Below are 288,358 nucleotides of genomic sequence, written 5' to 3'. Positions count from 1 at the left end.
TTCCCCTCCCCACACTATACCCGAGTTCCAACCTTCCAACTCGGCACCACCCTCATGACCTGTCCCACCTGTCCATCTTCCTTCCCACCTATCTGCTCCACTCTCTTCTCCGACCTCTCACCTTTATCCCCACTTCTATCCACCTATTACACTCTTAGCTACTTTCTCCCTATCCCCCCCACCCTCCCATTTATCTCTCCTCCCGCCCCCCCCCCCCACAACCCCCAGGTTCCCAGCCTCATTTCTTATTAAGGGGTCCGGCCAAAAATGTTGATTCTACTGCTCCTCTGATGCTGCCTGACCTTCTGTGCTTTTTCAGCACTCCCCTCCAAAAAACCAGGATATCCCCAACCCAGACCCTCCAAAAAACCAGGACATCCCCAACCTGCACCCTCCCAAAATCTGACCCTCCCAAAAACCAAGACATCCCAAACCCAGACCCTCCCAAAACCTGGACATCCCCCCCCCCACCAACACGGAGCCTCCCAGAAACCTGAATCCACTCCAAATCCAGAACCACCCCCCACCACCCCAAAACCTTCCCAGAAACCTGGACCCCCCCCCCCCAAACCTGGAATTCTCCAGAATCCCAACCTCCCCAAAAACCCAAATCTTCCCAAGATACCGAACTTCTCCCCCACAAAACCCAGACTGCTCTCCTCTAAACCTGGTCCCCCTCAAAAACCTGGAACCAAACCCCAAAAACAAAGATTCCCCAGAATCTAGACACCCCCAAAAGCCATAAAATCCTAAAAGTCCAACACTCCCTACCAAACCTGGAACCCCTAAACACTGGGTCAGCACCCAGACATGACCCCCTCAAATACACCTGGATCTGCACCTGACCACCACACCTCCCCCTCCCCCCCCCACCCCACCCACTACCTCCACAATACACACAAGTGCACCTGAATCAGCACCTGGACATGAGCCCCTCAAACACACCTGGATCAGCACCCCCACACAGATGCACACACGCATATACACCCTCCTGGATCAGCACCCGGGACCTTCCCCAAAACACACGCTCCTGGATCAGCAGAAAGACCCTGCTCAGACTCACATATACACACCCGCACACAACCTCCTGGATTAGCACACGAACCGCCACTTGCACACACTCCTGGAGCAATACCTGGACACGCATCATCCCACTTCCCCCCCAATACATACAGACACCCACGTGCGCACACACTTGGATTAACAGCTGGACCTAGACCCCATCCGCACCCATGACCCCTACACTTAGCAAGACCATATCAGGACCAATACCTATATTCCTACATACATACCTGGCTCCCCTGCCACACCCCCTCCCTTTTACTACACTGGACTCCATAAATCTGCACTCACACCTGGATTCCCCCTTCACACTGGGGTCAACTGCAGGACCCCACCCACATACCTGTATATTCTTCTCCCAAACCTGGTCCTCCATACTCACCTGTGTCCCACACACACACTTAGATCAACACTTGGACACACACCTCAGTCATAGAGTTATAGAGATCTGTAGCACAGAAAAAAAAGGGCATTTAGCCCAAAACGTCTGTACTGATCAAAAACAATCGGCCTAACGATCCTAATCCCATTTTCTAGCGTTGTCCCATTGCCTTACATGCCTCAGAATGACAAGTGCGCATCTAAACACTTTTTCAATGTGATGAGGGTTTCTGCCTCTACCATCCTTACAGGCAGTGAGTTTCACATTCTTATCACCCTCTCAGCAAAACAAATCTTCTCATTTTGCCCCTTACCTTCAATCTAAGCCCACTGGTCATTGATCCCTTCATCAAGGGGTAAAGGTTTTTCCTGTCTAGCTTATCTACGCCCCTCAAACTTTTATTGACCTCAATCATGTTGCTTCTCAGTCTCCTCTGCTTTAAGGAAAATAACCCCAGTCTGTCCAATCTTTCTTCGTAACTGAAACTCTCCATCGTAGCCAAATTCCTGATAAATCTCCTCTACACCCTCTCCAGTGCTATCGCATCCCTTCTATAACATTGATTCCAGAACTACCTGTGGTTGAACCAACTTTTTCTACCATTCCATTATAACCTCCCTGCTCTTAAACTCTGCCTCGGCTATTAAAAGCAAGTGTCCTTTATGCCTTCTTAACCTGTTATCCACTTGTCTGATACTTTAAGGGAAGAGTGTATAGTACACACCAAGGTCCCTCTGATCCTCCAAACTTCCCACGGGCCTACTATTTATCATGTATTCCATTGCCATATTTATCCGACCAAGTGCATCACCTCACATTTATCTAGATTGAATTCTATTTGCCACTGATCAGCCTATCTGACCAGCCTGTCTATATCCTCTTGCAGTATAAGGCCATCCTCCTTACTACTTACCATCTCATTTATTTTTGTATTGTCTGTGAACTTATTGATTAATCCTCATACATTGAAGTCTGAATCATTTAAATATAAACCAAAACAGCAAGGGCCCAATACTGATCCCTGTGGGACCCTACTATATACAGATATCCAGTTGGAAAAACACTCATCAACCATCACCCTTTGTTTCCTGTCATACAGCCAACTGTCAATCCAATTTGTCACATTTCCTAAATCCCATGGTCTGTTACCTTTGCTATCAGTCTTCCATGCAGAAACTTATCAAAAGCCTTGCTGAAGTTCAAATAGACTACGTCAAGGACATTGCCCTTATCTACATACCTGGTCATTTCTTTGATAAATTCAGTCAAGTTGGTGAGACATGTCTTCACCTCAACAAAACCATGCTGACTGTTCTTGATTCATCTCTGCTTCTCCAAATTTAAATTCTACTTCTCAGAATTGCTTCCACTATTTTCCCAATACCTGGGGTTAGATTGACTGGTCTTTAGTTTCCTGATTTTTCCCTTGCACTTTTCTTGAATAAAAGTGCCACGTTAGCTGTCCTCCAGTCCTCTGGCACGTATCCTGTGGCCAGAGAGAATTTGAAACTTTTTTGCAAGCTCCCAGCTATTTACTCTTTTGCTTCATTCAACAATCTGGGATACATTTCATCAGCCAGGGATACATTCATTCTGGCTTGGAAATATCTACTTATTTGAGAAAATGAGGACTGCAGATGTTGGAGATCAGAGCTTAAAAAATGTGTTGCTGGAAAAGTGCAGCAGGTCAGGCAGCATCAAAGGAGCAGGAGAATCAACGTTTCGGGCATAAGCCCTTCAATCCTTGTAGAGGGCAGAGGAGATCTTCTTCAAGGAAGGAATATCTTCAAGGAATATCTACTTATAGGCCTAGCAGACCAGTCACAACCACAATTTTATACTAATTTCTTTCATTTTGTCACAAACCTTCTCTCTTATTTCTATCCCAATATCATCCCTCTCACTAGTGAACATCAACCCAAAGTATTAATTTAGAACCCTAGAACCCTAAACTTTGAACTGCACTTGCAGACACTGCATTTGCATAGAAAATAGCAGTAGAGAATTTAACACTTCAAGCCAGCTTCACCATTCAATATGATCATTGAAGATCACCTACACAGTTTCCTGTTCCTTCTTTCTCCCCAAAGCTTTTGGTTTCTTGAGCCCTATGAAATATATCTAACACTTTCTCGAAAACCTTCAACGATTTGGCCTCAACCAAATGATTTAATTTGATTCGATTTATGATTGTCAAATATGCCCAGGTACAGTGAAAAGTTTTGTTTTGCGTGCAATAGTCAGATCATAAAATACAAAGATCATAGGGTGACTGAACAGAGCGAGGAAGACAAATTATGGCTGCAAAGAAGGTGCATAAAGAGTGAGATCAACATTAGATTTGAAATTTGAGAGGTCCATCAGAAGTCTAATAACATTAGGGTAGAAACTGTTCATGAACCTATTAATATGTGTGTTTAGGCTTTTGTATCTTGGATGCTGCCTGAACTGCTGTGCTCTTCCAGCACCACTAATCTAGTATTTGGTTTTCAGCCTCTTCAGTCATTGTTTTTACCTTTTGTATCTTCTGCCTAGTGGAAGAGTTTGGAAAAGGTTATAGCCAGGATGGGAGGGTCTTTGATGATGTCAACTGCCTTTTCAAGGCAGTGAGAAGTGTAGATGGAGTCCATAGATTGAAAGTTGGCCGACTAAATGAACTGGGCTGTGTTCACAACTCTGTGTAGTTTCTTTCAGTCCTGGACAACATAATTGTGGGTGGCACGGTGGCACAGTGGTTAGCACTTTTGCCTCACAGCGCCAGAGACCCGTGTTCAATTCCCTCCTCAGGCGACTCTCTGTGTGGAGTTTGCACATTCTCCCTGTGTCTGCGTGGGTTTCCTCCGGGTGCTCCGGTTTCCTCCCACAATCCAAAAATGTGCAGGTTAGATGAATTGGTCATCTAAATTGTCTGTAGTGTTAGGTGAAGGGGTAAATTTAGGGGAATCGGTCTGGGTGGGTTGCTCTTTGGCGGGTCGGTATAGACTTGTTGGGCCGAAGGGCCTGTTTCCACGCTGTAAGTAATCTAATCTAATCTAATTGCCATACCAAGCTGTGATGCATCCAGATAGAATGCTTTCTATGGTCCATCTGTAAAATTTGGTGAAAGTCCTTATGGACATGCTGAATTTCCTTACTCTCCTGAGGAAGAAGAGGTATTGTTGTGCCTTCATGACAATTGCATCAACACAGTGGTCCAGGACAGATTGTTAGTGATTTAAGAACTTGATGGTTTTGACCACCTCCATCTCGGCTCCATTGATGTAGATAGGGGCGTGCCCTCTTTCTTGCTTCCTGAAGTCGATGATCTGGTTTTTAGTTTTGCTGACGTTGAGGGAGAGATTATTATCTTTATACCACACCACCAAGCACTCTATCTCTTTTCTGTATTCTGTTGCATCAATGTTTGACATCCAAGCCTAAAACAGTGGTGTCATCAGTGAACTTGTAGATGGAGTTCAGATGGAATTTGACCACACAGTCACGACTGTACAGGGAATACAATAAGGGACTTGAATACACATCCTTGCAGGTTGCCGGTGTTGAAGATTGCTGCTACCTATCTTCACTGATTGCAGTCTGTAGGTCAGGGAGTAGAGGATCCAGTTGCAGAGGGTGGAGCAAAGACCTAGATCTCAGAGTCTGGAGATTAGTTTGATTGGGATTACAGTGCTGAAGGTGGAGCGGCAGTCAATAAGTAGAAGCCTGGTGTAGATATCCTTATTATCCAGGTGTTCCAGGGATGAGTGTAGGGCTCCGGAGCTGGCTTCTGCCGCAGACCTATTGCACTGGTAGGCAAATTGCAAGGGATTAAGGCAGCTTGGGAGGCTAGAGTTGAAATGAGCCATAACTAACCTCTTGAAGCACTTCAAAATTATGGAGGTCAGAGCCACCAGACGGGGTAGTCATTGAGGCACGTTGCATGTGTTTATTTGGTACTGGGATGATGGTGGTCTTCTTGAAGCAGGTGATGACTTCCGATTGTAGCAAGGAGAGGTTAAAGATGTCAGCGAATACTCTCACCAGCTGGCCCACACAACCACCTTGTGGAGCAGAGAGTTCCACAGGCTCACCACTCCCCGGATGAAGAGATTTTTCGACATTTCATCCAAACCTCCTAACATTAGATTGTAACCCATGATTCTAAATTCCCTGGTTATTGGAAACATCCTTCCTGTGTTCATCTGCCTTAGAATTTGAGTGGTTTCAATGAGGTTCCCTCACCACCATTCTTCCAAACTCCAGTGAGTATAGCCTGAACCACATCAATTTTTCTTCATCTAGATGGATTCAAGAATAGGAAGGGTTTAGAGAGAAATGGACCAAATACTGATATGTGGGACTAAATTAATTTAGAATATCTAGTCGGCATGGACAAGTTGGACTGAATGGTCTGTTTCCATACTATACGATTCTATGATTCCATATGAGTCTTCCATAAGCAAGACGTTCTCTCCAATATTTGAACTCTATCACTCTGAGGGCCAACATCCCAATTTCCCTTTTCACCACCTGCTGCGCCAGTATGGTTACTTTCAGTGACAGGGGCACAAGAATTTACAGGTCTCGTTGCACTTCCCTCTGTCCTGATCTATCATTATTCAGATAATAATTCACCTTCCTGTTTTTTGCTACCAAAGTGGCTAACTGCACATTAATCCAAATTATACTCATCTACTGTGCATTTACCTATTCACTCAACTTGTCCTAACAATGCTGCAGCATCTCTCCTCACACTTCACCCTCCCAATCGGCTTTGTGCCATTGGTCCATATGGTTACCCTGGTTCTGTGTCTAGTAATTGATAATAGGGTGATAATACTGATGATAACGCCATTGAATGTCAAGAGGTGGTGGTTTGATAGTCTTTTACTGGAGATGGATTTATAGATTCATAGAACAGTACAATACAGTACAGATCCTTCAGCCCTCAATGTTGTGCCAATCTTTTATCCTCGCCTAAGGTCAAACTAACCAACATTTCCTACATTTTACTATCTTCCATGTGCCCATCCAAGAGTCACTTAAATATCCCTAATGTATCTGGCTCTACTACCACTTCTGGCAGTGCATTCCATGCACCTACCACTCTCTGTGTAAAGAATCTACCTCTGACATCTCCCCTAAACCTTCCTCCAATCACCTTGAAATTATGCCCCCTCATGATAGCCATTTCCACCCTATCTATGCCTCTCATCACCTTGCACACCTCTATCAAGTCACCTCTGTTCCTCCACAATGCCAAGAATCCTGCCTTTAATCCTGTAATCTGCATTCAAATTCAACCTTTCAAAATGAATCACTTCACACTTTTCCAGGTTGAAAATCATCTGCCACCAGCGGCCTCCATTTTTGCAGCAGCAGTGGGAGCAGTGACAGTGAGGACCAGGGGGTTGCTGGGTAGGTAAACTAATCCTATAAGAACTTACTTCATGAATAGGGAGAGAGCTCTGGACTGCTGAGTAGGTGAGGTAATATATTAGGATAGTTGCTTTAGCTGAAACACTACTTAGGTAGTGTCTCCCACCCCTCCTCCTCCTCAAACCAAAAAAAAGGTGCTGCGCACGAATTTGGTAAGGTTACTAGTTTTTTTCCAGTCGTCTCTTTGGGAATTCAGAACAGTGGGAATGGATATTAGGGCAGTTGCATGATCTTCCTGTAGAAAATGGGAGGTAAGGGTAACCAGTAGTGTTCCCACTGACTTCATCTGCGGGATGTGCACCCAAACCTAGCTCCTTGGAAACCGCGTTAGGGGACTGGAGCTGGAGAACTTTGGATCATTTGGGAGGCAGAGGGGGTGAGCAATTAGAAGGAGGTAGTCACACCTCAGGTATAGGAAAAAGGTTAGATAGGTTACAGTCAGGGGACGGAAAGGGAACAGGCAGACAGTGCAGGGATCCCCTGTGGGTGTTACCCTCAATAACAAGTATGCCATTTTGGATACCCTTGGGGTGGGTGGGAGGGGAATGACATACCAGGGATAAGCCATGGGGTACATGTCTCTGGCACAGACTCTGTCCCTATTGCTCAGAAGGGAAGGGGGAGAGGAGTACAGCATTAGTCTGTAGGGACTCCATAGTTAGGGGATAGAGAGCAGATTCTGTGGGAAGATTCTGTGAGATTCAGAAGGGAAAGGGGGAGAAGAGGAGAGCGCTAGTTATAGGGGACTCTCTAGTTAGAGGGACGGACAGGCGGTTCTGTGGACATGGGCGAGACTCTCGGATGGTTTGTTGCCTCCCGGGTGCTAGGGTCCGAGACGTCTCGGACCGTGTCTTCAGAATCCTTAAGGGGGAGGGTGTGCAGCCAGAAGTCGTGGTACACATTGGCACCAACGACATAGGTAGGAAGAGGGGTGGGGAGGTCATTCAAGAGCTCAAGGAGTTAGGCTGGAAGCTAAAAGCTAGGACAGACAGAGTCGTCATCTCTGGGTTGTTGCCGGTGCCACGTGACAGAGAGGCAAAGAATAGGGAGAGAGTGCAGTTGAACACGTGGCTGCAAGGATGGTGTAGGAGGGAGGGCTTCAGATATTTGGACAATTGGACTGCATTCTGGGGAAGGTGGGACCTGTATAAACAGGACGGGTTGCACCTGAACCAGAAGGGCACCAATATCCTGGGGGGTAGGTTTGCTAGCACTCTTCGGGGGGGTTTAAACTAATTTGGCAGGGGGATGGGATCCGGACTTGTAGTCCAGCAAGTAAGCTAGCTGTGTGTCAGGATGTCCAAGACTGTAGGGAGGCTGTGGAGAAGGTAGCACTGACAGGGACTACTTGCGGACACAGAGATGGGCTCAAGTGCGTATACTTCAATGCAAGGAGTATCAGAAATAAGGTGGGTGAACTTAAGGCGTGGATCGGTACCTGGGACTACGATGTTGTGGCCATCACGGAAACATGGATAGATGAGGGACAGGAATGGCTGTTGGAGGTTCCTGGTTACAGATGTTTCAGTAAGATTAGGGAGGGTGGTAAAAAAGGAGGGGGGATGGCATTGCTAATTAGAAATGGTATAACGGCTGCAGAAAGGAAGTTTGAGGGGGATCTGCCTCTGGAGGTAGTATGGGCTGAAGTCAGAAATAGGAAAGGTGCAGTCACCTTGTTGGGTGTTTATTATAGGCCCCCCAATAGCAGCAGAGATGTGGAGAAACAGATTGGGAAACAGATTTTGGAAAGGTGCAGAAGCCACAGGGTCGTAGTCATGGGCGACTTCAACTTCCCAAATATTGATTGGAAGCTCTTTAGATCAAGTAGATTGGATGGGGCGGTGTTTGTGCAGTGTGTCCAGGAAGCTTTTCTAACGCAGTATGTAGATTGTCCAACCAGAGGGGAGGCCATATTGGATTTGGTACTCGGTAACGAACCGGGACAAGTGGTGGGCTTGTTAGTGGGTGAACATTTTGGTGATGGCGACCACAATTCTGTGACTTTCACCTTGGTTATGGAGAGAGATAGGTGCGCACAACAAGGAAGTTTTTACAATTGGGGGAAGGGAAATTACGATGCTGTAAGACAGGATTTGAGAAGCATACGTTGGGAGCATAGGCTGTCAGGGAAGGATGTGGTGGAAATGTGGAACTTTTTCAAGGAGCAGATACGACGTGTCCTTGATATGTATGTACCGATCAGGCAGGAAAGAAATGGTCGTGTGAGGGAGCCTTGGTTGACGAGGGAGGTTGAATGTCTAGTAAAGATGAAGAAGGAGGCTTACATAAGGTTGAGGAAAAACAAGGTTCAGACAGAGCAGTGGAGGGATACAGGATAGCCAGAAGGGACCTGAAGAAAGGGATTAGGAGAGCTAAGAGAGGGCATGAAAAATCCCTGGCGGATAGGATCAAGGATAACCCCAAGGCATTCTATGCGTATGTGAGAAACCTGAGAATGACGAGAACGAGGGTAGGTCCGATCAAGGACAGTGGTGGGAGACTGTGTATTGAGTCGGAAGAGATAGGAGAGGTCTTGAACAAGTACTTCTCTTCAGTATTTACGAACGAGAGGGACCGTATTGTTGAAGAGGAGAGTGTGAAACGGACTGATAAGCTAGAAGAGATACCTGTTAGGAAGGAAGATGTGTTGGACATTTTGAACAACTTGAGGATAGACAAGTCCCCCGGGCCTGACGGGATATATCCTAGGATTATGTGGGAAGCAAGAGAGGAAATTGCAGTACCGTTGGCAATGATCTTCTCATCTTCACTGGCAACTGGGGTGGTACCAGGGGACTGGAGAGTAGCGAATGTTGTGCCCCTGTTCAAAAAAGGGAATAGGGATAACCCCGGGAATTACAGGCCAGTTAGTCTTACTTCTGTGGTAGGCAAAGTAATGGAAAGGGTACTGAGGGATAGGATTTACGAGTATCTGGAAAGACACTGCTTGATTAGGGACAGCCAGCACGGATTTGTGAAGGGTAGGTCTTGCCTTACAAGTCTTATTGAATTCTTCGAGGAGGTGACCAAGCATGTGGATGAGGGTAGAGCAGTGGATGTAGTGTACATGGATTTTAGTAAGGCATTTGATAAGGTTCCCCATGGTAGGCTTATGCGGAAAGTCAGGAGGCATGGGAAAGAGGGAAATTTGGCCAATTGGATAGAAAACTGGCTAACCGGTCGAAGTCAGAGAGTGGTGGTAGATGGTAAATATTCAGCATGGAGTCCAGTTACAAGTGGAGTTCCGCAGGGATCAGTTCTGGGTCCTCTGCTGTTTGTAATTTTTATTAATGACTTAGATGAGGGAGTCGAAGGGTGGGTCAGTAAATTTGCAGATGATACAAAGATAGGTGGAGTTGTGGACAGTGAGGAGGGCTGTTGTCGGCTGCAGAGGGACTTAGATATGATGCAGAGCTGGGCTGAGGAGTGGCAGATGGAGTTCAACCCTGCCAAGTGTGAGGTTGTCCATTTTGGAAGAACAAATAAGAATGCAGAATACAGGGTTAATGGTAGGGTTCTTGGTCAGGTGGAGGAACAGAGGGATCTTGGGGTCTATGTACATAGATCTTTGAAGGTTGCCACTCAGGTGGATAGAGTTTGTAAGAAGGCCTATGGAGTATTATCGTTCATTAGCAGAGGGATTGAATTCAAGAGTCGTGAGGTGATGTTGCAGCTGTACAGGACTTTGGTTAGGCCACATTTGGAGTACTGTGTGCAGTTCTGGTCGCCTCACTTTAGGAAAGATGTGGAAGCTTTGGAGAGGGTGCAGAGAAGATTTACCAGGATGTTGCCTGGAATGGAGAGTAGGTCGTACGAGGATAGGTTGAGAGTTCTCGGCCTTTTCTCGTTGGAACGGCGAAGGATGAGGGGTGACTTGATAGAGGTTTATAAGGTGATCAGAGGAATAGATAGAGTAGACAGTCAGAAACTTTTTCCCCGGGTACAACAGAGTGTTACAAGGGGACATAAATTTAAGGTGAAGGGTGGAAGGTATAGGGGAGATGTCAGGGGTGGGTTCTTTACCCAGAGAGTGGTGGGGGCATGGAATGCGCTACCCGTGGGAGTGGTAGAGTCAGATTCATTGGCGACCTTTAAGCGGCATTTGGATAGGTACATGGATGGGTGCTTAATCTAGGATAGAAGTTCGGCACAACATCGTGGGCCGAAGGGCCTGTTCTGTGCTGTATTGTTCTATGTTCTATGAAGAGATACTTGCAGTTAGTGTGTTGCCTCCCAGGCGCCAGGGTCTGTGATGTATCAGATCATATTTTGGGATCCTTAAGGGAGACGGGGAGAAGCCCAAATAATGGTCCACATAGGCACCAACGACATATCTAGGAAAAGGGATGGGATGTAAGGCAGAAATTCAAGGAGCTAGGTGAAAGCTTAGAGCTAGAACAAACAGAGTTGTCATCTCTGGTTTGTTATCCGTGCCACGTTCTAGCAAGGCGAGGAATAGGGAGAGGGAGGAATTGAACATGTGGCTACAGAGGTGGTGCAGGAGTGAGGGACTTGGGTACCTAGATACGTGGGGCTCATTCTGGGTTAGGTGGGACCTCGACAAATGGGATAGTCTACACTTGAACCAAAGGGGTACCAATATCCTGGTGGGGAAATTTGCCAGTGCTCTTCAGGAGGGTGGGAATTTAAATTGTAGCTCCAGTGTACAGGAGGTTGACAGTAGTGAGGTCATGAATAAGATTTCAATGTTGCAAGAGTGTACCAATAAGCAAGAAGGTGGTTTGAAGTGTGTCTACTTCAACACAGGAGTATCCGGAATAAGGTGGGTGAACGTGCAAGCCTGGGACTTCAATGTTGTGGCCATTTTGGAGACATGGGTAGAGCTGGGTCTGGAATGATTGTTGATTTTTGGGGTTTAGATGTTTCAGTAAGAACAGGGAAGGTGGTAAAAGAGGGGAGGTGTGACATTGTTAGTCAAGGACAGTGTTACTGTGGCGAAAAGGACGTTTGGTGGGGACTGAACTACTGAGGTTGTATGAGCTGAGATTAGAAACAAAAAAGGAGAGGTCACCCTGTTGAGAGTTTTCTGTAGATCTCCGAAAAGTTCTAGAAATGTCGAGGAAATGATAGCAAAGATGATTCTGAATTTGAGCGAAAGGAACAGGCTGGTTGTTATGGGGGCTTTAACTTTCCAAATATTGACTGGAGATGCTATAGTTCGAATACCTTAGATGGATCAGTTTTTGTCCAATGTGTACAGGAGGGTTCTGGACACATTATGTAGATAGGCCAACAAGGGGCAAAGCATCATTGGATTTGAGGTAAAAACAATAACTGCAGATGCTGGAAACCAAATACTGGATTAGTGGTGCTGGAAGAGCACAGCAGTTCAGGCAGCATCCAACGAGCAGCGAAATCAACGTTTCGGGCAAAAGCCCTTCATCATTCCTGATGAAGGGCTTTTGCCCGAAACGTCGATTTCACTGCTCATTGGATGCTGCCTGAACTGCTGTGCTCTTCCAGCACCACTAATCCATCATTGGATTTGATACTGGATAATGAACCCAGCCAGATGTTAGATTTGGAGGTAGGTGCACACTTTAGTGATAGTGACCACAATTCGGTTATGTTTACTTTAGCGATGGAAAGGGATAGGTATATACCACAGGGCAAGAGTTATAGCTGGGGGAAAGGCAATTACGATGTGATTGGGTAAGATTTAGGATGCATAGGATGGTGAAGGAAACTGCAGGGATGGGCATAATTAGAACATATACTGGATTAGTGGTGCTGGAAGAGCACAGCAGTTCAGGCAGCATCCAACGAGCAGCGAAATCAACGTTTCGGGCAAAAGCCCTTCATCAGGAATAAAGGCAGTGAGCCTGCAGCATGGAGAGATAAGCTAGAGGAGGGTGGGGGTGGGGAGAGAGTAGCATAGAGTACAATGGGTGAGTGGGGGAGGAGATGAAGGTGATAGGTCAAGGAGGAGAGGGTGGAGTGGATAGGTGGAAAAGAAGATAGGCAGGTCGGACAAGTCAAGGAGACAGTAAGTGAGCTGGAAGTTTGAAACTAGAATGAGGTGGGGGAAGGGGAAATGAGGAAGCTGTTGAAGTCCACATTGATGCCCTGGGGTTGAAGTGTTCCGAGGCGGAAGATGAGGCGTGCTTCCTCCAGGCGTCTAGTGGTGAGGGAGCGGCGGTGAAGGAGGCCCAGGACCTCCATGTCCTCGGCAGAGTGGGAGGGGGAGTTGAAATGTTGGGCCACGGGGCGGTTTGGTTGATTGGTGCGGGTGTCTCGGAGATGTTCCCTAAAGCGCTCTGCTAGGAGGCGCCCAGTCTCCCCAATGTAGAGGAGACCACATCGGGAGCAACGGATACAATAAATGATATTGGTGGATGTGCAGGTGAAACTTTGATGGATGTTCGCCAATGATTCTGATTCTGCCACTCCCACAGGCAGCGCGTTCCATGCCCCCACCACTCTCTGGGTAAAGAACCTACCCCTGACATCCCCCCTATACCTTCCACTCTTCACCCTAAATTTATGTCCCTTGTAACACTCTGTTGTATCCGGGGAGAAGTCTCTGACTGTCTACTCTATCTATTCCTCTGATCATCTTATAAACCTCTATCAAGTCACACCTCATCCTTCGCCGTTCCAATGAGAAAAGGCCTAGCACTCTCAACCTATCCTTGTACAACCTATTCTCCATTCCAGGCAACATCCTGGTAAGTCTCCTCTGCACCCTCTCCAAAGCTTCCACATCTTTCCTAAAGTGAGGCGACCAGAACTGCACACACGACTCCAAATGTGGCCGTACCAAGGTCCTATACAGTTGCAACATCACCTCACGACTCTTGAATTCAATCCCCCTGCTAATGAACGATAATACACCGTAGGCCTTCTTACAAGCTCTATCCACCTGAGTGGCAACTTTCAAAGAGCTATGAACATAGACCCCAAGATCCCTCTGCTCCTCCACCTTGCTAAGAACCCTACCGTTAACCCTGTATTTCGCATTCTTATTTGTCCTTCCAAAATGGACAACCTCACACTTGACAGGGTTGAACTCCATCTGCCACTCCTCAGCCCAGCTCTGCATCATATCTAAGTCCCTTTGCAGCCGACAACAGCCCTCCTCGCTATCCACAACTCCACCAATCTTCGTATCGTCTGCAAATCTACTGACCCACCCTTTGACTCCCTCTTCCAAGTCATTAATAAAAATTACAAACAGCAGAGGACCCAGAACTGATCCTTGCGGAACTCCATTTGTAACTGGGCTCCAGGCTGAATATTTACCATCTACCACCACTTCGACTGGTTAGCCCGTTCTCCATCCAACTGGCCAAATTTCCCACTATCCCATGCCTCCTGACTTTCTGCATAAGCCTACCATTGGGAACCTTATCAAATGCCTTACTAAAATCCATGTACACCACATCCACTACTCTACCCTCATCCACATGCTTGGTCACCTCCTCAAAGGCAAGAACTACCCTTCACAAATCCATGCTGGCTGTCCCGAATCAAGCAGTGTCTTTCGAGATACTCATAAATCCTATCCCTCAGTACCCTTTCCATTACTTTGCCTACCTCTGAAGTAAGACTAACTGGCCTGTAATTCCCGGGGTTATCCCTATTCCCTTTTTTGAACAGGGGCACAACATTCGCCACTCTCCAGTCCCCTGGTACTACCCCCATTGACAGTGAAGACGGCTCTGCAATTTCCTCTCTTGCTTCTCATATAATCCTAGGATCTATCCCGTCAGGCCCTGGGGACTTGTCTATCCTCAAGTTTTTCAAAATTCCCAACACATCTTCCTTCCTAACAAGTATCTCTTCTAGCTTACCAGTCCATTTCACACTCTCTTCTTCAACAATACGGTCCCTCTTATTTGTAAATACTGAAGAAAAGTACTCATTCAAGACCTCTCCTATCTCTTCCAACTGAATACACAGTCTCCCACTACTGTCCTTGATCGGACCTACCCGCGTTCTCGTCATTCTCATGTTTCTCACATATGCATAAAAGGCCTTGGGGTTATCCTTGATCCTACCTGCCAAAGATTTTTCATGCTGTCTCTTAGCTCTCCTAATCCCTTTCTTCAGCTCCCTCCTGGCTATCCTGTATCCCTCCAACGCTCTGTCTGAACCTTGTTTTTCCTCAACCTTATGTAAGCCTCCTTCTTCATCTTTACTAGACATTCAACCTCCCTCGTCAACCAAGGTTCCCTCACATGACCATGTCTTTCCTGCCTGACAGGTACATATATATCAAGGACACGTCGTATCTGTTCCTTGAAAAAGTTCCACATTTCAATGACATCCTTCCCTGACAGCCTATGCTCCCAACTTATGCTCCTCAGATCCTGTCTTGTAACATCGTATTTACCCTTCCCCCAATTGTAAAACCTACCCTGTTGCACGCACCTATCTCTCTCCATAACCAAGATGAAAGTCACAGAATTGTGCTCACCATCACCAAAATGCTCATCCACTAACAAGCCCATCAATTGTCCCAGTTCGTTACCAAGTACCAAATCCAATATGGCCTCCCCTCTGGTCAGACAATCTACATACTGAGTTAGAAAAGCTTCCTGGACACACTGCACAAACACCCAATCTACTTGATCTAAAGAGCTTCCAATCAATATTTGGGAAGTTCAAATTGCCCATGACTACTACCCTGTGGCTTCTGCACCTTTCCAAAATCTGTTTCCCAATCTGTTTCTCCACATCTCTGCTGCTATTGGGGGGCCTATAGTAAACACCCAACAAGGTGACTGCTCCTTTCCTATTTCTGACTTCAGCTCATACTACCTCCAAAGGCAGATCCCCCTCGAACTGCCTTTCTGCAGCCCTTATACCATTTCTAATTAACAACGCCACACCCCTTCCTTTTTTACCACCCTCCCTAATCTTACTGAAATATTGTAACCAGGAACCTCCAACAACCATTCCTGTCCCTCATCTATCCACATTTCCGTGATGGCCACAACATTGTAGTCCCAAGTACCGATCCACGCCTTATGTTCACCCACCTTATTTCTAATGCTCCCCTTGCGTTGAAGTATACACACTTGAGCCCATCTCTGTGTCCGCAAGTATTCCCTGTCAGTGCTCCCTTCTCCCCAGTCTTCCTACATTCTTGTACGTCCTGAAAAACAGCTAACCTACTTGCTGGACTACAAGCCCGGATCCCATCCCCCTGCCAAATTAGCTTAAACCCCCCCCCCACCCGGAGTGCTAGCAAACCTACCTCCCAGGATATTGGTGCCCTTCTGGTTCAGCTGCAACCCGTCCTGCTTGTACAGGTCCCACCTTCCCCAGAATGCAGTCCAATTGTCCAAATACCTGAATCCCTTCCTCCTACACCATCCTTGCAGCCACGTGTTCAACTGCACTCTCTCCCTATTCCTTGCCTCACTGTCACGTGTCACCGGCAACAACCCAGAAATGACGACTCTGTCCGTCCTAGCTTTTAGCTTCCAGCCTAACTCCCTGAGCTCCTGAATGACCTCCCCACCCCTCTTCCTACCTATGTCGTTGGTGTCAATGTGCACACCCTCCCCCTTAAGGATTCTGAAGACACAGTCCGAGACGTCTTGGACCCTGGGCACCCAGGAGGCAACGAACCAACCGAGAGTCTCGCCCATGTCCACAGTACTGCCTGTCTGTCCCTTTAACTATAGAGTCTCCTATAACTCGCGCTCTCCTCCCTTTCCCTTGTGAGCCTCAGAGCCAGACCTCGTGCCAGAGACCCGGTCACTGTAGCCTACCCCTGCTAGGCCGTCCCCTCCAACAGTATCCAAAGCGGTATACTTATTGTTGAGGGGAACGACCACAGGGGATCCCTGCACTGCCTGCTTCCTCCCCTTCCCACCTCTAACTGTTACTCAGCTACCTCTGTTCTCTGGCGTAACTATGTCCCTGTAGCTTCTATCTATCACCCTCTCAGCCTCTTGAATAATTCTCAGTTCATCCAGCTCCAGTTCCAGTTCCCTAACGCAGTCTGTGAGGAGCTGGAGCTGGCTGCACTTTCTGCAGATGAAGTCGGCAGGAGCATCGGTGGTCACCCCTACCTCAAACATCCTGCAGGAGGAACATTCCACTGCCTGCGCTGCCATAACTCTACACTTAGTCTCCAAAACAAGAACACTAAGTAGCTTACCCTTTTTTTAGGTTAGAGGAGGAGGGAGGGTGGGAGACACTACACGTGTAGTGTCGCGGGTTCCTTCTCCAGTCAAATAACAATCACTTACTTTCCCGACCGGCTTTGCGCTCCGACTTCACTTCCGCCCAGCTCCTGCCGCTCTCTGCTGCAAAAAAATTGAAATGTGGAGCTTGTTCAAGGAACAGCTACTGCGTCTCCTTAATAAGTAGGTCCCTGTCAGACAGGGAGGAAGTGGTCGAGTGCGGGAGCTGACCAAGTTGAATCTCTTGTCAAGTGGAAGAAGAAGTCAAGATGAGACATGAAGGCTCAGTTCGGGTGCTTGAGAGTTACAAATTAGCCAGGAAAGACCTAAAGATCAGGAATAAAAGAAGAACAAAAGTAAAATTAGGGTCACAGAGTGTGGTGTTGGAAAATCAGAGCTGTTCAGGCAGCATCTGAGGAGCAGGAGAATCGATGTTTTGGACATGAATTCAGGAATTCATCCACCACCACCCCCTTCCCCGCCACCCCCCACCCACCCCACGATTCTTATCTCCAGCATCTTCAGACCTCACTTTCTCCTAGATTCCTGATGAAGAGCTTAGACTCGAAATACCGATTCTCCTGCTCCCTGGATGCTGCCTGACCAGCTATGCCTTTCCAGCACCACACTCTCCGACTCTGATCTCCAGCATCTGCTGTCCTCACCTTCTCCTAGAGTAAGATTAGAGCCATTTCAGGACAGTAGTGGGCGGTTGTGCGTGGATTCTGAAGAGATAGGAGAGGCGCTAAATTTCTCGTTAGTATTGAAACACGAAAAAGACAATGTTGCCGAGGAGAATACTGAGGTACAGGCTATTGCACAAGACAGGATTGAGGTTCATAAGGAGGAGGTGTTAGATCAGTCCCCTGGGCCGGATGGGATTTATTCTAGGATTCTCTGGGAAGCTGGGGGGGGGGGGGGGGGCAGAGCCTTTGGCTTTGATCTTTATCGCGTCATTGTCTACAAGAATAGTTCCAGAAGACTGGAGGATAGCAAATGTTGTTCCCTTGTTCAATAAGGGGAGTAGAGACAACCCTAGTAATTATAGACCAGTGAGGCTTACTTCAGTTGTGGGTAAAGTGTTGGAAAAGGTTACAAGAGATAGGATTTGTAATCATCTAGAAAGGTTTAAGTTGATTAAAGATAGTCAACATGATTTTGTGTAGGGTAGGTTGTGCCTCACAAACCTTATTGAATTCTTTGAGAAGGTGACCAAACAGGTAGATGAGGGTAAAGCAGTTGATGTGGTGTATATGGATTTCAGTAAGGTGTTTGATAAGATTTGCCAGGGTAGGCTATTGCAGAAAATATGGAGGGATGGGATTGAGGGTAATTTAGTGGTTTGGATCAGAAAGTGGCTAGCTGAAAGAAGACATAGGGTGGTGGTTGATGGGAAATGTTCATCCTGGAGTTTACTTACTAGTGATGTACTGCAAGGATCTATTTTGGGGCAACTGCTGTTTGTCATTTTTGTAAATGACCTGGATGAGGACATAGAAGGATGGATTAGTAAATTTGTGGATGACACTAAAGTCGGTAGGGTTGTGGACAGTGCGGAAGGATGTTGCTGGTTACAAAAGGACAGAGTTAAGCTGCAGAGCCGGGCTGAGAGGTGGCAAATGGAGTTTAATGCGGAAAAGTGTGAGATGGAAGGAGTGACACGAATACAGAATACTGGGCTAATAATAAGATTCTTGGTAGTGTAGATGACAGAAAGATCTCAGTGTCCATATGCATAGATCCCTGAAAGTTGCTACTCAGGTTGATAGACTTGTTAAGAAGGCATACGCTGTGTTAGCTTTTATTGGGAGAGGGACTGAGTTTCATGTTGCAGCTGCACAAAACTCTGGCGCGGTAGCACTTGGTGTATTATGTACAGTTCTGGTTGCCGCATTGTAGGAAGGATGTGGAAGCTTTGTAAAAGGGTGCAGAGTAGATTTACCAGCATGTTGCCTGTTATGGAGGGAAGGTTGTATGAGTAAAGGCTGAGTGACATGTGGCTGTTTTCATTAGAGAGGAGAAGGTTAAGAAGTGACTTAATACAGACATATAAGATGATCAAAGGATTAGATAGGGTGGAGCCTTCTTCATTTTATGGTGATGGCTAGCATGAGGGGACATAGCATTAAACTGAGGGGTGATAGATATAGGACAGATGTCAGAGGTTGGTTCTTTACTCAGAGAGTAGCAGGGGCGTGAAATGCCCTGCCTGCAACAGGAGTAGATTTGCCAACTTTAAGGGCATTTAAATGGTCATTGGATAAACATATGGATGATAATGGCATGGCACTCATCCACAGACTCTACCAACAAACACATCGACCTGGACCCAATATACCGGCCACTACAGTGGACAGCTCGAACTGACAACCGGAAGCGGCAGAGATAGGCCACTATAAATGCTGGAGGAAACAGCACAGAAGCGCTTCACAGGAGGCTCCCAAGCACTGAGGATGTCACCTAAACAGGGGATGAAACGTTTGCAAGACAAATTCCCAGCTCGGCAAACAGAACCACAACAACGAGCACCCGAGCTACAAATCTTCTACCAAACTTTGAAATGATAATGGAATAGTGTAGGTTAGATGGGCTTCAGATTGGTTTTACAGGTTGACACAACATCGAAGAGCCTGTACAGCGCTGGAATGTTCCATGTTATATACTACTTTTCAGCCCAGTTCTGCATCCTGTCAGTGACCCTGTTGCAACCTATAACAGCCCTCCATACTATCCACAACTCCACCTACCTATGTGTCACTGGGAAATATACTAACCCATCCTTCCACTTCCTCATCCAAGTAATTTATAAAAATCACAAACAGCAGAAGTCCCAAAACAGATCCCCGTAGAACACCACTGATCAACGAGCTCCAGGCTGAATACTACGCGAGTGGACAGTGAGTACGCAAAGATCATCACCAAAGGCACAACAGTCTCTTCTCTCACTTCCCGTAGTAACCTTGAGTATATTCTGTCTGTCCCAGATTCTATCTATTCTCTTGTTTTTCAAAATTTCCGGCATATCCGCCTTCTTAACATCAACCTGGTTGAGGTATCAGTCTCTTTCACGCTGTTCTCACAAATGTCAAGGTCCCTCTCACTAGTGAACATTGAAGCAAAGCATTCATTAAGAACCTCCCTTACCTCTTCTGACGTCAGACACAATTTCCCTCCACTATCCCTGATCAGCCCTACCCTCACTCTGGCCATCCTCTTGTTCCTCACATAAGTGTAGAACGTCTTGGGGTTTTCCTTAATCTGACTCACTAAGGCTTTTTCAAGTCTTCTTTTAGCCCTCATACATCCATTCTTCAGTTCCTTCCTGGCTACCTTGTAACCTTCTAGAGGCCTGTCTGATCACAATCTTAAGTAAGCTTCCGTCTTCCACTTGACTAGATGTTCCACATCTCTTGTCATCCGAGGTTCCTTCACCCTACCATCCCTTCCTTGCCTCAGTGGGACAAACCTATCCAGCACTCACAGCAAGTACTCCCTAAAGAACCTCCACATTTCTGTTATACATTTCCCTGAGAATATCTGTTCCCAATTTATGCTCCACAGTTCCTGCTTAATAGCATTGTAATTCCCCCTCCCCCAATTAAACACTTTCCCATTCCGTCTGCTCCTATCCTTCTGCATGACTATAGTAAAGGTTAGGGAGTTGTTATCACTATCATCGAAATGCTCTCCCACCAAGCGATCTGACACCTGACCAGGTTTGTTGTCTAGCACCAAATCCAATATAGCCTTCCCTGTAGTCGGCCTATCTACATATTGAGTCAGAAATCCTGCCTGGACACACCTGACAAAAACAGCTCCATTCAAACTATTTGCACTGAGGTTCCGATCAATATTAGGGAAGTTAAAATCACCCATGACAACAACACTGTTACTTCTGAACCCAATCTGCTCCTCTGTGTTCTGTTACTATTGGTGGGTCTTTAGAAAATTCGCATTAAAGATACTGCTCCTTTCCTGTTTCTGACTTCCACCCACACTGACTCTGTAGGTAAACCCTCCCTGACAACCTCACTTTCTGCAGCTGTGATACTATCCCTGATTAGCAATGCCATTCCCCCACCACTTTTAATTCCCTGTCAGGTAAAAAAAACTTACTGTACCAACCCTCCACACAGATGGTCATTATCTTACACTTGTGTGGCATAAATGTTATTTGCCACATTTCAGCCTAAGCTGGATATTGTCCAAGTCCTGCGACACGTGAACACAGACTGCTTCAGCGTCTGAGAAGTCACAGGTGGCACTGAACATTGTGCAATCTTCATCTCTGACCTTCTGATCAAGGAAAGTCATTGATGAAGCAGCTGAAGACTGTTGGGCCTAGGATGCAACCATAACTTTCAGTGAGGGCTTACTGTAATGCAAAACTTCCTTACTCTTAATCATTGGAGTTGTGATCACTATCATCGAAATGCTCTCCCACCGAGTGATCTGACACCTGACCAGGTTCGTTGCCTAATACCAAATCCAATATAGCCTCCTCTCTAGTCAGCCTATCTACAGCTACCCCAAAATCCATGCTACTCTTTTTTGATACTTTTTATTTGAACCATACAAATCTGCTTTCCACCCCCACTGCATCAATAAAAGCATCCTTGGCCAGGTCACAAATAACTCCTATGTGATTGTGACTATGGTGAACTATTCCTCCTCATCCTTCTCAGCTCAACTCTAGCCTTAGATATAGTTGACCACACATTCCCCTATCATTGCTATCTGTTATTTCTTGGTTACATAGGACTATACTCACCGGGTTACATTGTCATCTATCAATACACAGTCAGAGAACTGCCTGCAATGGCTTCTCCTCTCAGTCATGCAATGTTATCTCTAATGCCTCCTAAATTTCTATCCTTGGCTCCCTCCTAATTCTAATCTATGTACTGCCATTTAACAACATCATCGAAAAACATATGCAAGATGGTGCAGGATATGGTGGACTCCTTGTGAGCTCCTGCAAGCAGATCTAAGCTTTCTATTTCCTACAATCGTTCTACACTCTTCAAACTTAACAGCATGCTTTTAAACATTACTAATAACTACCTGTGTTTTTGTTTTTGCTGCTGTTTACTTATTATTTACTTATCTATGCTACTTAACTCTGTGATCTGCCTGTATTGCTCGCAAGACAAAGCTTTTCACTGTGCCTCGGTACACGTGACAATAAATTCAATTCAATTCAAAACATTGTCAGGTCTTATAAGTATGCAGAAAATCCCCAACTCTACTTCACCAGACTTTTTTCAATCTTTTCACTGCCTGATTTGCCACATAATGTGTCCAATAGTGTAGGATAAGTAGCATTTTCTTCCAAGTCAACATTTGAGGTTTTGAAGCCATTAACTTCAGTCATCATTACAAATTTTGTCTTGACCACTGTCTGAGTCTGAATTAGATTCTTCACAATCACAGTCGTCTTTCAGATCCTGAGCTGAACCTCTGAATCTTCTCCATCACACTCACAACTTTGTTCTGTCTCTGGAACTCAGTCGCTGCATTGGCTCATTTGTCGCTGAAACCCTTGACCATACATTTGCTTCTTTCAGGCTGAACCATTCCAAAGGTCAGCTGCCTGATCTTCTGGCTTCCAATCTCTGCAAACTTGTTCTCAATTAAAGCTCTGCAAAAAATATTCAAAAAGTATGAGAAGGTATAATACTTAACATTTCACAGTCAATGTTACGTAAAGTGCAAACCACAGTACTTTCCAGTTTGTGGCATGCTGAACTACCTCACTTAATATATGATGATTGCGGGCTTTGCTGGCTGGACCTAGTTGCTCCTGAGAATGTAGTGGTAAGTTGCCTACTTGAACTGCTTGAATAGCATTGCAGGTTATATTCATAATGTTCATTTTCTAATAAAAATGCACTCTGAAGGGTTTTTACAGTTTCAGCCTTTCTGTAAAGTACGACGGGAGAGTCTTTGACAATGGCTTTTTCTCATTGAGTCTTAGCAACAGCTGCCCAAAGCTTTAATACACCCCTCAACAATAATTCCTTGAAAGTAAAGTTGCAGGTTGACAGGATAGTGGAGAAGATCAGTGCATTGAGTATCGGAATTAAGAGGTCATGTTGCAGCTGTACAGGACATTGGTTAGACCACTTTTGGAATACTGCATTCAGTTCTGCTCCCCCTACTATTGGAGGGATGCTGTGAAACTTGGAAGATTTCGGAAAGATTTACAAGGATGTTGCCAGGATTGGAGGGTTTGAGGCTGACTAGGCTGCAGTGTCGGAGGTGATCGTATAGAAGTTTATAAAATCATGTGGAGCATAAATAGGATGATTAGCCAAGGTCTTTTCCCCAGGGTAGGGAGTCCACAACTAGAGGGCACAGGTTTATAAGATGAGAGGGGAAGGATTTAAAAAGGGATCTAAGAGTCAACTTCTTCATGCAGAGGGTGGTGCGTATATGGAATGTACGCCAGAGGAAGTGATAGAGGCTAGCACAGTTACAACATATACAACATGAATAAGAATGGTTTAGAGGGCATTTGGCCAAATGCTGGCAAATATGACTAGATTAATTTAGGATATCTGGTTGGCATGGACAAGTTGGGTCATCTCCATGACTCTGACTTTAAAACTGTTGCATAGATATCCTGAAGCTGAGATGACTGTCCAACAACTACAACCATCTTCCTATGTGCTGGGTGTGACTTCATCCAGTGGAAGTTTATCACATAATACCCATTAGTTCCATTGAATCAAAGAGAATCATAGAATTCCTATAGTGCAGAAAGAGACCATTTGGACCATTGAATCTGTACCAACCCTCCAAAGAGCATCCCGTCCAGAACCACCCCTTATTCCCTTAACCTCACATTTACTACAGCTAATCCATCTAATCTGCAGATCTTTGAATTGTGGGAGGAAACCGGAGCACCCAGAGGAAACTGAAGCAGACACAGTGAGAATGTGCAAACTCCACACAGTTTTGCTACGGGTCCTTGGTGCCACACTTACTCAAAGGCAGCCTTGGTGTCAAAGGCAGTCACTCTCACCTCAGCTCTAGAATTCAGCTCCATGTTTCAGCCAAGGCTGTAATGAAGTCAGGAGCTTAGTGGTCCTGCCGGAACCCAAACTAATTTTCAGTGAGCTGATTATTGCTGATCAGCTATTATACCTAATAGCACTGCTGATCACAACGTCCATCATTTTACATCCGATTGGTCAATTATTAGCCACGTTGGATTTGTCCATTTTTGTGGGGCGTTTCCCACATTGTCAGGTATGTGCAACTACATAGGAACAGCTAGACTGTGACATGGTATGTTCTAGAGCACAGGCCTTCAGTACTGTTGCCAGAGTGTTATCAGGGCCCACAGTCTTTGCAATATCCAGTGCCTGTAAGTGTTTATTAATATCACATGAAGTGAATCAATTTAGAGCACCCTCCTCCTCCAGGTAATCTTTAATTCTCTGCCATCATTCATGAATGGATGTGGAAGGACTGCAGAGCTTAAATCTGATCCATTCTTTGTGAGATCTCTGCCTGTCACTTGCTGCTTATGCTGTTTGGCACGCAGGTGGTCCTGTTTGGTAGCTTCACTAGGTGGCCTTCATTTTCAAGTATGTCTGATGCTGCTCCTGACATGCTCTTCTTCACTCTCCATTGAACCAGGGTGATCCACTGGCTTGATGGTAATGATTGAATGGGGAATATGCTAGGCCATGAAGTTGCAGGTTGTGCTGAAGTACAGTTCTCCAGCTGTTGAAGGCCCATAGTGCTTCATGAATACGCAGTCTTGAGGTACTGGATTTGTTCAAAGTCTGCTCGTTTATAGCACGGGCACACTGCCACATAATGTGCTGCCTCACAGCTCCAGCCTCGGGTGATTGTCTGTGTGGAGTTTGCACATTCTCCCTGTATCTGCGTGGGTTTCCTCCTGGTGCCCCAGTTTCCTCCCATAGTCCAAAGCTGCATGGGTCAGGTGGATTTGCGATGCTGAACCTCCCGTAGTGTCCAGGCATGTGCAGGCTACATGTGTTAACTGTTGGAAATGCAGGGTTACAGGGATAAAGTTGGGTGGTCTGAGTGAAATGCTGTTCAGAAGGTCGGTATGGTCTTGTTTCTGTACTGTAGGATCCTATGATTTTAGGAACATTACTTCAGCACCTGTAAACAACAGCGCCTGTCGCAGGAACCTGTACTCAAAAAGCTGTAGCCAACTATTTGAAACCTGTTAGCTGTATCTTCCCCACATTCTATTCTCCACTTATATCTCTTGTACCCACCAAGCCAGTATTGACCAATTTTGGACCATTGCGCAGGTTGGTTCACTGTCAGTTTCTGTGCTGTATCAATCTGCCTGCAATCAATTGTTGGCTTGCGACGCGGAAAAAGAGGCCAGACTGAGTTCAAGGGGCAGACTAACTGCTAGCTTGCTGGTTGTGCCAATTGCATTTGCAGTAATTAGAGATGGAGACAGTTATCGGCCTGATCCTTTCTGTCAGTGTCTGAGTCAGTCCATTAAAGGATCTGATTGCAGGAGAGCAGCACTCTGTCATATCACCAGCATCACCCGCCCATTGCAGACCGCTGTGTTCTCGAGGAATTCTGGAAGATGTTCCTTACAACAGAGTACAGCAGATCAGCTTCAGTTCTTCCTCGGTCTGTGAGTTTGCACGCTGACTCTGCAGGTAAACCTTTGTGGAACATTTGATTGGGTCCACCTAAGACTCTGGTGTTGCCTGAGTAAGTGGTCTCACTTTGTCCCCTACTCTCTGCCTCTTTCTCTTCCTCCTTTTCTTTTCATTCTCTTTTTCTGTCTTTCTCTCTCTTCCTCCTTCTCTCTTGCTTTCTGAATCTTTTAGGTTCTGCCTGTCCCTGTTTCTTTGTCCCTGTCTCTCTCTCTGCCTTCTCCTTTCCCATTCTTTCTGTATGTCTCATCCCTTTTCTTGTTCTTTCTCTTGTATATCCCTATCTTATTTTGACTCACTTTGAATGTCTCCCTGCCTTACACTAACTCTTGCTTAGTGTCTCCAAGCATTACACTCTCTTTGACTCTCTTCCTGAATCACACAACAGGCTCTCTCTCTCGGGTAAAAACAATGACTGCAGATGCTGGAAACCAGATTCTGGATTAGTGGTGCTGGAAGAGCACAGCAGTTCAAGGCAGCATCCGAGGAGCAGTAAAATCGATGTTTTGGGTGATGAAGGGCTTTTGCCCGAAACGTCGATTTTACTGCACCTTGGATGCTGTCTGAACTGCTGTGCTCTTCCAGCACCACTAATCCAGGCTCTCTCTCTCTCTCTCTCTCTCTCTCTGATTCATTTTTTTATCCTCAATTTTCCTTTCGCAATATCTCTCTTTCCCTCTGTCTTTGTCATTCTATCCATCCTTTAACCCCTTGTTACCTCCCTCATGGTTTCTTTCCATCTTTCTATTTCTCACTTGTTTCTTTTTTTCTCTTTGCTTTTGTCAATCTATTTGTTTTTCTTTTTTTTCTCTCTCTGATAATATTGACAAAAGGCACAATTCTAACATTGGGCATGATCGGGAATGTTTTCAGTACAGGGAAATAAACAGTAGAATCACTTTGGGCAGAACAATGGAACAGCAAGACTCTGGTGGGAGTTGTCTACAGACCTGATGATGTGCTGGTATGATTTATAAATACAGAGATCGATGCGGGAAGCATGTAAGAGAAACAAAGTGATTCTAATGGGAAATTTTAATTTGCACACTGACTGGAAAACAGAACAGCATTAAACACAGCACACTTGCAGAGGGATATTTGGGTGTGTGTTTATGGTAATATGAGTTAGAATTCACAAGAGAACAGGTGAAATTGCATTTAGCGATTAGTAACAATCTGAAACAAAGGGAATTTCTTCTGAATATTGACCATATCTGATTAAATTCAATATTTGTTCAGCAAAGGAGGCAAGAATCACAAACACAAGGATAAAATAATAAATGACAAAAATGAATTGACCTTGTAAAAATTGACCTTATTGATCTTCAGGCAGCAAGAAGTATTTAGTATGACAAAAACTCGTAGAAACCCTGCTATCTAAAGGATGATCGTAGGGCTGGATTTTACAGCTGGCTGGCAGGCATGGTTTTAGAGGAGGGGAGGAGGATTTTGGAATGTTGGCCCATTCACCTTTTTGCTACCCAATCCCTCACCTGAACCTATGATATGGGTGGGAGAGATTGGTAAGGTGCCCAATAGGCTAAAATATCCTTCAGCTGATTGAGGCCCTTAACTCCTCTGCAAATTGGCAATTAAGGGCCTCAATCTGCTCTCACGGCCATTGAATACAGGGTAGTGCAGGCAGACCATTTTAAAAGATATTCTTTGAAAAGGTGGGAAGGAAGGGGATGAACACACCTATTAAAGAATGTTTTTTTGCATATCAGGAGCACAACTCCAAATAGGATGCCAGCATCCCTTACGTTCATCATCACCTGCTGTCAAAGGCTGCCACCCCTCTCTGATTCTCAGGTCTCCAATTTCTCCTGATCTGTAAAGTCCAGGGTCTGCCTGACAAGGTCACCATCACTCTTCTGTCCAGGTCAACACTGGCCAATACTACATTCAGGCAATGTTGGTATAGCTAGAGCTGTCACCAAACAGACTATCCAACTGTCTTCATGATGGTTCTTCTTGCCCACTGAGAAACAGACAGTCTGTCTAATTAACTCTTTCTTATCAATTTAAAAGTTTTCAGGACTGTGAATTATCTCTTTTCCACCACCATCATATTCTTTTGTAGTGAAGATAGATATAAAGTATGAATGTAACACTTCAATTATGCCTTTTGTCTCAAAGTATAAATCCCCTCTCTGGATCTTAATTGGCCTCAACTCCTCCTTTTACCATTTTGATCATTTATATCTCCATAGAAGGCTTTGGATTCTCTTTCTTGTTAGCTGCCAGCCACTTCTCATACATCTCCTTTTCAGCTCCTATTTTATTCAGCCTGGTTCTCAATTGTATTATCCATTTAAATCTGTTTTACAACAGAACAGCAGTTTCCTGCTTCATCTGTATCTCTACCTATGGGCGGCACGGTGGCACAGTGGTTAGCACTGCTGCCTCACAGCGCCAGAGATCCGGGTTCAATTCCCGCCTCAGGCGACTAACTGTGTGGAGTTTGCACGTTCTCCCCGTGTCTGCGTGGGTTTCCTCCGGGTGCTCCGGTTTCCTCCCACACTCCAAAGATGTGCAGGTCAGGTGAATTGGCCATGCTAAATTGCCCGTAGTGTTAGGTAAGGGGTAGATGTAGATGTAGGGGTATGGGTGGGTTACGCTTCGGCGGGGCGGTGTGGACTTGTTGGGCCGAAGGGCCTGTTTCCACACTGTAAGTAATCTAAAATCTAAAAATCTCTTTTATCGCCCAGGAAATGCTGGATTTGCTTTAATAATTAGAAGGCCTCTATTGCATAAGAACATAAGAAAAAGGAGCAAGAGTAGGCCATCTGGCCTGTAGAGCCTGCTCTGTCATTCAACAGAATCATGGCTGACCTTCTCATAGACTCAGCTCCACTTTGTTGCCCGCTCACCATAACTCTTTATTCCTTTCCTGTTCAAAAATCTATCTAACTTTGTCTTCAGGACATTTGTTATGGACTAGGCCAGAGCACTTCAAACATTCTTAAGCAGGCAGCCCCAGACCATAACTTTGAAACTTATTTCGGTAAGTGTACAGTGAAAATTACCTGAAGTAAGTTAGCTAGGTTGACTATTAGATTTTAAAACAGACAAAAATGTATCACAAAATTGCACAATGAAACACAAAGAACAGAATAAAGAACCCCTACCAAATTCAACCTATCCAGCTAGACTTAATTATGCTGTTCCGAATATACACAACAGTCCCAACAGTTAAAAACTGGTAGAAATGGAACACATGCTTACAGGTTGAAGTTGAAGGAGTGAGAAAATTTCCACCTAGCTCCTTGTTGAACTTCCCAGTTCAAGACTGAACCAAAAACTACTCAGCTCAGCTCAGCTAGAGAGCTGACCACTCCCCTTTCATTAAGCAAGTCACTTCTAAAAAAAGACTACTTTGGCCTGAAGTCTCATAGGTTTACATTTAAACAAAAAGCCTCTCAAAATCCTTTTCATCTCTGTACGAAGCCAGACTGATCGGAGCCCGGCCCGGTCTATTGCCCCTCTGAAAAAAATCAAAGACAGAGGATCCTTGAGCCAAGGAACAGCTTTTAGAAAACAAAGGGACTAGCTTTGTGACACATTCAATGAGGTAGCCTCAACTACTTCACTGGCAAGGTATTCCAGAGACTCACAATCCATTGGGAGAAGAAGTTCCTCCTCAATCCTAAATCTGCTTCCCTTTATTTCGAGGCGATGCCCCTTCGTTCCCGTTTCACCCGCCAGTGGAAACAACCTCCTTGCTTCTATCTTATCTTTTCCTTTCATAATTTTATATGGGTCCATAAGATTACTTCTCATTCTTCTAAATTCCAGTGAGTATACCTCCAAACTACTTAATCTCTCCTCATTAGCCAACCTTCTCAACTCCAGAATCAACCCAGTGATCCTCCTCTGCAACCCCTCCAATGCCACTATATCTTTTGTACATTCTCCCCGTGTCTGCGTGGGTTTCATTTGGGTGCACCAGTTTCCTCCCAAAATCCAAAGGCCAATAGCTTAGGCTAATTGGCAATGCTAAATTGCCCATAGTGTTCAAGGATGTGTAGGGGAGGTGCATTAGTCAAGGGTAAATGTAGAGTAATGGGGAATAGATTTGGGTGGGATACTCTTTGGAGGTTTGGTGTGATCTTCCTATCCACCTGCAGCATAACCTTCCTGTTTCTAAATTTCATCCCTCTAGTAATGAAAGACAATATTTCATTTGCCTTCTTGAATACCTGCTGCACCTGCAAACCAATTTTTTGTGATTCATACACAAGGATATCCAGGTACCTCTACACAGCAGTGTGCTGTAATTTTTCACCATTTAAGTAATAATTCATTTGGCTGTTATTCTGACCAAAATGGGTGACCTCGTATTCACATTTTAATCCATCAGCCAGAGTCAAGATTCGAGTGGTGCTGGAAAAGTACAGCAGTTCAGGCAGCATCCAAGATGTAGGGAAATTGACGTTTTGGGCAAAAGTCATTCATCAGGAATGAGGCAGGGAGTCATCAGGGTGGAGAGATAAATGGGGGGGGGGGGTTGGGCTCGGGAGAAGGTAGCTAAAAGTGCAATAGGTAGATGGAGGTGGGGATGAGGATGATAGGTCAGAGAGGAGGGTGGAGCGGATAGGTTGGCAGGTAGGACAGGTCATGAGGATGGTCCTGAGCTGGCAGGTTGGAACTGAGGTAAGGTGGGGGGGAGGGGAAATGAAGAAACTGGTGGATTCCACATTGATACCCTGGGGTTGAGGTGTTCCAAGGTGGAAGATGAGGTGTCAGGCAGTGAGGGAGTGGTGGTGGAGGAGGCCCAGGACCTGCATGTCCTCAGCAGAGTGGGAGGGGAGTTGAAATGTTGGGCCATCGGGCAGTGGGGTTGATTGGTGCAGGTGTCCCAGAGATGTTCTCTAAAGCGCTCTTTGAGAAGGCGTCCAGTCTCCCCAATGTAAAGGAGACTGCATCAGAAGCAAAGGATACAATAAATGACATTGGTGGATGTTCTTTGATGGATGTGGAAGGCTCCTTTGGGGCCTTAGATGGAGGTGAGGGGGGAGATGAGGGCTCAAGTTTTGCAATTCCTGTGGTAGCAGGGAAAGGTGCCAGGAGGGGACGGTGGGTTATTTGGGGGACGTGGACCTAACCAGGTAGTCACGGAGGGAATGGTCTTTGCGGAAAGCAGCTAAGGATGGGGAGGAAAATATATCCCTGGTGGTGGGGTCCGTTTGTAGGTGGCGGACATGTCAACGGATGATGCAGTTTATGCAAAGGGTGGTGGGGTGGAAGGTGAGGACCAGGGTGGGAGGGGGGAACGAGTTCTGTCCTTGTTGTGGTTGAAGGAGTAGGGTTTGAGGGCAGAGGTGCAGGATGTGGATGAGATGCGTTGGAGGGTATCTTCAACCACGTGGGAAGGGAAATTACAGTCTTTAAAGAAGGAGGCCATCTGGTGTGTTATGTGGTGAAACTGGTCTCCTGGGAGCAGATACGGTGGAGGTGGAGAAATTGAGAATACGGGATAAACCCCCTGGCATTTCCACCACCTACAAACGGACCCCACCACCAGGGATATATTTCCCTTCCCACCGCTTTCCACAAAGACCATTCCCTCCGTGACTACCTGGTCAAGTCCATGCCCCCCAACAACCCACCCTCCCATCCTGGCACCTTCCCCTGTCACCGCAGGGATTGCAAAACCTGCGTCCACACCTGCTCCCTCACCTCCATTCAAGGCCCCAAAGGAGCCTTCCACATCCATCAAAGTTTCACCTGCACATCCACCAGTGTGATTTATTGTGTCTGTTGTTCCCGATGTGGTCTCCTTTGCATTGGGGAGACTGGACACCTTCTGGCAGAGCGCTTCAGAGAACATCTCCGGGACACCCACACCAATCAACCCCAATAACCCACACCAATCAACTCCCCCTCCCATTCTGCTGAGGACATGCAGGTCCTGGGCCTCCTCCACTGCCACTCCCTCACTGCCCGATGCCTGGAGGAAGAGTGCCTCATCTTCCACCTTGGAACACTTCAACCCCAGGGTATCAATGTGGACTTCACCAGTTTCCTCATTTCCCCTCCCCCCACCTTACCTCAGTTTTTTTTTAGATTAGATTACTTACAGTGTGGAAACAGGCCCTTTGGCCCAACCAGTCACTCCGACCCGCTGAAGCGCAACCCACTCAGACCAATTCCCCTACAATTACCCCTTCATCACCTAACACTACGGGCAATTTAGCATGGCCAATTCACCTAACCTGCACATTTTTGGACTGTGGGAGGAAACTGGAGCACCCGGAGGAAACCCACACAGACACAGGGAGAATGTGCAAACTCCACACAGTCAGTCGTCTGAGGCGGGAATTGAACCCGGGTCTCTGGCGCTGTGAGGCAGCAGTGCTAACCACTGTGCCACCGTGCCGCCCACTTGCTAACCTGCCAGCTCAGGACTATCCTCCTGACCTGTCCTACCTGCCAATCCTCCTTCTCACCTATCCGCTCCACCTCCTCTCCGACCTATCACCTTCATCCCCACCTCCATCACCTATTGCACTCTTAGCTACCTTCTCCCCAGTCCCATCCCCCTTCCATTTATCTCTCCACCCCAGAGGCTCTCTGCCTCGTTCCTGATGAAGGGCTTTTGCCCAAAACATCAATTTTCCTGCTGTTCGGATGTTGCCTGATCTGCTGTGCTTTTCCAGCACCACTCTAATCTTGATTCTGATCACCAGCATCTGCAGTCCTCACTTTCGCCTACTCCATCTGCCAGACTCTTGTTCACTCACGTAACCTATCTATATCTGTTTGCAGACTTTCAATGTCCTCTGCACACTTTGCTCTACCACTCATCTTAGTGTCATCTGTCATCTTTGACACATGCCACTTGGTCACTAACTCCAAGCCACCTATATAAATTGTAAACAATTGCAGTCCCAACACTGATCCCTGAGGCACGCCAGTAGTCACTAATCACCAACCAGAAAAACACCTATTTATCCCTTCTGTTTGCTTTCTATCAGTTATCCAATCCTCTAGCCATGCTAATACATTACCCATAACTAATACAGCAGCCTTTTGTGCAGCATCATGTCGAATCCCTCTGGAAATCCAAATACACTAGATCCATCTGTTCCCCATTGTTCACTGCACTTGTAATGTCCTCAAAGAATTCCAATAAATTAGTGAAATCACCTGCCTTTCATGATCCCATGTCACATCTGCCTGATAGGACAATTTTTATCCAGATGTCTTGCTATTTCTTCTTTAGCAATAGATTCAAGCATTTTCCCCATTACAGAAGTTAAGCTAACGGGCCGATAGTTACCCACCCTTTGTCTACCTCCTTTTTTAAACAGTGGCATCATGTTTGTTGTTTTCCAATCTGCCGAAACCACACCAGATTCCATCGAATTTTGGTAAATTACTGTAAGTGCATTTGCTATTTCCCTGCCATCTTTTTTACCACCCTGGGATGCATTCCATCAGGAGACTTGTCTACCTTTAGTCCCATTAGCTTGCCCAACACTACCTCTTTAATAATAATGATTGCTTTTAGGTCCTCACTTACCATAGCCTCCAATTATAGGCACGTTAGAACATAGAACAGAGCTGAAAATGTATTGCTGGAAAAGCGCAGCAGGTCAGGCAGCATCCAAGAAGCAGGAGAATCGATGTTTCGGGCATGAGCCCTTCTTCAGGAAGAAGGGCTCATGCCCGAAACGTCAATTCTCCTGCTTCTTGGATGCTGCCTGACCTGCTGCGCTTTTCCAGCAACACATTTTCAGCTCTGATCTCCAGCATCTGCAGTCCTCACTTTCTCCTAGAACATACAACATACAACATTACAGCACTGTACAGGCCCTTCAGCCCTCAATGTTGTGATGGCCTGTGAAACCAATTTGAAGCCCATCTAACCTACACTATTCCATTATCATCCACATGTTTATCCAATGACCATCTAAATGCTCTTAAAGTTGGTGAGTCTATTAGGCATGGCATGGCATTCCACGTCCTTATACTCTCTGAGTAAAGAACCTACCTCTGACATCTGTCCTATATCTATCACCCCTCAGTTTAAAGCTCAGTCCCCTTGTGCTAGCCATCACCATCCAAGGAAGAAGGCTCTCACTGTCCACCCTATCTTATCCTCTGATTATCTTGTATGTCTCTATTAAGTCACCTCTTAACTTTCTTCTCTGTAATGAAAACAGCGTCAAATCCATCAGTCTAGCCTCATAAGACCTTCCCTCCATCCTGGTAAATTCCTCTGCACTCTTTCCAATGCTTCCACATCATTGCTTTCACGCAGTGACCAGAACAGTACACAATACTCAAGTGCAGCCGCGCCAGAGTTTTGTACAACTGTGGCATGACCTCATGGCTCTGAAATTCAATCCCTCTCCCAATAAAAGCTAACACACTGTATGCCTTCTTAACAACTCTATCAACCTGGGTGGCAACTTTCAGGGATCTATGCACATGGACACTAAGATCTCTCTGCACATCCACTCTACCAAGAATCTTATCATTAGCCCAGTTTTCTGTATTTCTGTTACTTCTTCCAAAGTTCATCACTTCACATTTTTTTGCATTAAACTCCATTTGCCACCTCTCAGCCCATCCCTGCAGCCTTTCGTTTTTTTATTCGTTCAGGGGATGAGTATGTCGCTGGCCAGGCCAGCATTTACTGCCCATCCTTATTTGCCCAGAGGGCAGTTAAGAGTCAACCACATTGCTGTGAGTCTGGAGTCATGTGTAGGCCAGACCAGGTAAGGTTGGCAGATTCAGATTAGGTTAGATTCCCTACAGTGTGGAAACAGGCCTTTTGGCCCAACAAGCCCACACTGACCCTCTGAAGAGTAACCCACTCAGACCCATTCCCCTACCCTATATTTACCCCTGACTAATGGACCTATCACTATGGGCAATTTAACATGGCCAATTCACTTGACCTGCACATCTTTGGACTGTGGGAGGAAATCGGAGCACCCAGAGGAAATCTACATAGACACGAGGGGAATGTGCAAACTCCACACAGACAATGGCCCAAGGCGGGAATTGAACCCGGGTCCCTGGCGCTGCAAGGCAGCAGTGCTAACCACTGAGCCATCACACCACTCGATCCATTCCCTAAAGGACATTAGTGAACCATCTATGTCCCTCTGCAACATCCTTCCACATTATCCACAACTCCACCGACTTTATTGTCATCCGCAAATTTACTAACTCATCCTTCTGTGCCCTCATCCAGATCTTTTATAAAAATGACAAACAGCAGTGGCCCCAAAACAGATCATTGCAGTACACCACTAGTAACTGAACTCCAAGATGAACATTTCCTATCAACCACTACCCATCTTCTTTCAGCTAGCCATTTTCTGATTCAAAATGCTAAATCACCCTCTATCCCATGCCTCTGTATTTTCTGCAATAGCCTACCTTTACAAACACTTTACTGAAAGTCATATACACCACATCAGCCGCTTTACCCTCATCCACCTGTTTGGTCACCTTCTCAAAGTACTCAGTAAGCTTTGTGAGGCACGACCTACCCTTCACAAAACCTTGTTGACTATCCCTAATCAAATTATTCCTTTCTAGATTATTATAAATCCTATCTCTTATAATCCTTTCCAACACTTTACCCACAACTAAAGTAAGCCTCACTAGTCTATAATTACTAGGGTTGTCTCTACTCCCCATCTTGAACAAGGGGACAACATCCATTATCTTCCACTCTTATGGCACTATTCCTGTAGACAATGATGACATAACTCTCAAAGCCAAAGATTCTGCAATCTCTTCCCCAGTTTCCCAGATAATCCTAGGATAAATCCCATCCAGCCCAGGAGATTTATCTATTTTCACATTTTCTAAAATTGCTAACACCTCCTCCTTATGAATGTTAATTCTGTCTAGTCTAATAGCCTGTATCTCAATATTCTCCCCAATAACATTGTAATTTGTGTCTTCTACAGGGAAGACCAACACAAAATACCTATTCAACCCCTCCATCTTTCCTCATTTCCCAATATTATATCCCGCTTCTCATCCTCTCAATGACCAGTGGTTAGCTTAGCCATTTTTTTCTATTTTATATATTTGTAGAAACTTTTGCAACTGTTTTTATATTCTGAGCTAGGTTACTCTCATACCTAGGTAAAAACAATGACTGCAGATGCTGGAAACCAGAGTCTAGATTAGAGTGGTGCTGGAAAAGCACAGCAGTTCAGGCAGCATCCGAGGAGCAGGAAAATCGACGTTTCGGGCAAAAGCCCTTCATCAGGAATACAGGCAGAGAGCCTGAAGGGTGGAGAGATAAGTGAGAGGAGGGTGGGAGTGGGGAGAAAGTAGCATAGAGTACAATAGGTGAGTGGGGGAGGGGATGAAGGTGATAGGTCAGGGAGGAGGGTGGAGTGGATAGGTGGAAAAGAAGATAGGCAAGTAGGACGCGTCATGGGGACAGTGCTGAGCTGGAAGTTTGGAACTAGGGTGAGGTGGGGGAAGGGGAAATGAGGAAACTGTTGAAGTCCACGTTGATGCCCTGGGGTTGAAGTGTTTCGAGGCGGAAGATGAGGCGTTCTTCCTCCAGGCGTCTGGTGGTGAGGGAGCGGCACTGAAGGAGGCTCAGGACCTCCATGTCCTCGGCAGAGTGGGAGGGGGAGTTGAAATGTTGGGCCACGGGGCAGTGTGGTTGATTGGTGTGGGTGTCCCGGAGATGTTCCCTAAAGCGTTCTGCTAGTAGGCGTCTAGTAAATGTAGAGGAGACCACATCAGGAGCAACGGAGCACAGTGTCACAGTGGTTAGCACTGCTGCCTCACAGCGCCAGAGACCCGCATTCAATTCCTGCCTCAGGCGACTGTCTGTGTGGAGTTTGTACATTCTCCCCGTGTCTGCGTGGGTTTCCTCCGGATGCTCTGGTTTCCTCCCACAGTCCAAAAATGTGCAGGTTAGGTGAATTGGCTATGCTAATTGTCCATAGTGTTAGGTGTAGGGGAATGGGTCTAGGTGGGTGCGCTTCAGCTGGTCAGTGTGGACTGGTTGGGCCGAAGGGCCTGTTTCCACACTCTAAGTAATCTAAATGATATTGGTAGATGTGCAGGTAAAACCTTGATGGATGTGGAAGGCTCCTTTAGGGCCTTGGGAGGAGGTGTGGGCACAGGTTTTGCAATTCCTGCGGTGGCAGGGGAAGGTGCCAGGATGGGAGGGTGGGTTGTAGGGGGGCGTGGAACTGACCAGATAGTCACAGAGGGAACAGTTTTGCAGAAGGCAGAAAGGGGTGGGGAGGGAAATATATCCCTGGTGGTGGGGTCCGTTTGGAGGTGGCGGAAATATCGGCAGATGATTTGGTTTATGCGAAGGTTGGTAGGGTGGAAGGTGAGCACCAGGGGCATTCTGTCCTTGTTACGGTTGGTGGGTGCAGTCTGAGGGCGGAGGTGCAGGATGTGGACGAGATGCGTTGGAGGGCATCTTTAACCATGTGGGAAGGGAAATTGCGGTCTCTAAAGAAGGAGGCCATCTGGTGTGTTCTGTGGTGGAACTGGTCCTCCTGGGAGCAGATATGGTGGAGGTGGAGGAATTGGGAATAGGGGATGGCATTTTTGCAGGAGGTAGGGTGGGAAGAGGTGTAATCCAGGTAGCTATGGGAGTCGGTGGGTTTGTAAAAAATGTCAGTGTCAAGTCGGTCATCATTAATCTCTCTTATCTTTCACTCCAGTTTGTCTCGTGGCTTTCTGTTTACATTTAAAGATTTCCCAATCTTCTAGTTTCCCACTAATCTTTGCAACTTTGTATGCATTAGCTTTCAGTTGATACCCACTCCTTTATTTCCTTAGTTATTCATGGTTGATTATCACTTGTCGTACAGTCCATCTTTTTCACTGGTACATACTTTTGCTGAGCACTGGAAAAATCGCTATGAAACCTCCACTATTCCTCAATTGTTCCACCATGTCAATTGCTCCCAGTCAATCTTAGCCAGCTTCTCCCTCATCCCATAGTTATGTCTTTTGTTTAAACACACAACATGGGTATTGGATTTTACTTTCTCACCCTCCATCTGTATTTCAAAAGGATTGCTCCTTTTGAAAGGATCCTGAACTTTGAAAACACTAATTATTCCTGTCTCATTTCACAGGACCAGATCTAAGATAGTTTGCTCCCTTGTAAGTTCTATTTGAGGAAAGTATTACAGATACATTCAATGAACTCCTCTTTAAACAGCCTTGACCAACTTGGTTTGACCAATTAATATGTGGATTAAATCCCCTCCTTGGTAATTGCTGTACTATTTTTACATGCATTAGCTGTGCTTTGTTTATTGTCTGTCTCACTGTGATGTTATTTTTTGGTGTCCTACAGCCATGCTTTTCAGTGACTTTTTCTCCTTGCTATTTCTTATTTCCACCCACATCAATTTAACCTTTATCTCCATAGAATTTATACCATCTTTAACTACTGCCCTGATGTCATCCTTACATATCAGAGCTACACTACCTCCATTTCCTTCCTATCTAATAGTTTGATACCCCCTGGATATTTAACTCCCAGTTGGGACTACCCTGCAAACATGTATCTGTAATGGTCATTAAATCATACCCATTCACAATGATTTGTGCTGTCAACACATTTACCTTGTTCCGAATGGTGCAAACATTCCAGTAAAGTGCCTTTATGCTAATTTTTATACCTGCTTTTTGAATCTTAACATCTCCAGCAGAAGAATCTTTGTTTTTAAACATTGTCTCTTTTTCTGTCACTGCTTCATTTCCACTCATCTTTGTGCTACATTGCTAAGCTGCTTCTTGCATTTTATTTGATTCTCTTTTGTCTTAAGCCCTCATCCACTCTAGCTAACTCAGAGTCTCCCCTTAGGTTCCCATCCCTTGACAAACTAGCCGATTGCTGTTTGCTATAGTGGTTATCATCCTATATATCTACATTAGCATTCATTCACAGAAAAGTGCCGAGTAAGGATTGGACATGATATGGATAAGTAACTGGTTGGGAGATAGGACATAGTGAGTAGAGATAAAGGGAATGTTCTGGTTAGTTGTGAATGGTTGTGAACAATTTGATAACTAGCTCCTCTATGATCATTCCATTTTCTGTGAGTGAACGCCCAGCATGATAGCCAATATGAACTTTTCACAACTTCCTTCCACACAAGGGTCTTGTGAATTGTCATCTTGGTTCATTTCATGTAACAGCAACAAATGCATAAGTGCACTGGGTGCAGCCAAAGAACTGAAACATCCCAATGCTGTGCTGGAGATTCATTTGCTAGAACTGGCCATGATTCTGGTCCAATATTACTGCAATATTGGCATCTATCCAACAATGCATAAAATCAACTATGTCTTGTCCAAGTCAGCTACTGCCCAATCAGCCTATTCACAATCCAGCAAACTGATGGATATTTCATCGATTGTTCTATTAAATACCAGTCACTCACTTGCTCATTAATGCTCAGATTAGGTTCTGCCAGGACTACTCAGCTCCTGACCTCATCACAGCCTTGGTTCAAACATGGATTAAAGAGTTGAATTCCAGAGGTGAGAGTGACTTGTTCTTGACATCAAAATGACAATTGATTGGGGATGGCATGAAGGAGCCTTCAGGACTTTGAAACCAGTGGGAATTATGAGATATTATCTCACAGTTTGAAGTCATACCTGGCACATCAAGGGAATATGGTTGTAGTTGCTGGAGGTCAGTCATCTCAGCTTCAGGACTGGAGAGTTTGAGCTATAGGGAGACATTGAATAGGCTGGAGCTTTTCTCCCTGAAGAGTCACAGGCTGAAGGGTGACCTTGCAGAGATTTGTAGTATCATGAGGGGATTGCATAGGCTGAATAGCCAAGGTCTTTTTCCTAGGATGTGGGAGTCTAAAACTAGAGGGCATAGCTTTAATGTAATAGGGAAAAGATTTAAAAAGGACCTGAGGGGTAACTTTTTTATGCAGAGGGTGGTGCATATATGGACCGAGCTGCCAGAGGAAGTGGTGGACGTGAGTACAATTAGAAAATTTAAAAGATATTTGGATGGGTCTATGAAGAGGAATGGATTAGATAGATATGAGCTAAATGGTGGCAAATGGGGCTAGTTGAGATTGGAATGTCTGGTTGGCACAGATGAGTTGGACCAAAGGATCTGTTTCTGTGCTGTATGACTCTATGATATCTCTGCAGGAGTTCCTTGGATTGATTGTCCTAGGCCCAACCATCTAGGCTGCTTCATTGATGACCATATGGTCAGAAGTGGGGATGTTCACTGAGAACTGAACAATGTTCAGCACCAATCATAACTCCTCAGATACTGAAGTAGGCCATGTCCACAAGCATCAAAACCTGGACAATATCCAGGTTTGGGCTGAAAGGTGACAAATAACATTTTGCCACACAAATGGCAGGCGATGACAATCTCCAAAAAAAAGAGAAACTAACCATCACCCCTTGACATTCAGTAATGTTATCATTGATAAGTACAGATGAGCAACATAATACAGCTCAAGAGTAGGTTAGATGTTGGAAATTCCGTGGTGAGTAACTTCCTAAAGACTGTCCACCAAATCCAAACACATTCAGTCAGATTGTCCATGGGGGCTGATGGTACCAAGTAGATATGAGGGTAGTTTGGCAGGTAGGGGAAGGTTAGGATAGCAAGTGTTTGAGAGAGTAGGACATTAGTTGTATGTGTTACCTGTGGGCATTGCAATGGAGTCACTGGCAGGTGGCGGTTGTGTAGGGAAGCTGGTTGTTTGGGAATAAATGGAATGTAAGTGGGTGAGGGCTTACAATTGATTGAGATCTGTTGAGTTTGGTTAGACGCTGTCAGGATCAGATAGAATCATAGAGTCATAGAGATGTACAGCATAGAAACAGACCCTTTGGTCCAACCTGCCCATGCTGACCAGATATCCCAACCCAATCTAGTCCCACCTGCCTGCACCCGGCTCATATCCCTCCAAAACCTTCCTATTCATATACCCATCCAAATGCCTTTTAAATTTTGCAATTATACCAGCCTCCACCACATCCTCTGGCAGCTCATTCCATACACGTACCACCCTCTGTGTGAAAACATTGCCCATCAGGTCTCTTTTATATCTTTCCCCTCTCACCCTAAACCTATGATCTCTTGTTCTGGACTCCTCCACCCGAGGGAAACGACTTTGTCTATTTATCCTATCTATGCCCCTCATGATTTTGTAAACCTCTATAAGGTCACCCCTCAGCCTCCAACGCTCCAGGGAAAACAGCCCCAGCCTGTTCAGCCTCTCCCTATAGCTCAAATCCTCCAAACCTGGCAACATTCTTGTAAATCTTTTTTGAACCCTTTCAAATTTCACAACATCTTTCCGATAGGAAGTAGACTAGAATTGCATGCAATATTCCAACAGTGGCCTAACCAATGTCCTTTACAGCCGCAACATGATACAGGGGTTAGTGAAGTGTGTCAGGTCCAGAAGAGGAATTGGGGAAGAGCTATCAGGTCTGGGCTGTGGGAATGGGGAATCAGTTGTGGAGCGTGGTGCCCATGGTGAGTTGGGGCAGCAGTCAGGATGCAGTCAACGGTGAGCAAGAATGTTACTTTTCATAATTAACCAGTTTCAATGCTCTAATCTTTCCTGCCTAACTGTTCACAGAAGTCAGTGTGTTGGAACCCTCTAAGGTCTCCAAATCTAACTCAGAGTTGGGTCATTTTCAGAGGATTCCAGACACTATTGGAAGTTTTAACTTCTTGATAATTCCAGCAGAGTCAGCTATGTTGGGACTTCTGCAAGGTCCCAACACACAGCTTCCGGAAATGATAGCATAATATCTATTGGAAGATCTGGCCCTTAATAAGATAGAGAATGGACAAAACTATGGCTCTCAGATTTCAATGTAGGAAAACTCACTTTGGATCTGGAATAGGATAGGTTGGAAAGCTAGAAGTAATGATGGTCCAAAGAGAATTGGAGATTTGCATACACAGGTTATTAATATGTCATGAACAAATACAGAAAATATGAATCAGTTTAGCTCAGTTGGCTGGATTGTTGGTTTGAAAAATGTGTTGCTGGAAAAGCACAGCAGGTCAGGCAGCATCCAAGGAGCAGGAGAATCGACATTTCGGGCATAAGCCCTTCTTCAGGAATGGATTGTTGGTTTGTAGAGCAGTGTGATGCCAACAGCATGGGTCCAATTCCCATCACAAGTTTGAGGTTACCGTGAAGGACTCTCCTTCTCAACCTCTTCCTTCACTTGAGGTCTGGTGAACCTCAGATTAAATCACTGCCAGTCAGTTCTCTCTAATAAGAGAGCAGCCCCTGTGGTCTGCCAAGACTATGGTGACACAACAATAACACCAGAAAATATTGAAAAAGGGAAATGTATGGTGGCCTTTATATGTAGAGGATTGGAAAACAAGGGGGTAGAAGTCATACCTCAACTGTACTAAGCTGGTGTTAGAGCATACGTGGAGCTGCTGGGAGCAGTGTGACACCAGGGTGTAAGAAGGATAGCTCAGCCTTGAAGGGAATGCAGCACTCACTCACGAGAATGATAGCTGGACACTAAGATTAAATTAGGAGAGATTACACCAGTGAGCATTCCTTAGATGCTACTGCAGAGTAATTCAATTAATATTCTCATTACACTAAGTGAAGCAAGTCAATAAAAACTCAGAAATATTTCTTCACAGAAAGACTAGTCAGAGTTTGGAACTGTTTTCTGAAAAAGGCAATTGATGTTGAGATAATTGTTCTTGTCAAAGCTGGGGTTGATAAATTTATGCTATTCAAACTTTTCAAGGATATAGGGCAAAGGCCATTTGGAGGGACAGAATAGTCATGATCTTACTGATTGGGACATCTCCACCTGCACTTTCTCCCCCAAGCCACTCACCATCCTGACCTGGAAATATAGCAGACTTGGAAATATATCGCATTCTTTCATTGCAACAGCATGTGGATTGCCACTATTTTAAGAAGACAGCTCATCACCTTTCAAGGGAAACTAGCAGTAAATACTGGCCAGCTGGAGACACCCATGTCTCAAGAGTGAATAAAAACAAATGTTCTCGTGCTAAATGGTGAGTGCAACTCCAAAAATACTGAAAACGTGAGAATTCACTCCAGGTCAACACATCCTATCTACCGCTTTCAACATTCAGACCCTCCACAATGTCTCTGACAGGCAGCAGCTTATGCTAACCTCAAGTTGCAACTGATGTGGAACCTGCTCAGTCACAGGATAATAAGTAAGTGTTCTTATGTCTACAAAGGTGTTTGCAGTGGGGTTTCCAGTCTGGTCTAATATGTATGGTGGAGAGAAAAAGTGCTGAAAAGAGTTTGACCTGCAAAGACCTTTGAAACCTACTAAAGAATGTAAGTTCAAGTTTGTGGAAGGTTTATGATCAGGAACTTACACACATGGTCTAGCTGATGATGTTGTGGATATGAGGTCAGCAAGTCAGCTCAGTGTCAAATAGAATAGCATGGTTGAGAATAATTTTGTTCAGCTTCAGACATGAACCAGAGGGAGGATTTGAATTGCTGTCAGGTGAAGACAATGGTTTCTATCTTCCCAGTGTTTACATTTGTCCTGGATATTGGACAAGTTGTGTGAGCAATAAGAGAGCACTGGAGAGAGCTGCAGGTGAGGAAATCCAGTCGTGAGCTTTTCACTATGTTACTGAGGGATGGCATACAGATGAGAACTAGGAGAGTTCAAGGATAAAAACTAGGGAACTCCAAAGTCTGTGTGCAGGAATATAGAAAAGAGAATACTATTCTAGAGATTCTTAATGTGGTGCCAATCTGGCTAGCTGACACCATGACACTTGCCTTATTTGATCAACACAGGAAACTGCTGGTCACAACATAGCCTGGCTGCAGTTATAACTGAGGTCAGAGTTTGAATTAATTTTACTAAAATTCCCAGCATGCTTGATTGTAGCTCTCAACCAGTCTTGTAAGCATTTCTGCTGCTGGTCACCTGACCACAAGACTAGTGCAGATCGTTATGCACCCAGCTGTTATTATTGAACATGTCAGAGTTCAGACAGGACTTGGCTTTTTAGATCATATTTTTAGTTTGCTGTGACAAAGGTCCTCGGGAGTGTTGCTGAACAAAGAGACCTTGGAGTGCAGGTTCATAGCTCCTTGAAAGTGGAGTCTCAGGTAGATAGGATAGTGAAGAAGGCGTTTGGTATGCTTTCCTTTATTGGTCAGAGTATTGAGTACAGGAGTTGGGAGGTCATGTTGCGGCTGTACAGGACATTGGTTAGGCCACTGTTGGAATATTGTGTGCAATTCTGGTCTCCTTCCTATCGGAAAGATGTTGTGAAACTTGAAAGGGTTCAGAAAAGATTTACAAGGATGTTCCCAGGGCTGGAGGATTTGAGCTACAGGAAGAGGCTGAACAGGCTGGGACTGTTTTCCCTGGAGCATTGGAGGCTGAAGGGTGACCTTATAGAGGTTTACAAAATATGAGGGGCATGGATTGGATAAATAGGCAAAGTCTTTTCCCTGGGGTGGGGGAGTCCAGAACTAAAGGGCATAGGTTTAGGGTGAGAGGGGAAAGACATAAAAGAGACTTAAGAGGCAACTCTTTCACACAGAGGGTGGTAGGGGTATGAAATGAGTTGCCAGAGGAAGTGGCGGAGGCTAGTACAATTGCAACATTTAAAAGGCATCTGGATGAGTATATGAATAGGAAGGGTTTGGAGGGATATGGGCTGGGTGCTGGCAGGTGGGACTAGATTGGGTTGGGATATCTGGTCGGCATGGACGGGTTGGATTGAAGGGTCTGTTCTGTGCTGTACATCTCTATGACTCTATGGCTGTATGAAATATAAGCATATAATGCTTCAGATTTTACTTTAACAATAGAACTAAACTTTATTACAAAAATATTAAAGATAGCGAAGAATAAACTAAATATCTGCTTCTAATACAAATTCAAAGTTTTAAAAACACACAGTAAAAGTATAATCCCATTAATCCCGAAACACTTGTTTATAAGTTCAATGATAAGCAGCTTTTGCACTGTACCCAACACTCACCACTCATACAATACCCACATCAGAGTCCCTGTCCCTACCACCTTGTTAGGTTTAAGACACTTGAGCTTCAATATTTGGGTTGGAGCTGCAGATAATTTATTCCTAGAATTTATGCCTGTTTAGATTTACTCAGCTTCAAATATCTTCTTATCCCAATACTTCTGATCTTGGAATAACACTAACTCTACAGTCTGAGGTAACCTAGTTCTCTATGTATCCTAGAGTCATTCAACAGGTCTAGAAACATCTGTGGAGAGAGGGGGCAAGTTTTTGTTTACAAAGAGTGTGGTAGATGTCTGGCACATGCTCCCATGGATGCTAGTGGAGGCAAATTCGATGGGGGGATTTGAGGGGCTTTTAGATAAGCACATTAATATGCAAGGAATGGAGGGATATGGACCTTGGCAGACCAGAAGTGATTAGTTTAATTTGGTGTCGTGTACAGCACAACACTGTGGACCAAAGGGCTGGTTCCTAAGCTGTACTGTTCTAAGTTCTGTGAAAGTAGAGTTAATGTTTCAAGTCCAGTGACTTTTTTCTGAAGAAGGGTCACTGTTCCAAGATTGGGGCTGTTAATCTGGTTCAGTCAGGGAGTCCAGACTGACATAAAAAAGTTGAATGTCAGGAATATTGACACTCTGATGCCTGACTGTGTATGAAGCAGTACTATAATCAAGGACTGTTCATGTGTAAATAAAGGGCGATTTGATGGCCTCTGTAAAGTTATTTCGGTCTCAAAATGTTAACTCTGCTTCCTCTCCACAGGTGTATAACTTTATGGCTCTACGACTCCCTGTTGCCAGACCTGCTGAGTTTCTCCAGCAATTTCTATTTTTGTTTCACATTTCCAGCATCTTTGTTTGATCCATATATATCCTTCCCTTCTGAGGAGTACTTTCTGAGGTGCACTTTCTGAGGAGCCATGCTATTCCAAGGACTTCACAGGACTGTCCCACTTAAAGTCAAAGGTAAAATGGAAAATTTCTCTCTCTCAACTATGAGTGTTGCTTTTATCTTAAAAAAACAAGTTCTGGAACACACTAACAACTTTGAGGCCCATTATTTACCCTCTTGGGTTGCAAAATGGTCTAAATAAAAGAAGTCCATTAATAGTGCCCAATAACCATTCACTCTAAAGCTAGACCTAAAAAACTGCTTTTAAAATGAATCACCATGGCTACAGAAATGCTTGCAGTTGTTAACTTCAGACACACAGAAATCTCAAATCCCACAGTTAACATCACTAGCTTACCAGTTACACCATAGGGAGGGCTGCTACAGTCAGCTTTATCTCACAGGGGGAGTTAGCCACATATCAGCTGATTCAATGGTCCACAACTGACTCAAAGGCTCTGCTTCCAATGGACATAGAGTAGGAAAGGCCAGTTCTACTGGTTTTCATCTGAGTGTCTTCAAAGAAATAGATGCAGAGATAGTGAATACATTATTTGTAATTTTGTAATGGATGCATGAACTCTATTCAAGAAGAGAAGAGAGAAATCAGGAATTGTTAGGATTGTTAGTCTAATATCTGTCATTGGGAAATGCTGGAAGTTACTACTCAGGGGTATTAACAGGACGTTCAGAAAATCATAATACAATTAAGTAGTGTCTACATGGTTTTGTGAAAGGGAATGAGTTTGACAAATTTATTAGAGTTCTGTAAGTATGTAACAAGAAAGGTGGATAGAGAGGGACCAACTGTAACATATTTGGTTTTCCAAAAGGCAGTTGATAAAGATTTGCAAGGTACAGGCAATAAATGTTGGCCAGCCTGTGATGCCCACATCCCATGAGTGAATCAAAATAAAGTGCTATATGGAATATTACTGCACAACATAAGATCTCAGTACTGTGGATTATACTTTAGCATCGATAGCGGACTCAGGAACAGTGTCAGGAAAGAAAGGTCATTTTCGGGTTGGCAAATTGTTACTAATGAAATGTCACAGGTATCAGTGTAACTAGTTGAAGTCCTGGCAATCTACCTGAATGACTTGGATAAATGAACTAAATATGGCAAAACAAAAGATAGGTGAGAAAGAAAGTAGGAAGAAGGATTCAATAGTTTGCAAAAGAAAATAGGCTAAATGAGTGGGCAAAAATTTGGCAGATGGAGATAATGTGAGAAAATGTGACTTGTCCACTTTGGAAAAATAGCAAAACCTCATTTTATTAATGGAGGGAGATTGCAGAATGCAGCAGTACTGAGGGATGTGGATGTTGTTGAGCATGAATCACGGAGCATTCGGGTACAAATGGAAGGTAAAGGCCGAGTCCCATTGTCATTGTGCTAGTAATCCAGAGATCCGGATATTATTCTGGAGACTTGGTTTAACTCTGACCATGGTAGATGGTGCAATCGGAATTCAATTAAAAAAAACTGGAATAAAAGTCTAATAAGTTGTTTGCTGTAAAAACCCATCTAGTTCACTAATATCCTGTAGGGAGGAAAATCTGCAGTCTTTACCTGGTCTAGCCTACATGTGACTCCAGACCAAGAGCAACATGGTTGACTCTTCACTGTCTCTGAAATGGTCTAGCAAGCCATTCAGTTGTAACAATCACTAGAAAGGGAAAAGGTAATTAAACTGAACAACCGCCCACTATCAACACTGACACCATAAATAATAACAGCAAAGACAACCCTGCAATGTCCTCCTTAGTAAAATCTGGGTGCCAGTGCCAAAACTGGGACTGCTGTCTCGCAGATGTGTCAAACAACAGCCTAATAGTCACACTCACAAAATCATATCTTGCAGACAATATCCCAGACAACACTATCATCTCTGGATAGGACCTGTCCCACTGGCAGGACAAGCCCAGCAGAGGTGGAGGCACACAATTGGAAGGGAGTGGCCCTGGAAGTCCTCAACATTGACGTTGAACCCATGAAGTCTCATGGCTTCAGTTTAGACAGGGGTAAGGAAACCTCCTGCTGGTTACCACATACTGTGCTCCTTCGGCTGATGAATCAATATTCCTCCATGTTGAACACTACTTGGAGGAAGCACTGAGGGTGGAAAGGATGCAAAATATACTCTGGCTGGGGGATTTCATTGCCCACCGCCAAGAGTGGCTTGGCAGCAGCATTACTGATTGAGCTGGTTGGATCCTGAAGGACATAGCTACTACACTAGGTCTGCAGCAGGTGTTAAGGGAACCAACAGGAACAGAAGTTGCTGGAGAAGGTCTAGCAGTGTCTGTGGAAAGAGAAAGAGAATTAATATTTCAAGTGTAGTGACCCTTCTTTGAACAGACCTATTTGACCTCATTGTTACCAATCAGCCAGCTGCAAATGTGTCTCTCTGTGACAGTATTGAATCATAGAATCAGTGTTGGACCAGGCCCTTCGGCCCAACAAGTCCATACCGACCCTCTGAAGAGTAACCCACCCAAACCCATTCCCCATTATGCTACATTTACCCTGACTCAGGCATCTAACCTACATATCCCTGAATACTATCGGCAATTTACCTAACTGCAGATTTATGGATTGTGGTAGGAAACCCTTGCAAACACAGGGAGAATGTGCAAACTCCACATAGACAGTCGCCTGAGGCTGGAATCGAACCTGGGTCCCTGGCACTCTGAGGCAGCAGTGCTAACCACTTAGCCACCATGCTGCCCCATGGCGAAAGTGACCATGGCACAGTCCTTGTGGAGAAGTCCCACTTTCAAATTTAGCATACCCTCGACTGAGTTGTGTCACAGTACTAACTGGGATCGATAGGAACTAGCACATGAAAAATTCAGGGTCCAATATGGAGAAGTTATGAAACATAACTAGTTGCATGTCAAATATTGTAAACAGCCAGATTTACAAAAGCTAAGCAATTCAATAACCAACAGATCAAATCTATGCTCTAAAGTCTTTCCAGATCCAGTTGCAAATAGTATGGACAATCGAACTACTCACGTGAAGAGGCTCTACAAATATCCCCATCCTCAATAATGTAAACACCTTGTACATCAGTGCAAAAGATGAGGCTGAAACATTCATAGCAATCTTCAGTGCCAAATGGATGATCTATCTCAACCTCCTCTAGAAAGGGCCCCAAACATTATAGGCGCCAGTCTTCAGCCAATTCGATTCACTGCATATGATATGAAGAAATGGTTGGAAGCATTGGATACTGCAAAGGCCATGGGCCCCTGACATCGTTCCAACTATACACTGAAGAAGTGTGCTCCAGAACCTGTCATTCCCCTAGTCAGGCTGTTCCAGTACGGTTATAATACCGCCATCTACGATGTGGAAAATTGCCCAGGTACACCCTGTACATGAAAAGCAAATTTCAACCTGGCCAATTACCACCCAGACTGTATACCCTCGATAATCAGTAAAGTGATGGTATCATCACCAGTGCTATCAAGCAGCACTAACCTGCTTAGTAACACTCAGTTTAGGTTCTACCATGGCCACTCAGCTCCTGACTTCATTGTAGCTTTGGTTCATAAACAGACAAAAGAGCTGAATTCCAGAGATGAGGTGAGGGGTGACTTAATAGGCTGGATTCGACCAAGTGTAGTATTAAGGAGCCCTTGTAAAACTGGTGTTTTATGAGAATCAGTAATTCTCCACAGACACAGAGGAACATGGTTGTGGTTGTTGAAGGTCAGTTCCAGGGCATCTCTGCAGGGGTTCCTCAGGATAGTGTCCTAGTCCCAACCATCTTCAGCTCCTCAGGTCAGAAGTGGGGGTATTTGCTGATGATGGAACGATGTTTAGCACCATTCATGACTCCTCATATAGTCCATGCAGTCTAAAAGCAAATGCAGCAAGAACTGGGCAACATCTGGACTGTAGTGAGTAAATTTAATGCCACACAAGCGCCAGGCAATGACCATCTCCAAAAAGAGAATCTAACTATCACCCCTTGAAATTCAATGGTATTACCATCATTGAATCCCCCATTATCAACATTTTAGGGGTTATCGTTGATCAGAAACTGAACTGATCTAACTACATAAAAACAATGGCTGCAACAGCAGATAAAAGCTAGGAATCTTCAGTCATAAATTCACCTCCTGACTGTGCACTGTCTAAAAGACACAAGAGGTGTGATGGAATACTCCCCACTTGCCTGGATGGTGCACTCTAGAATCTTGACACCATATCTACAAGCATTCACTCCCTCCACCACTGATGCTCAGTAGCAGCAGTGTGTATCATGTTGGGATGAACAATAAATGCTGTCCCTGCCAGTGATGTACACATCCATGAATGAAGTTAAAAATGTTAAAGCAAGTAATTAAGAAGCTAAATGAAATGCTGGCCTTTACCAAGGTAAGGAGGATACAAGGAGAAAGTAGGGACTGATGAAGGGCTTATACCCAAAACGTTGATAATAATCATAACACTCCAAATATGACTAATTAATTTTGACACAGGTTTCTCTTCTTTTCAGTTTTCTCCAGCAGTGAAAAATATTAGTTTGTTTTAATATCCTGATGAATCTGCATTGTTCTTTTATTCTGATTATCCTCCTAAATCCCATTTCTCCTCCGCCCAATCTACAAATAATACATGAGCTCTTTACTTTTTGACTAAAATGTAACACTCCACACTTAACTCTGTTGAAATCAATATGCCCAATATGCAAGTTTATTAATGGCTTCTTGTAAGCGATTGCCTCCCTACTCAGAATTAATTATACCTCTCAATTTAATCTAAACCGCACATTTTTGAATTTCAGTTAGATCGATTGTTCTTACCAATCAGTAGAATATGTTTCTTCTGAATTCTCTAATTGTTGGTGCTTTTACAGAATTAGGATTCACATGGATCTGCTTCCACAAGGCCTTGAGAAGAGACCACTTTCCCAGCTTCTATAGCATGAGCTCTTAAAGACAGGATTCTGAATTCACACCAGTTTCTGAGGAGGATTCTAGCCTCAGTTCATCACACTGGGGGGTGATCATGGTTTATGGACAGTTCTACCACAGGGACAGACTATATCTAAAGATGATCAATGTTAATGTTGGGGGCCTGAAACAAAAGGTCGATCAAAAAGCATTGTTAAAATTCCCAGAGACCAGGTTGGGAAAGTTACTGAGATGTTCCTCCAGGGAGGACACCCTTGAATTATGTGATGACTATGATGTGCACACAGATGAATATTACTTTGACAGAAATCCAAGTTTCTTTCACTATGTGTTGAATTTCTATTCCACGGGCAAGCTTCATGTGATGGAGGGGATTTGTATATTCTCATTCAACCAAGAAATTGAGTACTGGGGACTTGGCGGGATCTCTATCCATCATTGCTGCAGGTTCAAGTACCATGAACGCAAAGAGAATATAGTTGAGAAAGAGTTTGACACACAGAGTGATGATTTGAGCTTAACAAGTTCTGAAGATGCCAGCACCATCCCCCAACAAATCGAAAGTTTTAAACATATGTGGTGCGGCAAACAGAGAGAAAAATTGTGGCTCATTTTAGAGAATCCAGAATATTCCTTTGCAGCCAAGGTTTTTACTATATCCTCACTGGCCATTGTGTTGCTCTCCATTGTGACTATGTGTGTTCATAGTCTGCCTGAATTCCAGGAGCAACAGGAAGGCCTTGGCTTCCTGATTGTTGAATCTACCTGTATTGCGTGGTTTAGCTTTGAATACATAGCAAGGTTAATAGTCGCCCCATATATCTGCAAATTCCTTCAAAATCCACTGAATATCATTGACTTTTTATCATTTCTACCATTCTACCTCACCCTGGTTGTGGAACGTATAGATGATGAGAGCTCAGAGCTGGTGAACATTGGCCGAGTAGTACAGGTCCTTCGGTTGATGCGTATCTTTCGGGTCCTGAAGTTGGCTCGCCACTCCATTGGATTGAGATCACTTGGGGCTACTTTCAGACACAGCTATGAAGAGGTAGGACTCCTGATTGTGTTCTTGACTGTGGGTATTGCCATCTTCTCAGCTCTCATCTACTCATCAGAGAAAGATGAAAAAGAAACTGGTCTTCACAGCATCCCCATTGGCTGGTGGTGGGCAACGATTAGCATGACTACTGTTGGTTATGGGGATACTTACCCAGTCACAATTCAAGGGAAGCTCATTGGCAGCACTTGCATCATCTTCGGCTTGTTGATGGTGGCTTTGCCGGTTAGTGTCATATTTAACCGATTTTCAAAGTATTACCGACGGGAACAAGCCATTGATGTTGTGATTCGCAACCAAGAACTGAGAAAGTTGGCTGCAGGTCTACCATGTGTCAATATCCGGGATATTTATGTGAAGAAGATGCGTTATCATTCAAAGACCAATACAGTGGACCAGAACAGTGTCTGTTGTGAGAAACAGAGTTCTAAAGTGTCTTCAATCAATCACAATATAGATACTGAGCAATGCCCCCAGACATAATTAATGCTCCCTCCATCTGTAACCCATATCCAATAAACTTGCTGCAGATCTGATCTGTTCAACAGTGATAGTAATTCTGACTGTGAACATGGGAATTACTATAGTGCATGAGGTCTATTACTATCAATCTATAGATTTACAAAACAATGGAAATCTGCACGTTCTTCATCATCTGTAATTGTCGCACTTCCTCTTCTGTTTATTTCTCAATCTGCCACAGTTCCTGTTGTAACTGTCAACATTTCCTCTCCTGTGACAATCACACTTTCTGTGCTATTAGGTACATTTGGGCTTGTGTTATTTCCTGTTTGTGATAGCTATACTTCCCGTTCTATACCAGTCACACCTAGGTGTCTGATTGCACGGATGTAAACTGCAGCAGATGGATGGAGAGTTCTCCAGTCAGGTGTGAAGACAGCAAGTGAAGTGTAAACTGCCGAGTTGGTGGAAGATTCCCGAGATACAATCAATGTTAAAAGGCTTGTCGCATGAAACACCCAATGAGAGAAGGAAGGAGAGCCAATCAATACTTCATAAGCACTTTTTGGAAATGGTGTCATCTCTGAAATAACTCCACAGAGTCGGTCTCCCGTCACCAAGTCACTCTTTATTTACATATGGAAAGCTGAAAGGATCCAGCTTCCTCAGAGTAAACAGGATGTCTAACACTCATGCTTATATTTGTCAGCCAAGGCTCCCATTTGGACTACATTAACAGCCCCAGTCAGGGAACTGAAATTCTATGAGGTCCACCCAGCTGACCTGATCTGTGTTGTGTGTACATAAAAAGTAAAATCTGACATGTCAAAATAATGTGCTATGCTCACTATAAAGCTTTCAGTTGTGTGTTTGAGCAGCTCTGCCACTGTTACGAAAAGCCTCAGAACTTTCTAAAATCTTTTTGAAGAAGAATCATATTGGATTCAAAATGTTAACACTGTTTCTTTCCTTACAAACACTGTCAGACCTGCTCAATTTCATCAGTGCCTTCTTTTTTTTCTCTAAAGCCTGTGTTTGAGTCAATGCTGAGGCAGATTCTCTGATGGTCTGTTTTAAATTGGGAACACTTACAAACCAACCCTCTTAATTGTCTCATGCAACTTGATGCTGAAGGCCATGTCCAAATTACATTCATGATCCATCCATGGTGCAGCTGCCAGTTTCCCACTATTATACTCACAGTGTCTCCAAGGTCAGAGATTGAAGGCAGAATTTAATTGCAGGAAATAGAGGTTTTGCATCCTACACTGAACACCTTAAACAGGAATCATGCTTTCAGGAGAGATTGCCAAATTACATGGCAGATTGAAAATGGTTGGCCTTCCTTTGGCCTAAGAAGCCCAAAGGCTCTGCATACCCTTTCCCCTTCTCTGCCACCTGTCACGAAACTGGTGTGTAAAAATGGGGTAACGCTTTGGCATGACACTTTAAGAGGTAAAGTGTTTTTAAAGCTTAGGGTTGAACAGAGAAGGGGCCCATGAGCAGTTAGGGGATGGTACAGACAATTCTAAAATAGAAACATGTAACAATTAATTTTGTGAGTGGAGATCTTATGCTTGCTTTGACAACAAGTTTGAATTTGGCCAATTAATTTAAACCAAACACTCAGAAAATCAAAGCCAACTGTATTTAAAAATGGATGGAGTTTACAGCCTGAAACCAGTCATATGAAATTTTGCATCATTGGTGGTATTTCTGTAAGTATTTTTTGAAAATTAAGAGAGATCTGAAGAGTAAATATTGGGCCCTCACAGAAATCTTTAAACTCTGATTAAGCACCATCTAAAGGTACACAGCACTCTAAACTAATATTCCTGCCATGAATTTGACAGAGAGAGGCATTTTGGATACCAGAATTCAACAAAGAAGGGCATTTGTGACATGAGATCAGCAGAAGAAAGATTGGAGATAAAATGGAAAAGACTGTGTGAACTTGAAGAGATTATTTTGTAATTTATCATTTTTCTTCTTACTTGGTTTTACATAAATGAGAATTGTATTTATTTGAACAGCATTCATTGCAGTAGAATTTAGTTCAGTTAGGGAATAGTTAGTACTTGGATGAAATTGTCCAGTTTGTTAGCAATTCTGTTAATTTTTTCACTGTTGGAGTTAGATAAATAAACTGTTACTTGTTAATTCAAGAGTGGGTGAAAGGATTCCATTTCATTTAACCACTCCTTTGTAACAGATTGGGAGTAAAAGGTAGGTTAAACTATATTTCACTCTTCTTTTATCAGATTAAGAGGCGAAGCAATCTTTTCTGGGTGTTTTGGTTTTAATTATTAGCGGGATGTCCACATCTGCTTTGTAACACCCCCTGGTGAGACCTGCCAGTCATCCAGAAGCAGCAGCTGTACTTGCTCAGCTGAACCTCCAGGGAGCAGTAGCTGATGACAATGATGAATCCACCCAAGAGCCAGGATTATCAAGGGACTAAGGCAACAATCAAGTGGCGATGGGAAGTTTATCACACAATCTGGGTTGCAGGGAGGGAGTCAGCAGCTAGAATAGAGCTTCTCATAGGTTCTTCAATCAGGCACTGAGTATCTTTGAACAAGGAACCCTGCTTGAAGTCCAAGAACAACCCTAAAAGGACTTGCTCTTTAGGCCTCTGCATCTTGCTAAGTTAATATTCACAGTCTAGGATTGGGACACTTAAGTGAGTGTAAGTGAAATGGTGCTTAATGGGGACAGAGAGGAGAAGGACTCTGTTCTGAAAAAGACTCATATCAGATTTGAGGCATTAACTCTTCTCTCTTCCCAATGACGCTGCTGGACTTGTTGAGTTTCTGTAGCAATTTCTGTTTTCACTTGAGCACAGTCCTCAGCTGTGACCCTTCTACTCAATTAAATTCCAGCCTCAGAGGCCACAATTAGAAGCAATTATGAAACACACTGTAGTCAACTGCTAAATTTGCTCATGATAAATAATTTCATTCCCAACAATGCTTTTATTAAACATAGAATCATACAGGACACACAAGGACCTTGTCTGCGTTGACAAAAAGCTATTCTAAATCAACTCAAGTTGACTCTAGTACTCGGTTTATAGCCTAAAGTCGTGACATTTCAAATGTTTTTCCAGGTACTCTCAAAGGTTATGAAGTGTCCCTTCCAGGCAGTGCATTCTGTTTCCTATTACCCTCTGGGTGAAAACGCTTTCCTCAAATCCTTCTAGACCTCCTGTCTTTCACATTAAAATAATTGGCCCCTTGTTACTGACCCTTGAACTAGGGGAACAGCTGCTTTCTATCTACCCGGTCTGCATAATCTCAACCTAATAGACCTCAATTCAGTTCCATCTCAGTTTTCTCTGCTGCTTCATAGTTAAACTGCTTCATCCCTGATGAATCTTCTCTGCATCATCTCCACTGAGATCACATCCTTCCTATTGTGGCACTATAGGACCAGAACTGGGGCACAGTACTCCAGCTGTAGCCAAATAAAGTTCTGTACAGTTCCAACATGACTTCCCTGCTTTTTTAATCCATGCCTCAACTAATATTCATGTACTTATCTAAAAGTCCCTTAAACACTGCTATCATATCTGCCTCCTCCACCACTTGGCAGTGCTTTCCTGATGAAGGGCTTTTGCCCGAAACGTCGATTTCGAAGCTATTTGGATGCTGCCCGAACTGCTGTGCTTTTCCAGCACCACTAATCCAGAATCTGGTTTCCAGCATCTGCAGTCATTGTTTTTACCTAGTGCATTCCAGAATCCTAGTATTCCTGTGTTTGCAAAAACGTTTGCCCCTCACATCTCCTTTGAACTTGCCCCCCTCACCTTAAATACATACCCCCCACTTAGATATTTCAGCTCTGGGGAAAAGATTCTGACCATCAACTCAATCCTGACAGACTTCTATGAAGTCTCCCCTCAGCCTCCTCCAGAGAAAACAAACTGAGTTTTTCCGACCTCTCCTATATCCACTAATCCAGGCAGCTTCCTGGTAAACCTCTCCTACGCCCTCTCCAAAGCTTTGACATCTTCCCTGTAATACAGCAACCAGAATTGAATGCAATACTCTTAAGTCTAGCCTAATCAAAGTCCTATAAAGTTGCAACACAACATCCTGACCCTGGTGCTTAATTTCCTACCAATAAAGGCAAGTATGCCATATGCCTTCTTTACCACTCTATCTACTTGCATAGCCACTTTCACAGAGCTTTGGATTTAAACTTCAAGGTCTCTGTACATCAGTGCTGTTTAGGGTCCTGTCAATAACTTTTCCTTAATATTTGATCTCCCAAAGAGCAGCACCTCACACTTATTCGGATTAAACTCCATCTGATATTTCTCCGCCCATATCTGCAACTGATGTATATCTCGTTGTATCCTTTGATAACCTTCTACACTATCCATAAGTCCACCAGTCTTTGTATTGTCTGAAAACTTACTAATTCACCCATCTACATTTTCATCCAAGTCATTTACATAATATATCACAAACAACAGAGTTCCCAATACTTCCCTTTGCGGAACACTACGAGTAATGGATCTCCAGCCAGAAAAACACCCTTCCACCACTACCTTCTATGGGCAAATCAATTCTGAATCCACACAGCCAAGTCACCATGGATCTCATGCATCTTAATCTTCTGAATGAGCCTGAAGGACCTTGTTGAAAGCCTTACTAAAGTCCATGTGGCCAACATCCCACTGTTCTACATTCATCGATCATCTTTGTCAGCTCCTCAAAAACATCAGTCAGACTAGTAAGACATGACCTGCCCTGCACAAAGCTATGTTGACTGTCTCTAATTAGGCCATGCTTTTCCAAATGTGCGTAATTCCTATCCCTAAGAATTCTTTCCAATAGCTTCCCAAGCAGCAATGTAAGATTCAATGGTCTATAGTTTCCTAGATTATCCCTATTACCCTTCTTGAACAGAGGAACAACATTAGCTACTTGCCAGTTGTCCGGGACCTCTCCAGTGACCTGCGAGGATACAAAGATCTTTGTCAAGGCCCTAACAATCTCTATGCTTGCCTCTCTTAATAACCTGTGTACATACCATTGTGTCTCGGGGACTTATCCACCTTAACGCTCTTCAAGAGACCCAAAGTCACTTAAAATGCCGTAGTGTACTAGCATGTTCCATACAAGTCTCACTATTCTCCACATCTTTGTCCTAGATGAATACTGGTGCAAAGCTCTCATTTAGGATCTCACCCACATCCTCTGCCTCCGAGTATAAGTTCCCTCATTTATCCTTGAATGATCCTACCGTCTCCTTCGTTATCTTCTTGATTTTGATGTATCTATAGAATGCCTTGGGATTCTTTTTATCCTATTTGCCAAGGTCATTTCATGGCCCCTTCTCGCTCTCTTAATTTCCTGTTTGTTTCTTTCCTACTTTCTTTATATTCCTCATCGGCCCTGTCTGATTTTAGCTTCCTAGACCTCACATATGCTTCTTTTTTCCCTTTTGACTAAATTCACAATCTATCTTATTATCCAAGGGTCCTTTATCTTGCCATCGTTATTCTTCCTCTTTACTGGAACATGCCGGTCCTGAACTCTCATCAGCAGGTCTTTAAATAACTCCCACATGTCAAATGTGGACTTGCCCAATTAACTAACACTTTCTAGCTCCTGCTTAATATTGACATATTTTGACCTCCCTCAATATAGTACCTTCCCTCAACATCCTGAATTATCCTTTTTCATAGCTATCTTAAAACATAAGGAGTTGTGATCAATGTTTCCAAAATGCTCTCCCACTGAAAGGTCAGTCACTTGGCTGGGCTCATTAGCCAATACAAGGACAGAATGGCCCGTCCTCTAGTTGGACTATCCATATTTGTTTTAAAAAATCCTCTTGAATGCATTTAACAAATTCTGCCCCCTTTTAAGCCTCTTGCTCTAAGGGAGTCCAAATTAATAATGGGGGCATTAAAGTCACCCACTTTGACAACCCTCTTGTCATTGCATCTGCCTGCATATTTGTTCCTCAATGTCATGGTAATTGTTGGGGGACCTATTGTATAATTCTATCCGAGTGATTGCACCCATCTTATTTTTAAGCTCTAACCATATTGCCTCAGTGGATGAGCCCTCTAGTATCTGAGTGCAACTGTGACATTCTCCCTGATTATTAATGCAACTCCTCCAACTCTAATACTTTCCTTTCTATCTCATCTAAAACAACAAAACCTGGAAACGTTGAGCAGCCAATCCTGTCCCTCTATCAACAAGTCTCTGTAATGGCCACAATATTATTGTGCCATGTACTGATCAGGCTCTAAGCTCATCTGTCTTACTTATAATACTCCTACACTACCATCATGTTGATTTACCTGTCTCTGCCTGTCCTTCCTTTTCTGACATATTGGTCCTCACAGTTACTTTCCCTTCAATCCCTCCTCTGACTAATGCACTTGACACTATGAGCAACTTAGCATGGCCAATTCACCTAACCTGCACATTTTTGGACTGACAGATGAAACCCTCACAGACATGGCAAGAATGTACAAACTCCACACAGACAGTCGCCCAAGGCTGGGATCGAACCCAGGTCCCTGGTGTTGTGAGATTGTGGTGCTAACCACTGAGCCATTGTGCTGCCACATTTTAAGCTAATAAATATGCCCTCCTGTGGTTAAAATAACGCTCCTTAGCAGGAATGTGACATTTAACTATTTTTACATCTATATGAGCTGTGACATTCTGCAAACTGTCTCATTTACCTTTGTACTACACCTTCAATATCTGCAGCTAGACCTGTTAAAAATACCTCCATCAACTTACACTGTTTCAAAACATCATGCAAGCAAAGCCAAATCTTTTAAACCTGTGTTGCTTTAACTACATATTTACTGTTTTAATAAGATGCACACTGCAATACTTCTTAACCAAATGTTGATTGTGCATTGTTGCAATGCACATGTAGTTTAAACACTGGATTCAGTACCTGCTGTCATCTATTTGCTCTCCAGCTCCTAAACTGCTGCTTCCTGCACAATTTCTCTTCTTTTCTTCCTCTTTGAATTTGGATAGAGCACAAACAGTGGCTAAGGACTGTGGTGTAGTGTCCCTACCTCTCAGTCAGGAGACCCAGGTTCAAGCCAACCTGTTCCACATATGTGTAATAACATCTTTGAATAGGTTGATTAAAAAATATCCATAATCAGAATCATGCGACAGAGAATGCATAGATTGGAATAAAATGTTGGAGGATAATTGGTATTGATCTCTTGAGAACTGATATGGCAGTCAAGTCTGTATTTCCTCTATGCATATGAGAAAACTGGCTTTTCCTGTCTGCAGCTGGAACAAGGTCCCATGGAACAGGCAACCAAGGAGTAAGCAGGGATTCTACCCTCAGTGAAAGCACAGTCTAGAACTGTGGAACCAAATCAAAGCACCCTGGACACCAGGGCTTCCAGTCTGTTGCTGTTGCCGACCTGCAGCCAATGAGCTCCTAGTTCCCTCTATCTCTAAGGACAACAGCAGGTGGCAAGACTCAAGTCTCCACCCTCAGCTCAATTGCTCAGGAGCAGAGAGGGCAAGGTCAGGGTGCCCAGCATCAATGATTCACTGTCAAGAGCTGATGGCCACCCTATCCTTCAGCAGCACCTGCCACTGTCCTATCAGGGATATTTCAAGTTGCCATAAATATGGGAGTACAGAATGCAAAGTGAGTGAGGAGAGTTAGGGAGTTAATAAATCATCTGGTATTTTCACGTGGGGCACATGCTTATTGATGACTGATTTTATATGTTGTGCATGGTTGTTTTTTAAATTCTCTCAAGCCATTTGTTTGTCACTTTTAATCTCACTTTCCCTGGTCTGTTGGGTTTATTGTGGAGTTCAATTACTCAAAGTAGTCCTAACAATGGAATAAACCCAATGTCCTAAATTAAAGCACAGTGCATTCCAAAACACTGCAGAAACCTTACCCATACAATGCTTATAATTACATGTGAACCCGTTTACACCAACTTGGCCAAGGATCAGAGCAGAGCAGGTGATCAGCCTGCTCTATCACAACCTCAAGCTGCTGATCAGATGTTCTCCTTCCTGAGTGAGATCTGATTTCCTGCATTATCTCAGTTTCCCATTTTAAATGAAGGAACAACACTGACCATTTTCCAGTCCTCTGGAACTTCACCTGAGGCCCTAGCTATTTCTTCCTTTGCCTCCCACAGTATTCTGGGATAGATCCCATCTTGTCCTGGGAACATGTCTACTTTAATACATTTCAAGACACTCTGACACTTGCTCCCTCATTATATTGACCTGCCTGAGAGTATTCACATACCCTTCAAAAACCTCAACATCCCTGCCTTTGGTGAATACTGATTTAAAATAAACATTAAGGATCTTACTCATTTCCTCTCACTCCACACATAATCTCCCTCCTTATCCTTGATGGGGCTTTTTCCCTAGCTACCGTCTTGCACCTAATACATGTATAACATGCCTTGGAACTCTCCTTAACTCTGCTGGCTACGGACATTTCATGGACCCTTTCAGCTCCTTCCTACTTTCTTTATATTCTTCAAGGACATCATCTGTTTCTAGTTACCTAAACCTTAGGTATGCTTGCCCTTTTTTGACTAAGTTAAAAATCACACCACCAGGTTGTGTCAACAGTCCAACAGATTTATTCAGAAGGACTAGCTTTCGAAGTGTCGCTCCGTTGTGCTTTTGATTGAGCTGATAATTACCCCTGTCATCCTTGGTTCTCAAATCCTGCCATTCCTGTCCTTCATTTATACAGGAACATGCCTGTCATTCACTCTACATGTCAGATGTGGAATTACCTTCAAACAGCTCCCCCTAATCCACATCTCCAATTGTTGGTCTAATTTGGTTATAGCTGGCCTTCTCCAAATTAACACCTTCATCCGAAGTTCATTCTTGTCCTTATCCATAAGCATTGGAAACTTTCAAAATTATGGTCACTCTTCCCAAAATGCTGCCCCACAGAAGCTCTGATCACCTGACCAGGCTCATTTCCCAATACCAGGTCCATTCTGCCCCTTCTCTCGTTGGACTATCAATATACTTTCAAAACACCCTTCTGGACACACCTAAAAAAAATTACTCTCCATCCAAACCCCTGGCACCAAGTGAGTCCCAGTCAATATGGGGGAAGTTAAAATCACTTACCACAGCAACCCTGTTATTTTCACATCTGTCCAGAATCCAACCACATAACTCTTTCTCCATCTCCCACTGGCAGTTGGAAGGTCTGTAGTATAATTCCAGCATTGCAATTACACTCTTCCTATTTCTGACCTCTACCCATAACACCTCTCTGCAAGATCCCTCCAGGGTGTCCTCCCTCAACACAGTTGTGATATGCTCCCTAACTAGTAATGCCCCACCTCTTTTGCTTCCTCCTCTGTCTCAACTAAAACATCAATATCCCACAACATTAAGCTGCCAATCCTGTCCCTCTTTCAGGCATGTCTCTGTGATAGCAGCAACATCATAACTGCATGCATTAATCCAGACTCTCAGTTCATCTGTTTTACCTGTTATATTTCTTGCATTGAAGCAAATAGAATCCAAGCCTTCAGTTCTGCTGAGCTCAGCAACCTTTCCCTAACTGCTCTTGTTAATTATATTTGCCTTAGTCTTAAGCTTTTCCCCAGTCTCTGTATTTACTGACCTGCTGCTCTGGTTCCTGACACTGGTTCTGAGTGGCATTATCAAACTTCCCTGCCAGGATATTGGTGCCCCTCTAATTTAGGTGCAACCCATCTTTCTTGTATAAGATCACCTTACCTGGAATACCTACCAATGATCCACATATCTGAAGCCCTCCCTCTCAGACCAGCACTTCAGCCACATGTTCAATTGTATCTGCTGTTCCTAGCCCCAGCAGCATGTGGCATGGGGAGTAATCCTGCGATTACTAGCCTGGAGATCCTATTTTCTTTTTACTAATTCATTCATGGGGTGAAGGTGTCACTGGCTAGGCCAGCATTTATTGCTCATCCCTACTTGCCCAGATTGCAATCGAGTCAACCACAATGTTTGGCCTGTAGTCACATATAGGCCAGAAGGCAATTTCCTTCCCTAAAGAACATTAGTGAACCAGATGGGTTTTTCCAACAATTGACTTCGACTCTTAATTCCAGGTATTTATTGAATTCAAATTCCACTATCTGCCGTGATGAGATTCAAACCTGAGTGCCCAGAACATTACATGGGTCTCAGAATTAACAATCCAGAGATAAGAACACTAGAACATTCCTGCTAATTTACTACCTAACTCTCTGAATTGTTGCTGCAGGGTTTTGCCACTCCTCCTACACATGTCATTTGTGGACAATGGTTTCTGTCTGTTTACCTTTCCATTTTAGGATTCAAAGACATCCATGACCCTGGCACTTGGGAGGAAACAGGAGTCTCTCGCGCAGCCACAGAAGCACCTATCAGTGCCCCGATTATTGAATCTCCAATAACTATTGCTCTATGCTTTGTCTGTCCTCTCTGTACAGCAGGGCTAGCTGTGGTGCTCTGGTTGCTGATACTGCTGTCATGTGATAGGCTATCCCCTCATCAGGATCCCAAATGGAATATTTGAAGACGGGGAATCCTGCACTCACTATTTGCCCTGTCTAGTAGTCACTCATCTATCTTCCTGTACCTTGAGTGTGACCATGTTTCTGTAACTTCTTCCTATGATTCTCTCTGCCATTTGTACACTCCTTAGTGTCTCCAACAGTCACTCAAGCGATCCATTTGTTCAGTGAGGAGCTGAAGCTAGGAACACTTCATACAGATGTAAATTAGGGATGATTAGATTAGATTCCCTACAGTGTGGAAATAGGCCCTTCGGCCCAACAAGTCCACACTGACTCTCTGAAGAGTAACCCACCTAGACCCATTTCCCTCTGACTAATGTACCTAACACTATGGGCAACTTAGTATGGCCAATTCACCTGACCTGCACATCTTGTGTGCAGATTGTGTGAGGAAACCGGAGCACCCAGAGGAAACCCACGCAGACACAGGGAGAATGTGCAAACTCCACACAGACAGTTCACCCAAGGCTGGAATTGAACCTGGGACCCTGGTGCTGTGAGGCTGCAGTACTAACCACTGAGCCACCGTGCCGCTTTCAGCATTCATGATTGACAACATCTTGCAGGCAGAACACAAAACCTCACCAACTGACATAGACTAATCCTCTTTTGGTTATAGAGTTATAGAGATGTACAGCACAGATACAGAACCTTCGGTCCAACTCATCCATGCCAACCAGATATCTCAACCCAATCTAGTCCCACCTACCAGCCCATATCCCTTCAAACTCTTCCTATTCATATACCCATCCAGATGTCTTTTAAATATTGCAATTGTACCAGCCTCCACCACTTCCTCTGGCAGCTCATTCCATACACGCACCACCCTCTGTGTGAAAATGTTGCCCCTTAGGTCCCTTTTATATCTTTCCCCTCTCACCCGAAACCCAGTAGTTCTGGACTCCCCCACCTCAGGAAAAAGACTTTGTCTATTTACCCTATGCATGCCCCTCATGATTTTGTAAACCTCAGCCTCCGATGCTCCAGGGGAAACATCTCCAGCTTATTCAGTGTCCCTATAGCTCAGATCCTCCAACCCTGGCAACATCCCTGTAAATATTTTCTGAATCCTTTCAAGTTTCACAACATCCTTCCAATAGGAAGGAAACTAGAATTGCATGCAATATTCCAAAGCTGGCCTAACCAGTGTCCTGTAAAGTCATAACATGACCTCTCAACTCCTATACTCAATGCTCTTACCAATAAAGGAAAGCATACCAAATGCCTTCTTCACTATCCTATCTACCTGTTACTCCACTTTCAAGGAACTATGAACCTGCACTCCAAGGTCTCTTTGTCCAGCAACACTCCCTAGGACATTTCTATTAAATGTATAAGTCCTGCTCTGATTTGCTTTACCAAAATGCAACACCTCACATTTATCTAAATTAAACTCCATCTGCCACTCCTCAGCCCATTGGCCCATCTGTTAGATTACAAGTTACATTTTAATTAGCTGCTGAAAAATTTCAGTTAATACTTTCTAACAAATAGCATCCCATAACATACTCACTATCTGAACTCTCTAACCCAGCAGAAGATGAACTAACTGGTTTAATTTTAGGGTGCTGTTCCTTCATCACCTGGTAAAGGAGCAGTGCTACATAAGCTTGTGATTTTAAATAAATCTGTTGGACTATAACCTGGTTTCATGCGGCTTCTGACTTTGTGCACCTAAGTCCACCACTACATCATGAACTAACTGTACTAACACTTTAGAAAGACTAAGACACACTTACCCTGTGAGATTCCTTCACCTGTTACACCAAGGGAATGAATGGGCTAACACAAACTAGCACCTGACCAGCACTGACCAATCAGAAACTGTGCTCCTTCCCCCACCACCCCACTGCCAGGTAATTTCAGCAAGATGCTCCCCTGGAATATGGGCTGCTGGTTCCTCCTGAAAGGAACATGTGGGAAACCTGTATTAGATTGTCCCCATCCTTCGACGTTCTAGTCAAAACAAACCATGTTTGTTCAATATGTCCTCATAGCTAATAACCTCTAAAGCAATCAACAGCCTGGTAAATCATTTCTGTACCTTTCTACCATCTCCACATCCTTCTAGTAATGTGGTGACAAGAACTACAGTGCTGACCCCGGAATCCTAAAGCCCTATTGCTCAAATTGGAATCGGAACAATTATTTCGAGAAAATTTTGCCCTAAAATCCGAACACCACGTATCGTTCAGGTCGCACATTGTTTGTTCAGTTCATCCCGGGAAGCAGTTGTGAAAGCATCTCTCGTGTGTCCATCACTAGTTTACCTCGTGTTTTCACCTTGATTTGTGCTGGCTTTTTAAATTAATTAAGCAGTAAACCCTCTCCCTCCTTCCTCGTCTCCAGCTTCCACATGCACCATTAGTACTCCTCACTAAGGTAAATGAAGTTATTTTCATGTTAGTACATTTATTTCTTTTTTTTATGATTATTACTTGATGTTTAGGTCATTTACGCATCATGTTTTACCTTAACCATGTGTATTTGCAGTTAAAAGTGTCTTAAAAATTTTTTTTTTGGGGTCCAGAAAAAGATTAATTCACTTTCCATTATTTCTTATGGGGAAATAGTTTCGGAATCCGAACTTTTTGCAATTGGAACAGCCTCCCTGGAACGAATTAAAGTCGGATTCCGAGGCACCACTATATACACAATATTCCAAATGTGGCCTAACCGATGTTCCATATAGCTGCAACATGGCTTGCCAATTTTTATTCTTTATGTCCTGACTGATGAAGGTAAGCATGGGATATGTCTTCTTGACCACTTTAGCCACTTGTGTTGCCTCTTTCAGGGAACTGTGGACCTGTATGCCTACATCCCTCTGTATGTTGATGCTATTATGGCTTCTGAAATTTACAGCACATTTCCCTCCTACATTAGATCTTCCAAAATGCGTCACCTCCCATTTGTCCAGATGATACAAAGTTAGTGAGATGGCAAACAGTGAGGAGGGTAGCCTTAGACTGTAAGATATAGTCAGGCTGGTCAGATGGGCTGACAAGTGGTAAATTGAATTCAATTTGGATAAATGTGAGGTAGTGCACTTGGGCAGGACAAATAAGTTGACAGAGTGTGGTGCTGGAAAAGCACAGCAGGTCATCCAGCATCCGAGGAGCAGGAGAATCGATATTTTAGGCAGGAGCCCTTCATCAGGAATCATGTTCTCCAGGACAAATAAGGCAATACAAGATGAATGGTAGATCCCTGGGAAGCACCAAGGATAAGAGGCACCTTATTGAGCACACACAGGCCCCTTAAGATATCAGGATAGGTGGAAAAGGTAGCTATGAAGGCATATGGTAACTTGCCTTTATTAGTTAAGACATATAGCTTAAGAGCAGGGAGGTTGTGTTGGTTAGGTCATAGCTAGAGTATTGTGTGCAGTTCTGGAATCCATATCATTGGGGGGATGTGATAGCACTAGACAGAGTGCAAAGAAGATTTATCAAGATGTTCCCTTGGCTACAGAGTTTCATTTATGAAGAGAGATTTGACAGACTTGGGTTGTTTTCCTTAGAGTAGAGGAGATTGTGGAGGGATGTAACGGAGATATATAATATTATGAGGGGCATAGATAGGGTAGACAAGAAGGAACTTAAACACCCTCCCTCCCCCTCCATTGGCTTAGATTGAAGTATGGGGCAGAGGTTTAGAGGAGATGCGAGGAATTTGTTTTCACCCAGTGGGTGGTGGGAATCTGGAACTCACTGCCTGTAAGGGTGTTAGAGGCAGAAACTCTTGTAACATTGAAGAAGTATTTAGATATACACTTGTGATGCCAAGGTATGCAAATTCTATGGGCCAAGTGCTGGAAAATGGAGTTCGAATAGTTAGGTGGTTGTTTTTGACTGGAAGAGACTTGATTCTGTGACTAACACAGTCATTAAGTCACCATTAGGCGTCACATGTTTTTCCTTCTCATTTCATTTCAGCTAACCCAGCAAAATTTGGTTAATATCTGCACTGGCATAGCCATATGTATTTACACCTCAGAGGTGGTAACAAATCTTCTTGACAACTGAGTGGTTTGCTTGGCCATTTCAGAGAGCACTTAAACTTCAACTACATTGCTGTGGAAATGCACATGTTCCAAAGCAGAATTCCTTTCCTAATGGAAATCAGTGGATTAGATAGGCTGTTATGCAATCTGGTAAAAACAATGACTGCAAAGATGCTGGAAACCAGATTCTGGATTAGTGGTGCTGGAAGAGCACAGCAGTTCAGGCAGCATCCAAGGAGCTTCGAAATCGATGTTTCGGGCAAAAGCCCTTCAATCTGCTGGCTTCATGATTATCATTGCTGAGATTAGCTTTTATCTTTCACATTCATTTAATTAACTGAACTAAAATTCATGTGATGAAATTTGAACTCCTTTTTCTGTTTTATTCATCTCATGCGCTTGATCAGTAACATAGTAAATCCAGATTATAACAATGACCGAATTTTAAAACACAAATTCATTCAGCAAAACACAGTGGCCTTCCTAATCATTCAGTCATCACAAAGCTTCATGCTTTTATGTGTCATTGCATTTTATTTTGTTTCATTTCAAGTCGAAGGAATACAGGTAGTTGTGCTATACGGCAGTTTTCATCAACGCAAATTGGATGTAAAGCGATTAAGGAATAGGGACACTGTTACTAAAGCTCCAACTTTTAAAACGTGTGTTGGCAGGAGATTCAAGATGGCGGCAGTCTGAAAAGTCTGCTGTGTTGTACTCTGTGCCATACCCCAGGCAAGTTGGGCTCCTACTCCTCCCCCATGAGCCACCCCTGAGGAACATTTTCAGCATAAAGCAGGCAGAACACCTAGAACCTTTTAAATTTGGATTTCGAGGTTTTGGAGTCGAGATGAAGACTAATAAAGGAAAAGGAGCTAGGGAAGTGCAGAAGGCAGAGCACTCCCCTGCTGCGTCAGGTACTCCTGCAGCTGCTTCCTCAACTCCTGCGGTGGCGCCTTTGAGCTTGGTGGAACAGCTCACAGACCTAGAACTGATTACTGCCATGCTGACAAAGCATGAGCAGGAGATTCAGGCATTGAATCAACGTGTGGAAGCAGTCGAGCAAAGGACTGCAGCATTGGAGACTGAGACAGAGAACGCCAAGGGGCAGACCCAAACCTTGGAAGGCCAGGTTCAGGCCTCACTGGAACAGGACAATGCCCTCAAAAATCGAGGTTGGAGAAAAAAATTTACGCGTAGTGGGTCTTCCCACCAATAAAATATTTTTTTAATATAAACGTGGTTGGCTATAAGGCAATTGCACCGCGAGCACTTTAAGTGCTGGCACTTTATTGCGCGATTTTTACATAGCAAGGGATCGCACAAGAATGCAACAACTGCATAATAGCAGAACTACCTGTAATGAAAAACACAGAAAAGCAACTTAAAAAGAAACATATTGGACTTGGAGAGAGAAATAGAGGCTGCAGAGCTGTTAAATTTCTCCAACACTTTTTTTTATTTCAGATTTACATTGTCTTTTGTAAGCATATAAGCACATCCCCAATTAAAACCAATGTCGTAATCTCAAATGCTTTGTTATGCAAAGTCCCGGACAGCAACCAAAGTATGATAGAATTCTTCACAAAGATGAAATAGCCAAATCCCAAAACTAAGGTTATGAATCTAAATAACAGCAACTTTTGGAGTCTGAGGAATGAATTGTCAATGAAGGATGGAGGAGCTATACTAAAGGGGTTGAAGGTGGATTGGCAATGGTTCTTATTTAATGAATGTATGCATGAATTACAACAATATTCATTCTTGTCTGAAGAGAAAAGGTGAATCACTACATCTTACAAAAGAAATAAGGGCGGTATTAAGTCCAAAACGTGATGGGTACGTGATGGGCCCCAGCTTTTCATGATACATAAAGTATACATAGAAATATTTGGATGGGGGAACCAAATCAACATTGCCAAGTTTGCTGTTGACGTAACACGGACAGGAATCTAAATTGTGAGTGTTAGAAATGAAAAGAAGTGTTGTTTTTTCAGATATAAAAGAACATGAAGAAAAAGGGGTCCAGCAGAAAAATTATTAACTCTGCAGGTACTTCGGCAAGTGTATCTTTACCTTTAATTATGGTTAACTAAATACCAATTCTGGAGTATAATATAAGCAAGTTAACTCTTTTAAAATAAGCTTTCAGCAAAAAAACTGAGATAACTAAAATGCCTGAGCTGTCCAAAAATGATACAAAGTTGATTAAATGTACGGAGAATGGAATATACCAGCAGTATTGATACAAAACGATAAACTATATCTTGATGTACTATCGACAAAATAATGAAAAAGTCAGCACTAACAGGGAGGAAGGTTGCCAATATGGGGAAGGGGAAGTAACAAGGGTGGAGCGAAGATGGGCAGTTATATAGCCTAGTAAGAGAGATTGGGTAAGTAGGAGTCTGGAGAGGTGACCTCACTCAGCTCAAAGGTATAATTGTAAACTAACCCAAGTCTAATTTGCTCAACTGCTTTGTGCAGTTGCAGCCCTTAGTTGCAAGTCTGTAATAAATTGTCTTGTTTCCAGATTTGTTGTTCTCGTCTAAAATTTTATTGAGTTTGTTTCAAACAGTGAGGAAGATGCAATGGGGCTTCAAGGTGATTTAGACAAATCGAGTGTTATAAAGTGGAGGTTTTGCCCTATGATAACCAAAACTGAAACACCCAGAGAGGGGCCATGTGCTTTATAATATGTTAAAAGGAGTGTGCAGAGAGGGGCAATCTGTTTCTCAGCAACCTTTAGTGGTTAAATCAAATAAAAACAATAAACAAGTGACAATTTATTTATCTAACTCTAAAAGCAAACAAATTAACTAAATTATGAACAATCTAAATAAATGCCTTCTCCCAACGATTTCTGAATAAAACAAGATTCTAACGGTTTTTAGCTGTCACAATAACTACAAGTCCCACACGTATACAAAAACATAAATTATGTCTTCGGAACCTTCTATGTCTTCTCCGTCGTCTTCCTCTGACCGAAATGCCTTCTGCAACATTTTCCTTTGCCTGAAATGCCTTCTCCGATGTTGGTACTGATGTCATTTAGAGTATGCTTTCTCCAATACATAGAGGACTGTGAGAGCGGTTATCTCTTAGCAAATGGCAATTGGTTCTGGGGTCTCAGTCCAACTACTGCCTTGTTTATACTCGTCATGACATAGCAATATTTCTTACGTAGTCAAGACCATCAGGTTTAAATTTAATAGGTTTTTGGTAACGAAGTGCTTGGTTTAAATTGATTGGCTAAAGTCCAAAACTGTTATCTTGGAAAAATGCTGCTTGGACTTTCAATACATGTTTCAATTTGGGTACTTTCTATACTGGCAAACCCATAAGCTTCTTCTCACAGACATAATTTTAAATCTCTAAGCATAGGAAAAGCACATCATTTTTTAAAGGACCATGCCATACTTTCCTCACTTTACAATTTTACACACAGCAAATCTAATGTCCTGTCTCCCAATTTGGAATTACTCTACCCAAGTTCGCAACAATAGCTAAGCACATGGCAGATGCAATAGAATGTGAAACTACAGTGTTAAAAGCAGAAGGGAAGAGCAATATAAAATGATAATATTTTTGGAAATGTGAATGCACAAACAGGTCCAGGTAGCCTTGTACTGTATGCCAGTCAATGAAAGTAGACAGGTAGGTACAGTAACCAATTAGGAAGGCCAATTTATGTGCCACAGTGAGACTACTGTGTGCAGTATCTATCTAAAAGAGGATATATTTGCTATAGAGGGAGGAGTATAATGTATCTTTCACTAATGTGAGACCTTCACAAAATTAGTAAGACGTACATTTTTTTTAGAAGGCCATAGTACTATAACATCAACTTCAAAGAAACAAACGTCCAAAATGATTAGTCAGAGTCTGATAAATCCTTTACTTCATTCCAGATTAGAGTTATCTGATCAAACTCCTTTTGAAAATCTGCAATCAAAATGTTATAAAGGGTTAGTTCTAAATAATGGTAGCATGAATGTATATGTGAAGTGTAGCCAGTGTTCAGGTACCTGGTAAAGGATTATGCCCAGACCACTGGGAGAAACCAAGTTCCAAGGTGATGGTCATTCTTCCATGAATTTCCTTCTTCAATTTCTCCTTAACATGATAAAAAAAAAGCAATGTAATATCTGTTCATTACAACTTAACACCTGCTTAATTCCCGATATGGAACAGAGCATGTATTTCAGCATGTATAACTCAGTATCTAATATGGAACACAATGAGTATTGCAGAGTGTGTGTTTCAGTGTGTGTATATTATGTATTATGGAACACTGCTTTTATTTCAGTGTGTGCATCTTACTTAAATACACAGCATATATTGGTAAACCTTTAGCCAGAAAACAATATGAATCTGTAAGAAACCTTCATGTCATTGAATTGCTCCATCGCATTGTCTCTTGCATCTTTGAAAAACTCCTCATGCTTTTCTTCAACATGCTCCTTTAATATCTTCTTCATGAAAGGCAAAACACCAGCACCTTTCTTTCGTGTAGCTTCTGAAACGTAAAAATAATTATTTTCATTCTTAGGATATGCACTTCATTGAAAAGATCAGAATTTATTGCACATTCCAAATTTTCTTTGAAGGTGGTAGTCAGCTACTTTCTTAAACCTCCTTTCTTGAGGTTCATGGACACCTCCATTGCGGTCAGCGAGGGAGTTCCACGTTTTTGACAGTGTGATGGATTGTGTTACATTTCTAAATCAGAATGGTGTATGGCTTGGATGCAATCTTGCAGATTTCTCATGCATTTGCTGCCATTGTCCTTCAAGCTGACAGAGGTCATGGTTTAGATTATGCTAACTGACAATCCTTGCTGAGTTTCTGACATGTATCTTGTAGATGGTATACACTGCTGCCACTGTGCAACACCAGATGCCTGAAGATCAGCAGTGTACAGCTGAAGTGCAATTTAGGCACAACAAAATAATTTTCAAATAACTCAAAAAGGTTATACATTGGGTCAACCTGTTCAGAGATGTCCTGATGTGGAGATGCCGGTGTTGGACTGGTGTGTACAAAGTTAAAAGTCACACAACACCAGGCTATAGTCCAATAGGCTTAATTGGAAGTACTAGCTTTCGGAGTGCTGCTCCTTAATCAGGTGGTTGTGGAGTACACAATTGTAAGATACAGAATTTATAGCAAAAGTTTACAATGTGATGTAACTGGGATTATACATTGAAAAATACCTTGATTGTTTGTCATCATACACTTCCAAAGCAGGTGGAACTTGGTCCTTGGCCTCCTGGACCAGAGGCAAGGATACTACCACTGCAGCACAAGACCCCTCCTGCGTCTGCTTTTTATTCTCTATTATTATAGCTGGATGTGTTTTATACACAATTGAATGGATTTCCCACCATCAAATCACAGACATTTCTTTTTGTTTTTAAGCTATTAATGTCTATCAGTAATCACCATGTGGTCAATCAAACATTTACAAGCAAAACCTGTTTGGTCTTCCTTTCTAAACACCAACTACCATAAGTAAACACCCAGATAGCCAAGTAAATATCCACAAGCAAAGCTTATTATGGGCAATGCAAACTATCAAAGGTAAGTGGGAAGGGACTCAACAAGAATGGAATTGGAATAGGAGATAAAATACTGTATTCCCTGCAGCGTGCATTTTTCTGTAAAGGCATCAAGAGCTTTGATAGACACCACATGCTCCTTCTCCAAGGACACCCAGGCACCAATGTAAACGTGGACTGGGGGTCTGATGTAGAATGGGCTCAGGTGATGATTCACAGTGACTTGGCCACTTGGATTCAGAACTGGCTAGCCAATAGAAGGCAGAGAGATGGGGAGGAAGGTTTTTTTTTACTGGAGATCCAGGACAATGGTGTTCTGGAGGAATCCATACAGAGACCTCTGCTGTTTGTGATTATATATAAATGACTTGAACGAAAATATAGATGGGTGGGTTAGTAAGTTTGCAGACAACACAAAGATTGGTGGAGTTATGGATAGTTGACAAAGGATACAGCAGGATAAAGATCAGTTGCAGATATGGCCAGAGAAATAGCCGATAGAGTTACATCTGAGTAAGTGAGAGGAGCTACACTTTGGAAGATCAAACATTAAGAGAAAGTTAATGTCAGGACCTTGAACAGCATTGATATACAGAGGGATCTTGGGGTTCAAGTCCATAGCTTCTGAAAGTGGCCTTGCAAGTACATAGGGTGATAAAGAAGACAAAGAGCATACTTGCTTTTATTGGTTGGGGAATTGAGTACAGGAGCCAGGATGTCATGTTGCAGCCTTATAAAACTTTGGTTAGGCCATAGTCAGAGCACTGCGTTCAATTCTGGTAACTACATTACAGGAAGGATGTGGAATCTTTAGAGAAGGTTTATCAAGATGCTGCTTGGATTAGAGGGTGTGGGAGCTAGAAAACCTTGGGCTCTTTTCTTTGGAGTGGCGGAGGCAGAGACTTGATAGAAGTTTATAAAATTATGAAATGCATCGATAAGGTTGACGGTCAGAATCATTTTCCTAGTGTTGAAATGTCTGATAATAGGGGACATGTATTCAAAGTGAGAGGGGCAAAGTGCCTCTGTGCTCACTCGCATCTCCTCCTCCTCCTCACTTGGCTTGTCACTCAGTTTCCCCTGCCTTCTCCATCTTAACCTCCATCCAGTTTTGATTTCTTCAGCTTGTCCAATGTTGGAAAGCTGAAGCAGAGACAGTCAGGACAGTCAGTCCCAAAACACAGACCTGAATCCCAGTATCACCAATGTTTCCCCTCCCTTGCCCCCTCAAAATCCTGGTCCTGCTCTCAGCATTCACACTCAAATCTCAGCCTGGCCTCGTTCTTGACCAATGCACCCACTCCCATTCTCACCCCTATATAACTCTAGCCATAGTTTGTTCCCAACAAATGCAGGTGTTCTTGTTCCCGATAGTGAAAACTCCTAAGACATAAATATTGAATTATTTAAGATTACAACGTCACAGCATTGTTACAGTGCCACTTGTGTTTATACTAGCTCTCCGAACAAGTAATTCACTTTCTTTCTGGAACCCTGCACATTCTTCTTGTTCAGATAATTATCTAATTCCCTTTTGAATGTTTGAATTGAGCCTGCTGATCCTACACTTCTCAGCCAGTACAATTCCAGACCTTAACCACTTGAGTGAACCTGCATCTACCACTTTCTCAGACAATCCATTCCAGACCCTAACCATTCGAGTGAACCTGCCTACCCCACATTCTCAGACAGTACATTCCAGACCCTGTTCACTCAAGTGAACCTGCCTCCACCACACTCTTGGCAAATGCATTCACAACTGAGCAATGAATGGCTGTCTCAGGAATTACCTTAAATGTTGCAGCTTGAACAGAATAGACAATGATCCTGAACAGCACCAGGAAAACAGCCCAGTGCAGGCAACACATTGCAGGCCAAGCACTGCTGAAGGTCTGACCTCTGGATTTCCCATTCATGTTAGACCAATTAGATTGAGGGCAGAGTCAAGACAGAACAGCTGTTTAACAGTCCCCCAGGCAGCCAGAGGGAAATAAAAGAAAAGGGCATAATTCTATGAGCTTAAAGCCAGAATTCTGTCAAATGGTGAAAGTTTTGTTCTTTGTGTTCTCCTCAGAATTCCCATCCTCTGACCTCTTGTACCTGCAATATTGACATGACCATCTATACATGTTTTAGACACGGTTGTATCTTAATAAGGATTCAGTGATGGCAATAAACTGAATATCATCTGGACTAAGCTGGATGGTCACATTGGAGATAGTCAGTAGCTCCTGGACACATTATACCAACTACTCAGCTATTTTACACAGTCAGTGTTCACAAGGCCAGCCATTTAAAATAGACAGTACCTTCATATGCTGGTTTCATTGAACATTGAACAGACAGGCTAGGGGCATTATAAAAATGCTGTTTTCTTTCAGTTATCTGCTTTTTCAAGTCGTAAAATAATCCATTGATCTGTCAAAAAATAAAGGTTGTTAATTGTATATCCTGGTTGGTGTAACACATTGTTTGTAGTTTGTAAATGCACAAGTAGTTCATAGCTTCTGTTTCAATTTGTCAGCAATAATGTGTTTCATTCAAAATAAAGATGACTTTATTTTGCTGTTATTACATCACATACAAAAACAGTTATTTGTGGGCTCTAAGTGGGAAACTCCAAAAGCAGGGGTGTTTGAAGACCCTGCCAATATCTACCACAAAACATTCACATGAACATTTTCCTCTTCCATTTTCCACTGTATGAGGAAACCAACAGCACAAGACTACTGGGCTATCACAGACTTGATCAGTACTTATTAGGGATAGTGGGCGGCACGGTGGCACAGTGGTTAGCACTGCTGCCTCACAGCGCCAGAGACCCGGGTTCAATTCCCGCCTCAGGCAACTGACTGTGTAGAGTTTGCACATTCTCCCCGTGTCTGCGTGGGTTTCCTCCGGGTGCTCCGGTTTCCTCCCACAGTCCAAAGATGTGCAGGTCAGGTGAATTGGCCATGCTAAATTGCCCGTAGTCTTAGGTAAGGGGTAGATGTAGGGGTATAGGTGGGTTGCGCTTCGGCAGGGCGGTGTGGATTTGTTGGGCCGAAGGGCCTGTTTCCACACTGTAATGTAATCTAATCTAATCAGAATCACTGCTTCCCAAATCATTTCCTATCATGTCTCACAGCCAGGTTTTCTGAGCCCTAAGAAAAAGAACACAAGCAATTTCACATGTTACAACAGTTAAATCATCTTTCATTTAGTGAGCCAGAGTAAGTTGTCAGTGTGCATAAGTACACAATCCTTAAAACAACATTAACAAGCATAATATAAATGTATTATTGCAATATATTAGTAGCATCTGATTTCATTATTAAGGTACCACATATTAGGCAATGTAATAGCCCAGGATGTTGGGGTAGTATATTAGCACAGATGGAGCATTGGCTAACTAATCGAAGAGATAGAGTTGGGAAAAGGGGGATGGCAGTCTGGAGTTACAAGAGTGCTACAGGGATCAGTTCTGGGGCAATAATTATTTTCAATGGATATTCATGATTTCGATGAAAAAAGTGAATGCACTGTAGCAGATGTTTGCAGATGACAAAAATAGGTGGACAAAGTTAAAAATCTCACAACACTAGGTTATAGTCAAACAGTTAGTGCTTCCAAATAAACCTATTGAACTATAACTTGGTGTTGTGTGATTTTTAACTTCCTACACCCCAGTCCAACATCAACACTTGCAAGTCAAAATTGGGTGGAAATACAAATGAGGAAGACCGAGTGATAGAGAGTTCATTGAGTGGCACAAATTTGACAGTTGGAAAATAATCTGGCAAAATATGAGGTAATGCATTTTGGCAGGAAGAATAATTGCTGTGTATTATTTAAGTGAAGAAGGTCTGTGGAAAGTTACACAACAGAGGGACAACTTTATGCATGAATCACAAAATCCAGATTCAGTGGCTTATAGAGAAAGCTAATAGAATGTTGATCTTTATTTCAAAGAGAATAGAGTATAAAAGTAGGAAGATTTTATTAAAACTATACAAAGATACAAGCCAGACCACAACTGGAACACTGTTTTGGGCCTTTATCTAAAGGAAAATATATATTGGCATGGAGGGACGGTCTTATAAGGCGAGGTTAGAAACATAGAAAATAGGAGCTAAAAGAAGCCATTCGTCCCTTTGAGTTCCTTTGTGACTGGTCATCCCACCTTGTACACCATGTTTGCTTGCTCCACACACCCTTTAGTCCGAAGAACTCATCTAACTCCTTCTTGAAAACACTCAACATTTTTGCCTCAACTGTGTTCTGTGGCAGAGAATCCCATAAATCCCATAAAGTGGGCGGCACGGTGGCACAGTGGTTAGCACTGCTGCCTCACAGCGCCAGAGACCTGGGTTCAATTCCCGCCTCAGGCGACTGACTGTGTGGAGTTTGCACATTCTCCCCGTGTCTGCGTGGGTTTCCTCCGGGTGCTCCGGTTTCCTCCCACAGTCCAAAGATGTGCAGGTCAGGTGAATTGGCCATGCTAAATTGCCCGTAGTGTTAGGTAAGGGGTAGATGTAGGGGTATGGGTGGGTTGCGCTTCGGCGGGGCGGTGTGGACTTGTTGGGCCGAAGGGCCTGTTTCCACACTGTAAGTAATCTAATCTAATCTAAAGTAATCTAATCTAATCTACTCATTAGAATTAAGAAGAATGAGGTGACCTTATTGAAACATCCAAAATTGAGAAAGAAATAATTGGCAATCTAGCTATGCGAGACCCCTTGGGAAAAGTGTAAAAACTCGTTAAAGTGGAGATAACCTCAATTATCTGAATTTCAGATTATCCGAACAAGATTGCAAGGTTCCGTAAAAAATGCAATCAGTTATCCGAACAATCCGTTATCCGAACTCTCAGTTAACTGAAAAAGATACTCCTCGCCCGTCTTGTTTGGATAATCAAGGTTGTTCTGTAGTTGATTTTGAGATTCAGGTCTTAATCTAAATAAAGAAAACTCAGTTGCATGTAGTGTATGCTGTCTGTGATTAATTGGGGGAACATTACTTAAAAGGATGATAATGGATAGGCAATGGCAAACTTTAAAGGGAACCTGGAGGAACCATAACAATTTTCATTCACGATTTGCATGAAAATAAAATGGGAAAAGGGCCCAACTGTGCCAAACAAGGGAAGTCAGGGATAACATTAGATCCTAGAAAGGGGCATACAAATTGGCTGATAAAAGTAGCAGACCTGTGGCTGGGGAAGAATGGTCTGCAATCAGCACTGCAATGAAACAGTCCAGCAAGGGTGACCTGCAGTCAACATCGCAGTGAAGCAGACTGGAAAGAGAGTGTTACAGTCAGCATTGGTGTGGAGCAGACTGGGAAGAGTGGCCTGCAGTTAACATCCCAGTGAGGCATAGTTACAGAATGTGGGAGCTCAAGGATACTAGTGTGATCCTGAGCAAACATATTTACAGTGGAGTGGAGATGGAGGTTGACACTGTTTACTGCAGCAAGGAGCATGACTCCAGATGCTGAGTTGTCTGCCCAGTGTTGAGGTTCTGCTGTGGAGGAGAACTTGCAGTGGGAGAGAGAAGATTCAGTTGTCGTGGTTCATGGAGCCACCATCGACTGAGGTAGAACTACAAGAGGTTCTGCATAGCCAGTACAAGGAGTTAGGCATCAAATTAATTAGCAGAACTTCAAAGGTAATAATGTTTAGATTATTACATGATCCAAGTGTGAATTGGCATAAAGGCAGTTAAAGGATGTGTGTCTGAAAGATTTGCATGAGAGAAGTGGGTTCCAGTTTTGTGGGTGGTCTATACCTGAACATACTGGGACAGGTGTTCTTGTCAGCTGCATATCTAGAGAAGCAGAGCAGGTTTTAAACAAAATATTGGCTGCAAGGGCCCAAATTTGGGAAGCTGTGGTGAATCAGTGTGTCAAAAAGTAACAGGAAAGAATGAACAATAAACAGACAATAGCAGGTAGGGATAGAATGCAGAAGGACACCAGGAAGAATGCAGACCTAACAATAAAAAGTAAGAATACAGGTTATAAAAATAATAAAAAGATAAAAATTAAAGCACTGTATTTGAATATACATACATTCAAAACAACATAGATGAACTTGTGATATAAATTGAGATGAATAAATATGATGTAGTGTACATTACATGAGGCATGGCTGAAAGGTGACCTAGACTGGATCTCAATATTAAAGAGTTTGAGATATTTAGGATGAACAGAAAGTGAGGCAAGTGTGGATGACTGGCTCGGTTAATCGAAGATGATATCAGCATGATAGAGGGGTATGATCTTAATTCAGGGAACTAGAATATAGATGCATTCTGGATGGAGATGAGGAATGTAAAGAAAAGAGGTCACCTCTGGGAGTTGTGTAGACCCCCCAACAGTAATCACATGGTAGAACAGGGTATCAAGGAAGAAATGATGGAAGATTGTCAAAAGAGTACAGCAATTATCATGGGGGAATTTAACTTTTATATAGACGGGAAAAATCAAATTGGACAAAGTTGTCTGGGAGAGGAATTCATTGAATGTTTTTGGGACAATGTCTTAGCATGTTATGGCACCAATCAGCCTCTACTGGACTTGGTTTTGATCAATGAGAGAGGATTATTTACAGACCTGGTAATGAAAGTACCCTGGGAATAGTGACCATAATATGATTGAATTTTACATACAATTTAAGGGAGAGAAATCTGGGCCCAAGAATACTACTTTGAATTTAAGCAAGGGCAAAAAGGAGAAAAGCAGATCTAGCGAAAGTGATTTAGGTTAGGGTATTGATTAATAGAGATGCAGTAGCAAACATTTAAGGAGATATTAATGATCTAGTTCCTGGTTTGCAGGGGACAATTTCAAAGTGTGAAAATTACACAAAACTTGGACGAATTGTAAACAGTGAACAGGATAATGTAGCACCCCAAAAGAATATTAACATGTTGGTCAAGTGGACCAATAGGTGGCAGGTGAAGTTCAATGCAGAGAAGTGTGAGGTGATGCACATTAGTCAGAAGAGACTGAAAGACAATATAAACTTGGGAGTACAATTCTAAAGGTGGTGCAGGAGCAGAGGTTCCCAGGTGTATATCATAGAATCATAGAATCCCTACACTGTGGAAACAGGCCATTTGGCCCAAAAAGTCCACACCAACCCTCCAAAGAGTAACACACCCAGACCCGTTCCCTTACCCTATTACTCTACATTTACCCCTGACTAATGCTACTAACCTACACATCCCTGGACACGATAGACAATTTAGCATGGCCAATTCACCTAACCTGCACATCTTTGGACTGTGGGAGAAAACACACAAAGACACAGAGAATGTGCAAACATCTACACAGACAATTCCCCAAGGCTGGAATTGAACCTGGATCCTTGGCGCTGTGAGGCAAAAGTGCGAACCACTGAGCCCTAATGCACAAATTATTGAAGGTGGACGGACTGGTGGGGAAAACAGTCAATAAACTATAGCATATTCTCAACTTTATTAATAGGCAATAGCATCCAAGAGGACTGGTACATCAGAGAGTGTGCTCACAACCCGCTCCCCCCCCCCCCCCCCCCATGTGACTCCTGTGTCCCTGTAAGGAATTGCAGCCCATGATTCGGGAATCCCTGCATCAAACCTGCCACATTCACCCAAACATTAATGACAATATGGCAGTTGATTCCAAATCAGTATTTTAGAACTTACTGATCTCCAATTCTCAAGCGCAAGATCTTGCCATGTTTAATGAATATACACCCAGCTCCCTCTCCTCTTGTTGTTGCTTTGGAATTAATTCCTTTATATTACCTTGTCGTTCCTCCTTTTTCCTAAGTGAATATTTCACTTGGCACTTTTATGGATTAAATTCCATTTGCTCATTCCACTAGCCTGTCCTCTTGAACTTTGTCACAATCCTCGCAGTTCACTATATTTCCAAGTTTTTAACCTGTAAATGTTATATTTGTGCTTAATTCCCCCATGCTGTCAAAATATGACAATGAAAAAAAGGGTCTTTAACATTGATCTCAGTGAAAGACTGTGTTTTGGGTTGGTGAAGGTGTACAGTGACATTTCCCAATTACACGGTTTCCTATCATGCAGCTAACTCCAGTTGTCCCTGTCCCTTTTATTTGATGGGCTTCAACTTTGTTTCAATATCAAACCGTTTGTATCTGAAATCAAAATAGAAAGTGCTCGAGACACTCAACAGATATGGCAGTACCTATGGAGAGAGAAACACAATTAATGTTTCAAGTCTGATGACTCTTCTTTGAAAGTCTGTACATCTGCAGGTTGTATAATATGATTTTCACCACCACGTGAATATCAAGTTCCACTGACCTCAGTTTTCATGAAATCTTTTCGGCACTTCCAAACCCACGCATTTTCTGCAGTAGATTTGGTGGGAAGCGGCTCATCAATAATGTTTGTCAGTGATAATTTAATACTATTGAACCGTCCTTCCATTGAATGCCTTCGACCTTTGTTAAACCTGTTGTACAAAGTAGGATACATGAAAAAAATCACCAAGTCTATTCTCACAAGAATTAAACATTTGCAATTTCTCAATCATTGCAACTTCAGACTGAATGATCAGAAATACCTTGTACCAATCCCTTTTCAGAAGTGAGGAGTGGGGACAGAGACAGATAGAGGAGACGTAGTATCTATTTGTACCTAGCAGACTGTGAGCCAGTAAAGCAGAACAGAACTGATCAGACTTGGGCAAAGCCAGTTATTTGTGGGCTCCCCTGACTTCTTCGCTTCCCAAGTAAAAGCTAGCTGTAGGCTTTAGGTCTCTTGACCAGTAGAATGTCGCTGCCAAATCATAGAACATCAAACAGTACAGGCCCTTCAGCCCTCGGTGTTGTGCTAGCTTTTTATCCTATTCTAAGATCAGACTTGACTACATACCCTTCATTTTACGATCTTCCATGTGCCTGTCCAATTGGTGCTTAAATGTTCCCACTGTATCCTGACTCTACTACTCCTGCTGGCAGTGCATTCCACACACCCACCACTCTGTGTAAAGAACCGACCTCTGACATCTCCCCAAAACATTCCTCCAATCACCCTACATTTATGCCTCCTCATGACAGACATTTCCGCCCTGGGAAAAGTCTCTGCTACCCACTCTATCTATGCCTCTCATCACCTTGTACACCTCGATCATGTCATCTCGCATCCTTCTTCGCTCCAATGAGAAAAACCCTAGCTCCCTCAACCTTTCTTCATAAGACATGCCCTCCATTCCAGGCAGCATCCTGGGAAATCTGCTCTGCACCCTCTCTAAAGCTTCCACATCCTTCCTATAATGAACTGAACACAATATTTCAAGTGTGGTCTAACCAGAGTTTTATAGAGCCACAGCATAACCTTGTGGCTCTTAAACTCAATCCCCCTGCTAATGAAAGCCAACCCATCATACACCTTCTTAACAACCCTATCAACTTGGGTGGCAACTTTGAGGGATCTACAAACATGAACCCCAGTTCCTCCACACTGCCAAGAATCCTGCCTTTAACCCTGTAATCTACATTCAAATTCAACCTTCCAAGTGAATCACTTCACACTTTTCCAGGTTGAACTCCATCTGCCATTTTTCAGCCCAGCTCTGCATCCTGTCAATGTCCTGTTGCAACCTACAACAGCCCTCCACACTATCCACAACTCCACCAACCTCTGCGCTATCGACAAACTTACTAACCCACCCTTCCACTTCCTCATCTGAGTCATTTATAAAAATCACAAAAAGCATAGATCCCAGAACAGATCCCTGTGGAACACCACTGGTCACCGAGCTCTAGAATGAATACTTTGCATCTACTACCACCCTTTGTCTTCTACGGGCCAGCCAATTCTGTATACAGACAGCCAGATTTCCCTGTATCCCATGCCTCCCTATTTTCAGAATGAGTCTGCCATGGGGAACCTTATCAAATGCCTCACTAAAATCTATGTACACCACATCCACTGCTCTACCTTTATCAAAGTGTTTTGTCCCATCCTCAAAGACTTCAACAAGGTTTGTGAACATGATTTGTCCCTCACAAAGCCATGCTCTGATCATCTATGATCAAACTATGGTTTTCCAAGTATTCATAAATCCTGTCTCTCAGAATACTTTACTCACCACAGATGTGAGACTGACTGGTCTGTAATATCCAGGATTATCCCTATTCCCTTTCTTGAACATTTGCCACCCCCCAGACATCTGGTACTACTCCAGTGGACAGTGAGGATGCAAAGATAATTGCCAAAGGCACAGTAATCTCTTCCCTTGCTTCCTACAGTAACCTAGGGTATATCCCGTCTGGCCCAGGGGATTTATCTATTCCTATGTTTTTCAAAATTTTCAGCACATCCTCCTTCCTAAAATCAACCTGTTGTAGCATATCAGTCGTTTCACGTTGTCCTCAGAAAAGTCAATTTCCCTCTCAGTAGTGAATATTGAAGCAAAGTATTCATTAAGTACCTCTCCTACCTCCTCTGACTGCATGTACAAGTTCCTCCACTATCACTGATCAGCACTACACTCACTCTGGCCATCCTCTTGTTCCTCACGTAAGTGTAGAATGCCTTAGGGTTTTCCTTAATCCTACCCACTAAAGTTTTTTCATGCCCCCTTCTAGCTTTCCTAAGTCCATTCTTCAGTTCCTTCCTGGCTAACTTGTAACCCTCCAGAGACCTGCCTGATTAGATTACTTACAGTGTGGAAACAGGCCCTTCGGCCCAACAAGTCCACACCGCCCCGCCGAAGCGCAACCCACCCATAGCCCTAACCGAACACTACGGGCAATTTAGCATGGCCAATTCACCTGACCTGCACATCTTTGGAGTGTGGGAGGAAACCGGAGCACCCGGAGGAAACCCACACAGACACGGGGAGAATGTGCAAACTCCACACAGTCAGTTGCCTGAGGCAGGAATTGAACCCAGCTCTCTGGCGCTGTGAGGCAGCAGTGCTAACCACTGTGCCACCGTGCCACCCAGTGCTTCCTCAACCTTAAGTAAGCTTCTTTCTTCCTCTTGACTAGATGTTCCACATCTCTTGTCAATCAAGGTTCCTTCACCCTACCATCCCTTCCTTGCCTCAGTGGGACAAACCTACCTGGCACTCATAGCAAGTGCTCCCTAAACAACCTCCACATTTCTGTTGTGCATTTCCCTGAGAATATCTGCTCCCAATTTATGCTCCACAGTTCCTGGCCTAATAGCATTGTAATTCCCCCTTTCCCAATTAAATACTTTCTCATTTCGTCTGCTCCTATCCCTCTCCATGAATATAATCAAGGTCAGGGAATTGTGACCACTATCACTGAAATGCTCTCCCACTGAGAGACCTGACACCTGACCAGGTTTGTTACCAAGCATCAAATCCAATATAGCCTCCCCTCTAGTCGGACTATGTACATGTTGAGTTATGAACCATTCCTGGACACACTTGACAAAAACTGCTCCATCCAAACTATTTGAACTAAGGAAGTTCCAATCAATATTAGAGAATTTAAAGTCACCTGTGATAACAACTGTGTTACTTCTGCACTTTTCCAAAATCTGCCTCCCAATCTGCTCCTCAGTATCTCTGTTGCTATTGGGGGGGGGGGGGGGGGGGGGGGGGGGGGAGGTCTGTAGAAAATTCCTAATACAGTGACTCTCCTTTCAGGTTTCTGACTTCCACTCATACTGACTCTGTAGACCTCCCTTTCTGCAGCTGTGATATTATCCCTGATTAGCAATACCACTCCTCAACCTCTTTTATCTCCCTCCCAAAGAGCTCCAGTAAACCTCCCACTCAGAATATTGGTACCCCTTCAGTTTAGTGCAACCCGCCCTTCTTGTTCAGGTCCCACCTTCCCTAGAAGGTATCCCAATGATCCACGTCTGAAGCTCTCCCTCCTATACCAATCCTGCAGCCACATGTTCATCTGCACTTAGTCTGTACTCCTAGTCTCACTAGCATGTGGCAATGGTAGCAATCCTGAGATTACTACTCGACTTGTCCTGCCTTCTAGATTCCAACCTAACTCCCTATGTTTTTTTTCAGGTCCGCCTCCCTTTCCCTACCTATGTCATTGGTACCGATGTATACCACAAATTCTGGCTACTTTCCCTCCCCTTACGAATCCTGTAGGCTCTGAGACATCACTGACCCTGGCACCCAGGAGTATCCATACACCATTTCCAAATGGAAGCTTATGGAGCATGCTCCCTGTTTGTCTATGAACCTGGACTAACTGTGATAGTGTAGAATGGTAGAATGACACAGCAAAGGAGGAGGACCTTTGTTCCATCATGTCATCCACGTTCATGAAAAAGCTATCCAAAAAGCTATTCCTTCTTTCTCCCTTTAAGTATTTAAGTTATTATTGGACCTAGATGTTAGAAAGTGCATTTCAGAACACAGCACTCACCATAAACTTTAACTCATCGAAATTCTGTTGCCTGGATCTTAATTCACACCCCGTCTAATTTACCTATCACCACGTGCCCATTGACCTATATCAGCTTTCAGCCTGGAAATTCCCAAGTCTTAGAATTCTCAGCCTTGTCTTTAAGTGCCCATGAACTTGATGCACCCTATCTCTATGATCTCCTCCAGTCTGACAATCTTCTAGGATACTTGCACATCTTCATTGCTGATCTTCTGGCATCTCAATATTGCTTGTTCCACTGTAAACATCCATGCTTCCAGCTATCAATGCCTTAAAGCTGAAATTTTGTCCTTCTCTTCCTCCTCCTTTCTCTTGCTCAAACATTCATTAAAATGTGTCTCCTTGATCAAATCTTTGCTCATTTGTTCTAATATTTTATGTTGGTCAGTTTCCAAGTTTATTTAGAACACAGAACAATACAGCACAGAACAGGCCCTTCGGCCCACGATGTTGTGCCGAACATTTGCCCAAGCTTAAGCACCCATCCATGTACCTGTCCAATTGCCGCTTAAAGGTCACCAATGATTCTGACTCTGCCACTCCCACAGGCAGCGCATTCCATGCCCCCACCACTCTCTGGGTAAGGAACCCACCCCTGACATCCCCCCATACCTTCCACCCTTCACCTTAAATTTATGTCCCCTTGTAACACTCTGTTGTACCTGGGGAAAAAGTCTCTGACTGTCTTCTCTATCTATTTCCCGATCATCTTATAAACCTCTATCAAGTCACCCCTCATCCTTAGCCTTTCCAATGAGAAAAGGCCTAGCACTCTCAACCTATCCTCATACGACCTATTCTCCATTCCAGGCAACATCCTGGCAAATCTCCTCTGCACTCTCTCCAAAAGCTTCCACATCTTTCCTAAAGTGAGGCGACCAGAACTGCACACAGTACTCCAAATGTGGCCGTACAAAGGCCCTAAACAGCTGCAACATCACCTCATGACTCTTGAATTCAATCCCACTGCTAATGAACGCTAATACACCATAGGCCTTTTTACAAGCTCTATCCACCTGAGTGGCAACTTTCAAAGAGCTATGAACATAGACCCAAAGATCCCTCTGCTCCTTCACCTTGCTAAGAACCCTACCGTTAACCCTGTATTCCGCATTCTTATTTGTCCTTCCAAAATGGACAACCTCACACTTGACAGGGTTGAACTCCATCTGCCACTCCTCAGCCCAGCTCTGCATCATATCCAAGTCCCTTTACAGCCGACAACAGCCCTCCTCACTATCCACAACTCCACCAATCTTCGTACTGTTTGATCATTCTCTTTGGACGATTTTACTATGTCAGATGTGTGAAATAAATGGACATTGTTGTCCAATAAAAAACAGTCCCAATGTTGCCTCTAGTCCTTTTGCCAATTACCTTAAATCGGTGTCCTCTTGTTGCTGTCTCTTTGTCGCTGCCTACAATTTCCACCTTGTTTTTATTCTCTCATGGGATGTGAGCATCATTGGCTGGCCAGCATCTGTTGCTCATCCCTAGCTACTACTGAAAACGTGGTAGCAAGCTGCCTTTTTGAACTGCTAGAGTGAATTCCAGGATTTTGACCCACAGCCCTTGAAGGGATCGCAATGTGTTTTTAGGTCAAGATGGTGATTGGTATGGAGGACAACTTAGTGGTGGGCTTCTCATATCTGCTGTCCTTGTCCCTCTCGATGGAAGTAGTCATGAGTTTGGAAGGTGCTGTCTGAACAGCCCTGGTGAATTGCTGCAGTGCATCTTGTTGATAGTACATACACCTGTTACTGAGCGGTAGTGGAGGGAGTGGACACTCGTGGAGGTAATGCCAATCAAGTAGGCTGTTTTGCCCTAGATAATGTCAAGCTTCTTGAGTTTTGGTGGAGTTGAAACCATCCAGGTAAGTGGGGAGTGTTCCATCACACTCCCGACTTGTGCCTTGTAGATGGTGGGAAGGCTTTGGTGAGATGAATGTCACTGGGACAGCACAGAGGTTAGCACTGTTTCCTCACAGCGCCGGGGACCCGAGTTCAATTCCAACCTTGGGCGACTGTCCGTGTGGAGTTTGCACATTCTCCCTGTGTCTGTGTAGGTTTCCTCAGTTGTTCCAGTTTCCTCCCACAGTCCAAAAATGTGCAGGTTAGGTGATTGCCTGTAGTGTCCAGGGATGTGCAGGTTAGGTGGATTACCTATGGTAAATGCAAGGTGTAAGGGTGGGGGAAGGCGGGTCTGGGTGGGATGTTCTTCAGAGGGTTGGTGTAGACTTAACGGGCTGAATGGCCTGCTTCCAACACTGTAGGGATTCTATAAATTACTCATTGCAGGGCTCTAAGACTCTCATTTACTCTTGTAGCGACTATGTTTATGTGGCAAATCCAGTTGAATTTCTGGTCATTAGTGACCCCCAGGATTTTGGCAGGGGGAATTCAGTCACAATAACACCTTTGAATGTCAAAGGGTAGTTAGATTGTCTCTTATTGGCGATAGCAATTATCTTGTATTTATGTGGTGTGAATGTTGCTTGCCTTTTGCAGGTCTTGATACATTTGAACATTAACTGCTTTAGTATCTGAAGGGTCCTACATGATGCTGAACATTGTACAATGATCAGTGAACATTGAAGTCCAATGTCTTTTCTGGGTCAGCCCACCCCTGCAACCACCCCTCATCCCAGTTAACAAGATCCTGTTTTTGTAAGCACATGTGTCTGAATCAGGCCAGAAAAGCTGGGAATTTTTCCAGCTCTTACAACCCACTTCAGTGGTAAAGCATCCAGGCTCTTCGTTCAGGGAACTATGTCTGGACTACAAGCCAGTTATTCGAACATTACTATGGGGAAGGACCTAAGCATAACAGTGTAAGGAGAATACCATTTTATAACCTCTCAGGAAACATTCTCAAAGTTTCTGAATATTATTTAAATGGCATAGGACTCAACACAGTTTGTTCTCTTGAGCAACATGGATTAATGACAGCACCACAAACAAGATCTCTGCATCAATGAAAATAAACTATTAAAATATCAGCAAATAATTAGGCTTTGAACTGCATTTACTAAACAAGGAAATATGATGCTTAAAGTTACATATTATTAATAATCGTTGATTGGTCACATACCATTATGTTAAAGTGCTGTGCAGATAATTCATATACTTACTGTAAGGTGCTATCAGAAAAATGATCAATTTTCTGGTGGAGAGGCTTTGACAGATCATGGTTAATGTCAATTGGCCCAAACTTGGCTGAGTTGAATACTCCATCATTTCTACATATTGCCTTTAGTGTCTTGTGGAAACCTTGGTAATTTCTTCCACCACGCTACAAAACCATAATTTCAATATAAATATACATTACATTTTAAACCAATGTTTCCCTTATACTGTATTATTTAATGGTTACTAAATTATGTTGATAGGGCAAACTCAATGGCCTGCAGCTGTTCCTTTGTCAGGAATGGCTGGATCCATTCCAATTTAAAACACAAACTGTGCATAAGAGATTGGAGCTTTTTGTTACAACACGGGGTAAACCCCTCTGCTAAATTGAACCAGCTACACAAACGATTCAGTGCTGTAATCTGTTAACATTTGAGAGGCAAAGAGCTATCCCACAGGTCACTATTTAAAGAAAAAATGAACAACTTTATTCTGTAAATCCAGAGAATATTAAAACCAACAACTATTTATAACTCCTTTCTCTTAAACCTATCTTTTACCTCCCACTCTACAATACTAGTCCAATAAAATCCCAATTAAGATTTACAAAAAAAAACATATTTCAAAACCAGCCAGCTTTGTTGACTCTCCTTAGTAGATTTTCCTCTGTAGATTTTCTCGAGGTCGGTTTTGACGTTCTGCTGCACAAATGTTTGATAGACAGGTACCTTTCAGAGAGCTCTTCACCTAGCAGTCCTTACGTTGGTCCTGGGCAGTTCTCCTTCTAACTGTTCAAAATGTCAGTTTATACCCCAAAACATCAGATCATTTCATTAATATTATCAAAATTCTAAATTCAAATTTGATTGGATTTTGGTATCTTGGGGCATAATTTAAACTGATTGGCCAAATTTGAATTTGTTTCATGGGAACTCAGTTGCAGCTATTTGTTTTGACTAAGTGTTACATTCTAACTTTGTTCAGAACACTTTGTTGTGTCAGTCAGTCCTTGCTAGCTTTTCATTCCCTTAAAAAGGTATAGTATACCTCTACACATTCATAACACCTCCACCTTAAGAAACGAGTGAACCATTATAATGAAAAGATGCCTTCATTTTTTCTCTATTCCTTAACCACAATATTATGACAGACATAATGATTTTCTCTAAGTTCATATTAACTTCTTCCCACATACATGTAAGATTGAATAGATACCAATCTTATCTACACTTTGTCAGTGGAAAAGCATCCAAGATTACATTCTTACGACGAGCAACATGCACAATAAGTAAATTAAAAGTCTGTAACACAAGACTCCAATGAAATAGACTCATTCTTGTTGTTTAAGCATTCCAAGGATGGAAGAGATTTGTGATCCATGTACACAACTGTCTCCGACACATTGTTCGTGACATACACATTAAAATTTTGTAAGGCCAGTACCAAACTCTTTGTCAATTGTGAAGTATTTCCTCTGGTGGATGTTGAGTTTCTTTGAAAAGTAACCAACTGGCAGTTCAATCCCATCATCATCTTCCTGTAGCAGTACAGCTCCAACTCCTATGTCACGAGAATCGCTAGCAACTTTGAAAGGTTTCGAAAAGTTTGGTGTAGCTAAAACTGGTTTGGTGGTTAATATTGCTTTCAAATGGTCAAATACCTACTGGCATTGTTCTGTCCACCAAAACTTTGTGTTCTTCTTCAGCAAATCGTTTCACAGTACCACTACACTGCTGAGGTTTAGAACATACTGCCAATAGAATCCATTGAGTCCCAAACATCAAAGCACCTCTTTCTTCAAGTTTGGTTATGGACATTCCTCGATGGCCTTCACCTTGGCATTCCGTGGTGTCAATCTTCCATGACCGATGTTATGTCCCAAAAATGTCACCTCTGCTTTTGCGAATTCTGTTTTGTTTATCATCAGCTTTGCTTCTCATAGTAGTTCAAAGCGCTCTGCCAGCTGTACAATGTGATCTTTCCAAGATTTACTAAAGATCATTACATCGTCCAAATAGACTATTTGTTAACCCAGCTTTGAAATGTGGTGGGTGCGTTCTTCATTCTAAAGGGCATCATCTTGAACTAATATAGCCCATTTGGGGTCATAAATGCAGAAAATTATTTCGCCTTCTCTGCTAGTAACCACACAGTAAGTCCAACTTGGTGATGTAACTGGCTTGTCCAACTTTCTCGATACAGTCCACCAATCTCATTACTGGATATCAGTCTGATTTTATAACAATGTTGTCTTTCTGATAATCCATGCAAAATCGTTGAGTCCCATTCGGTTTGAGAACTAAGACGATTGACAAACTCCACTCGCTCTGACTCGGTTCGATGATATCCTCATTGAGCATGGCCTCCACCTCCTTCTGGACCTGTCTGGCTTTGAAAGGATTAAGCCAATAGGGGTGTTGTTTTATCGGAGCAGTATTCCCTACGTATATTTCACATACAATAGCAATAGTCTTCTCCACCTGATTCTTACACGTCATCATACTGCAGTAACAAACCTTTCAACTACATTCTATCTCCTGAGACAAAGTTTACTAACCTATCCCACTCCTCAAGGACTTCATGTTTTAACATATTGAGGCAAATCAAAATCCACCACATCTGGAATTGATTCCTCACTCCACGGGGCAGTACTAACACCTGTTTCTTTAGTTCTTTCTCTCTAGTATAATACGTTTTCAACATGTGAACATGACATAACCGATACCATTTTTTCTACTTGGCATCTCTACATGGTAGTTCAACTGACTCAACTTTTCTCTCAATTTGATAGGGACCTCTAAACCTAGCTTAGGAGGGATCTCCCAACACTGGTAACAGTACTAACACGTTATCCCCTTGGGAAAACATCCAAGTCTCAGAGTTTTTAATCTGCCACCAGCTTCTCTCTTATATCGTGTCCTCTTTAGGTGCTGTTTAGCCAACTCACCTACTCAATTTAATCTCTCCCTCATCTCCAACACTTATTCTAAGTGTGAGATCTCCGACTTTGGGCCTGTCAATTTTTCTTTAGTTAATTAGAATGACAAGAGAAAGATTAGAGCCAATCAAGGATAGTAGTGGAAGTTGTGCGTGGAGTCCAAGGACATAGGGGAAACACTAAATTAATATTTTTCGTTGGTATTCACTCTGGAAAAAGACAATGTTGTCGACGACAGTACGGAGATAAATGCAGCTAGACTGGACGGGATTGACATTTGCAAGGAGAAGGTGTTAGCAATTCTGGCAAGTGTGAAAACAGATAAGTCCCCTGGGCTGGATGGGATTTATCCTAGGATTCTCTGGGAAGCCAGGGAGGAGATTGCAGAGCCTTTGGCTTTGATCTTTATGTCACCACCGTCTACAGGAATAGTGTCAGAAGACTGGAGGGTAGCAAATGTTGTCCCCTTGTTCAATAAAAGGAGGAGAGACAAACCTGGTAATTATAGACTAATGAGCCTTACTTTGGGTATAGCTGAAATGTTGGCAAAGGTTATAGGAGATAGGATTTATAATCATCTAGAGAGGAATAAGATGATTAGGGATACTCAACACGGTTTTGTGAAGGATAGGTCATGCCTCACAAACCTTATTGATTTCTTTCAGATGGTGATCAAACAGGCGGATGAGGGCAAAGTGGTTGATGTGGTGAATATGGATTTCAGTAAGGTATTTGATAAGGTTCCCCACAGTAGGCTATTCCACAAAATACATGGGATTGAGGGTGATTTAGAGGTTTGGATCAGAAGTTGGCTAGCTTAAAGAAGGCAGAAGGTGGTGGTTGATGGGAAATGTTCTTACTGGTGTTGTTACTAGTGGTGTACCGCAAGGATCTGTTTTGGGCCACTGCTGTTTGTCATTTTTATAGATGACCTGGATTAGGGTATAGAAGGATGGGTCAGTAAATTTGCAGATGACACGAAGGTTGGTAGAGTTGTGGATAGTGATGAAGGATGTTGTAGGTTAGAGAGAGACATAGATAAGCTGTGAAGCTGGACTGAGAGGTGGCAAATGGAGTTTAATGTGGAAAAGTGTGAGGTGATTCACTTTGGAAGGTGCAACAGGAATAAAGAGTACTGGACAAATGGTAAAATTCTTGATTTGGAGGATGTTGGACTGGGGTGTACAAAGTTAAAAAAAGTCACAACACCAGGTTATAGTCCAACCTAATTATTTGGAAGCACTAGCTTTTGCAGTGCTGGTCCTTCATCAGGTGGTTGTGGAGTGTAGATTCTCGGTAATGTAGAAGAGCAGAGAGATCTCGGTGTCCATGTACATAGATCCCTGAAAGTTGCCACCCAGGTTGATAGGGTTGTTAAGGCATACAGTGCGTTAGCTTTTATTGGTAGAGCGATTGCGTTTCGGAACCATGAGGTCATACTGCAACTGTACAAAACTCTGGTGCAGCTGCATTTGTAGTATTGCATACAATTCTGGTCACTGCATTATAGGAAGGATGTGGAAACTTTGGAAAGGGTTCAGAGGAGATTTACTAGGATAGAACAGAGAACAGTACAGCACAGAACAGGCCCTTCAGCCCACAATGTTGTGCTGACCATTGATCCTCACGTATGCACCCTCAAATTTCTGTGACCATATGCATGTCCAGCAGTCTCTTAAATGTCCCCAATGACCTTCCTTCCACAACTGCTGCTGGCAACGCATTCCATGCTCTCACAACTCTCTGGGTAAAGAACCCACCTCTGACATCCCCTCTATACTTTCCTCCAACCAGCTTAAAACTATAACCCCTCGTGTTAGCCATTTCTGCCCTGGGAAATAGTCTCTGGCTATCGACCCTATCTATGCCTCTATCATTATCTTGTATACCTCAATTAGGTCCCCTCTCCTCCTCCTCTTCTCCAATGAAAAAAGTCCGAGCTCGGTCAACCTCTCTTCATAAGATAAGCCCTCCAGTCCAGGCAGCATCCTGGTAAACCTCCTCTGAACCCTCTCCAAAGCATCCACATCTTTCCTATAATAGGGCGACCAGAACTGGACGCAGTATTCCAAGTGCGGTCTAACCAAAGTTTTATACAGCTGCAACAAGATCTCACGACTCTTAAACTCAATCCCCCTGTTAATGAAAGCCAAAACACCATATGCTTTCTTAACAACCCTGTCCACTTGGGTGGCCATTTTAAGGGATCTATGTACCTGCACACCAAGATCCTTCTGTTCCTCCACACTGCCAAGAATCCTATCCATAATCCTGTACTCCACTTTCAAATTGACCTTCCAAAGTGCATCACCTCACATTTATCCAGGTTGAACTCCATCTGCCACCTCTCAGCCCATCTCTGCATCCTGTCAATGTCCCGTTGCAGCCTACAACATCCCTCTATACTGTCAACGACACCTCCAACCTTTGTGTCGTCTGCAAACTTGCTGACCCATCCTTCAATCCCCTCACCCAAGTCATTATTAAAAATTACAAACAGTAGAGGCCCAAGGACAGAGCCCTGTGGAATACCACTCACCACTGACTTCCAGGCAGAATATTTTTCTTCTACTACTACTCGCTGTCTTCTGTTGGCCAGCCAATTCTGTATCCAGACAGCCAAGTTCCTCTATATCCCATTCCTCCTGACCTTCTGAATGAGCCTACCATGGGGAACCTTATCAAATGCCTTGCTGAAGTCCATATACACCACATCCACAGCTCGACCCTCATCAACTTTTCTAGTCACATACTCAAAGAACACGATAAGGTTTGTGAGGCATGACCTGCCCCTCACAAAGCCGTGTTGACTGCATTTAATCAAGCCATGCTCTTCCAGATGGTCATAAATCCTATCCCTCAGAATCCTTTCTAACACCTTGAAGATGACAGACGTGAGACTTACTGGGCTGTAATTGCCGGGGATTTCCCCATTTCCTTTATTGAAGAGAGGAATTACATTTGCCTCTCTCCAGTCCTCAAGTACGACTCCAGTGGAGAGCGAGGATGAAAAGATCTTCGCAAGTGGCGAAGCAATTGCATTTCTCATTTCCCAAAGCAGCCGAGGACAAATCTGGTCCGGGCCTGGTGAATTGTCAATCTTAATGTTTGACAAAATTTTCAGCACATCACCTTTCTCTATCTCTATCCATTCCAGCATGCACACCTGCTCTTCAAAGGTTTCATTCACTACAAAGTTTGTTTCTTTCGTAAAGACAGAAGCAAAAAGCTAATTTAGGTCTTCCCCTACCACCTCAGACTCCACACACAAATTCCCTATGCTATCCCTGATCGGCCCTACTCTTTCTTTGACCATTCTCTTATTCCTCACATAAGTGTAAAATGTCTTTGTGTTCTCCCTAATCCGTTCTGCCAAGCCTTTCTTGTGCCCCCTCCTGGCTCTCCTCAGACCATTTTTGAGCTCCTGCCTGTAATCCTGTAGAGCTGAGCTTGAACCTAGCTTCCTCCACTTTATTAGATTAGATTAGATTAGATTACTTACAATGTGGAAACAGGCCCTTCGGCCCAACAAGTCCACACTGCCCCGCCGAAGCACAACCCACCCATACCCCTACATTTACTCCTTACCTAACACTATGGGCAATTTAGCATGGCCAATTCACCTGACCTGCATATCTTTGGACTGTGGGTGGAAACCGGAGCACCCGGAGGAAACCCACGCAGACACGGGGAGAACATGCAAACTCCACACAGTCAGTCACCTGAGGCGGGAACTGAACCCAGGTCTCTGGCGCTGTGAGGCAGCAGTGCTAACCACTGTGCCACCATGCCGCCCATAATGTAAGCTACCTTCTTCCTTTTGACGAGAAGCTCCACCGCTCTCATCATCCAAGGTTCCTTTATCTTACCACTTCTTGCCTGTTTCAGAGGGACATATTTATTCATCACTCACAACAACTGTTCCTTAAACAGTCTCCACATGTCTATAGTGCCTTTACAATGGAACAATTGCTCCCAGACCATGCTTCCTAACTCATGCCTAATTGCATCATAGTTTCCTCTTCCCCAATTAAATATCCTCCCATTTTGCCTAATCCTCTCCTTCTCCATAGCTATGTAGAATGTGAGGCAGTTGTGGTGGGAGAGCATTTTGGTGATAGTGACCACAAGATCGGATACCTGCCCCGGCTCGTTTTCGAGCACCAAGTCTAGAATGGCCTCTCCCCTCATCAGCCTGTCAACGCACTGAGTTAGGAAATCCTCCTGCACACACCTTACAAAAACAGCTCCATTCAAATCTTCTGCACAAAGGAGGATCCAATCAATATTGGGAAAGTTAAAGTCACCCATTACAACAACCCTACCATGTCCACACTGATGTTGCCTGGTATGGACGGAAGGCCTTATGAGGAAAGGCTGAGGGATTTGGGGCTGTCTTTGTTGGAGAGAAGAGGTTGAGGGGTGATTTAATTGAGACATATAAGATAATCAGAGGGTTAGATAGAGTAGACAGTGAGAGCCTTTTCCTCAGATGGTGATGGCAAGCACTTGAGGACATAGCTTTAAATTGAGGGATGATAGATATAAGGACAGATGTCAGATGTAGTTTCTTTACTCAGAGTAGTAAAGGTATGGAACACATTGCCTGCAACCGCAGTAGACTTGCCAAATATAAGGGTGTTTAAATGGTCATTGGATAGACGTATGGATGAAGATAGAATAGACGTAGGTTAGATGGGCTTCAGATTGTTGCACCAACCTGTGGAACCATCGAGGGCCCAAGGGCCTGTACTGCGCTGTAATGTTCTATTTTCTATGCTATCATTTTAAAGGGCCTCTCACTTTATGCTCAAATATTAACTTGAAGGGAGTGAACTGAGTAGATTCAGTGGGTGCAACTTGGGGCATCTCTAATTGCAAACAATATGAATGGGATGCCTTTATCCCAATCATTCAGTAATCCTGACGGGATGCTCTCAACATGGTCTTCAAGGTCTGATACCACCTTTCTAAAGCTCCCTGGGACTCAGGATGATACACATTGGATTTAAAGTGCTGTATACCGATGCTATCCATAACCTCCTTTAACAGCCTAGCAGTAAAAGTTTGATCCTTGGTCCGACTGAATCTCTGGGTAGCCCATACTGTCTGAAGAAAGCTACTGACTCCTCTACTACCCTTTTTGCCTTGATTCTCTGTAATGGAATTGCCTCCAGAAATCTGGTAGACACATCCATTATGTGTCTGTACCATTAACAAGTACTGGTTCCCACTTTTAGTTCTCGGGAGGGGACCTACACGATCAATTATAACCCGTGTGAAAGGTTCTTCAAGTGTGGGAATTAGCAATAAAGGTCATGGTTTTATTACTGCCTGTGGCTTACCTACCATTTGGCATGTATGGCACGTACGGCAAAAGTTCATCATATCCTTGTGCATTCTAGGCCAATAAAAATGTTTCTGTGCCTTAGCCTGAGTCTTTCATACCCCTCAGTGACTTCCTATAGGTAGTTCATGTGCTACCCATAACACTTGCAGGCTGTATGCTACCAGCAACACAATCTAGTGCATTTTGGCCCATTTCACCTTTGCAGTAACCTGCTGTGGTTTCCATTTCTGTCTTAGGATTCTATCTTTCAGTATAATAACCCTCAGTGATATCCTCTGCCTCCTTTTCAGAGTACACATCCACATATATATCTTTTATCGTCTTGTCTTTCTGTTGCAAGTCCCTTAGCCTTTCAGGACTAAACACTTCTGTCTGATCCTCTGCCTGTTCAGGATTTTCCTGCACCATTACGTCAAACAGGGTGCCTGATAACTGAACCTCAACTCCTTCATCTTTGTCTTCGGTTTTGCTTCTGATAGTGGGATCTGGTTACCACACAGTCTGGGAAAATACCAGGATATTTCTGTTTTAACTCCTCAGTTTCTTGGTCTTCCTTGGGCTTCTCCACAACAAGAGGTGTCACTTGCACCTTGGACTCTGCTAAATCATTCCCAAGAACAAAGTAGATTCCTGGAACTGACACTGTCAATCATTCCCAATGTAACTTCCCCGGTCTTGAGTTGGAACTTCAACTTTACATAGGGGAATGCTAAATTTCTGTCCATCTATCCCACAAATTACTACACTCTTGGGTAACAGATCAGAAAAAGTGTGCAAATTCACTCATTTCTTACTATGAGCAACTGGTTAGATCTCAAAAGTATACCTTTTTACCCTTCTCCCCTGTTTTTTTTACCCCCTGAGTAAACCTTACTCACAGAGGCGGATTCTTTACAGAGATCAGGTACTAACTCCATACCCAGCCCCTGCCTAGGCTGTGCACTTTCCTGCAGCTCTTTGCTCTTCTTGGGGTTTCCTTTACTATTTCCACTAACGCCACTGGCTTGGCTTCTTTTACCACATCTTTTCTGACAGTGCCTTTCTTTAACAACCAGCACTGTGACTTTGTGTCCCACTTTACCACAGTGGAAATTTCTGAGGCCTTTCACCGCCTTTCCACTTTCTTGGGCTTCTTTTTTTTTTATCCTGTAGTAAACTCTTACCAGGGCTCTCTATTCTTTCTTTCGTAGTGTAGGATCTCCCCTTGTCCTTAACTCTATCTCTCACAGGATGAAATTCTGGCCGGAAGCTTGCCTGATGCGTCAACATGTATTCAACTGCTAATTCTGCTGCTCTTCTCACTTCCTCAACTTGCTGTTCATCTAATTAAGTTCTTACGATCTCTGGAGTGAGTATTTAAACTCCTCCAGCAGCACGGTGGCACAGTGGTTAGCACTGCTGCCTCACAGCGCCAGAGACCTGAGTTCAATTCCCACCTCAGGCGACTGTCTGTGTGGAGTTTGCACATTCTCCCCTTGTCTGCGTGGGTTTCCTCTGGGTGCTCCGGTTTCCTCCCACAGTCCAAAGATGTGCAGGTCAGGTGAATTGGCCAATCTAAATTGCCCGTAGTGTTAGGTAAGGGGTAAATGTAGGGGTCTGGGTGGGTTGCGCTTCGGCGGGGCGGTGTGGACTTGTTGGGCCGAAGGGCCTGTTTCCACACTAAGTAATCTAATCTAATCTAATCTAATAATCTCTCTCAGAGCCTCAAAGGTCCTATCTATCCTCCAAGCATGCACCCATCTATCAAAGTGACTATGTTTAATTCTTTCAAACTCAACATAAATCGGACCTGGTTCCTTCTTTATGTTTCTGAACCGCTGTCTATAATGTTCTGGTACCAAATCATAAACACTTAAAGTAGCCTTTTTGACACCTTCATAATCTCTTGACCCCTCATTTGACACTCCTTGCATTAAAGCTGACACTTTAACTAATCCCTTTGTTTCATCACATGAGAAACCTTCCCAAAGATTCACTACATCTGTCACTGCCCAATCTACAACTACCCCCCTCTCAGATATATAGGTCTGATTTCCACGCTCTTGCTAAACTAGTTCAAACCCTCCTGAACCACACGAGCAAATCTCCCACTCAGGACATTTGTGCCCCTCCAGTTCAGGTGCAACTTATCCTTTATGTACAGGTCCCACCTTCCCCAGAAGGTCCCCCAATGGTCTAGGTATCTGAAGCCCTCCATCCTGCACCAGTCTCGCAGCTGCATTCGCTGACTGTTCCTCACCTCACTATCTCGTGGCACCAGTAGCAGACCTGAGATTGCTACTCTAGTCGTCCTGTTCTTCAGCTTCCAACCTAGATCTCTTTTCAGATCCTCAATCCCTTTCCTGGCTATATCATTGGTGTCAATATGTACCACAATTTCTGGCTGCTCACCCTCCCCCTTCAGAATCTTATAAACCCGATCGGTGACATCCCAGACCCTGGCACCAGGGAGGCAACATACCTTCCGGGAGTCCCGTTCCTGACCACAAAATCTGTCAATCCGTCTAATTATCGAGTGCCCTACCACTAGCGCTTTTTATTTTCCCCCCTTCCTTTCTGAGCACAGTGCCAGGCTCCGTGCCAGAGACGTGACAATTATGGCTTCCCCCAGTCGGCCATCCCCACCAGCAGTATCCAAAATGGTATACTTATTGTTGAGGGGAACGGCCACAGGAATCCCTGCCCTATCTGTTGGTTCCCTTTCCTCCCCCTGACTGTAACCCAGCTGTTCTTATCCTGTGTCAGAAGAGTGACCACCTCCCTGTACATCCTCTCAATTTCTTCCTCAGCCTCCCAGATGATCCGTAGTTCATCCGGCTCCAGCTCCAGTTCCATAACTCAGTTTTCCAGAAGCTGGAGTTGGGTGTATTTCCCGCAGATGTGTAGTGTTTTTCACCTGCCACATTCTGCAGGAGGAACATGCAACTGCCCTAACATCCATATCCCACTACTCTGAAAGCCCACACAGGACTAAACAAAGGAAAAGAAGAAAAGAAAAAAAAATGAGAAAACCTGAAAATTTACAAAGTTTACAGACTCTTCGTAAGGTTAGAGGAGGTGGGTGGGAGGGAGGGCCTACCATGTAGGGTCTCTGGTTTAGATCTCACCCACTTAAACTTCCTGGCAGCTCTCGTTTCTCTTGAGATAATGAGGAAAGAGATCAATCTGAGACTGGTACAGTTGAGAACAGAAGTGAGTCAAACAGTCAGGGACACAGCAGAGAACAAGGTAGGAAATAAAGTGCATATATTTCACTGCAAGGGACCTAACAGGGAAGGCTGATGAACTCAGGGCATGGTTAGGAACCTGGGACTGAGATATCATAGCAATTACAGAAACATGGCTCAGGGATGGGCAGGACTGGCAGCTTAATGTTCCAGGATACAAATGCTACAGGAAGGCTCGAGAGGGGGGCAAGAGAGGAGGGGGAGTGGCGTTTTTGATATAGCATTACGGCTGTACTGTGGGAGGATATTTTAAGGAAGTTATTTGGGTGGAACTGAGAAATAATAAAAGGGATGGGATTGTATTGTAGACCCCCTAATAGTCAGTGGGAAATTGTGAAACAAATTTGAGGAGATTTCAGTTATCTGTAAGAATAATAGGGTGGTTATGGTAGGGGATTTTAACTTTCCAAACAGAGACTGGGACTGCCATAGTGTTAAGGGTTTAGACGGAGAGGAATTTGTTAAGTGTGTACAAGAAAATATTCTGAGAGAGGAGGTGCAAAACTTGACCTACTCTTGGGAAATAAGGCAGGGTAAGTGAGGTGTCAGTGGGGGAGCATTTTGGGGCCAGTGACCATAATTCTATTCGTTTTAAAATAGTGATGGAAAAGGATAGACCAGATCTAAAAAGTTGAAGTTCTAAATTGGAGAAAGGCCAATTTTGACAGTATTAGGCAAGAACTTTCAAAAGCTGATTGGGGGCAGATGTTTGCAGGTAAAGGGACAGCTGGAAAATGGGAAGCCTTCAGAAATAAAATAACAAGAGTCCAGAGAAAGTATATTCCTCTTCGAGTTAAAGGAAAGGCTGGAAGTTATAGGGAATGCTGGATGACTAAATAAATTGAAGGTTTCGTTAAGAAAAAGGAAGCATATATAAGGTATAGACAGGATAGATCGAGTGAATCCTTAGCAGAGTATAAAGACAGTAGGAGTATACTGAAGAGAAACATCAGGAGAGCAAAAAGGGGACAAGAGATAGCTTTGGCAAATAGAATTAAGGAGAATCCAAAGGGTTTTTACAAATACATTAAGGACAAAAAAGGGTAACTAGGGAGAAAATAAGGCTGTTCAAAGATCAGCAAGGCGGCCTTTGTGTGGAGCCACAGGAGGTGGGGGAGATACTAAACGAGTATTTTGCGTCAATGTTTCCAGGGGAAAACTACTTGGAAGATATAGAATGTTGGGAAATAGATGGTGACATCTTGAAAAATGTCTATTTTACTGAGGATGGATGCTGGATGCCTTATGCCTTGAAACGCATAAAGTGGATAAATCCCCAGGACATGATCAGGTGTACCTTAGAACTCTGTGGGGAGCTCAGGAAGAGATTGCTGGGCCTCTTGCTGAGATATTTGTATCATTGATAGTCACAGGTGATGTGCTGGAAGACTGGAGGTTGGCTAACATGGTGCCACTGTTTAGGAAAGGTGGTAAGGACAAGCCAGGGGACTATAGACCAGTCAGCCTGACGTCGGTGGTGGGCAAGTTTAGGTTAGATTCCCTACAGGAGTTGTTGGAGGGAATCCTGAGGGACAGGATGTACATGCCTTTGGAAAGGCAAGGACTGCTTAGGGATAGTCAACATGGCTTTGTGCATGGGAAATTGTCTCACAAACTTGTTCGAGTTTTTTTGAAGAAGTAACAAAGATGATTGATGAGGGCAGAACGGTAGGTGTGATCTATATGGACTTCAGTAAGGCGTTCGACAAGGTTCCCCATGGGAGAATGGTTAGCAAGATTAGATCTTATGGAATACAGGGAGCACTAGTCATTTGGATACAGAACTGGCTCAAAGGTAGAAGACAGGGAGGGTGGTGGTGGAGGGTTGCTTTTCAGACTGGAGGCCTGTGACCAGTGGAGTGCCACAAGGATTGGTGCTGGGTCTACTACTTTTCATCATTTATATAAATGATTTGGATGAGAGCATAAGAGGTACAGTTAGTAAGTTTGCAGATGACACCAAAATTGGAGGTATAGTGGACAGCGAAGAAGGTTACCTCAAATTACAACAAGATCTTGATCAGATGGGCCAATGAGCTGAGAAGTGGCAGATGGAGTTTAATTCAGATAAATGCGAGGTGCTGCATTTTGGGAAACACAAATCTTAGCAGGACTTATACAATTAATGGTAAGGTCCTAGGGAGTGTTGCTGAACAAAAAGACCTTGGAGTGCAGGTTCATAGCTCCTTAAAAGCAGAGTTGCAGGTAGATAGGATAGTGAAGGCAGCGTTTGATATGCTTTTCTTTATTGGTCAGAGTATCGAGTATAAGGTTGGAAGGTCATGTTGCAGCTGTAAAGGACATTGGTTAGGCTACCGTTGGAATATTGCATGCAATTCTGATCTCCTTCCTATCGGAAAGATGTTGTGAAACTTGAAAGGGTTCAGAAAAGATTTACAAGGATGTTGCCAGGGTTGGAGGATTTGAGCTATAGGGAGAGGCTGAACAGGCTGGGGCTGTTTTCCCTGGAGCGTCGGAGGCTGAGGGGTGTCCTTATAGAGGTTTACAAAATCATGAAGGGGCATGGATAGGATAAATAGACAAAGTCTTTTCCCTGGGGATGGGGAGTCTAGAATGAAAGGGCATAGGTTTAGGGTGAGATGGGAAAGATGTAAAAGAGACCCAAGGCGTAACGTTTTCATGCAGAGGGTAGTGCGTGTATGGAGTGAGCTGCCAGAAGTAGTGGAGGAGGCTGGTACAATTGCAACTTTAAATGGCATTTGGATGGGTATATAAATAGGAAGGGTTTGGAGGGATTTGGATCGGCATGGACGGGTTTGACCGAAGGGTCCGTTTCCGTGCTGTACATCTCTATGATGAAGTTGCAACTTCTCAAGTTCAAATTCTCTCTCTCCTTCTCTATCCCTTTGCTCAGCTAAGAACTCTTTTTACTCTCCCTCTTTGTTTGTTTATCTTCTAACTCAATTTTCCTCAAAGATAATTTAAGTTTTCCTAACTCTACTGCATTTGTCTGTTTCTCTGACATACCTAAGCTTTCAGTAACTCCTTTACAATCTCAGCTTTTTGTTTGTCCTTTGTTAAACCCAAAGCTAACTTTTTTGATAATTCTAAAAGTATGGCCTTTTTCTTTCCTTCTAAACTTTCTTGGCAAATTTGAGAATCACCTTCAAACCCCAGAACCTCTAACAATTTTAAGAGCCATTTCTTTCATCTTTAATTTAACCAACCATAAGTCACCAAAATTGAACAAATTGCCTCACCTACATTTTATTTAAAGACCTGGGACACTAATCTGAAAGTGTTTACATCTACTGTGCTTTTTTGTACCCCAAATTCTATTCAAATCTCAGACTGGAGCTGTATGAACCTCTTCAAATTGCGGACGAAAGCCCCCAAACTGTTACGACACGGGGTAAACCCCTCTGCTAATTTAAACCAGCCACACAGAAAAGTTTCACCTTGTGCTGTAATCTGTTAAAATTTCAGAGGCAATGAACTATCCCAGAGGTCATTATTTAAAAAAAAATAAAGTTGTTACTTTTCATAAGTCCAACAGAGAATATTAAACCAACAAGTATTTACAACTCCTTTTTTTTAAATCTATCTTTTACCTCCCACACTACAATACTAGTCGAATAAAATGCCCGATTAACATTTATATATTTTTTTTTTTTAAATCACATTTCAAAACCAGCCAGCTTTGTCGATTCTCCTTTGTAGATTTTCGCAAGGTCGGTTTTGATGTTCTGCTGTGCAAACTTCTTCTAGACAGGTAACTTTCAGAGAGCTCTTCAGCTAGGAGTCTATGGTGTTGGTCCTGGGCAGTTCTCCTCCTAACTGTTCAAAATGAATGGTTTATACTCCACAACATCGGATCATTTCATTGGTTTTAATATCATCAAAATACTCGTTCCAAATTTGATTGGATTTTGGTATCTTGGGGCAGAATTTAAACTGATCGGCAGAATTTGTTTTGGTTTCATGGGAACTCAGCTGCAGCTATTTGTTTTAACCAAGTGTTATATTTGAACTTTGTTCAGAACACTTTGTGCTGTGTCAGACCTTGCTAGCTTTTCATTCTCTTAAAGGTACAGAACACCTCTACACCTTCGTAAGCCCGATTGGAATGTGTAGAAGTTCAAGACAGAAGTGAATAGCTTTTTGGATATTAATGAAATCACATGCAATGTGAGGATAATGTAGCAAGATGTGGGTGAGATAGTTCAGCCATGATCTCATGCAATTTTAATAATAAATGTCATCCTCAAAGTGATCTTTGAGGATGCAATAAATGGGATAGATAAAGGGTAAACAGTAGAGTCATGTATTTCCAAATGCATTCAAGCAGAAGTCATATTATAGGTTACTACACAATACAAGAACTCAATATTGGGTAATATATTAGCAAGGGCATAGGATTGGTTAACTAACATGAACCTGCAGAAATTTATTCCTAGTTTGGTAATTAATTCTGGCAACAATAAAATGAAATCATATACTGAAATCATCCATGCAAGATATAAACTCTGCTGCTAGTCCCACTTGGTGTACCTACCGGCTCTATATGTTGTTGAATGACTTGCCCAGACTTTTTCTCTGCTTCCCGAACTCCGTGTTTGAGATGATCCTGCAGACTTCTGCAGATATCCTCCAGATGTTCATTAAAATCTTCCAAACTCATTTGGAATGCTTTATTAATGGTGTTGAACCGACTTTTCAGGATCTCATTCTGGAAATGTGTAATAATTCAGAAACCAGTCAGGCTTTTGTCAATTTTGATCAAAAATAGGCTTCAAAAGGGTTTTTACAAGAATTATTAAGATAGTGTCTGAAAGGCTAGGGCAGAGTAGAGTGTCTAGAGGTATTTGGGATTTGAGGATGCAGAGCTCATTGTGCTGAGGTTTAATTATAAATACCTGTTTATTTTGGTTGAGCGATATAAGAAGGAGCAGCATCCCCCACACTTCAGACACATAGATATTCAACACTTTCTTTCTTTCTTTCATATACAAGTCGATTATGTGTTTTCTCAGACTTGGTATTTCTAAAAATGATACAACAATCACAAGAGGTACTGTAGTGATCACATGAGAAACCTGCAAAATGTTAAAGTTATTCTCATTTGTGCTGCTGACACATTGACAAATAGAGTGTAAGGACTTGAAAACAATAAGTCATCCGTTGTGAGGTACTTTCTGGGTGTTGTATGTGGCACAGGTTTCCCATTCCCCAAAACTGGGCTGTTTCAGTCACCTGAGGCATCTTCCATTTTATCCGGAAGCCAAAGACAGACCGGGTCGGTGGGAGCTCCACAGAAAATGCTGGATAAGCCGGTGGTGTGGGTTTTGGGGGGTGGGGAGAGAAGAGAGAGGAGAGAGGAGGAGAGAGGGAGAGGGAGAGAAATGTACCCAATTTTGCAGTCATCCTGATGGCTACTTTTGTGCGTGGCTGAGTTGAGCTCTGCATAGCACCTTGGTATTCAAGCACCAAGTGTCACCACATACTGAGGCTCTACTTGTCCCTGGTGTTGCGAAGGATGGGACTGTCCTCGCTGCCGTGGATTCCTCTCCAAGTAGTCAGTGCAGTCACCACGACTGATCAGCGGAGTGAAGCCATGTCAAAAAGTGTGGCACTGGAAAGGTACAGCAGGTCAGGCAGCATCCGAGCAGCAGTTTGACCTGCTGTGCTTTTCTAGTGCCACACTTTGTTTGACTCTGATCTCCAGTATCTGCAGTTCTCACTTTCTCAGAGTGAAGAAGATCCTTCCACCCAGCTGATAAGTAGAAGAAACGGCATCCAATAGAGGATGGCAGAGAGACTTAGGCCAGGACCTACAGGAGGCATATGACAGTATACTTGTAGCTGGTACCACGAGGAAAGGTATAATCACCCTCCTCTACAAGCAGAAAGGGGGAAAGCAAGAAAATTAGAAATTAGCAGCCAATCTCATTGCTGAATGCAGACTACAAAATCCTATCGAAGGTCATTGATAACCAGATCAGTTCTGCCCTGGGATCGGTCATTCATCCTGAACAAATCTGCTATACCAGTAAAGATGATCTCGGAGAGCCTGGTGCTCCTCAGGGATATGATTGCCTATAGGCAGGACGGTGGGGTAGGGTAGATGCCTGCCTCATCACCCTGGACCAGGGGAAGGCCTTTGACAGGATGTCACACACCTATGTGTCCAAAAATGGGTTTTGGGGAGGGAAACTGCAATTGGATCCTGCTGCACCAACATTGATTGAGACTGTGCTAACAATGGGTGGAAACAGAAAGCTTCCCAATCAGATCTGGAGTCAGGCAGGACTGCCCACTCTCTCCTGCCTTGTTTGTGTTATATAGAGTCCTTTGCTGACTCCATCAGGAAGGATGCAAACCTGAGAGATGACTATTCCAGGCCAGCGGAGGCCAGCAGCCTCCCTGTACATGGATGACATCGCTACTCTTTGCTCAGATCCGCTGTCAGTGCGCGCACACATTAGCATCTGCAACCAGTTCAAACTGGCCTCCGTAGCCAAGAGTGAGCTATGTTCTTGGCGAACTGGACTGATCGAACCTCCATTCACTTCACCATCAGGACAGGTTACCTGAAGGTGCTGGGGATATGGTTCAGAGGGGCCAGGGTGTGCACAAATCCTGGGAAAACCACATCACCAAGGTGAAGCAGAAACCGATCCTTTGGGACAATTGATCCTCTCCATTGCAGGTAAAAACCTGGTCATCAGGTGTGAGCCACTCTCTCGATCATTGTACGTAGTGCAGGGCTGGCCATCCCCTAAAATTGTGCTGTTTCAGTCACCTGAGCCATTTTCCATTTCATCGGGAAGCCCAAGATAGACCGTGTCTGCAGGGCCTCCACTTAAAAAAAAAAGGGGGTGTTGAGGAACATACACAATGTTGCCCTCATCCTGGCGGCCACCTTTGTATGTGGCTGCATCAAGCAGTGCTTAGACCCTTGGTACGCAAACACTAAGTGTCACTACATACCGAGGTCCTACCTGTCCCAGTGATATGAAGGATGTGAATCACTGGCCTTGTTGCCATGGAACACTCCAAGTGGTTGGGCCATTCCATAGCACCTGTCCTTCGCAGAGAAATTTGCGATAGAAAGCACGTTTGTCCACAAATCCATTAGGAGGTGGTCAGACGTAGTCAGACCCTGAGGGAAAAGGAGAGAGTGGATCCTGTTGCATTGTTCCCTGAGCAGATGGTGATAGCCATTTGGCAGAATGCCTCATTATCAAAAGCTTTCCAACAAGCACCAATACATCGCTTGGTTGGTGATGGGAAGGGCGCCACTTGTAAGATCCTTCATACATGCCCAGTCAGCCTGCACTAACACACACTGGCCTCCAAGTGGGTGCAGCAGGGTCGAGACTGTCACACATCACCTTCTGGAATGTGCTTTTGCAAAGACGCCAAGCAGAAAATGTAGTGGTGTTTGTGGAGGTTCATCCTGAGCAGCTCCGTGACATGGGACTCTGTGCTCTACGGTCTGTTTCCTGGGATGCACACTGATCCAATCATCAACTGCACCTGGAGGGCGATCACCTCTGTGAAAAGGTGCTCTATGGTTTGCCTGAACCTTGTTGGTCTTCCAGAATGAGGAGTTGACATTGACCAAGTATAGCAGTCCAGCACACTCCAAGGTCCAGGACTTACTAAATCTTAGGGCAGCTACCACCAAGATGCAGTGGGGAACGACCACTGCCTTGATGTCATTCTGCTGAAGGTAAATGAAGGTCTGTTCAGCTCTGAACCCCCTAGTGCCTCAAATATATGTAAATATTAGTATTGAATAAGAGAGGTCTGTGTTTTTTTGTTGGGATAGAGTCGAAGTTCAGCATTTTGTTTGCTTGCCTAATATGCAACTGTGTAGGATCATACTGCATTTGTGTCAATATACAAATAGAAAGATTTTTTAGGAATAAAGTATATTTTTGAGATAAAAAGAGAGCATTCTGGGGGAAAGTCAGCTCAGTCACCACAACTGGTCAGAGGAAGAGCATCCAATAGGGTATGGCAGAAAGATTTCGCTGAGCATTCTCAGACAGCTTGACTCAATAACCACAACTGATTAGCAGCGTGAGGAAGAACTCCGTATCAAGGAACGGCTGAAGATTATCACAACACCAGGTTATTGTCCAACAGGTTGAATTGGAAGCACACTAGCTTTCAGAGGGCCACTCCTTCATCACCTGTCCACAATCACCTGATGAAGGAGCAGCACTCTGAAAGCTAGTGTGTTTCCAATTAAACCAGTTGGACTATAACCTGGCGTTGTGCGATTTTTAACTTTGTACACCCCAGTCCAACATCAGCATCTCCAAATCCTGAAGATTATCGGTTGCCAACCTCCGCGAGATGCCACCACCAGACACATATTCCCATTCCATCCCCTCCCTTTCTGCCTTCTGCAGAGATCGTTCCCTATGGGACACCTGGGCAACACTTCCTTCACTCCCAACATCACCCGACAGCTCATTGGCACCTTCCCCGCAACTGCCGAAGGTATAACACCTGCCTATTTACCTCCTCCCTCCTCAGTGTCCAAGGGCCCAAACATACCTTCCAGAAGAAGCAGCACTTTATCTTCACACCTCGCAATCTAATTTGCTGCATTCACTGCTCACAATGTGGTTTCTTCTACATTGGGGAAATGAAGTGTAGACTGGGTGACCGCTTTGTATAACATCTACATTCTGCCCACAAAAAAAAAAGACGCTGAGCTTCCAGTTGCCTGCCACTTTAGCACACCACCCCGTTCCCTGGCCAACATCTGTCTGAGGCTTGCTGCAGGGCTCCAGTGAAGCTCAGTGCAAGCTGAAAGAAGAACACCTCATTGTCTGCGTGGGGACCCTGCAGCCCTCCAGACTCAACATCGAGTTCAATATTTTTAGGACCTGAACTTCCCCTATGTCCCAGCCCCCTACCATGTACACCAGGCCTTTTTATCAGTCTTCCAACACACACAACCTATTGTTAGCCACTAACAGTCTGCATTAACAGCTATTCACCCTCAGTCAGATTGTTATTAACTCCTTCGTCTGTACAACAGTTCTTCTCTCTGGGCTTTATCCCTCCCTACTGTTTAGTCCTTACACCACACCCCACCCCACCCTACCTTCTACGTATAAACTGATGTTTTCCTACTCCCATCATTTCTGAGGAAGGGTCACCAGACCTGAAACGATCAGCTTGATTTTTCTTCACATCGACTGCTCTGCCTGCTGAACCTCTGATTTACTTCTGAGTTATTTCTGATTTACAGCAGTCACAGTTTTTTTGTAGAGCAGTGGATGTTGTTTACATGGATTTTAATAAGGCTTTTGACACAATCCTCATGGTATATTTATCTAGAGGATTAAGATGAATGAATCCAGTGACTTGGCCATGTGTGGATTCAGAATTGGCTTGCCCATAGCAGGCAGAAGGTAGTGGCGAAAAGGTGTTTCTCAGGCTGGATGTCCATGACTCGTACAGAATCTGTACTCAGTTAGATATAAACAACTTAGATGAAAATGTAGATGGATGGGGTTAAGTTGTTGCCATAGTCTAACCAGACCACAGGGGCTGCTCTCTTGTTAGAGAGAAGCGACTGGTGGTGATTTAACCTGCGGGCCATTAGACTTCAGGCGAGGGAAGAGGTTGAGAAGGAGAGTCCTTCATGGTAACCTCAAACTGGTGATGGGAACCGATCCCACAGCATTTTAAACCGACTCACACTGCTTTGTAAAGCAAACGATCCAACCAACCGAACTAAACCGATTCCTGGTGGGTTAGCAAGTTTGTAGACAGTACTAGGATCACTGGAGTTGTGGAGAGTGAAGAATGCTGTCAAAGGATACAGTTCAGTGAGGATTATGGGCAAAGAAATGGCAGATGGTATTTAATCCAGGTATGTGCGAGATTATGCACTTGAGATCAAATATTAAAGAAACACATACAGTTCATAGCATGACCCTGAACAGCACTGACATACAGAGGGACCTTGGGGTTCAAATCAATAACTCCCTGAAAGTGGTTACGCAGGTAGATGGGGGTAGAAAGGTGTATGGAATGCTTGCCTTTATTGGTTGGGCAATTGAATATAAGTGTCAGGATGTCATGCTGCAGCTTTAAGATTTTGGTTAGGCCACATTCAGATTATTGCATTCAATTCTGGTTGCCAAATTACAGAAAGGATGTGGAGACTTTGGACAGGATGCAGAAGAAATTTGTCAGGATGCTGCCTGGATTAGAGATTTTGAGGTATAAAAAGAGAGGCTGGAAAACAAAAATCAGGTTGTTTTCTCTAGAGTGGTAGAGGCTGAGGGGAAATTGAGAGGAGTCTATAAAGTTACAAGATGCATAGGTAGGGATGATGATCAGAATCTTTTTTCCTGGAACTGAAGTGTCTAACCGTGGGGGCATGCATTTAAAGTGATGGGGAACATTCAAAGGAGATGTGAGGGGCAATGTTTTTACACAGTGGTTTCAGAATGCCCTGTTGGGATGGTGGTGGAAAGATATAATCGGGGTTTTTAAAGGGACTTTTACAAACGTACATGAATATGCAAGAAATGGAATCCATTGTGAAGGATGAGATTTCTGAATACTTGGAAGTGCATGGTAAAATAAGGTAAAGTCAGCATGGTTTCATGAAGGGGAGTTTGTGCCTGACCAATCTGCAAGAAATCTTTGCGCAAGTAACAAGGAGACCCAATGGACATTATCTACCTTGACGTCAAGGCATTTGACAAGGTGCTGCACAGGAGGCTACTGAGTAAAATAAGGGGCCATGGTGTTAGAGGCAAGGTGCTAGCATGGATGGAGGCTTTGTTGTCTGGCAGAAAGCAGAGAGTGGGGATAAAAGGATCCTTCTCAGGATGGCAGCCAGTGACAAGTGGTGTTCCACAAGGCTCAGTGTTGGGACCACAACTTTTCACTTTGTACATTAACAATCTAGACGAAGGAATTGTGGGCACTTTGGCTAAGACTGCAGATGGTATAAAGATAGGTGGAGGGACAGGAAGCATTGAGGAGGCAGGGAGACTGCAGAAGGATTTGGGCAGGTTAGGAGAGTGGGCACAGAAGTGACAGATGGAGTATAAAGTGAGAGGTAATGCACTTTGGTAGAAAGAATACAGGCATGTACCACTTTCTAAATAGGGAGAAAATTCAGAAGTCTGTACAGAGGTTTGGGAGTTCTAGTCTAGGATTCTCTCAAGGTAAGCTTGCAGGTTGAGCAGTAGTTAGGAAGACAAATGCAATGATAGCATTTATTTTGAGAGGACTTGAATATAAAAGCAGGATGTACTTCTGAGACTCTCGAAGGCTCTGGTCAGAACATATTTGGAGTATTGCGTACAATTTTGAACTCCCTATCTCAGGAAGTATGCACTGGCCTTGGAGTATGTTCAGAAGTGGTTCATGAGAATGGACCCAGGAATGAAAAGCTAACATAGGAGGAATGTTTTAGGACTCTGGATTTTAGGAGTCAATGGAGTTTAGAAGAATGGGGGGGGGGGGGGGGGGGGAAGGAAAGAGAAAGAATATAATTAAAACATACAGAATACTGAATGACCCAGACAGATTAGATGTTGGGAAGATGTTTCCATTGGTAGGAGAGACTAGGACACGAGGGCACAGCCTTAGAGTAAAGGAAATACCTATTAGAATGGAGATAAGGAGAGACTTCTTCAGCTAAAGAATGGTGAATTGATGGAAATCATTGCCAATGCCACGGAGTATATTTAAAAGTGAGGTAGATTGGTTCTTGACTATTAAGGGGATGAAAGCTTACGGAGAGAAAGCAGGAGAATGCAACTCAAATTTATCAGCCATGATTGATTGGTGCAGCAGACTAAATGGGCTGAATAGCCTAATATCTGCTCCTATGTCTTACTTTTGCTCGAAACGTCGATTTCGCTGCTCCTTGGATGCTGCCTGAACTGCTGTGCTCTTCCAGCACCACTAATCCAGAATCTGGTTTCCAGCATCTGCAGTCATTGTCTTTACCTCCTATGTCTTACAGTCTTATCATATGGACAAGGGCAGCAGTCCTGTTTGGGACAATATCTTGGGATGAAGGACATGTTCCTGTACTTTACAGTTCTACACTATATAAGTAGTCATATCAAAAGGGAAATATGCAGAAGAGCACATAATGTTTGGGATAACGTAATAGAATGAATAAAGGATTGATTAGGTAACAAGATGCAGTGTATAGAGATAAAATGGCCATTTTCAGTTTGACTAGCTGTAGAGGCTTTGGTGCTGGGTCCTCAACTATTTACAGGATATATCATTTATTTAGATGAGAGTACATGAGATAGCTTTGGCAAATAGGGTTAAGGAGAATCCAAAGAGTGTTTACAAATAGGTTAAGGACAAAAGAGTAACTAGGGAGAAAATAGGGCCCCTCAAAGATCAGCAAGGTGGCCTTTGTGTGGAGCCGCAGAAAATGGAGGAGATACTAAACATGGAACAATACAGCGCAGAACAGGTCCTTCGGCGGTAAAAAACAATGACTGCAGATGCTGGAAACCAGATTCTGGATTAGAGTGGTGCTGGAAAAGCACAGCAGTTCAGGCAGCTTCCGAGGAGCAGGAAAATCGATGTTTCGGGCAAAAGCCCTTCATCAGGAATAGAGGCAGAGTGCCTGCAGGGTGGAGAGATAAATGAGGGAGGGCGGAGGTGGGGAGAAAGTAGCATAAAGTACAATAGGTGACTGGGGGTGGGGATGAAGGTGATAGGTCAGAGAGGAGGGTGGAGTGGATGGGTGGAAAGGAAGATAGGCAGGTCATGGGGACAGTGCTGAGCGAGAAGTTTGGAACTGGGGTGAGACTTCGGCCCTCTATGTTGCGCCGATTTGTGAACGATTCTCAGCTTGGCCCCCTACGCTATCCCAAAATCATCCATGTGCTTATCCAAAAGATTGTTTAAATCTCCTTAAATATGGCTGAGTTGACTACATTAGCAGGTAGGGCATTCCACAAACTTATCACTTTCTGCGTAAAGAACCTGCCTCTGACATCTGTCTTAAATCTATCACCCTTCATTTGTAGTTATGCCCTCTCGTACAAGCTGACGTCATCATCCTAGGAAAAAGACTTTCACTTTCTGGATTAGTGGTGCTGGAAGAGCACAGCAGTTCAGGCAGCATCCAACGAGCAGTGAAATTGACGTTTCGGGCAAAAGCCCTTCATCAGGAATTCCTGATGAAGGGCTTTTGCCCGAAATGTCAATTTCACTGCTCGTTGGATGCTGCCTGAACTGCTATGCTCTTCCAGCACTGCTAATCCAGAATTTGGTTTCCAGCATCTGCAGTTATTGTTTTTATCTCAAAAGACTTTCACTGTCTACCCTATCTAATCCTCCAATCAACTTGTACGTCTCTAACAAATCCCCTCTTAGCCTTCTTTTTTCCAATGAGAACAGACCCAAGTCTCTCAGCCTTTCCTCATAAGGCATTTCTCCAGACCAGGCAAATCTCCTCTGCACCTTTTCCAATGCTTCCACACCCTTACCGAAATATGGGGACCAGAACCGTACACAATATTCCAAGTGTGGCCGCACCAGTGTTTTGTATAGTTGTAGCATGATATTGCGGCTCCAGAACTCAATCCCTCTATAAATGAAACCTAACACACCGTTTGCCTTCTTCACAGCACTATCCACCTGGGTGGCAACATTCAGGGACCTATGTACATGGACTCCAAGATCCCTCTGCACATCCACGCTACCAAGAATCTTTCAGTTGACACAGTACTCTGCCATCCTGTTATTTTTCCCAAAGTACATCACCTCACATTTAGCTGCATCGAACTCCATTTGCCACCTTCTCAGCCCAATTCTACACAGTATATCCAAGTTTCCCTGCAACCTTCTTCCAAACTGTCCACTACTCCACCGACGTTAGTGTCATTTGAAAATTTACTAATCCATCCACTTATGCCTGTGTCTAAGTCATTTATAAAAATGACAAACAGCAGTGGTCCCAAAACAGATCCTTGTGGCACACCACTAGTAACCGGACTCCAGGCTGAATATTTTCCATCAACCACCACTCGCTGCCTTCTTTCCGAAAGCCAGTTTCTAATCCAAACTGCTAAATTACCCTCAATACCATGCCTCTGCATTTTCTCCAACAGCCTACCATGTGAAACCTTATCAAAGGCTTTACTGAAGTCCATGAACATCACGTCAACTGCCCTACCCTCATCTACATGCTTGCGCACCTTCTCAAAAACTCAATGAGGTTTGAGAGACACAACCTGTCCTTGACGAAACCATGTTGACTATTTGAAATCGAATTGTTGCTTGCTAGAGGATTATAAATCTTATCTCTTATAATTCTTTCCAAAACCTTTCCGACAACAGAAGTAAGGCTCACTGGTCTATAATTACCTGGGTCATCTCTACTGCTCTTCTTGAACAAGGGCACAACAACATTTGCAATCTTCAGTCCTCAGGTACTAAACCTGTAGACAATGATGACTCAAATATCAAAGCCAAAGGCTTTGCTATCTCCTCCCTAGTTTCCCCAGAGAATCCTCAGATAAATCCCATCTGGCCCAGGGGACTTGTCTATTTTCACTCCTTCTAGAATTGATAACACCTGTTTGTAACTAACCTCCATCCTTTCTAGTCTAATATCTCGTACCTCATTCTTCACTCAGGAAAAGGAGATTATTGTAGAGGAGAACACCTATCAGAAATGTTAGTTTATCACCTCTGATCTCCACAGGGTCCACACTCAACTTCCCACTTCTGTCTTTGACTTGCCCTATTTCTACCCTAATCATCCTTTTATTCCTCACATTCCTATAGAATAAAGGAGAATCCTAAAGATTTCTATTTACTAAAAACTGCTAGTGTCCTCTCTTTGCTCTTCTTAACTCTCGCTTTAAATCCTTCCTAGCTGAGCTATAACTCTCCATCACCTCAGCTGAACCATCTTGCCTCATCAACACTTGAGCCTCCTTCCTCTTAACAAGAGATGCAATTTCTGTTGTAAACCACGGTTCCCTTACCTTATCACTTCCTCCCTGCCGGACAGGGACATACCTATCAAGGACACACAATATCTGTTCCTTAAATCAGCTCCACATTTCCATTGTCTGCATCCCCTGCATTTTGCTACCCCATTCTATGCATCCTAATTCTTACCTAATCACATTATAATTGCTCTTGCCCCATCGATAACTCTTGATCTGTGACATGTACCTATCCCTTTCCATCGCTAAACTAAACATAACTGAATTATGGTCACTCTCTCCAAAGTGCTCACCTACAACTAAATCAAACAAGTATTTTGCATCAGTATTTACTGCGGAAAACTATTTGGAAGATATAGACTGTAGGGAAATAGACAGTGACATCTTGCAAAATGTCCAAATTACAGAGGAGGAAGTGTTGGATGTCTTGAAATGCATAAAGGTGGACAAATCCCCAGGTCCTGATCAGGTGTACCGTAGAACTCTGTGGGAAGCTAGAGAAGTCATTGCTGGACCTCTTGCTGAGATATTTGTATCATCGATAGTCACAGGTGAGGTGCTGGAAGACTGGAGGTTGGCTAGTGTGGTGCCACTGTTTCAGAAGGGTTGTAAGGACAAGCCAGGGAACTATAGACCACTGAGCCTGACCTCTGTGGTGGACAAGTTGCTGGAGAGAATCCTGAGGGACAGGATTTACATTTATTTGGAAAGGCAAGGACTGATTAGGGATAGTCAACATGGTTTTGTGCGTGGGAAATCATGTCTCACGAATCTGATTGAGTTTTTTGAAGAAGTAACAAAGAAGATTGATGAGGGCAGAGCAGTAGATGTGATCGGTTTGGACTTCAGTAAGGCGTTCGACAAGGTTCCCCATGGGAGACTGATTAACAAGGTTAGATCTCATGGAATACAGAGAGAACTAGCCATTTGGAAACAGAACTGGCTCAAAGGTAGAAGACAGGTGGAGAGTTGTTTTTCAGACTGGAGGCCTGTAACCAGTGGAATGCCACAAGGATCGGTGCTGGGTTCTCTACTTTTTGTCATTTACGTAAATGATTTGGATGCGAGCATAAGAGGTACAGTTAAAGTTTGCAGATGACACCAAAATTGGAGGTGTAGTGCACAGCGAAGAGGGTTACCTCAGATTACAACAGGATCTTGACCAGCTGGGCCAATGGGCTGAGAAGTGGCAGATGGAGTTTAATTCAGATAAATGTGAGGTGCTGCATTTTGGGAAAGAAAATCTTAGCAGGATGTATACACTTAGTGGTAAGGTCCTGGGGAGTGTTGCTGAACAAAGAGACCTTGGAGTGCAGGTTCATTGCTCCTTGAAAGTGGAGTTGCAGGTAGATAGGATAGTGAAGAAGGAGTTTGGTATGCTTTCTTTATTGGTCAGAGTATTGAGTACAGGAGTTGGGTGATCATGTTACAACTGTACAGGACATTGGTTTGGCCACTTTTGGAATATTGCATGCAATTCTGGTCTCCTTCCTCTCAAAAAGATGTTGGGAAACTTGAAAGGGTTCAGAAAGGATTTACAAGGATGTTGCCAGGGTTGGAGGATTTGGGAGAGGCTGAACAGGCTGGGGCTGTTTTTCCTGGAGCGTCAGAGGCGGAGGGGTGACCTTATAGAGGTTTACAAAATTATGAGGGACATGGATAGGATAAATAGACAAAGTCTTTTCCCTGAGGTCAGGGAGTCCAGAACTAGAGGGCATAGGTTTTGGGTGAGAGGGGAAAGATATAAAAAAAGAGACCTAAGGGGCAACCTTTTCATGCAGAGAGTGGTGCATGTGTAGAATGAGCTGCCAGAGGAAGTGGTAGTACAATTGCAACATTTAAAAGGGATTTGGATGGGTATATGAATAGGAAGGGTTTGGAGGGATATGGGCTAGGATCTGGCAGGTGGGACTAGATTGGGTTGGGGTATCTGGTCGGCATGGACGGGTGGTACTGAAGAGTCCGTTTCCATGCTGTACATCTCTATGACTCTGATGATAACTAAAGGTAAGGTAACTAAATTATGCCAATGACACCAAGATAGTAGGAAAGTAAGATGTTAAGTGAGGGTAATAACTGTGCAAAGGCACACAGTCAAGTTAAGCGAATGGAAAAAATACTGACTGATGACAATGTGGGTAAATATGAACATGTTCAGTTTGGCAGGAAGAACAGAAAAGTAACATGCTGTTTAAATGACGAGTGATTGTACAACAGAGGGATCTGGGGTATCATGGTACATGAATCATCGAGTTAATACTTTATCACAAAATGTACTTAATTAAGTGAATGGAATGTTGTTTATTACAAATGGAATGAAATACAAGAATTTTTTACAAAAAGTTTTACAGGACCTTGGTAGATGTTTTCTGAAACACTGTATAATTTTGCCCTTCTCATGAGAAAAGTTTCAATTGCTTTCGAAGCAGTACAAAGAAGGTTCATTCGACAAATTCCTGGGATAATTTTACAAAGAAAGGTTGAACAAGTTGGACACATACCCATTGCAGTTTAGAAGAAGGAGAGGTGATTGGATTGAAACATATATGCGATACTGAGGGGACTGGGTAGTCTGGATACTCAGTCAATATTTTCTCCTCTGGGGAGACCAAAACTAGGCCACAGAGTTTAAGAAAAAAGACAGATGATGGGAAAACTATTCTTAAGAGTGTCATTTCAGTGTAGAATTCCCTTCCCGAAAGGTAACACAGGCTGGATCTTTACATTAATTCAAGGCTGAGTTAGAGAGATTTTTGATCTATACCAGAGTCAAAAGCAGGAAAGTAATGACCACAACTAGATCTTTAAAAATATTGAAGCAGACCAAAAGGGACAAACAGCCTGGCTGAACCGATATTCCAATGGAAAAGTCTTCAAAAGAGCTTTTGTAAATAAAATATTATTTTGTGCCCTGATAGGAACATCTTGGGGCCAACTTCTTTGAAGAAAAAAGGAAGTCATTCTTGGTTGCAGTAGACTACTACTCCAGCTGAGAAGACGTCGACCAATTCAGTGTTACATGTCTGAAGCAATGATTATATCACTGAAGGAGGCCTTTGCAACATACAGAATCCAGATCTTGTCCATTCACATAATGGACTACCTTTTCTCAATGAGTACTTTTGAGTAAAAAGTGCACATCATATGGATTTATCCATCGTACCAGCTCACCAGGACCCCTCAAATCAAATGGGTGAAGCTGAAAGATGAATGTGTACAGTTCAAAGTTTAGCTGAAATGAACAATAGCAATTTTTGAGAAGATTTGAGGTTCTGGATGTAAGCTCAGCCAGTGGACCTGTGCCTCACGATGACGACGACGACAACAACAACAGCAACCAACAAATCAACAGAACACCCATGGGATCACCAATATCAGGGCTCCTGGCAGAAGCAGTAATGCAGAGAATGGAACAAGCAACACTCCCAACTATCCAGCCCAAACTTTGGATCTGCTACATTGATAACAAAGTCATCACAAAACAGAACAAAACGACACCATCTACAATGTCCTAACTAGCATAAAATTCACAAAAAGGAGGAGAATGATACCAGACTCTTATTCCTAGAGGTGACAATAGAACAAATTAGTAGATGGAGAACTTCAAACCAGTGTCTATTTCACAGGAAAACAACACACACAGATCAAATATTTAACAGAAGCAATCATCCCAACACCCACAAACAGAGCTGCATCAGGATATTATTTCAATGAGCCACAAGACACTGCACCATCCAGGAACTACAACCAGCAGAAGAAAAATGCTCATACAGTGTATTCAAAGTAAACAGAGTCCACCAGTTCCTCAGCAACAAACCCAAACAAGCAGACACAACATGCCCAGAAACTTTAGCCACATTACCTAACATCAAAAGGCATCTCTGAAATGACTTCCTGACTACTCAAACCCCTTGACATAATGATAGCCCACAAAACTACCAGCACACTTAAAACAACAGCCAATGAACCTAAAGGATCCAATAGAAACAACCAGCTAAATGAATGTCATTTACAAAATACCATGCAAGGACTGTAACAAACACTACATTGGACAGAGAGGAAACTTGACACCAGGCTACATTAACACCAACTACCTACCAAAAAGCATGACGCACTATCACTAGTATCCTTGCACAAAGACAAAGCAGGACACCACTTCGACGGGGACAACACATCCATCCTAGGATAGGCTAAACAGAGACACACAAGAATTCCTCAAGACTTGGTATTCTAAACGGAATTCCATCAATAAACAAATTGATTTCGATCACATCTACCATCCTCTGAGAAAATAACCAGAAATGATGATATCACCCACCTTAAGAAGCCAAGACCCATAAAGAGAATACAGGACATACACCAGTGTTTCACCGGAGGCTCACTGGTATTACCCAGTATAGTGATGAAATGTCTCAAAACAAACCTTCCACTTCAGTGAGAAAACTTACATCCAGAAATGATTAATAACATCCAGTTTGTAGTTCTGAGCTATCACCCATCTCCACTCTAAAATGATCTAGCACCATGTGAACTCCCTAGTCTCCCACATACTCACTGCTGTGGGTACAGGATGATGAATTCGAGAAAGAGGATAAATATAATTTCAGTCAGAAGAGGGGCTATGACAAATGTCACAAAAGCACACCTTTGGATGTGCATCATCTTTACAGTCTTACTTTAAATCAAAACCAAAAATAGTAAATGGAGATGGAATAGGGCTGGCTGCAGCACCAAAGTAATCTTTTATCCTATTACAGGCGACAGTTTGTAGTTAGCACTGCTGCCTCACAGCGCCAGGAAACCAGGTTTGATTAAAGCCTTGGGTGACTGTCTTTGTGGAGTTTGCACATTCTCCCCATGTCTATGTGGGTTTTCATCATGCGTTCCAGTTTTTTTCCCCACAATCCAAAGATGTGCAGGCGAAATTGATTGGCCATGGTAAATCACCCCATAATGTCCAGGGATGAGCATGTTAATTGGATTAGCCATGATAAATATCAGGTTATGGGAAGATTGGGGGGGGGGCTGCTGGGTCTGGGTCTGGGTCTGAGTAGGATGCTCTTCATAGGCTTAGTGCAGACTCCATGGGCCAAATGGCCTCTTTCCACAGGCCAGGATTCTATGAAGCAGTCTTGCATTCAATCAAACAGAGCAGAGATGCTGCATTCATCTACCAATCCAGATGAGAGCCCGACTGGTGAACTAGAGTAGAGAGTAGCTTTTATTTGTCATTTCTACCATATACAATGCATACAGTAAAAACGAGACAGTGTTCCTCCAGGTGCTACATGGACAGCACAAACTACACACAATCGTACATGGCATAAAGTGCATAATTGTAAAATACGCAAGTTACAGTATAATAGAACAGAACAATGATAAATAATAGACATTTTCCTAGCAGCAATTTGAATTCATGTAAAGAATTTCAGATGGAAAAGCATCTGATCATACTGTGTTAAGGAGCCCGAAAGCTTGAGGGAAGAAACTGTTGCACAGTCTGGCCATGAGAGACAGTATGCTCCAATATCTTCTGTCAGATGGCAGGAGGGAAAAGAGCTTTAGTGAGGGGTGTGTGGAGTCTTCCACAATGCTCTTAGCCTTTTGGATGCAGCGTGTGGTGTAAATGACTGTAATGGAGGGAAGAGAGACCCTGATTATACTCTCAGTTGTCCTCACTATCTGTTGTAGGGTCTTATGTTGAGACAGTGTAATTCCCGAGCCACATAGCAACTCTAGTACTCTGAGTCAACAGCCGATTCCCGTTCTACTTATCAGAGACAGACAGACCACATACTGGGCTCAAATCCCTTTAGAAGGAGCAGAGACCTTCTGATATGAAACGGTATCTGCTTCCATAAAGTGAAATGGAAGTAGGAGACTTGGAGAGTGTGAATGCAAAGAGAGAGGAGATTAATTCCAACTTTTGATTTACTAATAAGACAACTGGCATCATTCCAGGAAGTGATGCAACATCAGTTGATCTTGCCTCACTCCTGTGGAACCTCAAGATGAAGCCACAGTTTCACAATAAAAGTTTATACTTTTCGTACTTCAGCAAACTTGGTTAACATCCAACACGAGCTAAACAGGACTTTGAATGTAGCAATATCTGGGTTAGTCCCAGTGCTAAGAGCTAGTGAGGGTAGGAATAGGAGCATAGAGCAGATGAATGCATGGCTAAGTAGCTGCTGCAGGGGACAAGCATTCATATTTATGGATCATTGAAATCACTTAAGGTAGAAATGACCTGAATACGAAGGATAGATTGCACCTGAATTGGAAGGGGACTATTATACTGGCAGGAGATTTACTACAGCTGCTCGCTAGGATTAAAACCAGTAAGGTGGGGGAAATGGGACCCAGGGAGATAGTGAGGAAAGAGCTCAGTCAGAGACTGGTACAGCCAGGAAAATGGGGAAAACACACAGTCAGGGCAAGCAGGGAACGAGTTAGGACTGATAAATTAAACTGCATTTATTTCAAGCAAGAGGCCTAATAGGGAAGGCAGATGAACTCAGGCCATGGGTAGGAATATGGGACTAGGATATCATAGCAATTACATCAATGTGGATCAGGAATGGACAGGACTGGCAGCTTAATGTTCCAGGATACAAATGCTACAGGAAGGATAGAAAGGGGGACAAGGTAGGAGGGAATGGCATTTTTGATAAGGGATAACACTATAGCTGCACTTGAACCTACGACTTAGAAAGGTAAAAGGATTGTTTCTGAAGGGTGAACATAGAAAATTAGGCAGGAATTTAAAAAGGGAGGTCCTTGAGGGTAGTAATATCTGGATTACTCCCGGTGCTACAAGCTAGTGAGGGTAGGAATAGAAGGAAAGAACAGATGAATGAGTGGCTGAGGAACTGGTGCAGGAGAGAGGGGCTCACAGTTTTGGATCATTGGAATTTCTTCTAGAGTAGAAGTGCCCTGTACAAGAAGGATGGATTGCACCTGAATTGGAAGTGGACTAATATACTGGCAGGGGCGTTTGCTAGAGCTGCTCGGGAGGATTTAAACTAGTAAGGTGTGGGGTTGGGGCCCAGGGGGATAGTGAGGAAAGAGATCAATCAGACTGGTACACTTGAGAAAAGTAGTGAGGCAAACAGTTAGGGCAGGCAGGGACAAAGCAGAGAACAAGGTAAGACTGATAAATTAACCTGCATTTATTTCAAAGCAAGGGGCCTAACCGGGAAGGCAGATGAACTCTGGGCATGGTTATGAAGATGGGACTGGGATATCATAGCAATTACAGAAACATGGCTCAGGGATGGACAGGACTGGCAGCTTAATGTTCCAGGATACAAATGCTACAGGAAGGACAGAAAGAAGGACAAGAGGGGAGGGGGAAATGGCATTTTTGATAAGGGATAATGTTACAGCTGTACTGAGGGAGGATATTCCCGGAAATACATCCAGTGAAGTTATTAGGGTGGAAGTGAGAAATAAGAAAAGGATGATCACCTTATTGGGATTGTATTATAGATCTCCCCAATAGTCAGCAGGAAATTGTGAAACAAATTTGTAGGGAAATTTCAGTTATATATAAGAAAAATAGGGTGGTTATGTAGGGGATTTTAATTTTCCAAACAGATTGTGAATGCCATAGTGTTAAGGGTTTAGATGGAGACGAATGTGAAGTGTGTACAAAAAAAATTCTGATTCAGTATGTGGATGTACCTACCAAGGAAAGTGCAAAACCTGACCTATTCTTGGGAAATAAGGCAGGGCAGGTGACTGAGGTGTCACTGGGGGAGCATTTTGGGGCCAGTAACCATAATTCCATTAGTTTTAAAATAGTGATGGAAAATGATAGACCAGATCTAAAAGTTGAAGTTCTAATTTGGAGGAAGGCTAATTTTGACGCATTAGGAAGAACTTTCAAAAGCTGATTGGGCACAGATGTTCGCAGATAAAGGGACGGCTGGAAAACAAGAAGCCTTCAGAAATGAAATAGAGTCCAGACAGAGTATATTCCTGTTAGGGTGAAAGGAAAGGCTGATAGGTGGAGGGAATGCTGGATGACTAAAGAAATTGAGGATTTGGTTAAGGAAAAGGAAGCATATGTCTGGTATCTACAGGATAGATCAAGTGAATCCTTAGAGTATGAAGGCAGTAGGAGTATAGTTAAGACAGAAATCAGGAGGGCAAAAAGCAGACATGAGATACCTTTGGCAAACAGGGTTAAGAAGAATTCAAAGGGTTTTCACAAATACATTAAAGACAAAAGGGTAACTAGGGAGAGAATAAGTCCCCTCAAATCAGCAAGGCAGCTTACGTGTGGAACTGCAGGCAATGGGCGAGGTACTAAACGAGTATTTTGCATCAGTGTTTACTGTGGAGAAGGACATGGAAGATATAGAATGTAGGGATACAGATGGTGACACCTTGAAAAATGTCCATATTACAGAGGAGGAAAAAGTGCTGAGGTGTTAAAACACAAACACTGGGCAGCACGGTGGCACAGTGGTTAGCACTGCTGCCTCACAGCGCCAGAGACCTGGGTTCAATTCCCACCTCAGGCGACTGACTGTGTGGAGTTTGCACATTCTCCCCGTGTCTGCGTGGGTTTCCTCCCACGTTCCAAAAATGTGCAGGTCAGGTGAATTGGCCATGTTAAATTGCCCCTAGTGTTGGGGGAATGGGTCTGGGTGGGTTGCGCTTTGGCGGGTTGGTGTGGACTTGTTGGGCCGAAGGGCTTGTTTCCACACTAAGTAATCCAATAAAAAAAATGGCTAAATCCCCAGGACCTGATCAGGTGTAGCCCAGAACTCTGGGAAACTTGGAAAAAAAGTGATTGCTGGGCCCCTTGCCGAGATATTTGTATCATCAATAGTCTCAGGTGACGTGCCAGAAGATCACAGGTTAGCAAACATGGTGCCACTATTTAAGAAAAGGTGGTAAGGACAAGCCAGGGAACTATAGACCAGGGAGCCCTGACGATGGTAGGGGGCAAGTCGTTGAAGGAAATCCGGAGGGACAGGATTTAAATGTATTTGGACAGGCAAGGACTGATTAGGGATTCAACATGGCTTTGCGTGTGTCAAATCATGTCTCAATACAGGGAGAACTGGCCATTTGGATACAGAACTGGTTCGAAGGTAGAAGACAGAGGGTGGAAGTGGAGATGGAGGGTTGTTTTTCCGACTGGAGGCCTGTGACCAGTGGAGTGCCACAAAGATCGATGCTGGGTCCGCTACTTGTCATTTTATATAAATTATTTGGATGTGAGCATAAGAGGTATAGTTAGTAAGTTTGCAGATGACACCAAAATTGGAGGTGTAGTGGATAGCGAAGAAGGTTACCTCAGATTATAATGGGGATCTTTATCAGATGGGCCAATGGGTTGAGGAGTGTCAGATGGAGTTTAATTTAGATAGATGCCAGGTGCTGCATTTTGGAAAAGCAATTCAGAGCAGTACTTATACAGTTAATGGCAAGGTCCCAGAGAGTATTGTGGAAGTGCAGGTTCACAGGTCCTTGAAAGTAGAGTCGCAGGTAGATAGGATAGTGAAGGCAGCATTCAGTATGCTTTCCTTTATTGGTCAGAGTATTGAGTATATTGAATCAGTTAGTTAATCTCTTCAACTTAGAGTATATGTTGCTGAACAAAGAAACCTTGGAATGCAGGTTCATAGGTCCTTGAAAGTGGAGTCGCAGGTAGCTAGGAAAGTGAAGACAGTATTTGATATGCTTGCCCTTATTGCTCAGAGCACTGAGTATAGGAGTTGAGAGGTCATGTTGTGGCTGTACAGGACATTGTTTAAGCCACTTTTGAAATACTGTGGGCAATTCTGGTCTCCTTCCTCTTGGAAGGATGTTGTGAAACTTGAAAGGGTTCAGAAAAGATTTACAAGGCTTTTGCCAGGGTTGGAGAGTTTAAGATTTAGGAGAGGCTGAATAAGTGGGGCTGTTTTCCCTGGAGTGTCAGAGGCTGAGGGTAGAGGTTTGTAAAATAATGAGGGGCATGGATAGGGTAAATAGACATGGTCTTTTCCCTAGGGTGGGAGTCCAGAACTGGAGGGCATAGATTAATGATGAGAGGGGAAAGATTTAAAAGGGACATTTTCCATGCAGCAGGTGGTGTGTGTATGAAATGAGCTGCCAGAGGAAGTGGTCAAGGCTGGTACAATTACAACATTTAAAAGACATCTGGACGGGATATGAAGAGGAATGGGTTAGAGAGAAATGGGCCAAGTGCTGGCCACTGAGACAAGGTTAGTTTAGGATATCTGGTTGGCATGGACGAGTTGGAGCAAAGGGTCTGTTTCTATGCTGTACACCTTTATGACTGCATTAAAACACACTTCACACAAACCTGTTTCTGCAAAAATGTTGCTTGGTTCTTTCTGTTCTAACTTCCAATATTGTTTTGCACTCACAGTGTAGACACACAGATCATCTTTTGAAAACTCCAATTGGGTGGATCCTTTTGTCTGAAAATAAAAATATGAAATGAGGAATGTTGTTTCAAAATGTCTGTTCCCAAGTTCAATAATTAGAACCAGGAAAAATGATTAGAAAATCTCACTTTATTCCATTCTTACATTTTCAGCAAAACAGCCCTCACATTTGAGATGTTCTTTCTCATTGCCCCCCCATAATTCCAGCAGGATTCCTCATCCAGAGACACAAACTATGTTTTAAGAGTCAATGCTGCAGAGTGGAGTGGGCTGGGTAAACATGGAGTGAGACGCTGGCTGAGGAATGGAATGGAAAAGCGTGGTGCTGGAAAAGTACAGCACAGTCGGCAGCATCCAAGGAGTTGGAGAGTCAACGTTTCAGACATAAGCCCTTTATCAGGAATGTGGAAGGGGAAAGAGGGCTGAGATATAAATAGTGGAGTGGGGGTGGGGCTCGGGAAGGTAGCTGAGAAGGCGATAGATTGGATGCAGGTGATTGTGATAGTTGGTGGGAAGGGAGATGGAGAGATAGGACAGGGCGTGAGGGGGGTGCCAAGTTGGAGGGTTGGATCTGGAATGAGGTGGGGGATGGAGGGGACATTTGGAAACTACAGAAGTCATTGTTGATGCCATGAGGTTGAAGGATTCCAAAAAGGTGGAAAAGGAGGCATTCTTTCTCCAGTTGTCAAGTGGCTTTGGATTTAGCGGTGGAGGAAGCCCAGGACTTTAATATCCTTGGGGGAATGGGAGGGGTGGTTGAACAGTTGGCCGCAGGGATATAGGGTTGCTTGGCGCATTTGTCCCAGAGATGTTCCCTGAAACACACCATGAGTTGGCGTCCTGTCGTCCCAATCTAGGGGAGATGACATCAAGAGCACAGACGCAGTAGATGAGGTGGGTGGATATGCAGGAAATTCTCTGCTGGATGCGTGGAGATCCATTGCGGCCTTAGACGGAGGTTAATGGGGAGGTATTACATCTCTTGCAAGGGAAAGTACCAGGGATATATTTCCCTCCCCACCACCTTCCCTTGCCACCACAAGGTGTGTAAAATCTGTGCCCATACCACCCCTCTCACATCTGTCCAAGGCCCCATAGGATCTTATCACATCTAGCAGAGATTTTCCTGCACATGCACCGTCCTCATATACTGTGTCCATTGCTCTCAATGTGGTCTCCTCTTCATCTGGGAGACAGGACACCAACCTGCAGAGTGTCTCAGAGAACATCTATGGGACACACGCACCAATTCAATTGCCCCTTCAACTCCACCAAGGACAAAGTCCTGGGCCTCCTCCACTGCCAAATCCAAACCACTTGATAACTGTGGTTGAAAAGGAGACTTTCTTCCTCCACAGCATCAACATCAACTTCATTAGTTTCCCAATCTCCCCCCCCTCCCACCCCCGCACCTCATCTCAGATCCAATCCTTCAACTCAGCACCACCCTATTGACCTGTCCATCTTCCTTCCCACTGATCTATCACAACTACCCCCCCGCTTGCACCTACCTATCGCCTCCCTAGCTACTTTCCCCCAGCTCCAACCCCTAATTTGTGTCTCAGCCTCCTTTCCCCTCCACATTCCTGATGAAGAGCTTATGCCAGAAACATCAACTCTCCTGCTCCTCAGATGCTGCCTGACCGGCTATACTTTTCCAGTGCCACATACATTTCTAGCATCTGCAATATTCACTTTCTCCTAGTTAGAGTGGAATGGGCTGCTGAAGCCAGAGCGGTACTGTAGTAGGAGAGAAAGAAAAGTTGGACTCTCTAAGTTTATACTTCTTTTGCTTAAGTTTAAGTTAATGAGATATGCGCTGAATCATGGCAACAATATAAACTTGTCATGGTATTTGTATATGCATGACAATGAATGATTCAATCAATCAATCCAACACTGAGGATATGTCCAGAATTTTATCATTCAGGTGACACGGCGTTTGGAATTCTTACCCCCACTTGAAGAGAACAGTATCTATCCTGTTAGTCATGTTGTCTCCTATTGCTACCATGTTGCGTTTCCTCTCATTACTTGAATGACTCCCTGTACTATTGTGCCATGGTCAGTTGGCCATTTTCCCTACAGACCCCACTATCATGCCTAAAGCTTGCAAGAACTTTGAAACTGTCTCTGTACTGCAGGCATTTAAAGCTCATTGAACTCTCCTCAGCGAGTTCCTGTGCCTCCTATTTGGTCTGTGATAAAGGATTTGAATTACCTAGACTGATGGCTGTTGCTGCCTTCTGGAGCAGTGTGTTGCAGACTGGTACATTCTAAGGTCCAGGACTACGTGCTGAGGGATGCACAAAAACCAAGGCACAGTGGGGATAGACCACTACATGCTAAAGTTAATTGGGGGTCCCTTCAGTAATCACACCCTCGCAGCACCTGAAATGTACGTAATTGTAATATTGTATGTGTAAGAGAGATCTTTGGAGTTTAATTTTATCCAATAGAACCCAGTGTTTGTTTCTTGACATGCAACTATGCAGAACCAAACTACGTTTCTGGCGATGTGAAACTGATCTGAAGCCCATCTAACCTATCTATTGCATTTTTGTCCATATGTCTATCCAATGACCATTTAAATGCCCTTAAAAGTTGGCACACTGTTGCAGGCTGTGATATCCACCCGGCTATTACTGAGTAAAGAAATTACTTCTGACATCTGTCCTATACCTATCACCCCCTCAATTTAAAAGCTATGTCCTCTCATGCTAGCCATCACTATCCAAAAGAAAAAAGGCTCCCTGTCCAACCTATCTAACCCTCTGATTATCTTGTATGGCTCAATTAAGTCACCTCTCAACCTTCTTCTCTCCAACAAAAACAGCCTCAAGTCCCTCAGCCTTTCATCATAAGACCTTCCCTCCATACCAAGCAACATCCTGGTAAATCTTCTCTGAACCTTTTCCAAAGCTTCCAAGTCCTTCCTATAATGCAGTGACCAGAACTGTCAAGTGCATCTGCACCAGAGTTTTGTACAGCTGGAACATTACCTCATTGTTCAGAAATGCAATCCCTCCACCGAAAAAAGCTAATACACCATATGCTTTCTTAACAACCTTATCAACCTGGGTGGCAACTTTCAGGGATCTATGCACATGGACACAGATCTCTGTTCATCTACTCTACCAAGAATCTTACTATTAGCCCAGTACTCTGCATTCCTGTTACTCCTTCCAAAGTGAATCACCTCACTTTTCCGCATTAAAACAGGACTTCTACACTTAATGGTAAGGTCCTGGGAGTGTTGCTGAACAAAGACCTTGGAGCGTAGGTTCATAGTTCCTTGAAAGTAGAGTCACAGGTAGATAGGATAGTGAAGGCAGCTTTTGTTCTGCTTTCCTTTACTGGTCAGAGTATTGAGTATAGGAGTTGGGAGGACATGTTATGGCTATACAGAACATTGGTTAGGCCACTTTTGGAAGGATATTGTGAAACTTGAAAGGGTTCATACAATGTTGCTGCCAGGATTGGAGGATTTGAACTACAGGGAGAGGCTGAAAAGGCTGGGGCTGGTTTCCTAGGAGCATTGGAGCCTGAGGAGTTACCTTATAGAGGTTTATAAAATCATGAGGGGGGATGGATAGGATAAATAGACAAGGTCTTTTCCTTGGGGTGGGGCAGTTCAGAACCAGAAGGCGTAGGTTAAGGTTGAGAGGGGAAAAATATAAAAATGGACCTAAGGGGCAACATTTTCGTGCAGAGGGTAGTGTGTGCATAGACTGAGCTGCTAGAGGAAGTGATGGAGGCTAGTACAATACAGCATTTAAAGGGCATCTGGACGAGTATATGAAAAGGAGGGTTTAGAGGGATAAGAGTAAGTGCTGGTAAATGGGACTATATTCGGTTAGGATATCTGGGCAGCATGCACAAGTTGGTCCAAAGGGTCTGTTTCTTGTGCCGTACATCTCTATGACTCAACTCCATTTGCCATCCCTCAGCCCAGTTCTGCAGCTTATCTATGTCCCTAATCTGTAGGGAAACCAATATCCTTGCAGAGAGGTTTGCTCATGCTACGCATGAAGTTTTAAACCAAAATGGCAGGGGTCAGGAAACCAGAGCAGCAGGTCAGCAAGTGGAGAGATTGAGGAGAAGGTTGATTTTAAGACTAATATGTTTAAAAAAAGGACAGTCAGAGACAGGTAAATGAATACCTATGGTACTAATGGGCTGAAATGGGTTTATTTCAATGCAAGGAGTTTTATAGGCAAGGCAGATGAGCCTAGAGCCTGGATCAGTGCATGGGACTATGATGTGGCCATTGCAGAAACTTGGTTAAGAGAGGAACAGGATTGGCTCCTCAACTTTCCAGGGTTTCACTGTTTTAGAAAAGGTAGAGGAGAAGATAAGAGGGGTGGAAGAGTTCCATGACTAATCAGGGAGAATGTCACTTCTGCACTCAGAACATACTGGAGGGCTCGTCCACTGCAGCAATCTGGGTACAGCTCAAAAATAAGATGATTGCAATCATTCTGATTAGATTATGCTAGAGGTCCCCTCCAACAGCTACCTAGACATTGAGCAACAAATATGTAGACAGATGACTACATATTGACTAGAACTCCATTCGATCAAGAAGCTCAGACAGGGTAGAATTTGGAAGGTGTATCAAAGAGGGTTTCATGGAACAGGAGATGGATAGACCAACTTGAGGAGGGGAACTTATATTGGCTATTGAGCCCAGCCAGGTGATTGGCCTTTCAGTGGGAGTATTTTGGAACCAGTGATTACAACTCCTTAAGTTTTAACAGTTGTGAATAAGGATAAGTCAGGACCTTGTGAAAAGACACCAAATTGGGGGGAGGGCAAATTATGTCAATATTAGGCAGGAGCTAGGGAAATAGGAGGAGCTTTAATCAGCAAGTCCATATTTGAAATAGAATCAGAAAGTCATAGAATAATACAGCATGGAAACCGGCCTTTCGGCCCAAACTGATCCATGCTGACAACGGTGCCAATTCAGCCAGCTCTAATTGTTCACATTTGGTCCATATCCCTCTAAGCCCATTCCCATCCATGTACCTAACCCAATGTTTTATAAATGGTGCTACTGTACCTCCCTCAACCACTTACGCTGGCAGGAGAAAGTGAGGACTGCAGATGCTGGAGATCAGAGCTGAAAAAGGTGTTGCTAGAAAAGCACAGCAGGTCAGGCAGCATCCAAGGAACAGGAGAACCCACCAACCCAACCTCCACTACCAGCACCTTCCCCTGCAACCGCAAGAAATGCAAACCTTGCGCCCACACCTCCCCCCTTACCTCCCTCCAAGGCCCCAAGGGACACTTCCATATCCGCCACAAATTCACCTGCACCTCCACACACATCATCTATTGCATCCGCTGCACCCGATGTGGCCTCCTCTATATTGGGCAAGGTCTAATTGCGCAACGTTTCAGAGAACACCTCTGGGACACCCGGACCAACCAACCCAACCACCCCGTGGCTCAACCCTTCAACTCCCCCTCCCACTCCACCAAGGACATGCAGTTCCTTGGACTCCTCCATCGCCAGACCATAGTAACACGACGGTTGGAGGAAGAGCGCCTCATCTTCCGCCTGGGAACCCTCCAACCACAAGGGATGAACTCAGATTTCTCCTGTTTCCTCATTTCCCCTCCCCCCACCTTGTCTCAGTCAAATTCCTCGAACTCCGCATCACCTTGCTAACCTGCAATCTTCTTCCTGACGTCTCCGCCCCCACCCCACTCCGGCCTATCACCCTCACCTTGACCTCCTTCCACCTATCGCATTTCCAACACCCCTCCCCCAAGTCCCTCCTCCCTATCTTTTACCTTAGCCTGCTGGACACACTTTACTCATTCCTGAAGGGCTGATGCCAGAAACGTCGATTCTCCTGTTCCTTGGATGCTGCCTGACCAGCTGCGCTTTTCCAGCAACACATTTTCAGCACTTACTCTGGCACCCCATTCCACATACAAAACACTCTCTGCATGAAGAAATTGCCCCTCAGGTCCTTCCTAAATTGCTCCCCGCTAACCTTAAACCTGTGCACTCTACTTTTCAATTCCCCATCCCTGGGATAAAGACTACATGCATTCATCCTATCTAAGCCCCTCATGATTTTATACACCTCATAAGGTTAGCCCTCATTCTCCTACATTCCAAGGAATAAAGTCCTATCCTGGTCAACCTCTCCCTATAACATAGGCATACTAGTCCCGGCAATATCCTTGTAAACTTTCTTTGCGCTCTTTCCAGTTGAACTATGACAGTTTTCCTATAACAGGGTGGCCAAAACTGTACACAATACTCCAAGCGTGGGCCTCACCAAAGACTTATAAAAAACAGTAACATAATGTCCCAACTCCTATTCTCAATGCCTTGACCGATGAAAATCAGCATGCTAAATGCCTTCCTCACCACCCTGTCTACTTGTGATGCCACTTTCAACAAACTATGTATGTGTACTCCTCAGTCCCTCAGTTCCACAACACTCCTCAGGCCCTTACCATTTACTGTACAAGTCCTCTCTTGGTTTGACTTTCCAAAATGCAAAATCTCACACTTCTCTGCATTGAATTGCATTTGCCACTCCTCAGCCCACTTACCCATCTGATCAGGATCCCTTTGTAATTTTGGATAACCTCCCTATCAATAATACCTCATTTGTATCATAAACAAACTTACCAATCATTCACATCCAGATCATTTATGTAAGAAAGAAATAACAATGGTCTCCACAGTAACCTCTGTGGCCCACCACTAGTCACAAGAGTAGAGAGTGAGAAATAACCTTTAACGATCACCCTCTGCTTCCTACCATCAAGCCAATTTTGGATCCAATTAGCTAGCTGGATTCCTGGATCCCATGTGACCTAACCATGACCTGCCTGCCGTGTGGGACCTTGTCAAAGGCCTTACTAAAGTTCATATCAACAACATCCACTGCCCTACCCTGATCTATCCTCTTTGTTACCTCTTCAACACTAAACAACGTGTCAAACATGACTTCCCGCGCACAAGTCCATGCTGACTATTCCTAATCAGACATTGGCTATCCAAATGTTGGTTGATCCAGTCCCTCAGTATCCTCTCCACTGAGGTCAGACACACTGGCCTGTAGTTCCCTGGCTTGTCTTTGCTACTTTTTTTAAAAACAATGGAACAACACGAGCCATCCTCCAGTCTTCTGGAACTTCACCAGTGGCTAAAGATGAAGCAAAGATCTCTGCAATTTCTTCCCCAGCCTCCCACAACATCTGAGGATGGAATTGATCAGGCCCAGGGGATTTATCCACCTTAATGCACTTTAACGCTGCAAACACCTCCTTTCTGGTAATATGTATACAGTCAAATGCATCCCCACTTGTTTCCCTTATTTCCTTGGCATCCATGATTCTCTCCTCAGTAAACATGGAGGAGAAATATTCAATAAAAAATCTTCCCCTCTCCTGCTGATCTTAAAGAGGATCGATTCTCTCCCGAGCCACGTCTTCACTCTGAAGGTAGCTATAGAACCTCTTGGGAATATCTTTAACCTTATTTGCCAGATCCATCTCATATTCTCTTTTCGCTCTTCTGATTTCTCTCAAGGTGCACTCTTGCACTTTTTACAGTCATCAAGGATTCCACATGAGCCCGATAGCTTAAACCCAATGTATGCCTTCTTCTTTATCCTGAAGAGAGCATCAATATCCTTAAACCCACCAGTGTTTCTCTTCATCCTAACAGGGACATACTGTCCCTGGACTCTTGATATCACTCTTGTAGAAACCTCCCTTTTGCCATTTGTTCCTTTTCCTTCAAACAGATTCACCCAGTTGACCTCTGCTAGACCCTGATGGGCTCCAGCCCGAAACATCGATTTTCCTGCTCCTCAGAAGCTGCCTGACTTGTGCTTTTCCAGCAACATGCTCAACTGATCTCCAGCATCTGGGGCAGCACAGGGACTCAGTGGTTAACACTGCTGCCTCACAGCAACAGGGTCTCCGGCTCAATTCCAGCCTTGGGCGACTGTGTGTGGAGTTTGCTCATTCTCCCCGGGTCTGCGTGGGTTTCCTCCCACAGTCCAAAAATCTGCAGGTCAGGTGAATTGGTCATGCTAATTGTCCATAGTTGTTAGGTGCATTAGTCAAAGGGGGGTGGGTTACTCTTTGGAGGGTCAATGTGGACTTGCTGGGCTGCAGGTCCTGCTTCCACATTGTAGGGAATCTAATCTGCAGACCTCACTGTCTCCTCTGCTAGATCCTGCCTAATGGCCCTGAAATTGGCCCTTCTCCAGTTTATTCAAAATTTATGTTAAGGTGCTAAAGACAGAACTGGTCCACTGGTTAAAATTAAGAGAGAGAGTGTTATGATCACTGGACCCAGAGTGCTCTCTGATTGACACTTCAGGTCACTTGCCCAACCTCGTGTCCTAAGAAGAGGTCCAGTGTTACACTCTCCCAAGTAGGGTTCTCTACATACTGATTTAGATAGATAGAACATTACAGCACAGTACAGGCCCTTTGGCCCTCAATGTTGCACCGAACTGTGAAACCAATCTGAAGCCCATCTAACCTACATTATTCTATTTTCATCCATATGTCTATCCAATGACCATTTAAATGCCCTTAAAAGTTGGTGAGTCTACCACTGTTGCAGGCAGTGCATTCCATGCCCCTACTATTCTCAGAGTAAAGAAACTACCTCTCACATCTGACCTATATCTATCACCCCTGAATTTAAAGCTATGTCCCCCTCATGCTAGCCATCACCTACTGAAGAAAAAGGCTGTCACTGTCCACCCTACCTAACCCTCTGATTATGTCTCAATTAAGTCCCCTCTCAATCTTCTTCTCTCCAATGAAAATAGCCTCAAGTCCTTCAGCCTTTCCTCCATACCAAGCAACATCCTAGTAAATCTCCTCTGAACCCTTTCCAAAGCTTCCACATCCTTCCTATAATGCTGTGACCAGAACTGTACACAATACGCTAAGTGCAGCCACACTAAAATTTTGTTCAGCTGCGGCATGACATTTTGGTTCCAAAACTCAATCCCTCTACTTATAAAACCTAACACCGTATGCCTTCTTAACAGCCTTATCAACCTGAATGGCAACTTTCAGGGATATACATGGAAACAGATCTCTGTTCATCTACTCTACCAAGAATCTTACCATTAGCCCAGAACTCTGCATTCCTGTTACTCTTTCCAAAGTGAATCACCTCCCACTTTTCCACATTAAACTCTAATTGCCACCGGTCAGCCCAGCTTTGCAGCTTATCGATGTCCCTCAGTAACCTATAACATTCTTCAGCACTATCCACAATTCAACAGACCTTAGTTTCATCTGCAAATTTACTAACCTATCCTTCTATGCCCTCATCCAGGTTGTTTATAAAAATGACAAACAGCAGTGGTCCCAAAACAGATCCCTGTGGCACACGACTAGTAACTGAACAACAGGATGAACCGTTCCCATCAACCACCACCCTCTGGCTTCTTTCCAATTTCTGATCCTAACTGCTAAATTCCCCTCAATCTCATGCCTTCTTATTTTGTGCAATAGCCTACCATGGGGAACCTTATCAAACATTTGCTGAAATCCATATACACCACATCAACCATTTTACCCGCATCCACCTTTTGGTCACCATCTCAAAAGAACTCAATAAGGCTTTGTGAGGTACGGCCTACCCTACACAAAACAATGTTGACTATCTTTAATCAACTTATTCCTTTCTAGATGATTGTAAATCCTATCTCTCGTAATCTTTTCCAACACTTTACCCACAACCGAAGTAAGGCTCACTGGTCTATAATTACCAGGCTTATCTCTACTCCCCTTCTTGAACAAGGGAACAACAGTTGCTATTCTCCAGTCTTCTGGCACTATTCCTGTAGACAATGATGACGAAAGATCAAAGCCAAAGGCTCAGCAATCTCCTCCCTGCTTCCCAGAGAATCAGAGGATAAATCCCACTTGGCCCAAGGTACTTCTCTTGTGAGCACCAATCTCACCTAGTCTAGGAGCCTAAATCTCAGTATTGTGATGCTCAGTATCCCGACAATATTGTCTTTTTCCAGTGTGAATACTGATGAAAAATATTAATTTAGAGCGTCCCCTATCTCCTCTGACTCCACACACAACTTCCCACTGCTGTCCTTGATTGGCCCTAATCTTACACTAGTCATTCTTTTATTCCTGATATCCCTACAGAAAGCCTTAGGGTTTTTCTTGATCCTATCTGCCAACGACTTCTCATGTCCCCTCCTGGCTCTTTGTAGCTTTCTCTTTTGGTCTTTCCTGGCCAACTTGTAACTCTCAATCGCTGTGAGTCTTCACAACTCATCCTAACATAAGCCACATTCTTCCTCTTGAAGAGAGATTCAACTTCCTTAGTAAAGCACGGCTTCTGCGCTCGACCTCTTCCTCCCTACCTGATCAGTACATACTTATCAAGGACACACAGTAGGTGATCCTTGAATAAGCTCCACATTTCAATTGTGCCCACCCCCTGCAGTTTCTTTCCCCATCCTATGCATTCTAAATCTTGCCTAATCACAGTCATTGCCTTTCCCCAGCTATAACTCTTATCCTGCATTATATACCTACTCATTTCCATTGCTAAAGTAAACATAACTGAATTGTGGTCATTATCACCAAAGTGCTCACATACTACCAAATCTAAACCTGGCCAGGTTCATTACCCAGTCCCAAATCTAATGTTGGCCTGTCTACAAACTGTGTCTGGAAACCCTCCTGCACACAATAGACAAAGATTGACCCATCTAAAATATTTGAACTATAGTATTCCCAGTAAATACTTGGAAAGTTAAAGTCCACCATAACAACTACCCCATCACTCTCACTCCTTTCAAGAATTATTTTTGCTATCCTATCATCGACATCTCTGGAACTGTTCGGAGGCCTACAGAAAATGCCCATAGGGTGACCTCTCCTTTCCTGTTTCTAACCTCAGTAGACGTGTCCTCAAACATCCTTTCTGCAACTCTAATACCTGTCCTTGACTAACAGTGCCACTTGTCCCCTCTTTTGCCATCTGTGTTCTTACCGGAACCTGCAACAACCATTCCTGTCCCCGCTCTACCATGTCTCTGAAATGGCAACAACATCGAATTCCCAGGTTCCAACCCCTGCTGCAAGTTCACCCACCTTACTCCAGATGCTCCTGGTGTTGAAGTAGACACACTTCAAACCAACTTCTTGCTTGCCAGTGCCATCTTGTAACCTTAAAACTTTATTTCTGACCTCACTACTCTCAATCTCCTGTATACTTGAATTACAATTTAAGTTCCTACCCCCCTGCTGAATTAGTTTAAACCCAAACAGCATTAGCAAATTTCACCCCCCCCTCAGATATTGGTACCCCTCTGGTTCAGGTGAAGACCATCCAGGTTGTAGAGGTCCCATCTACCCCAGAAAGAGCTCTAATTATTCAGGAATCCAAAACCCTCCCTTCTGCACCATTCCTGTAGCCATGCGTTAAACCCCTCTCTCTCCCTATTCCTCACCTCGCTAGCACGTGGCACAGGCAACAAACCAGAGATGATAACTCTTTGTTCTAGCTCTAGTTCCCTGAATTTCTGCCTTAGATCTTCACCTTTATCCTACCCATGTTGTTAGTGCTTATGTGGACCCCGATTTGGGGCTGCTCCTCCTCTCCCTCAAGGATCCTGAAAACATGATCAGAGGCATCACGAATTCTGGCACCTGGGAGGCAACACACCAACCGTGCGTCTCTCTCGTTCCCACAGAACCGCCTATCTGTATCCCTAACTATAGAGTCCCCAGTGACTAAAGCTCTGCTCCTCTTCCCCCTTCTTCTGGGCAACAGGGACAGACTCTGGACCAGAGACCTGTGTCCCATTGCTTACCCTGGTAAGATGTCCCCTCCAACAGTATCCAAAAAGATGTCCTTGTTGAAGAGAATGGCCACAGAGGATCCTTGCACGGCCTGCTGGTTCCCTTTCCATTCCTTGACGGGAACCCATTTACCTTCTTGTACCAGAGGTGGGACTACCTCTCTGTAACTCCTCTAAATAACCCACTCCGCCTCCCAAATGATCCAAAGTTAATCCAGATCCAGTTCACCAACGTGGTTTGAGGAGCTGGAGTTGGGTGCACTTCCCGCAGATGCAGTTAGCAGGGACACTAGTAGTGACCCTTACCTCCCACATTCTGCAGGAAGAGCATTCAACTGCCCTAATCTCCATTCCCATTATTCTAAATTCCCAATGAGACTACTGAAAAACAAAAACAAGTCACCTTCTCAATCCGGTGCACAGAGCCTTTTTTTTTAGTTAAAAGGAGGAGGATGGGTGGAGACACTACCAGAGTGGTGTTTTAGATAAAGCAACTGCCCAAATATAAAGCTTCAGTTACCCAGCAGTCCCGTGTCTGCTACTGTTCAGTGTGCGCTCTGCCTACACGGGAGATCAGTTTTTATCTTTTAAATTGACCTTCTTCTCGGGTCTCTGGTCCTCACTGTCACTCCTCCCACTGCATCTGATGAACACTTGAAGTAAGTCTTTATCTTTAAATTTAGGAACTTTCTTGGACACATTTGACAAATTCTACCCCATCCAAACCTTTTACACTCAGAATGGCCCAGTTAATACAGGGGAAATTAAAATCTCCAAACAGTATTACTCTATTATTCCTACAGGTATCTGCAATCTCTCTACACATCTACTCCTCTAATACCCACTGACTATTTGGGACTCTCTAATACAGTCCGAACAGAGTGACCATCCCCTTACTGTTTCTATGTTCTAACCATATGGCCTCATTTGATGAACCCTTAAGAATATCTGCTCTAAGCACTTGTGGGAGTTGTTTAAAAGGCCTACTGATCAGAGTACAGGACTGGGATGTTCCAGTAACGAGGAAGGACAAAGATGGCAAGGCAATGCACCCTTGGATAATAAGGGAGGTTGTGAATTTAGTCAAAAGGATAATAGAAGCATGTATAAGGTTTAAGAAGCTAAATTCCGACAGGGCCAATGAGGAATATAAAGAAAGTAGGAAAAAATTCAAGCAGGGAATTAGGGGAGCTAAAAGGAGCCATGAAATGACTTTGGCAAGTAGAGTTGGAGAGAATCACTGTACCTACATTAAAAAGAAGAGGTTAACCCAGGGAGAAACTCAAGGATAAAAGGAGAGAATCTTTCTGCTTGGAGGCAGAGGATGTGGGCAAGATCAGAAATGCAAACTTTATATCTTATTCTGGGTGAATACAGACACAGGATAATGAGATTAGTGTGGCGCATGCTAATACGCTGTGGCATTTTGAGATTAAGAAAGAAGTGGTGTTGGGTCTCTTGAACAGCATTAAAAAGGTGGATAAGTCCCCAGGGCATTATAGCTTCTGCTATGAGTCCAGAGGTGGGTGAGCCCATGGGTGTGCCGTGGATTTGTTCATATATTTGGTTGTTGAATGTGAAGTGTGTTGTGAGGCACAGGTCCAGTAGTTTGAGTATGCAGTCTTTGTTGATAGGTTCCCCGTCTTGTTGTCTGTTCTGTATGTCCAGCAGGTTGGCTATTGTTTCTATAGATGTTTCACCTCTATGGACAAAACCCTATCCAGAGAAACAATAGCCAACCTGCTGGACATACAGAACAGACAACAAGACAGGGAACCTATCAACAAAGACGGCATACTCAAACTACTGGACCTGTGCCTCACAACACACTTCACATTCAACAACCAAATAGATGAACAAATCAACGGCACACCCATGGGTGCACAGAATTTGAGATAGGCAAGCAACCAGTCATAATGTGTTAAGGAGCCACTTCCAGGGAGCTATGGACTTGAACCCCATGGCAGGACCCTGATGGCATGAGGGAAAGAAACTGTTGCACAGTCTGGCCGTGAGAGACAGAATGCTCCTGTATCTTCTGCCAGATGGCAGGAGGGAGACGAGTTTGAGTGAGGAGTGTGTGGAGTCTTCCACAATACTCTTAGCCTTTCGGATGCAGCATGTGGTGCAAATAACTAATTAGATTAGATTCACTACAGTATGGAAACAGGCTCTTCGGCCCAACAAGTCCACACCAACCGTCTGAACAGTAACCCACCCAGACCCATTCCCCTACCCTATATTTAGCCCTTACTAATTACCTAACACTACGGGTAACTTAGCATGGCCAATTCACCTGACCCGCACATCTTTGGATTGTGGGAGGAAACCGGAGCACCCAGAGGAAACTCACACAGACATGGGGAGAATGTCTGTGTGGAGTTTGCACAGTCGCCTGAGCCAGGAGTCGAACCTGGGTCCCTGGCATTGTGAGGCAGCAGTGATAACCACTGAGCTACCGTGCCACCCCTAATGGAGAGAAGGGAGACCCTGATGATCTCCTCAGCTGTCCTTACTATCCATTGTAGGATTAGTATGATCAGAGATGGTGCATTTCCCAAACTAGGCAGTAATGCAGCAGCTCAGGGTACTCTCAATGAACCCTCTGTAGAAGGTGGTGATGCTGCTGGGCTTTCTTGTATGGAGCTAATGTTGTTCCTATGTTCAAGAAGGGAAATAGGGATAAACCAGGAAACAGACAGGTGAATCTCAAATTGGTGGTTGGGAAGCGATTGGAGACAATTCTTAGAGATAGGATTTATGCACATTTGGAAAAGCATGGCCTAATTAGGGACAGTCATGCCTTGCCAACTTGATTGAATTTTTTTGAGGTGACCACAATAAGGGTAGAGCAGTGGGATATTGTCCACATGGATTTTAGTAAAGCTTTCGAAAAAGTTCCTCATGGTATGCTCATCCAGAAGATTAAGACGCATGGATCAACAGTGACTTGGCTACATGGATTCAGAAGGGTGATAGGTGTTTTTCTGGCTTAAAATTACTGGCTAATGATGTTCTGCAGGAATCCATACTGAGACCTCTACTGTTTGTTATATATATACACACACAAATGGTTTGGATGAAAATGTAGATAACTGGGTTAGTAAGTATGCACATGATGCAAAGATCAGTGGAAATGTCGATAGTTTAGGAGTTTATTAAAGGATACAATGGGATATAGATCAGTTGCAGATATGGGTGGAGAAATGGCAGATGGAGTTTAATCCAGGTAGGTGCCAGCTGCTGCACTTTGGGACATCAAATCATAGAATACCTACAGTGTGGAAACAGGCCCTTCAGCTCAACAACTCCACACTGACGCTCTGAAGAGCAACGCACTCGAACCCATTCTCTTACCCCATTATCCTATACTTACCCCTAACTAATGCAGCTAACTTACATATGCCTGAACACTATGGGAAATTTAGCTTGGCCAATTCACCTGACCTGTACATCTTTGGATTGTGGAGGAAACAGAGCACCCGAAGGAAACCCACACAGACATGGGGTGAATGTGCAAATTCCACACAGACAATTGCTAGAGGCTGGAATCAAACCCAGGTGCCTGACGCTGTGAGGCAGCAGTGCTAACCACTGAGCCACTGTGTTGTAGCTACAGGTTTAGCAAAAGTGTACAGTTCGTGGCAGGACCTTGATGGATAGCGAGATCTTGGGGTTCAAGTCCATAGCTTCCTGGAAGTTGCCATCCAAGTAGATAGGGTGGTAAAGAAAGTGTATGGTATGCTTACCTTTATTGGTAAAGCAATTGAGTACAAGAGTCAGGATATCATGTTGCAGCTTTATAGGACTTTGGTTAGGCCACATTTAGAGTACTGCATTCAATTCTGGTTGTCACATTACAGAAAGGATGTGAAGGCTTTGGAGAGAGTGCAGGTGAGGTTTATCAGGATGTTGCCTGGATTAGAGGGTATGAGCTCTAAGGAGAGGGTAGAAAAACTCTGGTTGTTTTCTTCAGAGCAGTGGAGGCTGAGGGGAGTCTTGATAGAAATCTATAAAAGTGTGTGTGATGTATAGATAAGGTTGACAGTCAGAATCTTTCTCCCAGAGTTGAAATAGCATGCATTTAAAGTGAGAGTGGGAAAGTTCAAAAGAGATGTAAGGGGCAAGTTTTCCACAAACAGTAGCAGGCGTCTGGAACTTGCTGCCATGGGTGGTGGTGGAGGCAGATACGATAGGGTCATTTAAGGGACTTTTAGATAAGCACATGAATATGCAAAGAATGGAGGGATATGATCAAGGCAGAAGGGATTAGTTTAGTTTGGCACATCATTGTGGGCTGAAGGGCCCGCTCCAATGCTGTACTGTTCTGTATGTTACTAAAAACAATACCATCTAAGGAGATTTCCAAGTCTAGAAATACTCACAAACCAGTTGCTATCCCAAACTCACATAACATTGTGGTCTGTAACATTACTGGACTACTGGTATCATTGTGAGATAGCCTCTTGATCCACATTTTTCATCTTTTCCCATTTACCTCACTCTGGAGACTACTTCTTGCCGTAAACAGTATTTAAAACACTTCTTCCTCCCTCTGCACTGAAATCCCACTTTGAACCAAACCTAGATATACTCACTTTATATCTCTCTCAAACAGGCAAAAGCTCCTTTGACTGACTGTGCTCTTTACTGACCTCCTTAAACATATATCCATAATACAACAATTAAGCCTGTGATGTAAAGGCTCCAATCCTGCGGGCGGGAGTCATGGGGGATGAGGAGTTGTCAGCAAGGGCGCGAGGGTGGCTGTCAGCAGAAGAAAGGCAGTTGGATGATGCCTTTACATTCTGGATTAGTGGTGCTGGAAGAGCACAGCAGTTCAGGCAGCATCCAAGTAGCTTCAAAATCAACGTTTCGGGCAAAAGTCCTTCATCAGGAATAAAGGTAGTGAGCCTGAAGCGTGGAGAGATAAGCTAGAGGAGGGTGGGGGTGGGGAGAAAGTAGCATAGAGTACAATGGGTGAGTGGGGGAGGGGATGAAGGTGATAGGTCAAGGAGGAGAGGGTGGAGTGGATAGGTGGAAAAGAAGATAGGCAGTAGGACAAGTCCGGACAAGTCATGGAGACAGTTACTGAGCTGGAAGTTTAGAACTAGGGTGAGGTGGGGAAGGGAAATGAGGAAACTGTTGAAGTCCACATTGATGCCCTGGGGTTGAAGTGTTCCGAGGCGGAAGATGAGGCGTTCTTCCTCCAGGCGTCTGGTGGTGAGGGAGCGGCGGTGAAGGAGGCCCAGGACCTCCATGTCCTCGGCAGAGTGGGAGGGGGAGTTGAAATGTTGGGCCACGGGGCGGTGTGGTTGATTGGTGCGGGTGTCCCGGAGATGTTCCCTAAAGCGCTCTGTTAGGAGGCGCCCAGTCTCCCCAATGTAGAGGAGACCGCATTGGGAGCAACGGATACAATAAATGATATTTGTGGATGTGCAAGTAAAACTTTGATGGATGTGGAAGGCTCCTTTAGGGCCTTGGATAGAGGTGAGGGAAGAGGTGTGGGCACAGGTTTTACAGTTCCTGCGGTGGCAGGGGAAAGTGCCAGGATTGGAGCCTTTACATCACAGGCTTAATTCCCAAACACTAAACTCCTGCCAGATTAAATGCTCCCCCAACAATAATCCTATCACAGAGACGGCATTAAATTCCACCCAAAGTACCACATTGCACCCAGTCTAATCAGTACTCATACTATTATTTGCTCGATGACACTGTGAAGTTAATTGCAACTGAGCAGTGTTGAGCAGGAACTCAGCAATGCTTTTCTTATCAGACAGATTTGCTTTGAACAGCATCTTCCTTTGGGCCCTGAGCAGTACTTGACCAGCAAGGATAGCACTGAGTGGAAACACCAATGATAGTGCATACCATCAGTTTAGTCCACTTCTCTTCATACTGCTTCTTCATAGTCTCCTTTACGTGTTTATTGCGATGTCTTATGCAGGACTGTTTCTGTTTTCCATCATATTCCAGCAGGTCGTTATCATCCTGTTTGAAACAAAAGAAGAATCAATTCTGTCCTCAATGCTGAGTGAGTATAATGTTGAATGTTTCTCTCACAGTCACTTACAGTTAAGTTCATTTCTTCATTAGTTAAACGGTAATCTCTGAAATAAGAAAATCAGAGCACATCAGTATCCAGGCATTAATAACTTGGCTAACATACTAGCTGTAGCTAAGTAGAAGAACCTCCCACTGAAGTCAGTAGTAAACAGTTGTTTTTCAGATCAGTGAGGCAGTAGCATTTTCCTGGGGTCACAATGAGGACAATGCTCTCTTTTGGTACGTGGATTTCAGAATTATTTCAAAGTGAACATGATCAATGACATGGAGCATGGAAACGTGATGAAAACAGGGTAAGATAGGGACAGACTTCAGGGGGACACAGACAAATGACAGAAGTGTGAAGTGATCAATTTCTGCTGGGAAGAATGAAAATGCAGTAAATGGGGCAATTTGAAAAGGAGCTACAAGAATAACCAGGCTTATTCACAGTAAACTGTAATATCGACAGAGAGGATGGAAAAGCTGTGATTATTCCCATTAGAGTGGAGAGGGGTAAAGGCAATTTAACAAAGACCCTCAAAATCATTAAGAGTCATTGACCTCCCAACCAAAGAGAAAAGATCCTTCCTGTCTGTGCCGCTCACAGCTCTATACATTTTAATCATATCTTCATTCAGTCTCCTTTGCTCTAAGGAAAGCAACCCCGGTTTATCTAACCTCTCTTCATAACTGAAACTCTCCAGTCCAATCAACATGCTGGTAAATCTCCTCCACACCCTCTCCAATGCTGTCACATCCTAGATTTTATAATCTGGATTCCAGAACTGCACAAAATACTCCAGCTATGGCTTAACCAATGTTTTATACAGTTCTAGCATAACCTCAGTGCTCTTAAACTCTATGCCTCAACTAATAAAGTATAACATATGCCTTCTTAAACACTTTATCCACTTGTCCTGTTACCTAAATAAGCCAGTGTACATGCACACCAAGGTCCTTCTGATCCTCACTGTTTCCCAGAGTCCTCCTGTTCATCATGTATTCTCTTGCTTTGTTCACCCTGCCCAACCTCATCATCTCACATTTATCCCAAATGAATTTCATTTGCCACTGATCAGTCTACCTGACCAAAAAAAGAATAAAGTACCACAGATGCTGGAGATCTGAAACTAAAAAAAAATGTAGGAGAATCCATGGAAAGAAAAACAAAATTAAGTCCAACCTGGACTTAATTCTGTATTCCAGTCCACAGATTTTGCCATACTTGCCAAGTTTCTCTAGCATTTTCTATTTTTGTTCCAGCTGAACTGACCAGCCCATCTATATCCTCCTATAAGGCTGTCTTCCTCACTACAATCACCCCACTAATTTTTGGGTCATCTATGAACTTACTAATCAACTTCCCACATTCAAGCCTACACCATTTATATAGGCCACAAACTGCAAGACCCCCAACACTAATCCCCAAGGAACCCCACTGGGCACAAGCTTCCAGTCACAAAAACATTATTTAACCATCACCTTCCTGCCACTCAGCCAATTGTGAATCCAATCTGGCAAATTTCCTTGGATTCATCTCATGGGTTCTTACCTTCACTATCAATCTCCCATGTGGGACCATTCCCAAAGCCATCAGGCTAGTCGTTGGGCATTTTCTAGACCTCGCGGGGCGGGGGTGGGGGGGGGGGGGGCGGAGCGGGGGGGGGAGAGGAGGAGATTGCAGGACATGTACAAAACATCTCTAAGTGTTTGGAACCAGGTGGATCTCATTGACTATAAGATCCTTGATTGGCCCAGGTTAACAACCCCAATCAGGAAGCCTTGGCTGACCACCATAAACAGGGATTAATGAGCCCTCTTGTGGTGCAGTGGTAGAGTCCCTACCTCTAGACAAGAAGGCCTGGGTTCAAGTTCACCTGTTCAAAAGGGATTTCATATCATCTTTGAACAGGTTAATTAGGAAAATAAGTTGATTTATAAAAAACAGGCAATTTAGAATATTCTCAGTTCAGGGGTCTGACTCTGAGTTGGCTGGCCACAGCCAGTGTACTGTGCACAAGTAAATAAAGGGGGACTTGGTGACGGGATACTGACCTCTGTGCAGTTATTTCAGTGGTAACAGGACAAAACATATATGCCTGGAGAATATTTGCTCACAACAGTCATCTTGGAGTTGGGGTAAGCATTTGTGGCCTCCTGCCTGTATTTGGAAAGTTTGACTCATTTGCTATCAAAGACTAGGCCCAGTATGTGGAAAGATTGTGATTTTTTTTTGTTTTTTCCTCAGGCATATGACACTGGGACAGATGAAAAACAATGAGTAATCCTTCTGACTGCTTGCTGACTTGCAGCATCTTTGATTATAAGGGGCTCAACTTTCCCAGAGACACCAGACACTAAAAACCCTCCAAGAGGTGACTGAATTGGTGAGGGAACACCCTCACCTGTCTGACTGAACTTGGGGAACACCACTTCAGTGTAGGCAATTGCACAGTCTCATGCAGGGGACATCCTGAGTAGAGAGATCCTAAACCAGCCCAGAGCAAAATCCCACAACAAATGAGCCTTGCCCTAGTGGCTAAAATGTTTTTCAGGATCTGTGCTGTCAAGCTATTGTAGTTGCCTGTATGCAGACTTGAGACAGCGAACAAGTCCAACAATGCCTGATTTGAGTAAGAAAACATGTAGTTTGATACCCTGGAGAGTGCACTCCCTGGAAAGGCCCCCTACATGTGGTTTGAAACAACTAAATTTCTTAGCGATGTTCAAATCAGAACCAATTAAAATTCATGTTTGCTTAAATGGTCACCCAGTTCCCATGGAGGTTGATATTGGTGTAAATGTATTTGTGCTTGCAGAACCTAACTTTAACAAGACTCACTGGGGCCTCTAACATTGCAGTTTGTGCAAGACCTCAGCCAGACTGAGAACAAACACTGGGGAACTGTTGCAAGGATACATCTGGTCTACTATTAGAAGCAGTTGATGCAGTTACCATTGATGGTAATAAGAGGCTTGGGCCCAAGTCTATTGGGGTGTAATTGATTGAGAAAGACTCACCTAAATTGCGTCATGCTTTTTCGATTAGAAAATGGCTGCCTTAGTAAAGTCCTAGTGAAACATCCAGGAGTTTTTCAGGAAAGGCTTGGGACTATCAAAGGGGCCAAAACTACTTTACACGGAGACCAGCAAACAATTCCACGACTTTGCAAGGCCCACCTGGTGCCACTTGCCTTATGGGCAAAAATAGAGGTGGAAATCAGGAGACTGGACAGTGAAGGAATCATTAAAGCAGTGCAGCTTGCAGAAGGGGCAGCATCAGTCGTACCGATTGTGAAGCCTGACAGCTCTGTTGGCCTTTTGTGAGGATTTTAAGCAAATGATAAACCTTTTCTTGCAGATTGACGAAGACCCAATCCATTGCATTGAGGACTTGTATGCAAAGTTGGCAGGAGGGCTGTCCTTTATGAAGGTAGACATGAGCCACGCTTACCTGCAATTGCGACTGGATGAGGAGTCCCAGAAGAATGCCACAATTAACACCAATAAGGATTTATACCAATGTACAAGACTGCTATTTGGGGTAGCAGCCTGTGCCCTTTCCCAGCAGGCCATGGACAACATTTTACAAGGACTACCCCAGGTTGCCTTTTATCTGGACAACACACTAATAAGAGGGAAGATCAATAGAGAGCACTAGAAAGACTCGGACATACTGCTTTAACATTTCTCCCAGATGGGCTTATGCCTTAGAAAGGAAAAAATATGTCTTCCAAGCTCCCCAAGTGACCTGCCTGGGTTACAGAGTCAACAAAACTGGGTTCCACCAGTTAGAACATCAAGTGAGGGTGATCAATGGAGCCCTGGCCCTCCTGTCTCTCCCTGACTTTTTAAGTCTTTCCTTGGGTTAATGAATTATTGCAGAAAATTCATACTTGGTCTCCATCTTGGTACCCTCACACCTGCTACTGAAAAAGGGGCATTCGCAAAGCATAGTGTTGGAAAAGCACAGCTGGTCAGGCAGCATCCGCAGAACAGGAGAGTCGATGTTTCGAGCATGGGCTCTTCATTCCTGATGAAGAGCTTATGGTCAACATTGACTCTCCTGCTCCTCGGATGCTGCCTGACCGGCTGTGCTTTCTCAACACCACACCTTTTTGATTCTGATCTCCAGCATCTGCAGTTCTCATTTTCTCCTGGGGGACTATCCAGTCCTGAGCAAAGGTTGTCACCAGAAACTGGCTGAACTCCACCAGGATCGTCCAGGGGTTTCCATGATGAAGACGCTAGCAAGACACTATGTAGTGGCCAGGGTTGGATGCCGACATAGCTGCATTGGTGAGGCAGTGCTTAGCTAACAAGGACAAGCAGCACCCTGACATTTATGGGAAAGGCTGGGTTAACCCATATCCACTATGTTCCTGGTTATCATGGACGTCCAATCAAAGTTCATTCAGCAAAGCTCAAGGATGACAGCTCCGAGATGGGAGCATCACTTGCGATATACAGCCTCCTGGACAGACAATAGGTTGTCATTTACCAGCAGGGAATTTGAGTATTTCCTAAAGTTGAATGGCATTTTGCACAGAAGGACAGCTCCATACATGTACCATCCAATGGTCTAGTGGAAAGAGCAGTCCACTCATTAAAGTCAGGCTAAAAGAAGCAGCCTACCGTGTCCCTTGATACCAAGCTGTCCCACTTCCTGTTCGATTCTAGGACCACCCTTCACACAACAACAAGGACTGGTCCAGCAGAGTTGCTGATGGGGAAAACTTTCCTGATATTCCAAAACCCCACCCCGGAGGTGGAGGTTTGGGACTGCAGCAGAAAGGCCAAGGCCAGCCACACACTTCATCTAAGGAAGAGAGCCCATTTAATTCAAGGGATGAAGTCTGGTGCCAGAACAATGGATATGGGCACAAGGCAAAATTGATGAGAGGTCAGGTCAGGTTTGATTTACAAAGGTTGAGTAGGTGAGACAGTCCTGAATAAACATGTGGATCATCTGAAAGCTGCCCTCACTAACAGGGCAGGAGCAAAGCACACCTGGCCCCTCAGTACAGCCACAAGAAACTGGAGGTTCTCCCGCCTCCATCTAGTGCCAAGGAAACCTTAGAGTCTGAGATGGATGCAGCCTCAATACAATTAACACCAGAAGAAAATGAGGAAACTCTCCCGAGGGACTCCAGACACAAGAGCCAGTATGGTGCAATATACTCTGGGGGGGGCACAAGAGCCAGTATGGTGCAATATACTCTGGGGGGGGGGGGGGGGGGGTAGAATGTCGCAGGAAAGACGACAAGAGAAAAATCAGGCCTACATCCCTGACATAGAGGTAAAGTTACATAGTGATTGGGACCCAGTGGATCTTGTTGACTAAGAGATTCTTGATTGAAGATGTTAAAGTGGGCCATTCAGGAAGTCCTGGCTGACTAATATCAACAGGAGAATCAGAAACTTCTTAGTGTAGGCAACTAACTCTGAGCTGACTGGCCACAGCCAGCATACTATACACCAGTCAATAAAGGGTAATTTGGTGACAGGATTTGTGCAGGTATTTTACATTTCTTGACAGTTCCCAGTCATCATCACCAATTGTTTATAGATTTCATAGTACTTCCTCCCAGCTTGAATCAGGAATACTTGAGTGGAATACATTGCCCAGTCTATTGACACACAACCTTAACCTTTAGATTCCAGAGGCCAGATTTTTCAATGTAAATCTCAAACTTACACCCAGATTTTTTACTAACGTATCTTTAAATCTCAATACCTTAATTGGCCAGCATATGAAACAAGCTCCCAGGAGGTGGGAGATGCTTGTCTGGCACCAGCCACAGATTCTGCAGCAGCCATTTTAGAGCCTGTTGCTGCCTTGCTGATTGGAACAGGTCATGGTCACAGAATGAGGCAGACAGGAGAATCGCAGGACAATGTAAGAACTTGTCCTCATATCAGAACGAGTCAGCTCCACATATTTGTTTCCCAGATAAAAGCAGAAATTATTTTGCTGTGGAGCAAATTCAACATGTGTTCTTAAATGCAATATCAAGATCTTGCTGGCAAAAATGTGAACGTTGCATTCAGGAACAAACTGGCCTCTTTTCAAAATTCTTAAGGAAGTAAAGGTCTACCAATTATTGCTTTGTGCATTTCCAATTCCTGTTAGCACTTTGAAAATTCAAAACAATCCCTGGGTTCTCTGGATTAACAGTCCAGAAATAATACCACTAGCTCATCGCCTCCCTAGAGTAAAAGCAGCGAAGTGTAGCTACAGCTGTCCAAGGGCCTCAGTTAGACTAAATCTGGAGTACTGTGCACAGTTCTTACCTCCTTACTTAGTGATAGAAGTAATTCAGTAAAGATTCACTTGGCTGATTCTTGGGATGAAGGAAGTGTCTGCTGAGGAAAGGATTGATTTGGCCAATACTCATCGGAACTTCATAGAATGAGAGATGATCTTGGTAAAAAGAAAAGGACCTGACAGGGCTGATGTTGAGGATTGACATGTTGAGTTGTGGTTCTGTTATGAAGAAGAGTCATTGGACCCAAAACATTAATTCTGCTTTCTCACCACAGATGCTGTTAAACCTGCTGAGGTTTGCAGTGGCTCAGTGATTAGCACTGCTGCCAGGTTTGATTCCAACCTCCGGCGACTGTTTGTGTGGAGTTTGCACATTCTTCCCCATGTCTGCATAGGTTTCCTTCAGGTGCTCTGTTTTCACCCACAATCCAAACAGGTGCAGATTAGTGTTCAGGAATGTGTAGGTTAGCTGCATTAGTTAGGGGAAATGTCGAGAAATAGGGTAGGAATTGGGTCTGGGTAGGTTACTCTTCGGAGGGTTGGTGTGGACTTGTTGGACCTAATGGCCTGTTTCCACACTGTAGGGATTCTGATTTTTCCAGCAATTTCTGGTTTTGTTTCTGATTTCCAGCATCTACAGTTCTTAGCTTTTGTTGGTGTTGCAGTGGATGTTAAGGATGTTTCCCTTGTGGGGGAACTTCGGGACTGGGGGCACAGTTTAAAAATGAGGGCCTCCCATTTAAAGTGGAGATGAACAGGAGTTTCTCCTCTCTCTCTGCTCTGAAATTATTACACAAAGGTGTATAGCACAGAAACAGAACAATCTGTCCAACTCGTCAACGCCGACCATATATTCTACATTAACCTAGTCCTATTTTCCAGCACTTGGCCCATATTCATCTAAACCTTCCTATTCATATACCCATCCTGATGCCTTTTAAAATGTTGTAATTGTACCACCCTCCACAACCATTCTGGCAGTTCATTCCATACACTCACCACCCTCTGCTTGTTTGCAGTAAAACAGGTGTGGATTTCTTTTTTAATGGTTGAACTCATGAACATAGAAACCTGTTCCCCAATCAATTAGAACATGGCGGTGATATACCCTCAACTCCATTTACCTATTTTTTTGTTCCACATCCTTTAGTATTTACAAAGACAAAGGCACTTTCTCCTAGTCCCAACATCTAGCCCAACTTGATCTCTGATAGGATGTAAACAAGCAATTCTTCCACATTCCCACATCGGAAGAAGCTCATAGTGAGCAGCCTTCCCGAATTACTGCAGTTTCTGAGCTCTTGGAACATCCACAGTGCTGTCCAGGAAGGAGTTACAGGATTTTGACCCAGTGACATTAAATGAACAGTGATATATTTCAAAATCAGGATGATGCATGGTGGAAGAACTTGCAAGGGGTGGTGTTCCCACGTGTGATCCTCTTGTCCTTCTACAAAGTAGCATGAGTTAAACAATGAGGGCATAATAATCTATGAGGGTAACTCAGCAAATTATATCGCAATGGTCAGCAAGGGCTTTCTTAAACATACAAAGAGGAAGGGAATAGCCAAAGTGAACAAAGGTCGCTTACAGAGCAAGGCTGAGGAAAGAATAAATGATGAACCAACAAATGACAAAATAGTTTGCAAGCATATTCACAATAGAGTTTTTGGATTTCCAAAACTGAAATGAAACAGGAAACTGTGGAAGAGATAAACAGAATAACTAACATGAGAGGAAAAGTAATTGTGGTTAAAGGTCAATAAGTCCCCTGCAACGTAGGATATTCAAGGTAGTGGCTGCAGAAATCCTTAGATTCTGGAAATGCCCCAATTAATTGGAAATGTGCCTATGTAACACCCTTATCCATAAAGACTACAGATTATTACAGATTACGTTACAGTGTGGAAACAGGCCCTTCGGCCCAACAAGTCCACACCGACCCACCGAAGCGCAACCCACCCATACCCCTAACCTAACACTATGGGCAATTTAGCATGGCCAATTCACCTAACCTGCACATCTTTGGGCTGTGGGAGGAAACCGGAGCACCCGGAGGAAACCCACGCAGATATGGGGAGAACGTGCAAACTCCACACAGTCAGTCGCCTGAGGCGGGAATTGAACCCTGGTCTCTGGCGTTGTGAGGCAGCAGTGCTAACCACTGTGCCACCGTGCCGCCCACAAAAGGGAGAGAAACAAAAAAAAGATAATGACAAGCCAACCATGAGTTGGATTTAACATTTTAAGCAGAGTCATCATGGCTTTGTCAAGAGAAATCGCTTCTGAAAAAGTTATTAGAATTCTTAGAAGAGGTAACAAGGAAGGTAGATAAAGATTGATAACAAGAAAGTAATAGTTATGCTTCTGATGAAAAGTGGGATAAGGGACTATGGGGACCTGGCAGGAGATTGGAGTTGAGACCAGGATAAAATTAACAATCATCATGTTAAATGGTAGATTGGCTCAAAGAACTGAATTGCCTATTCCTGCCCCAATTCCTATGTCCCTATAAAGAACAACTAGTAAATGTGATAGATTTGGATTTCTACAAGGCAATTGGTGAGGCAGCACACAGGTTGCCTCAAGACAATAAGAGTCCATGGTGTTGGGAAGCTTAGGAAAATAGAAGCAGGTGTAGGCCATTCAGCCTGTCCAGTCTGCACCACCATTCACTTATGACATGTCTGTTCATCTATCTCAATGTCACTTACCCACACTATCTCAATGTCCCTTGACGTCATTAGTTTCTGGAAACCTATTGACCTCCTGTCTTGATCATACTCATGACAGCGCAACCAAAACCCTCAAATTCCAAAGACTAACCACCCTGAGCGAAGAAATTCCTCCTCTCCCTTTGAAATAGCCTAGCCCTTATTCCAAGATTATGCCCCTTGATTTAGATTCAGCAGCCAGTAGAAATATCCCATCTACATCCACTCTGTCACATCCGGATGTGACAGAGAATGTTATGTTTGGATGAGAACGCCTTTCATTCCTCAAAACAGTTCTGTCAATCTGTCATCACAAAACAAACTGACTATCCCAGGGATTAGTTTGGTGAAACTCTGACATATGGTAATTATATCCCTCCTTAGCTATGGTGATCAAAATGATAGACAATTTTTAGATGGAGTGTCACTAAGACTCAATACAACTGTAGGAAGACATATCAACTTCTGTACTTCAATTCCCTTGCAATACGCTCTCTGCCTTTCTCATCGATTGTTGCAACTGCATGCTAGCTATTGGAGACCCAAGAACAAGGATACCTAATCCCTTTGGACTCCAAGTGTTCCTAGCCCATCACCACTTAAGCAGTAGTCTATCCTCTTTTGCCTATCTTCTTTTCCACCTATCCACTCCACCCTCTCCTCCTTGACCTATCACCTTCATCTCCTCCCCCACTCACCCATTGTACTCTATGCTACTCTCTCCCCACCCCCACCCTCCTCTAACTTATCTCTCCATGCTTCAGGCTCACTGCCTTTATTCCTGATGAAGGGCTTTTGCCCGAAACGTCGATTTCGCTGCTCGTTGGATGCTGCCTGAACTGCTGTGCTCTTCCAGCACCACTAATCCAGTATTTGGTTTTCAGCATCTGCAGTCATTGTTTTTATCCTCTTATTGGTCCTACCAAAGGGGATAACTTCCCACTTATTTAGATGATATTCCACCTGCCATGTCCTTTCCAATCATTTAGCTTCTCAAAGCCCACTTGAAACTTCGGTGTATAAGACCAGAAGCAGCAGTAGGCAATTCAACCTATTGAGTCCATCTGCCATTCAGTGAGATGATGACTGATCCGATCATCCTGCCTTTTCCTTTTTTTTATATTATTTTCATATTAGCATGGATAGAGGATTGACTAACTAACAGAAGACATATTGTGGTAAAAGGGACATTTTAAGGTTCACCCCTTTAAACTGGTGGAGTGCCACAGGGCCACAATTATTTACAAATGTTTGAGGAAAGTGAACATATCATAGACAAGTTTGCAAAAATAGACAGGCAGAGAAAAGGACATAACGAGTCTGCGATGGATATATAGACAGGTTAAGTGAGTGGACGATGAACTTGGCAGACAGAATATAAAATAGGAAAATGTGAGGTTATGCACTTTGGTGGGAAGAATAGAGGAGCCAAGTTTTACTTAATTGTAGAAAGCTGAAAGCTGCAGCACAGAGGGATTTGTGCTTGGGAGTCCTTGTGCATGAATCACAAAAAGCTACCAACTTGCCAAAATTACATAAGATACAGTCCACACCGAGAATACGTGAACAGTTTTGGTTGCCACATCTAAGGAAAGATATACTGGCATTGGAGACAGCCCAGAGAAGGTTCACTAGGCTGAGCCCAGATATGTGCGGGGCTTTCTTATGAGGAGAGGGTGAGTAGGTTGGGCCTGTATTCATTGGAGTTTTAGACAAATAAGAGGAGACCTTCATGAAACATTCAAGATTTTTGGGACTCATGACAGGGTGGATGTGGAGAAGCTGTTTCCTCTTGTGAAGGGTTGAGAACTCTCAGTCACTTAGTGAGGACAGAGATGAGAAGGAATTGTTCCTCTCAGAGGGTTTAACAGAAGGCTGTCAAGAATGTGTTATCAAGTATATTCAACATAGATTTTTAATCATTCAGGGAATTAAGGGGTATGGCAAAAAGGCAGGAATGTAGAGTAGAGGATGATAAGATCAGCCATAATTTCATTGAATGGCAGAACAGACTCAATGAGTCATACGGTCTATTTCTACTTCTTATAGTTTTAAAAGGTGCTGCTGAAGGAGATTTGGTGACTATTGATATGCACTGATACCACGAGTGAGAGGAGTGAATGCTGAAGGTGGTGGATTACATACTGTTCAAGCTTTGTACATGCCTTGTCCTGGTTGGGCTTTAGAAACAAAGGGATCATGGTCAGAGTTGTAGGGAATCAGAGATTGTGGGAACCAAAGCATGGAGATGGAAGGATTGAGAATAGAAAGGACTGGGATTGGATCTGGAATGACTGTAGGTCCCTCCTGGATTCAGATGCTGGGGAGTCATAATTTGGAAATCCTGTCACTTCCAGTGAAATTTAAGTCAAGGTATCCCTGATGTTATCAGACTGAGAGTCTGTTATGATATTAAGTTCCCCAACTGTCTTTTGCAGGGGGCTGTCAAGGTTTATTTCCTGTATACAAAAATGTAATAGGACAGTATTCCAGTAAAGTTGTTTGAATAAAATGTTTTATACCTCTTTGACACAGGAATTAAATTATATTTCTTGTTTCTGGAGCCTGTGATACACTATAAGTAGCACGACAGTGGGAGAGATGCTCCATTATCAGGGGATAGATGTAACTTTAACATCAGTATACTTTCAATTAGTGCACACAGACCTTGCATATTCTTGCTCTTCAATATCATCTGTCTTTGTACAGATAAAAGCAACATCATGACATCTTCCTCCATTTGTAGCAGATTTTATTGAAGTACCAAAAATCTCATGTACTATCTTTTCATTAACAGCCCTACAAATTGCTGACACAATCCATACAGATGAGCAGTTCATCAGATTCTGCAAAACACACATAAGATTGGGTGAAAGAAGCACAATTGTCAAAATCAATATTATCAACATCTATAGTCATAGGTTAAAAAAAATCATCAAAATGCTATAGACAATCCTGCAGTCTCTTTATAACCATGCACAATAACTGTATCAGTATCATCCTGTACACAGGATAGAATCTTCCACTTTCATCAAGTGTCTCCCTCATTTTCTGTAAAGCTGGTGAGGCACCACTCTCCAATTCTCAGAGGAAGGCCAGGGGTATTATGTCCCAATTAGTTCATAAGAAGGGCTGAACTGGGCTTTCCTCTGTTATCAAGCTCTGGAGCACAAGTCCCACTGCATGAAGCCAAACAACCAGAGGTGAATAGCAGTGCTGTGGAGAAGGCCACTTCTGCTGCCAGAAGGAAAAAACAAGGTCACAAAGACTAAGCTGTTGAGAAAATACTTTGTGGGGACTCTGGTCTTTTTCGGTTGGTGGGGTTGGGATACAGAGAAGTCTGAATCAAGGGAACAGCAGATGGGTTTCAGTGTCTAATCCTCATTCAATGTCAATGTCGATCTCACAGTTTAGTGTCAATTTGGGGATTGCCTATGCCCTGCCAACTGACAAACCAGTGTGAGAGGCCTGTCAGTCAGATGGACAGCTTCATTTTTGCCTGTACCTGAAACAGACATTTTAACCCAGGCATAACTAGGACCTTAGGTCATCTTTAACCATTTATTAATTGACAGGTTAAGAGGTGGTCTTTCTGACCAGAACCAAAATCAGGTGGAGGCAGGAAGCTGACAAGAGTCTTAAATGCCACTGTCTCATTATCCAGTTCATTTCTGTCTTGTTACCCAGTGGAAGATTCTGCCCACAGAACCTATATCAGGATGAAAAGACACACTGCAATTGTATCAGAGTGAATTGATGCAGAATAACTGCACCATTGGCAATAGTTACGTAGGGTTGAGTTTAATACCCTCGCCTCCAAGAGGGGCACAAAGACCAAGACCGATCGTTTGGGCAGAATTTAATCGTTGCGATGCAGGAGAGCTAGTGACAAATGTGCCATGGTGATTTCAAGGTGCCTGTTGGGATCAAGTCTCCATGAGGAATCTTCCTGTCAGTGTATCTGGCTCCACTCAGGCAGCTCCCTGCTGGTCTTTAGTGCAGGGCAGAGCAGAATGCTGCATCTTCAAGATCTGCTGACCAATCACAGCCTGGCACTGTGCAGGTAGCTGTGGCCATTGCCACATGGCCAATCCACTCACCATGGGCTAGAGGCATTTAGTGACAATCCAAATCTTCATGGTGAGTATTAATATCATTACACAAAGTCTGTGGACTTCTGTATTTTATTAACTATACTGAAGGAAGAATATAGAAAGTTAGGCAGGATTTAAAAAGGAGGTCCTGGAGGGTAGTAATATCTAGATTATTCATGGTGCTACGAGCCATTGTGAAGGTAGGAATTCAAGGATAGAGCAGATGAATGAATGGCTGATGAGCTGGTACAGGAGAGGAGAGTTCACATTTTTGATCATTGGAAAATCTTCTGGGGTAGAAGTGACATGTATAAGGAGGATGGAAATGCACCTGCATTGGAATGGGACTAATATTCAAAGTTTGTGAGAAGATTTGTAGCTCGGGTGCTCGTTGTTGTGGTTCTGTTCGCCGAGCTGAGAATTTGTGTTGAAAACGTTTCGTCCCCTGTCTAGGTGACATCCTCAGTGCTTGGGAGCCTCCTGTGAAGCGCTTCTGTGATCTTTCCTCCGGTATTTGTAGTGGTTTGAATCTGCCGCTTCCGGTTGTCAGTTCCAGCTGTCTGCTGCAGTGGTTGGTATATTGGGTCCAGATCGATGTGCTTATTGATTGAATCTGTGGATGAGTGCCATGCCTCTAGGAATTCCTTGGCTGTTCTATGTTTGGCTTGTCCTATAATAGTAGTGTTGTCCTAGTTGAATTCATGTTGCTTGTCATCTGTGTGTGTGGCTACTAAGGATAGCTGGTCGTGTCGTTTTGTGGCTAGTTGGTGTTCATGGATGCGGATCGTTAGCTGTCTTCCTGTTTGTCCTATGTAGTGTTTTGTACAGTCCTTGCATGGAATTTTGTACACTATGTTAGTTTTGCTCATGCTGGGTATCAGGTCCTTTGTTCTGGTGAGTTGTTGTCTGAGAGTGGCTGATGGTTTGAGTGCTGTTCTGAGTCCTAGTGGTTGCAGTAGTCTGGCTGTCAGTTCGGAAATGCTCGTGATGTATGGTAGTGTGGCTAGTCCTTTGGGTTGTGGCATGTCCTCGTTCCGTTGTCTTTCCCTTAGGCACCTGTTGATGAAATTGCGGGGGTATCCGTTTTTGGCGAATACATTGTACAGGTGTTCTTCTTCCTCTTTTTGCAGTTCTGGTGTACTGCAGTGTGTTGTGGCCCTTTTGAACAGTGTCTTGATGCTACTTCTTTTGTGTGTGTTGGGGTGGTTGCTTTCGTAGTTCAGGACTTGGTCTGTGTGTGTGGTTTTCCTGTAAACCTTTGTGGTGAATTCTCCATTCGGTGTTCTCTGTACCATCACGTCTAGGAATGGGAGTTGATTATCCTTTTCTTCCTCTCTAGTGAATCGGATTCCTGTGAGTGTGGCATTGATCTGGTGTGTGTTCTCTATTTCTGTGTTTTTAATTATTACAAAGGTGTCATCCACATATCTGACCCAGAGTTTGGGTTGAATTTGCAGTAAGACTGTTTGTTCTAATCTTTGCATTACCGCTTCTGCTATGAGTCCAGAGATAGGTGAGCCCATGGGTGTGCCGTTGGTTTGTTCATATATTTGGTTGTTGAATGTGAAGTGTGTTGTGAGGCACAGGTCCAGTAGTTTGAGTATGCCGTCTTTGTTGATAGGTTCCCCGTCCTGTTGTCTGTTCTGTATGTCCAGCAGGTTGGCTATTGTTTCTCTGGCTAGGGTTTTGTCAATAGAGGTGAACAGTGCCGTTACATCGAATGAGACCATAGTTTCTTCCTTGTCTATGTGTATATTTCTGATGATGTCCAAGAATTCCTGTGTTGACTGTATTGAGTGTCTGGATCCGCTGATCAGGTGTTTCAGTTTCTGCTGTAGTTCTGCACAAACCAGACATCCCACTCCGACCCATAGTATCACTACCAGGGACACCATCACACAAACTGGCTAAAGAACTACAGCAGAAACTGAAACACTTGATCAGCAGATCCAGACACTCGATACAATCAACACAGGAATTCTTGGATATCATCAGAAATATACACAGACAAGGAAGAAACTATGGTCTCATTCGATGTAACGGCACTGTTCACCTCCATCGACAAAACCCTAGCCAGAGAAACAATAGCCAACCTACTGGACATACAGAACAGACAACAGGACGGTGAACCTATCAACAAAGACGGCATACTCAAACTACTGGACCTGGGCCTCACAACACACTTCACATTCAACAACCAAATATATGAACAAATCAACGGCACACCCATGGGCTCACCCATCACTGGACTCATAGCAGAAGCGGTAATGCAAAGATTAGAACAAACAGTCTTACTGCAAATTCAACCCAAACTCTAGGTCAGATATGTGGATGACACCATTGTAATAATTAAAAACACAGAAATAGAGAACACACACCGGATCATCAACGCCACACTCACAGGAATCCGATTCACTAGAGAGGAAGAAAAGGACAACCAACTCCCATTCCTAGACGTGATAGTACAGAGAACACCGAACAGAGAATTCACCACAAAGGTACACAGGAAAGCCACACACACAGACCAAGTCCTGAACTACGAAAGCAACCACCCCAACACACACAAAAGAAGTAGCATCAAGACACTATTCAAAAGAGCCACAACACACTGCAGTACACCAGAACTGCAAAAAGAGGAAGAAGAACACCTATACAATGTATTCACCAAAAACGGATACCCCCGCAATTTCATCGACAGATGCCTAAGGGAAAGACAACGGAACGAGGACATGTCACAACCCAAAGGACTAGCCACACTACCACACATCAAGAGCATTTCCGAACTGACAGCCAGACTACTGCAACCACTAGGACTCAGAACAGCACTCAAACCAACAGCTTGACAACAACTCACCAGAACGTAGGACCCGATACCCAGCATGAGCAAAACCAATGTAGTGTACAAAATCCAATGCAAGGACTGTACAAAACACTACATCGGACAAACAGGAAGACAGCTAACGATCCGTATCCATGAACACCAACTAGCCACGAAACGACACGACCAGCTATCCTTAGTAGCCACACACGCAGATGACAAGCAACATGAATTCAACTGGGACAACACTACTATTATAGGACAAACCAAACATAGAACAGCCAAGGAATTCCTAGAGGCATGGCACTCATCCACAGATTCAATCAATAAGCACATCGATCTGGACCCAATATACCGACCACTGCAGCAGACAGCTGGAACTGACAACTGGAAGCGGCAGATTCAAACCACTACAAATGCCGGAGGAAAGATCACAGAAGCGCTTCACAGGAGGCTCCCAAGCACTGAGGATGTCACCTAGACAGGGGACGAAACGTCTGCAACACAAATTCCCAGCTCGGCGAACAGAACCACAACAGGGGACTGTTGGCAGGGAGATTTGCTAGGAGAAAGTGAGGACTGCAGATGCTGGAGATCAGAGCTGAAAAATGTGTTGCTGGAAAAGCGCAGCAGGTCAGGCAGCATCCAAGGAACAGGAGAATCGATATTTCAGGCATAACCCCTTCTTCAGGAAAGAGAGGGTGTGCCAAGCTTAAGATAAAAGGTAGGGAGGCGGGACTTGGGGGAGGGATGTTGGGAATGCAATAGGTGGAAGGAGGTTAAGGTGAGGCTGATAGGCCGGAGAGGGGGGGTGGGGGCAGAGAGGTCGGGAAGAATATTGCAGGTCAAGAAAGTGGTGCTGAGTCTGAGGGTTGGAACTGAGATAAGTTGGGGGGAGGGGAAATGAAGAAGCTGGAGAAATCTGCATTGATCCCTTGTGGTTGGAGGGTTCCTAGGTGGAAGATGAGGCGCCCTTCCTCCAGGCGTCGTGTTGCCATGGTCTGGCGATGGAGGAGGCCAAGGACCTGCATGTCATTGGCGGAGTGGGAGGGGGAGTTAAAGTGTTCAGCCACAGGGCAGTTGGGTTGGTTGGTGCGGGTGTCCCAGAGGTGTTCTCTGAAACGTTCCGCAAGTAGGCGGCCTGTCTCTCCAATGTAGAGGAGGCCACATCGGGTGCAGCGGATGCAGTAAATGATGTATGTGGAGGTGCAGGTGAATTTGTGATGGATATGGAAGGATCCCTTGGGGCTTTGGAGGGAAGTGAGAGGGGAGGTGTGGGCGCAGGTTTTGCATTTCTTGCGGTTGCAGGGGAAGGTGCCAGGAGTGGAGGTTGGGTTGTGGGGGGGTGTGTACCTGACGAGGGAGTCGCGGAGGGATTGGTTTCTCCAGCGTCCTCATTTCCCCTCCCCCACCTTATCTCAGTCCCAACCCTCGGACTCAGCACCGCCTTTTGACCTGCAATCTTCTTCCTGACTTCTCCGCCCCCTCTTGGCACACACCCTCCTCATTCCTGAAGAAGGGCTTATGCCCGAAACGTCGATTCTCCTGCTCCTTGGATGCTGCCTGACCTGCTGCGCTTTTCCAGCAACACATTTTTCAGGGAGATTTGCTAGATTTGCTCGCAAGGATTCAAACTAGTAAGATGGGGAGGGTGGGACCCAGATAAATAATGAGGAAAGAGATCAGTCTGAGACTGGTACAGTTGGGAAAAGGAGCAAGTCAAAAAGTTCGGATAGGCAATGATAGAGCAAAGAACAAGGTACGACTGATCAATTAAACAGCATCTATTTCAATGCAAGAGACCTAACAGGGAAGGCAGGTGAACTCAGGGCATGGTTAGAAATGTGGCACTGGGATATCATTGCTATTACAAGACGTGGCTCAGGGATGGACAGGACAGGCAGTTTAATGCTCCAGGACATACATGCTCGAGGAAGGATGAAAAGGGAGGCAAGGGAAGAGGGGAAGTGGCATTTTTGATCAGGGATAGTGTTATGGCTGTATTTAGGGAGGAATTTCCTGGGATTGTACTATATACCCCCCAAGAGTCAGCGGAAAATTGAGAAACAAATTTATAAGGAGATCTTAGTTATCTGTAGGAATAGTATGGCAGTTATGGTAGGGGAGTTAATTTTCCAAACATAGACTGGGACTGCCATAGTGTTAAGGGTTGAGAGAGAGGAATTTAAGTGCGTACAAGAAAAATTTCAATTGAGTGAGTATGTGGATGTACCTACAAGAGAAGGTGCAAAACTTGACCTACTCTTGGAAAATAAAACAGGGCAGGTGACTGAGGTGTCAGTGGGGGAGCACTTTGGGGCCAGTGGCCATAATTCTATTAGTTTTCAAATGGTGATGGAAAAGGATAGATTGGAACTAAAAGTTAAAGTTGTAAATTGGGGGAAGGCCAATTTTGACGGATTTGGCAAGAATTGTCAAAAGCTGATTGGGGGGCGGGCAGATGTTTGCAGGTAAATTGACGGCTGGAAAATGGGAAGCATTCAAAAATGAGATAACGAGAGTCCAGAGACAATATGTTCCTGTTAGAGTGAAATGGTGGGTGTAGGGAATGCTGAATGACTAGAGAAATTGACGGTTTTGTCAAGAGAAGGAAGGGATACACTGCAGAGATCGAGTGAATCCTTAGCGTGTAAAGGCAGTAGGAGTATACTTAAGAGGGAAATCAGGAGGGCAAAACGGGGACATGAGATCGCTTTGGTAAATTGGGTTAAGAAGAATCCAAAGGGATTTTATAAATATATTAAAAAGAAAATGTTAACATGGGAGAGAATAGGGCCCCTCAAAGATCAGCAAGGCGGCCTACGTATGGAACCACAGGATAGGGAGATACTAAATATGAAGGTATGGAAGGTGGGGTAATGAACGATTACATCTTGAAAAATGCCCACATTACAAAGGAGGTGGTGCTGCATGTCTTAAAATGCAAAGTGGATAAATTCACAGAATCTGATCAGATGTATCCTAGAACTCTGTGGGAAGCTAAGAAAGTGATTGCTGGCCCCTTGCTGAGATACTTATAATATCGATAGTCACAGGTCAGCTGCCAGAAGACTGGATGTTGGAAAATGTGGTGCCACTATAAGAAAGGTGGTAAGGAAAAGCCAGGGAACTGTAGACCGGTGAACCTGACATCAGTGGTGGGCAAGTTGTTGGAGGAAATCCTGAGGGAAAGGATTTACAAGTATTTGGAAAGCAAGGACTGATTAGGGATAATCAACATAGCTTTGTGTTGTGAGAAATCATGTCTCAGTGACTTCATTGAGTTTTTTGAAGAAGTAATAAAGAGGATTGATGAGGGCAGATTGATGGACGTGATCTATGTGGACTTCACTAAGGTGTTAGACAAGGTTCCTCATGGTAGGCGAGTTAACAAGGTTAGATCATGTGGAATACAGAGAGAACTAGCTATTTGGTACAGAATTTGCTGGAAGATAGAAGACAGAGAGTAATGGTGGAGGGTTGCTTTTCAGACTAAAGGCGTGTGATCAGACTTGTGCCACAAGGATCGGTTTGGCTTATCTTCATTTATATAAATGACAACATAAGAGGTACAGTTAGTAAGTTTGCAGATGACATCAAAATTGGAGGTGTCATGGACAGTGAAGAAGGTTACCTCAGATTACTATGGGATCTTGAGCAGATGGGCCAATTGGCCGAGGAGTGGCAGATGGAGTTGAATTTAGATAAACGTGAGGTGCTGCATTTTGGAAAGGCCAATCAGGCCAGGACTTATACACTTAATGGTAAGGTCCTGGGGAGTGTTGCTGAACAATGAGACCTTGGAGTGTAAGTTTATCGCTCCTTGAAAGTGGAGTTGCAAGTAGATAGGATAGTGAGGGCGGCATTTGGTACAGAGTCATAGAGATGTACAGCATGGAAACAGACCCTTCGGTCCATATCTGCTTTCTTTTATTGGTCAGAGCATAGCGTATAGGAGTTGGGAGGTCATGTTGCAGCTGTACAGGATGTTGGCTACACCACTTTTGGAATATTGCGTGCAATTCTGGTTTCCTTCCTGTCGGAAGAATATTGTGAAACTTGAAAGGGTTCAGAAAAGATTTACAAGGATTTTGCCAGGGTTTGAGGATTTGAGCTACAGAGAGAGAATGAATAGACTGGGGCTGTTTTCCTTGGAGCATCGGTATAAAATCATGAGGGGTATGGATCGGATAAAACTAAAAGGTGATGATTAGATTACTTACAATGCGGAAACAAGTCCACACCGACCTGCCAAAGCGCACCTACCCAGATCTAACACCTAACACCACGGGCAATTTAGCATGGCCAATTCACCTAACCTGCACATCTTTGGACTGTGGGAGGAAACCGGAGCACCCGGAGGAAACCCACGCAGACACGGGGAGAATGTGCAAACTCCACACAGTCAGTCGCCTGAGGCGGGAATTGAACCCGGGTCTCTGGCGCTGTGAGGCAGCAGTGCTAACCACTGTGCCACCGTGCCGCCCACAGGTCTTTTCCCTGGGGTGGGGTGGTCCAGAACTAGAACGCAGAGGTTTAGGGTGTGAGGGGAAAGATATAAGAGGGACCTAAGGGGCAACGTTTTCAAGCGGAATGGTGGTGCAGGTATGGAATAAGCTGCCAGAGCAAGTGGTGGTGGCTGGTACAATGACTGCATTTACAAGGCATCTGGACGGGGATTTGAATAGGAAGGGTTTAGAGGGATATAGGTCAAGTGCTGGCAAATGGGACGAGATTAATTTAGGATATCTGGTTGGCATGGAGGACTTGGACCGAAGGATCTGTTTCTATACCGTAAGTGTAATTTCATCAGTTATACAGTCAACGATGCTGAATGGAACATCTACTTACCGTTTTCCACATTTCAGATCTTGTTTTGTTGCTGTCGCCTAATCCTGGAAAGTCAATAAGAACTACTCCTTCGGGCAGTATTTGACAGTAGGGGATATAAACCGAGATCGATTTCACAATTGGCCAGTATATTTTGGATGTTTGACAGGGTTGGCTCCGAATATAAGGGTCTAACTTTCTGGATAACTCTTCTGCCTAGTAGAGAACCAAACATGTGATCACAAAATGAAACAATAGGATCTGTGCATTTATTAATTTATTAAACTGCTGGTAATGGGCCTGAGGGTGCAGGACTGTGGGTGGGAGCAATGGGCAAGTCAAGTGTAGGTGTGAAAACACTGGCAGTTTTAACAGACAGCCTTATTACAGTCAGGCAGGTGATGTAAAAGCCAGCAAGACTCAGGGTGTGCCAAGATGAGCTGTACTACACAAGGTTATTTCAGGTGTTTGGAAAGGATGTGGCTAGCACAGACTTGTACGGTTTAACAGGTTGACACATGTCATGTATCAGACAGATTGAAAACGAGACATTGAAGTCGTGGTAATGTCACTGTATTGCTGACCCAGAGACCCAGCTAATAGTTTGGGGACATGAGTTCAAATCCCACTATGGCAGGTGGTGAAACCTGAATTCAGATAATAAATCTGGAATTAAAAACAATCCTAATAGTGATCATGAAATCATGATCAACTGTCGTAAGTACTCCCCTAGTTCACTAATGTCCTTGAGAGAAGGAAACCTCCCTTTCTGACATGGTCTGGCCAACAGTAGTGTGGCTGACTCTGAACTTCCCTCAGAAGTGGCCGAGAGAGCCAATCAATTCAAGGGTAATCAGACTAGATAAAAAAATGCTGCCCTTGCCAGTGAGGTTCATGACCCATGGAAGAATTAAGCAGCCTATTCTGACAGTTAAGATGGCACATTACATGAAGATCAGGAAACCCAGCCAGAGTTAGTCTCAAACAGCGAACACACAGGAAGGTTTGGAATCTCAGCTGACCACAATCTGTTATTGTGGGGAACAACTGAACATCTCTAACACAAGAATGAACAGTTCTGGAAAACTCAGTAGGTCCGGCAGCATCTGTGGAGAGAAAGCAAAGTTAATGTTTGGGACCCGTGACCCTTTTTCGGAACTGCTCATAACTAGGAAAATCATAGAAGCCCTACCAGTTGGAAGCAGGCCAAACATCATCTTACCCAGAAACCCTGCATTTCCCATGGCTAATGCACCTAGCCTCCATGTCCCTGGACACTATGTGGGAGGAAACCCATGCGCAGGCACGGGGAGAAAGTACGAACTCCACACAAACAGTTGCCCAAGGCTGGAATTAAACCTGGGTCCCTGATACTGTGAGGCAGCAGTGCTAACCACCGAGTCACTGTGCTGCCCCAAAGATTGATATGAATGCTCAAGGTAGGGTAGAGTAAATGATTAGTGGAAATGGAGCCCAGAGAGAGAGAGAGAATAACAGTTGGGTAAACAAAGGAATAAATAAAAAGTCAGGTAGGATAATCAATAGATACTAATGGGGACCATTAGTGGCTGACAATGGGTTGTTGTGGTAGTAGCCCATGTGAGGACAAGGTCTGGTGTATGGGGGTTGGGATAAGGACATGGTGGAAGGTGCTGTGGCCCTAAATTTATGGAACTTGATATTGAGTCCCGAAGGCTGTAGAGTCCCCAAGCGTTCTTCTTTTGAACATTTCTAAATTTGCTCATGACCCAAGGCACAAGAAGGTTTCAAACATACTTGGATCAGCTAAGTAAATGGACAAAAACATAATAGAAGGAATTTAATGTGAAGTTAAGCACTTTGGTAAGGAAAAAGAACAGAAATACAGAGTATTTCTTCATTGAGAGATTGGGAAGTGTTGGTGTCTAAAAGGGGTCCAGGTGCCCTTGTTCATAAGTGACTGAAAGCGATGTGAAGGTGCAGCAAGCAATTTGGTATGCGAATGGCAATTTGAATACAGGAGTAAAAGTATCTTGCTGCAATTATATGGACACTTGGTGAGTCCACATCTGGGAGTATTTAACACTTTTGGTCTCCTTTCCTAAGGAGGGACATAATTATATTACAATGTCAAAAGAGTGTATACTTGAATTAGAAAGTGTCTTCTGAATTTTAAAATTAATTGAAAGTACAGCCACTGTGGGCTGTTCCAAAATAGATACATGCAACAATTGGCTGTTAAATGGATACCTGAGTTTTAGTTGCTGTTTTGATAACAATTCAAATTTAACCAATTAGTTTAGTTATGCCAAGGATACTAAAACCAAATTAAGTTTGAATTTATTGTATAGACAACATTGGACCAATGAGGGGAAATGACGTTGGGGGTACAAAAACATGGGCATTTTTGAAAATTGGTCAGAACAATTGCCACCGAACAGCCTAGCAACAGCCACAGAGCTAGAGAGCTAACTTCCCATCAAACATCTTGCTCTCAAAGCAATAAGAAGGCACTCTCTACATCAAAAGGTACCTTTTTCCTGGAAAAACTACTTGCAGTAAAAAGAAAGATGATGACCCAGGGAAATCAGCAGATGGAAGATTGAAGACAGTGGAGAAGACAGAGACTGTGTGATTTGAGATTAAGTTAATGTAATGATTAATAATTGAGTGATGGGAACATTATGTTAATAGAATTGTGTTCAGTTGGGGAAAGAGTGTTCAGCTTGTTAAAAGTTTTTTTTAAATGTTCTGTTACGAAAATAAATTATTTTTCTTTAAATTGTGGAAATTAGGAGTTCTCTTTCACTCCCTCACACTTTTAACAGATTTTAAAGCAAGGCGATCTTTTCTGGGTGTTTGTTTTTAATTAACAGAAGGTTTCAACCTCTGCATCATAATACTTACTATAGAAGGGGTGCAATGGGTGTTCACCAGATTGATTCCTGAAATGGTGGGATTGTTGAATGAGGAGAGACTGAAGGAACAGTGCATGTATTCTCTGGAGTTTCAAAGACTGAGAGGTGACTTGATAGAAACTTAGCCATTCCTTCAAGGAGACAGTAGATATAAATAGGTGATTCCCTTGTCTGGTGAGTCTAATATCGAGCCCATCATTCTTTTCAATGTTTCCAAATAGTTGTTCTGAAACCATGCAGCTTGCACTGGATCATATCCCCTACACCTTTCAGTAGATTGTCACCTCTGTGGTGGAGAGGCTTGAATTTTTTTTGATCCTGAGAGCAAAACCGTTAGGAGTTCTCAACTCATGGCATGGTCATCCCTAGTTGGAGGGGACTAACCAGACAAAGTTCAATTCAAAACAATTCCTCAATGGTGATTCAGGTGGAAGATAATTGTATGTTATCAACAGGTGCAGTGGCAAGTGAAGGCGACAGCAGTAGGAAGACCTCCAGTTGTCAAGGTTTCCTTGCCACTGGGAATAAATCTACCTTCAGTCATGGACCTGCTGATCTGCGCGCACACACACACACACACACACACACACACACACACAGTTGTGATGAAAGGACAGGACGGTGAGATCCTAGCTCCAGACTGGTGGGTAGGCAGTGGTTGCACTCAGTTGTTTTACTCTTGGAACAAAAGCAGTTAAGTTTTTTACAGCTTTTGTGATGACTGAGTTGCCTTCTTCAGGATCTACTTTGCTCACCCAACATAGGAAAGAAAAAGCACATTGAAAAGTAGCACGTTCCATCACCAGCCTGACTGAAAAACTACTTCTATAGTGGGGTTATTTCTACCTGTGATCTAATGAAACGTAATCTCAGAACCTGGAGTATATGAACCCACTCAGATAACGGGCAAAAGAATCATGTGGAACAAAGAACTGGCCTTGTTGTCTGTGAGCTCAAGCACTTCAACATTGATATAACTGCCCATGAGGAAACTCAAAGGGCAGCAAAAGGAACAAGATGGTGGTTATACCTTCTACTGGGTGAAGAAAACACAAGGATCAATCTAGGGTGCATGGAATGAGATTTGCTGTAAGATCGAACTCATGGATCAACTGTTGGAGCTCACTGTTGGCATCAACAGTCACCTTGTGACTTTCTGTCACCAACTTGCCAGAACTAGCAGGCAATGGTCATGAGTGGCTATGCTTTAGCCCTTGATGCCACAATTGAGTCCAAAGAAAGATTTTACTTCACCCTGGACACCATACTCACCAACATACCTAAGGAAGATAAAATTATTCTCCTTGGCTACTTCAGCGCCAGGTTGGAGAGGAAGCTCAACTCTGGAAAGGAACAAGTCAAGAATTACAACTCCAGTGGAATTCTCCTGCTCGCCAAATGTACAGAATACTACCTAGTCATCACCATCACACTGTTCCACTAAAAGGACAAGTTCAAGACATCTTGGAGGCATCCACAATCAAAGCACAGGCACTTGATCGACAATATCATCATTCAATCCTGAGAGTGAAAGGATGTCCTCATTATCAAAGAGATGTCCAATGCAGACAACTGCTGGACAAACCACTAGCTCATCCATTCCTCTCTGTCCATCAAGTGCCACCAGAAACAGCTAAAGATTAGATTACTTACAGTGTGGAAACAGGCCCTTCGGCCCAACAAGTCCACACCAACCTGCCGAAGCGCAACCCACCTCGACCCATTCCCCGACATTTACCCCTTCACCTAACACTACGAGCCATTTAGCATGGCCAATTCACCTAACCTGCACATTTTTGGACTGGGGGAGGAAACTGGGGCACCCGGAGGAAACCCACGCGGACACGGGGAGAATGTGCAAACTCCACACAGTCAGTCGTCTGAGGTGGGAATTGAACCCGGGTCTCTGGCGCTGTGAGGCAGCAGTGCTAACCACTGTGCCACTGTGCTGCCCACAAGATGAAGGAACGGTTCAGAAAAGAGCCAACATTGAATGCTTCAAGACCAGCAGACGGTAAATGTCCAATAATGTCTTCACCAAAATCTCCAAAGGGTTCATTTTAATGGAGTGGAGGAAATCTGGAAACAGCTGAAGACAGCCATCATCTCATGCTGTGAAAATATCATCACAGCAAGACGAAACTGATTGGACAAGATGACCACTTCATCCAAGATCTCATCAACAGGAGGAAAGCTGTCCATGCTTGTCAAAATAATATCACCAGCAAGACAAGGAGACTTCAAACAACAAAGGTGAAGTTACAAAGATGAACTACGGAAATCATCATGAATGGTGGACAGAGAAAGCTGTAAATCTTTGCTTATAAGCGCAACACCTGGGTTTTTCTCAGTGCCAAAGCAATGTATGGACCCAACACCATTCGCCTCAAGCATGCATGGTATAAGGATGGCATCCTTTTGAAAAACAGCATCCGATGGAGAGAACACTTCAAACAACTCCTAAACTGCAATACAATCATCAATGAGGACAAGTTTGAGGAAATCTCCACAACTTATCATAGATGATCTTGGACTCTCATCAAGTGGGGCAGAAGTTGAAGCCTCCATTAGACACATAAAGAATGGAAAAGCTGCATGAATGGACGGGATTCTGGCATCACCCTCTTCAAGAAAGGAGACAAAGTGGACTGTGGAAACTCCCCAGGAATTTCCCTATTTTCCACAGCTCGGGAGATCATTGCCCCAATCCTCAGTAGGCATTGTCTCCCAGTCTCCGAGGAAATCCTTCCTGAAAGCAAATATGGCTATCGACCAGGCCTTGGAGCTATGAACATGATTTTCATTGATCGACAACTCCAAGAGAAATGCCAGGGAAAATATCGGCCACTCTTCATGACCTTCATCAATCTGACCAAGGCTTTTGGATCAGTCAATTGTTAAGTGATATGGAAGACCTAGTCAAAGGCCACCTGTCCAAATTCAACAACATCCTTCATTTCCTCCACAAAAAGATATTGGCAATGATCATCACTAGCAGTAACGATCAGGTTAGGGGTCACTGCCTCTACACTTATCTCTATCTTCATCTTGTCAAGAACAAACTTCCTAGTAGTGTGAACATTGTCTACAGGATAGATAGAAATCTTTTTGACCAGCTGTCTGAAATCCAAGAAGAAAACAACACGACTGCTTTTTCTGAACTTCAGTTATGTGGATAACAATGTCATCTTTGTTCTCTCAGAAGAAAATCTTCATGCCTCCATTAATACCTTTGTGGAAGCATACTGAAGAAATCATCTTATTCTCAAACCCAAGAAGACTATCAACCTGTCCCAGGTCAAATTGCAGTCCATCCCTCCATTAATATCAATGGAGAAATCCTCCCAAACATTAAACATTTAACCTACTTGAGAAGCTACCTCTTTCTAAGTCTGACATCGATGCAGAGATTCAACATAACATCCAATTTGTGAACGCCAATCTTCAAATGCCTCAGGATGACAATCTTTGATGACTGTGACATCTGTGCTAATACCAAGACCCTTGCGTACAAAACAACCATTCTTCAGACTCTTCTATGTAGCTCTGAAACTTGGACTACATACAGATGACACCTCCAAGACTTTTGAGTAGTACATCAATGTTGTCTGACATGGATTCTCTACAACAGAAGGGAGGACAGATGGACAAAATCAGTAGCTAACAGCACCAGCACCGAGGCCATGATCACCCGAAACCAGCTTCTCTGGGTCGGCCACGTGTTTGGATACTCTCGGTCTGACTGCCAAAGCAAATCTTTGAAGAGCTCAAGGAAGTCACCCAAATGAGAGGTGGACCAAAGACTCTACAAAGACTCCCTGAAGAAGTACTTCAAGAAATGCAACACAAACTTCAATGCCTGGAAGATCCTTGTTCAGAAGAAATCAATGCAGAGGAACCTCCTGTATGAAGGGATGAATTTCTTTGAGAACACCCATTGGCAAGAGGAAAAGTAACTGGAGAAAGACATGTCAATGATCAAGGCCAACGACCAACTCCAATGACCAGAAACACCTACCAAGAGAGATGCAGCTCCAGGATTGGGCTCATCAACTGTGAAAGGACCCACAGGAGTTATGACCAGTGACAATGGAATTTCCTAGGTAAGTAATTACGTGGTTAGCAAGTGATTGCTGATGAAAGTGATCCCTGAGAGATTGTCTGCATCAAATTTAGGTCAATGGAGATGCTGCACTCACATCCAACAGCTCCATATTCACATTTGTCCACTGAGATCTGAAAACTAAATCTATCAGCTGTCAAGTCTTTCTGCGAGGAAGAGGAGTAAACAGGATTTCCTTGAGTATAAGGAATGTAAAGAATGAAGTGAGTTGATTTTATAGCTAAGGCTGGCACAGCACAAACAGCCAGCTAAACCCATTTGGGCTGACAAGTGATTTAAACCAGGGCTGTGGTTCTCCTCACCAAACTACTGAATTCTATCCAGAGAATTCTTAATTGAGTTGAAAGGTCTACCCACATTCCAGGCTAGCAAGCTCTGTATTTTTAGCTAGTTTCTCCCCCTTTGTAACCAAAACACAACCAAAGATCAGAGAATGGGACAGCAAGCCCAGCTAATAAAAACTAACAACCATAAAACAAATCTGAATGTGAAGCTGATGACCCATGAAAATAACAAGTAATAGTGACTTCAACATGGAGCACAGTCACCTGGGCTGACAAGTGACAAGTAACCTTCCAGCCACACACATACCAGGTCAACTGCCTGTTGACATTCAATGGTGTTACCATCACTTTATCCTCCACCAACAATATCTTTGGGGTTACCACTGACCAAAAGCTCAACTTGACTCGCCATGGAGGCTACAAGAACAGGTTAGAGGCTAGGAATACTGCGATGGGTAACTCATCTCCTGACTCCACAAAGCTTGTCCACCACCTATAAAGTGCAGGACAATGGAATACTCCCTAGTTGCCTAGACGGGTGAAGCTTCAACAACACAAGAAGCTTGAAACCATCCAGGACAAAGCAACCTTCTTGACTGGCACCACAAGCATCCACTTCCTCCATCACACTCAGTAGCTTCAGTGTGTATTATCTACAAGATGCACTGCAGAAATTCACCACAGATCCTTAGACAAACTTTCCAAATCCACAATCACTTCCATCAAGAAGGACAAGGATTTCAGAACACCACCACCTGAAAGTTCCTGTGTGAGCAAATCATCCTATATATCACCAATCCTTCACTGTTGCTGGGTCAAAATCTTGGAACCCCCTCTCAAATGGTCTTTTAGGAATACCTATAGCAAATTGACTGCAGTGATTCAAGAAAGCAGCTTACCACCACCTTCTCAAGGGCAACTAGGGATGTGGAATAAATGCTTTCCAGCCAGCAATGCCCATATACCATAACTGAATTTTTAAAAGTTGCCTCAATTCCGGTGCCATTGGCTCCTTCAAGGACACTGATGTTAGTATGCCTGTCCTCTCAACTCATACAGACAACCCATTTCAAATGGTGTTGATGGTACTTCTCCAGGACCTCCAGGTTACATCTGTACAAAGTCAAAGTGTTGGAGCCATGTAAAGAGTCAGAAGGATCTTGGTGTCCGCTTGGATTGAAGATTGTCATCCTGGGTGCTGAAGACAGCACTCACAGATTAGATGTAATGTTAGATCGCAGCACTAATATCAGCTTTAGATGAGAGGGTCTCTCCAGGTAAGGGAAGTGTTTCACATCTGGGAGGATTTCTCCATTGATCTTAATGTAGGGATAGTGTGGAGCATGTCTTAGGATAGGTTAGTAAAGGACTTGAATCCTCTTCAGGTTGAGGCCAAGACCAGTTCTTTGGTTTGTTTCTGCAAATATGTTAAGCAAGACTTAACTTATAACTTCCCTTAATAAAAAGATCTCTTGAGAATAGTGATCATAATTTTATTGGAATTTTGTATTGTTTGAAAGTCATTTTGTCAAGTACAAAACTAGGTTCTGACATCTAAGCAAGGAAGCTACATGGATATGATGGCAACATAGGCTATGCCTGTTTAGAAAACTACATTTAATTGTAGACAAACAATAATATGCTCTTAAATAATAAATAAACACAATTTGCAATGAATACACAGTCCTTTCAATCAACAATCCCACAAAAATGATGGGGAATTGTTTCTAACAAGACGCATTTTAAAATGGCGTTAAATCAAAGCAACAGTCTTATGACGTTACCAAAAAAAATGATTGCCTAAGAATGGGAAAGATTTTAGAATTTAGTAATGAAGGACTAAGGAATAGGTCAGGAAACATAAGAGACAATAAGAACAAATTGGCACAATAACATAGACACAGATCATTGCTCCGGAGCACAGAAATCGAGAAACAATTAAAATAAAAAATGATTGTTGAAGTTTTTCATCTTGCACACAACTGGGCAGAATTGGAAGAATATCGAACCTGAAAGGGAACAACAATTTGTACTGCTTTAAAAGAGGGTTCTGACCGGTTGGCAAATGGACTCTGACTGATAGAGGTCTTGTGATGGAGACAGTGATTTAAGAACTGGTTAACTGCCAGGCTTTTGTTTAAATTCAAATCAGACAGGTATGTTCAGATTGTTCAAGACGGGGCAATACCCAAAAAAAAAAGGCATTTGTTCAGCTGAGGATGGTCCGTGCATGGATATGTTCTTTCCATTTGTAAAGGGGAAGGGATGTTATACATGAGCATACGTGACTACTAACACAGTCATGATTCATACTCTAAATTTAAAATTGATTAATAATGAATTATTAAGAACTGAAATGTACTTCCTGGAGGATGATGGATACAGATTCAATTGTGGCTTTCAAAGGGGAATTAGCTAAGCCCCCAAAGGTAAAACAAAATGCTAAGAAATGAAAATAAGGGCTGTGATCTCAGCAGATTGGAAATGAGTAAATTTAACATTGTTATTCACAAAGGAGTGAAAGATAAAAACAAACAGAAAACTGCAGGTCAGTTAGTGCGACATGAGTCTTCGAGAAAATGTTGGAATCTGCCAAAGAAGTCTTTAACAATGCACGTTTGTTTCATGAAATAAAAGTCACGCAAGTCAAACATAATGAGGATGTAATTAATAGCATAGATGGTTTTGGGGGGGTGGGGGGGGGGAGGGTGGTAGAATGGGCATTGTGTACATAGTACACGGTGGCTCACAGAGCCAGGGAGTCCAGCCTTAGGCGACTGTGTGGAGTTGGCACATTCTCCTCATGTCAGCGTGGGTTTCCTCCGGATGCTCCGGTTTACTCCCATAGTCCAAGGGTATGCAGGTTAGGTGAATTGGCCGTGCTAAACTGCTCATAATGTTCAGGGATGTATAGGTTAGGTGCCTTCATCAGGGGAAATGTAGAGTAAGATGGTTACTCTTTGGAGGGTCAGTGTGTACGTGTTGGAACAAAAGGCCTGTTTCCACACTGTAGGGATTCTATGAATTTCCAAAAGGTATCAAATAAGGTGCCACACCTTGGCCAGTATCTGGCACAGAGCAGGGTACCCATGCAACATTAATAGAAAATTGTTTGTGCCACAACAAGTCGAGTAAATATTGAAGGCCATTAACTTGCTTTTGGTTTAGAATAAACAAGAACTGAATTTTGCTTAGAAAGCACAGAGATTGAGAGCTTTAGTCAATTTAAGGAGACCTGACGAGTCAGAACCACATATAAATTCGCCCCCAGAAAGGAATATAAAAACAGTTCAGGGAAAGCAGTTACTGCATGGAAACGTCAAGTTTGTGAAACTTCCATACTGAAAGTGTTTGGTTAGAAATATGGAGGTGATGAGAAAAGCTAAGCTCAACGCTCAGATTTACAAGTATTCATGAAAGAAGGTTTTGCAATTCTCAGAAAAGAAACTTGGTGAATCAGCAAAGGTGAATTTAAAGATTCGACATAAAGGGACAATTTCTCTGGATGAGTCTCTGGGAACTAGCCTGAGCCTCTCACTTACTGTGTGGTTTAAGATGTTTCAAACTATATATTTTTTATTTTCTTCTTTCAAATACTAAACTGATCTGTTGTTACAGAAACTGCACAGGCCCATGTTACTCTGTATCGGTGATTGATCACCATGTTAACTAAAAAAGAATCAAGCCAGATTTCATTCTGGGGTCTGACTCGTTCAGTGTTATCATCAGTTGTGATCATAACATCTCAAAAAATTATAGAATACAAAAAACCCGCAAACCCACAGATATTGGTGCTGTAAAATAAAAATGAATCCTCAGCATAAGCGCAAAGAGAGGTGGGCTAATGCTGCAAGGGATAACTCAAACATTTCAAAAGAGCAAATACAATTAAAAAGTAACAGAACATTATTAATAGAACACTAGGTTACTGCCATTATCTGATGGCATTAAAGGGCTAGATCATAAACAGGATATCATGTAACTCAAACAAGAAACTGAGAATTCCATTATCACAAACAAATAACTCCAATTACAGCCACCATTCATTCCTGTCAAGAAAAACATTTACATTCTCATCAACTTTGAAGCCAGGAATTCCTCACCACTGAGTGAAGGAGGCATGGTTTTCTACTGTGATCCTTTGTAGCTCAGGCCATGGAATAAACTGAAGGCAAAGGGGCACTATACATTGTGGAATTCAACAGGATTTCAACAGGAAATGTGATTGTGATATTGTGGCATAACTCAAAGTAAAGGGAGGACAAAATCAAGGAACTTTACTCCAATTAGAAGAAGGGTGAAGTTCGATCAGCCTGACCAGGCTGCAATAAAACTGTGCTGGAGATTGTAGGCATTCAGGTATTTTGTGGTGGTATTGTAAAGATGTGGGCAGAAAATTTAGCCTCAAGTATAGGAAGGTATGAATAAGTCTAGTGCCTGTTTACTGGGATCGTGGTCAAATCACAGAAGTGTTCAACTGGAGAAGTCCTTTATGGCTCACTAAGTGCAATGCTCAAATGAAAATAAAAAATGTATAAAAGAACTTATTGTTTCCTTTTGAATTCCATATCTCAGTTAAGTACTCACATTGTCCTCACGTAAAATCTTTTTGCCACTTTTGGGGATGTTTTGATAAATGTTCATCTTTACTAACTCCTCATAGCTTTTCTCTGGTCCAGAAGATCCGTAAACAGTTTGCAGTTTGTTCTTTGCCGTTTCAACCTCCATATCATCTTCATCGTCAACTTCATCATCACTGTCCTCCTTCCCACAAAGCTCAACAAGAAGCTTCAGTTCATCATTCCAATTCTGTAATATGAATCATTTCTAGTTCAGATTTCCATGTTAAATTTCAATTAGCCTCATGTATAAAATATTTTCCAAACCTGGACCTTTCAGACAGGATCACAAACTTTATAATTGGCAAAAGAAAATGTCTGACCCTTCAAAGAATATCCAAGTGCCAACCAGTAACATCTAACCAAGGTTTATCTAACTCCATCATACCAAAACTATTCAATAGCTGGATATCAACAGTTGATTACATACTTCCAAGATCTAACTACAAAGCCTAATAATAAAAGAATGAAATAAAAGTTGACATTATTTGTATAAAAGCTGATTACGGATTTCTGTAAGATTAACCAACACATGTTTTAATTTAGACACACTTTATCACCTCGAATAGAGAACTCAGTTTTCCTTTCATGCCTTTATTACCTGAAACAACCATGGGAATGTATATCCCCAAGACACACAGGTGAGGGGCATAAGGGAATGGGGCGAATATTTCAAAAAACAGATGTCCAACCCCAAACAGCCTTCAAAATGCCACTTTAACAGAATCAGAATGAGACTGGGAGACAAAATAACAAAACAAAGTAATTAAAAATGTTACCTCTCCAATAATATGCGAGTCATTTAAATGATTTAACTGTGAGTCATAAATTTAACAAGCTTTATATCTATTGACTGTGAGGTTAGTTTCCCAGGTCTCAGAAAACCCAGCAGACTGGGGAGGGACAGAGTGCAAGTAAGTGTCTTTTCAGTCCTAGCAATGGAGAAGAGAGGAGGAGCAGGACGACTTCACCCCAATCTTCCCAGTAAACCAGCTGCAATCAACACCACTCTATTCTTTTTACTCACCAAACACAATCTCCAACTCAAGAGTGTTCCCTAACCCTCCTAATCCCAATACTTATTTCCAATTTTCAAACATTCGCCCAATATACAATCCCTCATTGACCTCTGATGTCTCTCCAAAATCTTAATCTCTCTCTGTTCTCGGCTCTCTGAACTCACCCCAATTCCTGATCACATCCACATCCCCTGATCTCCCCTGTCTGCAAGCTCCAAACAACCCCACTTCCAAAAATAACCCTCGCGTCACCAATATCCCTTGGTCCCCTGTACTTTATTCGACCATAATCACATTTTAAGTAAACTTGATATTTGTTTCTTTCACACTTTGTTCCTTCAGTATGCTTTAAACACAATGCTGAAAGAGAAACAGAAGGACTGCAGCCAACTTCTATGATTTACTTTAATTAATATTTCACGGAATGTGGACTATACTGGTTAGCATTCTCCCTAGTTGGAGATAATAGATATTCTGATTTGTTCCTTGTCAATGGTGGACAGACTTTGAGAAGACAAAAGGTGGGTTACTCGAGACAGAATTCTGAGCATGTAACCTGTTGGTGCAGCAATATTTTATCAGCAGATCTAGTTCAATGTGTGGTAACCCCTAGAGTGTTGATACGGAGGTTAACAGTGATGAGCAATTGTTAGATTCTCTTTTGTTAAAGATGATCATTACCTGGCACTTCAGCTATATGAATATTACCAATCTCACTCTGTCCACACCTATTCTCATCCAACCCACTGTGTTAGAGAGGGGCAATTGAATGGATAGCAACACTGAAATCTGACAAGAAATAAAAGCAGAACAGGAAGCAGAAGTGGGTCACTCTAGGTCATGCTCATTTGATTATTATTACCTGCTCGCTGAGGAATTCAATCTCTGCTTTAAACTTGCGACCTTCGTAAGATTGCACTTTTATTATGGCTGATGTGCAGGCTCCTGATGATGATGTGGGCAACAGAGACTTCTCCTTGAAAACTGCATTCAGGAGTGTACTTTTCCCAGCCCCTGTCTGTCCAAAGACTCCAACATAAATGTTCTCCTGAAGACATTTCTCCTTTAACTGTTGCATCTTTTTTCTGAAAAGAATCTTTTTTAGCTTGATTCAAAAATCACAAAGGAAATATGCATGACAGATTTATATACTTCAATACAAATCCCAGACATGTTCGATGCATCCCAATAATGCTCTGAATATAGTCCTCATGATTTGCCTAGCAGAGTTGCTAAGTGAGGAACTGACACTTGAAAGCTGAAAAAGCTGAACAACAAAGTAAAATATAGAAACATTTGTGGGAGTGGGGTGTTCTTCAGAGGGTCAGTGCAGACCCATAGGGCCAAATGGCCTTGTTCCACACTTGAGAGATTTGATAATCCAAAATATGTTGAACTCCTCTGACATTTCGTTGTTCACCATCACAATCTCCTCAGATTAATTTTCTTCCGGGCTTTGTCATCTCTCTTCCTTTTTATGTTTCAACAGAAACAAATCAACCACAATACCTTCTCCAATGCCTCAACTGAACCTACCTCCAGCGCAGTTTCAAGGCTGTGCATTCCAGACCAGAACCGCTCATAAAGTGAATACGTTTTTCTCACTTTGTATGTGGTTCAGGCAGTAGGAAGCATTTTGTACAACACAAAATTCGTACAAAACTCAAAATGCAGAAGCTCCACTTGTGTAATTAGATTAGAAGAAGAATACATAGAAGAATACAGCGCAGTACAGGCCCTTCAGCCCTCGATGTTGCGCCGATCAAAGCCCACCTAACCTACACTAACCCACTATCCTCCATATACCTATCCAATGCCCGCTTAAATACCCATAAAGAGGGAGAGTCCACTACTGCTACTGGCAGGGCATTCCATGAACTTACGACTCGCTGAGTGAAGAACCTACCCCTAACATCAGTCCTATATCTACCCCCCCTTAATTTAAAGCTATGCCCCCTTGTAGATTCCCTACAGTACGGAAACAGGCCCTTCAGCCCAACAAGTCCACACCGACCCTCTGAAGAGTAACCCACCCAGACCCATTTCCCCTACTCGTGCACCTATCACTATCGGCAATTTAGCATGGCCAATTCACCTGACCTGCACATCTTTGGACTGTGGGAGGAAACCGGAGGAAATCCACACAGACATAGGGAAAAAGTGCAAACTCATTGCAGACAGTCGCTCGAGGCTGGAATCGAACCAGGGTCCCTGGCGCTGCGAGGCAGCAGTGTTAATCACTGAGCAACTGTGCTAATTAAGTAGCTATACTAAAAAGACAGTAAGAGTATGAAGTTTTGTGGGAGATTAGAAATGTTGTTTTTGCAGATGGGTGAGGGGGTGTAGTGGGGGAAGGGAAGGGAACATTATACAAATGGTCGCAGAATTCTTGTAGCATGTAGCATACTTAAGGCTAAGACTTTAATGAATATAAAGGGTCTTTTAAAGAAAATAGTTTTCAGCTAAGAAATAACTATGAAGGGTTGTAGCTGACCACAAAAAGAAGCAACAAGGGCATTACACAATAAAGCTTATAGTATGATAAGAGAAACTGGACAAAAGAACAAGATGTAACAAACAAGGAAAAAAGAATGTAGACAAGGACAGCAGGATGGCCAGATAAGAAAATAACTAACAAGTGAGGTAATCGGCTTATGATAGGATGGGAAAAGGGAGGCGTGATTCCGCAACTTGTAAACTGAATAAGAAAGCTAATATACACTGTTTTTGCGCGCATTTCTGCTTGATTGCAGAAGCGTCCGGTTCTTGCAAGGCTGTAATAAATTGTTCTTGTTTTCAACGCTTTGTCTCAGGCTGATTGATTTGTGAGTGAGTTCTGTTTCTCACAAGATTTCTAAAAATGAAAGGGTAAATGGAAATCCAGCAGACTGAGAGTGCCATTGAAAAAAATTTCAAGAAAGTAATGAGGTACAAAAAGAGAATGTGAAAGAATCATACATGGGTTGTAAATATATAAAGAAAGATTGCCTGGAAATCTGATAATGTCCAAAATTAGGCACTACCTGACAACTTTCTTCAATCATATGCAGAACGAATTTTGTTATGCTCACCAGTTTCAGGGGGAATGTGTGGAAGTGTGCCACCAGAATAAATAAAAACAATAAATAAACAAACAAATTGAGTTATTTTGCGAAAATGACTGTAGGAATGGTTTTTGGTAAGAATCACACCTCCATTGGTGACACAATAACAGATTAATTCTCAAATTATAAGATTCAATTTTATACTGATGGTGGCATTTGAATTTCTAACCTCTAGATTTTTAAGATCAGTAACAGACCATAACATCATACATGAGAGAAGCATTTATTAGTGTTTATATTGTAGTTTGTATTTTAGTCATTTGACAGACAAAAAAGATGAATTAGTGCAAATGGCTCAAGACAAAAATCTCTGGTTTCAATTTGCCAAGCTCAAAACAAAGAGTTATAAGAACCAAACATTTTTTTTTTGAGATGTGGGCTTGGAATTCAAACTTTTCACAAATTGTCCAGAAATGCCCTTATGATTTTAATGTGCCGAACGCTTGCAGTCAATCTTCCTTTAAGAATTCTATAGAACCAACTGCAACAGAGTGACTAAATCACTAGTATTAACTGGCCTCAGATTTCTCTAACTAATTCTTAATGACCCAGTAACTCTTTCAACTCACCTCCAGCTTGTCACTTTCAACTTTGCCAACCATTTCTTCCACTCACTGTTTCTATCACCCTTATAGTGAGCAAGGGCTTGAGAGAGAAGGAGGAGTGGAGTGAGATGGATGATGATGGAAAAGTTAGGGAGTGAAGTGGTGGTCAGGAAGGTTATGAAAAGAAATGCAGGGTAATGGAGCCTGAGAGAGAATGTGTGCAGAGGGAGAACAGTAAGATTTCAGAACACTCCAATTAATGGTTTGGAGTGGGAGCTGGACTCTTCAGCTTGCTGGCTGTTTACTTTCAGAGCATCAGGTGATACATTAATCAGGTTGAGTGTTGACTTCATGTTCCAAGAACTGAAGAGTGACATTCAACTCATAATTCCATTTAAGCGATCATGCCAGACTGAGTTAATTTCTTGTTACGAGAAAGTCCACCAGCTGTTTGTTGACAGGCAAAAGAAACAGCAAACCTCGAGTGACCATCATGGTGTGTACAGCTGTTATAATTAGGTGCATTACACTTGGACAGTTGTGTGGTCACACAGGTGCCCTAACATGCCTCTATTTATGAAATTATCTTTTAACATTTACAAGGTTATCAAACACTGATGCTTATGCATGATAAGTTTAGTCTGGGAGCAGACTGCATCATTACTAAGAGGTATCCTGCACCTCTTAAAGAAGTATATTGAGACTGCAGGCACTCCACGAAGCTGACTGAACTAATGCCTGAAGGAGAGAGTGAGGAGGCCAATAAAACACAGGAACAGAATTAGGCCTTTTGACCCATGTAGTCTGCTTCATTATTCAATCATGGATGATGTGTTTCTCAACTACATTCACCTGTCTTCTCCCCAAAATCTTTGATTCCCTGACTAATCAAGAACCCATTTATCTTAAATATCTTGGCTTCTATGACTTTCTGTCACAAGTTCCACAGATTCACCACTCTCTGGCTTAAGAAATTTCTCCTCATCTCAGTTCTGAACTGTCGTCCCTTCATTCTGAGGCTGTGCCCTTGGGTCCTCGTCTATCATACCCATGGAAACAACTTCCCTATGTCCACTCTATCCAGCACCAACGTTTCCCAGTGTGGAACTGCCAAATGAAACCTGACTGAATTTTTAAGAAGTAGATTAAAACACTTGTGTTGGACAGATAAGAGCAGCTTTGAATACTGTGTTGCTTTCTGTTGATATCGAGTGTTGTAGTATACATACTTGAGGGTGAGTAGCAGATCCTCTTCATTTGGTTTGTTTGAGTTGGAGTCCTCCAGCTTCTTTAGCACTGCTTCAACAATTTTCTTCGTTTCTGCTTCCCATTTGTCATCTAATAAATTAAAATACTTGAGAACACAAATCAATGCAGCCAACAGCAAGCAACAGACTTCTCAGACAGTGGAAATATTTTTCCACATAATCACCTTAGTGTGGGAATCTACCCTTTACAATTTACCCTCTTACTTTCTGTGGTGGATCCCCTTTAGTGCTGTTGTATAGGGTGTGGAAAGGGTTGATCAGGAGTAGGAATAGGGTGGTGCTGCAAGATAAGGACTGACATTTTAACGAGATAGAAAAGGATTTGAAGAGGCTGCTCACTGCTCTTTCAAATATTGAGCTACTTAAACAAAAGTTATACATCCATACACACTGTAAAGATCATGCCTCTACAGTTTTCTGTAGTTTTAATTGTGGACCAAGGATTGTCGAAGAAATTCTTGCACTTTTAAGAAGCAAATTACCAAAAATCATTGCAAATTGTGTTTACACTGCTATTTTGTTCTTGCAGTGGCTGTTTGTATACAGGCTAGCATCAGAGGATGTATATAAAGTAAGATTCAGCCAACAACAGATTGCTGATTAGTTTGTGAAGTTATGACCAGTTGCGGATGACAATGGCCCTCAATCTTGATAATAACTGTCTCATTGGCACCTGAACAGCTGAACAGCTTGTGAGTGTGCATAATATTAGCTTCAGATCACATGTGCCACAAAACCTGTCCCAACAATTCAGGATCTAAAGCTCTCCCATCTGCAACAATTCTCCAGCTGATCCATCTTCCTAAATTCTGCACTCACAAGCATTGGGAATAGTCTGAATATTATTATTTTTGAGTTCATTTGCAGTGAATAATTGGAAAGTGGTGGGTGAACTCACCTTAGATTTTGAGAAGCCATCAGATGAAGTGTTACATTAAAGGTTATTGCAAAAAACAAAAGCTTACACTGTTATCGCATTGACATGGATAGAGGATTGGCTGGATAACATTCTACAAGTATCATTCTTCAATCAGGGTGGTAGGCATAAACCTGGAAACTAAGTCTGAATTAGGGAAACTATTAGAAAACATTTTAAGGCACAGAATTAATTTCACTTGGAAAGGCAAGGATTACTCAAAGATCATAGCTTTGTAGGTAGGAGGGAGATCATACCTAACTAAATTATTCAAGAAGATGATGAGGTTTGGAGATAAGGGTAATGCAGTTGACGTGGTCGATATGGACTTCAGTAAGGCATTTAATAATTTCTTTCATGGCAGACTGGTTAAGAAGGCAAGAGTCCATAGAATCCAGGACAAATTTGATCCAAAATTGGCTTAGTGAAAGCAAGCAGAGAGTAATGGTCAAATAGTGCTTTTCTGTCTGGAAGCCCGTGTCCAGTTGCAGTCTACAGAATTTGGTGCAGTATCCACTGTTCTTTTTTTGTGTATATTAATGACCTAGACACAAATATAAGAGGTTTGATTAGTTGGTTCACAGATGACACGAAAACTGATGTTATGGGAAATAGATTAGATTACTTACAGTGTGGAAACAGGCCCTTCGGCCCAACAAGTCCACACCGCCCCGCTGAAGCGCAACCCACCCATACCCCTACATCTACCCCTTACCTAACACTACGGGCAATTTAGCATGGCCAATTCACCTGACCTGCACATCTTTGGACTGTGGGAGGAAACCGGAGCACCCGGAGGAAACCCACGCAGACATGGGGAGAATGTGCAAACTCCACACAGAGAGTCGCCTGAGGCGGGAATTGAACCCGGGTCTCTGGCGCTGTGAGGCAGCAGTGCTAACCACTGTGCCACCGTGCCGCCCTTAGCAAGTGAGGATAAACCTAACTGAGCTCAGGGATAGTGGCCTAGTCTGCAGGGAGCAGTTGGAGGGTGCAGCAAAGGCACAGAGTAAGTATAAAACTAATTGAGCTCAGGGCACATTGTAACTGTGGGAAAAATGCAAGGACAGGTCATGTTTAACTGATTTACTGGAATTGTTTGGAGACATTAAGAATGCAGTGACCCAGTAGGTGTGATCTATCTAGATTTCCAAATGGCATTCAACAAGGCACCACCCGAAAGGCTGCTCCATAAGATAAAGTGCAGGGACCCGGGTTCAATTCCAGCCTTGGGCGACTGTCTGTGTGGACTTTGCACATTCTCCCCATGTCTGCATGGGTTATCTCTGGGTGCTCCAGTTTCCTTCCACAATCCAGATATGTGCAGGTTAGGTGAATTGGGCATGGGAAATTGACCATAGTGTTCATGGATGTGTAGGTTAGGTGTATTAGCCAGGGGTGAATGTAGAGTAAGAGGGTAGGGGAAATGGGTCTGCGTGGGTTACTCTTTGGAGGGTCGGTGTGGACTTGTTGGGCTGAAGGGCCTGTTTCTACACTGTAGAGATTCCATCATCTGTATTTCTAGTTGATACACAATAGACAGGACTGGATCAGTGGTGAGAATTTTCTCATCTAGGATGAGGGCTCAATAATCAGGAGGCACATGTTTAAGGAAAGAAAGACATTTAGAGGGGATTTGAGGAAAACCTTTTCATCCACAGGGTCAAGGATATCTGGAACTCGTGCCTAAAGGGGAACCCATAAGGCATGTAAGAACTATTTAGATGAACATTTGAAATGTTTTAGCATATAAGGCAAAGTGCCAAGTGTTGAAAAATGGGATTAATATAGATGGATATTTGATGATAAGCATGGAAATGATGAGCCATTGGGTTTCTTTCCATGCTGAAAAAAAAGTCGTCCGAAAAGAAAGCAGCGCAGTGACATAAATAAATCTTTTTCAGGTTGGCAAGTTTAATAAGTTGTGCGCTTCAGGGATCAGTGCTGGGAACTCAATTTAAGTAAAATGAATTGCGTGAGGGAATGAAAGGTATAGTTGCAAAATTTGCTGACAACAAAAATATTGGATGGAACGTAAATTGTGGAGAGAAAACAAGAAGGTTACAAATAGTTTGAGGGTCAAAGATATAGCAAATGAAACTATTTATGGGAAAATGTAAAATTGTCCATTTTGCAGGAAGGATTTTGAAAAGCATGTTATTGTGAGAGGAATTGAATGCAAAAATGTTGTGCTTCAGTGAAAAAGGCACTGGTGAGAACACATCTGGAGTACAGTACAGAGTATTCATCACCTTCTTTAAAGATAGATGTAAAGATGTTGTAGGCAGTTCAGGGAAGGTCTATTTGATTAATACCTGAAATAGAGTGTTATCTTAGGAGGATAACTTGGACAGGCTAGGCCTGTGTCAACTGAAGTTAGAAAATAAGATGTGACTTGATTGAAATACAAGATCCTAAAGAGATTTGACAAGTTGTGGAGAGAATATTTCCTCCTGTGGTAGAATCAAGAATTATGGGGTCACTGGCTACTTTAATTAATGACCAAATAGGCTCAAGAAGTTGAGTGGCCTACACCTCCACCTGAATCATATTCAGAACTTACAGATGGAATATAGAGGACTATATGAAGTGAAGGGGGGATATAGGTCACAGTAATCAAACAAAATTGAGAAAAGAACTAGTACACTGGAAACAACAGCAAATAAGGTCAGGTGGCTTGAGTATCAAGGGGGTCAAGGGTTACAGGGAAAAAGTCGGAGAATGGGGTTGAGAAACTTATCAGCCATGATCGAATGGCGGAGCAGACTCAATGGGCTGAATGGCCTAATTTCTGCTCTGATGTCTTATGGTCTCATAGCTTGAACAGAGGAACAAAATGTAACCTTCAAATTCACTATTTTCTCAGGAAGAAAGTTTCACAGACTAACAACCCTCAAAAACATTAACCATTCAAATACCTCTTCTGTCATGATTTCACACTTAAGACTTTTCCCAAAACAAGGCCAATCAAGTCTGAGCCACAGACTGGACTGAACTGGTCAGCTGTGTTCGATGCTGCTATTTTGCTCAAGGAACTCCTCTTCCCACTCTTTTTGTTTTAAAAATTCACTCATAGGATGAGGGTGTTGCTGCTTAAGCCAACATGGATTGCCAATCCCTAACTGCCCAAAGAGCAATTGAGAGTCAACCTATTTCTGTGGGTCAAACCAAATAGGGACGGTAGACTGCCCTCTCTAAAGGACATGAGTGAACTAGATTTTTTTCCTGACAATCGACAATGTGGTCATCATTAGAGTCTTAATTCCAGATTCTTTTCTAATGAATTCAAATTCAACCATCTGCCATGGCAAGATTTTAGCCCAGGTCTCAAGAATATTAGCTGGGTTTCTGGATTACTATTCTAACAATAATACCACTAGGCCATCATCTCTTCTATATTTTATCTACCCTTCTCAGGATCTTATACATTTCAAACAGACTGTTAATATTTTCCAGTAGCATTGATAGGGTAGACTTCAAAAAGGTGACAGCTTGGTGGTGGTATATGCATGAGAGTGGGTTGTTCTGAGTTCTCTGCACTAACTTTGGTCTCCACGAAGTCTCACAGCATCAGATCAACCACAGGCAGGGAAAGCTCCTGCTGTTTACATCCTCCAGGTTTGGAGCTTGAGCATCAGCTGGAGTATTTATGAGAATGAGGTGTTTATGGATAGCATATTTCACCCCACAGCCTCTGAAAGTGCAGGCAAAGTGGTTAACCGCAGATAGGGGGAGAAAAAAGGACCAGGCAGGTAGTGAGAGAATCTCTCTAAATGCATCTGGCTCACAGCCTTATTTCAGCCTTGCAAAACAATGAGAGTGAAGGCCTCTCTAAAGGTACCAGATCCCCTGAGCCAAGGCCATAACTCTGTATGTAATCCAGCTGCTCAAGCAGCTGTTTTGGTGGGGAGGAGTTGTTGCTGTGTAAAATGTCATTCACACCACAAGCGGAATACTGATCTCATTGTAGGAAGAGTATGATCGCACTAGAGAATGTTTTGAGGAGTTTTGCAGGATTCTACATGGGGTGGAGTGTCTGAACTGAGACAACATTGCATAGGCATGAGTTGGTTTCCTTGGGGGAGCTAAGGTTTGACGGGACTTGCTAACTTGTACAAGAACATCAGGACATAGAGAGGGTGGATGTTGTAACTTTGGCTGGGAAATCTAGAACAAGGGGATTTCAAAGGCTGTCAGCAAGTGCTATATATGAAACAAAGGAGTTTCCACAAAATAAAGTGTATGGAAACAATATATGGAAAATTAGTTTAAGAACAAAGTAGAGATAAATGTGTCATTATCAAGTTGGCAGAGTTTACCAGTGGATTGTTATGAGGATTAGTTTTGGAGCTACAGATATTTACAATCTACATTAGTGAGTTAGATAAGAGTGTAGGCTGTGAGAAAAATACAAAGAGGCTGCAAAATATAAAGATTGGTTCGATGAACAGGCAGCAAATTGGCAGATCGAATGTAATATAATGAAGTGTCAGATTATTCACTTTGGTTGGAAGATTACAAAGACAGACAAGACTTGCCTTTCATAAAACCATGTAGACTCTGCCTAATCATTATGATTTCAAAGCTTCCTGTTAACACCTCTTAATATCCAAGCTGCTGGCACCATTCTGGAATATAATGAATTTTCAAAGATCACAGCCAATGCATCCAATATCTCTGCAGTCACCTCTTTTAGAAACCTAGGGTGTGGGGCTACATCACTGCAATAATGTAATGCTAAAAGAGTCTTTAATTGAGGCTATCCAGGTAGAACTCAGAAATCTGAAAAAAAGGGCTAATTCCTTTGCTGGGATTACACTACATCCCTTCCAATAGCCAGAAGGAGAAAGAACAAATCAGAGGACTGTATGAGAAAACAGGGTTTTAGTTGGAGGGAGAAAGTGAGGACTGCAGATGCTGAAGATCAGAGTCGAAGACTATGGTGCTGGAAAAGCACAACCAGTCAGGCAGCATCCGAGGAGCAGAAGAATCAATGTTTCAAGCATAAGCTCTTCATCATTCCTTCATCATTCATCATCATGTGCTTTTCCAATACCACACTTTTTAAGCCCAAGGAATAAGCTAGTTATTTGATTGAAGTTTCAGTGAGCAAGTGTTTTGGAGATAGTGACCATAACTGTGTACATTTCAAAGTAATTATGAAAAGGGATAAGGTTAGGTGTCTAAATTGGGGGGGGGGGGGGGGGGAGAGATCAATTTCAATGTCATTGGACAAACATATCTGGCTAACATACTGGAAGTGGCTACTTTAAGTTAAGTCTCCAAATGGAAGTGGAAGTCTTTTAAAAGTAATATAGTGAGAATTCAGGGTGAACATCTTCCTCTAAAAGTGAAGGGCAATGGCAGCAAGTCTAGAGAAACCTGGATAACCAGGGATAACGAGAGTTTGATTAAGAAAAAGGAGGAAGTGTATGTTAAATACAGAGCATAAAAACAGGAAAGGTTCTTCAAAGGTATACAGAGTGTCAGGGGTTGCTTAAAAAGGAAAATTAGGAGTGCAAAGCAGGGCTACAGAGTATCTGGCAGATAGGATCACGGAAAAGACTAAGATATCTTTTCAGTATATTAAGAGAAAGAGGATTACTACAGAAAGAGACCAATGGGGTAACCTCTGCATGGACCCAAAGGATGTAGTTGAGGTCTTCAGTCAATATTTCTCATCTGTATTCAGAGGAGAAAGACATTGTAGCTAAGACATTTCAGTTGAAATGATGAGCTTCTTGAACATGTTAAGATTAAAAAGGAGCAGCATTAAATGTTTCAGTAGGCATAAGAGCCTGATGAGATGCATCTCAGGCTGCCAATGGGAGGCAAGGGAGGAGACTGTTATGCCCTGGAGGAGATATTTAGTAGTTGGCTGGCCTCAGGTGAAGTGTTAGATAACTAGAGGATAGCTAATGTTGTTTAAGAAGGACAGAAGGGATAGGACAGGTAATTAGAGACCAGCTAGTCTGACATCAGTGGAAGGGAAATTGGAAAAAACTTCTGAGGGACAGGATTATCAACACTTGGAAAGGCAGGGATTGATCACGCATAGTCAGCATCGAATTGTTGAAAGGAAGTTCTGAGAAGTTAATCTACTTGAGGTTTTGTAAAGGTGATTAAATATATTGATGAGGGTACTGCAGTTGATGTTGTTTACATGAGTTTCAGGAAAGTCCCACATAGAAGACTGATCCAAAACGTAAGAGCCCATGGAATCTCAAATCTGAACTAGCTTGCAAATAGGGGGCTGATGGTGGTGGAATTTTTGTGTATTCTGTTTGGAAGTCTTTGACCAGTGAAGTACCATAGGAATCAGTTCGGAGACTCTTGCTGTCTATTAATGACTTGGATGTGAATGTGGAAGGTATCACTGACAAGTTTGCAGATGCAATGAAAATTGGTGTTGTTGTTATTGAGGAGAATGGTCTCAGCCTAGTCATTACATTATCGGAAGGACATGAGTGCACTGGAGAGGGTGCCGAAGAGATTCACCAGGTTGTTGCCTGGGTTAAAAAGTCTCAGTTCTGAGGAGAGACTGATAAGCTGGGTTTGTTTTCCTTAGAACAGAGGAGGAAAGGGGTGGAGGGACAGAACTGATGGAGGTATGCAAACTTATGAGGCATAAACAGAGTACTTCACGAGAATCTTTTCCCCATGTCAGAAGCATTTAAAACCAGAGCACACAAATTTAAAATGAAGAGTTAGTGCTTTAGAGGAGATCGAAAAAAATAATTTTCATCCAGAAGATGGTAAAAATATGGAAGGTGCTGCCTGAGAGGGTGGTGGAGGCAGATATTCTTGCAACATTTAAGAAGCATCTGAGTAAGCACTTAAAGTGTCATGGCATATTAGCCAAGGACCAAAAGCAGGAAAATCGGATTAGTGCAGTTTGGTGTTTATTGTGTCAGCATAGATATGATGAGCTGAGGGGTTTGTTTGTATCTGCATGCCTCTGACACTCTCGATACTATACCCAAGGAATTTGTTGGATTTTACGCCCTTTTTTTTTAAGTTGTTGTCTTCTAATGCTATTCATTTTAAAAACTTATTCTCATTATCCCATGACTTCTGCCTATGCATATGAAAAGAAAATAGCTTTATTGAAATAAAATAAAAAGCCAGCAATTTGTGGAAATGACTTTGAGACATCCAAGATGAGTCGGAACAACATATCATTCACAATTTTTACAAGTTTTCGAATACATGAATAAAGAGGGCTTTGCTGTGATCATGTGGAGCCCTGGGTACACAGTTTTGATGTCCATATCAAAGAAAATGAAATTCTTGCTTTGGGAGGAGATGCAATAGCTCTTTGGTGCATTGATTCCAAGGGTTAGATAATTTTTCCTCATAGGACAAATTAAGTAAACTGGACATATATACTATGGAGTTTCAAACAATCAGATGACCTCATGGAAAGATAAGATTTTCAAAGAGCTGAGAGAGACTGCTTGTCCTTGCTGGTCAGTCTCAAACTCAAGAACATGGCTTTCTCTTAAGGGATCAGCAACATTTGGAATTTTTACCTTAGACAGCTATGGATGTTTAATCATTGAAAATACTCGAACCTATAATCAGCACACTTTTTAGGCTCCACAGGAATCATGTTAAGTGGAGACTGAGCAAGAAAATAGAGTTGTGGCTAAAGATCAACCATAATCTTAGTGAATGGAGAAGCAAATTTAGGGGGTCCTGTTGCCTCCTTTTGCTCTTATTTTTATGTTCTTACATCTAATATTCTGATTTGTCTGATTCTTTAATAAAATTAGAACTCACCACCTCATAAGAGGATAGCTATCCTTGTTCCCAGCTAAAAGATCCCAAATTTTACACTTACAATTCTTCCACAATTCATAATCTTCTGCTGTGATAGAAGGGTCTTTGAGTTTTCGTTTTCGTTGCTTCCTTCCCGTTGGTGTTTCAGGAGTCTGGTTTCTTCTGACATCTTGGAAGAGTAATGTATTTTAAAACTACAATGTCACAATCAACAATTGTTCTCATCATCTATTAAGCATAGCATGATATGGTATATGCTTACTTAAAATCCTTCACGATTTTGAAAGCTCCTATCAAATCTGCCCTTAGTCTTCTTGACTTGTTAAAGTAGAAGTGCAGCTTCTTCAGTCTTGCTACTCAACAACAGTCCCTTACCACTGTTATCACTCAAGTAAATCTTACCTGCATCCCCTTGATTAACTTCACACATCTCAAAGTACAGTGTCCTGAATTGAACACAGCAGTCTTAGCATTCCTCCCCGGGACACCACTGTATCCCTTCTTGCTTTGGAGATGCCAGTGTTGGACTGGGGTGTACAAAGTTAAAAATCGCACAACACCAGGTTAAAGTCCAACAGGTTTAATTGGAAGCACAATAGCTTTCCCTCTGTCATCCTAATCATACTTCATTAGTAGCTTCGCATGATCAGGAAGGAGAGATCCCATCCTCAGTGAGATACAGCTTGAGTGAGTATACAGGTCTGGGAATTTGGTGGCAACTTGGAAATTTAGTGCAGAGGGGAAAGAAACGCTATTGCTTGCTTTTCTTGGATCATGGTTTGTAAGGTTTGTTTAACAGGATAACTGAAGTGCAGGATTAGGGGCCAAGAACAAAAGAATGACATGACAGGAAAACTAAGTTCATTGGTTAGTGACAGCTACCAATTTGACAATCTATTGTAAGTTACTTTCAGAGTGAAGGTAAATAAGGCAAATAACAGATTACAGATGATTCTAAAAATCAAATTTAAGATGAAATAATAAGAATAGAGATTCCAGGCCAGGCAATATGTTGTAACTGCATGATGTGGGAGCCAGTGGACCGTACTGTGGCTCATTGTAACCACATATGTAGCAAGTGTTGGTTGTTTGATGAACTCTGGCTCAGAGTTGATGCGCTGGAGTCAGTTTTAAACACTGTGACACAGCACGGGTGACTCAGTGAATAGCACTGCTGCCTCACAGCACCAGGATCCCAGGTTCAACTCCAGCCTTCGGTGGCCGTGTGGAGCTTGCACATTCTCCCTGTGTCTGCGTGGGTTTCCTCCGGGTACTCCGGTTTCCTCCCACATTCCAAAGATGTGCAGGTCAGGTGAATTGGCCATGCCAAATTGTCCATAGTTGTTAGGTGCCTTAGTCAGAGGAGGGGTGGGTTACTCTTCAGAGGGTCGCTGTGGACTTGTTGGGCCGAAGGACCTGTTTCCACACTGTAGAGAATCGAATCGAATCAAATCAAGGAGGAAGAGTTAAATGGATGCTGTGTTTCAGGAGGCAGTCACAACTCTTAGATCATCCACCACAAACTTGGTAAGTGGTCAGGGACAGGAGGGTATGAATATGAGTGAGGCAGGTAAAGGGGTTCAGGAGGTAGTGCTGAAGGAGCCTCAGCCTTTGAGTGTGTCCAACAGGTCTGACTCCCTGTGCGGATGAGAGTGGGGTTCTGGGAAGGATGGGCAATCTGACCATGGTACAGGGTGCCACCCAAGACTAGGGAGAAAAGAGAAATGTAGTTGTAATCAGGGATAGTATAGTCAGGAGAATGGACACTGTTCTGCTGGATTGAAGGACAAGGTTGTCTGGCGCACTGACCTCTACACTGCTGAAGCCAAATGCCAACTTGAGGACACCTCTACTTACCGCCCCCTCGACCATGACCCCACCCCCCATCACCAAACCATCATCTCCCATACCATAAGGTTTGGGAGATCACCTCAGGAGATCTCCCACCCACAGCTTCCAACCTCATAGTCCAGGAACCCCACACTGCCCAGTTCTACATCCTTCCCAAGATCCACAAGCCTGACCACCCTGGCTGACCCATTGTCTCAGCATGCTCCTGCCCCACTGAACTCATTCCTACCTACCTCGACACCCTAGTCCAGGTACTCCCCACATACGTTTGAGACACCACCTCTTCCAAGACTTCCGTTTCCCCAGCCCCCAAAACCTCATCTTCACCATGGATATCCAGTCTCTCTACATCTCCATCTGCCATGACCATGGCCTCCAAGCCCTCAGTTTCTTCCTCTCCCACCGTCCCCAAAAGTACCCTTCCACCAACACTCTCATTCATTTGGCCGAACTGGTCCTCACCCTTAACAATTTGTCCTTCGAATCCTCCCACTTCCTCCAGACCAAAGGGGTAGCCATGGGCACCCGTATGGGCTCCAGCTATGCCTGTCTCTTTGTTAGCGACGAAGAACAGTCCATCTTCTGTAATTACACTGGCACCACTCCCCATCTCTTCCTCCGCTACATTGATGACTGCATTGGCGCCACCTCGTGCTCCCGCGAGGAGGTTGAGCAATTCATTAATTTGACCAACACATTCCACCCTGACCTTAAATTTACCTGGACTATCTCTGACACCTCCCTCCCCTTCCTGGACCTCTCCATCTCCATTAGTGCCAACCGACTTGACACCGACATTTTTTACAAACCCACCGGCTCCCACAGCTACCTGGATTACATCTCTTCCACCCTACCTCCTGCAAAAATGCCATCCAATATTCCCAATTCCTCTGCTGTACCTGCTCCCAGGAGGACCAGTTCCACCACAGAACACACCAGATGACCTCCTTCTTTAGAGACCGCAATTTCCCTTCCCACGTAGTTAAAGATGTCCTCCAACGCATCTCGTCCACATCCCACACCTCCGCCCTCAGACCCCACCCCTCCAACAGTAACAAGGACAGAACGCCCCTGGTGCTCACCTTCCACCCTACCAACCTTCGCATAAACCAAATCATCCGCCGACATTTCCACCATCTCCAAACAGACCCCACAACCAGGGATATATTTCCCTTCCCACCCCTTTCCACCTTCCGCAAAGACCGTTCCCTCCGTGACTACCTGGTCAGGTCCACGCCCCCCTACAATCCACTCTCCCATCCTGGCACCTTCCCCTGCCACCGCAGGAATTGCAAAACCTGCACCCACACCTCCTCCCTCACCTCCATCCAAGGCCCTAAAGGAGCCGTCCACATCCATCAAAGTTTTACCTGCACATCCACCAATATCATTTATTGTATCCGTTGCTCCCGATGCGGTCTCCTCTACATTGGGGAGACTGGACGCCTCCTAGCAGAGCGCATTAGGGAACATCTCCGGGACACCCGCACCAATCAACCACACCGCCCTGTGGCCCAACATTTCAACTTCCCCTCCCATTCTGCCGAGGACATGGAGGTCCTGGGCCTCCTTCACCGCTGCTCCCTCACCACCAGACGCCTGGAGGAAGAACGCCTCATCTTCCGCCTCGGAACACCTCAACCCCAGGGCATCAAGGTAGACTTCAACAGTTTCCTCATTTCCCCTTCCCCCACCTCACCCCAGTTCCAAACTTCCAGCTCAGCACTGTCCCTATGACTTGTCCTACCTGCCTATTTTCTTTTCAACCTTTCCACTCCACCCTCCCCCCTGACCTATCACCTTCATCCCCTCCCCCACTCACCTATTGTACTCTATGCTACTTTCGCCCCACTCCCACCCTCCTCTCATTTATCTCTCCTGAAACGTCAATTTCCTGTTCCTCGGATGCTGCCTGAACTGCTATGCTTTTCCAGCACCACTCTAATCGTGACTCTGGTTTCCAGCATCTGCAGTCATTGTTTTTAACTGGACTGAAGGGTAAGGCTGGTAGGAATAGGGAACAAAGGATGAATAAAGAAATTGAGGCTCTGGTCAAGGATAAGAATGAGGCATGTGCCAGGTATAAGCAACTGGGATTGAGTGAATCTCTTGAAGAGTATAAGGGGAGGAGGGACAGGATTAAGAGAGAAATCAAGAGGGCCAAGGAATCCTAAAAAATTTCTACAATTTTACATCAAAAATCTGGAGCACAGAGAACAGAGAACATTACAGTGCAGTAGAGACTCTTCAGCCCTCAATGTTGCACTGACCTGTGGAACCAATCTGAAGCCTATCAAACCTACACTATTCCATTCTCGTCCATATGCCCATTCAATGACCATTTAAGTGCCCTTAAATTTGTCCTTATTTAGATCAACAGCCAAGGATAATCCAAAAAAAATCTAAAATTTTACATAGATGATCTGAAGCAAGGTATAGGTGGTCTGATTAGCAAGCTTGCAGATGACACTAAGATTGGTAGAGTCACAGATAGTGAAGGGGACTGTCAGAGAATGCAGAAGCATAGATAGATTGAAGACATGGGCAGAGAAATGGCAGATGGAGTTTAATCTGTGAAAACGTAAGGTGATGCATTTTGGAAGATCCAATTCAAGAGTAAACTTCACAGCAAATGGGAAAGACCTGGGGAACATTGATCTACAGAGAGATCTTGATGTTCAGGTCCATTGTACCCTGAAGGTGACAACGCAGGTCGATAGAATGGTCAAGGCGGCATACAGTGTACTTTCTTTCATTGGACAGGGTATTGAGTATAAGAGTTGGCAGGTCATGTTACAGTTGTATAGGACTTTGGTTCAGCCACATTTGGAATACTGCGTACAGTTCTGGTCGCCACATTACCAAAAGGATGTGGATGTTTTGGAGAGGGTGCAAAGGAGGTTCACCAGGATGTTGCCTGGTATGGAGGGCACTAGCTATGAAGAGAGATTGTGTAGATTAGGATTATTTTCATTAGAAAGGTGGAGGTTGAGGCCTACAAAATCATGAATGGTATGGACAGGTGGATAGCAAGAAGCTTTTTCCCCAGAGTGGGGTCTCAATTACTAGGGTCACGAGTTCAAGATGAGAGGGGAAATGTTTAAGGGAGATATGTGTGGAAGGATCTTTACGCAGGGAATGGTGGTGACTTGGAACTCATTGCCAGCGGAGGTGATCGAGGCGGGCATGATAGCACCATTTAAGATGTATCTAGACAGAGACATGAATAGGCAGGGAGCACAAGGATACAGACCCTTAGAAAATAGGCGACAGGTTTAGATAAGAGGATCTGGATCAACGCAGGCTTGGAGGGTCAAAGGGCCTGTCCCTGTGCTGTAATTTTCTTTGTAATTTGTTCTTTAAGTACATTAAGAGCAAAAGAGCAACCATGGAGAGAATAGGGTCCCTTAAAGATCAACAAAATCACCTATGTATGGAACCACATAAGAATGGAGTGATACTTAATGAATATTTTGCATCAGGATTTACTGTGGAGAAAGACAAGGAAACTAAGGAACTTGGAAAAATAAATATTTATGTCTTGAAATAGTCCATATTACAGAAAAGGATGTGCTGGACATCTTAAAAAACATAAAGGTGGACAAATCTCTGAGGCCTGATCAGGTGTATCTGAGGATGTTGTGGGAAACTAGGGAAGAAATTGCGGGTCCCCTAGCAAAGTATCATCTGCCACAGGTGAAGTGCTGGAGGATTTCAGGATGGTTAATGTTTAAGAAAGGCTGCAAGGAGAAGCCCGGGAACTATAGACATCAATGGTAGGCAAGTTGTTGGAGGGGATTTTGAAAGATAAGATTTAGATGCATTTGGAGAGGCAAGGACTAATTAAGGATAGTCAACATGGCTTTGTGCATGAGAAATCTTATCTCACAAACTTGATTTGAGGTTTTTTTTGAGGAAAAGACCAAGAAATAGATACGGGCAGAGCAGTGGATGTTATCTATATCAACTTTCGTAAAGCCTTTGACAAGGTTCCACATGGTAGACTGGTTAGTGAAGTTAGATCACATGGGATTCAGGGAGAGCTTGCCAATTAGCTATAAAATTGGCATGATAGAACATAGAACATAGAAGAATACAGCGCAGTACAGGCCCTTTGGCCCTCGATGTTGCGCCGATCCAAGCCCACCTAACCTACACTAGCCCACTATCCTCCATATGCCTATCCAATGCCCGTTTAAATGCCCATAAAGAGGGAGAGTCCACCACTGCTACTGGCAGGGCATTCCATGAACTCACAACTCGCTGAGTAAAGAATCTATCCCTAACATCTGTCCTATACACACCACCCCTTAATTTAAAGCAATGCCCCCTCGTAATAGCTGACTCCATACGTGGAAAAAGGTTCTCATGGTCAACCCTATCTAAACCCCTAATCATCTTGTACACCTCTATCAAGTCAGAGACAGAAGGTGACAGTGGAGGGCTGTCTAAAGGACTGGAGGCCTGAGCGCAGCAGTGTTCCACAGTGATCAGTGCTGGGTCCACTGTTGTTTGTCATTTATATAAACAATTTGATTTAGAATTTAGGAAGCATAGTTAGTAAGTTTGTGGATGACACCACCATTGGTGGTATACTGGACAATGAAAAAAAAATCTAAGATTACAAAGGGATCTTGATCAATTCCGCCAATGGGCTGAGGAATGACAGATGGTTTTAATTTGGATAAATGGATTGCATTTTTTAAAAATGAACAAGGGCAGATTGTACTGTGGATAGTAGCACCCTTGGCAGTGTTATTAATCAGAGAGGTTCAGGTACATTGTTCTTTGAAAGTTGCATCACAAACAGACAGAAGGCAGTTGGGACGCTTGCTGCCATAGGTCAGGCCATTGCATTTAGGAATTGGGACGCACGTTACAGTTATACAGAACATTGGTGATGCCATGTTTGAAGTACTGTACAGTTCTGGTGTCCAGCTATCGGAATGATATTATTAAATTGGAGAGGGTCAGCAGAAAAGATTTACAAAGGATATTACTAGAACTGGAGAGTTTCAGTTTTAAAGAGAGACTGGGATTTTTTTCACTCGAGGGTAGGAGGTTGAGGGTGACCTTACAGGAAGTTTATAAAATCATGAGGGGCATGGATCAGGTGAATAGAAAAGTCTTTTCCCTAGGTTAGGGGAGTTCAAAACTAGAAGGCATATTTTTAAGGTGAGAGGAGAAAGATTTAAAAGGAACCTGAGGGGCAACATTTTCACAAGGGTGGTTCACATTTTTTTTAGAACATTACAGCGCAGTACAGGCCCTTAAGCCCTCAATGTTGCGCCAACCTGTGAAACCAATCTGAAGCCCATCTAACTTACACTATTCTATTTTCATCCATATGATTATCCAATGACCATTTAAGATTATATCATATTAGATTAGATTAGATTCCCTACAGTGTGGAAACAGGCCCTTCAGCCCAACAAGTCCACACCGCTCCTCTGAAGAGTAACCCACCCAGACCCATTTTCCCTCTGACTAATGCACCTAACACTATGGGCAATTTAGCATGGCCAATTCACCTGACCTGCACATCTTCGGACTATGGGAGGAAACCGGAGCACCCGGAGGAAGCCCATGCAGATATGGGGAGAATGTACAAACTCCACACAGATAGTCGCCCGAGGCTGGAATCGAATCTAGGACCCTGATGCTGTGAGGCAGCAATGCTAACCACTGAGCCACCGTGCTGCCCCTTAAATGCACTTAAAGCAGGTGAGTCTACTGCTGTTGCAGGCAGGGCATCCATTCCAAACCCCTACTACTCTCTGAATGAAGAAACAACCTCTGACATCTGTCCTATATCTGTCATCCCTCAATTTAAAGCTATGTCCCCTCATGCTAGCCTTCACCATCCAAGGAAAAAGGCTCTCACTGTCCACCCTATCTAACCCTCATGTGGAAAGAACTGCCAGAAGAAGTCATAGATAGGTACAGTTACAACATTTAAAAGACATTTGGACAGGCATATAAATAGGAGAGGTTTACATATGGGCCAAATGTAGGTAAATGGTATGAGTTTAGTTTGAGAAACTTAGCATGAGTGACTTGGAACGAAGGGTGTGTTTCCATTGTGTATGACTGTTGTTGTGGTTCTGTTCGCCAAGAACAGAACCACAACAACGAGCACCCGAGCTACAAATCTTTTCACAAATTATGTATGACTCTATGGCTCTGTGGCTAGGTTTATGAATCCTGAAGGCTATGTTGTCTGCCTGGTGTCTGCATTCAGGATATCTCATCTGGGCTGCAGAGGAATTTGGAGTGGGAGGGGAAAGCTCCAAATCATGGTCCAAATAGCTAACAACAATATAGGTAAAAAAAAGAAAGAGGGAATAGCTCGGAGCTAAATTAGAAAGCAGAACCAAAAAGGTAATAATCTCTGCATTACTATTGAGCCACCAACGAATTGCCACAATATCCACAAGATTAAAGAGGTAAACATGTGGGGCTCAAAGACTGGTGTGCAAGAAACAGGTTGAAATCCATGGGACATTGGCAGCAGGCAGGAGCTGTTCCGATGGGACGGGCTTTATCTGAATCTTGTTGGGACCAGGGTCCTTGCGAATTGCTTAACTAGGGCTGTGCATAGGGCTTTAACTAAATAGTGGAGAGATGGGTTCAGTTGTGTGGAAAACAATTAAAGGGGGGCACACAGCAGAAGTTAAAGTTTCCAGAATAAGTAATAGGACAGAATATGGAAAGGGTCAGGAATCCAACGACAGGCACACCAGGCAAAGGGACAACTATGAGAAGGGGGTCAGTCAACACAGGTCTTGGAGTGTTATACTTAAATACACTGAATAAGGTAATGAGCTTGTAATGCAGGTTGAAATTGGGAGGTACCATGTTGTGGTGTCCAAAACGTGGTACAAGGTGATTGAGATGAGAACTGAATATCTAAGGATACACATCCCGTTGAAAGGACAGGCAGATGAGGAGGGATTGACTAAATAAAGTATATGAAAGGGATAGCAAAAATAATATAGAGTAGGAAGGTGTAAAATCTCTGTGAGTAAAGATGAAGAATTGCAAAGAAAAAGGTCCCTGATGGGAGTTTTTACAGGTTTCCTAGCAATAGACAGGATGGGGTGTCAGTAATCAGGGAAGAAAATAAAATAAGGAGATTAAAAAACACACGTAATCAAGACACTATTAGAATAATCACTGGGGACTCCAATACTCGCAGAGATCATAATACAATAGAAGTCACCCTGCAGTTTGAGATGGAGATGGTTGAATCAGGTGCAAGGCTATTACAATTGAGTAAAGGTAACTACAAAGACATGAGGGAGGAGCTGACCAGAGTTGATTGGAAGGGGAGCTTAGCCAGGAAGGCAGTGGAGCAAAAACAGAACGAGTTTGTGGAGTTTAATTTGAGAAGCACAGCAGAAATTCATTGAAAGGAAGAAGAAACACGTTAAGGGGATTATGAGACAACCATGCCTGACCAGGGAACTCAAGGACAGTATAAAAACAAAAGAAAAAGCACACAGTACAGTGAATATTGGTGGGAAGGCAGAGGATTTGGAAACATTTGAAAACTAGCAGAGGATAATTTAAGAAGCAATAAGTTGGGAGAAGACAAAATGATCGAAAGCTTGCGAGTAATAAGATTTGAAGAGTGTTTTTTAAGATGTCTAAAAAAATGAGAGGCAAGAATGGACATTAGATGCTAGAAAATGAGGCCAGAGAAATAGTAATAAAGAAATGGCAGAAGAACTGAATAGGTATTCAGCTATAATGGAAAACACCAGCAGCACACCAGAACTTCAAGAGTCAGGGGCAGAGATGAGTGTAGAGGTCATCACTAAGGAGAAAGCACTGGGGAAGCAGAAAGTTCTGAGGGTGAATAAATCACTTGGAAGTGGGTTACACCCCAGGTTCTGAAGGCGTTTGTAGGCAAGTGGGCAAAATGGCAGATAGAATAAAATGTGATAAAATGTGAGCTAGTGCAATTTGGAAGGAAGAACAGAGGCATATACTCTTTTCGAAACAGGGAAAAGGCATTGGAAATATGAAGTACTAAGGGACTTGGGAGTCCTAATTCAGGATTCTCTTCAGATTAACATGCAGGTTCAGTGATGGTGAGGAAAGCAAAACTATGTTGGTATTCATTTCAAGACGGCTAGAATACAAGAGCAGAGATGTACTGCTGAGGCTGAATAAGACTCTGGTCAGACCATAGTTATAACATAGAAAGCAGTTTTGGGTCGCATATCCAAAGAATGAAGTGCTGGCATTGGAGGAGAACCAGAAAAGGTTTACAAGAATGATGCTGGAGATGAAGAGCTTGTCATATAAGGAGCAGTAAAGGAGTCTGGGTTGTACACTGTGGAGTTTAGAAGGATGAGGGAAGATCTGATTCAAAATTATAGAATATTGAGATGCCTGGACAGCGTGGACATGGAGGAGATGTTTCCATTAGTAGAAAAGACGAACACCAAAGGACATAGCCTTACAGTGATGGGACGACACTTTTGAACTGAGATAACAGGAATTTCTTCAAGCAAAGCATGGTGAATCTGTCCTTCAACAGCTGTCCTTCAATCTTATGGCAACTCTTCAATATGTGCAGAGGACTTGAAAGTTAGAAAGTTAAAGTCAGAGCCCTCCCTTGCTGTGCACAGCAGTCTTGGATATATCTCATCTGCCACATTACCAAAAGGATGTGCATGCTTTGGAGAGGGTGCAGATGAGGTTCACTAGGATGTTGCATGGTATGGAGGTAGATAGCTATGAAGAGAGATTGAGTAGGTTAGGATTATTTTCATTAGAAAGACCGAGGTTAAGTGGGGACTTGATTGAAGTCAACAAAATCATAAGAGGTGGATAGCAAGAAGCTTTTTCCCAGAGTCGGGGGGGGGGCTCAATTACTAGGGGTCACGAGTTCAAGGTGAGAGGGGAAAAGTTTAAGGGAGATATGTGTGGAAAGTTCTTTGTGCAGAAGGTGGCGGGTGCCTGGAACACGTTGCCAGTGGAAGTGGTAGGGGTGGACACGATAGCATCATTTAAGATGTATCTACACGGATACATGAATGGGCATGGAGCAGAGAGACACAGACCCTTAGAAAAATAGGTGACGGGTTTCGATAGGGGATCTGTTCTATTGCAGGCTTGGATGGCCGAAGGGCCTGTTCCTGTGCTGTAGTTTTATTTGTTCTTTGTAAATCCTGTCCCTCAAGATTCCCTCCAACAATGTGCCCACCACAGATGTCAGGCTCACCACCTATAGTTCACTGGCTTTTCCTTACCACCTTTCTTAAATAGTGGCACCACATTAACCAATCTCCAGTCTTCCAGCACCTCACCTGTGACTATCAATGATACAAATATCTCAGCAAAGGGCCCAGCAATCCTTTCACTAGCTTCCCACAGACTTCTCCAGTACACCTGATCAGGTCTTGGGAATGTATCCATTTTTATCTGTTTCAAAACACCCAGAATCTCGTCTTCTCTAATATGGACACTTTTCAAGATGGCACCATCTATGTCCCCATATTCTATACCTTCCAACTCCTTCTCCACAGTAAACACTGATGCAAAATACAGAGGAACCTTGATTATCCGAATATAAATTATCCAAAAATCGGATAATCCGAAGGAGATCTCCAGGTCCCGACAGAAACTTCACATCAAAGACGTGTGTCCAACACTGATTGCGTATTTTGTTTACAGTGATTAAAAGTGCTGCCGAGAACAGTCCTGGACTGATGGGAGCACAAGCACCATCTCTAAATGACTGACCTCCCACCCCTCTCCCTCTTCCCACACTTTCCCTGGAGTTCAACACAGACGTGTACCCTGGACCCCCCCCCCCACTTCCCCAGATAATCTCTCTAACATTATTGTCTACAGGGCAGAGGTGGAACCTGTCAAAACGTTGCAGTAAAAAGTTTTGTGTGTGTGTGTGCTCACTCCCCCCCAAAAGGCAGTGGCAGTAGTAGCAGCAGTCTTGTTGTTTGGGTCCAGTTCAGCTGCCCTGGAGAGGGGGTGGGGGCGTGTGAGGATGGGGGTGGGGGCGGGGTGGGGACTGTGTTGGACAGGATTTAGGGGGGTGGGTGGGGGTGCGGTGTTGGATGGGATTGGGGTCGGGTGGGGGTGTGGTGTTGGACAGGGTTGGGGGGCAGGGGCTCATTTGCTGTGCTGCTGCTAGTCTCTTGAACAGAGAGCAGACTTAATAGAAAACTCCAAGCCCCAGAGGAAAGACATTGAATCGATTAACCGAATAATCAATTATCCAAACAAAATAGTGCTCACCCATCTCCTTCGGATAATCAAGGTTCCTCTGCACTCGTTTCATATCTCGCCCATCTACTGTACCTCCACACAAAGGTTGACTTATTGATATGTGAGGGGCGCTATTCTCTCCCTAGTTACCCTTTTGTCCTTAATGTATTTATTAAAACCCTTTGGATTCTCCTTAACCCTATTTGCCAAAGCTTTCCCCTTTTTGCACTCCTGATTTCCCTCTTTAGTATACTCCTACTGCCTTTATACTCATCTAAGTATTCATTCGATCATTACTGTCTAAACCTGACATTTGCTTCCTTCTTTTCCTTAACCAAACCCTCAATTTCTCTCGTCATCCAACATTCCTATACATACAAGCCTTGCCTTTCACCCTAACAGGAATATACTGTCTTTGGACTCACGTTACCTCATTTCTGAAGGCTTCTCATTTTCCAGCCATCCCTTTACCTGCAAACATCTCCCCCCAATCAACTTTTGAAAGTTCTTGCCTAAAACCATCAAAAGTAGCCTTTCTCCAATGTAGAACTTCAACTTTTAGATTTGGTCTATCCTTTTCCATCACAATTTTGAAACTAATAGAATTATGGTCACTGATCCCAAAATGCTCCCCCGCTGACACCTCAGTCACCTGCCTTGCCTTATTTCCCAAGTGTAGGTCAGGTCACCTTCTCTAGTAGGTACATCTAAAAACTGAATCAGACAATTTTCTTGTACACACTTAACAAATTCCTCTCCACCTAAATCCTTAACACTATGGCAGTCCCAGTCTATGTTTGGAAAGTTAAAATCCCCTACCATAACCACCCTATTTTTCTTACAGATAACTGAAATCTCTTTACAAACTTGTTTCTCATTTTCCCACGGGTTGCTAGGGGGTCTATAATACAATCCCAATAAGGTGATCATCCCTTTCTTATTTTTCAGTTCCACCCAAATAAATTCCCTGGATGTATTCCTAGGACTATCCTCCCTAAGTAGCAGTAATGCTATCCCTTTCCAAAAATGCCACTCCCTCTCCTCTCCTGGCATCCTTACTATCCTTCCGAAAGCATTTGTATCCTTGATTGTTAAGCTTAACATTCCAGGATAGAAATTAGCCAAATCTCTGTAATTGCTATGAAATCCCAGTCCCATGTTCCTAACTGTGCCCTGAGTTCATGTGCCTTCCTCATTATGCCTCTTGATTGAAGTAAATGCAGTTTAATTTATCAGTTCTACCTTGTTAGAACATAGAACATAGAACAATACAGCACAGAACAGGCCCTTCGGCCCACGATGTTGTGCCGAACTTCTATCCTAGATTAAGCACCCATCCATGTACCTATCCAAATGCCGCTTAAAGGTCGCCAATGAATCTGACTCTACCACTCCCTCGGGCAGCGCATTCCATGCCCCCACCACTCTCTGGGTAAAGAACCCACCCCTGACATCTCCCCTATACCTTCCACCCTTCACCTTAAATTTATGTCCCCTTGTAACACTCTGTTGTACCCGGGGAAAAAGTTTCTGACTGTCTACTCTATCTATTCCGCTGATCATCTTATAAACCTCTATCAAGTCACCCCTCATCCTTCGCCGTTCCAACGAGAAAAGGCCGAGAACTCTCAACCTATCCTCGTACGACCTACTCTCCATTCCAGGCAACATCCTGGTAAATCTTCTCTGCACCCTCTCCAAAGCTTCCACATCTTTCCTAAAGTGAGGCGACCAGAACTGCACACAGTACTCCAAATGTGGCCTAACCAAAGTCCTGTACAGCTGCAACATCACCTCACGACTCTTGAATTCAATCCCTCTGCTAATGAACGATAATACTCCATAGGCCTTCTTACAAACTCTATCCACCTGAGTGGCAACCTTCAAAGATCTATGTACATAGACCCCAAGATCCCTCTGTTCCTCCACCTGACCAAGAACCCTACCATTAACCCTGTATTCCGCATTCTTATTTGTTCTTCCAAAATGGACAACCTCACACTTGGCAGGGTTGAACTCCATCTGCCACTCCTCAGCCCAGCTCTGCATCCTATCTAAGTCCCTCTGCAGCCGACAACAGCCCTCCTCACTGTCCACAACTCCACCTATCTTTGTATCATCTGCAAATTTACTGACCCACCCTTCGACTCCCTCCTCTAAGTCATTAATAAAAATTACAAACAGCAGAGGACCCAGAACTGATCCCTGCGGAACTCCACTTGTAACTGGACTCCATGCTGAATATTTACCATCTACCACCACTCTCTGACTTCTACCGGTTAGCCAGTTTTCTATCCAAGTGGCCAAATTTCCCTCTATCCCATGCCTCCTGACTTTCCGCATAAGCCTACCATGGGGAACCTTATCAAATGCCTTACTAAAATCCATGTACACTACATCCACTGCTCTACCCTCATCCACATGCTTAGTCACCTCCTCGAAGAATTCAATAAGACTTGTAAGGCAAGACCTACCCTTCACAAATCCGTGCTGGCTGTCCCTAATCAAGCAGTGTCTTTCCAGATACTCGTAAATCCTATCCCTCAGTACCCTTTCCATTACTTTGCCTGCCACAGAAGTAAGACTAACTGGCCTGTAATTCCCGGGGTTATCCCTATTCCCTTTTTTGAACAGGGGCACAACATTCGCTACTCTCCAGTCCCCTGGTACCACCCCAGTTGCCAGTGAAGACGAGAAGATCATTGCCAACGGTACTGCAATTTCCTCTCTTGCTTCCCACATAATCCTAGGATATATCCCGTCAGGCCCGGGGGACTTGTCTATCCTCAAGTTGTTCAAAATGTCCAACACATCTTCCTTCCTAACAGGTATCTCTTCTAGCTTATCAGTCCGTTTCACACTCTCCTCTTCAACAATACGGTCCCTCTCGTTCGTAAATACTGAAGAGAAGTACTTGTTCAAGACCTCTCCTATCTCTTCCGACTCAATACACAGTCTCCCACCACTGTCCTTGATCGGACCTACCCTCGTTCTCGTCATTCTCAGGTTTCTCACATATGCATAGAATGCCTTGGGGTTATCCTTGATCCTATCCGCCAGGGATTTTTCATGCCCTCTCTTAGCTCTCCTAATCCCTTTCTTCAGGTCCCTTCTGGCTATCCTGTATCCCTCCACTGCTCTGTCTGAACCTTGTTTCCTCAACCTTATGTAAGCCTCCTTCTTCCTCTTTACTAGACATTCAACCTCCCTCGTCAACCAAGGCTCCCTCACACGACCATTTCTTTCCTGCCTGATCGGTACATACATATCAAGGACACGTCGTATCTGCTCCTTGAAAAAGTCCCACATTTCCACCACATCCTTCCCTAACAGCCTATGCTCCCAACGTATGCTCCTCAAATCCTGTCTTACAGCATCGTAATTTCCCTTCCCCCAATTGTAAAATCTACCTTGTTGTGCGCACCTATCTCTCTCCATAACCAAGGTGAAAGTCACAGAATTGTGGTCGCCATCACCAAAATGTTCACCCACCAACAAGCCCACCACTTGTCCCGGTTCGTTACCGAGTACCAAATCAAATATGGCCTCCCCTCTGGTTGGACAATCTACATACTGCGTTAGAAAAGCTTCCTGGACACACTGCACAAACACCACCCCATCCAATCTACTTGATCGAAAGAGCTTCCAATCAATATTTGGGAAGTTGAAGTCGCCCATGACTACGACCCTGTGGCTTCTGCACCTTTCCAAAATCTGTTTCCCAATCTGTTTCTCCACATCTCTGCTGCTATTGGGGGGCCTATAATAAACACCCAACAAGGTGACTGCACCTTTCCTATTTCTGACTTCAGCCCATACTACCTCCAGAGGCAGATCCCCCTCAAACTTCCTTTCTGCAGCCGTTATACCATTTCTAATTAGCAATGCCACCCCCCCTCCTTTTTTACCACCCTCCCTAATCTTACTGAAACATCTGTAACCAGGAACCTCCAACAGCCATTCCTGTCCCTCATCTATCCATGTTTCCGTGATGGCCACAACATCGTAGTCCCAGGTACCGATCCACGCCTTAAGTTCACCCACCTTATTTCTGATACTCCTTGCATTGAAGTATACGCACTTGAGCCCATCTCTGTGTCCGCAAGTAGTCCCTGTCAGTGCTACCTTCTCCACAGCCTCCCTACAGTCTTGGACATCCTGACACACAGCTAGCTTACTTGCTGGACTACAAGTCCGGATCCCATCCCCCTGCCAAATTAGTTTAAACCCCCCCGAAGAGTGCTAGCAAACCTACCCCCCAGGATATTGGTGCCCTTCTGGTTCAGGTGCAACCCGTCCTGTTTATACAGGTCCCACCTTCCCCAGAATGCAGTCCAATTGTCCAAATATCTGAAGCCCTCCCTCCTACACCATCCTTGCAGCCACGTGTTCAACTGCACTCTCTCCCTATTCTTTGCCTCTCTGTCACGTGGCACCGGCAACAACCCAGAGATGACGACTCTGTCTGTCCTAGCTTTTAGCTTCCAGCCTAACTCCTTGAGCTCTTGAATGACCTCCCCACCCCTCTTCCTACCTATGTCGTTGGTGCCAATGTGTACCACGACTTCTGGCTGCACACCCTCCCCCTTAAGGATTCTGAAGACACGGTCCGAGACGTCTCGGACCCTAGCACCCGGGAGGCAACAAACCAGCCGAGAGTCTCCCTCATGTCCACAGAACCGCCTGTCCGTCCCTCTAACTAGAGAGTCCCCTATAACTAGCGCTCTCCTCTTCTCCCCCTTTCCCTTCTGAATCTCAGAGCCACAGACCCCTTCACTGCAGCTTACACCTGCAAGGCTGTCCCCCCCAACAGTTTCCAAAGCTGCATACTTATTTTTTAGGGGAACGACCACAGGGGAACCCTGCACTGCCTGTTTCTTCCCCTTCCCACCTCTAACTGTTACCCAGCTACCTCTGTTCTCTGGCGTAAGTATGTCCCTGTAGCTTCTATCGATCACCCTCTCAGCCTCTCGAATAATCCTCAGCTCATCCAACTCCAGTTCCAGTTCCCTAACTCGTTCGGTGAGGATCAGGATCTGACTGCATTTCCTGCACACGAAGTCGGCCGGAGTATCGGTGGTCACCCCTACCTCAAACATCCTGCAGGAGGAACATTCCACCGCCTGCGCTGCCATGACTGTACACTTTGTCTCCAAAAACAAGAACACTGACTCAATAACCTGGGGTCTGCTTTGTTCCTTCCTACCCTGACTGTTTGACTCGCTCCCTTTCCCAACTGTTCCAGTCTCAATATGATGTCTTCCCTCACTATTTCCCTGGATCCTACACCACCACCAACCCCCACACCTCCTCTGGCTGCCCACATTCAGTGTGTACTGCTACTGTTGGTTTCTGTTTATTTTGGAGGAAACCTGATTCCTGAACTGGCTGAATTATATAGCCAATGTGTTAACTGGTATTCCTTTTTTATTGAGGACTGATTTTTAAATTGCCTGATCTACACAGTCAATGTGTTTCAGTTCTCATTAGGAAACAACTGTTTGACTGGCTGGTTATAGCCTGTGTGTTACTCTTTGCTTTTACTTTGGGAAAAGGACAGTGCTGATTTTGTGGCAGGGCTTAGCCCTTGCAACCTGACTTTCTTTTTTTTTTGTATGTGTCTTCACCTTTTTTTGGTGTTTGGGCTGAGTCCCTATAAGAAAATGCACCTTTTCAGATGAGCTGTTCCTGTGGGTAGGCCTGGCCTTTTGTCGGTGAACTAGGTCTCTGTAAAGACTGAACACCTGTGTGAGTGCTGGGAGGTGAGCATTTGCTGCATCCCGGAGTTTAGGAGTGGTCTCTGTCTTCGGGAGTGGAACAAATCCCTGTGAGTTAACTGCACCTTCACAATGTGTTCGAGAGTGGACCTGGTTCTCTCTGGATGGGCCAGGCTTTTATGGAGACTGAACACTGGTGTAGTTACTGTGGGGTGTGCGTTTGCTGCTTTCAGGAGTGGATTCTGCTCTTGGTTATGCATTGTTTCTGGCAATGAACTCTGCAGACTGGAGTGGACTCTATTTCTGACAATGCACTTTGTATACTGGAGAGGACTCTGTTCCGGGCAATGGACTCTACATTTTGAAGAGCACTGTTTATGGTAATAGTTGCTGGGGGGTTCTGTATTCTATGCACTGTTTCTTATCCAATTGGACTGTCTTGTATGTATGTGTTACAGCTGCTTCTATGATGACTGAAAGTGGGATTTGAGGTTTGTCCTCATTTCCCTGAAAACTGGTTGAATGGTAGGGTTTGGGGTCTGGCTTTGCCACTCCTCTCCCTTGTAAATTTCTGTTTCCCTGTACACAGCTTTTAATGTTAATTATTTGTAAACTGTACCGTTTAATAAAATAATAAAAACTGGATCAGTGTTGAGGTCTATCCATGTGTAAATAAGGTGTGATTTGATGACGTGATACAAGTCTCCGTGGAGTTATTCTGTGGCAAGAAGTGACCGGAAATAAAAAGTCATTTCCCTAAACAGGGCACTTTCATTTTCTCAGGGCTGAGGGAGTCAGGCTGGTTTTGAAGAAGAGCCATACTGGGTCCAAAGTCTTCACTCTGTTTTGGAATAAATTGGTTCTTTTGAGAGTGGCAGGCAGTGACGAGTGGGGTACTGCAAGGTTCAGTGCTGTGACCCTAGCTGTTCACAATATACATTAACAATTTAGACAAGGGAATTAAATGCAATATCTTCAAATTCACAGATGATACTAAGCTGGGTGGCAGTTTGTGCTGTGAGGAGGATGCTAAGAGGCTGCAGAATGATTTGGACAGGCTGGCTGAGTGGGCAATACTTAGCAAATGCAATATAATGTGGATAAATGTGAGGTTATTCACACAGGTGACAAAACAAGGAAGGCAGAATACCTGAACGGTGGCAGATAAGGGAAAGGTGAAGTGTAATGAGTCTGAGTGTCATGGTAGAACAGTCACTGAGGGTTCCACTGAGGTCCAGCAGGGAGTGAGGAAAGGTAATGGCATACTAGTCTTCAATGCGAGACGATAGATGTATAGGAGTAGGGATGTCCTGCTTCAGTCCTACAGGACCTTGGTGATGCCACTCCCTGAGTATCACGTGCAGTTTTGGTCTCCTAGTCTGAGGAAGGATATTCATACTATTGAAGGAATCCAATGAAGATTCACCAGACTGATTCCCGGGTTGGCAGAATTGGCAAATGCACATTGACTGGGCTTGACTCATTGAAATTTAGAAGAATGAGGAGGTCTCTCATTGAGACATATAAAATCACAGAACATAGAACATACAGCGCAGTACATGCCCTTCGGCTCTCGCTCGATGTTGCACCGACCTGTGAAACCAATCCGAAACCCATCTAACCTACACTATTCCATTGTTGTCCATATGTCTCTGCAATGACCATTTAAATGTCCTTAAAGTTGGCGGGTCTACTACTGTTGCAGGCAGTACCGTTAAGAGACTAGATGGGACTGAGGTTCTTGTGGAGGGGGTGTTAGCAATTCTGGAAAGTGTGAAAATAGATAAGTCCCCTGGGCCGGATGAGATTTATCCTCGGATCCTCTGGGAAGCCAGGGAGGAGACTGTCAAGCCTTTGGCTTTGATCTTTATGTTGTCATTGTCTACAGGAACTGTGCCAGAAGACGGGAGGATAGCTGTTCCCTTGTTCAAGAAGGGAAGTCGAGACAACCCTGGTAATTATAGACAATGAGCCTTACTTCGGTTGTGGGTAAAGGTTGGAAAAGGTTATGAGAGAGAGGATTTATAATCATTTGGAAAGGAATAAGTTGATTAGGGATAGTCAACACGGTTTTGTGATGGGTAGGTCATGCCTCACAAACCTTATTGAGCTCTTTGAGATGATGACCAAACAAGTGGATGAGGATAAAGCAGTTGATGTGGTGTGTATGGATTTCAGTAAGGTGTTTGATAAGGCTCCCCATGATAGACTATTGCACAAAATATGGAAGCATGGGATTGAAGGTGATTTAGCGGTTTGGATCAGAAATTGGCTAGTCAAAGAAGATAGAGGGTGGTGGTTGATGGAAAATGTTCATCCAGGAGTTTAATTACCAATAGTGTACCACAAGGATCTGTTTTGGGTCCATGGTAGTTGGTAATTTTTATAAATGATTTGGATGAAACCGTAGAAGGGTGGGTTAGTAAATTTGTAGATGACACTAAGATTGGTAGAGTTGTGGATAGTGCCGAAGGAATTTGTAGGTGACACAGGGACATAGATAAGCTGCAGAGCTGGGCTGAGAAGTGGCAAATGGAGTTTAATGCAGAAAAGTGTAAGGTAGTTCATTTTGAAAGGAATAAAATGAATGCAGAGGACCACATTATAGGAAGGATGTGAAAGCTTTGGAAAAGGCTCCGAGGAGATTTACTGGGTGTTGTTTGGTATAGAACGAACGTCTTACGAGGAAAGGAAAAGGGACATGAGGCTGTTTTCGTTAGACAGCATAAGGTTGAGAGTTGACTTAATTGAGACATTTAAGATAATCACAGGGTTAGATAAGGTGGAGAATGAGAGCCCTGTTCCTCCGATGGTGATGGCTAGCACAAGGGGACATAGCTTTAAACTGAGGAGTAGAGATATAAGACAGATATCAGAGGTAGTTGTTTTACTCAGAGTGTAGTATTAATTCCTGATGAGACTGGACAGATTAGGTGCAGGAAGAATGTTCCTAATGTTGGGGAAGTTGAGAGCTAGGGGTCACAGTCTAGGAATAAGGGGGTAAGCCATTCAGGACTGAGATGAGGAAATATTTCTTCACTCAGAGTTGTGAACCTAAGCAATGCTCAACCACAGAAAGCTATTGGGGTCAGTTTGTTTGATATATTCAAGAGTGAGCAAATCTTGTAAAGGAGGACTAAACAGATTGAGAGAAAAAAACTCAGGACAAATTCGTAAGTTATATAAAGATTGACAATAAGAACTTCATGAAATATGTAACGACAGAGACAGAACAAAGTGAGCATAAGCCCCTTAAAAAATGAATCTGGGAAGATGGTCTTGGAAAACAAAGAAATGACAGAGGAGTTAAACAGATATTTTGCATCAGTCTTTAATGTGGAGTAATTAAGTAGTTACCATCATTGAAGGTGCAGTATTACATAGATTGATGGGGCTAATGGCAGGTAGGTCCCTGGCCTTTATATCTGAGGATCCTAAAAGAGATGGCGGTGCACATGGATTCTGAACAAGAACTGGAGGACTGGAAAACTGTCCATGTGCCATCCCTACCCAAGATAGGGAGGGAGACAATATGCAAATAACTATAAGCTGATTAGCCTAAAGTGGAGAAGACGATGGAATCATTCGAGTAAGTAATAGCAGCATATCTTGAAAATCATAATGTAATCAAGCAGAGTCAGCGTGGCTTCATAAAACGATAATAGAGCCTGGCTAATTCATTATAGCTTTGAGGAAGTCCCAACCAGAGTGGTTCGAGGGAAACCAGTAGATGCTTTGTATTTGGACTTCTGTTCGACAAGGCACCTTTCAAAAACAAAGAAAAAGAGAACCGCAGATGCTGGAAATCAAACAAAAACAGAAATTGTTCGGAAAACTCAGGGTCTGCAGCAAGTGCTTATTTTTGTTCAATCAAGATCAGAAATAGAATTTGAAAAAAGCTAGGCCATAAGACTCCAAATTTTTTTCAAATGTTTGGAATTTTTTTTAAAAAGTCAGTTATTGTTATTTTTCTCCAGCTGTTGAGATGAGCCTGAGGAGTTACCATTAAAGAATTTACACTGCATGGCTGATTACTATCTAACATTCTCACAGTGGGCTGTCTTCAACTGAACACTTTGATTGACAATCAGTGGTTATATAATAAGTTTGCTTTCATAAGATTGTGTACTTGAGTGAAATGTTGCTTTCACAGATGATTAATTGAAGGAATTACAACGTACTGATTTTCTTTAAATAAACTGTATCTTTTAAAATAACAAAATCATTAACAGACTGAGAACTTTATTTTATCACAGGAAGTAATGAGAAATCAGCCATGCCACACTTCAATCTCAGTTCCATTGGCCTCTCCAGTGGGGACGACACTCAGCTCCCAGCAAAGTGAGGGATGTAGTCTTTCAATAAGGAACATAGAACTCAATTTTCTGAATGAAAAAAATAAAAAGCTCAACATTATGACACAATGAGCTGTACCTGAGGAAGTGCTGTTGGCTCCCTCTGAATCTTCGAACTCCATTGTACAGACCAGATCTGAAAGGAAAGCATTTCTATTAATAGCCAAAGATATTCTTCAGTGTGAAGTTGATTCTAGAATTACCATAAACAAAGTGATCCTGATTGTAGATGCCAACCGCTTTTTATGAATTGAACATTTCTCAGGTCTCCAATCCATTTCAAAACCTCTAGATTATAGGGAGAGTCTATCCTTGAGAAACCTGTTATTTTGTCGAGTGCTGTCATTACAAACGTATCACTACAGGAAATGGACTAATACTTACAAATATGTACAAAGTTAAAAATCACACAACACCAGGTTATAGTCCATCAGATTTATATGAAAGCACTCGTTTTCGGAATGCTGCTCCTTCATCAGCTGGTTGTGGAGTATAAGATCATAAGACAGAATTTATTGCAAAAGTTTACAGTGTGATGCAACTGAAATTATATATTGAAAAAGATCTGGATTGCTCATTAAGTCTCTCATCTTTTAGAATGATCATGTTGGTTTCAGTTCTTCAGTTTCAGTAAATCCCAGAACTTTTTTTTAAAGTTACATTCTCAGATGAACTTTAACAATAGGTGCCATGTTGTCTCAGATAATGCATTGAAGTTCTGAGGTGCCCTGTGTGAGGCTGTCTGTGCACTAATGTTCAGTCTGATTCTATTTCTAAAAAAGGGATTTAGAGAATCTTAATGGATTCCATGCAGTTTTTGAGCAAAATAAAATACAATTCTGCAAGTACAAATTCACCCCACAAAGTTATGTGTGTCTGTGTGTGTGTGGTCATTACGGTTTCTTGAAAGTACTCAAGGATGGCCTCATAAGAACGAGGAACGATGCTCAACTCATCGACCGCTTGTTCCAACGTGCCACAGTGAGAAACCGTAATGACCTCCTCAGGAGACGGACACGGGCTGCAACTGACAGGGTACCCTTTGTTGTCCAGTACTTCCCAGGAACCGAAAAACTACACCATGTTCTTCACAGCCTGCAACATATCATCAATGGGGATTAGCGTCTTGCCAAGACCTTCGCCACCCCTCCACTTCTTGCCTTTAAACAACCAGCAAACCTCAAACAGATCATTGTTTGCAGCAACTGCCCCGCTTTCAGGACAACACCAGACAACCCTGTCATGGCAGATGTTGCAAGGCGTGTCAGAATGTTGACACAGGTACCATCATTACACATGGGGACACCTCCCACCATGTATGCAGCAGATACTCATGAGACTCAGCCAACGCTATCTATCTCATACGCTGCAGGCATGGTACATTGGTGAGACTGAGCAGAGGCTACAGCAATGGGTGAATGGACACTGCACACCAATCAACAGACATTTGGCCTCGGACCTTCGGGTGACTGCCCTCCAAGGCAGACTTTGGGACAGGCAACAACGAAAAGTGGCCAAGCAGAGGATTTCTCTCTCTCCCCCCACCCACCCTATCTCACATACACACACACACACACTCGTACAGACCCACTCACACAGAGTCTCTCTCATATGCTTACATATACACACCCACACTCTCACCCTCTCACAGATTTATACCCCTTTAGACTCACACACAAACACATATTCTCTCACAGACACTCATACCCTTACCCCCCCCCCCCCCCCCCCCCCCCACAGACGCACATGACTGTGGGGTGAATTTGTACTTTATTTTATTTTGCTCAAAAACTGCATGAATCCATTAAGATTCTCTAAATCCCTGTTTTTAGAAACAGAATCAGTCTGAACATTGGCGCACAGACAGCCTCACACAGGGCACCTCACACATGGCACCTATTGTTAAAGTTCACTTGAGAATGTAACTTCAAAAAAAAGTTCTGGGATTTACATAAGGAAGAATTGAAACCAACACGATCATTCTAAAAGATGAAAGACTTAACAAACAATCCAGATCTTTTTCAATATATAATTTCAGTTGCATCACACTGTAAACTTTTGCAATAAATTCTGTGTCTTACGATCTTATACTCCACAAACAGCTGAAGGAGCAGCACTCCAAAAGCTAGTGCTTCCAAATAAACCTGTTAGACTATTACCTATTGTTGTGTGATTTTTAACTTTGTACACACCAGTCAAACACCAGCACCTCCAAATCAGGACAAATATGCACGTTACATTTCTGTATTATTTTTCCAACGATGTGATTGGAGCAGGGCTGTGGTTAAGGAAGAGTGAGACTTCAAGATGAAGGGGAAAAGAGAGAGGGAGGTAAGTGGTAAAATACTGCAAATACTAGAACTTTTCACAAAATTATTTGCAATATTCTGCAGGTTAAGCATGGCTATAGAGAAAAAGAGTCAACACTTCAGGGATGGTCTTTCTAATCAGACTGAAAACATCAGGACAGGAAAAGAGGAAGTGGGAATGGAGAACAAAACAAAATGATGAATGCAAATCAGAAGAGATTAAATGGCATGAGAACCAAAAGAAGATGGACTGAAAACAGGCAAAGAAACAAAAGTTGGGTCTGAGGAATCGAAATGACGGCAGGAGAATTAATTGCAGAGAAAGTTGTACAAGACAGTGCAAATCCAGAACTATTGAATCATTCAGATGCAAGCATTTAGCGGGCTTTGGGAGGTCTGGGTGAGGAAGGCCAACTCGAACCCCGGAAGTCCTTAACAATTAATCACGTCTGAGTAATGAAACTTCTACGCCTTCAATTAATCCTGCTCAATAATTATATCTCACATCCTCACTTTTCCAACCTAAATCTTTCCAATCTTGCCCTGTGCCCTACACTGGACCAGTGCGCTCTGGATTTGATTCGGGAGCTGGTCCGGTTCTGGCATCAGGTTCGGATCGCGATAGGAAAGTTTGAGGAGGATGAGGACGTCAGTTTCTATTACTCTTCTAAACTCGATGGTTCTTCAATATTTCGTGACGTGACTTTCGTTTCCTGTTTTTCGTTCAAATTTCTGACATCCTTTGTTCTTGCTCAAACCGCCAACCCCTACCAAATAAGTGCTGCATTAAATGGTGGCTCAACACACACCCATCTTAGTTACAAACAACATCGGAGTCAGACACAAAACAAACAGCTGGCTCCTCCGGGGATACTTTTTTAGATTAGATTACTTACAGTGTGGAAACAGGCCCTTCGGCCCAACAAGTCCACACCGCCCCGCCGAAGCGTAACTCACCCATACCCCTACATCTACATCTACCCCTTACCTAACACTATAGGCAATTTAGCATGGCCAATTCACCTGACCTGCACATCTTTGGACTGTGGGAGGAAACCAGAGCACCCGGAGGAAACCCACGCAGACACAGGGAGAACATGCAAACTCCACACAGTCAGTCGCCTGAGGCGGGAATTGAACCCGGGTCTCTGGAGCTGTGAGGCAGCAGTGCTAACCACTGCACATTTCATACAGCTGCACATTTCATCCTGTTCACAATGGCCTTCTCACACAAATCCTCATTCACACATAAGTGACACTCCGCTACCTCCACTCTCAGTAATTTCCACACTCACTAACTAGTTACACTAATTTCCACACTTACGAAACAAAGATGTGGACGTACTGGGGTGAACAAAATTAAAAATTACCCAATACCGCGTTATAGTCCGACAGGTTTGGCAGTGCTTCCAAATAAACTTCATGGTCTATATCCTGGTGTTGAGTGACTTTTAATTCACTAAACAACAGTGCAGCAAATTCCACACTTACTAACTTCCAGATTCTGTAACCCCAGGACATTAATAGCCACACTTACCAGGCGAGAGACGTGAGCACCTCTTGCTGGGTTCAATGCACTTCTAACTTACCTGTTTCACTTTCAGCCCAGGGGGAAAGTCTCTGCACCAATCAGTGTCTATGACTGAAGATGTGCAGAATTTTACAGGAAATGAAAAGTGAAACTCATTTTATATGTTGCATAACCTGTTATAACTTAGATGGATGTGTGTTTGCCTAGCTTTTCAGAACTTTATTGAAGTAACGTTTCTCCAGATAGCGGAGCTGGCTAATGTATTCAATGTATTATAACCAGCAGGCAGGCTTTGGCTAAACTGGCGCCATTTCATACAGTGCTTGTTTGAGGGGATCTGCCTGTTTGAAGAGACAAAGTCAGAGGTCATACGACACCGTTTTATAGTCCAACAGGTTTATTTGAAATCACGGATTCGAAAGCTTGTGATTTTGAATAAATCTGTTGGACTGTAAACTGGTATCATGTGATTTCTGACTTTGTCCACCCAGTCTCCACATGGTGTTTGAGCAGGGACAGAGAATGCCAGAAATCTGAACAAAAAGCAGGAAATGCAAGTCACGTTAGGACATGTGGAAGAACCATCGAGTCTAGAAGGGTATTCGAAGTTGATAATCCTTTTCAATTTTCTGTAATGTGATCCTCACCTGGTCCTAGAGCTGGACCAGCACCCAGTCTCAATCCCAGAACTTGGTCTAAATTCCTAAAAGTCCCAGTCTCAATCTCAGACCAAATAAAAACAAAAAACATCGTGGATACTGTAAATCAGAAACAAAAACAGAAGTTGTTGGAAAAGCTCAGCAAGTATGGCAGCATCTATGCAGAGAAAACAGAGTCAACATTTTGGGTCTGGTGACGCTCAGAACTGATGATAGCTGGGAAAATGTAAGTTAATATGCAGAAGATAGTATGGGGGGGAAGGATAAGGAGTAAACAATAGGTGAGGATAGAGCCCAAAGAGAGAGAAGAACAGGCCCAGCCAGTCCCCCTCCATTGATACTCTCATTCACCTAGCAGAATTGATCTTCACCTTCAACAATTTTTCCTTTAATTCTTCTCACTTCCTATAAACGAAAGGGGTGGCCAGAGGCACCTGCATGGGCCCAAGCTACACTTGCCTCTTTGTATGATTCCTGATACAGTCCATCTTTACAACTACACTGGCACCATCCTTCACCTCTTCCTCCATTACATTGACGACTGCATCTGTGCTGCCTCATACTCCCACAAGGAGCTTGAATAGTTCATCAACTTTGCCAACACTTTCCACCCTGCCCCTAAATTCACGTGAACCATTTCTGACACTCCCCTCCCCTTCCTGGACCTCACTGTCAATGTCTCTGGAAACTGACTTACCAATGATATCCATTTCAAACCCACCAACTCCCACAACTACCTTGACTACAATTCCTCTCTCTCCTGCTCCTCAGATGCTGCCTGAGCTGCTGTGGTTTTCCAGCTGCAGACTCTCGACTCTGATCCTCAGCATCTGCAGTCCTCACTTTCTCCTACAATTCTTCTCACCCACCCTCTTTTAAAAATGCTATCCCATACTCCCAATTCCTACACCTCTGCTGCATCTGCCCCCAGGATGAGACATTCCACTTCAGGACATAAGAACTAGGAGCAAGAGTAGGTCGTCCGGCCCTTCGAGTCTGTTCTGCCACTCAATAAGATCGTGGCTAATCTTTTCATTGACTCAGCTCCACTTACCTACGTTTTCACCATATCCTTTAATTCCTTTATTTTTCAAAAAAGTATCTAGCTTAGCTTTAAAAGCAATTACTGAAGTAGCGGCACACCACTTCCCTGGGCAAGGAAATCCATGGATTAACAACCCTCTGGATGAAGAAGTTCCTTCTCAGTTCAGTTCTAAACTTGCTTCTTTTATGGTCTTGACGCCATGCCCTCTTGTCCTGGTTTCACCTACTAGTGGAACATCCTATCTATTTCTATTTTATCGATTCCCTTCATAATTTTATGTTTCTATAAGATACCTGAAGATATACCTATAAGATAATCTTCTGAATTCTGATTATATGAATATAATCCCAGGTTACCCCTCATAAACCAACCCCATCAACTCTGGAATCAACCTAGTGAACCTCCTCTGCACCCCTCCAGTGCCAGTACATCTTTTCTTAACTAATGAGATCAAATCTGCACACAGTGTTCCAGGTTTAGCCTCACCAGTGTGGGATATAGGTAAATTAATGTTACTTCTGCAATTCTGCAATTCCATTTTACAAAGTAAAATGGGCTCACACCAGTGTGTAATTGTTTTAGCCAAGAGCTGAGTCAACAAGAATGGAAACGATATGGAGGAAATACATAATTGTTTTTGTATTAGCTAAAACTGTATGTCAGAATGAGACGTGACAGCAAAACAATGGTAGATATTATGGGCAAATAGATAAGATGTTGTGAGGGGATGAAGTTAAGCTAGATACACCTGTACAAACAGTAGGTATAAACATGTTTCCCACTTTTACAGAGACAGAGGAACAAACCCCAATTAAAAGGGTCATAGGGATCAGAACGGCCTCGGGAAAGGCACAGATGAAGGGGGTAGATAATGATGAAGAAAGAATATTCCTAACAATGACCTACAGCAGGATGAGGTCAAACGGCCTTGTGAGGCCAGAAACAAGCATTTTGTCACAGACAAGGCCGGATAAGGCAAGAGATAAACAGGGGTAATGGGGGCCGGTCTTAGGGAAGTGGAGGATGTAAACAGGGGAGGGAGCAGTGTAAAACAATAGAAATCAAATCATATAAATGTTGTGTATGAATTGAATTTGGTGTATGTATGTCCTCTGCCTTATAGACACTGGACATCACACCCACTTGCAAGTGTAAAATAAATGGCACTACTGATTCAGATCTTGTCTCGGACTGAAATTATTGAAGTGAGTTGGCTTTGTTTCTCACACCAGCATCCTCTACAACTGCTACATAACCTCCCTGCTTTTAAACTCAATCCCTTTAGCAGTGAAGGACAAAATTCCATTTACTTTTTATATCTGCAGACCAACCTTCTTTGATTCATGCACAAGGCCACCAAGGTCCCTCTGTAAATCAGCATGCTGCAACTTTTTACCATTCAAACAATAATGTATTTTGCTGTTACTCCTACTAAAATGTATGACTTCACATTTACGAACATTGTATTCCATCTGCCAGAACTTTGTCCACTCACTCAATGTATGTATGTTCCTCTGCAGTTTCACAGCCCTCTGCACACCTTTTCTCTTAGTGTCACCGGCAAATTTTGACATTGTACATGTGGTCCCCATCTCCAAATCATCTATATAGATTGTAAACAATTGTGGTCCCAACACCGATCCCTGAGGCACACCACTAGTCACTGATTGCCAGTCAGAATAGGACTCATTTATCCCCACTCTTTACTTCATGTCAGTCAATCAATTCTCTATCCACGCTAATACCCTACCCCAAACACCATGCATTCTTATCTTATGCAGCAGCCTCATGTGCGGCACCTTGTCAAAGACCTTTTGGAAATCTAGGTACACCACATCCACTGGGTCCCCATTGTCCAACTTGCTTGAAATGTCTTCATAGAATTCCAAAAGATTTGTGAAGCATGACGTGCCCGTCATGAACCTGTGCTCCATCTATACAATAAGACAATTTCTTTCGAGATGCCCTGCTATTTCTTCCTTAATAATAGACTTAAGCATCTTCCCCATTACAGAGGTCAAGCTCACTGGTCTATAATTTCCCATCTTTTGTCTACTACCCTTTTTAAACAGTGGCGTCACATTTGCTATTTTTCAATCTGTTGGGACTGCTCCAGAGTCAGTGAATGTTGGAAAATTACTGCCTGTCCAGCTAGTATTTCTCCCACCACCTCTTTAAGTACCCTGGGATGGATTCCATCAGGAGGTTGATCTATCCTTCGCTCCCTTAGCTTACCCAACACTAGCTCTTCCGTAATAATAATTGATTCCAGGTCCTCACCTACCTTCATCTCTTCAACATTACTGGCATGTTATTAGTATCCTCCACTGTGAAGACCAATGCAAAGTCCCTGTTCAAAGCCTCAGCCATTTCATCATATCCCATAATTAACTGTCCCTTCTCATCCTCTATAGGATCAACATTTACTTTAGCCACTCATCTTTGTTTTATATATTTATAGAAACTTTTGCTATTTGTCTTTATAGTCTGTGCTAATTTTTTCTCATACTCTACCTTATTTTTCTTTATAGCTCTTTTTGTGGCTTTCTGTTGACCTTAAAAGTTTTCCCAATCTTCCAGATTCCTGCTGTTTTTGGCTACTTTATATGCCTTCTCTTTCACTTTGATAGCCTGCCTTATTTCCTGAGACACCCATGGCAGGTTACCCCTCCTCTTACCAGAATATACTCACCAGAATATACTTTTGTTGAGCATTTTGAAAAATTTCTTTGATCGTTCATCAACGGTCGCACCATAAAGTCTCTGTTTCCAGTCTGCATCCCAGAAATCCTCCTACTTTAGGGTCCATAGTTTCCCATCCCTGGTAATCAAAGATGCCGCCCACCATCTCCTGCACTTCTGGCCTCAAAACCCCTCCCCAATAACAATAGGGATAGAGTCGCCTTAGTCCTCACATACCGTCCCACCAACCTCTGAACCCCAATGCATCATCCTCCAATATTTCTGCCACCTACAATAAGACTCCACCACCAAAAAGATATTTCCATCCCTTCCCCTGTCTGCTTTTTGCATGGACAATTCATTCTGTGACTCCCTCATCAACTCCACACCCACCACCAACCTCTCGACTACAGCAGATAACTCCTCCTGCAACCACAAGAGATGTAACACCTGCCCCCTTCACCTTCCCTCTCACCTCCGACCAAGGCCCGGAACAATCCTTCCAGATCCAGCAGAGATTCACCTGCACTTCATTCAACTTCATTTGTTGCATCCATGCTCCTAATGTAGCCTCCTGTATATTGGGAAGACCAAACACAGACGAGGGGACGAGTATCAACCACCTGACCCTCCAGTAGCCATCCACTTCAATTCCTGCTCTCACTCCCTGATGATGTGTCCATCCTTGGCCTCTTCCATTGTCAAAACAAGGCCACACATAAACTGGAGGAACAACACTTCATATTTTGGCTTTAAAATCCCTCCAGCCTAACCCCATGTCCAGCCCTCCTCCTCTTCCTTGCCTCCTTGACCTGACCTCACCTGTCTACCTTCCGTCTCATCTATCGGCTCCAATCACAACGACCCCTGACCTATATCCCACCTACCCTTCCCTAGCTCAACCCACTCCCTCTATTTACTTCTGGGCTCCCCTCCCCGTCCTCACTTCTGATGAAGGGTTTCGACCTGAAACATTGACTTTCCTGCTCCTCAGATGCTGTCTGGCCTGCTGTGTTTTCCCAACGTCACATCTATTCACCCCAGACAAATGAACAGTTGGACAGACAAAGAAGTTACAGAATCATAGGGATGTACAGCACGGAAACAGACCCTTTAGTCCTACTCATCCATGCCAACCAGATATCCCAACCCAAGCTAGTCCCACCTGCCAGCACACAGCCTATATCCCACCAAACCCTTCCTATTCATATACCCATCTGGATGCCTTTTAAATGTTGCAATTGTACTACCCTCCACCACTTCCTCTGGCAGCTCATTCCATACACGTACCTCCAGTCTGAAAAACAACCCTCCACCATCACCCTCTAACTCCTACCTTTGAACCAGTTTTGTATCCAAATGGCGAGTACTTCCCGTATTCCATGAGATCTAACCTTGCTAACCAGTCTTCCATGGGGAACCTTGTCAAATGCCTTACTGAAGTCCATATAGATCATGTCTACTGCTCTTCCCTCATCAATCCTCTTCGTTACTTCTTCAAAAAACTCAATCAGGTTTGTGAGACATGATTTCCCACGCACAAAGCAATGTTGACTATCCCAAATCAGTCCTTGCCTTTCCAAGAACACGTACATCCTGTCCCCCAGGATTCCCTCCAACAACTTGCACACCACCAACATCACACTCACTGATCAACAGTTCCCTGACTTGTCCTTACCACCGTTCTTAAACAGTGGCACCATGTTAGCCAACCTCCAGTCTTCCGGCACCTCACCTGTGACTATTGATGATACAAATATCTCAGCAAGAGGCCCAGCAATCACTTCTCTAGCTTCCCACAGAGTTCTAAGGTACACCTGATCAGGTCCTGGGGATTTATCCACTTTCATGCATTTCAAGGCACCCAGCTCTTCCTCCTCTGCAATATGGACATTTTTCAAGATGTCACCATCTACATTCTATACCTTCCATGTCCTGTTCCACAGTAAATACTGATGCAAAATACTCGTTTAGTATCTCCCCCATCTCCTGCGGCTCCACACAAAGGCTGCCTTGCTGATCTTTGAGGGATCCTATTCTCTCTCTAGTTACCCTTTTGTCCTTAATGTATTTGTAAAAGCCCTTTGAATTCTCCTTAAGTCTATTTGCTAAAGTTATCTCATGTCCCCTTTTTGCCCTCCTGATTTCTCTCTTATGTACACTCCTACTGCCTTTATATTCTTCTAAGGATTCACTTGATCTATGCTGTCTATATCTGACATATGCTTCCTGCTTTTTCTTAACCAAAACCCTCAATTTCTTCAGTCAAGCAGCATTCCCTATACCTTCCAGCCTTTCCTTTCACTCTAACAGGAATATACTGTCTCTGGACATTCGTTATCTCATTTCTGAAAGCTTCCCATTTTCCAGCTGTCCTTTTACCTGTGAACATCTGTCCCCAATCAACTTTTGAAAGTTCTTGCATAATACCATCAAAATTGGCCTTTCTCCAATTTAGAATTTCTACTTTTAGATCTGGCCTATCTTTTTCCATCATTATTTTAAAGCTAATAGAATTATGGTCGCTGGCCGCAAACTAGTGGCACCTCAGTCATTTGCCCTGCCTTATTTCCCAAGAGTAGGTCAGGTTTTGCACCTTCTCTAGTAGATACATCCACATGCTGAATCAGAAAATTTTCTTGTACACATTTAACAAATTCCCCTCCAACTAAACCCTTAACGCTATAGCAGTCCCAGTCTATGTTTGGGAAGTTAAAATCTCCTACCGCAACCACAAGCCAAGACTCCTTTGTGCACACTGAGTAGTGCCCTCTGTGCACAAGGAAGAGTTGCATTTCATTAGGAGAGCTGTTGTACAACTGGTAGTAACATTGGAAGGAAACTAATGTATACTGAACAAGGTTTATTGTTTGATGACCCATGTTTTACAATTATACTGTAAAATGAATGATTAAATGATTTTTAAAATCTGTTCTGTCTAAAAGCCCATGTTTTTGAACTGTTCTTGGAGATAATTGAGGGAAAGTCATCTTGCTGTGGATTATGTTCACCCTGTTCCTTATCTGCTCCCTATTTAGTGTTGCACTTTGCCTCCCAGTTCATGGTGACCTCATTTGAAACACCATTTACTTCGAACTGATTAAGTTTTGGGATTAAAATTTTTTTTTTAAAATAGGGGCAGCACAGTGGCACAGTGGTTAGCATTGCTGCCTCACAGCACCAGAGACCCGGGTTCAATTCCCGCCTCAGGCAACTCTCTGTGTGGAGTTTGCACATTCTCCCCGTGTCTGTGTGGGTTTCCTCCGGGTGCTCTGGTTTCTCCCACAAACCAAAAATGTGCAGGTTAGGTGAATTGGCCAAGCTAAATTGCCCGTAGCATTAGATGTAGGGAAATGGGTCTGGGTGGGTGGCAGGTCAGTGTGGACTTGTTGGGCCAAAGGGCCTGTTTCCACACTGTAAGTAGTCTAATCTATTATTTTTACAGATAACTGAAATCTTCTGACAAATTTGTTTCTCAATTTCCCTCTGACTACTGGGGGATCTATAATACAATCCCAATAAGATAATCATCCCTTTCTTATTTCTCGTTTCCACCCAAATAACTTGCCTAGATGTATTTCCAGGAATATCCTCCCTTAGTACAGCTGTAATGCTCTCACTTGTCAAAAATGCCACTCCCCCTCCTCTCTTGCCTCCTTTCCTATCCTTCCTGTAGCATTTGTATCCTGGAACATTAAACTGCCAGTCCTGTCCATCCCTGAGCCATGTCCCTGTAACTGCTATGATATCCCAGTCCCATTTTCCTAACCATGCCCTGAGTTATCTGCCTTCCCTGTTAGGCCTCTTGCATTGAAATAAATGCAGTTTAATTTATCAGTCCTACCTTGTACTCTGCTCTGTTCCTGCCTGCCCTAACTGTTTGGCTTGCCTTTGTTCTCATTTGTAACAGCCTCAGATTGATCTCTTTGCTCACTTTCTCCCTGGGTCCCACAGCCCCACCTTACTAGTTTAAATCCTCCCGAGCAGCTTTAGCAAATCTCCCTGCCAGTATATTAGTTCCCTTCCAATTCAGGTGCAATCCGTCCTTCTTGTACAGGTCACTTCTACCCCAGAAGAGATTCCAATCATCCAAAAATGTAAATCCTTCTCCCATACACCAGCTCCTCAACCACACATTTATCTGCTCTATTCTCCTGTTCCTACCCTCACTGGGAGTGATCCAGATATTACTACTCTCAAGGACCCTTCTTTTTAAATTCCTGCCTAACTCTCTGTATTCTCCCTTCAGAATCTCAATCTTTTCCCTTCCCATATCGTTGGTTCCAATGTGTATAATGACCTCCTGCTGTCCCCTCTCCCCCTTGAGAATATTCTGCACCCTCTCTGAGACATGCTTGATTCTGGCATCAGGGAGGCAACATACCATTGTGATTTTTCGTTGCTGGCCACAGAAACATCAGTCTGTACCTCAGAAGAGAGAGTCCCCAAACATAATTGATCTCTTGGAACCCAAAGTAACCTTCATTGCATTAGAGCCAGTCTCAATACCAGAAACTTGGCTGTTCTTGCTACATTCCCCTGAAAATCTAGCACCCCCTACGTTTTTCAAAACAGCATACTTGTTTGAAATGGGGATACCACAGAAGACTCCTGCATTACCTGCCTATCTCTCTTACCTTTCCCAGAGTTAACCCATCTATGTGACTGTATCTGCGACTTTTCCCCCTTCCTATAACTGCCATCTATCACAGCCCCTTGCTCTTGTTAATTCTTCATTGCCTCTAACTGTCTCTCTAACTGATCGATTTGATCTGATAGAATTCCCAACCAACGGCATTTATTGCACATTTAATCCTCAGTAACACGTAAACTCTCCCGAAACCCCCACATCCGACAAGAAGAGCATATCACTCTACTGAAGGCCATTTTTGCTTCTTTCAATCTACAGACCCAGAAACTAGCACTGTCTTATTCCTCTACAAAACACTGCTCCAGGTTAACTTAATGCTTATGGATTATATTTTTAAGTTTAATCGAGAGACATATTTCAATATAACATATAATCAAGAAAGAATCCACTCTACTCACTACTGCAGACTTTTGTAAAGCCACACTTAAGATATTCACTTATGTGTTTCTGTGCTGTGACCTCTCCTAAACAGATTCCTCCAAGATTAGTTGTGAATTTCACTGTTTGTTAATTTTCCCAGACGCACTCCGATGTCCAGCGATATCGGGCTGGGAGGGTGAGTAGCTATTAATGGAGACTGTTACTGGCTAATAGTAGGTAGTATGTAATGGCAGACTATGTGATAATAAGGTAAAAACAATGACTGCAGATGCTGAAAATCAAATACTGGATTAGTGGTGCTGGAAGAGCACAGCAGTTCAGGCAGCATCCAACAAGCAGCGAAATCAACGTTTCGGGCAAAAGCCCTTCATCAGGAATAAAGGCAGTGAGCCTGCAGCATGGAGAGATAAGCTAGAGGAGGGTGGGGGTGGGGAGAGAGTAGCATAGAGTACAATGGGTGAGTGGGGGAGGAGGTGAAGGTGATAGGTCAAAGAGAAGAGGGTGGAGTGGATAGGTGGAAAAGAAGATAGGCAGGTCGGACAAGTCAAGGAGACAGTAACTGAGCTGGAAGTTTGAAACTAGGATGAGGTGGGGGAAGGGGAAATGAGGAAGCTGTTGAAGTCCACATTGATGCCCTGGGGTTGAAGTGTTCCGAGGCGGAAGATGAGGCGTTCTTCCTCCAGGCGTCTGGTGGTGAGGGAGCAGCGGTGAAGGAGGCCCAGGACCTCCATGTCCTTGGCAGAGTGGGAGGGGGAGTTGAAATGTTGGGCCACGGGGTGGTTTGGTTGATTGGTGCGGGTGTCTCAGAGATGTTCCCTAAAGCGCTCTGCTAGGAGGCGCCCAGTCTCCCCAATGTAAAGGAGACCACATCGGGAGCAACGGATACAATAAATGATATTGGTGGATGTGCAGGTGAAACTTTGATGGATGTGGAAGGCTCCTTTAGGGCCTTGGATAGAGGTGAGGGAGGAGGTGTGGGCACAGGTTTTACAGTTCCTGCGGTGGCAGGGGAAAGTGCCAGAATGGGAGGGTGGGTCGTAGGGGGGTGTGGACCTGACCAGGTAGTCACGGAGGGAACGGTCTTTGCGGAAGGCGGAAAGGGGTGGGGAGGGAAATGCATCTCGTCCACATCCCGCACCTCCGCCCTCAGACCCCACCCCTCCAACCGTAACAAGGACAGAACGCCCCTGGTGCTCACCTTCCACCCTACAAACCTTCGCATCAACCAAATCATCCACCGACATTTCCGCCACCTCCAAAAAGACCCCACCACCAGGGATATATTTCCCTCCCCACCCCTTTCCGCCTTCCGCAAAGACCGTTCCCTCTGTGACTACCTGGTCAGGTCCACACCCCCTACGACCCACCCTCCCATTCTGGCACTTTCCCCTGCCACCGCAGGAACTGTAAAACCTGTGCCCACACCTCCTCCCTCACCTCTATCCAAGGCCCTAAAGGAGCCTTCCACATCCATCAAAGTTTCACCTGCACATCCACCAATATCATTTATTGTATCCGTTGCTCCCGATGTGGTCTCCTCTACATTGGGGAGACTGGGCGCCTCCTAGCAGAGCGCTTTAGGGAACATCTCCGAGACACCCGCACCAATCAACCAAACCGTCCCGTGGCCCAACATTTCAACTCCCCCTCCCACTCTGCTGAGGACATGGAGGTCCTGGGCCTCCTTCACCGCCGCTCCCTCACCACCAGACGCCTGGAGGAAGAACGCCTCATCTTCCGCCTCGGAACACTTCAACCCCAGGGCATCAATGTGGACTTCAACAGCTTCCTCATTTCCCCTTCCCCCACCTCATCCTAGTTTCAAACTTCCAGCTCAGTTACTGTCTCCTTGACTTGTCCGACCTGCCTATCTTCTTTTCCACCTATCCACTCCATCCTCTTCTCTTTGACCTATCACCTTCATCTCCTCCCCCACTCACCCATTGTACTCTATGCTACTCTCTCCCCACCCCCACCCTCCTCTAGCTTATCTCTCCATGCTGCAGGCTCACTGCCTTTATTCCTGATGAAGGGCTTTTGCCCGAAACGTTGATTTCGCTGCTCGTTGGATGCTGCCTGAACTGCTGTGCTCTTCCAGCACCACTAATCCAGTATGTGATAATAAGGCCTGGTTGCCATAGGGGGCTAGGACATGGGAGAGTTCAGGTCCTAAAATTATTGAACTCCATACTGAGCCCAGGGGGCTGCAGCATCCCCAAGAGGAATATGAGGTGTTGTTCATCCAGCTGGCGCTGATCTTCACTGGAGCATTGCAGCAAGCCTGAGACAGAGAGGTTGACCAGGGAACAATGGTGCGGTGTAATCCTCAGTAGAGGAACAAAGTGGACATGTCAGAGGCTCCCTCATCAGAGTACATGCAATGGAGATGGAGGAACTGGGAAAGTGGAATGGAGTCTTGATAGAAAGTAGGGTGCAAGGATATACAGTCCAGGTAGCCATGAGAGTCTATCATGGATATTAGTGGCCAGTCTATCCCCAGAAATGAAAACAGAGATGTCAAGGGAGAGAAGGGAGGAGCCAGAGATAGGCAACTGGAAGCACAGGGTCTTTTTTTTGGGCAAAATGTGGATGTTCCGTGTAACAATCACCCAGTCTACACTTCATTTTCCCAATGCAGAGGAGATCACATTGCGAGCATCGAATGCTGGAGACAAGATTGTGAGAAGTGCAGGTAAAGTGCTGCTTCATCTGGAAGAGATGTTTGGGCCTTTGGATACTGAGGAGAGAGGAGGTAAATGGACAGGTGTTACATCTTCAGCGGTTGCAGGGGAAGGTGCCAGAGGGTTGTGGGGGTTGGTGTTGGGGGTAAAGGGAAAGTGGACAAGGTGTCCCAGAGGAACACTCCCTAAGAAAGGTGGATAAGGGAGTGGAGGGGTATATGTGTCTGGTGGTGGCATCTCGCTGGAGATAGCAGAAATGGTGGGTGATTACCTTCTGGGTGTAGTGCTGGTGGTATGGTAGGTAAGGACAAGAAGAGCTGAAAATGTGTTGCTGGAAAAGCGTAGCAGGTCAGGCAGCATCCAAGGAACAGGAGAATTGATATTTCGGGCATAAGCCCTTCTTCAGGGCTTATGCCCGAAACATCGATTCTCCTGTTCCTTGGATGCTGCTTGACCTGTTGCGCTTTTCCAGCAACACATTTTCAGCTCTGATCTCCAGCATCTGCAGTCCTCACTTTCTCCAAGGACAAGAAGAACCCTATTACTGTTCTGGATGAGAGCAGAAGTGCGGGAGATGGTTGAAGGCCCTGTCGACAATGGTGCGGTGTAATCCTCAGTAGAGGAACAAAGTGGACATGTCAGAGGCTCCCTCATCAGAGTACATGCAATGGAGATGGAGGAATTGGGAAAGTGGAATGGAGTCTTGATAGAAAGTAGGGTGCAAGGATATACAGTCCAGGTAGTCATGAGAGTCTATCATGGATATTAGTGGCCAGTCTATCCCCAGAAATGAAAACAGAGATGTCAAGGGAGAGAAGGGAGGAGCCAGAGATAGACCAGATGAAAGTGAGGGCAGGGTGGAAATTGGAAGCAAAATTGATTAACTTTTCCATTCCCAGATGAGACAGGGAAGCACACCGATGATATCATTGATCTATTGAAAAAAAGTTGTGGGTGGGGGCTGGAATAGGACTGGAAAAAGGAATGATCCATGTACCCACAAAGAGACAGGCTTAACTAGGGCCCATGTGGGGACCCATGGCTATCCCACTGACCTGAAGAAAATGAGTGGGGTTAAAAGAGAAGTTGTTGAGAGTGAGGACAAGCTTGGCCAAGCGAAGGAGGGTGGTGGTGGGTGGAGATGGTTCAGGCCTTTGCTGCAGAAAGAATCAGAGAACCCTGTGACCATCCTGGTGGAGGATGGATGTATAAAAAGATTGGATGTCCATGGTAAAAAGGAGATGGTTGCAGCCTGCAAACAGGTAATTCTGAAACTGGTGAAAAAGCATCAAAGGAATCATGAATGTATGTAGGCAGGGTTTGGACCAGGGGAGAAAAGGCTGAATCAAGGTGGAAAAAGGTGAGTTCTGTGGGAGAGGAGCAGGCTGAAACAATGGGTCTGCCTGGGCAGTCCTGTTTGGAAATTTTCAGAAGATAGAAGCGAGCTGTGCAGGACTGTGGACTATCAGCTTGGAGGTGGTGGGGAGAGGTCACCAGATGAAATGAGGTCGGTGACCATAGTTGATACAATGTTGATGTTCCATGATGAGATTATGGTTCAGGGGAAGAGTTGACAAGGTACCTGGGAGATGGCACTCAGTCACGTTCCACAGACAGCTGCTTTTGCTGTGTCCATGCACACTCTCAACCTCTCTCTCCAATAGCATCGTGTCACACTGGCTCAGGGCTGCACCACTCCACAGTTCTACTTCATACTCTGGCTCATTGTCAAATCCTTAATTTTATTAATATCTCTGGCCAATTTACAAGTTTTTTTAATCTTATATAATCCTTAACATTTTTTTTGTCAGCCATACTCGACTGACGTTTTTACAACATTATAGAACATATAGTTTCCGTGAGCCATGTAGTCGTTCTTTAAAGACTGTGCATTGCTTATGTACAGTTATGCCTTTTTTCCAAACCAGTTCAGCCAATTTAGCCTCATGTTTTCACGATTTCCTTCATTCAAATTTAACAGCTATTGTAGTCATAGTCATAGGCTCTACAGCCCAGAAAAAGTAATGTTCCAGATGTGGTTTTAACAATAAAACAGAAGTTTATTTCATGCAAGAAATTATAATAAAATAGAATAAACCCAAACTATTTACATATAACACTAATTATTTGAAACAAATATAAAACATAATCCTACTAATCCCAAAATAATCTTTTACAGACCTCCCAAAACACATTTTGTATAGTTTTCACAGCAGAGAACAATCTCTCCCACAAACGCCTTGATTGGTTTGATTTTTGTGACTTCATTTTCCAGTTAGGAATGGTCTCAACTCCAAATAACCTCTTCAGAGTTTTATTCAAAAACTACTGGTCTGAAACTATTACTAAAATCCTTGCTATAAACTAATCTATTTTTATTGCTTTCTCTCTTTCTCAGGAGCATTGCTTTACAAAGACATCTTCACCCAAAGACCTCTGTTGAACTGCCCCAAACTGAAACTTTAAAAGAAACTTTATTTTCAGGTGTTTCACCTAAACTTAAGAAAAGTCCAGAAATTTCTCACATAAACCCTGATGCATAATCTTTACCTCGCTTGGTTGCAATCTCTCCTAAGCTTACAAACATTAAATAAATTAATAGCTACCAAGTGTTTTAAAGAAAATCACCATGGCTACACCAGTACTTAGCAGTTTAATCATTAAACCTTTCAGACACACAGAAAAAAAACTCACTACTTAAAAATTCAAGTATCAACATTTCTAAAGAAAACTTAAAATTTATACAAATCATGCACTTGCCACCCAAAGAAGAATGATAACGTATCTTGAAGAGGTATTTTTGTGACTCATAAAAATGTTCTTAACACCAATGCTATGTCACAGTGTCAGAGAAATTAGCCCAATAAATTAGAGATCACAAAGCACAGTTCAAAGTGAAAAGGACAAATAAAGTTTATTAGTACAGAGATATCGCGGACGAGAAATTGACTAAGCTGAAACAGCACAGACAGTCTATCCAGGTAGCCGAGAATTCTCTTCCTTGAGCTGAAGATGAAGCCGGGTTTTACAGGAATCTTGTACAATAAGGTTAATTAAAATAGGGAAAGGTACAATGTATTTGGAAATGGAGTCATCTAGTTACAATGATGATAGTTGAAAAATAGTTATCGGATGAATGTCCTGATTCTCGATGCAATGCAACATCCTGACAGCATCAATGGGCCAGGAGATTCCAGCTCTCTTTGCAGGTAGGTGAGAATGTCTCTTTTGAAACAGTAAGGTGTTTCCATTGTCTTGTCCTGGGAGCTATGTCCTTGTGCTGCCTCTCCGTCTGACCTGTTCTTTGTGTGGCCTTGGTATTGCTGTGTTATGAGACTGCCCTCTGGACTTTGGGACAGCTGCGGTTGATCTGGTATTGTCAATGGGTTTTGGGAAGTGTGATCCCTTGTCTGCAAGTGCTGTCTGGTTTCACTTGTCAGCCTGCTTGGTCCCTGCTGAGGCATTCTGGGTGTTTTTTGGTATAGTTTGGCCAAGTTTTCTTTCCTATGTTCTGTGTGGGCCTATTATGGGTAGGCAGGCTTGCAGGTCTTTTCCCACACACAGTAACATTAGTAACCTACTGATAGTAAAGATGCAGTGAGTTACACAGCAAACACAGTTTACATGGTGCCATGGACTCTGGATTAGTCGTGCTGGAAAAGCACAGCAGCTCAGGCAGCATCCGAGGAGCAGTAAAATTGGCGTTTCGGGCAAAAGCCCTTCATCAGGAATACAGACAGAGAGCCTGAAGGGTGGAGAGATAAATAAAAGGAGGATGGGGGTGGGGAGAAATGTAGCATAGAGTACAATAGGTGAGTGGGGGAGGGGATGAAGGTGATAGGTCAGGGAGGAGGGTGGAATGGATAGGTGGAAAAGAAGATAGGCAGGTAGGACAAGTCATGGGGACAGTGCTGAGCTGGAAGTTTGGAACTGGAGTGAGGTGGGGGAAGGGGAAATGAAGAAACTTTTGAAGTCCACATTAATGCCCTGGGGTTGAGGTGTTCCGGGACAGAAGATGAGGCATTCTTCCTCCAGGCGTCTGGTGGTGAGGGAGCAGTGGTGAAGGAAGCCCAGGACCTCCATGTCCTCGGCAGAATGGGAGGGGGAGTTGAAATGTTGGGCCACGGGGCGGTGTGGTTGATTGGTGCGGGTGTCCCGGAGATGTTCCCTAAAGCGCTCTGCTGGGAGGTGTCCAGTCTCCCCAATGTAGAGGAGACTGCATCGGGAGCAACGGATACAATAAATTATATTGGTGGATGTGCAGGTAAAACTTTGATGGATGTGGAAGGCTCCTTTAGGGCCTTGGATGGAGGTGAGGGAGGAGGTGTGGGCACAGGTTTTGCAATTCCTGCGTTGGCAGGGGAAGGTGCCAGGATGGGAGGGTGGGTCGTAGGGGGGTGTGGACCTGACCAGGTGTCACGGAGGGAACGGTCTTTGCGGAAGGTGGAAAGGGGTCGGGAGGAAATGTATCCCTGGTGGTGGGGTCCATTTGGAGGTGGCGGAAATATCGGCAGATGATTTGGCTTATGTGAAGGTTGGTCGGGTGGAAGGTGAGCACCAGGGGCGTTCTGTCCTTGTTACGGTTGGAGGGGTGGGGTCTGAGGGCGGAGGTGCAGGATGTGGACGAGATGCGTTGAGGGCATCTTTAACCACGTGGGAAGGGAAATTGTGGTCTTTAAAGAAGGAGGCCATCTAGTGTGTTCTGTGGTGGAACTGGTCTCCTGGGAGCAGATACGGCGGAGGTGGAGGAATTGGGAATACGGGATAGCATTTTTGCAGGAGGTAGGGTGGGAAGAGGTGTAACACCTCATCACTCAGAATCCTTCATATATCCTCCCAATAAAATGTGCGGATAATATTGTCTTTTACAAGCATATGAACAATTTTCAAATTATACTGTTGGAGAATTAAGCTCCATCAAAGTAATTATAAGTTCTTGTCCCAGAACCTTTATAAGAAAATTACAGGACTCTGGTGTGAATGAATAATGTTTTTAATCATTGTTGTTGCTGACATATATTTCAAAATGATGCGGAGTCAGGCTGTTCAATTCCATCTCATCGCATTGCAGTGAAACAGCCTCCACACTGATATCGCTGGCATCAACAGCCAATGTGATTGGATTATCATAATGTACCATGGCTAAAGCTAGTATTCATGATTTGGAGATGCCGGTGTTGGACTGGGGTGTACAAAGTTAAAAATCACACAACACCAGGTTATAGTCCAACAGGTTTAATTGGAAGCACACTAGCTTTCGGAGCGACGCTCCTTCATCAAGTGATAGTGATTGAGCGCTCCACTATCACCTATAAATACTGTTCTCAGGTGTGGCTAAAAACAACCAAATCATCACAATAACACAGTTTGTTCATTACTTTATTTGTTAATCTTTGAAATATCGATGGTGCATTATTTTCAATCCTAATGGCATGATTTTTCACTGATAAAGTGCGACAAAAGCTGATATCTCCTTTGTTCTTTCAGTTAACAGAAACTTAATAATAAAACCCATGATAGGTGAGACTCAGCTGCTATGACTCAATCAATAATGTCAATGTCCATCATGAACTTAATATCCTCCCTCACGTGAGCCAATCTCTCAGGATCGAGTCTGTATGTATATTACTTTATAGGTTACATGTACCCCACATTAACATCATGAACAGCTAAAACTATTGTTTCTAATTTAGTAAGCCGCATTTATAGTCTTATGGAAGTAAAACATGCTGCTATCTAACATTTTTAAAAATCACACAACACAAGGTTATAGTCCAACATTTTAAACACCTCTGTCTGATTATTGGAGGGTCACCTTTTGAATTTTCCATTTCTGATTCATTCTCCAATTGATCTGATGTTTATACTTTATTCCCTTTTCTTTCGGTACCATGAGTATACTTGTCAGTGATCATCTCTGTTATAATATCTTTTCAACATATTAACTTACAGTCATAGAGTATACAGACCTTTGGCCCAACTCATCCATGCCAACCAGGTTTCCTAAACTGAAACAGTCTCATTTGCCTGTATTTGACCCACACCCCTTTCCTGTATGATCCTGTCCAAATGTCTCTTAAACGTTGCCTCTGGCAGATCACTCAATATACACACCACCATCTGTGTGAAAACATTGCCTCTCAGGTCCTTTTTAAATCTTTCACCTCTCACCTTAAGCCTCTAGTTTTGGACTCCATTATCTTGGAGAAAAGACTTTGGCTATTCACCTTATCTATGCCCCTCGCGATTTTATAAACATCTATAACATCACTCCTTAGGCTCCTATGCTACAGAGAAAAATTCCAGCTTATCCACCCCACCTTATAACTCGAACCCTCTTGTATTGGTAATTTGTGAATGTTTTTCCACCCTTTCCAGTTTAACAGCATCCGTCCTATTGCAGGAACCTGAATTGTACACAGAACACCAAATGTGGCCCCGCCAATGTCCCGCTCAGCCACAACTCGACGTCCCAACTCCTGTACTCAATGCTCTGAACAATGAAGGCAAGTGTACCAAATGCCTTCTTCACTACCCTGTTGACCTGCGATACCACTTCCAAGGAACTGTGTATTTACACCCACAGGTCTGTTCATTTGACAACAATCTCCAGTGACACATTTGCTGATAATTTCTCTTGATTAGCATACTCTATACATAATTTATATTATTGAGATTGTTCAGATTTGATAACAGTCAAATCTTGCTTTTAATGGTCCCCCAAAGATGGGTAATAACATGAACACATTGACTACAAATGTCAAACTTTGCCTATTTATTTTGTTCTCTTTCTTGAGCAGCCTTCAAGTTTCTTTTTAGCCAACTCAAATGCTTTTGTCAATAGCGAGCAGAAATTCAAGACAAATTAAGCATCATTTCCGAGCTTTGGTTTATTCAACTTTTCTTGAAATCATTTAGGTGCTCCTTTCATCCCATATTCATGTATTGTTTCATAATGACTAAATACTGTAAAGTTATTCAGAGAATCCCTCATGGCAGTCAGGACACAGACTTATGGAGATATACAGCAGGGAAGCAGACCCTTCGGTTCAACTCGTCCATGCCAACCAGATATCCTAAATTAATCTTGTCCCATTTTCCAGCATTTGGTCCATTTGCCTCAAAACCCTTCCTATTCATAGACCCGTCCAGATGCCTTTTAAATATTGTATTGTAGCAGTCTCCACCACTTCCTCTGGCAGCTCATTCAATACATGCACCACCCTTTGTGTGAAAAAGTTGCCTGTTAGGTCCCTGTTAAATCTTTCCCTCTCACCTTATACCTGTACCCTTTGGCTTTGGACTCCACCACCCCGGAGAAAAGACCTTGTCTACTTACCCTGTCCACACCCCACATGGTTTCACAAATTTCTATAAGGTCATCACTCAGCCTCCTATGCCACAGAGAAAATAGCCCCAGCCTATTCAGCCTCTCCCTGTAGTTCAAACCCCCCAACCCTCGTAACGTTTTGGCAATCGGCTCTAACTGTCGTCTTCAAGATTTGATGCCATCTTCCCAATACACTTTTAGATTGTGGTGAGAAGAAGGTTAAATTGCTCTATTGCCAAATTGTCAGCTATTTTTTCCATACTTGTGATGTAAACTTGAATTCTCGAACTGATTGCATTTTTTTGGGTGATCCATATTTTGCAAAAATTTCTGCTACCACTATTCCACTATTTGCAGTAATTGTTCCAAAAGTCCCTGATTCAGGGAATCTTGTGGAATCATCCATTATTGTTTGAAGATATTGGTTCCCAGTCCTGGGATGAGGCCAAATTGGGACCTCATACAATCTATTAATACCCTGCTAAATGATTCTTCAAAACTGATACAGGTATTGGAATTAAAGGAGCAGTTGGTTGAAGAAGAAATGCCCTAGGCCACTGGCACTCAGGCTTTTGGGGACAAGGAACCTACACAGCCCTAGGCAAAGGAGGATTCTGTGGTATCAGCAATGAGGGACTTCTCACATATGCACAGAAACAACAAGACAGGCAGATAGGTATCTGAGATGCAATGGCCCTGATTGTCCAGAGCTACAGCAGTGCAGTGAGTCATACAAGTGTCGAACTGCTTCCATGAACAGATTGCGGCTGCCTTTGAGGGTAAGGTATAGCACCTTCAGGGTCTATTGGAGAGGTACGTGTATATGGACTCCATTGCCTCAGATAGTAGTTCTCAAGACTGAAGGCATGGTGACACAGTAATAGGGAACCTGACAAACAATCCAGATGCCCTTTCTTCATGAAGAGACAGGGTGGTGCCGAAGGAGGACTCACACAGAGGCCTCTCAGTAGTCTAATCTCAGGATACTTCAGAGGTGGCCACACCATCCATCGCCACCCAGCCTGCCCCTGTCTTAATCTTGGAGGTTGCAGCTGTGGAAGCTCCTGTTTCCTCTGGCAAGTAGTCCCTCCACATGTCTGGCCCATCCAGACAAAGTTGTCCATGTGGTCACACCACCAAACCTCCAGGATCAATGGCCTTCACTGCTGAGCAGGGTCCCTCAATCTCAGCCTCAGAAACAGGGATGGCGTTAAAACAAAGTAGGAGGCAGACGAATAATAAAACTTAATGAGGGTACGTTGGTGACATGGGTGAGAATGGCTCTGTTTGTTATGTATTGTTTGTTACACTTCTTTCAATTATGGAGTTTTGACTCTACATCTGTTTGTTTGACCCTCTGTGTAGCCCAAATGTACTGTGCTAGCACAATGTCTAACACAGGATGTATTAGTGTGTAGAGAGCCTACGGCAGAATTTGGAAGGAAGGAGGAGCCTTATAGGGCAATGACTCCTATTGACCCATCTTGCAAAGATCCCTTTTCTGTCCCTGGCATTTCTGTTTAAAAGTGCTATTGTGAATAAGTTGGTCAGTCATGTCTGGGGCAGGGAGATGTGCATCAAGTACAGGGAGCAAATGAATTAGGATGGCCAGGGTTTAGGGACTGTGTCCTGAACAGTGCATGGTCAGTTGTAACCTTTAAAGAGCCTAACACTCCTTGTCCTGCAGCTCCCTCCTTCACAATTCTCTTACCCCATCCACTCTGGGTATAATTGGAGCCATTTGTTTCACCATTATATACACTTGATTTCCAGCACAATGTAAGGTTAGAGTAAATGTCCTACAGGCCTCCACTTCTACATCTTGATGAAGTCCTGAGAAACCAGATTCCCTTACTGGTAGCCCACCCCGTGAACTCCAAAGACTTCACACCTCCACAGGTCAATGCCCAACCCATTTACATGAGTCTGCACAACCCAATGATTCCCCCATAGCCCCTGAAAAATGAGGGAGCTATGCCAGGTGAGGTCATGCCCCTTGAAGCCAAGGTACTCCTGACCATGAACAAACCCCTTTCTGCATGACCCTGTTCTAATTCAATCTTTACTGTATCCCAGCTTACAAATATAATGACCTCCTTCACAATTATCATCCCCATTCCCCTCTGCCTGCACCAACCAATCATGAAGAATAGGTCCCCAAGTTCCCATCTTTTGGCCATTTCTGCCCAATCCCCTTTCTGGCCTCCCATGTGCCTTTACCCTAAGTTTGTCTGGACGAATCTAACAGACTGATCATGGGCTACCCATGAGAGATCAACCAGATAGCCCAGGTTGAGAAAAACCGATATCCATGACTGAATCCTTTACATGACGACATCAGTTCTACCATCTAGACTGACCACTATGGACATGTTAGCCATGACCAATTCCCCTGACTGTAGTGACATGGACCTTTTTTAACAAAAACACTCTTCTCAGACCCCTGATTTTGATCATGCTCCTGGACTGGTATCAAAGGTTGCCCTTGTATTACTGTGCTGGCATCCCTCATTAATGTGTACCTCCATGGACTTTGATGAGAATGAGATTTAAGACAGAGATGAGGAAACATTTTTTCTCACAGAAGACTGATAGGCTTTGGAATTCCCTTCTTTAAAAAGTATTAGATGCAGAATCTTTAAATATTTTTAAACCAGAGGTAGATAGATTCTTGATTACCAAGTGATGGAAAATGGGAGAAGAGTAGATAGGTGTTTGATGACCGACATGGACATGGTTGGCCAAAGGCCTTCTTTTCTAATATAAAACTCTCTGACTCTAAAGGTTTATGCAGTGACCAAAGTCGACAACAGCCCAATACCACCACAGCTGGAAGATTGTATAGAAGCCAAAGAATTGCGGATGCTGAATCAGAAACAAAGACAGAAATCACTGGAAAAACTCAGCACATCTGGCAGCATTTGTGGAGAGAAAGAAGAGTTAATGTTTCAGTTCTGGTGACCCTACTTCAGAGCTAATATTAGCTAGGAAAAGGTTGATATATATTCTGAAGCTGGGTGGTGGGAAGGGGAGGAGTAAACAATAGGTAGATATGGAGAGACAGAAAAACAATTGGGCAGATAAAGAAATGAGTAAAGGTCAGCCTTTAAGAATTGATAACTGCTAATGGAGACCGTTAGTGACTGACAAAGGGTTGTTTGTGGTAGCAGCCCATATGAGGGAGTTAGGTGAAGGATATGGTCAGTCCACAAAATTGTTGACCTTGATACTGAGTTCTGAAGGTCGCAGGGTCCCCAAGCAGAAAATGAGATGCTGTTATTTCAGCTTGTGCTGAGCTTCGTTGAATTATTGCAGCAAGCCTGAGACAGAGATGTTGGCTTGGGATCATGGTGATGTGTTGAAGCAGCAGGCAACAGGATGCTCAGACTTTTTGCAATTGCTCATTTACTTCCTCTATCCTCAATATCCAAGGCCCCAGACATGTGTTCTGGGTGAGGCAATGATTTATTTGCACTTCACTTAATCTGGTCTATTGTATTTTCTGTTCACAACGGTTGCCTCTATACTGAGGAGATAAAGCACCAACTGGGCGACCTGTTTATGTTCTGTCCACAAAATGATCCTGAGCTTTTTGTCGCCTGTCACTTCAACACACCATAAGATAGTGGTGGTAGTATTAAACTGGATAGTGTAACTAGACAACCTCCTTGCGTACAGCATATTTGGGAAACACAATTGGAAGCCCTGTTCCAGAAAATAAAGTGAACTGACCTAGTGGTCAAACTCACAAAGAGCGACTTCACTATAGTCTCAGTGACATATTCTACAACACATATTGAACCAGGATAAGTACTGCTTAGGGTTGCAAACAGTTGAATAGCTCCTCATTCCTACAACAAAATGGAAAATCATGAGGTTCTCGTAAATGTGTAGCTTCTACTGAATGATTTGGAGATGCCAAAGGTGTATGAAGTTAAAAATCACACAACACCAGGTTATAGTCCAACAGGCTTATTTGGAAGCACTAGCTTTCGGAGCACTGCTCCTTTATCAGGTGGTTGTGGAGTATAAGATCAAAAGACATAGAATTTATAATAAAGGTTTACAGCGTGATGTAACTGAAATTATATACTGAAAAAGACCTGGATAGTTTCAGTCTCTCATCTCTTAGAATAAACATGTTAGTTCCAGTTCTTTCATATGTAGACCGCAGAACTTTTTTAAAGTTACACTCTCAAGTAAACTTTAACAATGCTGGGCATGCAATTTTATTTTGCTTAAAAACAGCATGAATCCATGTAAGATTCTATAAATCCGTTTTTTAGATTAGAATCAGTCTGAATATTGTGGCACAGGCAATCTCACACAGGGCACCTCACACCTTAAATGCATTATCTTGACCAACATGACACCAATATTAATGTTCACTTGAGAATGCAACTTTAAAAAAGTTCTGCGATTTACATATGAAAGAACTGAAACTAACATGCTAATTCTAAAAGATGAGAGACTGAACAAACAATCCAGGTCTTTTTTAATAGATAATTTCAGTTACATCACATTATAAACGTTTGCTATAAATTCTGTGTCTTACCATCTTATACTCCACAACCACCTGATGAAGGAGCTGTGCTCCGAAAGCTAGTGCTTCCAAATAAACCTGTTGGACTATAACCTGGTGTTGCGTGATTTTTTAACTTTCTACTGAATGTTCATCTTGAAGTCAAAGCAGATGCCTTACTGCAAAATAGAGCAAAGGTCAATTGGACTGAGAAATGCCAAACAGTTTCTGAAAACTGCAGATGCTAGAATCCAAAGAAGACAAACAGGAGGCTGGAAGAACACAGCAAGATAGGCAGCATCAGGAGGTGTAGAAGTCAATTTTTCAGGTATAACCTTTCTTCAGGACTGAAGGTAGGGATAAGGGACGCCATAGATAAAGGGGGTGGTTGGGGTGGTGAGAGAGGTAGCAGAATCGGGAGGTAATGATAGCTTGCTGTGTTCCTCCAGCCTCCTTTTGTCTACTTTGAAAAGCTGAAAGCCATTTTAATAATTGATCCTGTACTTGCATTTCCAAACTTTAAGCAGGGAACCAGCAGAACCAGTACACTCATTGCCATGTATTATTCATTTTTTTGCAAGTGGAGGACAGCAGAGGGTTTGACTTTGGAATAGTTAGCTAATAATGTCACAGAGTGGTTGCAGAAAGCTACTGTGGAGCATGAGGATAAGACCATAAGATATAGGAGCACAACTGGGCCATCTATCATGGTTGCTAAATTCTCATTCGGCAATTTTTAGATCAGAGTGGTGCTGGAAAAGCACAGTAGGTCAGGCAGCATCCGAGGAGCAGGACGATCAATGTTTCGGGCAAAAACCCTTCATCAGGAATAGAGCTCATTCTGCAATGCTGAGAGGGAGGAGAGACAGAGCCAGGGAGAGTGATGTACATGACTTTGGTGGGGATGGAAGGATGAGGAAGAGAGGCTGAGGGAGGGTTCGGAGGGGCACACAGTATTGGGTGAAGGGGGCGGGAGGGGATGAATATGTGGTGAAGCTGAGCTGGGAGAATATAACATAGCTGGGCTGCATAACTCTTGATGTCCTTACCAATCAAGAAGTTATCTATTTACCTCTGCACTGCACACTTAATGACTGTGCCTCCTCATCCTCTTGTAGCAATGAGTTCATGAGATTCACCACACTCTGGCTTCATGGTGGGAGACAAATGAACGTGACATACCAAATGCCAGCACATTTCTTCGTATGGGTATAGTTCCAGCAGCAGTATGTTGTGATAGCATTTGATTAGAGTGATTATCCTGGGCCTCTTCGACCCACACCGTGCTGTGCATGTTTATTCCTTTGAATTTAGCGTTGCGGGGTCTGTAATATCCTGCTCACTCCTCCAGTGTTAGTCACCCTGCCCCAGGTTACAGATCTTCCCACAATTAATACCAGATCTGATTAATACTGCCAAGATTGTTTATTTTTATTTTCCATATCCAAAGTTAAGATATGTTTGTTAGTAAACGATATTCAAGGGTATAGGTGATGCGAATGTGAAAAGACTGAACTGATGCCCTCTGCTCGTAATACTGTACACACCGCAAAATACTTCCCGCGGCTTTGATTTCATCCTGAGGCCTACCTCACCTGCTGGTTGCCATGACACCAGCGCATGCGCTCTGACTATCGGAGCTGCTGACTGCCGCCGCCATTTTGGCGCTTCATCTCCGTGGGTCAGTGACCTTTAACCCGGGCTCTGACGGTCCGGCCCGCGCCGCCGTTCCACGTGAGTTCATGTTCGCTTTGTACCCGCTGCCCTCCTGTTTCCTACCGCCTCCAGTGGCACCCGGCTTCCGCCGCTAACATTAGTAGCTCCAGTCTCTCTCCGAGCCTCCCCGTGCTCTCTCAGCTTTGCCTCACCACATACTGTATTCATCCCCCCGTCACCCCACAGAGCCCCTTCACCCAATACTGTGTGCCCCTCCCAACCACTCCCTCAGCCTCTCTTCCTCATCTTTCCATCACCACCATAGTCCTGTACATTGCTGTCCCTGGCCCTGTCTCTCCTCCCTCTCACAACATTGCGGTATCGAGTACTAGATAGAATGGTGTTGCACAAAAAAATCTATCCCCATGCAGTACTGAAGGAATGCTGAATTGTCATCGAGTCAGACAGCATGGAAACAGACTCTTTGGTCCAACCAATGTAGGCTGACCATGTTCCAAACCAAACTACTCCCAACTTGCCTGCACTTAGCCCATATCCCTCAAAACCTTTCCTGATCATGAACTTATCCACATGTCTTTTAAACTGTTAAAAATCACACAACACCAGGTTGAACTTGTGTGATTTTTAACTTTGTACACCCCAGTCCAACACTGGCATCTCCAAATCATGACTTTTAAACTGTGTAATTGTACCTACATCTATAGCTTTCTCTGGCAGTTCGTTCCACACACAAACCACTGTCTGTGTAAAAAGAGTCTTTTAAAAAAAATCTTTCTCCTCTCACCTCAAAAATAAGGGTCAAAGTTTTGAACTCTCCCATCCTAAGCAAAAGGCGCTTGTCATTCACCTTTCAAAAAGGATGCTAATGCCCATCCTTTTCAACATGCAGTTGTTTGATTTGAAGAACAAAAGGGGAGTCTTCCCAAGGATCCTGGCCAATAATTATCCCTTAATCAATATCCCAAACAGATGATCTTGTTATTTCATGATATTGCTGTGTATGGGAGCTTATTGTGCACAAAATGGCTGCTGTGTTCTCGACATTACATTAGTTATTACACTTCAAATGTGTACTGTATTTTCAATTACTGTAAAGTTTTGTGAGATGTGTGGTCTCTGTGCAAGGTATCATACAACTGTAGATGTTTCTTCACTTAAATCCTTTCTTGTCTGATAGAGGACACTAATTTAAGCCAAAAAAACTTACTAGTGATATGAAGAATGTTTTAATATACAGCGAATGCTCAGAATGTGGAATGCACTGCCTCAGCAGGTGCAAGGAGCTGATTTAATCATGGCTTTCATAACTCAGGGAGTAGGGACTAGCTAAATAGCTGTGATTCTGCTGTGATATTCAGAATTGAACACAATACCTCCAGTGAGGCAGGTGTTTTTTTAAAGGTTCTTTGGGTTCTTTTGTAATCTTAAAAACTATTTGTAAATTATGGATCCTAATTGCCATTTAAGACTTTCACTTCCTGCTTGGGCACCTTCACTAATTTATGCAATGTACCCCAGATTCCGACTCTGTTCCACATCCACTTAAAATTATACATTTTATTTTCAAATGTATTCTCTATGTCCTTTCCATTCCAGCAGTCTATGTTCTCTTCAACTCCACCAGTATTGTTCTCACAGTCCACAATACAGCAAGTCCTCATTAAAATTGTAGTTTCTCACAGCAAGTCCTTGCTAAAATTACAACTTCAATTGAATTATAGGTTCCCATAGGAGACAAAGTTGGAGTTAAATTATTTCAGTCTCTTCTTACCTGAGAAGACAATGTACAAGTTGAAATACATGTGCAGCTCTGTGCATTCTCAGCCAAAACAACTTATATAATATATTTGAACATCTGTTAGGTCCAGAAGGTGGGTATTTTGCCCATTGGTGTCTACTTTGCCATTTGATAAGATATTTGGTGATTTTTGATAAGATTTGTAGCTCAGGTTGAGGTTCAGGTTGTAAGTTTGTTCACTGAGCTAGCAGATTTGTTTTCAGGTGTTTCATCACCATGCTAGGTGACATCATCAGTGAGCCTCCGGTAAGGTGCTTGTGTTCTTTCCCACTTTCTATTTATTTTTATTTCTATTTCTATTTCTACCTATTAAGGTGGGTGATTTCATTTCCAGTTCTTTTTCTCAGAGGTTGGTAACTAGGGTCTAAATCCATGTATTTATTGATGAAGCTCCGGGTTGAATGCTCCGGCCTCTAGGAATCCCCATGCATGTCTCTGTTTAGCCTGTCACAGGATGGATGTGTTGTCCCAGTTGAAGTGGTATCCTTCTTCTGTGTGTAAGGATTCTTGTGATAGTGGGTCATGTCTTTTGGTGGCTAATTTATCCTGGTGGCTAGTTTTCTGCCTGTTTGTCCAATGTAGTGTTTTTTACAGTTCTTGCATGGTATTTTGTAAATGACATTCATTTTGCTGGTTGTTGGTATAGGGTCCTTTAAGTTCATCAGTAGTTGTTTCTTTGTTGTTGGTAGGTTTGTGGGCTACAATGAAGGCAAGGGTTTGGAGGAGTGCAGTCGTAGTTTGGCGCACTGACCTCTATACTGCTGAAGCCAGGCGCCAACTCAAAGACACTTTTTCCTACCGCCCCCTTGACCATGACCCCACCCCCCCATCACCAAACCATCAACTCCCAGACCATACACAACCTCATCACTTCAGGAGATCTCCCACCCACAGCTTCTAACCTCATAGTTCGGGAGCCCCACACTGCCCGATTCTACCTTCTTCCCAAGATCCGCAAGCCTGACCTCCCCAGCCAACCCATTGTCTCAGCCTGCTCCTGCCCCACCCAAACTCATCTCCACCTACCTGCGTCCAGTCCTATCCCCCAGTCCAGAAACTCCCACATACGTTCGAGACACCACCCACTTCACCTCCATTTCCCCAGCCCCCAGTACCTCATCTTCATCGTGGACATCCAATCCCTCTACACCTCCATCTGCCATGACCAGGGCCTCTAAGCCCTCCGTTTCTTCCTCTCCCAATGTCCCCACCAACATCTTCCACTGACACTCTCATTTGTTTGGCTGAACTGGTCCTCACCCTTAACACTTTCTCCTTCAAATCCTCCCATTTCCTCCAGATGAAAGGGGTAGCCATGGGCACCCGCATGGGCCCCAGCTATGCCTGTCCCTTTGTTGGCTTTGTAGAACAGTCCATCTTCCGTAGTTACACAGGCATCACACCCCACCTCTTCCTCCACTACCTTAATGACTGCATCGGCGTCACCTCGTGCTCCTGTGAGGAGGCTGAGCAGTTTATCAACTTCATCAACACATTCCACCCCAAGCTTAAATTCACCTGGACCATCTTTGACACCTCCCTCCCCTTCCTGGACCTCTCCATCCCCATCAATGATGACCGACTTAACACTGACATTATTTACAAACCCACCAACTCCCATAACTACCTGGATTACACCTCTTCCCACCCTACCTCCTGCAAAAATGCTATCCTGTTTTCCCGATTCCTACGTTGCATCTGCTCCCAGGAGGACCAGTTCTACCATAGAACACAACAGATGGCCTCCTTCTTTAAAGACTGTAATTTTCCTTCCTACGTGGTTGAAGATGCCCTCCAACATACCTGTTCACGTTCCGCACCTCCGCCCTCAAACCCTACCCCTCCAACTCCAACAAGGACAGATTCCCCCCCCCCCCCCCCCCCCCCCCTGCCCCCAACCCCACCACCAGGGATATATTTCCCTTCCCACCTCTTTCCGCAAAGACTGTCCCCTCTGTGACTACCTGGTCAGGTCCACACCCCACAACAACCCATCGTCCCCTCCTGGCACCTTCCCCTCTCACCGCAGGAATTGCAAAACCACATCTCCCCCTTCACCTCCATCCAAAGCCCCAAAGGAGCCTTCCACATCCATCAAAGTTTCACCTGCACATCCACCAATGTCATTTATTGTATCCGTTGCTCCCGATGCGGTCTCCTTTACATTGGGAAGAGTGGACACCTCGCAGAGCGCTTTAGGGAACATCTCCAGGACACCGCACCAATCAATCCCACCGCCCTGTGGTCAAACATTTCAACTCCCGTTCTCACTCTGCCGAAGACATGTAAATCCTGGGCCTCCTCCATCGCCACTCCCTCACCACCCCATGACTGGAGGAAGAACACCTCGTCTTCCGCCTCGGAACACTTTAACCCCTTGGCATCAATGTGGACTTCACCAGTTTCCTCATCTCCTTACCCCAGTTCCAACCTGCCAGCTCAGCACCATCCTCCTGACCTGTCCTACCTGCTAATCTTGCTTCCCACCTATCCTCTCCACCCTCCTCTCCAACCTATCACCTTCATCCCTGTTTCCATCCTCAGGAAACTACAAGTCTACTTTAAAATATTCAGTGACCCCACCTTGCAAGCTCTCTGGGGAAGAGAATTACACAACCCGATAAAGCAGAATAAATCATTGAGTATAAAAAATGCTATATAACATATAATTAAATAACACTTACCAGTTTTTCTTTCTTCTTAGGTAATCTCTTGTGTTCGGAGATGACTTGCTTCCATTCTGGTTCGATGGGATCTGAGATGGCTGATAAAGCCAATGCGTGATCTGCTGACTCTACTACTGTATTTGTGGGTCAGGTGTAGCTTGGAGGATCAGTCAGATGAATGGTTTGGAGTTACTTTTACTTTCTGCCCACTGCTTTGACTTCACCTGTGCATTTTCGTGACAGAGTCATTTTGTGTTCAGAATCTTCCCGAATGAACTTTCTCCCTTGTTGATGGAACCATTTGATCTGTTCAGGGATACTTTAAGGACATCATTAAAACCTTTCAGTGGAGGTGGTGCCTGGATGTTGTGAATGTTGGCTCTGGAGAAGACCTTGCTTCTGGACTAACTTTATTGAACTAGATTTGGAGGGTATTTTGCAGGTTATGCCAACCCTTACTCATTGGTGCGAGTCCAGAGATTACTGCTGTCTGGTGAAGTCTTGGGTTTGTGATCTCGGTACTTTAGTCTTTTTATCCTGAGTCACACGATGGCTGAGCTGATATGTTGGGCAGCACTAATGAATTTCTATATCAATGTTTGCTTTCATCAAGAAGGAGCTTGTAACAAATGGAGAATCCAACTTGAACTCAATTGATGGGACACAGCATGCATGAATGCCACCTAGAACAGAAACTTTACTTTCTAAGTGTTGTTAATGAAACACTCATTTTCTCTCTTGTTTTCTGAGTGAGTTGAATTGCAAATGTCTTCTGAATACAGAAGCTCAATGACTGAATTTGTTTTAGAATTGAAGGTGACATAGGTTGAATAGCCAAGTCTTGGATGAATTAATGGAATGAAGAAGAAGCAGGATCACATCAAGCTTTAAAAATGTATCCAAAGACTGCTCAATGTTTTTCTTTATCTTCAGCCAGTTGACTTTGATATCGCAGTCTTTGTGAAGTTTTTCCTTGCTTCCTACATCAGTTGTCAAACTGTTGACAAAATTCAAGGGGTGGTATTTCATCACATTTTTCATTTTCAGCGTATTGAATCTCCAGCTGCATTAGGACCTCAAAGGACTTCAAAATGGCCTCTCTGCCTCCTGCTGTAAAGTTGAAAAGCTACCTGAATTGGGGTTCCGAAATTAATCAGAGGATTGCAGAGTTGGGCTTGTGAAGGTAAGTACTGCACCCTGTATTCATCACGCAAAAACCCTGAGACAAGGAAAGCTGTTAATCTGTGCACAATAGGGAATGCCCAGACCACAGACTTCAAGATGGTACCTCTGCCTCACCAAAGATAACAGTGCAAAGCAGGCACTCATTGAGCTTCAGAGTTGAAAGAGTCATCTAGCAGAGTCAAGAACCAGGCCTTTCTGCACAGAATTGAGAAACCCCAGCTTCGGGTTCTTCTTGCATGAAACAACCTGATTATTGAATATTTTGCATTGAGAACTTCAGTGTGTTTTGGAAAAGAAATCACAGTTCCTAGGAGTGTGAATGACTGCCTCCTGGTCACACTCACTTCAGAATGATGCAGCTTGGCGATGCACCATGCCACAAAATGATGCAGGAGATGCAAATGAAAAGTTAACTTAAAACTAAAGAGATAAAGCACAAGTATTGGTTTTCAAACTGCACACATTTAAAAGGATCAATTTAAAGCAGGGCAACTCAAAACAGGAACTTACCATACTTCAAAGTTTCAAGCCAATTCCAAATTTTGAAATTGTGCCTCGGACTTGATGGTTAATGTATATGGAGATAAGCAGCAGTCCTGGTATATTAACCCCTGAGAACACTGCTGTAAGCCTGTTTTCATTCTGAAAAACATAATTCATCACAACTGTATTCTCTGTTTCCTTTCATTGCACTGAGTTTGTGTTCTTTGAGCTCTAACTTTACTGATAAGCTTATCAAGTTCATTAAGTGTCTGTTGAAAATCGTGCACCGCATCAGCAGTTTTATCTTCATCGACTTCCTTTGTTATCGCTTCAAAAAAACTCAAATCATATTTGTTGAACATGATTTGTTCTTAACAGATTTGTGCAGGCTTTCCTTCATGTTTACGTGTAACTATTCAGTTTGAAGCAGATCATCATTATTTAAAACATTTCCTTAGACTCTTCTTTTTTTTGAACAATGTGTAACATTTCTAATTCTCTGCTACTCTGGCAACACTTCTGTATCAGAGGAGGATTGTGGCCTTTCCCTGTCTGAATTTTGTTACTTGCCTCAGCATCATCCAGTGCATCCCATACAGTCTTTGTGACTGATGAACATTATCTACAGTCAGACTTTATTATACCTCATTTTCATTGTCTGTACATTGTCACGGGAAAGCACCTCATTTTGTATTTACATTCCTTACATATTTACAAACTTTTGATTCCCAAAATCCTATGTTGTTGACCTGATTTGAGTCTCCTGGTTTTCATCAATGGGATGTCATGATTAAAGCCATTGTGCATCTCCCAGCACTTTATCACAGCACTACTTGATTGCAGTGGACCAATCTATTTCAATTTCCTGTGAATTCTAATTTGTGGAGCCATTTCTAGATCTTCTTAGCTATTTTCTATGAATCTTAATATTCTTATGGTTCATTTTAACTTGGCTTAGCACCTCTGTTACATTTTTCAGGTGTCCCTGAAGTAAATTCCTTTCCATATCCTAACGCCTAACCAAATGCAGTAGGTATTGGTGGAAAAAGCAGATATGCTGTTGAAATTTTTTATTGTATTCACCAAGACAGATACAAGAATGCCAATTTCAAAGGGAGCAACTGTTTAGAATGTATGAGAAAAGGGTGTTGTTTGATAGAGACATTATCATTAAGAATTCACCAGCGAACATTTGTTCCCAAGCTTTTGTTTAGTAAAATGTTGTAATGTCTAGATATTTTACTTCTATTGGCAAAATGCAGGGCCTTATTTGTGAATATGTGTAGCTTTTCTAACACATGGAAGTGAACTACATTGCAAGCTCAACTGCTACTCTTAATTAACTCTGAGCACAATCAGGATTGTTTAGAAAGTACTGTCCAATTATGGATTCACGTCTACAGGTTTTGCAAGAACTGGCTACTTGTTTACACTCAGTTTCCTGTCTATTGTGAACTCCAAAAAGGAATCTTTGATATGATCCACCAGTCATTGGGATATACAGCCCACATACCCGGCATCATATTGATACTAAAATTCATATGACATTATTCATTTGTGAGATGGACAGGAGATGTTTCTGACTTGACAGCAGCATCCTGTTAGTGAAGAATACAACTCATGTTAATAATATTGTATAACAACAGAAAATCAGCTGGCTTTTTCCTGGGCTCAAATGTTTACAGCACCTTACCAAATTTGAGATGTATTGGGCACTTTTCAGCCCCATTTATCAGTTTGTGCAATATACAATGATCAGTGATCTGATTATGGTAGCCATTCTCCTACAGGATGGCTTTGATATATTTTATTTCAACATTAAGTTTGCACAATGGGCAAATAGCTTGGACTTTATTTATGAGGTTACCTGAACTCACCTTATAGTGGATGGCATTGTAGGAATCCCAATGCATATTGGCCAGTGCGAGTAGACTTATGTAATGGATTCGCTATCTATTACTGTCTACCGCAAACCTACCTTCAATGGTAAACATACGCTTTGGGATTCCTACAGTACTTATGCCACATTAGACATGTAGGTCGAACACCTCAGCAATTGGTGGACAATACCAAACAGCACCTTTCTTCAACAGTTCACAAAGGGCAGAATAGTGATAATGCTCAACCAGTTCAGATTTGCAAAACTCTGAACACAGAGTGTGTAACATCTGATGTGATTCCATAGTTACAATGCAATCTTGATTGTGCTAAAACCTTTACTAACAAACAAATTTGAAACCAATAGTCAGGCTTGCAGTGTTCACTTATGTGTGCTACAAACTGCAATATTACTAGGCAGGCCACTGTCCTCTGCAAACAGAAGGAACATGTCCAGGCATTGTGTTTTCTCAACTGAACAAAAGCTTAGAAGACAGCTGTTTCTTATGGTATTCCAATACCTTGACAATTCAGAATTAACTTGCCAACCAATCAACATCTTCATATCTAGTAAAGAATTGTCGCTCCATTTAAAATTCGGTATTTTGCTTGTAAAATATATGCAAGACAAAACATCAACAGTATGTCTTTATTTTTAGCGATGCCAATACATTTATGATTTAAGTATTTGATAGAACAGTCAGAGATAAAATGGTTGCAGAAAGCCAGATTAAGGCATTTTTCAATGTTCTATAGATGCAGGATCAGTTCCTGCGGATTGGAGAGTGACTAATATTGTTCCACTTTTCAAGAAAGGAGGGAGAGAGAAAACAGGGAATTATAGACCAGTTAGCCTGACGTCAATGGTGGGAAAGATGCTAGAGTCAATTATAAACGATGAAATTATGACTCATTTGGATAGCAGTAACATGATAGGTCAGAGTCAGCATGGATGTACGAAGGGGAAATCGTGCTTGACTAATCTTCTGGAATTTTTTGAGGATGTAACTGTGAAGGTGGACAAGGGAAAGCCAGTGGATGTAGTGTACCTGGACTTTCAGAAAGCCTTTCATAAAGTCACGCATAAGAGATTAGTGAGCAAAATTAGGGCACATGGTATTGGGGGCAAATTGTATTGAAATTTGGCTGGCTTACAGGAAGCAAAGAGTAGTGATAAATGGGTCCCTTTCGGAATGACAGGCGGTGACCAGTGGGGTACAACAAGGTTTGCAGCTGTTTACAATATACATTAATGATATAGATGAAGGTATTAAAAGTAATATTAGCAAATTTGCTGATGACACAAAGCTGGGTGGCAGGGTGAAATGTGAGGAGAGTGTTATGAGAATACAGGGTGACTTGGACAAGCTAGGTGAGTGGATGGATGCATGGCAGATGCAGTTTAATGTGGATAAGTGTGTAGCTATTCACTTTGGTGGCCAGAACAGGAAGGCAGATGACTATCTAAATGGAGAAAGTGAGGACTGCAGATGCTGGAGATCAGAGCTGAAAATGTGTTGCTGGAAAAGCACAGCAGGTCAGGCAGCATCCTTTTCCTTGGATGCTGCCTGACCTGCTGTGCTTTTCCAGCAACACATTTTCAGCGACTATCTAAATGGAGTTAAGTTAGGTAAAGGGGAAGTACAATGAGATCTAAGTGTTCTTGAATATCAATCAATGGAAGCAAGCATGCAGTACAGCAGGCAGTGAAGAAAGCTAATGGCATGCTAGCCTTCATAACAAGAGGAATTGAGTATAGGAGCAAAGAGGTCCTTCTGTAGCTTTACAGGGCCCTGTTGAGACTGCACCTAGAGTATTGTGTGCAGTTCTGGTCACCAAATTTGAGGAAGTTCATTCTGGCTATTGAGGGAGTGCACCGTAGGTTCACGAGGTCAATTCCCAGAATGGGGGGACTATCATATGTTGAAAGATTGGAGCGACTGGGTTTGTACACACTTGAGTTTAGAAGGATGAGTGGGATCTGATTGAGACGTATAAGATTATTAAAGGATTGGACACTCTGGAGGCAGGAAGCATGTTTCCACTGATGGGTAAGTCCAGAACACAGTTTAAAAATAAGGGGTAGGCCATTTAGAACAGAGTTGAGGGGAAATTCTTCACCCAGAGAGTGGTGGATATATGGAATGTTTCGCCCCAGAAGGCAGTGGAGGCCAAGTCTCTGGATACTTTCAAAGAGTTGGATAGAGCTCTTAAGGATAGTGGAATCAAGGGTTATGGGGATAAGACAGGAACGGGATACTGATTGTGGATGATCAGCCATGATCATAATCAGTGGTGGTGCTGGCCTACTCTTGTACCTATTGTCTATAAGGGGACAAAATCTTGAAATGTGAGGTAGACCAATCTGGAATGTCAACAAGGGAGTATGGAAATCTGAAACTCTTCCCCACCCCGCTGTCCCCTAAAACCCAGTGGAATGTGGGACAATTAAACATTTCTAAACTGACATTGATTTTCTGTTGTTTTTGTGTAGAAGATAAGGGGCATGTGTTTGATATAATCTGCTAGTTTTTGGAAATTATAGCCTACATACCTAGCATCACTGTTGCACTGAAATTTGCACATTGCATTTCTAGGAGAAAGTGAGGACTGCAGATGCTGGAGATCAGAGCTGAAAATGTGATGCTGGAAAAGCGCAGCGGGTCAGGCAGCATCCAAGGAGCAGGAGAATCAACGTTTCAGGCATGAGCCCTTCTTCAGGAATAAGGAAAGTGTGCCAAGCAGGCTAAGATAAAAGGTAGGGAGGAGGGACTTGGGGGAGGGGCGTTGGAAATGCGATAGGTGGAAGGAGGTTAAGGTGAGAGTGATAAGGTGAGGGTGATAGGCAGGAGTGGGGGTGGGGGTGGGGGCGGAGAGGTCGGGAAGAAGATTGCAGGTTAGGAAGGTGGTGCTGAGTTCAAGGGTTGGGACTGAGACAAGGTGGGGGGAGGGGAAATGAGGAAACTGGAGAAATCTGAGTTCATCCCTTGTGGTTGGAGGGTTCCCAGGTGGAAGATGAGGTGCTCTTCCTCCAACCGTCGTGTTGCTATGGTCTGGCGATGGAGGAGTCCAGGGACCTGCATGTCCTTGGTGGAGTGGGAGGGGGAGTTGATGTGTTGAGCCACGGGGTGGTGGGGTTGCTTGGTCCAGGTGTCCCAGAGTTGTTCTCTGAAACATTCCACAATTAGGCAGCCTGTCTCCCCAATATAGAGGAGGCCACATCGGGTGCAGCGGATGCAATAAATGATGTGTGTGGAGGTGCAGGTGAATTTGTGGCGGATATGGAAGGATCCTTGGGGCCTTGGATGGAAGTAAGGAGGGAGGTGTGGGCGCAAGTTTTGCATTTCTTGCGGTTGCAGGGGAAGGTGCCGAGAGTGGAGGTTGGGTTGGTGAGGGGTGTGGACCTGACGAGGGAGTCACGGAGGGAGTGGTCTTTTCGGAACGTTGATAGGGGAGGGAAATATATCCCTGGTGGTGGGGTCCGTTTGGAGATGGCGGAAATGACGACGGATGATACGATGTATATGGAGGTTGGTGGGGTGGTAAGTGAGGACCAGTGGGGTTCTGTCCTGGTGGCGATTGGACGGGCGGGGCTCAAGGGTGGAGGAGCAGGAAGTGGAGGAGATGCGGTGGAGAGCGTCAACACGCCGAATCAACACGGACATTTACTATAAACCGACCAACTCCCACAGCTCCCTAGACTACACCTCCTCCCACCCTGCCCCCTGTAAAAACGCCATCCCATATTCCCAATTCCTTCATCTCCGCTGCATCTGCTCCCTGGAGGATCAGTTCCAATACCGAACAACCCAGTTGGCCTCCTTCTTCAAAGACCACAATTTCCCCCCAGACGTGATCGATGATGCTCTCCACCACATCTCCTCCACCTTCCGCTCCTCCGACCTTGAGCCCCACCCCTCCAATCGCCACCAGGACAGAACCCCCCTGGTCCTCACCTACCACCCCACCAACCTCCATATACATCGTATCATCTGTCGTCATTTCCGCCACCTCCAAACGGACCCCACCACCAGGGATATATTTCCCTCCGCTCCCCTATCAGCATTCTGAAAAGACCACTCCCTCCATGACTCCCTCGTCAGGTCCACAGCCCCCCACCAACCCAACCTCCACTCTCGGCACCTTCCCCTGCAACCGCAAGAAATGCAAAACTTGCGCTCACACCTCTTACTTCCCTCCAAGGCCCCATGGGATCCTTTCATATCCGCCACAAATTCACCTGCACCTCCACACACATCATTTATTGCATCCGCTACACCCGATGTGGCCTCCTCTGTATTGGGGAGACAGGCTGCCTAATTGCGCAGCGTTTCAGAGAACACCTCTGGGACACCCGGACCAAGCAACCCAACCACCCCGTGGCTCAACACTTCAATTCCCCCTCCCACTCCACCAAGGACATGCAGGTCCTTGGACTCCTCCATCGCCAGACCATAGCAACATGACGGCTGGAGGAAGAGCGCCTCATCTTCTGCCTAAGAACCCTCCAACCACAAGGGATGAACTCAGATTTCTCCAGTTTCCTCATTTCCCCTCCCGCTATCTTGTCTCAGTCCCAACCCTCGAACTCAGCACCACCTTCCTAACCTGCAATCTTCTTCCTGACCTCTCCGCCCCACCCCCACTCCTGCCTATCACCCTCACCTTATCACCCTCACCTTAACCTCCTTCCACCTATCGCATTTCCAACACCCCTCCCCCAAGTCCCTCCTCCCTACCTTTTATCTTAGCCTGCTTGGCACACTTTCCTCATTCCTGAAGAAGGGCTCATGCCCAAAACATCGATTCTCCTGTTCCTTGGATGCTGCCTGACCTGCTGCGCTTTTCCAGCAACACATTTTCAGCACATTGCATTTCTAATTTATATGCTGGACAGATTAGTGTTCACAGTTGCACTTTAGAATTTATTTTCATGTTTTAATGTGCTCAGATTCATTTTTCAAATGGAATACTCAAATTAGCTTCCTTTTGTAAACTAGCATGTCAAAGGGGTTCCCTCTCACTGATTACTGCAAGCCTACCTTCTTTAGTCAGATTATGTACTGAGATTCCTGCAGTTCAAAATTGTCCTTATCAACAATTGTAGCTCAATTGTAGTTCACCTTGGAAGCTTGTTGCTGAAAGAGGATACATCAAAGCCACCCTGTGGAATCATGCTATCCTGATCAGATTTCTTGCTGTATGTTGTGCAAACTCATGAATGGGCCCAAGACTGCCACTTGTAGTACTGAAACGTGCTCTGATTATAGACCATAGAACAGTACAGCTCAAGTCAGACCCTTCGGCCCTCAGTGTTGTGTTGGCCTTTTATCTAAGACTCTACATGCCCTTCATTGTACTTTCTTCCATGTGCCTATCCAAGAGTCGATGAAATGTTGTCTCAACCGTTTGAGCCACATGTGAAGCTAACTGTCTCATGATGCTTAATGTGCAGTGTAACATGCAAGGTATTTGTCACTAACAGAATGCTGCCATCAAGCCAATAAGATGTTGCCATCACATATGGTATATAAATTTAAGTGCCAGTGTGACATAGGCTGCATGTCCCAAAGATTGGCAGATCCTCACCCAATCAACCTGTGCTTGCAAAACTCAAAATGCAGGGTCCAACATTAGTCATGATTATGTGATTGGACAACATTTGCTAAATCCTAAGAATCCTAACAATTATGCTAATAGCCAATTTAAGATTGTCAGTTGGGCTTGCACACTTGTCTATACTGGAAGCAACATTTATCAAACACAGGATCCTGTTCTTTCCAGACAGAAAGTACACATATATTGTGGACCAGCGGGATTGATTGGAGGCACTAGCTTTCGGGGCGCTGCTCTTTCATCAGGTGGTTGTCTCATCACAGCCGCCTGGTGAGGGAGCGGTGCTCAGGGGCTGGTGCTTCCAATTGGTCCTGTTGGACTATAACCTGTTGTGTGATTTTTAACTTTGGTCCTGAGGACGCTCTATTATAGGAAAGATGTGGATGCTTTGGAGAGTGTTCAGAGGAGGTTTACCAGGATGCTGCCTGGACTGGAGGGCTTATCTTATGAAGAGAGGTTGACTGGGCTCGGACATTTTTCATTGGAGAAAAGGAGGAAGAGAGGGGACCTAATTGAGGTATACAAGATAATGAGAGGCATAGATAGAGTCGATAGCCAGAGACTTTTTCCCAAGGCAGAAATGGCTAACACGAGGGGTCATAGTTTTAAGCTGGTTGGAGGAAGGTATAGAGGGAATGTCAGAGGTGGGTTCTTTACACAGAGAGTTGTGAGAGCATGGAATGCGTTGCCAGCAGCAGTTGTGGAAGGAAGGTCATTGGGGACATTTAAGAGACTGCTGGACATGCATATGGTCTCAGAAATTTGAGGGTGCATTCATGAGGATCAATGGTCGGCACAACATCGTGGGCTGAAGGGCCTGTACTGTGCTGTACTGTTCTATGTTCTATATTATGCCAGTTTCAATTAAAATAGGTTACAGCCAGTCTCTGATTCATTCTTCAGGACAATGCTTTGACCAGTCAGAGTCAAGCTGTCGGTTTAAATTTGACTGAAACTAGTAATCAACATTTACAAATGCAGTATTACCTATTACTTCACCTTGACCAATCAGAGTCCCCTTGCCAACCAATCAACACGTAGTATAGAAAATATTGTCCTCTTTACATTAATAGTGTTGTGAATGTTCTGATGAGTGCAAGACAAAAAGGTTTAATGAAATGTATTTTTTCAGCAACACTTAAATTTTTATAAATTCAAGCTATTCTATTTTAACACTGAACCATTTTATAACTTGCTTCCCCTCTGAACCTCACTCCACTCCCCTTATGTCCCATTTGTCTCTGTTTTTCTTTTAAGTTCCAGTTTTTTTTATTATGGATAGCTAGCAGGGTTTGTTTAGAATTATGTGGATATTGTACAGTAAAAGGAATTTCGCCATAGAGTCCCCAACATATATAGTGTATGGGATCATGCACCATACAGTGGGCAATAAAATCAATGCAAAGTTGTAACTCCTGAAGCTGTGTGAAGTCTTTAGGAAACTGCCAAAGAGGGATATGTATAACTTGATATATTTTCTTATGTAGTTACCAGGGCAAAAGGCCAATGGAGACTCCGGGCAGTTTTGATCAGCTGACAAACTGCCTGAAGCCAGTGGATCTTTTAAATGGGTAAGTACTCATTGCAATTTTGTGATTGACATCTTTGATGACAACACATAGCCAGTGCTGTTTGCCCAGTGTAGGAGGTTTCCATGATAACTATATAGTGTAAGCGTGATGACTGTTTTGTAATTTGCTATATGAATCATCTTGGTAGATTTCCTGAATCAGCACGAGTACATTGAATATGGGAGAGTCAGTTTGTTCGCCATCCTGCATTGTAACCAACTCAATAATTGCTCGGTGTACTGATAAACCGATGTACTGATGGCCCCTGCAGACTTACTTCCTCTCAATACATTAGATTTATACATATATATACATATCTGTGCACCGAATTGCAAATATTTATAATTGGAGTTCCATAGTTGTTTACACTAGTCTGTACCCATTCAGCCAGGATTGCTTAGTGCTAATCCCACATGGCATTTTGGTATTTCTTTTGCATGAATTGTGTGCATCATGGGAGAATTTTTTGCAATGTGTTGGAAATGCTGCATCCCTCTAAAGAGTTGAGACCTTCCGGCTTGAGTTGCAGTAACTTGCTGATTGTCAGATAGTAGTCACAATTATCTGACATGTTAATCTTGTGCATCTTTCTAAAGCATGTGTTCTAATGGAGGATCTGGAATCTACAGCCAAACAAGAGAGCATTGCAGCTCGAAAAGACAGAGAAGAAGGGCTCAAAATTTCACTGATAATGACCTTCAAACCCTCCTGAATGAAATGCAACCAAGAAGGGACAGATTACTTGGTGTGCATGGCAGGAAACCTCAAAAGCCTATTTCACGTGCTATGTGGAGGGAAGTGGCAGTGGCACTGAATGCCACCTCTCTCACCTCCAGGACTGCAGACCAGTGCCGGAAGAAGTTCAATGATCTGACAAGAGCAGGCAAGGTAAAATACTGGCAGGAGAAACGCAGTTAACATTTAAAGTTGAAGATTTTTAATCTGGAAAAAATGAAGAATGCTAACAAGTGAATTTGAAGTCAAGGAGGATGGAAATGACAGAAACGTTGAACTCAGTTTACAATGTCCAGATCAAACGAATCTTTGATTTTTGTTGCAGATTTTGCTTTCAGTGCAAACTTCCTGTCTTATTTTGCTTTGAAAGAACATTCTGCCATTCACAAGTCATCCATATCTTCTGTTTTTTTTAATTGTTCCATTTTCATTCACTTTGACTTGTCCTATTAACACTTCTGCAATTTATTTTTTCTGACCGGGCTGAAGAGATTACTGCAGCATTACAGAAGTTTGTCGGTTCAGAAGAAGGCCATATAGCTAATTGTACATGCACTGGCTCATTGAATGATCATCATTACCCAGAGCCGTTTCCTGCTTATTCCACATTCCGTGTACATTATTTTTATCAAAATGATCACCCAAAACCCTCTTGAATGTCTCAATTGAACCAGCCTCCATCACATTTCAAGTCAGTGCATTCCATACCTGACCACTTGCTGAGATTAAAAAAAACACTTCACCTTTGCTTCTTTTGCAGATCACTTTAGATTTGTGCCCTCTTATTCTTGTTTGTTTTACAAGCAAGAGCATTATTTTATGAAAAAGGTTCAACAGGTTGACCCTGAATCCATTGGAGTTCAGAAGAATGATAAATTATATTATTAAGACATATCAGATCATTGTGGGAACTTAACAAGATGAATGCTGAGAAGATATTTACACTTGTGGGGGAAAGTGGAACTAAGGGCACAGTTAAAACATTAGGGGTCTTCCATTTATGATGGGAGAGAAAAAATGTATTCAGATGCTTATGGGTTTTTGGAATTCTTCCCAGAGAGCAGTGGAGACAGAATAATTGAATATTTTTAAAGCAGACTTGGATAAATTCTTGACTAACAAATGAGTCAGAGGGTGTGGGTGTAGGCATGAAAATGCAGTTGATCAGCCACGATCTTATTCAATGGCTGACCAGGCTTGAGCGGCCAAACATGCTGAGTTTCTCCACTAATCTCTGTGTTTGTTAAGAGACAAGATGGCTTACTGATCTGAATCCACGTATTCACCCATTACAGACCTTCCCTTAAAAATGTTTAAACTCTTTTCTAGTTCCCTAAATGGGTCATCAATCTGAAATGTTAACTCTGTGCCACTCTTCACAGATGCCACCCTGTTCTAACTATTTAAAGCACATTTGGGTTTTAGTTCAGGTTTCCAGCATTCACAGTATATTGTGAATATAACACACACTAGAAGTTAACAAATGCATAACCGCTCCTGCACTGCCACTGTGCATTTGTGGCTTATTGGTAGTGAGTCAGCAGTTCTGGTTTCAAGTCACACATGCCCCACTGATGTGTCAAAACATGTCTGCACACTGTGATTAAAATAGTGTATGAGATTTTGGAGCAAGTTTGTAGCTCAGGTTGTCAGTTTGTTCGCTGAGCTACTTCCTACCACAAACCTAACACCAACCTAAAGCAAATGCTAATGAATTTAAAGGATCCCATACCCACAGCCAGCAGAATGAATGTAATGTACAAAATACCCTGCAAACCTTATATTGGACAAACTGGCAGGAAATTAGCTATCAAGATATGTGAGCATGGACTGACTGCCAAAAGACATGACCAACTATCACTAGTATCCATACACACAGATGAAGAGGAACACCAGTTTGAATGGGACAATGCATTCAAACTGGAACAGGCCAAACAAGGACACTTGTGGGAATTCCTAGAGGCCTGGTATTCAAACAGGAACTTCATTAACAAGCATATAGATTTGGACACCATTTTCCAAACTCTCAGGAACAGAACCAGAAATGATATCACCCACCACAACAAACCAAGACATAAATAGCAAGTGGGACAAACACCAATGCTTCATTGGAGGCTCATTGATGATGTTAGGAGAAAGTGAGGACTGCAGATGCTGGAGATCAGAGCTGAAAATGTGTTGCTGGAAAAGCGCAGCAGGGTCAGGCAGCATCCAAGGAGCAGGAGAATTGACGTTTCAGGCATGAGCCCTGAAGAAGTTAACAACTGCATAACCACTCCTGCAGTGCCACTGTGCACTTTTGGCATATTGGTAGTGTTCCTGAAGAAGGGCTCATGCCCGAAACGTCGATTCTTGTTGATGATGTTACCTAGTATGGTGGCGAAACATCTGAGAACAAACCCACCAGCTCAGTGACCAAACAGACAGCTTAAAATAACATTTCATGCACATGATTCATTCACATTCATGTTCATCCCATCTGAGAACAAGCCAGATCGTGAGTCCCTGCAGCTTGATGCAGCTCCATTTTCCACTGTCCCCATACCCTCAATTTCACCCCCTGTATCCCTGGCCTTCTCACTAACTCAGTCCAGCTCTGATATGGTCACCAGGGCACGGGTAGACAGGTGTTAGTGAGGAAGTGGCACGAGGTGATTCTCAAGGTGTCAGGGAATCAGTTGTGTTTAAAGGACTCTTTTGGAGCAGTAATGTCCCTATCAGTGAGCCAGGAGACGCAGGTCGATGTCTGTTCTGCTCCAGAGGTGTGTAATTAACATTTCTGAACAAGTTGATTAGAAAATATCTATACTGCCACTGCAGTAAAGGAGAGGTGATGATACTAATTTGAGATCTCACAATATGTATTTTAATGTCCTGATGTTAATTCCTCACATATAACTTTAGATGTCCTTGACTTTTAACAACCTGATTCAGTTGTTTGATTCTATCTGGAAGAATGTTCTCAGCTGCTGACTGAAACCTAATAACCTATTTCTTTTTACAGGAGAAGCTAATGCACAATGCCCGCGAAAGGCAGGAATGCAGAGGGGGCATTCCCAACATTAAGGAGCTCACCCCCTATGAGGAACAGGCCGTGCAGCTGCTGGGCAGGCAGTGTGGTCTTGCCGTGGTGGCAGATGGAGAAATCGGTGTAACAGTACAGACTTCAGGTTAGTTTCATATATGTGGTTAGGCAGAATAAAATGCCAGTGCTCCAGCCACAAGCTGACTCCCTAACCTTTTGGGGATTATGTTTAGAGATTCTGAACTTGTCCTCTTTGTCCTGCAGAGCCATCACAGCAGTGGGGGTTAGAGGATGATGACGACGACGATGATGATGATGAAGAAGAGGAGAAGCTATGCTTCCTCATTAATTATGATGATGAGGAAGTGGATGATGAGAACAAGCCAGATCGTGAGTCCCTGCAGCTTGATGCAGCTCCATTTTCCACTGTCCCCATACCCTCAATTTCACCCCCTGCATCCCTGGCCTTCTCACTCCCTCAGTCCAGCTCTGATATGGTCACCAGGGCACGGGTAGACGGTGTTAGTGAGGAAGTGGCACGAGGTGATTCCCAAGGTGTCAGGGAATCGGATGAGTGGGGAATGGGTGAGGACATGCCACTTCCCCAGAGGAGGCCAAGGAGAAGAATGCCCCTAAACTCAGAGCCCTGGGAATCTGATTTCATGGGTACTCGCCCGAAGAGAAGGATGTACAGTGAGCATCATACATATGTGCAGGCTCTGCGATCAGTCTTTGAAGATGTGCAGCATCTGACAGCTGTGACTTTGGAGTCTACAGCCCTCATTTGCAACAGCATCAAAGAAGCTTTCACTTCACTGCAGGCATCAATGGAACACGTGGCAGCTTCATTAGAATCTGCAGCACGCCCCCACTTCAGAAATGCACAGGAACCAGTCCATGCCCCCACCCCCTCAGATGTGCAAAATGCTGCATTGGCAGTAATTGGGGAGAGAATAGACAGCACCTTACATGTTGGTTTTCAAACTCTTGGAGCTGGGATCCAAGCTGCTGTGTCTCACGGCTTTCAGGATCTTATAGCTGCCATTAAACCAACCATTCCATTGGTCAATGGGAATGCAAATAAAGGACCTAGTGCAATGCCAATGTTTGAAGGTAACCTACCTGGAACAGCTGGTTCTCAAGACAGTCACATGTGGCAGACCTCTGACCTATCCTCTCATAGCATCAAGTCAGCAGAATTTAGGAAGCAATACCAGACTGCCCATACAGAAGCCCACAAGATACAGCCAGTGGCAGCTCCCTGTCAGGAACAAGCTGCCCTAGGCGGTGGGCCACCTCAGTCCCATGAGCCTTTTGCAGCACAGGAACTGCCAATACCCTCGTGTGATACTCAGGTTGCACCGAGGAGAAACAGTCGAATAGGAGACAGAAAGGCCCGTTTAACTACTCTGGGAAAACTATGCATGAAAAGGAAGTAGGATGACCTATTTAATGTATAGGTTGCTTGTAATAAAAGAGATTGTGCACTTTCTTTGTGCTGAGATATTCAATCAAATAAGATATGATGGTCATGTGGAGCAAACAATGATGCGATGATCAAGGATGTGTACCAGAGCGATGAATTTACCACTTGTCTGAAGATGGAGAGGAGTATGGAGGTGGTCTTGAGGTTGCGGCAATGGTGCTATCCTCCAATGAGAGGATGAAAACTCAGTTTGTGTGATCATTGAGGAGTCCTTATAGTGAAGGTCAGTCAGATTCTCTCCTCCATAATGCTCTGCCTCCAGAACAACCAAGCCTAACTTCCCAGGCATGTGGCTGTCAATGTCCAAGTCTAATGTTTTAGATTGCTGTGTTTTAAGTATATGGAGCGTACAAGCTGGAGCATGCTGGACCTACTGCTCTGAGACCTAGTGGTCCTCTCAGTGACCATTCCGGTAAAAGTGCAGACCTTGGTATATTGATCCTCATTATTCCGATACCTCTTAGTGAGGTCATTAACCATGGCAGCAAAGGTTAGACAATATCCCTCAAAGCTATTATTGACATTATTGTTGAACAACAATGGCAATTAATTCATTCATCATGGCAACTTCATGCATGTCTCCCGTGGAGAATTCTTTTGCATACTGTTGTACATGATTTTGACGTTGGAAGATATGAAAGCTCACGGGTTTGTCACTGGCAGTGGGAACTTACAAAGCCATGTTGATGCCAAATTAAGTGACATTACACTGATCCTCTGGTTGCCAAATGTGACTGAGTTGAGACAACTCAAAAGTTGAGTTATCATTTTCTCAGCTACAGACAGCCACCTGGGCCACCTAATTTTGGCTGCAGGTCTTCAATCAGCACCTTTTGTCGTTCTTTTACTGTCTGCTTTTTGAAGGTTACTCATTTCACAGTGTTCCTTACTCATATCTGCATTAAGTCTGTAAATTATTTAAGAGGAAGGAAATACATTGCTCAGAAGCTGTCTCAATCTTCTTCCTCCATCCTCGCCTCTTATTCCATAAACATAATGAAAAACAAAGGAATTCTGGGTATCCTTGGGATCTCTCTGTTCCTCAAGCTGTCAGAAACAAAAGGAATGTCCATGGAGAAAAACTGCAGAACAATATCCCATCCTCTACAAAGCTTTCCAGTACTAGAAACCTGACGAAATTCCTGTCCCTCTTCAGCCTTAAACAGCTCCCAGTCTCAGCACATCTTCAGAGTACATGAAGATTCAGAACTTAGTTCTGTGTGAGCCTCAATATGATGGAAGCATTGGTTCCTGGAATCATTGCTCCATGTCTGCTGGCCTCAAACAAGTAGATTTCAGTGAACTTCAGTGAGGCTTAGTGCTAGAATGTGGGCAGATCAGCACATAGCTTAAGTTTCTGTTTGAATAATAGTACTGTACATGCAATTGTCCTGAGTTTGTACCACAAAAATAACAATAAATTTTCAAAAATGTGGTAAGATTGGAAGGTTTGAAATAATAAAAGGCTGTTTAGCTGCAACTTTTTTCCTTTAGCAGAGGAGGCTAAGGGATAAACTTTTGAGGTTTATAAAATCATGAGAGACATAGATAAGGTGAATAGCCAAGGTCTTTTCTCCAGGATAGGGGACTCCAAAATGAGAGGGCATAGAGTTAAAGTGAGAGGAGAAAGGTGGGACTTGACAAGCAACATTTTCACACAGAGTAAGGAGTGGCATGGTGGCTCAGTGGTTAGCACTGCTACCTCACAGCGCCAGGGACCCAGGTTTGATTCCAGTCTTGGGCGACTGTGTGGAGTTTGCACATTCTCCCCATTGTCTGCACAGGTTTCCTCCGTGTGCGCCGGATTTCTCCCACAGACAAAAGATGTACGGGTTAGGTGAATTGGCCATGCTAAATTGCCCAGAGTGTTCAAGGATGTGTCAGTTAGGTGTATTAGTCAGGAGTAAATGCAGACTAATAGGATGGGAGAATGGGTCTGGGTGGGTTACACTGTAGAGATTCTATGAGTGTGGTATGTATATGGAACGAGCTACCAGACTTACAACATTTAAAAGACATTTGGACAGGTAGGGTTTAGACAGTGTTGAGCCAAACGCGGACAAATGGGACTAGTTCATGGTTGGTTGATGTGGGCCAAAGAGTCAGTTTCTGTGCTGTAAGACTATATGACTCCACTAAGCTTCCATTTAGTCCAAGTTTTTAACAGCTTGAACCTTCATTTTTTCTAATACTGCTTTAATTTGTATCCTTGATCCCACTTTGCACGTATTACAGACATTCAGAATGCTCTCTTATGTTTCTGATCCACATGCATTCCGACATCCCCGTGTCACAATCCTTTCCAAACCCCTGTTTGCCTCTGGAGAAATTTACAGGATTAATATTTACATTTCTAAACCCATTGTGAATCCACTCTGCTGTCCTGATCTCTCAGCCATACACTTATGATCTCTGCACCTTAACTATCATTAACCGCTGTTCTGGTCAGTATATTCTCATCCACCTTTCTTCTAATGTTTGACTACAACTTCATGAATTATTCCCAATTTAGTTGTAGATTTTTTAGCAAGGTCAAATATATTGATTCCTAGTAGACAGGTCATGTTTTCTAGGTAAAAACAATGACTGCAGATGCTGAAAACCAAATACTGGATTAGTGGTGCTGGAAGAGCACAGCAGTTCAGGCAGCATCCAACGAGCAGTGAAATCGACGTTTCGGGCAAAAGCCCTTCATCGATTTCGCTGCTTGTTGGATGCTGCCAGGTCATGTTTTCTGTTCCTTTGAGAATTGTTATTTTTACATGATTTTAAAGTGTGATAGAAGCATTTCACACACTGTCAAAGTCCAGGAACTGTCACAACAGTTCAAGATTGGCTATTACTTAGCCACTCTGCCTCCTGCTGTTGGGAGTAAGTTACAATGGCCCAATGTCTGAACAGTCTTTTTTGATAAATGTCTTCTTCTCATCTAAGTGTATCTACTGATCTTTTGCCAACATAATTGACCGGTCTTATGTCTAAATTGGTTTAATCTCAACTACACTGCTCCTTTGATATGTCACTAAATCTTATCAACTGCTTTAATAATATTACTCTTGAGTTATATTGCAGTTTGACACTCCAGTACAGTACTGAAGTAGCATAACATTTTTACAGGTATTCTCTTTCAGATGAAACATTAAACTGAGGGCCCATGTGCTTTCTCAGGTGGATGAAGTAGATCCCATGGCATTATTTGAAGTACAGCAGGGGGTTTATACCCAGTGTTCTGGTCAATGTTCATTTCTTAATTGTTATCACAAACTTGGGACAAGTTTGTTGTGGACAAATTGTCTGGTGTGTTTCCTACAGTACATCTGTAGACATATTCCAAAAGGCATCCAGTGGTCTTAAAAATCACTTTTTAAATACAAGTCTTATTTTTCTTGGAAGTACCTTAGTTTGCACATTCTTGGTGTAGTTAAGAAATGGACATCACAATCCCATCTCGCCCATCACGAAACCACCTACCTCCTCTCCCATAAAACTGCCTACCATTGAAGACGCCTGCTTCTGAAATTCTAATCCATACCTTTATTCTCTTCAGAATCACCTGTTTCAGTGCTCTAAGTAAAAATGAATACTGGAGATGTGAAATAAAAACCAAAAGTGCTAAAGAAACTCTCATAGCTGAAGGGCTCTGAAGAAGAATCATTTTGGACTCAAAACATTAAGTTTTTTTCTATCTCCACAGATGTTGCCAGCCATGAATTTCTCCAGCACTACTTGTTTTTCTGTTGCTCCAGTATTCTACTGACCAGCCTTCCAGTCTCCATCCATTATCAACATCATTTCATCCAAACTTTGACTGTATCCAAATGGCTACTCAGACCCTTTTCACCTGCCATCTTCTCAAGGGCCATTCAGATGGGAAGTAAATTTTGGCCTGGCCAGTGACCCTCACATCCCCAAATCACAAAAAACAAAGTTGCTATTGTTCTCAATGACTTAAATTTGCTTCCCAATACTAATTACTCAAACTTAAAATTCAAATCTCTCTGCTTTAGTCTCAAATATGATCTTGCATTCCCTAACTCTGTAATCTCTCACAGCCTTGTACTCTATGTACACATGCCTATGCTCCCCATCACCCTAGTTTAGATGCTGTTCCATTAGCCACTCAGGCCTAGAACATAGGAATTAGGAACAGAAATAGACCATTCATCCTCTTGTGCCTGCACTGCCATTCAATAAGATCGTAGATGATCTGTTAGTATTCCAAATTTCACATTCCATCTACCCCAATAATTTTGATCCCTACTAAGAATCTATCTACCTCTGCTTTAAAAATATTCCACAACACCAGGTTATAGTCCAACAGGTTTATTTGGAAGCACTACCTTTCGGAGTGCTGCTCCTTCATCAGGTAGCTGTGGAGCAGGACCATAAAACACAGAATTTATCACAAAAGATTACAGTGTCATGCAACTGAAATGATATATTGAACAAACCTAGATTGCGGTTAGGGTTAGCAATCTAGGTTTGTTCAATATACCATTTCAGTTGCATGACACTGTAATCTTTTGCTATAAATTCTGTATCTTATGGTCTACGACACAGCTACGTGCTGAAGGAACAGTGCTCCAAAAGCTAGTGCTTCCAGATAAACCTGTTGGACTATAACCTGTGATTATTAACTTTTTTCTACCCAGTCCAACACTGGCTCCTCCACATTATTAAAAATATTCAATGAACCCCCCCACCCCCAGCACTGCCTTCTTTGCAAAAGAACTAGAAATCAGAAACAAAAACAGAAATTGCTGGAAATTCTCAGCAGGTCTGGCAGCATCTGTGAAGAGAAAGTAGAGTTAATATTTCGGGTCGAATGAGTCTTATTCTGAAGGGGATTGAATTGACAATGTTAGCGTTACTCATTTTTATCTGATAAAATAGCAGCCTGTGGTCTTCTAGGACTATGGCAACTTTACTTGAATTGTAGTACAACAGTTAACATTTATTTTACACATGGAAAGAAGAAATGTTTCCTGTTTCCTGTTGCCAGTCTGAATCACTGACAAGTCATAGTGACTGTAGTGCCTTTGGACACTTAAGCTCTGCTGCACAGTCAATGTGATATGCCCTATTCCCGTTCCCAGGGTCACTGTGATACTCTATACTGTTCCCAGAGTCAATGTAATACACCCTATTCCCACTCCCAGAGTCAGTGTAATGCTCCCTTCCAGCTTCCAGGGTCAGTGTAATACTCCCTACTCCTGCACCCAGGGTCAGTATAATATTACCAATTCCCACCCCCAGAGTCACTGTGATACTCCTCATACTCCCCAGGATGAGTGGTATAGTGCCCCCGCCCCCCCCCCCCCCCAATACCCTGCCCCAGAGTCAGTGTGATACTCCCCACAAACCGCCCCATGGTCCGTGTGAAACCACTCCTCCAATAGCCTTTCCCAGGGTCAGTGTAGACACCCCAATACTCTGATCAGGATCAGTGTCATTTGTCCCTTTACCACTCAAAAGGTCAGTGTGATATTCCCAATGCCCAGTTCCAGGTACTCCCAGACAAAAGGTCAGTGTTATAATTCCACTCCCAGTCAAAGGATCGGTGTGACTTTCTATGCCTAGAGCCATGGTCATTGTGATATTCCCAATCCCTGTCCCATTAGCACTCACAAGGTCAGTGTGATATTCCCAATGTCCTGTTCCAAATACTCCCCAGTCAAAAGGTCAGTGTTACAATTCCCACTCCCAATCACAGGACTGGTGTGACATTCTATGCTTAGAATGATATTCCCAATCCCTGCCCGAAGAGTTCTTGCAAAATACCCCACTTCCTGCCTCAGGGTCAGTGTGATACTCTCAATATCCAGTCCCAGGATCACTGCGATACTCCTCTCACTCCCGGTGTCAGTGTTAGAATTCCCACTCCCATTCAGAGTTATGGTTTCAGTGCAGTACTCCTTATTCATGCTCCCAGAGTCAATGGAAGACACCCTATTTCCACTGCTGGGGTGAATCTGATATTACCCGTTCCCATTCCCAGGATGAGTGCAATGGTCTCTATTCCCACTTCTAACTGTGATACTCCCATTACTACTTCCAGGGTAGGTGTGATACTTCCCACACACTGCTCTGGTGTCAGTGTGATACAACCACCATCCCTGTCCCATGATCCATGATATACCCTCCCCATACCTTGCCTCAAGGTCAGTGTGATACCCTCCTATAATTCTTGCTCCCAGTCACAGTGTCATTGTGATACTTTCCATTCCTGGTCCCAGTTTGATATTCTCTCCGCACTGTGCCAGAATCTGTGTGATATTCCCCATTCCTAGTCCCAGGATCAGTGTGATACTGTCATTGCATAGCTCAAGACTAATCATGTTTTCCCACTCCTGTCCCAGGGTCAGTATGATACTCCTAACTCTCAATTCTTACATTTTTGTGGAACTCCAAACCCTTGGTCCCAGGATCCGTGTGTTGCACCCTATCTTCAGTGTGATATACCTGACCTGTCTGTGTATTATGGTTTACTCGTATCAGTGCTCTATGCCTGGATGGCCAGGTGCTGCTGCTGTCCTGGCCTTACTATTCCTGTGCTATTATGCTTTCTTCCCACAATCTTTATGATAGTTTCAAGGAACCATTTAAATCCTGCAGGTGGCAGACTATCACTATTTGTCCTTCATTTGAAACATTTGCATTTAAAGTTTCGTACATTATTCCTCCTGCTTTTATCCATCTGCTACCCTGGTTTATGCAATGTATTTTAAACCATGAGCAAAACACTTTGTTTCTTGCAGAATGTGTGCCACTTGCAGAAATTACAATGAGTACCACAGGCTGGAGAGCAAGAGCACTCTCGTACCCTTGGTTCCCTGCACCATTCACTGCAAGGAATGTTAGAGCTGCTATGTAAAGTACAGGACCCTGTTTAGCATCCAGGATGGATTTGATAATTTTATATTTTACCAAACTGCTGGTCAGTACTGTTTGGTGACACTAGTCACCTCGCTCCCACTGTAAATGGGGTTAAACTATGTAAATTAATGTTTAAGTCACTGTTTTAAATGGGGAGGCTAAGAGGAGAGACTGAGCAATTGACTGGAGCTATTCAAAGTGAGAAATAAACTGTAGGTTTGTTATTGTTATTGTCAGGATTATGAAGCAACTCAATCATTACAACCAAATTCCACAATGCCAAGATTTTGGATACTTTAATACTTTGGGACGGTTTTAAGTATTGTGTAAATTAAGTATTGTAATGTTCCTTGTTGTGGTTGTCTGTAATTTCATACCTATAAATAAAGTGTAATATGACTTTTAGCTGTGATCTAATTATGTGATCTTTACTGTTTTCTGGATAACAAGAGGTAGCAAGCAGCTAGTACAGTCATATGTTTAGATAATAAATGGGTAGCTGATAGTCACATGATATGATTGATTGTTGACCACATACAGAAACTTACAAGTTCCAGATCAATTGTGGAAACATTTTCTGGTGAGGACTTGACTAAATGTACTTGAACAACCATGTCGTAAAAACTAATAATAATGTAGAGGAATTGATTTAACTTTAAGCCAATCAAGATTGTTTATAGTTTCAATTAAAAATCCAAAAGCAAAAGTCAATTCTCAAACAGATAGAGAGCTAAAATTGACTGATTTATGAAAATAAAATAAGTTGTCAAATATGAATGGTACATGCATGAATTGGTGGCTGAAGAGTACGAGGACAACATTGTGCTAATATAAGTATATTCTTCTATCCTTTTCTCTGTCATGTTTCTCCATCTTACCAGTAAATACATCCATACAACTCACATCAACAACTCTCAGATAAAGGACATTTTTATCTAGTTCTGATTAGATTTGCAAATGACTATCTTATTTACAAATCACCTGTAGTTACAGACATCCTAACAAGTGAAAATATTGTCTCTACATCTACACTTTACAACTCTTCTATAATCTTAAACAAGTCTATTGGGTCACCCCTCAATTTTCTCTTTTCTGAAGATAATATTCCTTCTCTGTTCTCGTATAATTCTAGTTTTTTTCCACCCTCTCTAATGCCTAATATCCAAAAGAAAACCAACACTGTACGCAGTAATGTAAGTGTAATTTCACCAGGATTTAATACAAGTTTACCATAACTTAAGCTTTTTAATTCTGTTTCTCAATAAATATTTGCTTTTTATAATCTTATTAATTTCTGTTGGTGTTGTTAGTGATTTGTATATCTGCATTTATCAATTTTCTGCTCTCCTACCCCATTTATATTCCATTTCCAAAAAAAAACTATTCCTATCAAATGCTGTACATTATAATTAATGTTAGTTGTCATTAAAACATCCATTCTGCACATTTATTAATGTTTTCTTACAGATGTCTTCAGAATTTGCAAAATCTCCCAATGGTCATGTCTGCATACTTTGAACTAGTTTTTCCACTTTCTGAATCTTAATGTACAGTGATACTGGGTGCAAAAGGTTATAAAATCAGATGCACAGAGTTAGATTGTACTCTCTGAAATATAGAAGTTGGATGATCTAATTTCTGTGTTTAAAATATTTAAAGGAAGTGCTAAAGTATGTCGCATTGGAATGGGAGAGAAGACTTTAGATTCTTGGGTTACTGGATCCATTTCTGGGAAAGGTGGAACACGGTGGCACAGTGGTTAGCACTGCTGCCTCACAGCGCCTGAGACCCGGGTTCAATTCCCGCCTCAGGCGACTGACTGTGTGGAGTTTGCACGTTCTCCCCGTGTCTGCGTGGGTTTCCTCCGGGTGCTCCGGTTTCCTCCCACAGTCCAAAGATGTGCAGGCCAGATGAATTGGCCATGCTAAATTGCCCATAGTGTTAGGTAAGGGGTAAATGTAGACGTAGGGGTATGGGTGGGTTACGCTTCGGCGGGGCGGTGTGGACTTGTTGGGCCGAAGGGCCTGTTTCCACACTGTAAGTAATCTAATCTAATCTAATCTAATCTTTACAATTCAGACAAGTTGTAATTGAATTGTAAAGGAACCAGCAATCTTGCAGAAGCATTTTGCTAGTGTTGTTTGTGGGAGTTTAAACTAATGTTACAGGGGAATGAGACACGGAGTGGAGTTGCAATAAGGAGTGATGTATTGACAAATGTAGAAGAAAAATCAAGTAGGGTGGAAGGCAAAGAGAGGATATATTATCAAGTTAAGGCAGAAGGGAGCAGGGAACTTGCAGAAGCAACTTCCAGAACTGGAATTCACTGCAGCAATTGGCATGCTGACACTGATCGCCATGTGAAGATTCTGTCAAACCTGCTGAGTTTCTCCAGCAATTTCCTTTTCATTCATTTTGTGTGGTTTAGTCAAGTAGAGTGAGTGGCCAAATGCATGGCAGATAAAGTATCATATAGATAAATGTGAGGTTATCCACTTTGGTGTCAAAACGCTTATGCAATAGATTCAGGAAATTCAGAAGTTGCAATGAGACCTGGATGTTCTTCTACACCAGCCACTGAACGTAAGCAGGCAGATGCAGCAGGTGTCGAAAAAGGCAAATGGAATGTTTGTCTTCAGAGTGAGAGGATTCAAGTACAGGAGCAGAGATGTCTTACAGCAATTGTACAGAACTTTGGCAACTACTGTGTGCAGTTTTGGTCTCCTTATCTGAGGATGGATTTTCTGAATGAAGAGACTGGATAGGCGAAGGCTAAATTCACTGATGTTTAGAAAAATGAGGGGGGTTCTCGTAGAACTGTATAAAATTTTAACAGGACTGGGCGGGGCAAATGCAGAAAGGATATTCCCAATAATTTAGGAGTCCAGAAACGGGGATCACAGTCTAAGAATACAGGGAGGGCCAATTAGGATTAAAATGAGAAAATATTTCTTCACCTAGAAATACAAAAAGTAAGAGCAAGAGTAGGCTATTCAGCCTTCAAGCTGGTTCCAACATTCAGTGTTATCATGCCTGATCTAATCTCAGCCTCAACTCCACTTTACTGTCGCTCTCCATAGCACTTCAACCCATTACAAATTGAAAATCTAACTCCTCAAATTTACTCAATGTCCAATTGCACTCAGAGGTACCGAATTCCACAGATTCATGATCCTTCTCTATCGTAATTTCTTCTCCTCTATCGTAAACTTGCTATCCCTTATCCTAAACCTATGACCTCTTATTCGAAATTGCCCCACATGAGAAAACATCTTTCATATATCTTCTGTGTCAATTTCCTTTAGCATCATATAAACCTCAATTAGATGTCTTCTCATTCTTAAAACTCCAGAGAGTATGGATCTAATCTGCTCAATATCTCTTCATAAGAAAAAAATCTCTCATCTCTGAAATAAATTAAGAGAAACTGCTCTGAATTGCTTCCAATACAACAGAATCCATACTCAAGGGGCCCAAAATCGTACACAGTACTCCAGATCCAGTCTCACTAATGACTTGTGTAGTTGCAGCAACACTTCCCTAATTTAAACACTAATCTTCTGGCAAAAAATGTTGAAATTCAATTTGCCTTATTACGGGCTGTACATGCATACTTGTGTTCCATGATTCATGCATGAGGAGAAACATTGAATATTTTCGAGAAGGAGTCAGACACAGTTCATAGGACTAAAAGGATCAAAAGGTAAGGAGAAAAAGCAAGTAGAGTACTGAGTTGCATGATTAGTCATGATCTTATTAAATGTAAAGCACGTTGAATGTTAAAATGGATTACTCCTTGTCCTATTTTCAATCTTTTTATTTAAGAAGTATTTAGATGAACACCTGAAACACTTGGCTATGGACCAAGTACTGGGAAATGGGATGAGAGTATGTCACTGCTGAGTGGAAGGGACAATTTCCTTTAGTAGAGGAGATTCTAGAACAAGGGGGCAGAACCTTAAAGGTAGTGTTAAGCTGTTGAGAGATGCTATCAGGAAACACTTCTCCACACAAAAGGGAGGGGAGATCTGGAATAAATTTTACTGTTAAGATTAGGGGTTAAAAATTTTTGTAGATTTTTGTTCATGAGTTTATTAAGATTTACAGATCCAAAGTGCCTACATTTTATTAAGATTCAAATCAGTTATGATCTAACTGAATGATAAGATAGGCTTGGCAGATAAGTAATATATTTCTAATTCTTTGTGAATTGTGTGTTATCAGTCCCAGCACTGATTCATCTCCAATACCACTTACCAAACTGTTACAAGTCTGCAACAAACTTCCAACCCCTGTGCTCTATTTTCTGTTGGTAGCCAGACCTATTCTGCTACTTGGATTCTGGCTCCACAAGCTTTGACCTTAATTATTAATTATGCAATATCTTATCAAAGGCATTTCCAAATGATGAATTGTTATCCCTTGATATAGTACAAGATACCTGGAAAATCAGTGGACAGTCAGTGATTTCGACTGATCAGCCTGAAAGAGAGGCAGACAAGAAATGATCAAGATATGTACAACATGGTATCATAAGTAAGCAAATTAAAGGTATAGGCACAATCTTGTGATAATAGACGTTTTTAAAAAAATTTCACTTGTTGAATGTGGGCATCACTGGCTGACCAGCATTTATTGCCTGTCCCTAGTTGCCTCTCAGAACATGGTGGTGAGATGCTGTCTTGAACTGCGACAGTTAATGTGCTGTAGGTTGACCTATAATGCCTCTATGGAGAGAATTCTGTGATTTTGATCCAGTAACAATGAAGGAACAGTGATATATTTCCTAATCAGGATGGTGAGTGACTTGGAGGGGAACTTGCTGGTGGCTTTGCTCCCATGTACCTGCTACCCTTGTCCTTCTGGATGGAAGTCGCCATGGGTTTTGATTTTTGGTGCATTTCTGTAGTGCATGTTGTAGGTAGTACACACTGTTACTCCTGAGTGTCAATAGTGAAAGGAGTGGATGCTTGGATATTCTCCATGTCTACCTGCCTTTGAATGTGGACACTTCAATATGTGAGGAATCACAAATTGCAAACATTGTGTAGCCATCAGTGAACATCCCCACTTACAACCTTATGATGAAGGGAAGGTCATCGTAGAAGTGGTTGAAGATGATAAGTCATCACCCTGAAGAACTCCTGCAGAGATATCCTGGCTCTGAGATGACTGTTCTCCAACAACAATAACCATCTTCGTATATACCAGGTATGATTCCAACCAGTAGAGATTTTGTCCTCTGATTCCAGGGGGAGTGGGAATATGCCAGGCCATGAGGTTGCAGATTGTGTTGGGCATACGGTTCAGTTCCTTTTGATAGCTCACAGTACTCATGGATGCTGTCACAAAGCTGGTCTCTTTTTTGTACAAACTGTTCCTTTTCTCAAGAATACCGTGTCCTTGATTTTTTTCAGAGGGGTCACGAACAGCTCCCTGCTCCGAGGTGACTAGTTTGGCACAGAGATGAAAAAGGATGTTGAAAGGCCTTTTGTTTATATGTAAACAGATGAGACTTCAAGCCAAAGTGGTCATATTTTGAAGTGACCTGTATAATGAAAGGGGAGTAGTCAGTTCTCTAGTTAGGAGTTCAGCTGTGTGGAAACAGCCTGCCAAATTTTTTAAAGGGGGTTTCCTTACTGAGACTGTTGTGTATATTTTGAACAGCATAATTAAGTTTAATTTGGATAGACTGAGTTCTGTAGGTGTTCCTTATACTGTTCTTTATATTTCATTGTGTAATTTTGTGAATAAATTTTTGTCTGTTTTAAAAGCCGGTAGTCAACCTAGCTAGCTTACTCCAGGTAATTTTCACTGTATACTTAGCAAATCAAATTGCAAAGTTATGGTCTGAGTTGCCTGCTTCAGAATGTTTCGAGTGGTCTGGCTTAGTCCATAACAATTCCTTTGATTTGAGTTGCTAGATCTGTTTGAAGTCCTATTTAACATAATGATAGTGCCACATAACACGATGGAGGGTATCCTCAGCATGAAGGTAGGACTTCATCTCTACAAGGACTGTGTTGTGGTAGGTCTTACCAATACTGTCATGGATAGATGCTTCTGAAGCCTGCAGATTGGTAAGGAAGAGGTCAAGTATGTTTTTCCCTCTTGTTGGTTCCCTCACCACCTCCCACAGAATTAGTGTAGCAGCTGTGTCCTCTGGGAACCAACCAGCTCAATCAGTGGCACTTCTCCGAGTCAATTTTGGTGATGGACATTAAAATCCCCCCTCTGATGACAAATGTTGTTCAACATGGAGGAGTACTGATTCATCAACCAAGAGAGGACAGGACATGGTAATCAGCAAGGGGTTTCCTTACCCGTGTTTAGACTGATGCCATGATGCTTGAATGGGTCAGGGGTTAAATCTTGAGGACTCCCAGGGAAGCCCCCACCCAGTATGCCACTGTACCGCTACCTCTGCTGGGTCTGTCCTTCCATGGGACAGGACATATCCAGGAATGGTGATGGTGTTGTCTGAAACAATGTAAAGGATGATTAGAATTAATATCAAGGGATAAGCAATACTTGGAATGCACCCTACATACTTCTGGGATCATCCTCATGACTCTTCTCTGCCACCCCTGTCGATGCACCTCATTTTTTAAATAATCCGATAACCAGAATTGCATTTAATCACTCTCTAAAAGTTCAATACAGGTCTTATATGACGTTCTGATTATTTACTTCTATCCATCTAGAAATAATGTGTACTCAGGCATTGGAGTTTCCCCGCCATTCCTTCAATCATAATAAACTTAACATTTAAAAATGTAAAGACCCACAAACCACTCATTCTCTTTTGATTGTCACTTCAATACAGGGAGACTCTTACAAAGTCTTCACTTAACCCTTATTACATTAAGATACATTTATAACCACACAATTCCTCAGACTAACTTCGGAGAAAGAGAAACAGAGGGGGAGAAAAAGGGAACCAGTTACAATGGTACAGAGCTTTTCTGAGATATCACAGTTTGAGTCTTTCATTTTCATGATCCTGACCCCCTTCACAGTGATTCCAACACACTGCACACTCCTGGTTTGGTTCACAATGGTCCTGACCCATTGCACACTGCTGGTCTGGTTCACAATGAACCCAAGCCACTTCACACACCCCTACTCCTGACCAGCTTCACCCTTCTCCTGACCAGCTTCACCCTTCTGATCAGCTCACCCTTCTCACCAGCTTCACCCTCCTCCTGGTCTGCTTCATCCTCTTCTTGCCCAGCTTCACCCTCTTACTACCCAACTTCACCCTCCTCCTGTTCGGTGCCTATGGAATGAGCTGCCACAGGAAGTGGTAGAGGTTGGTACAATGACAACATTTGGATGGGTATATGAATAGGAGGGGTTTAGAGGCCAAATGCTTGCAAGTGGGACTCGATTAATTTAGGATATCTGAATGATTCCTGATGAAGGGCTTATGCCCGATACGTCAATTCTCCTGCTCCTCAATGCTGCCGAACCTGCTGTGCTTTTCTAGCACCACACACTCAACTCTGATCTCCAGCATCTGCAGTCCTCACTTTATCCTATCTGATTGGCATGGGTGGGTTGGACCTGTTCTGTTTCTGTGCTGTAAATCTCTATGACTCAATCCCACCCTGCAGCTGCTTTCTTTCATTCTGCTCTGGTTTGCAAGATTAATTTCATTCCAAGTCTCGGCTGCCAACTCCTTTAGCTGCTCAAGGAGACTGTTCTTGGCATGTAGTAACTTTTGTGCTTGCCACAGTATGTTTAACTCTTATATCTAGCAAAGAAACTGTGATTTATGGAGTCATTGAGATGTACAGCACAGAAGCAGATCATTCGGTCCAACTCATCCATGCCAACCAGATATCCTAACCTAATCTAGTCCCATTTTCCAGCACTTGGCCCATATCCCTCTAAACTCTTCCTGTTCATATACCCATCCAGATGCCTTTTAAAGCTGGAATTGTACCAGCATTCACCACTTCCTCTGGAAGCTCATTTTGTACACGCACCACCCTCTATGTTAAAAAGTTGCCCATTAGGTCCCTTTTATATCTTTCCCCTCTAACCCTCTAGCACTGGACTGCCATACCCCAGGAAAAAGACCTTGTCTGTTTATCCTATCCACGCCTCTCATCATTTTATAAACTTCTATAAGGTCACCCCTCAGCCTCCGACGCTCCAGGGAAAACAGCCCCAGCCTATTTAGCCTCTTCCTATAGCTCAAATCCTCCAACCCTGGCAACGTCCTTGTAAATCTTTTCTAAACCCTTTCAAGTTTCACAACATGCTTCCAATAGGAAGGAGACCAGAATGGTACACAATATTCCAAAAGTGGCCAAACCAATGTACGGCTGCAACATGACCTCCCAACTCCTATACTCAATGCTCTGACCAATAAAGAAAACCATACCAAATACCTTCTTCACTATCCTATCTACCTGCAACTCTACTTTCAAGAAACTATGAACCTGTATTCCAAGGTCTCTTTGTTCAGCAACATTCCCGAGGACCTTACCATTAAGTGTATAAATACTGCTCTGATTTGCTTTTCCAAAATGCAGCACCTCACATTTGTCTAAATTAAACGCCATCTGGCATTCCTCAGCCCATTGGCCCATCTGATAAAGATCCCATTGTAATCTGAGGTAATCTTCTTTGCTGTCCACTAAATCTCCAATTTTGGTGTAATCTGCAAACTTACTAACGGTATCTCCTATGTTCACTACCAAATCATTTATATAAATGACAAAAAGTAGTGGACCCAGCACTGATCCTTGTGGCACTCCACTGGTCACAGGCCTCCAGTCTGAAAAACAACCCTCCACCACCACCCTCTGTCTTCTACCTTCGAGCTAGTTCTGTATCCAAATGGCTAGTTCTCCCTGTATTCCATGAGATCTAATCTTGCTAACCAGTCTCCCATGAGGAAGCTTGTCGAACGCTGTACTGAAGCCATTATAGATCACGTCCACCACTCTGCCCTCATTAATCCTCTTTGTTACTTCCTCAAAAAAATCCAAAGTTGAATAATAATATTTATTTAACACAATGAATAGAATAACAACAAAATACACTATAAACTAACAATTTACACTGTAAATCTAATCAACCTCTTGAGCTTTAGCAACTCTGGATGATTATATACCACCACACTAGATCTTGGCTTTGATCTACATGGCGATGATCTCCTGGCGTTCCTTGGGGGTGTCTTCTCTTCACAGTAGCTGGTCTCGAGTTACTGCTTCTGTGGATGGTTTTGCAGCAATTCTTACACTTAGCAGTTGTTCCAGCCCTGAACAATTGGACCCAACCAGGCATTGACATGTCTATGGCAGGGTGGTGCTTGGGCATCCATTCCTGGAGGTGTTAGGTGCATATAGGTCAGGTTGCCCTCCAAATAAAGATGTGAGGTGCCCCTGTCTCTGGCAAACAACTTGAGATCTGATTGTCCTGGGAATGGCATTCAGGTTGATTCTATTCAAGTATATATTATATTGTCTGCAGTGGCTGGGCCAATTACACACTGTTTGGCTGTAGCTGCAACCTGTCTGGATTCTGCAGCATGTTTATTCCAGAGTCTTTGAACACAGTTACTTTAGGGTCAAGGCTTATCTCAAATTACCAGCATACTTACTTATTGTCCATTTTTCATAAATCCATCATTTGGAGTGGCCCCCGGCTATATAACCAAGGCAGTATCTGTTTTCAGGTAACATGTGTGAAGTTTCAGGAACCAGTCAAATAACAACCTGATAACATCTGCAATTTGAATCAGGCGCCTTTCCACTTGAGCTGTACCAGGTTTTTCACAAAAGTTAACTTAATTAGTGTGGATGGAGATCATATGGGTTGCACATTCACCCCTTGGTGTGGCACCAACCCATCCGAAAAGGCTTCAATCTGGGTATACAATTGTAAATTCTCATTATATGATTGTGTGTGTGTGACTTAAATGCGAGCATGACTGAGTGTGATTGAGTTTTTGTAAGCATGCATGACTAAGTAGAGTGTGAGTACAACTGAGTGTGAACATGACTGAGTAAAATCACAACTGAATGTGAGTGCGACTGAGTTTAAGTATGATGGAGTCTTTGGAAGTGTGTGCATGACTGCTTCAGTGTGAGTGTGACTAAGTTGCTTTGTATGATTGAATCTTTGGAATTGTGCATATGACTAAGTTACTGTGACTGAGTGTGTGTCAGTGCGCTTATGACTGAGTATGAGTTTCTGTGACATTGCTCTCACTGACTAGTTTCCACAATTTGTTTTGTTTTAATAATAATGGACAGACTGTAGATTTTCTCCTTCATGTTCATCAGCTGATATAATCCTCCTGACATTAATCAACGGTGAAACTCTACAGGGAATAATTACCTTCCTCTTAAAATATCTCAACACAATCTTATGATTTGAATTGAAGCTGATTCTAATTATTGACAGTCATTACATTAGAGCACTGTTTCCCTTAGAGACTTTTAATGGACTCTAAAAGTGAGCTTCAGAAAATTGAGTCTCCCTCACTGTGGCTGACCTCCAACGAAGAGACAGGCAATACACAATATGAAACTGGGATCCTGTAACTATTCAGTGTTTTACCATAGCCAAGATGCTCTTAGTTTTGCTTTAACTCCAGTCAACCAATTACATCGCAAGGGAAAAGTGGGGCTGGAAGTGATTGAACGGAAGTCAACATTTAATAAAGTGGTTTCACCAATTTTTGGTTTAATAACTTTGAATTGATTAAACAAGTGAGGAATTAAACAATAATCTATTTGGTTGTGTTTGATTGATTGTTTCAGTGTGGAACACTAAGGCACTCTGTGACTGACTCAGCTTGTAACCCAACCTCATTGGTTCCATATCTCAGAATGAAAACTTTCAAGATTAAATGAGCAGGTTCACATTGTACATTGTCTTCTACACTAATTATTATATGCAAATGTATTTTGTTCATACACTGTAAGCTTTTAAGTGTTGGCTCTTAACAATTTACTGTGAGGTTTAAGATCAAATATAACTTTATTACTTAAATATTTATTAGTAAAAAGGGTAACTCTTCCAAGCGCCAATACCTACCACTAAAAACACACTTCCAGCAGATGGCCTCAGCAGAGTATCTGCACCAAAAAGTAACAGAATACTTTGAACTAATGAACAAAAAAGATATTGTAAAAATGCCCAATTGTCTTTTGGAGCAGTCATCAAAATTAACAGAAACAAACTAGAATTTCTTGGGGAAGTAATCAGGAGACAGTAGGAAATTATGTTCATTAGATGACTATGCTGTACTTTTAAAGAAACAATCAGGAATTAGGCTGACCCTACATAACTAAACCAAGGTTAACCATAAACTATTTACACACTAATAAATAGTGACTAGTGAAGCTAAAAATGACCTGGCTCTTAGTGATTCATTGCTCAAAAGGAGTTTTGAAGAAGAAGTGAATGGCAGGGAGGCTCTGTGGTTAGCACTGCTGCCTCAAATATACCAGGGTTCAATTCCAGCCTTGGACAACTGTCTGTGTTGAGTTTGCACATTCTCCCCATGTCTACGTCAGTTTCCTATGGGTGCTCCGGTTTCCTCCCACAGTCCAAAGATGTGCAGGTTAGGTGAAGTGGCCATATTAAATTGCTCAAAGTGTTCAGGGATATGTAGGCTAAGTACGTAAATCAGTGGTAAATGTAGAGTAATAGGGTCGGGGACTGGGTCTGGATGGGTTACTCTTCGGAGGGTCGGTGTGGACTTGTTGGGCCAAATGGCATGTTTCCATAATGTAGGGATTCTATGCTTCTATGAACTTCAATCAACATAATAGAACAAGTGCCTAGTGAACTAGTTTCATGAAATGGCATCTCAATGTGGATAGACTGAGAACTGCAGCTGCTAATAAGTATCAATTCTTTTCTACATGTTTTAAGAAACTGAATAAATTATGGGAAATTTGTCAAAACATAATTGTACCTGAAATGGACCTTCTAACTAAGCAGGACTAGTAAACTTTAGATTAATTCTGTCAACTCAGTTGATAATTGTAATGAGGTCTTACCATTGAAAGTGAACCCCATCACTTTACAGGGTGGTCTATGAAATCCAACAATCATTATTTTGAGATGAAATCACTTTGAGCCAATTTAGTTGATTCAACAATAACTTGCATTATATAGCTCCTCTACCATAATGACACATCACAACACACTTTCCAGCAGCATCATAATATAAAATTAGTCATGGAACCACACAAGGAGATGGGGGCAGATCAAACAAAAAGATTTGTCCAAGAACTAGATTCTAAAGGAGAATAGCAAACTCAAGAGATGATAAAGTGCAGGGAGGGAATTTCAGAGCCTAGGACCTGACAACTGAAGGTATAACCACCAATGGCAGGGCAATTAAAACAAGAATGCTCAAGAGACTAGATATGGAGGTCATGCTGAAAATTCAGAGGGTTGTGGGCTGGAAGAGATTAAGTTAATTTTTGGACTGGGTTACTGGGTTAATATTAGTTGACCTGGTAGTTGGTGGATTTGATCTGATTGTGTATTTTGTATTTCGATTTCTGCAGCCACATTTTACATTTCAACTGAAATATATTACCTCTGACAGTACAGCATTCAAACAGGACTGGTGTAAGATGTAACAGCATGGGCTCAAAAACCTGAAGTCAGATTTAATGTAAGTATTTTACAAGAACCCTGACAGTGACCAAAGAAATTCCTCAACTTTCAGCATTGCTTTGAGACTGTCTACTTACCCAAATGGAGCAACTGTGTAAGATTTCTAGTGGAACAGTCATATGCAGAAGATAAGATAATGGACATGATAGCACATTGCTTTTCGAGCCAATTCTCAACTGTTTCACTTTGTTCCATTCTTTAGAATTGCCTTGAATATTCTGGAGTCTTGGTGCTGGATTTTCAATTCGAGGTTGAAAATGGTGTCGGAAATATTCCTTAACCTTTCTTACCTCATCACTCTCTTTACCTCTTCTTCACCTTTTGCCTGCCCTTTGCCCCCACGGAATCCATTATTCCGTTTCAAGGAAACCAAAATCTGATAAATCTGTGAAAGCTTTCAAACATCCAAATAGAGAGTTAAGCTTTTCTACAAAAGAATCAATGACAGCAATATGAAGAGTTTAAGTAAATTGTTCTGGATTTCGCTTTGGGCGAGCCTTGCAATGTTGTGCAGTGCAGAATAGCGATTTATTCAATCTATTCTAATGCACCTGACGTCCCAAAGTCCTCAAAATCAAGTCAAGAAGAACATGAATGATCAATAGAGGTCTTCTAGAAATTACTGATGAGAGTTAATTGTGACAGACAGAGCACTTTATATCTCAACTTCCAATTTTTGCTGCTTTCTGTCATCTAGACAATCATTGAGAAGGGGAAACGAACCACCCTCATTATAAGTCAGAGTATTTCTTCAGTTCTCTGCAAAAAGCCCACTTTGATATCAATGTTCTCAACATTCTAATTCCTTCCAATGAGGCTTAGTACAAGTTGATAGAACAACACTACATTAAAACAGTACTACAGTACTTCACACTGCCTTTACACTGCAAGTTCTGCTGTGGTGATTCGGTTGTTGTCATTCATACCTCCTCCAAACATTTTATTTATCAACACAACAAATATAAACATTCAGCTCCTCAAACCTGCTCCATCATTTAATGAAATCGTGGCTGTTTGTATTTTGAATTCCAGTTCCACACCTAATTCCAATAGCATTTAATCCCTTTACCTAACAAGCATCTATCTAACACCACCTTAAAAATATGAAGTCAAAAATCACAGAACACCAGATTAGAGTCGAACAGGTTTATTTGGAAGTACTAGCTTTCAGAGTGCTGCTCTTTCATCAGGTAGCTGTCGTAGAGGATCAAAAAACACAGAATTTATAGCAAAAGATCAGTGTCATGCAACTGAAACAATATATTGAACAAATCTAGGTTGCTGGTTTGTTCAATATATCATTTCAGTTGCACGACACTAATCTTTTGCTATAATTTCTGTTTTTAATGGTCCTGCTCCACAGCTGCTGATGAAAGAGCGTCGCTCCGAAAGCTAGTGCTTCCAAATAAACCTGTTGGACTATAACCTGGTGTTCTGTGATATTTAACTTTGTCCACCCCAATCCAACTCCGGCACCTTCACATTAAACGTAGGCAACTACCTTGTTTTCACTGCCTTCTGATGCAAAAGGATTTATTTATGCATACTTCCTGTTTTCTGCTATCCAAACTTTTATCAGTGTTAATATGTTACCCCAACACCATGTACTCCAAGTTTACGTAATAACCTTTAATGTGTCACCTTGTCAAATGCCTTCTGGAAATCCAAGTACAGTAGGGCAACATACTCTTTTATTCACAGCACATGTCACTCCTTCAAAGAACTCCAATAAATTTGTTAAATGTGATTTCCCTTGAACAAACCATGAGACTCTTCCCAATTAATCGAGCATTTCTAAGACCCCTGATATTATCGAACTGGCCTATAGTTTTCTGTTTTCTGCTTCCCATCTTGACTAGAGGGATTTTATTTACTTTCCAGTGTGATGGAACCTGTCCAGAATCTAGTCATTAGTCACTTCGTTTAAGAGGCTAGCACCAATCTGAACCCAGAGACTTGTCAGCCTGCAGCTCTACCAGTATCACTTCCCAACCATTTGTAATTTTGTTAAATTCTCTCTCTTCCACCTCCTGATTTACAGCTATTACTGAATGCCTGAATATTGTCCAGGTCATGTTACATTTGGACATGGAGTGCTTCAGTATCTGAGAAGTTGCAAATCGTGCTGAACACTATGCAGTTGTCAACAAACACCTCCATTTCCGACTTCTCAGGGGAGAAAAGAGACATGCAGTTGTAAACAGGGATAGTACAGTCAGGGGAATAGACACTGCTCTCTGTGGCCAGGATCGAGAGTCCCAAAGGCTATGTTGCCTGCCTGGTGCCCAGGTTCAGGATGTCTCTTCGGGGTTACATAGGATCCTGGCTGGGAGAGGAAAGATCCAGTTGACATTGTCCATGTAGGTACCAATGATGTAGGCAGAGAGAAGAAAGAGATCCTGCTGAGGCAATATGAGCAGCGAGAGGCTAAGTTTAAAAACAGAACTACAAAGGTAACAATCTCTGGATTACTACCTGAGCCATAAAACTGGCACAGAGTCAACAAGATTAAAAAGTTAAATATGTAACTCAAAGATTGGTATGGGAGAAACAGGTTCAATTTCATGGGACCATCAGCACTAGAACCGGGGGAAGAGGGAGCAGTTCTGATGGGACAGGCTTCAGCTGAAACATGTTGGAACTAGAGCCCTGGCAAATTGCATAACTAGGGCTTTAAACTAAATGGTGTTGGGGTGGGGCGGTTCAGTTGCATGGCATATTATAGAAAAAGTTAAAGAGGGAGAAAGGCTCAACTGAGATTCCTAAAATTTCCAGAACAAATAATAGGACAGAGAGTCAGGAATATTAACAAAGGGTCAGGATTCTAATCAGCAGATAAAGGGACAATTATGAGAAGTAGGACAGTCAACTCAGGTCTGAGGTGTTGTACCTAAATGCACACAGGATACAAAACAAGATAAATGATTTTGTAGCGCAGATTGAAATTGGCAGGTACCATATTGTGGACATTAAAGAGACATGGCTGCAAAGGTTGGGAACTAAATGAGGATGGAGTTGCTTTGTTAGTAAGAAATGAAATTAAATCGATAGCAAGAATGATATGAAGTTGGAAAGCAAAAAATCTGTGTGGACAAAATTGAGGAACTGCAAAGGAAAAAGTCCTGATAGAAGTTATGTACAAGCCTCTTAGCATTAGTCAGGCTGTGAGGAAGAAAATAAATCAGGAGATAGAAAAGGCATGTAAGAAAGGTACTATTATAGTATTCATGGGCGAACGTCAATGTGCAGGTGGACTTGGAAAATTGGGTTCATAGTGAATCTTCAGAAAAGGAATTTGTGGAATGTCTATAAGAATGTTTTTTTGGAGCAGCTTGTGTTAGAGCCAGTAGGGCACAGTTAATTCTCGATTTGATATGGAGGTGCTGGTGTTGGAATGGGGTGGGCAAAGTTAAAACTCACACAACACCAGGTTTATTTGGAAATACTAGCTTTCAGAGTGCTGCTCCTTCATCAGGTAACTAATGGGGTAAGATCATAAGATACAGAATTTATAGCAAAAGATCATAGTGCCAGGCAACTGATACAATATATTAAACAAAGTTAGATTGCTGTTAAGTCTTATTAAGGTTTTATTTTAAAAGGCGAAATCTCAGCTCAGGCAATGCATTAAGGATGTAAGGTTAGAGTCTGTCTGTATTCCAATCTTGAGTCAGACTGGTTCTATTTCCAAAGTAGGAATTTATAAAATGTCACATTCTCAATTAGGCAGACTTGATTAAAGCTTAAGGTGAAGAAACCCCGAGGGGACCATGACCATACTACAGAAGAATTCACCCTGCACTTTGAAAGGGAGAAGCTGGAATCAGATGTAATGGTATTACAATTGAGTAAAGACAACTACAAAGACGCAAGGGAGAAGCTGGCCAGAGTTGATTGGAAGGGGAGCCCAGCAGGGAAGACAGTGGAGCAGCAATGTCAGAAGTTTCTGATGTTAATTCGGGAGGCACAGCTGAAATTCATCATAAGGCAGAAGAAGCATGTGAAGGGGAGGATGAGGCAACCATGGATGACAAGGGAATGTAGGAACAGCATAAAAGCAAAAGATGATGAAAATTAGTGGGAAACAAGAGATTGTGAAATTCTTAAAAGCCAGCAGAGGGCAACTAAAAAAGCAATAAGGGAGGAGAAGGTGAAATATGAGTGTAAGCTAGCTAGCAATAGAAAAGAAGATTGCAAGAGTTTTTTTAAGATATATAAAAACTAAGAGAGTGGCAAGAGTGGACACTGGATCCTTGGAAATTGAGGCTGGAGAAATATAAGTAGGGAACAAAGAAATGGTGGAGGGACTGAATAGATACTTGTAATTGTTTTCACATTAAAATATACCAACAGCTTACCAGAACTTCAAGACAGTCAGGGAGGAGACGTGACTTTAGTGATCATTACTAAAAAGAAGGTGCTGGGGAAGCAGAGAGGTCTGAAGGTGGATAATCACTCGGTCCAGCTGGACTACACCCCAGAGTTCTGAAGGAGGAAGCTGAGGAGATTGTAGAGCCATTGGTGGTGATTTGGACTGACACCAGTTGTTACAGTTAACCTGAGTATGTAACTTTAAAAAAAAAGGTTTTGTGATTTACACATGAAAGAAGTGAAACTATCATGGTCATTCTAACAGATGAGAGACTTAACAAACAATCAAGGTATTTTTCAATGTTATAATTTCAGTTACATCACACTGTAAACTTTTGCTATAAATTCTGTATTTTACAATTGTGTACTCCACAACCACCTGATGAAGGAACAGCGCTCCGAAAGCTAGTGCTTCCAATTAAACCCATTCTTGTCCATGTAACTATCCAATAACCATTTAAATACCCTTAAAGTCTGACATCACCTACACCACGTGTTTCGTCACTTCCACCCCTCACATTATGACGGACGCCACGTTTTCTGCCCCTGCAGCTGCCATCATCTCAACCCTACTGACATCACTCACCTGCATACCACCAACACACACCCCCCCCCCATGGATCCTACTGTCACCATCCTGCCCCCCAGAACCCTGGGGTGAGCATCCCTTCCGCAAATGACGTCACTCCCATCCCCCGACTACCAGGCCCACTCCAGTCACCTCTGACCCCACTCCCAGCTCCAGCCCTATACCAGGTTGTACCTCCCAGCCCTGCCGAGTTTTCACCATCCCCCCAGACTCCCCCTGACTGAGGATGAACGATCAGTCCTCAGCAAAGGTCTTACCTTCATCCCCCTCCGTCCATGCATCAACGAATTCAATACACTTTGTGACGTCGAACAGTCTTGATGACTCTATGACTCTATAATTCTTCCGCTGCCTCTGCCTCTGAGCTTACCTTTTTAATCAAGACTCCCGCCCACCTTCCGAGGACCCCTTTGCCCCCTTCCAATACACCCCATCCACCTGGACACCCCATGCTGGCCTATTACCCACCCTTGATCTCTTTATTTCCACCTGTGACCGAGACATTAACCACCTCAACCTGTCTACCTCCCTCCCCACTCCAACCATTCACCCTCAATGCGCAGCCCTCCACTCCCTCCGCTCCAACCCCAACCTCACCATCAAATCAGCGGCCAAGGGGGGTGCAGTGGTAGTTTGATGCACTGACCTCCACACCGCTGAAGCCAGGTGCCAACTTGAAGACACCTTCTCCTCCTGCCCCATCGACCATGACCGCCATTACCAAACCATCATCTCCCAGACCATACACAACCTCATTACCTCAGGAGAACTCCCACCCACAGCTTCCAACCTCATAGTTCGGGGACCCCGCACTGCCCGATTCTACCTCCTTCCCTAGATCCACAAGCCTGACTACCTTGGCCAACCCATCGTCTCAGCCTGCTCCTGCCCCACCGAATTAATCTCCACCTACCTCGATACTGTCCTACCCCCCTCGGTCCAGGAGCTCCCCACATATGTTCAGGACAGCACCCATGCCCTCTACCTCCTCCAAGACTTCCGTTTCCCTGGCTCCCAACGCTTCATCTTCACCATGGACATCTATTCCCTCTACACCTCCAGCCATACCAGGGCCTCCAAACCCTCCATTTCTTCCTCTCCCAACATCCCCACCAATACCCTTCCACTGACAGTCTTCTTTGTTTGGCTGAACTGGTCCTCAACAATTTCTCCTTTGAATCTTCCCACTCCCTCCAGACGAAAGGGATAGCCATGGGCCCCAGCTATGCCTATCTCTTTGTCAGCTACGTAGAACAGTCCATCTTCCTTAGTTACACCGGCACTACTCCCCACCTTTTTCTCCCCTACATTGATGAGTGCATCAGTGCCACCTCATGCTCCTACGAGGAGGTTGAACACTTCATCAACTTCACCAATACATTACACCCCGACCTTAAATTCACCTGGACCATCTCTATCACCTCTCTCCCCTCCCTGGACCTCTCCATCTCCATCAACGGTGACCAACTCAACACTGACACTTTCTACAAACCCACCGACTCTCACAGCTACCTGGATTACACCTCCTTCCACTCTGCCTCCAGCAAAAATGTTATCCATATTTCAATGTGGCCTTCCAGGAGGGCCAGTTCCACCACAAAACACACAGATGGCCTCCTTCTTTCAAGACTGCAACTTCCCCTCCCACGTGGTTGAAGATGCCATCCAACGCATCTCATCCATGCCCTCAAACCCCACCCATCCAACCACAACAAGAACAGAAACCCCTGGTCCTCACCTTCCACCCCACCAACCTCCGTATACATCGCATCGTCCACCGACATTTCCGCCACCTTCAAATGGACCCCACCATCAGAGATAGATTTCCCTCCCCATCCCTATTGGCTTTCCATAAAGACTGTTCCCTCCTTGACTACCTGGTCAGGTCCACGCCCCCTAACAGCCCACCCTCCCCTCTGGCACCTTTCTCTGCTACTGCAGGAATTGCAAAACCTACTCCCACACTTGCCCCCTCACCTCCGTCCAAGGCCCCAAAGGAGCCTTCCACATCCATTTAAGCTTCACCTGCACTTCC

The 288,358-nt window shown here is 43.4% G+C and overlaps 3 protein-coding genes across 8 annotated transcripts; 2 read left to right on the top strand and 1 right to left on the bottom strand.

Moving 5' to 3' along the window:
* Positions 1-50,623: 50,623 nt before the first annotated feature.
* LOC140453270 (delayed-rectifier potassium channel regulatory subunit KCNS3-like) lies at positions 50,624-52,072 on the top strand. Its single transcript, XM_072547827.1, has one exon. It carries the CDS (start codon positions 50,624-50,626, stop codon positions 52,070-52,072), a length of 1,449 nt encoding a protein of 482 aa, XP_072403928.1.
* Positions 52,073-68,076: 16,004 nt separating this feature from the next.
* On the bottom strand, positions 68,077-215,863 carry LOC140453699 (nuclear GTPase SLIP-GC-like). 4 transcript variants are annotated; one of them, XM_072548650.1, is made up of 19 exons: positions 215,766-215,863; positions 211,999-212,055; positions 189,819-189,926; positions 181,021-181,129; positions 177,005-177,227; positions 175,092-175,313; positions 163,222-163,416; positions 154,126-154,304; positions 142,502-142,538; positions 142,300-142,419; positions 124,501-124,618; positions 104,109-104,236; positions 103,748-103,921; positions 87,719-87,879; positions 80,495-80,645; positions 74,498-74,606; positions 71,013-71,146; positions 70,656-70,743; positions 68,077-70,572 (listed from the first exon to the last, which is right to left on the bottom strand). In XM_072548650.1, the coding sequence occupies exons 2-19, from the start codon at positions 212,039-212,041 to the stop codon at positions 70,502-70,504; spliced, it is 2,370 nt and encodes a 789-aa protein (XP_072404751.1). In that variant the 5' UTR covers positions 212,042-212,055; positions 215,766-215,863; the 3' UTR covers positions 68,077-70,501. The 4 variants fall into 4 exon arrangements, with proteins under 4 accessions (XP_072404751.1, XP_072404752.1, XP_072404754.1 ...); XM_072548651.1 differs by having other exon boundaries at positions 215,818-215,857; XM_072548653.1 differs by lacking the exon at positions 215,766-215,863 and adding an exon at positions 214,742-214,849.
* Positions 215,864-241,343: 25,480 nt separating this feature from the next.
* LOC140453700 (uncharacterized) lies at positions 241,344-266,230 on the top strand. Of its 3 annotated transcripts, XM_072548654.1 has the most exons (6): positions 241,344-241,444; positions 245,890-247,034; positions 256,501-256,584; positions 257,181-257,472; positions 260,324-260,489; positions 260,609-266,230. In XM_072548654.1, the coding sequence occupies exons 3-6, from the start codon at positions 256,520-256,522 to the stop codon at positions 261,781-261,783; spliced, it is 1,698 nt and encodes a 565-aa protein (XP_072404755.1). In that variant the 5' UTR covers positions 241,344-241,444; positions 245,890-247,034; positions 256,501-256,519; the 3' UTR covers positions 261,784-266,230. The 3 variants fall into 3 exon arrangements, with proteins under 3 accessions (XP_072404755.1, XP_072404757.1, XP_072404756.1); XM_072548656.1 differs by lacking the exon at positions 245,890-247,034 and having other exon boundaries at positions 241,376-241,444; XM_072548655.1 differs by lacking the exons at positions 241,344-241,444; positions 245,890-247,034 and adding an exon at positions 254,229-255,530.
* The last annotated feature ends 22,128 nt before the right edge of the window (positions 266,231-288,358 follow it).

The sequence above is a fragment of the Chiloscyllium punctatum genome, chromosome 27 (genome assembly GCF_047496795.1).
Source record: "Chiloscyllium punctatum isolate Juve2018m chromosome 27, sChiPun1.3, whole genome shotgun sequence".
NCBI lineage: Eukaryota > Metazoa > Chordata > Chondrichthyes > Orectolobiformes > Hemiscylliidae > Chiloscyllium > Chiloscyllium punctatum.
The sequence above is the reverse complement of the archived record's forward strand: the minus strand, read 5'-3'. Positions and strand labels throughout refer to the sequence as shown.

Excerpts from the sequence above, each read along its gene's own strand:
- LOC140453270 (XM_072547827.1), top strand. The coding sequence starts at position 50,624 with ATGGTTTATGGACAGTTCTACCACAGGGACAGACTATATCTAAAGATG.
- LOC140453699 (XM_072548650.1), bottom strand. The coding sequence starts at position 212,041 with ATGGAGTTCGAAGATTCAGAGGGAGCCAACAGCACTTCCTCAG. Across the intron at positions 142,539-154,125 it reads GAAGAGCAAGAATATGCAAG|AGATTACCGTTTAACTAATG; the intron begins GTCTGTGTGCAC and ends TTCTTATTTCAG. Across the intron at positions 104,237-124,500 it reads CAACATTTTTGCAGAAACAG|AAATACCAAGTCTGAGAAAA; the intron begins GTTTGTGTGAAG and ends TATCATTTTTAG.
- LOC140453700 (XM_072548654.1), top strand. The coding sequence starts at position 256,520 with ATGGAGACTCCGGGCAGTTTTGATCAGCTGACAAACTGCCTGAAGCCA. Across the intron at positions 256,585-257,180 it reads CCAGTGGATCTTTTAAATGG|CATGTGTTCTAATGGAGGAT; the intron begins GTAAGTACTCAT and ends ATCTTTCTAAAG. Across the intron at positions 257,473-260,323 it reads ATCTGACAAGAGCAGGCAAG|GAGAAGCTAATGCACAATGC; the intron begins GTAAAATACTGG and ends TTCTTTTTACAG.